Source organism: Dasypus novemcinctus, chromosome 15 (assembly GCF_030445035.2).
Source record: "Dasypus novemcinctus isolate mDasNov1 chromosome 15, mDasNov1.1.hap2, whole genome shotgun sequence".
NCBI classification, from domain to species: domain Eukaryota; kingdom Metazoa; phylum Chordata; class Mammalia; order Cingulata; family Dasypodidae; genus Dasypus; species Dasypus novemcinctus.
The window spans coordinates 19,225,513-19,433,401 of record NC_080687.1 but is presented as its reverse complement, the minus strand read 5'-3'; the positions used below and the strand labels follow the sequence as shown (position 1 = coordinate 19,433,401).

At 42.5% G+C, this 207,889-nt stretch overlaps 3 protein-coding genes, 1 non-coding gene and 1 pseudogene across 10 annotated transcripts; 2 read left to right on the top strand and 3 right to left on the bottom strand.

Annotated features, from left to right (window-relative positions):
* Positions 1-6,223: 6,223 nt before the first annotated feature.
* On the bottom strand, positions 6,224-6,354 carry LOC111762380 (small nucleolar RNA SNORA51). Its single transcript, XR_002795501.1, has one exon. It is a non-coding gene; the product is annotated as a small nucleolar RNA SNORA51 (small nucleolar RNA).
* A 21,197-nt stretch (positions 6,355-27,551) lies between these two features.
* On the top strand, positions 27,552-125,683 carry TFDP1 (transcription factor Dp-1). 7 transcript variants are annotated; one of them, XM_058276365.2, is made up of 13 exons: positions 27,724-27,750; positions 29,948-30,023; positions 36,514-36,571; positions 70,084-70,150; positions 103,578-103,684; positions 111,854-111,975; positions 113,309-113,474; positions 114,833-114,976; positions 115,647-115,715; positions 118,621-118,772; positions 119,365-119,531; positions 120,969-121,047; positions 124,303-125,683. In XM_058276365.2, coding segments are annotated over exons 2-13 (1,281 nt in total). In that variant the 5' UTR covers positions 27,724-27,750; positions 29,948-30,021; the 3' UTR covers positions 124,451-125,683. The 7 variants fall into 7 exon arrangements, with proteins under 7 accessions (XP_004450814.1, XP_058132348.1, XP_004450816.1 ...); XM_071208204.1 differs by lacking the exon at positions 27,724-27,750 and adding an exon at positions 28,302-28,431; XM_004450757.4 differs by lacking the exon at positions 36,514-36,571 and having other exon boundaries at positions 27,552-27,750.
* LOC139436569 (serine-threonine kinase receptor-associated protein-like) lies at positions 87,456-91,366 on the bottom strand (annotated as a pseudogene).
* Positions 125,684-131,177: 5,494 nt separating the features above from the next.
* Positions 131,178-145,388, bottom strand: ATP4B (ATPase H+/K+ transporting subunit beta). Its single transcript, XM_058276364.1, has 7 exons — positions 145,277-145,388; positions 139,279-139,407; positions 135,899-136,012; positions 135,478-135,677; positions 133,829-133,885; positions 132,576-132,677; positions 131,178-131,905 (listed from the first exon to the last, which is right to left on the bottom strand). The coding sequence occupies exons 1-7, from the start codon at positions 145,386-145,388 to the stop codon at positions 131,744-131,746; spliced, it is 876 nt and encodes a 291-aa protein (XP_058132347.1). The 3' UTR covers positions 131,178-131,743.
* Positions 145,389-159,679: 14,291 nt separating this feature from the next.
* On the top strand, positions 159,680-182,216 carry GRK1 (G protein-coupled receptor kinase 1). The gene is made up of 7 exons (XM_004450763.4): positions 159,680-160,378; positions 162,348-162,475; positions 164,401-164,558; positions 165,397-165,480; positions 173,869-173,993; positions 180,657-180,858; positions 181,798-182,216. Exons 1-7 carry the CDS (start codon positions 159,680-159,682, stop codon positions 182,094-182,096), a joined length of 1,695 nt encoding a protein of 564 aa, XP_004450820.2. The 3' UTR covers positions 182,097-182,216.
* Positions 182,217-207,889: the final 25,673 nt, after the last annotated feature.

The following is a 207,889-nucleotide window of genomic DNA, read 5'->3' as shown; positions in this document are numbered from 1 at the left end:
AAAAAAAAAAAAAAGAAACGGACAAAGAAGATGCAGCAAATAGACACAGAGAACAGACAACTGTGGTGGGGGGAGGGGAGAGAAATAAATAAATAAATAAATCTTTAATAATAAAAAAAAGGGAAGAAGGTGTGCATACCCCCTTACTTTAAAAAAAAAGAAAAAGAAAAATACTATAAACAAGACTAACAAAAACAGAATGCACATTTTCTCAAGTGCACATAGATCATTCTCTAGTATAGACCATATGTTAGCTCACAAAACAAGCCTCAATAAATTTAAAAACATTGAAATCAATCAAAGTTTCTTCTCCATCTGCAATGGAATAAAGTGAGAAATCAATGACAGAGGGACAAATGGAAAATTCAAAAATATTTGGGAAATTAAGCTACACACTCTTAAACAGCCAATGGGCCAAAGAAGAAATCAGAAAATTTTAGGAAATATCTTGAGATAAATGAAAAAGAAGACACATCATACCAAAACTTTGGGATGCAGTGAATGCAGTGTTCAGAAGGAAATTTGTAGTTGTCAATACCTACATTAAAAAAGAAGAAAGATTGCAAATCAGTAACCTAAGTCATGCTTGGAGGAACCAGAAAAAGAAGAGCAAAACAAACCTAATGTAAGTGGAAGGAAATAAAGATTAGGGTGTAGACAAATGAAATAGAGAGAATCAATGAAACCAAAAGTTGCTTGTTTGAAAAAACAATAATTATTGTCAAACTTTAGCTGAACCGACAAACAACAAAAGAGAAAATATGCAAATAACTAAAATCAGAAATGTAAAGAGAGAAGGATTACTACTGACATTACCAAAATAAAAAGGATTATAAAAGAGTACTATGAACAAACGTGCACCAACAAATTAAATAACCTAGATGAAATGGACAAATTCTTAGAAACACACAAACTACCTGACTCAAAAAGAAATAGAAGATCTCAATAGACCAATAACAAATGAAAATTCAGTTTGCAATCAAAAACCTACCAACAAAGGGAAGTCCTGGATCAGATGACTTCACTAGTGAATTTTACCACACATTCAAAGGCATATTAACACCAATCCTTCCCAAATTTCCAAAAAAATAAAGAGGAAGCAATACTTCCTAACTCATTCCATGAGACTAGCATTACTCTAATATTCCCTAGGAATAGAAGGGAACTTCTTTAACATGATAAAGTACATATGTGAAAACCCACAGTTAACATCATGTTCAATGGTGAAAGACTGAAAGCTTTGCCACTAAAGACCAGAAACAAGACAAGGATACCCACTTTCACCACTGCTATCCAATACTCTACTAGAAGTTCTGGCCAGAGCAACTAGACAAGAAAAATAAAAATAAAAATAAAAATTGTAAAGGAAGAAGCAAAACCACCCCATCTGCAGATGACAACCTATAAATAGAAAATCCCAAAGAATCCTTAAGAAAATTACTGGAAATAATAAATTAGTTCAACAAAGTGGTGGGTTACAAAATCAATGCACAAAAATCAGTAGGGGAAGCAGATGTGGCTCAACAAATACAGTGTCTGCCTACCATATAGGAAGTCCAAGCATTTGATACCCAGGGCCTCCTGGCTTGTGTGGTGAGCTGGCCCATGCAAGGTGCTGTTATGCACAAGGAGTGCTGGCCCATGCAGTTATGCCCCCACGTAAGGGTACTCCCATGCAAGGAGTGGCCCCTGAGTAAGGAGAGCCACCCCACGTGAAACTGCAGCCCACCCAGGAGTGGTGCCACACACACACAGAGCTGATGTGGCAAGATGATGCAACAAAAAGAGACACAGATCCCCAGGCTGCCTGATGAGAATACAAGCAGACACAGAAGAACACAGCAAATGGACACAGAGAGCAGACAATGAGTGGGGGTGGGGGTGGGGAAAAATAAATAAATCTTTTTAAAAAAATCAGTAGGGAAGCAGATGTGGCTCAAGCAGTTGGGTGCCCACCTTCCATGCAGGAGGTCCTGGGTTCAGTTTCTGGTGCCTTCTAAAGAAGACAAGCAAGACAGCGAGCTGATGTGACCAGCTGGTGTGTTGAGTTTATGCAATGAGATGACACAACGAGATGATGCAACAAGGAAACACAATGAAAGCACAACAAGCAGGGAGAAGAAGTGGCTCAAGAGATTGGGTGTCTCTCTCCCACATAGAAGTCCCCGGGTTCAGGTCTCAGTGCTTCTTAAAAAGAAGATGAGCACACAACAAACAGACAAAGAGAGCAGACAGCAAGTGAAAACAAAGGGGGGACAGATTAAATAAATAAAATAAATCTTAAAAATATTTTTAAAAATTCTATGATTAGTTTTGTTTACTTATTGTTACTAGAATGTTTATTTGCCTTATTATTAAAAATGTGTGATGGGGTAATGGATGTGGCTCAACCAATTGGGCTCCCATCTACCATACAGGAGGTCCAGGGTTCGATGCCCATGGCCTCCTGGTGAGGGCAAGCTGGCTCATGTGGTGGCCTGGCCCATGCGGAGTGATGGACTGATGCCCTGCACAGGAGTGCCGGCTGACACTGAGAGCTAGCACAGCAAGATGGCACAAGAGACACAGAGGACAGACAATAAGAGACAGACCAGGGAGCTGAGGTGGTGCAAGAGAATGATCGCATCTCTCCCATTCCAGAAGGTCCCAGGATCGGTTCCCGGAGCTGCCTAATGAGAATACAAGCAGACACAGAAGATAACACAGAAAATGGACACAGAGAGCAGGCAATGGGGGGTTGGGGCGGGGGGGGGGGGGAGAGAAATAAATAAAATAAATCTTAAAAAAAACATGTGATGGGGATGAGCAGATGTGGCTCAAGCAGTTGGGCGCCTGTCTCCCACACAGGAGGTCCTGGGTTCAGGTGCCTTCTAAAGAAAACAAAGAAACAATGAGCAAAAATGAGCAGACATCAAGCGAAAACAATGAGCAGGCAATGAGAAAAAACAACAACAACAAGCAGACAATGAACAACAATGAGTAGTTAACGCGCAAAAACAATGAGTAGGGAGCAGATGTGATTCAAGCAGTTGGGAACTTGCCTCCTGCATGGGAGGTCCTGGGTTCAGTTCCTGGTACCTCCTAAAAGAAGAAACGAACAGACAATGAGCAAACAGATGAGGGAGGCATCTTGCAGGGGGGAATAACATCTTTTTAAAAAATGTGTGATACTTATGTTCATATAAGAAATATTTATTAAATAATGGGATTCACTCTTATGCATGATTTTCAACTTATGCAAAGGGTCTTGGAAGGTATTGGTCACATAAAACAAGGTCCTTTGGTACAATGGAATAGAACTGAGAGTTCAGAAATTAACTTTCAATTGGATGGGCAATTGATTTTCAATAAGGGTGTCAAGTCCACTCAATGGGGTAAAAAAGAGACTTTTCAACAAGTGGTGCTGGAAAAATTGGATATCCACATGCAAAAGAATTAAAGTGGACTCCTACTTTACACCACATACAAAAATTAACCTAAAATGGATTGATGACCTAAATATAAAAGCAAAAACTATACAACTTTTAGAAGAAAACAGGGAAATATTTTAAAGAGCTTATATTAGGCAATGAATTCAAAAGCATGGGCAACAAAAGAAAAGATAGATAAATTGGGCTGCATCAAAAAGAAAACCACTCTGTACCTCAAAGAGAGCATAACAAAAACTACTGAATGAGGGAGAAATTTTTGGAAACCATAGCTCTGATAAAGGTTTTTTGTTTTGCTTTGTTTCAAAGATTTGTTTTTAATTTATTTCTCTCCCCCCCACACACACCCCATTGTCTGCTGTCTGTGTCCATTCTTCTGTGTCCGCTTGCATTCTTGTTGGTGGCACTGGGAATCCGTGTCTCTTCTTGTTGCATCATCTTGCTGCATCAGGTCTCCGTGTGTGCGGCGCCACTCCTGGGCAAGCTGTGATTTTTTTGTGCGGGGTGGCTCTCTGTGCGGGGTGCACTCCTTGTGCATGGGGTTCCCCTATGCAGGGGACACCCCTGTGTGGCATGGCACTCCTTGCACACATCAGCACTGCACGTGGGCCAGCTCACCACATGGGTCAAGAGGCCTTGGGTTTGAACCCTGGATCTCCCATATGGTAGGCAGATGCTCTGTCAGTTGAGCCAAATCCACCTCCCTGATAAGGATTTAATACCCAGAATATATAAATAACTCCTGGGAAGTGGACGTGGTTCAAGCAACTGAGCTTCCACCTACCACATCGGAGGTCCATGGTTCAGTTCCCATTGCCTCCTAAAGAAGACAGTGAGCTCATGTGACAGGCAGGCACTGCAAGCTGACACAACAAGATGATGCAACAAGAAACACAAGAAGAAAAACATAATGCGAGACATGACAAAAAAAAAGCAGGGAGCAGGGGTTCCCGGTATACCCTAAAGAAAAAAAACAAGCAAGACAGTGAGCTGACTTGGCCAGCAGGTGTAACAAGCTGACCAATAAGCTAATGCAACAAGAGAAACAAGAAGAAAAAACATAATGAGAGACACAACACAGCAGGGAACAGAGGTGGCTCAAGCAATTAGGTGACTCCCTTCCATATCAGAGGTCCCGGGTTCAGTTCCCAATGCCTCCTAAAGACACAGCACACAACAAGTGCAAACAATGAGGGGTTGGGGAGAAATAAATAAATCTTTAAAAAATAAAGTAAAGAACTCCTACAACTCAATAACAAAATACAAACTATCCAATTAAAAAATGGGCAAAAGGACTTAAGTAGACATTTCTCCAAAGAAAATATACAACTGCATCTTTTCTTGACCTCCCTGCAATCCTTTCTCAAATTGCAACAAGGGTGACTTTTTGGAAAAGCAAATCTACTAACGTCATCCCATGAAAGGACAAAGGAGTCAACATGAAGGAGCTCCTACTGGTCAAACCCAAAACTATTCGAACAACAAATAAATGCTGACAGTATTAGATTTTAACCCATGAATAAAATAAACATCCATGCGTTAAAACTGATAAGTGACTGACTAAATAAGTTAATGGGGAAGAAGAAAAGGGACAACTCTTCCTTTCAGAAGAATTTCAATTAATAAATATCTAAGTAATGAGGGAGATGGAAATTTACTATAGGCAAACACCACAGTATTAATTGTTACAAATCCGTTGGTGGATGCTAAAATGGGTTGCTGAAAATCTGAGTAGAAACAAGATATTTGAATAGTATTAAAGTCTCTCCCCCATAGAATTATTAATTACAACAGGAAAGATAAGTTTATAGTGGAGAAACCCATCAGACATCACACCTTAACCGAGAGATCAAAGTTAATATAACTGGTAGGAAGACAAATCGATATTGTGAACCCTTTGATATGATACACTGAGAAGGACGTAACATCATTTTTGTAGTATTCGTGCTAAAAGTACATAGCCTTATTCTAACTGAGCGAAAATATTGGACAAAACCAAATTAAGGAACATTCCACAAAATACCTGACCAGTATGCTTCAAACGTGCCTATGTCTTGAAAGGCAAGCAAAGACCGAGGAATTGTCACAGAGTGGAGAGGAATAAGGAGAAATAAAAACTGAATGCAGTGCTGAATCCTGGAAAGCTTTCTGGTCCGGGAAAAGAACATAGTAAAAAAACGGGTGAAATTTCAATAAGGCCTGTAGTTTAGTTAATAGTACAGCACCAATATTTATTTCCTGGTTTTGACACCTGCACTATGGCTATATAAGATGTTAAGGCTAAGGAAAGCTGCTTGAGAGTATTCCAGAACCTTCTGTACTATTTTTGCAACTTTTCTGTAAGTCTAAAATTAGTCGAAAGAAAAGATACTTGTTTGTTTACTTTTAAAAGCCGGTTCCCTTACTTGTTCCTTAGGAGAGCTTGGTGAACTGCCTTCCACACACAAGGCAAAGTCAGGGAGGGCGAGCCCCCCAGGCTACCACGGGCCAGACTGGGCCCGACATGCAAGTCAGGGGATGCTCTGCTCCTCTGCAGCTGGGGCCAGGGTTCTCTGCACTGGAGCTTAGCCAGCTCTGCCCCAAGCCAGAGGGGGGCCCGCCAGGCACCACGGGGTCCTACTGCTTTTAAGGAAGCTCTCTCTTGATTCAGCGCTTGCCCTGCTGCTACCATCTTTTCACTGTTTTCTGGAGCTTTGAGAAAGATGTTTCTGCCAGTTCTTGTGGTTGTTGTACTATTTCATACACATCAGAATAGCTGCTTTTTTCTTTTCTTTTCTTCTCTTTTTTTTTCTGGTCTATGTCCCCCCATTCACAGTTCAGGCCAGCTACAAGGCCTGGGATGAGGTACGTACGAGGAGGTTGACTCTGCCTCCTCTTTCTATAGAGTCGCTGCAAGACCACAGCCTGTGGAAGGCACCAGGAGGATCAGAATGGCTGCTGTTTTTTTAAAAATGGAAAATAACAAGTGTTGGAGAGAATACAGGGAAATTGGAACACTCCTTTACTCCTGCTGGCAGTGTAAGATAGTGCAGCCACCGTGGAAGATAGTTTGGTGGTTCATCAGAAAGCTAAGTATAGAATTACCATGTGACCTGGCAATTCCACAACTAGGTACCTCCCCAAAAGACTTGAAAGCAGGGACTTGAACAGATAGTTGCACACCAATATTATAATGACATTATTTACAATTGCCAAAAGGTGGAAGCTACCCAAGTGTTCATCAGCTGATTAATGGATAAGTAAAATGTGGTATATACATATGAAGGAATATTACTCAGACAAAAAGGAATGAAGTCCTGATACATGGATGGATCTTGAAGACATCAGATTGATTCAATAAGCCAGAGACATAGGACAAATATTGTATTATCTCACTTATTTGGAATAATTAGAATAAGGAAACTCATAGAACCAGAATCTAAAATACAGGTTACCAAGGGATGAGATGGGAACAAGGAATGGGAAGTTAAGGTTTAAAATGTACAAGGTTCCTATATGGAATGATGAAATGTTTTAGTAATGGATGGTAGTGATGATAGCACAACATTGTGATTGTAATTAACCACGGAAATACATATCTGAATGTGATTAAAAAGGGAAATGTTAGATTGTATGTATGGTAACAGAATAAAATTTTTAAAAAAAATCCATGGAACTACACTACACAAACAGGAAAACCCATTTTAAATTATGAACTATATGGGGAAACGGACTTTGGCCCAGTGGTTAGGGCGTCCGTCTACCACATGGGAGGCCCGCGGTTCAAGCCCCGGGCCTCCTTGACCCGTGTGGAGCTGGCCATGCGCAGTGCTGATGCGCGCAAGGAGTGCCGCGCCACGCAGGGTGTCCCCCGCGTAGGGGAGCCCCACGCGCAAGGAGTGCACCCATAAGGAGAGCCGCCCAGCGCGAAGGAGGGAGCAGCCTGCCCGAGGAATGGTGCCGCCCACACTTCCCGTGCCGCTGACGACAACAGAAGCGGACAAAGAAACAAGACGCAGCAAAAAGACACAGAAAACAGACAACCGGGGGAGGGGAGGGGAATTAAAGAAATAAAAATAAATCTTAAATAAATAAATAAATAAATAAATTATGAACTATAGTCAGTAATATACTTATAAAAATCTGTTATCATCAATTGTAACAAATGTTCCACAGCAATGCAAGGTGTTAATAATAGGGTGGTAAATGGAATACTGTATTTTATGCATGATTGTTTTGTAAATCTACAAATTCTCTAATAAAGGAAAGAATATTTAAAAAAGAGTTGATGGTGGGAATGTAAAACGGTGCAGCCACTGTGGAAAACAGTTTGGCGGTTCCTCAGAAAGTGAAGTATAGAATTACCATATGACGTGGCAATTCTACGGCTAGGTATGAACCCACAAGAATTGAAAGCAGAGACTCAGATAGATATCTATACACCAATGTTCATAGCTGCATTATTCACAATAGCCAAAGGTAGAAGCAACCCAAGTGACCATCGACGGATGAATGGATTGACAAAATGTAACAGTTCATTTCATGTGTCACTACATCACAATTTATCTATCTGCTATACTGTTGGAGAGCGAGTGGATAGGTTGCAGTTTGGGGCTGTTAGAAATAATGCTGCTATAAACGTACGACATAAACATATGCACTCATTTCTCTCGTCGGTATATCTGGGAATGGAATTACTGGGTCACCAAGCAGTCAGTCATATGTTTGACTTCGTTAGAAAATGCCAATCTGTTTTCCAAAGTGACTTTAGTATTTTAAACTCCTACAAATATACGACAGCTCCAATTGTACCACATTTTTTGCCAGCATTGCTATGGTCAATCCTTTGCCCGTTAGCTATTTTGATGGGTTTGAAATGGTATTTCACTATGGTTTTAATATATATTTTCCTGACTACTAATGAGGTTGAGAATCTTTTAACAGGCTTAAAGGCAATTTGGATTTCTTCTTTAATATAGTGCCTGTTCAAATATTTTGATGTGTTGTTTTTTTCTTTTATTTATTGGTTTGTAATTGTTATTTATATATTCTGAAAAGGAGCCCTTTGTTATATAAATATATATAGGATATTCCCTCAGTCTATGGATGGTCCTTTCACTTTCTTTTTTTAATATTTTTAATTTTTTTTCCTTTCACTTTCTTTTGATGAGCAGATTAAAAAATGTTTTCCCCTGTGTACAGTATCATTTTAGTCTATTTCATCATGCATGGTTTAAACATTCATTTTCAGAGTAAGAGCCAAAGTCATTTTGTTCTGAATCGAAATAGTTTTTCAGTGCCATTAATGTTTCATCTGAAATGCTTTTCATGATAAAAATTGCTATTACATATCAGGTTTCACTTCCACTTTGGAATGTTCTCATACGTCATGGAGTAGCTGCTGTGACACATGAATGTGAGGTCACGTCTCAGGCGTTCTTAATTCTTGGCTATCTCCAAGTTGGCATCTGACAGTAAAAGAGACTCAGCACTTTTCAGACCTAAGTTATGTAAGGCTGACATTAAACCAAGTTCTAGAACTGAGTTGATTTATGTGGGAATGGGAGGGATGTGATAGTGGGTAGAAGAGGTTTTAAATTTTGATGAAGTACTATTTATACATTATTTTCTTTTACAGTTGGTACTATTTCATCATGTTTAAAAATCGTTGCCTATCCCAAGGTTCTTTGTTTTGTTCTATAAAATATAGTTTTAATTTTTACACATTAATTTTGGGGGTTGGTGTGAGGTATAGATCAAAGTTCATTTTTTTCTATATGGATATCCAGTTGATCTAGCCCCATTTATTGAAAAAAGACTTTCCCCTATTGAATTGCATTGATGACTTTGTTGAAAATCAAGGGATTATAAATGTGTAGGTCTATGTTAGGATTTTCTATTCTGTATCATTTATCAATTTTTCTATCTTTATACCACCACCACATATTTTAATATTTTAACATTATAATGAAGTAAGTTGATTAACATATTTAAACAAAAAAATACACCAAAAGAGGCCTCAAACAAGATAAATCAATCTTTATCAAATTTAACAATTTGATAAATGAAATCAAATAGCCGGGCTGATAATAATCTGTGTATTTCTCTCTTTAAGAAACCAGTCATATGATTAGCTACAGACAAATACACATACAATTCATACATACATATATTTTCCAAAGTATTTTGCTATATAGAAATACAATTGATTTTATTTTGCATTGACCGTGTATCCAGAGAATCTTCTAAATTTACTGATTATTTCTACTAGATTGCTTCGGTTTTCCACATATAGAATTATATCATCATGTCATATCAAAACAGTTTACTTATTCCTTTACTTTCTTTTACTTATCTTACTGCACTGGCTATGATCTCCTGAACAATGTTATGTAGAAATTGTGAGTGTGGACATCCATATCTTATTACAGACATTAGGGAGAAACACCCAATATATCACCATTTTGTATTATGTTAGATGTAGCTTTTTCATAGATGCTGTTTTAGTTTCCTTGTTACTAAAGCAAATACCATGCAAATGGATTTATTCAATGATTCCCTGAAGATTTTTCCAAGTTTTTGTGAAAGAATGTAACAATATATCAATAGTTCATTCCATTTTATTTGAGTAGTATTCTGTGGTATGTATGTATTAGTTTAACCATTCAACTATTGAAGGTCATTGGGGTCATTTTGGGCTATTGCCAATAAAACTACTATGAACATTAAGGTACAGGTTTTTGTGTGAACAAAATTTCTCATTTTTCTGAGTCTAATTAGCATGGGTGAAATTGTTGGGTTGTATGGTAGTTGCATGCTTAAATTTATAAGTAGCTACCCAAATGTTTTCCAAAATTTTTGGTATCATTTTACATTCCCACCAGTATATATTAGTGATCCATTTTCTCTGCAACCATTTATTTAGGTCTTCTTTGATTTCTTATAAACATGTTTTGCATTTTCCATATAGAATTCCTTTACATCCTTGGTAAAATTTATTCTTAAACATTTGATTCTTTTAGTTGCTCTTGTAAATGCATTATTTTCTTAATTTCCTCTTCAGATTTTCATTATTGTTTGTAGAAACACAACTGATTTTTGCATGTTTATCTTATGCCCCACTTTACTAAATGTATTTATTAACTCTACAGGTTTTGCTGTGGATTTTTTTGGGATTTTCTATATATAGGTTCATGTCCTCTGCAAATAGGAAATGTTTGACTTCTTCATTTCCTATTTGGATGCTTTTATTTTTCCTTGCCTGATTGCTCTGCCCAGAACTTTCATTACAATGTTGAATAGCAGTGGTGACTGTGGGCATCCTTGTCTTGTACCCAACCTTAAAGGGAAAACTTTCAGTCTTTCACAATTGAGTATGATGTTAACTGTGGGTTTTTCATAAGCGCCCTTTATCATGTTGAGGATGTTTCCTTCTGTTCCTAGTTGTCTGTTTTTATCAAGAAGTGATGACATTTTGTCAAATGCCTTTTCTGCATCAATTGAAATGAACTTGTGATTTTTCCCCCTTCATTATATTGATGTGGTCTATTACATTAATTGATTTTCTTATGTTGAACCATCCTTGCATAACTGGGATAAATCCCACTTGATCATTCTATTAATATGCTATTGGATTTGGTTTGGTAGTATTTGGTTGAGGATTTTTACATTTATATTCATGAGGGATATTGGTCTGTAGTTTTTTTTCTTGTGATATCATTATATATGGCTTTGATATTAGGGTGATTCTAATCTCATAAAATGAGTTGGAAAGTGTTCTTTCCTCTACAATTTTTTGGAAGAGTTTGAGTAGGATTGGTGTTAATTTCTTGGAGTGTTTGGTAAAATTAAACAGGGACTCCATCTGGTCTTGGAGTTTTCTAGTTTGGGAAGTTTTTGATAACTGATTCAAGCTCTTCGCTTGTTATTGGTCTGTTGACATCTCATATTTCTTCTCGAATCAATATAGGTAGTTTGTGTGTTTCTAGGAGTTTGTCCATTTCATCTAGCTTACCTAATTTGTTGGCATAGAATTCTCCATAGTATCCTCTTATAATTTTTTAAAAAAATTTTTTATGGGATCAATAGTAATGAACCCCCACATTTTATTTCTGATTTTAGTTATTTGCATACTCTCTCTTCTTTTCTTTGTCAGTCTAGTTAAATGATTGTTGGTCTTACTGATATTTTTGGAACCAACTTTTGGATTCATTGATTGGTTTATAGTCTCTATTTCATTTATCTCCACTCCAATTATTATTATTTCCTTCCTTCTCACTTTGGGAATAGTTTGATGGTCGTTTTTTACATTATTTTAGGTGTGAGGTTAGAACTCTGATTTGAGAGCTTCTGTTTTAATGTAAGTACTTAGTGCTATAAATTTCCCTCTCAGCTCTGCCTTTACTGAATTCTGTAAATTTTGATATGCTTTATCTTCATTTTCATTCGGTTCATAACATTTCCTAATTTTCTTCATGATTTCTTCTTTGTCCCATTGTTTTTTTAAGAGTGTGCTATTAATTTTCACATATATGTGAATTTTCATGTTTTCCCTCAGTTTCCTTCATTTGCATTCCATTGAGGTCAGAGAAAATGCTTTGTATCAGATTTTAATATTTTTTTAATTTATTGAGGCTTGTTTTGTGACCTAATGTATGACACATTGTGGAGAATGATCCATGTGCGTTTGAGGAGAATGTGCTTCTGGTGTTGGTTTCTATATATTCCTGTTAGGTATGTTTGGATTACAGTATTGTTCAAGTACTTTGTTTCCTTATTGCTCTTCTGTCTAAATGCTCTACCTACTTTTTTTTTTTAAGGATTTACTTTATTTATTTCTTCCTGTCCCCTTGTTGTTTGCATTTACTGTCCATTTGTTGTGTGGTGGTCTTCTCTTTCTAGGAGGCACCAGGAACCGAACCTGGAGACCTCCCATATGGGAGGGAGGCGCTTATCGCCTGAGCCACTTCCACATCTCTCTATCTACTTTGAAAAGTGGTGTATTGAAACCTGCAACCATTAATGTAGACTGTGTATTTCTCCCTTCAATTCTGTCCGTGATTGTTTCAGGTATTTGGGGGTTCTTTTGTCTTTTGCATATGTATTTTCAATTGCTGTATCTTCTTTTTTTTTTAAGATTTATTTTATTTATTTCTCTCCCCTTCCCTTCCCACACCCCCGCCCCAGTTGTCTGTTCTCTGTGTCCATTTGCTGCATATTCTTCTTTTTGTCCGCTTCCGTTGTTGTCAGCACACTCGGGAATCTGTTTATCTTTTTGTTGCGTCATCTTGCTGCGTCAACTCTCCATCAACTCTCTGTGTGTGCGGTGCCTTTCCTGGGCAGGCTGAACTTTCTTTTGCACTGGGCAGCTCTCCTTATGGGGCACACTCCTTGCACGTAGAGCTCCCCTACGCGGGGGTCACCCCTGCATGGCACGGCACTCCTTGTGCGCATCAGCACTGTGCATGGCCAGCTCCACGTGGGTCAAGGAGGCCCAGGGTTTGAATTGCGGACCTCCCATGTGGTAGATGGACGCCCTAACCACTGGGCCAAGTCTGCTTCCCTGTAACTTCTTAATGGATTGACCATTTTATCAATAAATAATGTTATTCTTTGTCTCTCTCTCTATATATATATATAATGCCCTTCCCACCCCACAGATGGCTTCATCATCTGTCTGCTTGTTGTGTCTGTCTATCAGCTCGTCTTCTTTAGGAGACATGGAACCGATCACAGGACCTCCCATGTGGGAGGCAGATGCCCAGCTGCTTGAGTCAGATCTGCTCCCTCTTTCTGGCTTGCAGCAGTTGTTTTTTTTTTAACATTTATTTTTGTTTTTTGTTTTTGTTTTTGTTTTCCTCTCCCCTTCCCCCGCCCCAATTGTCTGTTCTCTGTGTCTATTTGCTGCGTGTTCTTCTTTGTCTGCTTCTGTTGTTGTCAGTGACACAGGATCTGTGTTTCTTTTTTGTTGTTGTTGTGTCAGCTCTCCGTGTGTGCGGTGCCATTCCTGGGCAGGTTGAACTTTCTTTCGCCCTAGGCAGCTCTCCTTACGGGACGCACTCCTTGCGCGTGGGGCTCCCCTACACGGGGCACCGCACTCCTTGTGCGCATCAGCACTGTGCATGAGCCGCCTCCATATGGGTCAGGGAGGCCCCAGGTTTGAACCGCAGACCTCCCATATGGTAGACGGACACCCTAACCACTGGGCCAAGTCCACTTCCCTTTGTAGCAGTTTTTGACTTAAGCCTATCTTGTCTGATATTTGTATAGCTACCCCCCTCTCTTTTAGTTACTATTATCATGGAACACTTTTTCTATCCTTTCACTTTAAACCTATTTGTGTCTTTGTGGCTAAGGTGGGTCTCTTATAAACAGCATATATTTGGGTAATGCTTTTTTTATCCTTTCTATCTCTACTGTTAATTAAATAATTTAATCCATTTATATTCAAGTTATTTTCTGATCAGGCAGGAATTACTTCAGCTATTTGGCTTTTTTTTTTTTTTGTAACTCTGATACCTTTTTTCTCCCAATTCCCTCCATTGTTGCTGTCTTTTTTGTTTAGCTGAATGTTTGTAACAAAACAGCTTGATCCCCTTCTCTCTTCCTTTTTGATATTTAAATTTTTTTTACTTTATGGTTACTATGGGGGTTACCAATTAAAATCCTAAAACTATAATAATCTAACTTAAATAAATAGTAGCATATACAATGTCTGCCCTATACACCTGTCCCCATCCCTTTATGTTGTTCTTGTCACAGATTACATATTTATACATTGTATGTCCAATGTTATAGGTTTATGTTACTTTTATGAATTTGTATTTTAGGTCATGTAAGAAACACATGTAGAGTTACAATCTATGAATAAAGTAATATTGGCATATATATTTTACCATGTATTCATCTTTATCATGGATATATATTTTTTTCTTCATACAACTTCAGGTTACCATTTAGTGTCCCTTCCTTTCATTCTTAAGGACTCTACTTAGCATTTCTTGTAGGAAAGGTACAGTTATAACTAACTTCCTTAGCATCTGTTTATCTGGGAATATTATGATTTCTCCCTCATTAAAATATATATATTATATTTATATATATATATTATATATATAAAATATATATATATATGTATATATGTATAGTCTGTGCAGGCCAAAAGTGCCTGCATTTGCCTGGAAAGGCTGAGGAAACACCATCCACACCCCTGTCCTACTGGGAGTTGGCATTGAGCCACAGGTGTCCAAAAGTCCAGTTCATGTGAACTGAAAAAAGCAGTTTCCAGAGGCTGGAGAAACACTACCTCTGCATCCTATTGGGGGGAGGGTCGGAGGGATAGAGCCACAGGTGTCCATTATTCCATCTGTGCAGGCCGTAAGTGACTACATTTGCCTAGAGAGGCTGGTGCAGCTCCCCCCAGCTTCCTCCAAGCCTGAGATGGGGCTAGAGCCTAGGCTAGGGCAGCAATCTGACCTAGGTGGAAAGAAACTTGTCCCTACCATCACTGTAATTTTTAATCAGCCCTGCTCTCCTCTATGTTGGAGGTGGAGTTAAAATATAAGTTACCAGCCTCTTTCCAATTTGGACAGGTTTGAACGTTAGGTGTTCTTAGGATTGGACTTTAGCCAGATGAACTTACTAATCAGTAACTAAAGTCGGTGTCTGACTCTCTTCCTCCCCCAGGTTTGGAAATGGAGCTTGCAGCTCCAGCCAGGGAATAGCTCCCAAGGTGTCTTGTGCCACCAGAGGGGGATGGGCACCAACCTCTCTAGCGTGGAGTGCTCTACTCATGAATCCTCACTGCAGATGGGCATTCTCCTTCCATTCTTCCAAGATGTTGCAGCTCTTCGGGCCACCCAAACATGATTTAGATAGCTCTGCGTGATTACTACATTGTAGGACAAGCTGATTCTTAGAGGCCCTTATTCTGCTGCCACCTTGCCTCTCCCTTCCATCCCTCATTTTTGAAGGATAGTTTTGCTGGATATAAAATTCTTCAATGACCTTTTTCATTTGCTTCCAGCCTTTTAAACATGTCATCCAGTGCTTTCTGATCTCTGTGGTTTCTCAAGCAAAATCAACACTTAATCTTGCTGATCTGTTGTACATGATGAGTTGCTTCACTCTTACTACTTTTAGGATTCTCTCTTTGTCTTTGGCCTTTGACAGAGAGGCTATAATTTGTCTCAGTGTGATTTTCTTTGAGTTTACTCTTTTTGGAATTCATTGAACTTTTTCAATGTATACGTTCATGTCTTTCATCAAATTTGGGGAGTTTGGGGGCATTATATCTAAGTACTTTTTCTGCCCCTTTCTCTTTCTCTTCTCCTTCTGAATCTCACACAATATTTATGTTGGTTCACTTCATGGTGTCCTATAGGTCTCTTAGATTTTATTCACTCTTTTTCATTCTTTTTTTCTTTCTTCTTCTCTGACTGAATTATTTCTATTGTCTACCTCAAGTTGCTGTTTCTTTTTTCTGCCTGTCCAAGTCAGCTGTTGAGCCCCTTCAGGAAATTTTTTATCCTAGTTATATACTTTTCAGTTCCAGAATTTCTGTTTGGTTGCTTTTAAAAACTTATTTCACTTTTTTTCATTCCTCCTTTTGTTCATGTATTGTTTTTGTTTTCCTTTAACTCTTTGTCCATGTTTTCCTTTAGTAATTGAACTTATATAAAAGAGTTAACATCTTTGATAAGTGATTGCAACATCTGTGCTTCCTTAGGGATATTTTCTGTCACTTTATTTTGTTCCTTTTAATGGGCATCTCTTCTTGCTTCTTGTAGGCCTTGCGATTTCTCATTGAATTCCAGACATTTGAATATTCTTATGTATTATTTCTAAAAATCAGATTTTTCCTTTCCCCTAGGAAAGGCTCCTTTTTTCTTTTTTAATAGTTGAAGACTAGTGTAAATTGATGCTGTGTTGAGGGACACCTTCTTTTTTTTAAAGATTTTATTTATTTATTTATTTATTTATTTATTTATTATTTCTCCCCACCCTCTTGTTGTTTGCACTTGCTGTGTGCTGTGTCTTTAGGAGGCACTGGGAACTGAATCTGAGACCTCCAATGTGGGAGGGAGGTGCCTAATCGCTTGAGCCGCCTCCATTTCCTGCTTTGTTGTGTCTCTCAATATCTTTTCTCTCCTTGTGTCTCTTGTTGCATCATGCCTGCTCATTGCATCAGCTTGCTCTCTTGCTTGTTTTCTTTAGGAGGCACTGGGAACCTCTGCTCCCTGCTTTGTTGTGTCTCTCATTATGTTTCCTTCTTGTGTCTCTTGTTGTGCCATCTTGTTGTGTCAGCTTGCTGTGCCTGCCTGTCATGCCACCTCACTGTCTTCTTTAGGAGGCACTAGGAACTGAAACATGGACCTCCCAGGTGGTAGGGAGGCCTTATCAGAAATACCATTAGCATTCATGTTTCTGCCAACTTCTACCAATAATCTCTTCAAAGCAATCTAGGCTTTTTCTATCAAGCACCTCAGAATTCTTCCAGCCTCTATACAATACTCAATTCCAAAGCTGTTTCCACTTTTTTTTTTTTTTTACATTTGCAATAGCAGCACCCTATACCTAGTACCAAGATCTGTTTTGGTTTCCTTGGCTGCTCAAGCAAACACCATACATATGAGTTGGCTTAAACAGTGGGAATTATTGCTCATGGTTTTAAGGCTAGGAAAAGTCCAAATCAAAACATCATCAAGGTGATCCTTTCTCCGTGCAGACTGTGACATTCTGAGGCTGGCTGCTGTCAGTCCTTGGACCTCAGGTTGTCACACGGCAATGCACATGGCGCATTTCGATTTTGGCTTCTGGCTGCTACTCCTGTGACTTTCTCTCTCTTTGTCTGAATTGCATTGTTTATAAAGAAGTCCAGTAATAGGCTTAAGACCCATTCTGATTGAGTTGGGCCACACCCCAACTGAAGTTTTTCTGGGGTACATTGCTACAAACCACCATACCCTCAAAGCATAGTGCAGGGAAGTGGATGTGGCTCAAGAAATTGGGCTTCCACCTACCACATGGAAGGTCCTGGGATCACCTCCTGTTGCCTCCTGGAGAAGGTGAGCTGGTACGGAGAACTGACACAACATGATGATGCATGGGAAACGGACTTTGGCCCAGTGGTTAGGGCTTCCGTCTACCACATGGGAGGTCCGCGGTTCAAACCCCGGGCCTCCTCGACCCGTGTGGAGCTGGCCATGCGCAGTGCTGATGCGCGCAAGGAGTGCCGTGCCACGCAAGGGTGTCCCCCGCGTGGGGGAGCCCCCACGCGCAAGGAGTGCGCCCGTGAGGAAAGCCGCCCAGCGTGAAAAGAAAGTGCAGCCTGCCCAGGAATGGCGCCGCCCACACTTCCTGTGCCGCTGACGACAACAGAAGCGGACAAAGAAACAAAAGCAGACAAAGAAACAAGACGCAACAAATAGACACCAAGAACAGACAACCAGGGGAGGGGGGGAAATTAAATAAATAAATAAATCTTTAAAAAAAAAACACACAAAAAACATGATGATGCAACAAAAGAAATACAAAGAAGAAAGACACAACAAACCAGGGAACTTAGGTGGCTCAGGTGATTGAGTACCACTCTTTCATATGGGAAGTCCTGGGTTCAGTTCCCAGTGCCTCCTAAAGAGAAGATGAGCAACACAGAGAGACACAGCAAATGGACACAGAGAGTAGACAGTGACAGCAAACAACGAGCAGGGGGGGAAGCTTAGTGCAGCTTGTAGTGAGCTATAGATCAGCCCTAGGTGATCTTTTAGGGTCTTCTCAGTTCTCTGTGGGTTGTCTCTCTTACCTTGAGCTTGTGTCATAGCTTACAATTCCCCAGTATGCACAAATGTTCCTAAGTGTGATAATCCCCCCATTCCCCTAACCAAAAAAAAACCCTCTCTACCCAGCATCTCCTCCAGGTTCCCAGGCACTGTATTGTACGGTTCAGCTGTACTCTGCACAGGTGGCTGTGATTTGCTCGGTGACATGCCCCATCTCTGTTGGGCTTCTCTGCCCCAAGTGAGTTCCAGGTTAGGTGAAACAGATAAGCTCCTTGTGTCAGCCTTTTAGGAAGTAATCAGTTGGGTTGGAACAGACATACAAACACACTACATTTGCACATTTGGTGTACTTTGCTCCCTCCATAAGCAGATACCAGGTACTCGCAAAGGGAACAAAGAATTCTATCCCACAGATGCATCTGAGCTGGGGCAGTGGGTGGTGTCTAATTTCCTTTGCTTAGAAGGACTTCAGCCATACTGAATTAAGGTCCACCCTCATTCGGTTTGGGCACACCTTAACTAATAGCACCTTCAGAGGCCCTATTTACAAATGGGCTCATACCTGCAGGACCAGAATTTGGGACCTCAACTTGCTTTCTGTGGGGCACATGATTCAATACCCAGTACCTAATAAGTTCTTCTGGGCCTTTTTTTCTCCATTTTTAGATTCAGTCCAGGATCATGTATTACATTTAATTGTCACCGTTTCTTTTTTTTTTTTTTTAAGATTTATTTTATTTATTTCTCTCCCATTCCCTCCCCCCTCCTCCACCCCCTGCCCCTGCCCCGTTGTCTGCTCTCTGTGTCCATTCACTGTGTGTTCTTCTGTGTCTGCTTCTATTCTTGTCAGTGGCCCTGGGAATCTGTGTCTTTCTTCTGTTGCGTCATCTTGCTGCGTCAGCTCTCCATGTGTGCGGCCCCACTCCTGGGCAGGCTGTACTTTTGTTGCAAGGGGTGACTCTCCTTGCGGGGTGCAGTCCTTGTGTGGGGGGCTCCCCTATGTGACAGACACCCCTGTGTGGCACAGCAGTCCTTGCACGCATCAGCACTGCATGTGGACCAGCTCACCACACGGGTCAGGAGGCCCTGGGTTTGAACCCTGGACCTCCCATGTGGTAGGTGGACACTCTATCAGTTGAGCCAAATCCGCTTCCCTCATTGTCTCTTTAGTCTCTCTCTCTTTCTCTTCAAGGATGCTTTATTTGAATAAGGGTGACAAAGAATTGCAATAATTGCATCCATTGTAAACATTTTATACAATAGTCAACATATGTACTGAATTATTGCACACATACATGATATTTTCCAGTGTTTGATGTGGGAAGTAGTTCTTCTGGTGATTACACACACATTTGGCAGACAAATCCATCATCCTAAATTCCAAATTCACTGTCTCTCCTTTTAATTATGGAAACACTTATAGAACAAAAATTTCCCATATCCACCACTCCCAAACATACAGTTCAGTGGGATTAATCATGTTCTCAGTGTTGTGCTACCCTTACCACCATTCATTGCCAGAACCTCCCCATCACCCCCGTCAGGACTCTACCCATTACATATTAACTCCCCATTCTCCCTCCCCTCTACCCCCATCACCTGTACTCCACTCTATTTCCTTATTAATTTACATACTCTGGTTACTTTATATAAGTGGAATCATATGATATCTGCCCCTGTGTGTCTGACATACTTCACACAACAAGATGACTTCAAATTTCATCCATGTTGTAGCATGTGCCAGAACTTCATTCTTTTTATGGCTGATTAATATTCCATTGTATGTATATGCAGCATTTTGTTTATCCATTCATCTGTTGATGGACATCTGTGATGCTTTCACCTTTTGGCTATTGTGCCTAATGCTGCTATGAACTTTGGTCTACAAATCCAAATCTTTTGCTTTCTTTTTAAAATGTGTTGTTTTACTTCTTATCATTGAGTTGTAAGTGTTCCTTACATAGTCTGTATAGAAGTCTTTTATCAAATATAAGATTTGCAATTTTTTTTGTCCCAGTCTATGGTTTGTGTTTTCATTTCCTTAAATGTGAATTTTAAAGAACAAAATACTTAAATTTTGATGAAGTCTAATTTACTCCAATCTTTCATTGGTATTTTAGGCATTTATTTGTTTATATATTTGCTTTTTAAAAAAGATTTATTTACTTTAAAAAATTTTTAATTTATCCTCCCTCCCCCAGGTGGTTCTCTTGATGTCTACTCATTGTTTGCTCACCTTCTCCAGGAGGCACCAGGAACCGAGCCCAGGACCTCCCACCTGGGAGGCAAGTACCCAACAGCCTGAGCCACATCTGCTCCCTGCGGGCTATGGCATCTGCTGGCTTGTGGCATCTGCTTGTTTAGGTGTCTGCTCATTGCGGCAGGTGTGGCATCTAGTTTGTTGCAGCAGGTGCAGTGTCCAGTGTGTTGTGGTGGATGCGGTGTCTGCTTATCTTCTTTAGGAGGCACTGGGACCTGAACCTGGGACCTCCCAGGTGGTAGGTGGGCACTCAACTGGTTAAACCACATCCACCTCCCTACATATTTGTTTTGTGTGTGTGTGAGAGGAAATAGTATTGATTTGGTTTCCTAGGCTTCTCAAGGAGCTACCATGAAATGGATTGGCTTAAACAACAGGAATTTATTAGCTTATGGTTTTGAGGCTAAAAGAAAATCCAAACCGAGGCATCATCCAGGTGATGCCTTCTCCTCAAAGACTGTGGCATTCTGGGGTGGCTGCTGGCGATCCTTGGCTCTCCTGTCACATGGCAAGACACGTGGTGGCATCTCCTGGTCTCTCCCTTCTTGTCCAGGTTTCATTGATTTCAGTTTCGGGCTGCTTTCTCTGTGGCTTTCTCTCTCTCATGTCTGAATTCATTCCACTTATAAGGGACTCCAATAATAGGATTGGGCTGGGGTACACTTTCTTAAATGAAGTCACCTCATCAAAAGGTCCTACTTCCAATGGGCTCATACCAACAAGAATGAATTAAATTTAAGAACATGTTTTTCTGGGGCACCTATGGCTTTACATTGCCACAGGTTTGTAGTAGGTTGAATTATGCCCCTCAAAGGATGTGTTCAAGTCCTAGGCCCCCATACCTGTGAATGCGATCTTATTCAGAAATATAGTCTTTACAGGTGTAATCAAGTTAAAATGAGGTCATACTAGATTAGGATGGGCCCTAAACCCAATGACTGGTGTCTAGAAGAGAAAGGAGAGGGATATTTGTTCACAGAGTCAGAGAAGATCCACCCAGGGAAGAAAGCCATGTGGTGATGGAGGCACAGATTGGAGTGAGGCAACAAGCCAAGAAACACCAAGGCGGGCCGGGAGCCACCACAAGTAGGAAGAGGCAAGAAAGCATCCTCCTCTAGAGCCTTCAGGGCCTGAAGACACCTTGATCACAGACTTCTAGCCATCGAAACTGTGAAAGAACACATTCCTGTTGTTCTGAGCCACCGAGTTTGTTGTCACTTGTTACCGCAGCACTAGGACTTTCTAGGTCCCTAGAGATATTGCCTACACTTTGTGAGATAGTAATGCATCAAAAACAAGCCTTATTTGGAGTCTACTTATTTTAGTGCCTCTGAGTTTTACTCATTAACCCAGAAGCAGACAAGTAGCATGATCTAATTTTTATTTCTAAATTATCATTCTGGCTGCTAATCAGATAATGGATTTGCAAGGGGACAAGACTGGAAAAGGGGAGAACAGATAAGAGGTTATTTCAGTAGTTTAAGATGGGGAGGGTGATAACTTGACCCAGGGTGATGGCTGGGGAGATGGAAAAAAGTAAGTAAATTCAAGATATTTTAAGTTGGTGATTGACTGTCGTGAGTGACAGTAATTGAAATATTTGACTTCTAGGTTTCTGGCATGAACAACTACGTTACTGAACTAGGAATGCTGGAGGAGGAGCTGGATCATGAGTACAGGATCAGATGTATCAAATGGAATGCATATGTTAAAGCTTAATTATATTGCCTGTTTGCCTTACAGAGAGATTATGTTAATTAATAGTCCCACCAACGGCATATGAGAATGTCCATGAAACCAAGATTTTAAATGGTTCCCCCAAAGAAATTTTTGTTCTAGTCGTAGAATGACAAAACTAGATTTAAGAAAATTAGACGGCTATAATGCTGGAGGGCTTAATGACTACAGAGAGAAAAAGAATTGAGAAGTTTGCCTAGAATGGTTTATTTTTTTAACACCCCCCCACATGGCTCCCTCGTCTGTTTGCTTGTTGTTGTTGTTGTTTACTCATTGTTTGAGCTCATTGTTTTGTGCTTCTTGTCTGTCTGTTTTTTCTTTAGGAGCCACCAGGAACCAATCCTGTGGGAGGTGGGTACTCAACTGCTTGAGCCACACCCACTCCCTGCTCATTTTTGTTTTTGCTTGTTGTCTGCCTGTTGTCTAGCTCGTTGTCTGTTTGTTGTTTTTGCTCCTTGTATGCTCATTGTTTTCTTGTTTTTGTCTTCTTTAGGAGGCACTAGAAACCAAACCCAGGACCTCCCATGTAAGAGGCAGGCACTCAACTGCTTGAGCCACATCCGCTCTCCCCTAGAATGGTTTATATGACAGTTTTATAGAACTAGCTTAGGTTAAATGAAGGAAAAGATGAATAAATTACCATTATCTTTCCCATTCATCTAAAGGGATTAACTGTTGTTACTCTTACTCTTTTCTCTGGCTTTCTCAACTTTTGTCTGGTCTACATTCTGTTTCTTTCTGCCTCTCCCAGGATCTGTCCTCATCAGTTATGCTCTCTTTCTCTTTCCTCTTCCCTCTCTTTCTCTTTAGTGACTCTTCTCCTCAGCTTAAAAAATATTCAGGTTCTTCATCTCCCCAAAACCTTTTACCTCCCCATTGCCTTTCCCTTAAGCAGCCATGACATTCCTTTCATGCTGGACTGGCTGAAGGATTTGCCTCCACTTTTTGTCTCATCTTCCATGCGCTCCTTCATTCGATGTTACCTAGCTTGTGCCCTCCTTCTCTATTGAAACTACTCTCCTAAGAATCATTGCCAAATCGAATGATCTATTTTCACTTTTCATTCTCCTTGACCCTTGTACAAGATTTGACACTAGGGATCCCACCCTCCTATTTGAAACAAAGCCTTTCTTTGTTCTATAAATTAATCTATCAATGTTACCAGTGACCACTTTTTACTTTCAGATTTTGAATCACTTACGGTCCTAGGAGGAAACAGTTAAAGACTTTAACTATAAAGAGTTTAACAGAGGTGCTATCTGTAAAGATATGGGCAGGGTAACTGAATCCCACAGGAGAATATAAGTAACAGGAACATGCAAAGGCAAGAGGCCAAAACTTTCCCCAGACCTGAAGGGCAAGGGGAGGAGACAAGGGTAATGGAACCTGACAAGAGCTGGAGTTGTGGAAGAGAGGTCACCTGACAGGAACTGTACACCTAGAGGGACACAACCACGACCAAAACTGTGGCAAGGCAGCAAGATGGCAGAAGCAAAGTACCCCATGCTCTCTCTCTCTTCTGGCCCTCCAATCTGCTGCTGCATCCCATTGGCTGAATCCAACTGGATGGCAAGAGAATCCTAGGGATGCAGTCCCTGGGGTAGAAGGAAGGGCAGTGGAATACAGAGAATAGGTGGCATGGGGGGCAGCAAACAGAAAATAATCAGTGTAGTCTTTTTTCTTGGGAGTGTTTTCATTTTCTTTCTCTTAGGGAAAAACTCGTAGATGAGTTGTGCCATAGAGTCTTTGCCTCTTTTCTCTCTGTTTGCTTTCTCTGTGTGATTCCCACCCCCAAGCTCCACTTTCATCCATATGCTGACAACAATTACAGCCATGACTTTAATCCTGAGCTTGTCCTGTGTACCAGTCTTGAATTGTCAACAGTCTATTGGACATCTCACTTTAACATTCCTCTCAAACTTGAAACTCAACTGGTCAAAACGCTCTTATAAAATGACCCCTTTCCTGTATTTTCCAACACAGTTTCCCAGCCTAGAGAAATATTCTGGTATGTCTGACTCTTTACTTCTCTTCACTCAGCATCATCCATATACCTACTTCCTGTCAATTCAGCCTCCAGAATTCCTCTAGGATCTGGTCCCTGCTCTTCACTATTTTATTACAGACCCTCAACACCTCTTAACTGAATGAGTTCAGTAGCTTCTTATGGCAGATACTTGCATTTTGGAGGCTATTTAGTATCTGAATCAACTCTATTTAGGAAATCCGCCACTGTTAAATATTGGTGGGAGGCAGGTGCCACCTCCCATTATGGAAGTCCATGAGCCAATATTTTCTCTCCTGCCACCTAGAAGCTAGAAAATTGGATGAAAAACAGCCATTCGAAGGATTCCCCCAAAGGTTTTGATTCTAGGAACAAGTACCTGAAATCGGGTCTAGTTTAGAATTCATTCCAACGGCATACATAATATCCAATGACCAGTGGTAGTAGTGTCCCAACCAGCTCATTTTCCAGTGGCCCAGCTTCCTTGGTTCTTGCCTGTTTTGTTTTTTAAACTGGGCACTTCAACCGAGCCATCAATTCTGTGGATAATTTTTAGTTTATGTTGGACAGATTAGTTTCTGTTGTTTGCACCAAGCTTCCTGACTGCTTTACCTTCTAACTGATATCCTTGTCTAAGATGACGTTTTTCTCCAATCTTTAATCTCTGCTACCACATGGTTTATTTCTCTAATACATGACTCGGGTTGTCATTTGGAAGAAACTACTAATTGTCTCCCACTATTCATTCTCCACCATTTTCTTTTATAGATCTTCAAATTCTTAGACAGGTATATGGCTGCCCAGAATAATGACTATATTTCTTGCATTAATTATAGCCATGTGTGGTATGGACTAAGTTCTGGTCCATGGAACATAAAGTGATTTGTACATTTTCCAAGATGCATCTTTTTATGCATGCATGTGCACACACACGCACACACTTACACTCAACTGGCCAAAGCCCATCTCAAATGTTAACTTTTCCCTGAATGTCTGCAGGAGAAATAATCATTCTTGATTTTGTGCTTCCATAATCCTTTTTACAATCATGAATTAACTTTGTCTTGCTTTTTAATATTCAGTTGTACCAGAATCTGTCTCTCCTGTTTGACTGAGCAGTCTTGTATATTATTAATCTGTATAATACCAGCACCCATAGTAGTATCTGACACATATTAGCAGCTCAGAAATGTTTGTTGAATGAGGAAGGCAGGAAAGGTAAAACTTTTGAAATTGTGGTTTGCCTTCTTATGAAAGATCTCTGTTTTTATCTAGTTATTTCTCAGCTAAAGGAAATCCAGGATCAGAGAAGCTATGATGGCTTGCCCAAGGTAATTTGACTTCCTTTGATCTCACTTTAGAATTTAGGATTAGAAAATTTCAAGGACTTAGAAAATATTCTCTTACTTTTTAAAGGATAGTTTAATGGGGAAGTAGGTGGAAGAAGGGAAGATTTGTGTGATGCCCCCAGAATCAATGGAATCAAAATCTCCTAGGCCAAGAGGGAGACAGCTTTTGGGAGATGAATACTTCCCCTGAGAGTATTTCTTTTAATTTAATAAAACACGGAACATTTCCATGTGGTCTCCTAGATCATAACGACAAATCTGGTGCCTGTAGTATCTACCTCAACAATAAAAACTGAATGTCAGCCACAGGGATAAGAATCAAGCCAATACCCAAAGAATACATTGTTTAACAGAATTATGTTTGCTAAGCAATATACATCCAAGATATATATTGAATGTGTAAATATTAGATAAATACAGACTGTTATTGCATTTATTAAAGAAAGTTACATTTCAGGAAACCAATTTAGAGTTTTCAAGGCAAAGCAGTGGCTACAAATACTTGGATCTTCAAAACTTTGAGAGAGAATCTGTTGTTTTTTTTAAAACTCAGAAACAGGGGCTTTTTCTGTGGGGTGTTTTGTTAACAAAACAAAACAAAACAAAACAAAACAAAACAAAACACCTTTTTGTCCTGGTTTTGCCAAGCAATCCAGAGCCTCAAAGAGCTTTTGGTACCTCTTGTAAGGTAAGAATATTTCATTACAGTGAAACTTTTCTCATTAGAATTAGTTTTCCTTTGTAAATATTGTTGTGTCATCGGAATCTAGAAGGGAATCTTGCAGGGAAAGGGTTTAAGATTCTATAGTATGATTTTAGGTTTGTGGCTTCCTAAGGTTTATGGTGAAGCTTATGGTGCTGGGGTGGCTACAATTAGGTGCAAGAGATGGGAAAGGCTTACCATTGCAATCACAGTTTAAATATTCAAATTGAGTCAAAAGTAAATAATTTCTGTAAAAGACAAGGAGGAGCTAGGAAAATAGGACCATTTGCAGAATATAGTGGAGGAACGCTGGTTCTGAAATCATGGGAATTTACTAATGGGTGAAGTTGTCAAAATTTTCACCAGCAAAGAAGAGTGTCATTTTGCGGACATTAATTTATAGGACTTTTCCTCTTTTATTCATCACCACCATCAATGTTTAGGTAGCCATCATGTGCTAATCAGTACCTAAAATATGATGAAATTCGCAATTAGCGTGTCTTCAAAAAAGAAACCAATGTTAATTAGCTTGCTAACATTTAAGACAAGTGATCAGAGATTGAAGGGAGCACTGCATTACCAGAGAAACAGAAGTGGTGTCATCAGCATGAAAGTGGTTAAATTGTGAAACCGTGCTCGGTGGGGGTGTAAAGTAATAACACGTTGCCCATATAGAGCGCCTTTGGTCTGCGCACCTCAAAGTACTTTGCAAACGTTAATTAGGCACGGCACTCATGAGGCAGAGGAGGGCAGGGAGGACACTGCTGCCTAATCCAGCGCTGAAATTCGGACTCCTGCCATTAGATGCACCCATCAGCCCTCCCTGGTTTCTCCAGTCTCTCTGGGCTGGCCCCACTCCTTGGCCAGAGCAGCTGTGAGCTCCAGAGATAAGGCGTCGACACGCTCTACTGGCGATGAGGGCGCTTCAGCAGTCAGAGGGTTCGACTGGGCTGCCCGCTTTTTCCTTCTCAACCCACTTCCGGGATGCCTCCCCGGGGGCCATCGGGAACGCGTGGAATTGTTCGGAATCTGGGTGGAGGGCTGGGCGCGGGCGTGGACAGGCGCCGAGGCCGAGAATCTGCGGGCTCCCGGCCTCCGGGAGGCGGCAGGGCCGGCGGCGCGGGGCCAGGCCAAGAGCGCATGCCGGGGGCGGCCGAGGTCTCCGCGCCGCGCGCCCGCGCGCTACCACACGCGCTCGCCGCGCGGCCTCGCCTCTCCCTGCCCCCTCGGCGCGCACACACGCGCGCACACACACGCGCACACACGCGCGCACACCGCGAGCCCCTCTCCCCGCGCCCGGCGGGGGCGGAGCCGAAGTGGCGGGAGGCGGCCGGGAGCGAGGGAGGGAGCCAAAGGCGCGAAAACTGCGCGCAGGCGCGCCGCGTTCCCCGAGGCGGAGCGCGCGGGGGTGAAACTGACACTTTGGGCCAGTCTCTATGGGGCCGCTCGTGGCCGCACGTCACCGCGCTGCCGGCACGTCACGCCGGCTCGACGCTCCCGGTACAAAGTGTAAGTTTCAATTTTTTTCCCCCCGGTGCCACCGCTCCCGGGGCCACCGAGAGGAGCGGGAGCAGAGTAGGGGGGCGCAGGGTGGTGTGGCCGGAGCGGCCGGGACTCGGCAGCCCCGCCATCCTCGCGAGCGTGCGGGGCCGGGGCCCTGAGCCGCCGGGTCCTGCCTCTCCGCCTCCAGCCCCGCGCGCGGGCGCGGACCGGGCGAGCCAGGTGCGGGCGCCGGCCACCCCCGCTCTGCAGGCGGCTGGCGGGTGCGCGCGGACCGCGGGCGGCGGGGGCTGCGGGAGGGAAGAGGATGCCCTGGGGCGGGAAGCCCGGGAGGATGGACCGGGGGGCGGGGGGCAGGGTGCGGAGCCGCCCGCGCCGCGGGAGGATGGAGCTGGGGGATGGGAATTTGGGCAGGGCGAGCAGCTGGTCCCGGCGGGAGGGGGGGCGCCGGGTGGTCCGCGGGCGCCCGGCCTGGGAGGCGGCCCTGGGGCGGGCCCGGGTCGGGGCGGGCGCGGGCGCGGGGGGGGCGGGCCAACGGCGGCGAGGGGGCAGCGCGGCCGGACTGGTCCCCGGCGGGCCGGCCCCTCGGCCCTGCCCCCGCTCGCCTGCGTGTGGGCGCCGCGCGCACGGCTCCGAGTCTCCTTGGGGCTCTTTCCTGGTGCCTCTCTGTGCGCTGCACATGTGCAGTCGGTAAACCTTCCCCCACCCCGCACCCCCCACGCCGCCGCGCCTCATTGTAGCCGCTGCAGTGGGTGGTGGGCTGCGGGGCTCGCCGCCGCGGTTCGGTGGGTGGGGGGTGGGCTGCCGGGGGAAGGAGCCGATCTCCAGGTGACTCGACCTCGGCTGGAGGATGTGGAATTGGTGGGGGGGGGGGGTGTTGTGCGGGTGGGGAGGGGGACGCGATTGGGCGGGAGAGGGCCCGGCGGCGGAGAGGGGTGGCGGGGCTGGTGTGGGGGGGGTCTCTTTTAGCCGCCCGCGCGGACGCAGTGGGGACACGCAACTGGCGCGGGGGGTCCCCGGGTGGGGGCAGGCGGGGCGGCAGGGCCGGAGCTAGGCCCTCCAGGCCCCGGATCAGCATCGCCGCGCGCCCCTCGGCCGCCCGGGGGCGTGGGGCAGCGAGGAGGGGGTCGGGGGGCGCCTGTTGCCTGGCGGTGCACCGGGCGCCGGCGGGAGCTGGCGGTGGGAGCTGGCGGTGGGGTCGCAGCTGCAGCCGGATCTGTCCCGGGCCCAAGCGCGCCGCCCGCGCTCCTGGCCCCAGCGGCGGGATCCGTTCCGGCCTGCAGCGAGAGCCTTCGGGAGGGGACGGGGAGGGGCTGACCCTTCCACCGACCTGGTCCTTTCGGGAGCTCCAGGCCGTGGACTGCCGGTTCCGGTGGCGGAAGGGGGAAGGGAGACTCCTCTCGGTGGAGGTGGCTCCTGAGGCCTAGTGACAGGTCAGGGAGAGCCGGGACCCTGACGGGCTGGGGGCGTGGAGGTTGGGGGTGGGGGGCTGCGTGTAGTTGGGACCGACCAAGGTGACTCTGGAAGCCCACCTGTCAGAGTTAACCGCCCAGCCAGGCTTGGGTCTGGAGTTGGAGACTGACCAGGGTGGGGGAAGACCCTGTCGAGTTCTTTGGGGTGCATTTCCTTGCCTACTTGTGTGCCTGTGTGGGACACGAAAGGGAGTTATATTCTCCTGTTAGGTGAATATGTGGCAGCGTGGTTGGGTCTGTGTATGTGTGTGCTGCGCTTGGTAAAGGTGGGGGTATATTTCTCTTGCAGAGGTAGATGTGAGATGAATATACCCACTGGTATAATTCTGCCATAGTTATGAATGCTTGAGAAACTTGAAGGTGGTACAGGCATGTATGTTCGGGGGTTATCTTTATCCATTGCTTCTTTGGGTGATTTTGGGGAAAAGTTAAGCGACAGTGCTTTTGGATAATGGAATTTGTGCATCCTGGTTGTATGTGGGATTGTTTGCCAATTTAAAAAATGTTTTCATTTGCTGAAATGACTAAAAGTCCTAAGTAAAGGAATTGTTTTTGCCTCTCCTGGTTTCACGATTGAGTAAGGGTATGTGCATTTGGGAAGGGGGGTTCTTGTTACCTGGAAGTACAGTTGAAGGGGTGATAGGGAAAATGGTTCTGTAAGATGTGATATTTTACTAACCTCTTTTTTTATTCTTATTCATTTCTTGTTTTTTTTTTCCCTTCCTTTTTGCCAGAAAAATCATTGTTTCTTCTCTGGAGGGTGAACATTTATAGAATTGATTTCACGGATCTGGTAACATGGCAAAAGATGTAAGTAGATTTGTTTCCTGTTACAAACAAATACCTAGTTTTTAATAGTGAGAACTTACGAAGCACTGGATTCTATGTGGTTTCCCACTTTTTTTGCAGAATAACAACCTCGTAAACTAGTGTTTATTTTTAGATTTGAAAATCAAATGATAACAAGATAAACGTGAAAAAGAACAAAGAAATCTAATAGCCTTCATGAAGATGTATGACTCTTAACCTTTGTGTTTTTTGTAATCTTGAATGCCTGATGATAAATGTTATGTGGTGTTTAAATGATATTAATTTCACTTTGTCTTCATCTTTTCAGACTGCATTAGATGTATAATTTTGAATATCTTCGTTAAAGGATATTCCTTGATTAAATGAGATGAGGAATACAGTATACTTACGTAGCAGGAGTTCAGCAGTTGCTGGCTCCATACCCCCTTTTTTTTTTCTGATGCTCAGCAGAGAAGGGCTCTATTTACTTAGGATTGAACTTCCACAGGGAGGTCTGGAACTTGCTTATCATGAACAGAATGACCCTAAACTTAGGTGGTGCCTGTTTTGTGTAGAGTGAAAGAAGTTAATTCATCTCCAAATGACAAAGTGTTTTGGCCACTTTTTTTCTGCCAGAATAACAAGATTTGATTATTAATGAAATGCCATGAAAAACCCTGGTTACTTTAGCTTGTTTTGTGTTTGGTATGAAACTATAGAATGTTCTTCTGAAAAATTTTTAATTTGTTTTAAGAAATTATCTTTTAGATCTGAAAATATAGTCTGTTTTATTGGTCCATGCAGTTTTTTGGCTATACTTTGTAAAATCAGTTAAAATCACTGAAACACCAGCTGTATTCCTTAGTGTTTCTTAGAATGCATTTTTCTGTAAACATTAGTAAAAGGTACTAAAATGTAAGTTAAAAAAAGTTATTGAAAGGCAGCTCTTCATTTATTTTCTTAATTGTAGTTGGAACCACCTGCCTAAAGCACACTTTATGTAGTAAAAATGTATTCATATCTGTTGAACCAAATAATAGATGTTAAGCCTTTTCTATTCAGAGGTTTTTGATAACCTCCAAAGAGTCTTATTGAATGCCTTGCAGTATGCCCCAAACTCCCGCCAACAATTGTACGTCTACTTATTGTTAGCCAGGATCCTTGTCTTCAAGCCCTTCTGGCAGCAGTGGGGAGGGTGTGGGGGTGGTGGTGGGGCCAAGTGGTAGGGGGTGGTTTGGGTGGTGTGCTGTGAGCTGATTTTGGATTACCATTGCAGTGTGAGTAGATCACACAGTGGAGGGCTGGGGGGGGGGTACACTCTCACGAGGATCACCAGGGTGTTTCAGGCAGAGAAATTGCATGAGGAGGTACAAAGAGGTAAAGTATTTTTTCCTGTTCAGAAAAGAGCATGAATCCAGTGTGACTGGAACCCAGGTTTCATGAGGAGCCTGGCATATCAGGCTGGAAGGGTATGTAGACTGTGACCAAGTAGAGGAGTTTGGCCTTTACTCTGTAGCAATTTGTGTGTATGTGTGTTTGGAAGAACGACTTTGGCAGCAAGTGTTGGAGAGCAAAATTGAGCAGTAGTTTACCAACCTGTTCTTTAAGCAGTGGATTTTCAGCTGAAATCTTGTATGTAAGGTAGAAAAGGCCATAACATAGGTGGAAGCAGAGTAGCTCTGGTTGCAGAGGGTGGGATTAGGGTTTGGGCTGTAGTATCCTCCCAGCCCAGCTTTGCAGAGCTCTTGAGCAGTTCCATGGGGCATGACTGGAAGGAGGAGTGAGCCTGTGCCAGACCTCCAGAGGGTGGAGAGGACCGGAGATAAGGCTCATGGGCAGAATGGAGGAGGACAAACTTAAGAGACTGATGAGAGGCTGGCAATGGATTTTGGTGAGAAGGATGTGGGGAAAATCACCTGGGAGCTTTCTCATGTCTGCATCAAATAGGAGATCCAGAAAAGAAGATCAGATTTGCTGAAGTGACAAGGGAATTGGTAGATCTGAGTGAGGTGCTCAGGAGAAAGATCTGGGATGGAGATGCAGGTTTTTGGTATCATCACTGACTAGGTGGTAATAGAAACAGTAGGCGTTGGTGAGCTTTCCATGGCAGAGAGACCGCTTATTGAAGAAGAGAAGATGAATGCACAAGTACTATCTTAAGAATTGGGGTTGGGAAGAGGAATGGAGAGAGTGAAGTGGGAGGTAAATCTAGCAGTGATACCAGTTCTACTTTAAATAAACTTGGGACTATTTCCTAAAAGCTTTTTGAATGATTTTTGCAAAGGACTGGCTCTAAGCTAACTCTTGGTTAACTATTGTCTCTTTGATTTAAGGTATCTACTGTCATCTGGTCTTCTGGAAAGAAACTTTGAGCTCAGTCATCCTTGTTTGAGCTCTTTTTTTAAAGATCTGTTTCAGTTTAAAAGATTACATGAGCCAGGTCAGCTAGTTTCTATCCTCATTTCACGTGAGGATTAGAAGTTGTGCCCTTGCCTAATTTCACTTTGTGAAAACTCTTAAATAATTATAACATGCATTTCATTTTGTTCATGTGTCCATTTGTTTAATATTTTTTGATTACCTGTGTGCTAGACAGTGGGTATAATTAGGTGAACAAAACGATGTAGTCTGGAAGCTGATGTAGCTCAGTGGTTGAGCGCCGGCTTCCCACATACGAGGTCCTGGGTTCAATCCCTGGGCCTCGTACCTTAAAAAAAAAAAAAGATGTAGTCCACACTCTTGCTCTTGGAGTTAACACTGTAATGGGAAGACAGGTGAATGAGTGTGACTGCAAAATGTGATGAGGCCCCCATAGGAAAGAACAGGGTGTAGGGGGGCCTGGAGGTGGGGGAGCAGTCTTACCCCATGTGGTCAGAGAAGGCCTCTCTTGATGTGACTTTTTAACAGAGCTGAAGGATGAAGGAGAAAGCAGATGTGGTGTGTGTATAAGGAACTCGAAGGGGCAGTGATTGTGTTTTAGGTTAAGAATTAGAGGGATGTGGGGTGTATGGGAACCTCTTATTTTTTTTTTGTTAGATTTATTTATTTTTTAAATTTATTTCTCTCCCCTCCCCCCCAGTTGTCTGCTTTCCTTGTCCATTTGCTGTGTGTTCTTCTGTGTCCGCTTGTATTCTTGTCAGCGGCACGGGGAATTGTGTCTCCTTTTGTTGCGTCATCTTGCCGCTTCACCTCTCTGTGTGTGCGGCGCCACTCCTGGGTGAGCTGCGCTCTTTTCGCGCTGGGTAGCTTTCCTTAAGGGGCACACTCCTTGCGTGTGGGGCTCCCCTGTGCGGGGGGGGGGGGGCACCCCTGCATGGCATGGCACTCCTTGCATGCATCAGTACTGCGCGTGGGCCAGCTCATCACATGGGTCAGGAGGCCCCGGGTTTGAACCCTGGACCTCCCATATGGTAGGTGGACACTCTATCCGTTGAGCCAAATCTGCTTCCCTCTTATATTTTTTAATGTAACATTTTTTGTGATCTTTGTATCTTTAAAAAAATACAATAAAAAAAAAAAGAATTAGAGCCTAGAGTATGTGTGTACTCTGGCATAGATTATACATTTTATATCTTTTTTTTTTCTATTTTCAAAAAACAGTAGGTGCTTCTACCATAAATTAAATATTTGTGTCTTTCTCTCTCTCTATATATTTTAAATAAAACTGCATTTCCCAGCCATTCTATTAGAATAAGCTTAGTTCCTTGGTGATTGATACCTAAATTTTATTTTAAAAATGCTTCCCTCCAGTTGTAGTCATATTATGGGGTACAGCATAGTAGTAATGAGTAGATATTTTATTTCAAGGAGGCTTGTGGAGTTGATCAGTTCTCTGCTCTTTCTGCCTTCTCATTTTATTCCTGGTTAGCACCATCAGAGACTGAATAGAAAGATGAAACTTGGGTGCAAGGTTTAGTTGAGGAGTAGGTAGAAATTGAGGCTGCTTGGTTAATTCATAACACTCACTTCTACTCTCAGCATGTTTGAGTCCCTGTTTTCATACAAGCCTTGGCCTTGGCCTGATTGGGGAAGGCGAGAAGGGAATGGAGTTGCCACCCTTTGGTCGGTCAGTGTCTTTGTTTTCACGTTTGAAAATTCATGTATATAAATCAAATGGGTATATGCTCTAGGTAAAAAATTCAGATTGACTCTTTCTGTTTATTCATACAATGTGTGCAGGGCAAGAAAGAGCAAGAATCAAGATTCAAACAGAACAGAAGCTTATACCATGAAAAGTAACAGTGCCCCCACCTTCCACCTGCCTGAGGATTCCTGAAAAGTAACCTCTATTGAGCTTTTTTGGTTACTTCCAGAAATTTTATATGACAGAATTTCCAGTAGAGTATCTCACTGGGACTGTTGCTGGCCTTTTGGGCTAGACCTTGGTTGGCATTTAACCATCCTAGCCCACCCTTATGAAATGACCTTAGTGTCCGCTCCTGAGTTATCGTGACAGTGTGAAAAGCAGGCCTCTTTTACATTTGCAAGCACCCTTTGGTAGAGTGGGAAGGGGGTTCAGTACCTGCATAGGAGGGGACACTGAAGTGTGTCATTTAAAACTTTTTGTACAAGATCATTCCGTCAGTACCTCCGGCTGACTTCATTTTAATAGCTGGGAGTATTCCATTGTACAACTTAGTGTGTATTTAACTCTTCCTCTATTGACAGGCATTTTCGCTCTTTCCATACCTTTGCTATAGATCCTTAGGCTTACATTTTGGAATATTGTTAAAAAATTCCAGTAGAAAAAATTCTAAGCAGGTCAAAGGGCTTTATAAACTTTGATGGCAGTACCAAGTTGCCCTCCAAGGAATGTGCCTGGATTTATGCTTCACCAGTGGGTCTGTTTTCTCCCTCCAACGTGGGGTCTTCCATGCATTCTCACTTTACGTCACCTCGACAGATGAAACAAAGTTTATTGTTTTACTGGTTTATAAAATGAGGTATTTATGAATTTTATTTTCATGCCAACCATGAATCCCATTAACACAAATCATGAAGAATATAAATAGCATGTCACATTTTCAACACAGGCATACCTCTGAGATACTGTGGGTTTGGTTCCAGATAGCCATAACGATTACTGCAGTAAAGCAAGTTGCATGATTTTTTCTGGTTTCCCCAGGTATGTAAAACTAATGATTACATATACCATAGTATATTAAGCATGCAATAAAATTATGTCTAAAAAAACAATGTACATACCTTAATTAAAAAATGCGTTACTGCTAAAAGATGCTAACCATCATTTAAACCTTTAGTGAGTTATACTTTTTTCTGGTGGAATGTTGTGTCTCAATGTTGAAGACTTACGGAGTTAATAAATTCTCTCAATGTTGATAGCTGTTGACTGATCAGAGTGGTGATTGCCAAAGATTGGGGTGGCTCTGGCAATTTCTTTTTTTTTTTTTGAGATACTGAGACCTCTTACATGGGAAACTGGCGCTCAACCACTGAGCCATATCAGCTTCCTAGGCAATTTCTTAAATTAAGACAACAATGAAGTTTGTTGTATCAGTTGACTCTTCCTTTCATGAATGATTTCTCTGTAGCTGTTTGACAGCATTTTGCCCACAATAGAACTTCTTCCAAAATTGGAGTCTATTTTCTCAAACCCTGTTGCTGCTTTACCCACTAAGTCGATGTAATATTCTAAATCCTTTGCTGTCATTTCAACAATGTTTGCAGCATCTTCACTAGGAGTAAATTCCATTTCAGACCACTTTCTTTTGCTCATCGATAAGAAACAACTCATCCATTAAAATTCTATCATCAAATGGCAGGAATTCAGGGACATCTTCAGACTCCATTTCTTATTCTAGATCTCTTGCTTTTTTCACTACATCTGCAGTTATTCTTCCACTGATGTCTTGAACCTCTCCAAGTCATCCATGAGGTTTGGAATCAACTTCTTCCAAACTCCTGTGAATGTTGATATTTCGACCTCCTTCCATGAATCACAGATGTTCTTAATGGCATCTAGAATGGTGAATCCTTTCCAGAAGGTTTTCTTTTTTTTTTTTAAAGATTTATTTATTTATTTAATCCCCCCCCCCGTTGTTGTCGGTTCTTGGTGTCTATTTGCTGCGTCTTGTTTCTTTGTCCGCTTCTGTTGTCGTCAGCGGCACAGGAAGTGTGGGCGGCGCCATTCCTGGGCAGGCTGCTCTTTCTTTTCACACTGGGCGGCTTTCCTCACGGGCGCACTCCTTGCGCGTGGGGCTCCCCTACGCGGGGGACACCCTTGTGTGGCACAGCACTCCTTGCGCGCATCAGCACTGCGCCTGGCCAGCTCCACACGGGTCAAGGAGGCCTGGGGTTTGAACCGCGGACCTCCCATATGGTAGACGGACGCCCTGACCACTGGGCCAAAGTCCGTTTCCCCTCCAGAAGGTTTTCAATAGACTTTGCCCAGATCCATCAGAGGAGTCACTATCTATGGTAGCTAGAGTCCTATGAAAAGTGTTTCTTCAATAATAAGACTTAAAGGTTGAAATGACTTTTTTTTTTTTAGGTACCTGGGCTGGGAATTGAACCTGGGTTCTCATATGTGGGAAGCTGGCACTCAATCCGTGAGTCACATTGGCTCCTCTGAGTTGATTTTTTTCATTTTTTGCTTGTTGTTTGCTTTTTTCCATTTCTTTTTTTTTTTTTTTAGGAGGCACTGGGGACTGAACCTAGGACTTCCTATGTGGGAAGCAGGTGCTCAACTGCTTGAGCCACTCCATTCCTCTCAAAGTGACTCTTAGATTCATGGGCTGCAGAATGGATGATGTGTTAGCCAGCATGAAAACATTAATGTCGGCGAACATGCTCATCAGAGCTTCTGAGCAACCAGCCTCATTGTCACTGAGCAGTCACATTTTGAAAGGTCTCAACAGTGGGCTTCGAATATTCAGTAAATCATGTTGTAAACAGATATGCTGTCCTCCAAGCTTTGTTCCGTTGAGAGAGCATGGGCAGAGTATGTTTAGCATAATTCTTAAAGGCCCTAGTATTTTTGGAATGGTAAATGGGCATTGACTTCAGTTTAGTCACCAACTGCATTAGCCTCTAACAAGAGAGCCAGCCTGTCCTTTGAAACTTTGAAGCCTTGAAGCCTGGCATTGACTTCTCACTAATTATGAAAGTCCTAGGCGGCCGCTTCTTGCAATATAGAAGGCTCTTTAGTCTACATTGAAGATCCGTTGTTGAGTGTGGCCACCTTTACCAGTTACCTCAGCTAGATCTTCTGGATAACTTGCTGAGGCTTCTACATCAGCACTTGCTGCTTCACCTTGTGCTTTTATGCCATAGAGATGGCTTCTTTCCTTGAACCTCATGAACCAGCCTTTGCTTGCCTCAGGCTTTTCTTCTGCAGCTCCCTCACCTCTCTCAGCCTTCACAGAATTGAAGAGACTTAGGGCCTTGCTCTGAATTAGGCTTTGGCTTAAGGGAATGTTGTGGCTGGTTTGATCTTCTTTCCAGATCACTAAAGCTTTCTCCATATCAGCAGTAAGGCTGTCTTGCTTTCCTGTGCTTCCTGTGTTCACTGGATAGCACTTTTAAATTCCTACAAGAACTTTTCCTTTGCATTTACAACTTGGCTAGTTGTTTGGTACAAGAGCCCTAGCTTTTAGCCTGTCTTGGCTTTCAACATGCCTTTCTCACTAAGTAATCATTTCTAGCTTTTGATTTAAAGTGAGAGGTGTGCGACTCCTTCACTTGAACTCTTAGCGGCCTTTGTAGGGTTATTAACTGACCTAATATGAATGTTGCATCTCAGGGAATAGGGAGGCCGTAAGAGTAGGAGGGAGACGGGGCTACTAGTCAGTGGCGCAGTCAGAAGACATATATTTACAGATTAAATTTGCACTTTTATGTGGCTGCAGTTTGTGGCACCCCAAAACAGTTCCCATAGTTAGATCGAAGATCACTGATCACAGATCACTATAATATATATAATAGTAATAATGAAAAAGTTAGAAATAGCATGAGAATTACCGAAATGTGACATAGAGACGCAAAGTGACCACATGCTATTGGAAAATCGGCATTGAAAGACTTGCTCGACTCAGTGTTGTTACATTCAATTTGTAAAAAAAAAAAAAAAAACCCCAAAAATGCAGTATCTGCAAAGTGCAATAAAGCAAAGTCCAGTAAAATGAGGTATGCCTATACTAAAAAAAAAAAAAAAGACTGCTAAGGTTATTACCTTGAAAGAAAGTTTAGAAATTAAAATTATTAAGTACATTCTCATTGTGTTAAAATTGCAGTTGTGTGAGGTGAAAAGTAGAAAGCACATGACATGGCTGTGCCTCTTTGTGTCTTTCTGTCCGTGCCCTGTATTTCTTACATCTCTCCTGTTTTTCTTTCTGGTATATAGCCACTGTTAGCAGTTTGGTATTATTAGCATATGGAAAAACTGCAAATATAAAATAAAGGACTTCCATAGCAGTTGTAGTCCTTCTAGACTTAGAGCTGAGAGGTAACTTGGCTGATGCCTTCATGTTACATAAGAGAGAGAGAGGCCCAGAAAGTTTAGTTAAATTACTTTCTCAGGGTTGTCTGGTGGCAGAGCATAACCAAAAGTTGTGTTTCTAGCTTCAAGTCCAGTTTTCAGTAACCACGCCAGGCTTTCTTTAATCTCTTGGGAAAGAAGTGTCAACTTAGTGTGGTCAAGAGAAGAGGGGTGGGTATGATGATAAAGGGTTCTTTCCCCCTCCATTCCCAGTTGGCGCCATGGTGTTTGGTTGCAATATTGCCTTCTTGTATTTGTCACATACATGATGGCTTGTGAACGAGATGGGAGGTAGATAGTTACAAGTAAAATGTTACAGGGAGGGTTTTGTCAAGAGATGTTGAAGTGCATTTGAACTTGAAAGCAGTGGATATTCCTGTGGTCCTCCTTCACCCCACTTCAAGGTTGGGTTACTGTTTAGGGGAAGAAAAATTAAGTGAATCTTACTACCATGGGTTGTGCAGTAGACACATACTTTGGACAGCTCTCCCCGAGCTAGAAAAGGAGTTAAACTGTAGTAATATCTGTGTAAGTTACCATTCAGAGTTCCTGTTCATCAGTTTTGAAAACTGTTCTGTGATGCCAGTTAATTCCTAAATTGTATCATTGAGAGTAGGCGATTGATAGAAAATACACATATAATCTAAGCTTTTGTGTTACAATGTAAGGTCTAGTTTAATATCAATAGGAGACTAATAAGCTTATCTAAAAATACATATACTGAGTATCACTTTACAGACCTCGATGATGAAATTCAGTGCTGAAGAAATCAACCTCATATAGCAACAACCCTGCTATTTCCTTTAGTCTTTGATGAAATGAGTTCTGGCACAAGTGCTCATTCAGTTATTTAGTGCAGTATTTCCTTTTGAGTACCCTCATAAAGGAAAGACTTTACATTTGAGATTAAGAGAGTAGTAAATTTAGCTCACTCAGGTTTAAGCATCAAAGAAATCTATGATGGTATATTTGTTTTTACAACAGGCTTTCCATGTTTCAGAATTTTTTTCTACATGAGATGAAACTGGAGAAACTCTTGAGATGACATTAAAAAAGATGACAATCAGAGCTTAGTTCAGAATGTTGCCCATAGGGAAGTGGATTTGGCCCAACGGACAGGGTATCTGCCTACCACATGGGAAGCCCAAGGTTCAAACCCAGGGCCTCCTGACCCGCGTGGTGAGCTGGCCCACGTGCAGTGCTGATGCGCGCAAGGAGTACACCCGGTAAGGAGAGCCGCCCAGTGGGAAAAACGTGCAGCCTGTCCAGGAGTGGCGCCACACACTTGGAGAGCTAACACAGCAAGATGATGCAACAAAAACGAGACACAGGGAAGCAGACTTGGCTCAACAGATAGAGCATTGGCCTACCACAAGGGAGGTCCGTGGTTCCCACCCCGGGCCTCCTTGACCCATTTGGAGCTGGCCCACGCGTGGTGTTGATGTGCACAAGGAGTGCCGTGCCACGCAGAGGTGTCCCCTGTGTAGGGGAGCCCCACGCACAAGGAGTTTGCGCCCAGCGCAAAAGAAAGTCCAGCCTGCCCAGCAGTGGCACTGCACACGGGGAGCTGACACAGCAAGATGACGCAACAAAAAAAGACACAGATTCCTGGGCCGCTGACAAGAATAGAAGTGAACACAGAAGAACACACAGCGAATGGACACAGAGAGCAGACAACTGGGGGCCGGGGGAAGGGAAGAGAAATAAATAAAAAAATAAATCTTTAACAAAAAAGAGAGAGACAGGTTCCTGGTGCTGCTGACAAGAATACAAGCGGACACAGAAGAACACACAGCAAATGAACACAGAGAGCAGATAACTAGATGGGGTGGGGAAGGGGAAAGAAATTAAAAAAAAAAGATTGCCCCTAAAACATCTTGGTTTAAAAAAGTTTTTATACTAATATCAATCAACTTTTTTTTTTTTTTTAGCTTTTTACTTTTGGTATTTAAAAAAAAAGTTACCTCTAGTGTTCGTTGTAAAATGATTAGAAGATTCGCCCCTGGCATCGATATATAGCTTTCCTTGTAGAACTTTTAGATGATGTTTAGGTGAATTTTTGATCATATAATCAGCTTAATTTTTAAGCCTTTCACTTTTGATATTTAAAAAATTATGTTGTTTTCCATTGTAGAAGAGTTAGAAAATTCACTTTTGGAATTAAAACATAGCTTTACTTGCAGTGTAATTTTGTGTTATTTGTTTTGAGTGCCTAGAACTCTTTAAGTTTTGCTTAGACGAAAGACCTATCTACAGTGGATTAGACATTGCAGAGTCGTAGATCTCAAATGGGGCGTTTTACAGTGGCCTGGACGGTGGGTCCTTCTCTGAGGGGAGTAGATAGGCTAGATCTCCGAGGTGGTGGAGGGATGACTGCGTTTGCTCAATGTGAGGTTGGATCAGATGACACCATCCTCCTCCTAGGCATCTTCTCATTCAAATAATCATGGTTATTGGCGAATTGGTCATAAAATACCACTAATTCTGTACTTATGTGCATAGCATAGGGCCTGGAAATTAGTAAGCTGTCAAAAAATTTTGATTGGGAGGCTAACCGAGATTCTTAGAGAGTTCTGAATTTGCTTCAGAATTTGTATGTAAGTGCTATGGCTTTTATATTGTTGCACAGTTCATGGATTCTTTCTGTTCAAATACAGTGGTAAAGATAATTTTGAGACTCCAGAATGAAGAGTTGTATCCACCGTTCCCATCAAAGTCTATTATTTTAATTTAGGACTCTAGTTCGTCAAAATCCTGTTTCTACACACTCCAGTTTCCATGGGAATTCTGGTTTGATGGAATGAAAACCTTTGTGTATTCCCAGTGGTTTAAAAATACAGTATCTTTTAACACACATGCTTTCACTCTGCATGCTAATCTCCCATTAAATAACGTCACATATCTAAGGTTTAAAAAATGAGGTCACATAAATAGCTTTGATAAACAATAAGCCACAAGGTAATTATGCCTGTAAGTCAGAAAACTGACATGGTCATTCCACAATCAGACCTTTCCAGAGCCTTCCCCGGGCTCTGTCCTGGCCGTTTCCTTTCTGGGGGTGTTTCTTGCTGTGTCCCTTCCCTTGCCAGGGCACAGGTGTGTTCATGACCATCCTTCATGCTTTGTTCTGTCCTGGAAATTCGATTATGCTCAGACTGTAGTCTTATTTTCAGCATTAATTACAAGTTTTTGTTTTTATTAAATGTTTTTATTAAATGCTAACCTGTTGTAAAAAATACGTCTTTCTCTTGCAGCCATGTTGTGATTATCCATTCAGTATAATTTGCACAAATAATTTGCACAAGAAAAAGTGGAATTGCTAAAAAAAAAAATTCAAGTTATTTTTTTTCTGATAAAAGTAATGCTGGTTGTAGAAAATTTGGAAAATATAGAAAAGCAAAAAGAATTTCCCATTCCCTATCCTTACCCCATCCCCTGGTAACCTATCGTCTAGTTCCTGACTCTGTAAGTTTGCTTATTCTAATTGTTTCAAATCAGTGAAATCATAGAAAATTCGTCTTTTTGTGTCTGGCTTATTTCACTCAATGTGATGTCTTCAAGGTTCATCCGTGTTGTTACGTGTATCAGGACTTAATTCCTTTTTACCACAATATTATTCCATTGTATGCATATACAACATATTATTTATCCTTTCATTGGTTAATGGTCAGTTGGGTTGTTTTCATCTTTTGCCAGTTGTGAATAGTGCTGCTGTAAATATCAGTGTGCAGATATCTGTTTGAGTCCCTATTTATTTTCAGTTCGTTTGGGTATATACCTAGTAGTGGGATTGCTGGGTTATATGGTAGTTGTATACTTTCTGAGGAGCTGCCAAACTTTTATACTGCTACCATGAATGAATGAGTGTTCCTATTTTTCTGTATCTTCTCCAACACGTGATATTTTCCATTTTTTAAGTAGCAGCCATTCTAATGGGTATGAGATGGTACCTCATTGTGGTTTTGATTTGCATTTCCCTGATGGCTAATGATATTGAGCATCTTTCCATGTGCTTTCTCGCCATTTGTGTATCTTTGGAGAGATGTCTGTTCAAGTCTTTTGCCCATTTTTTTTTTTAAGATTTATTTATTTCTTTCTCTCCCCTCCCCCCGCCCCCGGTTGTCTGTTCTCTGTGTCTGTTTGCTGCATCTTCTTTTTCTACTTCTGTTGTTGTCAGCGGCATGGAAATCTGTGTTTCTTTTTTTTGTTGCGTCATCTTGTTGGGAGAGGGCTCTGTGTGCGGTGCCTTTCCTGGGCAGGCTGCACTTTCTTTCGCGCTGGGCGGCTCTCCTTACGGGGCACACTCCTTGCGCGTGGGGCTCCCCTACGAGGGGGACACCCCTGCGTTGCAGGGCACTCCTTGCGCGCACCAGCACTGCGCATGGGCCAGCTCCACATGGGTCAAGGAGGCCCAGGGTTTGAACCGCGGACCTCCCATGTGGTAGATGGTTGCCCTCACCACTGGGCCAAGTCCGCCGCCTGTTTTGCCCATTTTTTAATATGGTTGTTTGCCTTTATGTTGTTAAGTTAAAGGATTTCTTGATGTATTGTGGGTATTAAACCTTTATCAGATGCATGGTTTTCAAATGTTTTCTCCCATTGTATAAGTGGTTCTTTTACTTTCATGATAAATTCCTCTGATGCAAAAAATTTTATTTTTGGAGAGGTCCAGTTTATCTTTTGTTGCTTGTGCTTTGGGTATAAAGTCTAAGAAACCATACCTTAACACAAGGTCCTGGAGATGCTTGCCTACATTATCTTCTAGGAGTTTGATGGTTCTAGCTCTTATAGTTAGGTCTTTGATCTATTTTGAGTTGCTTTTTGGACATAGTGTGAGATAGGGGTCCTCTTTTTTTACAAATGGAGATCCAGTTTTCCCAGGATTCTTTGTTTAAGAGATTATTCTTTCCCAGTTGAGTGGTCCTTACCCTCTTATCAGAAATCAGTTGGTTGTAAATGTGAGGGAAGTTTTTCTGGGCCTTTAGAGTTACCTTCCCCATACCTAATTCAACTGCAGTTTATTTTCTTAGCAATTTGCTTTTATCAAGTCTTCATTTCTTTCAACAAAACCATTTTAGGTACAAGAATTGCCTTTTTTTGGGGTACACTATAAATTTACAAAGTATTTAAAGTTATTTAACTGTAATAACGCGCAATTGGCATAACAGGTGTATAGAGAAGAATGCATCTGAGTCTTGGACAGCAGGTTGTTGAACTTTTTGCAGCACAAATGTGCTGGTTATATGACTGTATCCTATTAGCAACTAATATTTTATAGGCAAATGGAGTTGATTTGTTGAATCGCTTAGTGGAGTTAAGAGAGAATCTGCAAAATAAAAATAAAATTAATTAATTTTTCAATAAAAAGAGCAAAAGCATCTGCAGTATTCCGTTGTGTGGTTATATAGCATTAGTAGTTACCACGTCCCCTGCTGTTGGATATTTTGGTGGTTTCCAGTTAGTCTTCTCATGTTTACACAAATCCACAGTGAAATCCTTAGGATAATTTCCTGGAAGTGTAATTGGACATGTATAAACTCTGACACGTTTGTCAAGTTCCTTTCAATTATGAGTGTACCAGTTTATACTTAGTGCAGAAGAACCCATTTTATTGTCCCATCTCAACACTGAGTTTGATAATTACAACTAAAACCACAAAACTTGCTCACTTTGATGGGTGAAATTTTAAATTGCACCTTGTTTTAGTTGGCATTGCTTTGGTTTAGAAATTGAATGTTTACATTTTAAAAAATCGTATTTCTTTGTGAATTAGCAAACATATCCTTTGTTCATTTTTCTGTTCAGGTGTTTATTTCCTATTGATGCGCATCTGCTCTTTATAAATTAGGGCTATTAAATCTTTGTCCATTGTATCACAGGTAAATATTAACACTAGGTTTGATTTTGTCATTCTGTAGGAGTTGGAAACATACTCATTTTAATATAAACCTAAGGAGAACAACCTTGAATTCATACCTTGCATTCTGAAATTAAATATGGATAATTTAAAATATTTTAAATGCTTTTTTAAAAAATTGATGAAGTTGTGGGTTTACATAACAATCATGCATAAAATACAGGATTCCCATATACCTACCCAATTATTTATTTATTTGTTTGTTTATTTATTTATCTCCCCTTCCCCCTTACCCCGGTTGTCTGTTCTCTGTGTCTGTTTGCTGCATCTTGTTTCTTTGTCTGTTTTTGTTGTCAGCGGCACAGGAATTTATGTTTCTTTTTGTTGCGTCATCTTGCTGTGTCAGCTCTACGTGTGTGCGGTGCCATTCCTTGGCAGGCTGCACTTTCTTTCACACTGGGCAGCTCTCCTTATGGGGCACACTCCTTGCGCATGGGGCTCCCCTACGCAGGGGATACCCTCGCGTGGCACGGCACTCCTTGCGCGCATCAGCACTGCGCATGGGCCAGCTCCACACGGGTCAAGGAGGCCTGGGGTTGGAACCGCGGACCTCCCATGTGGTAGACGGACGCCCTAACCACTGGGCCAAGTCTGCTGCCCCCTACCCTATTATTAACACCTTGCATTGGTGTGGACAAATGGTTTTTACTTGATTTGGTTAATTAGTAAATATTTGTTCATTGCCACTTAGAGTGACCATCACGACTCTTTGAGGCCCAAGTTCAAACACTAGTTTGTATTTTTGTAACTTCTTGGGTGAATGATTACAGGATAACATAAGGTAATTATAAGAATTTTCAGCTATTGCATAATGCCTTACTTCCTCTGCTTTAAAGTATTAATGGCTTGAGTACCTTATATGGGTCATATTTTTAAACTGTGCTGTTTCTTTTGCCTTTCAGAAAAATAAGGGGTTGAATTAAAATATCTTATTCTACCTCTCTTGATAGAACCTAATTCAGACATATTTTTCAGGGAAGCAGGATGAAGAGGGAGATTTTTTATGATGAGACTTCAACCTTTAAATTTATCTTTATTACTGAGTTTGAGCATCATTTATAAAATCTTACTATTTTATTTTGGTATACTTTTACATTAGTCTAGTTAATGAAGTTAGTTAACTAATTCTTGGAAGTTATTGTTACTTTGGATCTTTTTTCTAAAATCTGTTATTTCAAACTTTAGACACCTTGTTGATAGAAACAACATGTGGCATAAAAGAGAAATATTTGCCATAATATTGTCCAAGAAAGTAGCCTAAAAGTTAAGATGGTCATACTTTACTAGGAGTGTTTTATGTACCCTCGATGTAATCCCCCTTCCCTCCTCCCTGTCATGCAGCTGGGGTAGGAGGGAAGTCACAAAATTAAACAATCTCATGGGGTTTTGCAACTCCAGAGAGCTTTGAAATCACTGGTCTGTAGACTTAAGTATTAGCAGAGCACACTTCCAGGCAGGTAGTGGATTCTGCCAAGGGGAGGAGCTTCTTCATGTGGATTTAAACTCTTCTTTCTGTAATTGAAAAGTGGCTTACATTTGAGCTGCAAGAATTTTATTTTGGCAAGGTTGGAAGGGATAAAGAATTGGGTAGTGTAGAAGTTGATTTCTTTGACATATCAAATGATTTTACTTAATCCAAAGATTGTGACAAGCCAGCAGTTATAGGAAAGATCCTGTGGAGACAGTAATATTTCCACTTAGGAGTCATCAGAATCAGTTTCTATGTTTAACTATCACTTAACTCATGTTGTGATGGTGATAGGACAACTCTTTCCTATTTGATATGCCATTATTTGAATGACATTTATAATATGATCATTGAATATACTACAGAGAAATAATATGTAGCATATGTTTATAGAAACTTTACTTAGCCCATATAGTTATAAATAGCAGTATACTATTGCAGAAACTCAGTCCATTTTTTTTTCATGTTATCTTTTTTTATTTCTTTATTTGAGAAGTTGTGAGTTAATCAAACAATCATGCCTGCCACACAGGATTCCCATACATTGTCCCACCACCACCACCTTAACTTCTTTTTTTAAAAGATTTATTTATTTTATTTTTTAATTTATCCCTCTCCTCCCCCAGATGGTACTGTCCGTCTGCTCATTGTTTGCTTGTCTTCTCCAGGAGGCACCAGGAACCAATCCTGGGACCTCCCACATGGAAGGCGAGTGCCTGACAACCTGAGCCACATCTGTTCCTCACAGGCTGCGGTGTCTGCTGGCTTGTGGCATCTGCTTGTTTAGGTGTCTGCTCATTGCACAGGTGCGGCGTCTAGCTTGTTGTGGCAGGTGCAAACCCGGGATCTCCCATGTGGTAGGCGGGCGCCCAACTTGCTGAGCCACATCCGCTACACTTAACATTGTTTTTTAATCTGGGTGGAAGAAACACCACCATTCTTTGTAGATTTTTTAGCATTAAATCATTTCTTCTCTGCCTAATCTCTAAACTTGTGCTTTAAGTATTTATTTAGAGGTTGCTATAAGCCAACATTTGCGTTAAAACTAGAGATACAGTGGTGAGAAAGAGATCCTTGCCCATCTGAGGAACATAGACCTTCAGCAGATGGCTCATGACAACACGAAGATATCCTTACAGATGAAATTGCCCTGGCCACAAAGTACATGGTGTAACGAGGGTGTATAACGAGGGGTGTCAATTATGGGATGCGGGGAGCGTTTCCCTGAGAACCTGTTATTCAAAGATGAGGTTAGTCCGTATTTTTTGAGCCCTCCTTCCCTCGGAATGGGAGGTCTTCCTCTGCCTTTTCATAATATTTTATTAGCTCTTTGGTCTGAGAGGGCTAATTGGGACAGTACCGTGCTTTCCTTTGTATTAGGCGTGTTATAAACCTGCCACAGAGCACATCATCCTGGATTGTTTCTTCCTCTCTGGACTAAGAATTGTCTGTCTTGACTCCTGACAACATCCTGTAGCAGGTCTGCTCTCCACCTCTAATCCTGTGATCTGTGTGAGGGCCTGGGCCAGCCACAGAGCAGTGATTTGGCCAAATCCTCGGTGTTACTCACCGTGCTGGTTCTTTCATGCTTAGTGTAGAATCATTTCTCCATAGCAACCTTCAAAAGCACTTGAATTTTAGGGGAATCCTCATTTAGGATTTTGGTGAAGCATTGGTTGAATACTCTCTCTCTTTTTTTTTTAAAGGAAATATGGGGGATTGAACCCAGGACCTTGTGCAGGGGAAGCAGGTGTTCAACCACTGAGCTATGTCCACTCCCCAGTGAGGGTTGGGATTTTTGTCTGTTTTGTTTTTAGAAGGTACTGGAATTGAACCTGGGACCTTGTACATGGAAAGCAGGCGTTCAGCTGCTTGCGCTACGTCCACTCCCCTTGTTGAGTACTCTTCTGTTGAAGTTCTTATTCCTAGATGATGTGATTTTTGTGAAGATGGAAAGTTAGCTTTTTTCTAAAAGGGACAGATGTGTTCTGTAATAACTTCTCCATCAGAGATGTTAGAATAGTGTATCGTCATTTTTAAAGTTGGCTAATAAAATAAATACAGTAGGTAAGCAGGAAATGCTTCTGTCTCCTGAGGGCTCGTACTAGTGTGGACTGCAGTGTGTATGAGGGCAGCCACAGGACTACAATGTTTTCTTTTTTTTAAGATTTATTTTTTATTTATTCCACCCCCCCCCGCCGCCCAGTTGTCTGCTGTCTGTGTCCCTTTGCTGTGTGTTCTTCTGTGACTGCTTCTATCCTTATCAGTGGCACTGGGAATCTGTGTCTCTTTTTGTTGCATCATCTTGCTGTGTCAGCTCTCCGTGTGTGCAGCGCCATTCCTGGGCAGGCTGCACTTCCTCTCGCACTGGGCAGCTCTCTTTACGGGGCGCACTCCTTGTGTGTGGGGCTCCCCTATGCGGGGGACACCCCTGCATGGCAGGGCACTCCTTGTGCACATCAGCACTGCGCATGGGCCAGCTCCACACTGGTCAAGGAGGCCCGGGGTTTGAACTGCGGACCTCCCATGTGGTAGACGGACGCCTGATCCATTGGGCCAAGTTTCCTTCCCTACCATGTTTTCTTGAATGCTTTACTAGAAGATATGTTTATATGAGAACAAACATGGCTGTATCACAGAGTAGGCAGCTTCATGGAGTAGTGATTGGGAATGGCGTTGGCCTGCCTGGGTTTATATACCTGCTTCGCGGCTTACTAGCTATGTGGCCTTAGGCACATCCTGAGCCTCAGTTTACTTATTTATAAAACGAATATAGCAAACATACTTACCTCACAGGGTAGTGAATATTAAATGAGATAACCTGTCAAATGCCTAGCCTAGTCCCTGGCGAAACTTTCATGAATTGGAACGAGTGAAACACAAGACTTTAAAGAAATGTGGGGCTTAACACAGGGCCCTGGGACACACAGTTTATGGCCGTTTGTGGTTGGTCTACACACAGCTCTTGGCAGAAACCTCCACTCAGGGTTGAATGACCAAAGAGAGTGCTTATTGTAAGGATTCAGAGCTCTCAGGAATGAGGTAAGGATGCAGCTGGGTTTGACCCTTTGTTCTCGCAGCTTTGCTCTGTCCCTCTGTCCCTCTGTCCCTCCGTCCAGGCTTTTGCAGACAGGTTTCTCTCCTTAGTCCTGGTTCCTACCCACTTACATCGGCCTTGCCCCTGGGCAGCTAGGGAATTGCCCTGGGGTGGAGTCCTTCCCCCATTTGGTCAGCCCTGACTAGAATGGGGTTGAATGAGGTGGGGACCCATGGCTCACAGTGGTTTCCCCTTTTAGGGGTTGGAGATGGGGCAGGACATTTAGACCGGGCAGTGTTTGTGTGGTGATTAAATGCAACCTTTTTTTTTTTTTAAGACATATTTTATTTATTTCTCCCCGCCTCATTGCTTGTGCTCACTCTCTTCTCTCTGCCTGTGTTCATTGTGTGCTCTCTTATGCCTGCTCGTCTTCCTTTTAGGAGGCACAGGAAATCAAACCTGGGACCTCCCATGTGGCAAGGAAGCCCTCAGTCACGAGCCATCTCTGCTCCCAGCTTGTGTTTCTCATTGTGTTTCCTTGATGTGTCTCCTCGTTGCGTTATCTTGTTATGTCAGCTCACCACACTGGCCTGTCGCATCAGCTCTCTGTCTTGCTCGTCTTCTTTAGGAGGCACAGGGAACTGAACCTGGGACTTCTCATGTGGTAGGTGGGCACCCAACTGCTTGAGCCATATCCGTTTCCCCCCAGCCATTCTTTTGGCTAAAAAAAAGTTTGTGAAGTACTGCAGTGCAGGCTTTCTAGTTATCTTTTAGCATTTTAATCATTGTAAAGAAAGCAAAATCATGTTCGCTTATGGAACAACTACCTAATAAATAAGCATGGTAGCCAGCCCTGGCTTACCTCGGTTTACTGCTTAACTGTGTCCCACTATCAGTTCCCTTGTGGACAATTCTCTTTCTCTATTGCTTAGCAGGTTCAGAAAATGGAACCCATTTGTAGTTAATCTACTGTAAGTCTGTCATGAAATCATTAGAAAGTGGAACAACATAAACTAATACTAAGAAACTTTCTTTGAACTTTTAAGATATGGTTTCTTCCAGGCAGTTTTGCATCCATGCTGGTTCTAGAATATTATAACCTATCGGATGATGGTTTTCTTCTGGCAGAAGAGCAGGCATTAAAGTAATGAGTAAAGGAGACTATATCAGATTCATGAGTTAGAAGAGTAAATGAGTAAGCTCAGTTAGCTCTTTCTAGGAAGAACTATAACTCTAGGGAGTGAGGAAAGATTGACCCCAACATAGAAAACTAGATAAGCTCACATTCTGGCCCATGAGGTGGTTGAACAGTGTGATATTTTGGAGTGGGGGCAGGGGAGTAATAGTTTAAATGATACAGCACTTGATTGCCATTGAGTCCAACTTGGTAGGAAAGAATTGGATGAAAATGCTAATTTATAGTTGAATATGTGGAAGAGGTGGGCTCCTGATAGCACCTACTTAGAAGGCGAGAGCGAGTGAGTGTTACTGCAGGAGTGCTAATGATGGAATTGTAGAATTTCAGGGCTGGAAGAGCGTTTTGACTTTGTCCAGTCAAACTAGAAAAAACTAAAGAGAATGACCTAGGCTGTCAATTTGAATAATAATTTTGATTACTTGGAGGAAGAAGAAGAACAGCTGCTTGTATTGGTGAGATGTGTTGCTTTTTAACCGCTGATTGTATTTATTGTTTGGTAATGTGCCTACCACAAACTCATTCATTGACTCTGACCTACAACCTGGGGTCTCCACCTGCTCTACTTAGCTTGCATTTCAGAAATCCTTTCAGGGTCTCAGCCCTGTTGCTGCCAGGTACCCTCAGAATAAGCCTATCTTTCCACTTCTCTAATCTACCACACCAATTTCTCTTCCTTGCCTTTGAGCCTTGAGGACCTTATAACCTTAAATGGTACCTCTTCAACCTCCCTCACTTTAAGGGACTTTAGACTTTCCCCCGAGGTCCTGGGTATCAGTAGCCCACTTAGTGGAGCCTCTTTCATTTCTTTGTATGTGTGGAGGGGATCAGCATTCTTTCTGAGCCTTGACATTTCCTCGTGGGACTGCTTCTCTGGTCTCCAGTAGAATCCACTCTGGCTGTGCTGCTCAGATCCAGCTATTTATGACCTCTTTCCGCTCTTCAGTGTCATCCGCTGCAGTCTTGCCCATACGCATGGTGGACTTTGGCATCAACTTCCATTGCAACTCTTGCAGCGTCCCTGGTTACTTTCCTTTGGGTAACCCATCCTGATCTCTGGATCACTTTCCTTGACCTCAGACACCCCAGTGTTCAGCCTCCATCCTTGTCTCTGGCCGTTTGGTCCCTTATCATCTTGTTACCCTTAGAATGCTATATCCTTTGTTTAAAAAATGATCGTGGGGAGTGGATGTAGCTCAAGTAGTTGAGCACCTGCTTCCCACGTTTGAGGTTCTGGGTTTGATCCCTGGTACCTCCTTAAAACAAACAAACAAAAAACCAGCTGTCTGGGAGCAGATGTAGCTCAGTGGTTGAGCACCTGCTTCCCACGTACAGGGTCCTGGGTTCAATCCCTGGTACCTCCTAAAAATAGCCTTATCGTTTTATCCAATTATGAAAATAAAGAGCTTTTTTTTTTTTTAAGGAGGTTTCTTCTGCCCCCGCCCCCATGGCTCCCTCATCTGTCTGCTTATGGTCTGCTTGTTGTCTCTGCTTGTCTTTTTTAGGAGGTACTGGGAACCGGATCTAGGACCTCCTATGTGGGAGGTGGGTGCCTAACCTCTTGAGCCTCATCCACTCCCTGCTTGTTGTGTTTGCTTATTGCATCAGCTCATTGTGTCTGCTTGTTGCATCTGCTCTTCTGCTTTAGGAGGCACCAGGAACTGGACCTGAGACTGTGGGAGGCAGGTGCCCAAACTGCTCAAGACACCTGCTCCCTGCTTGTTGTGTCTGCTCATTGCGTCAGCTCATTGCATCAGCTTGTTGCATCTGTTTGCTTTCTTTAGGAGGCACCAGGAACTGAACCCAGGCCCTCCCATGTGGGAGGTGGGCGCCCAGCTGCTTGAGCCACATCCACTCCCATAAAGGGCTTATTTAAAGTATCAGAAGCTACAAAAAGGTATCAAGAGAGTTAAAAGAAAAAAACCCCACCTGAAATCATAGTCCAGAGTAACTCTACTGTTAACATTTTGGTGATTATTTTGGGATAAGCCCCTATATGTGTAACATATATACATGTATCAGATATTTTTGTATAAATGAACTCATTTTATACATTCTCTTCCTAGTGTTTTTGTTCAACAATTTGTCTGAGGTTTTTTTTATGTCAACAAATATAAACATAGATAATTAAAAAAAAAAAACTGGAAAATTTCAAACACACAAAAGAGTAGAGACCATGATAGTGAGCTCCTATGTATATGTCACCCAGCTTCAGTAATTATCAATTCATTGCCAATGTAGTTTTGTCTCCTCCCTCTCTTCTCATGCTCCAACCCTACCTACTAGTCCAGGATTATTTTGAAACCAGTTATAGACAGATCATTTCATCTGTAAATTTTTTAGTATGTTTCTCTCAAAGATGAGAACTCTTTAAAGTTTAAAAATACCCCAGTGAACAATAATTTTATCATCAAATATATTATCACACATCAAAAGTTCAGATTTCCCCAGCTGTCTCAATATATCTGAAAAGTTTGTTTGCTGCCTGGATATCATTTTTTGATGGCTACATGATAATTTGTTTGAATTTACCATGATTTATTTAATTCTATTGATAGACATTTAGGTTGTTTCCAATATTTTGACTTTATAATCATAACTGAGATAAATATACTTGTCTGATTGGCTTATGATCAGTTCTTAGAAATGAAATTGCTGGGTTGTTGATCGGCATTTCTGATACACAATGATAACCTTGGAAGAGTGTATCAGTTCATAGTTTACTCCTTCCAGCCAAGCTCTGCATGCTTGTTCTTCCACAGTCCTCCCAATGCAGGGTTTTAAATCTTTACTCATCCAGTCATTGAATATTTTTCTTTGCATTTCTTTCATTATTAATATGATTGAACATCTTTTCTTATATTCATTAACTTCATATTTTTCTGTTAGCCTATTTGTTTTTTAATTGATTTATAAGAATATTTGGTTAAGGTTGGCCCTTATCACGTATAAATGTTCTGTGTACTTTCCTCACATTGTCATTTGCTGTGGCTTGTTTATGCTGTTTTTCATACAAATTCTTATTTGATTTATAGTCCAGTTTACAAGACTCTTTCTTGAAGGTGCCTGAGTTATGGGACATTAGGAAGGCCCTTTTTCCTTCCCATGGTTATGTCAAATTCACCCCAGTTTATAGTAGCCATATTGTTTCATTTTTGCATTGATAGCTGATCTACTGGTCTTGATTTGTGATGTAAGAATGTATAGGGAAGTAAACATTTATTTTTCCAAATGGCTAACCAGTTGTCCTAATACTGTATTTTCCAACTGGTTATTATCGCTTTCTATAATATTTTTCTCTTTTTTCCTAGCATTTTTAGGGCTTTTTTTTTTTTTAACTTTTAATGAATGATAACATACATATTATAAAGTGCACAGATTCTAAGTATACATTGCAGATTGGGATACAGACCATTGCAAGCCTGCAGAACCCTCCCACACATGCGCCCTCAGCAGTGCCCTCCTCTTCCGGCTCCTTCTGGTCAACCATGTTGTTACTAATAGCAGTAGTTTGTTGACTGAACGTGCCACCGTTTAGTCATTCTACTCTTAATGGACGTTTGCATTGTTTCGAGTTTTTGACAATTATAACTATAAATAGCTTTGAGCATTCTTGTACCTGTCTTTTGGTATGACATACACATACGCATTTCTGTTGAGTATATATACAGGAGTGGAGTTCTTGTTTGGTAGAGGAGGTGTAGAACCTGCTAACTTCAGTACATACTGCTGAGCGTTTCTTTTGATGAAGATAAGATTTTATCAATCTTATACCATTTGCTCTTATAAATATAGCTTCTACCCCATTCTCTTTTTCTTCCTTGGATTGAAATTACACATTTCTTAGAATTTTTTACAGTGTCCAATTTGCTTCATACATCTTTTCTATATTTTCCATCTATTGTCTCTGCCTCAAACTGGATATTTTTTTTAGCTGTGTCCAGTGTATAGTTAGTCTTAGTTATATATATTTTGGTTCTAGAATTTTCTTTTTGTTTCTTTTATAGTTTTCAGTTCTCTACTGAGTTCTTAAATTTGCTTTGTAATTTATTGAGCTTTTTTTTTTTTTTTAGATTTATTTTATTTATTCCTCTTCTCCCCCCCCCCCCATTGTCTGCTGTATCCATTCACTGCGTGTTCTTCTGCATCCACCTGTTTTATCTGGTGGCACTGGGAAACTGTCTCTTTTTGTTGTGTCATCCTGCTGTGTCAGCTCTGTGTGTGTGTGGCGCCACTCTTGGGTGGGCTGTGCTTTTTTCATGAGGGGTGGCTGTCCTTGTGGGGCACACTTCTTGCGTGTGGGGGACCCCTACACGGGGATGCCCTTGCGTGGCACAGCATTCCTTGAGTGTGGCAGCAGCACTCTGCGTGGGCCAGCTTACCACATGGGTCAGGAGGCCCTGGACCCTCCATATGGTAGATGGACGCTCTTATCAGTTGAGCCATGTCCGCTTCTCTCATTGAGCATATTGATCATAGTTATTTTAAAGTTTACTTCTGGTAATTTCACTTGCTGGATCTTCATGGATCTGTTTCTTTTGTCTGCTTTTCTCTTGGGTTTTAGTCATGGGTTTTGTTTCTTATATGCTCAGGTATTTTTTTTTAACCGAGCGCTGGATATTTTATATAAAAAATTATACAGAAAATTTGAACCTCTGGAGGATATATTTCTTTGGAGAGGAGTGATTTTTTGTTTTACCGTTGAGTATATATACAGGATATATATGCTGGTGGAAAGGTAAATCAATAAAACGTTTTGGAAAATGTTCAGCAGTATGTACTAAACCTAGCCACAGCTAGGCTGTGGACGGTAGTAATCTTAGATCCTTTTAACCCAGTTGAGGATTGAGATCATCTGAGTTTGGGCTTTATTCCCTGTGAGGGGCCAGTCTATTTCTAATTTCCAGTTTGCTTTTTTTTAGGAAGTGGCCTTGGGGAATACAAACCCCAAACCTTTAGTGTTTACCAAGAGCCCTTCTCCTTATTTGTCTTCCCAGTCCTGTGAGTCTGTCAGAAAGCAGCTCTGCTCAGTTTGCCGGCCTTTCAGCTCCTGGTTTCTGAGTTGGCAATCTCCTTCAGTGGAAAAGTGGCCCCAATATTTGGCTTCTCTCTTGAATATAGATCCTGATCCTTTAATTTCTCCCTTAATACTGCTCTGATGAAAATGTATCTTTTACTTACATAGTTTACTTATATTTACTGAATGGTAATGGTTTTCAGTGGGAGGCTATTCTGCCATTGCCAAATACAGAATTTCTGCCTTTATTTTTTCCACTTTTGTCTTTAATCCACTTGAAATTTATTTTTTTGTGTGATGAACCTTAGCTCTAACTAAAATTTTCCCCAAACACAATCCAACTTTATCCCTTTGGTTTATAATCTCACTGGCAGTTTCTCTTGCAAGGCTCAGAAACCCAAGGCATATGGCTGAAGCAGGAAGTGTGTTGGCTTATGTAACTGAAAGTCCAGGAACTTAGAACCGGCTGGTTACTCATCATCTCTTTACCATATTGCCTCTCTTAGTTACCTAGTGCCATGTAACAAATTACCCCAAAACTTAGTGATTTGAAACAAGAAACGTGTTTAGAGGTTAGGGGTCTGGGTGCAGCTTGGCCGAGTCCTCCAGCTCACGTTCTGTCAGGGGTGGCAGTCGAGGTGTGGACTGTCACTGCTGTCACCTTGAGGCTTGCCTGGGGCAGGAGACACTTAGAAGCTCACTCAGGTGCTGCTTAGCAGGATTCAGTTCTTTGCAGGTTGTTAGACTGAGCCTGGTTCCTCCCCGGCTGTTGGTTCCAGGCCACCCTCAGTTCCTTGCCACAGGGGCCTCCCTCAACATGTTGGCTTACTTCAACAGAAAGAGCAGGCGAGCAGGCAAGAGAGCCAGGTGGGAGAGAGAGCGAGAGAAGTGAGTGCCAGCAGCAGAGCAGTCCCCGTCTTCTGAAACCTAATCTTACCTTTGCGCGATTCTGTTTGTTAGAAGCAAGACAGTGGGTTCAAGGTGAGGAGAGTGTACGAGAGCTTGTATTCCAGAAGGTGGGCTCTTTGCCGGCCAGCTGAGAAGTCAGCCTCCTTCACCTCCTAGGAGGTGGTTTCACTGCTGAAGAGCTCTCTTGAGGAGGTGCCAAGACGCTGGGCACGTCCACACTTCCACACTTAAATTCAACAACCTCAGAATAAGATCCAGGATTATGTCTCGTTGGACCTCTTTGGGTCCAGCCCTCATGCATGAATCAGTCACTGGCAGTTAGTTGGCATGTGCTGATTGGCCACGGTTCTTGTCCATTCTGGTGTTTTCAGGGAGAGCTGTGCATGGACCACGTGAGCTGGGTGAGTAGAAAGATCTCAAACAGAAGATCAGGGTGCTGTTGTCAAGAGGTTAATGGAGTCTAGACAGGCAAAAAAGCCTGTACTCACGTACAAGATCCCCATTGCCTTGCATTGTTTATTTTTCCTAGGGTCTGCCTCCTTCCCAGTCTTTTTTAAAAAGTCATGTTTCTCATTCTCTTAATATGAATTTTAGAATCAACTAATTAAGATCACCTCCAGAACTTGTGGTAATAGTGATTAAAATTGCATTTATTATGCAGTTTAAGTAGCAGTATTAACATTTTCTGATTAGTAACATGGTATTTATTTATTCAAGTCATCATGTATGTCCCTCAGTGAAGTTATATAGTGTTCTCCTTCTTGGCACTGCTTACTTTTTATTAAGATTGCTCCTCTATGTTTTATATTTTTATTGGTATTGTGAAAGGGGGTTGATTTTTATATTTTTTACCAAGTTATTGCTGATCTAAAGGAAAGCTACTGATATAATAGGTTTTCTTATGGTTTACAGGAGAACAAATAATGATGAAGTTTGTCTTTCTTTTTGAAATTTCTATTTCATATTTTATTATCTTGTCTAATTGATGCAGCCACCATTGAATAGCATTAATACTACTAAACATTCCTGTCTGGTTGTGAATTTAAGGGCAGTGCTTCTCACCTTTTGTGTTATTCATGGTGCTGATTGTTAGGTGGAGATGTATGTGTGTTTGTGTAAAATCTTGCTTGGAAGATAGCCTGTGATAATTTTAAAAAATGAGGAGTAGATGTTGACCTTTATGAAATGCATTACTGAGGTAATGAGATAAATAATATATAAAAGTTCCTAATACTTTTGTGGCATTGTCTCTACCTGGTCATTGTGGATAATGTGGCTGTAGATTGTATTTGCTAGTATTTTTGTGTAAATGTATATGAATGAGATTAGTTTGTAGTTTTTCCATGTATCGTCTTCACATTTTAGTGCCATTCTTAAGTTACACCTTTTAAAACCTCTACCATTCCATCCTTGTATTTGGTCCTTAGCTTTCTTCTGTACTGGATTAACACCTGAGATTTTGATTGATACTTGGCCCTTGGGCCAGATCTAGCTCACTGCTTATTGTAAAGCAATGTTTTACTGGAGCACAGCCATGCTCATTTGCTTACATAATGTCTATAACTGTTCACGCCAAACTGCAGAAATCAATAGCTGTGATAGAGGCCTTATGGCCCTCAGGCCTGAAGAATTTACTGTACCGTGTGGCCCTTTAAGAGGAAGTTTGCCAACCCTTGCTTTAGTCTGTTCTAGTTCCTTTCCTCTTGACCTCACTTGTAAACCACCTCAGCCTACACTTCAGCCTCCTTGCTTTTCAGCAGTTTTCCTACGAGGCAAAATTCCTGCCCTCACAGACCTTACATGCTAGTGGGAAGAGATAGACAATGGAAATTAAATGATTAACTAAATTAAATAGTAAATTAGAAATTACAAGGAGAACAATAAAAAAGGGTCATAGTAAAACTTAAAAAAAAAAAGGGAAAGTTGTGAATTTAAATAGGCAGGTTAGGGGAGGCCACACTAAGAGGGTGACATTTGATTATGTCCCTCAGTTTCCAGCCCTTTGGGTATTTTTATTTGCCAACCTTACCACTCTTTCACTTGCTCCAGTATGTTAAACAACACCTTTCCTTCCTCTGGGGTCATCCTTTGAGTGCAAACATTGTCTGCGGAAAGCTTTCCTTTATCTCCCAAATCTGAGCTGGCTGCCCCTCCCATGAATCCCTGTGGACCTTGCACTCCCTTATCACAGGGCTTTGTCTTCTTCTCTGACCCTTTTCCCTAGACCACAAGCTCCTAAAGAGCAGGGACCTATGTTTGCTGTTAGCTGCCTTATCCCTAGTCCTTGTCACGGGGCCTTGTACCCGTGTCTGTGCCCAGTAGATGGTTGTTGAGTGAGTCGGTGGACAGAGGATGAAGCGCTTCCTTGCTCTTGGTAGTGGAGGGCGTCCCGAAGGAAGTGCCCGCTGGACTGAGCCCCTGTAGACCGAGGGGCTGACCTTGCGCTGTGAAAGGGTGTTTGGCATGGCCTGTCGTTTGGCACAGCTGGGAGGTAGGTATTGAGGAGGGGGAGGTAAGGAGGGAAGGAAGTGGTGTGAGGGGGAGGCTGCAGGTGGAGGTAGGCCCGGGATCCTGTCTGGCTTAGGGGTTTGCGCTTTGTCCTGTGCGTGTTGAAAATCATGGTTAAATGTGCATTTTAAAAAGGAAGGGGGGGAAACCGACTTTGGCCCAGTGGTTAGGGCGTCCGTCTACCATATGGGAGGTCCGCGGTTCAAACCCCGGACCTCCTCGACCCGTGTGGAGCTGGCCATGTGCAGTGCTGATGCGCACAAGGAGTGCCGCGCCACGGCAGGGGTGTCCCCCGCGTAGGGGAGCCCCACGCGCAAGGAGTGCGCCCGTGAGGAAAGCCGCCCAGCGTGAAAGAAAGTGCAGCCTGCCCAGGAATGGCACCACCCACACTTCCCGTGCCGCTGATGACAACAGAAGCGGACAAAGAAACAAGACGCAGCAAATAGACACCAAGAACAGACAACCAGGGGAGGGGGGGGAGTTAAATAAATAAATAAATCTTTAAAAAAAAAAAAAAAAAAAAGGAAGGGGAAGCAGATGCGGCTCAAGCGACTGAGCTCCCGCCTACCTCACAGGAGGTCTGTAGTTCGGTTCCCGGTCCCTCCTAAAGAAGACAGCGAGCTGGCATGACAGGCAGGCGCGGATGAGCTGACACAAGAGACACAAGAAGAGAAACATAATGAGAGACTAAAAAAGCTGGGAGCAGAGGTGGCTCAGGCACTTAGGTGCCGCACTCCCATATCGGAGGTCTCAGGTTCGGTTTCTGGGCCTCCTAAAGAAACAAGGAAGATGAACAGACACAGCAAGTGCAGACAAGGAGGGGGTGGGGAGAAATAAATAAGTGTTTAAAAAACAAACAAACAAGGAAGTAAGATAGCTTGGGCCAGGAGCTCAGTGAGTAAGTGATTTGTGAGTCTAGAAAAGAGATGATAAAGGCCCTAGCTAAAGAGTATTGGTGAGTCTGGGGAGGTGTGAGTGAACGGATTGTGTCGCCAATTGAATGGATATTTGTAAGGACATTTTGTGCTGCCACTTCCAATCTCTATGGGCCATATTTGTAAAATAAGGATAATAGTACCCCTTCTTAGGGGTGTTCTAAAGGTTAAATGAGTTAACATTTGTAAAGCACTCAGAATAGTGCCTGGCACGTCGGAAGCACTTTGTAAGCCTAGTTAAATTAAATAAAATAATAGTATTGAATTTTGTAGTTCTTATCTTTAATTGGTTTTATAGCAGCGTTATGTGTTTTGGGAACATGTGTTTAGTGTTACTGCTACTACTAATAGTTAAGTTTTATCGATAAGATATGACAGTAATCAGCTTTTATTTTTTCCCCTTAAATAGGAACACAAAAGGTTGAATACAGTTTTTCCAAGAGAAATTAGGGCTGGATTGTTTTGGCAATTTGAGTACACTTGCTATTTGTTTATATGTTAATATACTATTTCTTCAGCTGTTTGAAGTTTTCTTAATGGAAGATCAAGTTTGCATCTTAAGTATAAAGATTTTGTAGGGAAATAAGTTCAGTGCACTTAAAAATTAATCTCAATTTCAGTAATGCTTTTTTTTTTTTTAAAGCAATTTGTGTTTTGATGTTTGTTATCACGTATTTATAGGTTATGACCTGCAGGCTATAAAATACAAGGAGGAAGGGTTTATATGAATGGTGAGTTTCTGGTGGTGTTACAACAATATTTTTTACAAGTCAGTATTGGTTGTTTTGTAATTGAGACTTTGTAATATTTACTAAATATAAACTTATAAGAATGGCTTCATATAAAAATCACAAAGAAGATATAATTGGATATATTTTAATATAATGCTGATAATTTTGTTGTTAAATAATATATTAATAATTTGGGCAGGGCCTTGAACTGTCATAATGTTTAAAGTACCAATGGAGATGAAACACAGACGGGAAACGGACTTGGCCCAGTGGTTAGGGCGTCCGTCTACCAAACCCCGGGCCTCCTTGACCCGTGTGGAGCTGGCCCATGCGCAGTGCTGATGCGTGCAAGGAGTGCCCTGCCATGCAGGGGTGTCCCCGGCGTAGGGGAGCCCCACGCGCAAGGTGTGCGCCCGTAAGGAGAGCCACCCAGCGTGAAAGAAAGTGCAGCCTGCCCAGGAATGGCGCCGCCCACACTTCCTGTGCGGCTGACAGCAACAGAAGCGGACAAAAAAACAAGACGCAGCAAATAGACACAGACAACCCGGGGAGGGGAGGATTTAAATAAATAAATAAATCTTTAAAAAAAAAAAAAAAAAAAGAAACACAGACTAACATAGGAAATGAAATTGGAGGAAGATTATTCTGAAAAGCTGATGTGTTTAAAAACAGGAATCTGCATACTTAGAGAATTGTTGGAGGCTACTGTACAATCATTCATTAGGTTTTGAAAATAGAAGATTAAAAAGGTCAAGTAAATGCTGTCTTTCTAAAAAGAAATTGAGGTAGTCGTTTATAATTCTGTATCTTAGGAAAGCAGTGACTTTCCAGGCAAGTGGAAAATTGGTAGGAAGTTGTACTCAAAAGGCTGGTGTGTGTTCCCCTCAGTTGTGCGGTTACCTTCTGAGTGGTGGTGAATTATCTAATCCGCCTGTCTGTCTATCTATCTATCTCTCATCTATCTATCTATCTATCTATCTATCTATCTATCTATCTATCTATCTATCTAAATACTTTCATTAATGGACAGATACTTGTTGGTATTACTAATGACAGCTAGTCATTTGACCAGTGGCCCTTTACATTCAGGGTGACCACTTCTGGTTAGCTCAGTATATTCCTGGTTTTAGCACTGAAAATCCTTTGTTTTAGGGAACCTCTAGGGCCTGGGCAAACTGGGGCTGTTGGTCACCCTGTAAAAACTGCTTCATATCACACTGTAATTCTTGTGAGGAAGCTGTGTGGTAGATAGGGCTGATGCTGTTGTCCCCACTTTTCTTGTAGGAATGGGAACCCAAGAACCCCAAAACTTGTCTAGGGTTACACTGCTAGACTGTGATAGAGCTCATCTTCACATTTGATTGGAATCCCTAGGAATGCAGTAGAGAACAAATTGTCGTGGTAAAATGGTAGTCTTTGGAAAGACTTTTTCTAAAGTTGGATAACATTGAATAATGAATCATGTCTGGTGTTACATTTTTGGATTGGAAATTGAGAATGGCTGACTAAACTTATCTGTGGTTTTACAGAACTTACATGGGATGTGTTATAGTTCACCACAAGTTGTAATTGGATCAGGAACATAGTGCTTTTTTTTTTTTTTTCAGGAAAGATTGAAAATCATTTCTTGCTTTACTTGGTTGTTTCTTGCTGTCCTTTATCATCTGCCAGTGAGTTCTTTATTACATTATTCAGTTACTCTTTGGGTTGTCACCCTTTAGGAATGAAGGGTGGTGTTTTAGAAAAGCAAGTCCAGGTATTGGAAGGCAGAGGCAACACGGCTTTGGGGGTGGAGGATGGGATCCAGCTCTTAGAGACAATGGCGCTAATGACCTTTCCATTTGTAATTGAATTAGTTTGTATAGGGTTCAAGACAGACCAGCTTTTGTGCTGAATTTCATTTTGTCAAATAATTCAATAATATTCTAGAATAGTGATTGTTAAAGGAATGGGATAAGATAGGCAAGGTCTTTATTAAATGAAACATAGAATGCCTACTCCCCATTCTTCCATCCTTCCTGCATCCCAGTCACTGTGCATGAGGAGAGTCGTTCTAATGGGAATGCTGTGTACAGATGAATGGTGTGTAAACCAAAAAAAATGTGAGCAGTCACCTTCCTAAGGTATTTAGCCTGGAGTGGGCAGAATGGTGTCTCTGTATGGGTCTTGTTTGTTTTCCAGCCGTAAATGATTTGTTAGAGTGCTGGCCAGCTTCTCTTTATAGAAAGCATTAGAAGGAACATACTAAAGGAGGGTTTTACATTTAGGTGTGACTTGGGCAAATCTGTTGTGCAATATCTTTGGACATTTAAGAGTAGGGTGAGCAAATATCTGAGCTGGTTTAGGTAAGTCATGTGTGGAAACGAGTTGACCTCTAGAAGGGTTGTCTGGCTCGGATATTTTTCACTATAAAATCTTTCACGGCTCAGTTATTTAAAATGGTTAGCTTTTCTTCAGCAGGCTTCAATGTAGCTGACCATACAGTATGCCAGTATCTTGAAGATAAGAAAGCTTTTAGATAAATTGGTTTGGCCATGACCCTTTGTCCTTGACTATTTGCAAAGGCAGTATTGCAAATGTAATATTCTACCAAGAAATTTGAATCAAAATTGGCATGGTACTGTTGAAGTTTGCTTCAAAAATATCTTCAGTGACTACCAGGTTGATGAAAAGAACCCCCTCCTTTTTTTCAATGTTCTAGAGAAAAATCTTTGGTGTATTAGTTTCCTTTCCTGTTGCTGTAAAACAAACCACTCCAAAATTTAGTGTCTTAAAGTGAGGACAGACTTCCTATCCCCCCAGTTTCCGTGGGTGAGGAGCTTGGGAGTGGCTTAGGTGGTATCCTCTCCAGGCAGAGTGTTGGCGGGCTCTGCTTTCTGAAGGCGCCACGGGGGCCGCAGAGTGTGCTTCAGAGAGCGCTCACCCGCGTGGCCCGGTCCTGCCACGGGGTCCTGGGCCACGGCTGCTTGAATGTCCTCACAACATTCCGGCCCCCAGGGTGAGTGACCCGAGAGAGCAGGGTGGCCACACTCGGTGTTTCCTGGGTCTCCGGTAGTCTGCAGAGGTCAGCCCTATTCAGGTGTGTGTGGCGGGGCTGGAGGGGTCCCCCAGTACCCGAGGCAGGGATCGCCGGGAGCCCCCTGGAGGCTGGCGACCTCTGCTCCATCCGCAGGGGTGCTTGCCTCTCAACCTGCCTCTCAAGGTTTGGTCTCCCTAAGCAGGTCCCCCGCCAGGGTTGGTTGGTAGAATGTTTTTACACTGCTGTTCTTCATGTTATCTGTGAAGGAAAGAACTTGGAATAGGATTGCTGTTTTCTCATTTCCTTTGAAAGCGTTTGCATTTCCTTTGTGATTTTGACACATTGTGTTACGAAATAGAGATACTTTCCGGGCTTGTAAAACTCCCTGTGAGGTAAGCCAGCTGCTGTGCCTTGTGGAGGTAGGTTGGGCTTTTAAAAAGACCCACAGTAGTCAGCTACCTGGTTTCCTTTTAGGTCAAATTTCCTGTCTTCTAGGCCTGATTGAAAATTAGGGTGGAGAATATGTCTAGAAGTATGTTTCTTTTCTTGTTCAAGCAGCTCTGGAGAGGTGACCTCTTCTTTGAGAGGCAATGTGATGCCTGGTGTCATGGCTTTAAATGGGTGGTTCTCAACCAGGGGTGATTTTGCCACCCCCCCAGCAAATGTCTGAAGATAGATTTGTTGGTCAGAACTGGGTGGTGCTAATTGGATCCAGTGAGTACAGGCCATGGGTGCTGCTGAACATCCTACAAAGGACAGCTCACCATCACAAAGAATTATCTGGTCCCAAATGCTAGAAACCCTGCCTTTAATGTTGTTTTTACCATATAGCATGGCCCCTCATGTGTTAATTGGTTCTCACTAGAGAAAACTGAAGGATGAATGAGGAGGAAACATGAAATTCTAGTGTTGGTTAGGCTATTAGGTCTCACAGCCTGACTTGATACACAACGTGGTGAATGGAATTAGTGGACTGTAGTTGCAGATTTTAAAATTTCAGGCCAGCATTTTTATGTTAGGTTCTTTTTGAATTGCAAGGAACAAAACCATACTTTTTAAACTGAGAGGAATTCATTTTAAAGATATTCCTGGAATAAAAATGATTCAATTTTTATATAGAATTATAATCTACATAGATGTTAAAACTTCTGTCTCAAATGGTACTTATTTGTGGGTTTGCTTCGTTCTTTCCTCGCTTTACCAAGTGGCTTTCTTTATTTCTTGGCCCATAAGTCATATGATTACTCTTGAGTTTTATGTCTTAAGATTGAGGTTTGCAAGAAAGACTGGCCTCGTCCTTGCAGTTCCACAATTTCTCTTGGAGCACTTTGTTTGGCCTCCCCCCAGGCCAGTTAACTTACTTGGCAGCTGCTGCAAAAACCATGTGGCTGAAGTAGAGGACGAGAGGGGAGGAAGAAGAACGAGGCCTGTGCCAGGCCCACAGCCCAGGTGTCTGCTGCATTTCTACCAGGACCTGATACAGCCTTGGAGACTACAAGTTAATTACTTTAATTAATTAATTGGGGTACCTGGGCCAGGGATTAAATCGACACTCAACCACTGAGCTGCATCGGCTCCCCTGAGTTGGTTTTTTCGTTTGTTTGCTTGTTGTTGTTGTTTTTTTCCATTTTTAGGAGGTATTGCGGTCCAAACCCAGGACCTCCCATGTGAGAAGCAGGTGCTCAATTGCTTGAAGCACATCCGCTCCCTACAAGTTAATTTTATTAATATTGACTTAAGTTGGATATAAGTCTTCCTGTAAAGCTCTTATTAAAGTATCCCACTTGTAGAATAATTTGTGTGTTCTCTGGTACGTTGGGTTTCCTGGGTTTTGGAATTTCTGTGTGATTGCTGATTTTCATTTTCATTTTCACTGCTGAGGTTGACTGCAGAAATAATGGGAGCAAGACTGAGAAACAGCAAAGTAAAGCCGGTTGTCTCAGCAGCTGCGTTGCTCCTTTATGAATTAGCTTACCACCTTCAGAAATGGGGATTTATTATCCAATTAAATAGAATCTGTATAAGCACTGGAAATATAGAAACGGCCAAAGGCTTCTGTCACACTATCAGGCGATTTCCATTTTGACAGTGGGTAGTTTCCATTATTCCTAGAGGTGCACATGTTGGCGTATACTAAAAACTGATTACTATGAGCAGTAACAACATAATGGTAATTGTGCACGGTGGGGCAGCTTTCAAAGTGCAGGCAGGGTCACAGTGGGGCCGAGCTAGGTTTTTGTTTCTCATGTCTTGTGCTTCCCAGGCTCTTTTCCCTTATTTTGATGGAAGGTGGGCAGGAGAGGGCCCAGAGGGCCTTTGATCGAGATGGTTTGATCGAGATGGTTTGATCGAGATGGTCTCTTAAGTAGACTTTCATTAGTTAACAGTAAATGGATACTATTCTTATGGTGTCTTCAACATGTATTAAAAATAGCACATTTCTGCTGCCAGGGGAGAGGAGTCAGCACTTGCTCCAGTTGCATCCTCTAATGGAAAGCCACTTTTCTACCTAGGGCATCTACCCCCTTCTTACTGTAAGCCGCCTCCTTTCTCTTTCCGCAGTCCCTAACTACATAGGTGTTATACTGTATTTACTCGTTCGCTAATTTCACCGACAGGTGAAAAAGAAGGGAGTCAATAAACAATAAATTCTGAGAGCAATTGTTCTGTGGAGTTAATAAGCCAGGGAAGATTACGATAGGGAATAACTGGCAGGAGTTGGTCATGTGTTGTTCGTTGATCATGTATGGGCTCCATGCCCTCTGCATGGAGGTGCGGCTGAGCAGACAAGGAGGTGGTGCGCCTTGCTGCGTGTGTGTCTGACAGATAATGACCCACTTCTGCTGTTTTTCCACTGGCGGTGGTGAGTTGGAAGTCTTTATTTGATGACATGATGGTAATAATGATGAGTGAAATAGCTAGTATTTCTTGGTCCTTGACTATATTCCTAGGCACATATATTATTTCATGTTACTCTCATAAAAGACCTGGTGAGCTAGGTACCATTATCCCCATTTATGGTCAAGAAAGCTGAGCCTTAGGTAATTTAGGTTTTGCAGATGGTAATTGCTGAAGCTGGTGCTCAGGCTTATTTTCCCTTCGCTTTTTTCCCATCTTTCATTATTACTGATTTTTAGAGCAGTTGTAGCTTTTACAGAAAAATCATGCAGAAGTTAGTGTTCCCATATAACGCCCCGCCTCAATTTTACCTGTTATTAACATTTTGTAATTAGTGTAATACCTTTGTTTACAATTAATGAAACAATATTATAATTAATTCTATAGTCCATAGTTTACATAGGATTCCCTCTTGTGTTAGTCAGTTCTATGTAGATTTTGTTTCTTTTTTAAAAATCCTGGTAGCGTATATACAACCTAAAATTTCCCATTTTAACCCCTTTCCATTATCCAGTTCAGTGGTGTCAGTTACTTTCACAGTGTTGTATGACCATCACAATCATTCATTACCAAAACTTTTCCATCACCCAACCAGAAACTTTGTATCCTTAAAGCATAAGTCTCTATTCCTTAGCCATACTCCAACCCCTAGTAACCTGTCTTCCTAGTCTCAGACTCTATGAATTTGCTTATTCTAATTATTTCATATCAGTGAGACAGTACACTATTTTTCCTTTTGTGTCTGGCTTATTTCACTCAACATGTCTTCAGGGTTCATCCATGTTGTAATGTGTATCAGAACTTCATTCCTTTTTACGGTGGAATAATATTCCATTGTACGCATATACTGCATTCTCTTCATCCATTGATCCGCTGGTGGACACTTGGGTTGTTTCCACCTCTTGACAGTTGAGAATCACGTGGGGCTCAATCCTGACCCAGTCCTGGTCACGTTGTGAACTCCTAGGCTCCTGGACGGATGCCTGATGTCCCGGCATCCGTGTTTTCTTGCTCGCCCCAGTGCTTGGCATGAAGTTCATCTTGTGTCCCATATTGGTAAAATTTTACCAGAAGGGAGCTACAGAAATGGCCTGCAGCAGAGCGAGTTTCAGAATAGGGATTTTTGAGGAACCGAGCTTTCGAATGCGTTAGATCACTCCCAGGGGTTCTTTCTAACCTAACCTATACTTGGTCCCGTGTGTATTCCTCGCAACAGCTCTGTGGGCAGCCACTGATCCCCTCCTTTTGTAGGGGAAGATGGAGTTTTGAAGAAGTCCAGTAAATTGCCTAGGGTCCCCTCAGAGTGGGAAGCGCTTTGCTGGGCTTTGGGTCCATGGGCATTAGGCTCCAAGCCTGAGGTCCTACCCAGCAAGATCCGTGATTTTCAGGGGATAAGTTACAGAGGTAGGAATGCAGGACTGCAAATTCTTCTGCGGATTAATGCATTTTGGTGTGTGTGTTTGTGTGTTTATTTTTACATTTAATTAAGAAAAGTAAATCCCATCTCTGTTTCCCAGTCCTATGTCCCTGATAACCAGTCTCACGTAGTGGATTCTTGAGTATTTCTTTTTTTTTTTTTTAAAGATTTATTTTTTATTAATCTCCCCCCTCCCCCCCGTTGTCTGCTGTCTGTGTCCACCCACTGTGTGCATGCTCTTCTGTGTCAGCGGCACCGGGAATCTGCGTCTCATCCCTCTGCACCATCTCTCACGCGCAAGGTGCCACTCCTGGGCAGGCTGCGCTTTTTTTTTTTTTTCATGCCGGGCGGTTCTTCCCACAGGGCACATTCCCCGCGCATGGGGCTACCCCATGCGGGGACACCACTGCGTGGTACGCCACTCCCCGCACACATCGGCACTGCGTGTGGCTCAGCCTACCTACCACATGGGCCACAAGGCCCCGGGTCCGAACCCCGCACCTCCCATGTGGTAGGCAGATGCCCCATCTGTTGGGCCAAATCCGTTTCCCTTGAGTATTTCTAATGATGTTTTAGATTTGTACATGAACCGCTCAAGTGTGCACTCTTTGGGGTTAAGCAGCAACACGGGTGCTTTAAACACTCTAACTCCTGGGGGCTGCACATCAGCGCCTCCGTCCCAGAACTAGGGCTCGGGCCCTAGATCACGGCCCCCGAGGGACTTAGATTTTGCTAAGAATAGGAAGAGAATAAAAGTTTGAAAAGACACACCTAACTTTCCTTGAGAAACAGGACTATTTTGAAAACTCTGCAAAGATCCTTCCTTAATATGCTCTTGTGTTCTCAGTAAGAAAATCCAGACATTGGCAGTATGGCTGCTCGTGCTTTTGGTTTTAACTCTCCAAGCTTTGCCCGTGTGGACATAGGGAAAGTGACTGCGCTTTTACATGCGGAGGATGCGGAGGTCCTTACACATCTGGCCTCCAGGATTTTACTTGCCTGTGTCTCTGGCAGGGATGAAGATCCAGGAGTGATGAAGAGGAAGGCAGTCTTTGGCTAAGACGAATTGCTAATCTTGTCGTTTGTAAGAGTGTGCGTGTGTGTATGTAGGTGTATGTCTGTCTGAGCTTAATGTCTGGTGACCAGATGCTCCACCCTCTGCTGCCATGAGCCAGAACCACCTGTTAATTAGAAGAAGGAGATGCTTCTTTCTCACGCTCAGGTGAAAGTTAGGAAGAAGGAAAAAAAGTAGTCCCACTTATGGAAAACCATTACGGCACAAAACGAAATCCTAACAATGCATTTCTACCAGAATATCCAAGACTAACTTGGTAAAGTCTGAATTCTTCTTATAGAAGATACAGAAAAATAAAAGTAGAAAACAAATCACTGATAATTTCAAACCCTAGAGACAATCACTTGTTCAAGTAATTTCTTCCAGGTTTTTTTTTCTGAGCGCATCTGTATGTATACTCTTTTTCTTGGGTACATGCTACCTTTCATTCAACATTACTGTGAGCCTTTTCCTTTGTCCTTAAAGCTTTATCAGTTGTTAATAATTGCATGGTATTCTATAACATAACCATTTCCCAGTAACTTTTAAATTTTCCATAATTTTTTTGGCTACTATAACCAACCAACCCTAATCTTGCATGATGCCTGTATAACATGAATGCACATTATTTATTGAGTGCTTGCTGTCCTGGCACTTTGCTAGGTATTTTGTAGCTTATCTTATTTCATCCTTACAGTAGCCCTGTTAAGTTGGTATTGTTATCTGTATTTTATGAGATGGTGAACCTGAGGGTTGGAGACATCAAGCACATCCCCACAGGTCTAAAATAATTAAGTGGCAGAGATGGGCAGTGGTGCCTGTCTCTATTCCCCTGCTTCTCTTTATACAGATAAGTGTGTGTATGGCACCTGCTTTAGTTCTTAAAAAGAGTTATACATAGGTAAGAAATCATAGAGTCAAAGGATATGACCAAGTTGGAGGTCCTTGAAATATTCTTAGGGTGTATGACCAGTTTGCTTTCCAAAATGAATGAATGCATTTTTCACTTTCACCAGTAGTAAGTGCTAGTCTCATCTTACCTTTGCTGTCTTCAACCATTATCGTTTAAAATACATTTCCTGATTTAATAAAAAGTGGCATTTTATTATTATCACAAGGACTAAATGCTAAAGGCTAAATTTTCATATCTTTTATGTACTGATTATAGTCAGCCAAATTATTTATCAACTAAGAGAAGCGACCCAGTTCTTGCCCTTCCCACAACGTGTTACTGATGCCGTGCTTGCTGATTGATTATTGGCTTCACATTAAAGCCTCATGAGTGTTCCCTCATGAGTTGCTTGTTGGAAGGGAAGTAAATTTGCATTTTAAAGCAGTTATTTGCATAATGGTGACCTTTTGTCCTTTTTAAGACCTTATTTTCCACCAGCCTTTTGACAAGGGTGGGTTATTAACAGCTTTTAGCTTTGTAACTCTTTTAGATAATTGTTTCCATAAACCAGTATTTATTTTTTGCAGGCCGGCCTAATTGAAGCCAATGGAGAACTGAAGGTCTTTATAGACCAGAATCTTAGTCCTGGAAAAGGTAAGGAAGCCTATTTTATATATTATGAGTCTTACCAAATTTATTAAGTATGTATATTTCCTTTAATGTTAAAGCTTATTATTAAAACTTTCAGTTTAGATGCTTTCTTGTCTTAAGAATCTAACATAGACTTTTGATTTCATAGCATCTCTAAAATTAAATACACACATGTATACAGACAGACATACACTTACACAGCAGCTTTGTTTTATTTGATATTTTTCATTTTTAAAATTAATTTTTATTTATAAACACTCTATACCCACCAACCAAAACTCCCTCTTCCCTTTTCCCTCATTTCCTTCAGGCCCAAGGAACCTCTAATCTACTTCTATGTGAATTTGCTATTTCTAGATATCTCATATAAGTGATATCATACAATATTTGTTCTTATGTTGCTTTGCTTATTTCATACCACATAATGTTTTCAAGGTTCATCCATGTTGCATCATGTCTCAGAACCTCTTTCCTTCTTCTTATGACCAAATAACTATTCCATTGTGTGTAGGTACCACATTTTGTTTATCCATTCATTTGTTGATGGACATTTGGGTTGTTTTCATCTTCTGCTATTGTGAATATAATGCTGCTATAATCATTGGTGTACAAATGTCTGTTTGAGTCCCTGTGTTCGCTTTCTTTGGGTATATGCCTACAAATGGTACTGGCCAGGTCATATGGTAATTCTATATTTAATATTTTGAGGAACCGCCATATTGCTTCCATAGTAGCTGTGCTATTTTACACTCCCACACACAGTGCAGTAGAATTGCAATTTCTCTACGTCTTCTTCAGCGCTTGTTATTTTCTGTTTTTTTTTTTTATTATGTAATAGCCATGCTTGTGGGTATAAAGTGGTATCTCATTGTGGTTTTGATTTCCATTTCCCTAACGGCTAATGATGTAGAGCATCTTTTCATATGCTTATTGGCTGTTTGTATATATCTTTGGAAAAATATTCAAGTTCTTGGCTCATTTTTGTAGTTGAATTGTTTCTTTTCTTGTTGCATTGTAAAAGTTCTTGTATATTTTGGATATTAAATCCTTATCTGGTATATTATTCGAAACTATTTTTCCCATTCTGTAGATTGTCTTTTTACTTTCATGATAACTTCCCTTGATTCATAAAAGTTTTTAATTATGAAGTTGAATTTATCTGTTGTTTCTTTTATTGCTCATGCTTTTTAGTGTCATAGATAAGGATCCAGTGCTGAGTTCCAGGTCATAAGATTTGCCCCTATGTTATCTTCTAAGGGTCTTTTTTTTTTTTTCGGTTTTGGCACTTTTATTTCTGTCCTTGATCTATTTTGAGTTAATTTGTCTATGATGTGAGGTAAGGGTTCAACTTCATTCTTTTGTATATGAACATCAATTTTTCCCAACACCATTTGTTGAAGAGACTATTCTTTCTCCATTGCATTCACTTTGGCCATAGATATGTGGGTCTATTTTTGGACTTTCAATTCTATATCATTGGTCTCTCTGTCCTTATGCTAGTACCTCGTTGTTTTGAGTACTGTAGCTTTGTAGTGCATTTTGAAATTGGGAAGTGTGTTTGTCTTCCAGCTTTGTTCTTCTTTCTCAAAAATATTTTGGCTGTTCGGGGCTCCTTATAATTCCATAACAATTTGTGGATTGGCCTTTCTGTTGCTTCAGAAAAGGCTGCTGGAATTTGACAGGGCTTGTGTTGAATCTGTAAATTGCTTTGTATAGTACTGAGAATTAACAGTGTTAAGCTTCCAATCCATGAATTCAGGATACTCTGCCGTTTATTTAGGCATTCTTTAATTTCTTTCAATAATGTTTTGGAGTTCTCAGTCAACAAGTCTTTCATCTCTGGTTAAGTTTATTCCTAGGTATTTTATTCTTTTAGATACTTTTGCAGATGAAATTTTGTTAATTTTCATTTTGTGTTGTTCACTCCTGCTGTGTAAACACAACTGGTCTTTGCATGTTAATCTTATATACCCTGAAACTTTGCTTGAATTCATTTATAAGCTCTAGTACTTTTCTTGTGGGTTCTTTGGATTTTTTTAATGCAAGGGATCATGTCATCCATGAATGGAATTTTATTTCTTCTTTTCAATTTGAATATCTTTATTTTTTTCTTCCCTAATTGCTCTGGCTAGATCTTCTAGTACCATATTAAATAGCAGTGGTGGAAGTGTTTATCCTTACCTTATTCTTGACCTTAAGGGGAAAGCGTTCAGTCTTTTACCATTTAGTATGATGTTAATTATGGGTTGTTTGTTATCTCCCCCCCCCACCCCCCCACCCCAGTGGCTCCCTTGTCTGTCTACTCATCTTCCTCAGGACTCACCAGGAACCAAAACCGGGACCTCCCATGTGGGAGGCCGGTGCGCAATTGCTTGAGCCACATCTGCTCCCTGCTGTGAGTTTTTCATAAATGCTGTGTATCATGTTGAAGAAGCTCCCTTTTATTACTAGTTTTCCAAGTGCTTATATCAAGAAAGGGTGCTGGATTTTGTCAGATTCCTTCTTTGCATCTGTTGTGATAATCATGTACTTTCCCCCTCCATTCTACTTAAGTTGCTTTGCTTATATTGATTTATAAGTAATATATACTGTTCACAAAAATTGAGAACAAGTACAAGATTATCTGTATTCCTTCTGCCCAAAGATAATAAACACTTAACAAATTTGGTGAGCGGCCCTCCAGATTTTTTTCTGTATGGACATTCATTACAATGCCATTAACAAGATAAAAGGATCTAAAAATGGGATCATGTTACACATCTCATACATATACTGGCCAACTTTCCTTGTCAATAAATATAAAGGCACTATTTTTTTTTAATAGCTCTTGAGGAATCTGTATTTTCCTATATAGGCTTTTGTGTCCCATTGCTAGGGGGAGGTAGTAGACATGGAGAGATTAAAGCCTTATCTTTTAAATAATTGCTTTATGTTCCACTGATTGATATACCATAATTAAAAAAAATAATCCTATAGTATTGCATAGTGTTCAGTTTTCACTTTTATTTTGAAGATTTATTTTATTTATTTCTCTCCCCTTCCCTCCCATTGTCTGCTCTCTGTGTCCATTTGCTGTGTGTTTTTCTGTGTCCACTTGCATTATCAGGCAGCACCGGGAAACTGTGTCTCTTTTTTGTTGCATCATCTTGCTGCGTCAGCTCTCTGTGTGTGCATTGCCACTCTGGGCGGGCTGCACTTTTTTCACATGGGGTGGCTCTCCTTGCAGGGTGCACTCCTTGCACGTGGCAGCACTGCGTGTGGACCAGCTTACCACACTGGCCAGGAGGCCCTGGGTATTGAACGCTGGACCCTCCATGTGGTAGGCAGATGCTCTAAGAGTTGAGCCATGTCCGCTTCCCAGTTTTCACTCTTTTTTTTTTAAGACTTATTTTTTATTTTTATTTATCCTCCTGTTCCCCCTCTTGTCTGCTCTCTGTCCATTCGCTGTGTGTGTTCCTGTGTCTGCTTGTATTCTCATTAGGAGGCTCCAGGAACTGATCCTAGGACCTTCCAGAATGGGAAATAGGTGATTACTCTCTTGTGCCAATGCATGTCCCTATTCTGCTATGTCTTCCTATTTTCTCTCCTCTGTGTTTCTTGTTGTGTCACCTTGCTGCACCAGCTCCCCGCGTTGGCCGGCACTCATGCGCAGGGCAGCTTTCCCGCATTGGGCGACATCCCATGCAGGGTGGCACTCCCGTGTGGAGCCACACTTCTGCACTGGGCCGGCCCTCTGTGTGGGCCAGCTTGCTCTCACCAGGAGGCCCTGGGCATCAGTCCCTGGACCTCCTGTATGGTAGAAGGGAGCCCAGTTGGTTGAGTCACATCTGTTTCCCTCAGTTTTGTAACATGGTAACGAACATCTGAGAACAAATGCTTTTGAGGATATATCTGTCTATTTCTTTAGATTAAATCCCTAGACATAAAACTGCTGGGTCAAAGGGTGTGTATATTTAAAATGTAGATGTGCTGTGTCAGACTAATTGTAAGGCTCATTGATTGTGGCCTGTTGATAATTTATGCAAGGTAATTTCAGTGCAGTTTGTTAAAATGTTGTTAAAAGAAAATCTTGAATAAATGCCTGGATGGTCTTAGTTTAAAAAATTGCTTGCAGAGGACTGGACTGGATGAGGCCATTATGAATATGATCTGAGTGATTTATTTTTATTTGTGCCCGCCAAATTAGGGGCAGAGATGCTTTCAAGTTAAAACAAATGGCAGTATTATGATTTTAGATTCTGTTTAAGGATCAATTATTTCTTGTTTTCTAAGTGTTCTCTTCATATATAAAGTTAGCTCTTTTTTTTCCTTGAATGGTAAAGGCCATAATAAGTGATCACTTGATGGAAAAACTTGAAACTGGTGGCCAGGTTCGTTGCTTGGTCTTCCTCCCTTGTATCCGCAGCTCCTTCACACCCACGCATTTCTGGCAGAGTATAAAAGTGGGAACCTGCCCACCTCCTGTGGAGTCTTCTAAGGGCATCCATACCTTTCTCGAACTACCACCATTCCACTGCTGGTAGAATGAGGTCCATACTCCTCTTCTATGGAGTGGTTCTTTGTGTCTTTGTTTCCTGCCTGGTTTTCTTCTCCCATATGACGGGGTAGAGGGACTGAGAGGGACTTGACCTGAATAAGCCTGCTGTTCCGTACTTTTGCGCTGTTGGGTCCCTGTCTCTTCTACCCTTCTTTGTTGCATAGGGAAGAAGCTTAACCTTCAAGGTATAGATACATGTTGTCCTCTGTGAAGCCTTGGGCACTGGCACGTAGCATGTGGGCTGGGTCTCAGCTCTTGACTGGGAGCCCTTCACATGCCTTTCTGCCTGGCAGAATAGAACATCCTTGCCTTTTGTGCAACTCCTTGCTCTTCACTCTCTCATAGCACCTGTCCTTCTGATCAGTGTTCCCCTTCCAGACAGTGTGCTGTGAGCCAGGAGGACTGCTCATTGTGATGTCTCTGGTTCTAGTAGGGCACAGGTATGGAATAAAGGTTAACTGCGCTGCAGAAGCCCACATGCCCTTGTAGGGAGTGCAGGTTAGGAATGCAGGAAAATTTTCGGGTTTATTGGCTCACATTGTGGAGACAGACCATCAGACCTTTTCTGAAGTCTGTAGCATTCTTTTTTTTAGGTTTTGACAAAATGTATAATGGCCTGTATCCATCATTGCAACATCATGCCGAACAATTCCAGTGTCCCCCAAATGCCCCATGTGTTGTACCTGTTCTTCCCTTTCCCTCTCCTCAGAACCTCTGGTGACTACTGTCTTTATATCAATGTTACAAGTCTTTCCATTAGTAGAATAATAATAAGTCTACTTTGGTCCATAGTTGTATTCCTCCCTTAATGTTTGTTCATTACTCGATCTTGAGGATTTTGGGATGGTGATGTCCATTTTGCTTCCAGTTGAGAGGGCGCTTAGATTCCATGGGGCAAATGGATGGAACTATCTTTGCTTGCAGTTGTAGATACTCTCTTTTTTGGGGGGGCGGGGGATGGGCATTTTCCATCATCATCCTTTTGTTAGTCCTGGGTGAGTCTGATGTCCTGGAGAGTAGGTATTAGCTGCAACTCTGCTGAAATTCAGGGCTCAACCGGCTTATGAACAGATTGGGGAAATGGGTTGTCATATATTCCAAGGTGAGGCCCACCATTGGGGTGCTGATTTCCTGGGGTTGTCCGCCCTGCCTATAGTGTCCAGATATTTCTGGAGCCCTCAGGAGCAGCCCTCCTTGAGGCACTGTTTACTGTGCAGTCAGTGAGATCCTCCTGAGACGTGTATATGCGTAACCTCTTGAATGACCTCTCGACTCACGTTGAAATCTCTTAGTCGTGAAAACTCATTTGTATTTAATATCTCCCCCTCTTGGTCAAGGTCTTTTTCCAAATGCATTGCTTGTTGGCGCTTGGTAGTAATCCCTCAGTGCCAGGGAGGCTCATCCCTGGGGTCATGTCCTACTGCTTGCTGGCAGTCAGTCTCTGCCTCCAACACATGACAGTCTGTCCTTTCTGTCTCCTGTGGTTTCTTCCTTGTCCAAATTTCTTTTGCTTTTAAGGACCCTAGTCATATAGGATTAGGGTCTGCCCTGCTCCAGTATGGCCTAACGTGTCTTTATGGGGGTCACAGTTCAGTCTGTCACACATGGAAATGATGAAGCCCTTTGTTATGGTTATTTATTTTGAATTCCTCTATTGTCTGGGGGCCCCCCCCAAATTAGCTTACTTACTACATACTGCTTATTTTCTTCTTTTCCATTCTTACTAACAAAATCTGTACTTAAACTTAATTTATGCTGCATTTAATTGTGAGCCAAAGAGTACTTAAACTTGATTTATGCCAAGTTTAATTGTGAGCCAAAGAGTTGAGTTGGAGGGACTAGAAAATAAATAACTTTTTGATTTTATTAAAATATTCTGGTGTTAATTCATGCAATAAATTAAGATATTTTGTCTTTTTTTGGACATGGTTTGGCATACTCCCCATAATTGTGTTAGAACCAAATGAAACCCTTCTTACCCTTAGAGTATTTTCTCAGCCTTGGTTCATCCGCCCGTGGCTTGTTACTATTGCAGGGAGGAGCATCAGCAAGCTCCCAAGAGTGCGGCGTTCTACGCTGAAGGCCCTGTCTGTTCTCTTTAAGTTGATTTATGATCACATGGTAAGAATTAGCCTTTCCATTTGCCCCTCCTCTGTCAGCCAGGCCTTGGCCTACAGTAGCCTGCCTGGCCTTCCTTGCTCTCTACTTCCTACAGGTTTCACTCTTGCGGTGTTCATGAACTCTCTTGCTTTCTTGCTCTCCACCTCACAAGCAGTTTTTTTGTTTTAATTTGATTTTGAACAGATGACATGTTCGTATTGTTTCTGTTTTGTTTGTTTTGTTTTTTCGAGGTACCAGGGCTTGGGGGTTGAGCCTGAGGCATTGTATGTGGGAAACCGGTGCTCAACCACTGAGCCACATTGGCTCCCCTGAGTTGGTTTGTACATTTGTTTGCTTGTTGTTTGTTTCTCTTTTCTTTAGGAGGCACCAGAAACCGAACCTGGGACCTCCCATGTGGGAAGCAGGCGCTCAACCACTTGAGCCATGTCTGCTCCCGATTCATACTGTTGTAAAATTTTAAAGTTTAAAAACGTGTGTAGTTAAGTCCCCACCTTCCCCCCATTCTTCAGTTCTCCTCCCCTGCCAGAACACGTAACCTTTGTTATTAAGCTTCTTGTGTTCCTTCAGAGAATTTTTTCCCCCATAAACAAATAGATCTTGTTTGTTCATTTGTTGAGCACACATTCAGTACTTAACTCCGGCAGTTACTGTTGTCGGCAGTGGGGAACTGGACATCCAAGGTTGTGTTCAGCTCTGAAGGAGCCCCAGATTTGTGGAGGAGGCAGGCAGGTAGCCAAGGGATTGCCACAGAGCATAATCGGTGCCGTGGGAGTGCCACGCTGCATGGTAGCGGAGAGAGTTCCAGCGTGCACTAGAGGGCCTGCTCGGCAAGAGGCCCCTGCGCTCCGGAAGGTGAGCTGAAGTCAGGCAGGGGATGAAGGGCTGGCCAGGGTGTTCTGGCAGGGAGAACGCTGTCTGTGGTAGCGGTAGACCACGGCCTACTTGGGGAAGTGGTCAGTGTGCCCAGGACAAAGGTGGAGTCAGAGGTGTGGTGAGAAAAGAAGCTAGAGAGGTGTGTGGGGGCTCCCTCAAGGACGGCAGGTAGATTTCATCTCCGTGCCACCTCCCGTGTCTGGAAACCATTTGGGGGCGGCTGCCTTGAGGACTGTGTTGAGGATTTGGGGTCCCTTTCTGGGAGTGGGACTGCACCAGATCTTCACTGTTGGCTGCTGTTGTGGAAGAAAGGGAACAGACAGGCTTGTGGGGGTTAGTCACCCCTGGCCAGGAGGGAATGCCACTTAGGCAGCCCTCGGGAACTGAAGCCAGAAGCAGAGGATGGGGACGCACTAAGGAACTTGGAAAAGGGAGCGGCGAGATTACCTTTATATGTATTGGTCCAGAATAGTAGTAGTTTCCTTCTTTTCTGCTTCTAGCTTCAGTTTCTCAGCAAGACAAGGATATATCCAAATTTTGCTTTTAACAGAAAAGAGGATTATCTCCAAAACAAATTTGAGTTCTGCATGAAGAATTATTTCATCTCTCTGGCTGGATGTTCTTTATATTCCTGAATAATAGAAATTGTTCCCTTAAGAAAGGATTTTTCCATTGTGTTACTCTGGATTTCTTTTTCTTTCTTAATTACTTGGTATATTGGTTTTGGAGTGAAAACGGGGTGGAGTCCCAGCTCAAACGTAGTTAGCTTTGATGTTTAACATCTGAGCCCGTTTCCTCAGAACTGCCTTGCTTACCTCATAGGATGGTTGCAGAGATCAAGTGGTATAATGTGTGTTAAAGCACTGTTAAATTCAAAAGTGCTGTATGAATTAAAAAATGCTGAATATAATATATGAACATTATATTCTGTGAAGCAGATGACTTTGTGTTTACTTCGTTAGGGTAAAATCTCAAATTTACTCTGTAGTCTGTATTTTGTGCTTTGGTATTTAAGCATCTAAAACCATAGATATTGTTTTCAGATCACATTTTAATTATTTTCTCCTGAATTTTCTAATGTATAGTCTTATTCTGTAATAGACCTGATGGCCTCTGTAGTGTCTGGTTTTACAGTATGTCAGGGCTTTTATTTTTTTCTTTCTCCATTTCAGTTTAAAAATGTTAAGTGTATAAAGCTCTGCATGTATGACATTACTGTTTGAGCACAATTGTATTGCTGTAGCCACTGACACACATAGGATATGGCTCCAGAGTGGCATGTGCAGTCACTGGGGGAACTGTGGACTCCAGTCTCCCTTCTAATCCAGAAATCAGAGCCCTCCCTATTTATTTTTAACATGCCGGAGAGCCAGAGTGTAGGTATCATGACGTTATTCCTCTATCCGAACTCCGAGTTTTTCCTTTTATAATTTTATATACGTTCCATACCCACTCTTTTTCTTACATGCAATATAATATTTTCTTCTTTAGGGAGGCTTGACATGTACTAAGCTTAAAATGACTAAGCTAACTTGACTCAGCATCGGAGCACACCTTATCAGGGTAAACACTCCTTTTTGCTGCCTATCTGTCAAAAAGGGCTGTTTTCATTAGGAGTTTCCTTTTGCTTTCTAGTACCGAATTTTAAGGGTAATTTCAGACAGTGTTCTTGCTAATTTGAACTGTTCACTTTGGATTATTTATTACTATTTTACATCATCATTGAAGTGTAATTCAATTCAACAGTCCCTTCATATTTTGCTTTGGTTGTGTTTTTGCCTAAAATTAACATCTTGTAGCATTAACGTCCATTTGTTCAGTTTCAAAGAAAAACAGTCTAATATGTGCAATATTACCCATATTCATATTTCACATGTGGTTTTGCTATGCTATACAGTCCCATGTTACATTTTTTAGCTTTTCTTCTAGTAATATACATGACCTTAGACTTTCCCTTTCAACTACTGTCATACCCATATATTGGCACTGCTAGCTGCAAACACTATGATGTGCTTTCACCAGTTCTATTCATTTCCAAAGCTTTATGAAAAACCATTTTACCAATATTGTACTGATTAACCCTCAGCTTTCCATTCTCTAACCTATTTCTATATTCTGGTGATCTATATTCTAAGTATGAACTCCATGAGTTTATATAATATATTTAGTACATATTAGCATAACCAAACAGTTATTTGTCCTTTTGTGTCTGGCTTGCTTGACTCAATGTAATGTCCTCCAGGTTCATCCATCTTGTCATATGCTTCATGACTTCATTTCTTCTTAACAGCTGCATAATACTGCATCATATGTATATACCACCAGTTGTTTATCCCTTCTTTGGTTGATGGACACCTGGGATGTTTCCATCTTTTTGCAATTGCGAATAACACTGCCTTGAACATCAGTTTGCAGATATTTATTTGTGTCACTGCTCTCAGTTCTTCTGGGTATATACCTAGTAGTAGTAATGCTAGGTCATGTGGCAAATCATATTCAATTTCCTTAGGAACTAACAAAGTGTTCCACAGTGGCTCACCAACAGCAAATATCTCTCTAGACCCTTTCCAACACTTGCAGTTTTCTGTCTTTTTAATAGTGGCCATCCTAATAAGTGTAAAATGATATCTTATTGTAGCTTTGATTTGCATTCCCCTAATCGCTAGTGTGAACTTTTTTTTCATGTTTGTTTTTTTCTTTGTATTTCTTCTTTGAACAAATGTCTATCAAATCTTTTGCCCATTTTTAAAAAAAAGATTTATTTATTTCTCTCCCCTTCCCCACCCCCCACCCCGGTTGTCTGTTCTCTGTGTCTGTTTGCTGCGTCTTCTTTGTCCACTTCTGTTGTTGTCAGCGGCACGGGTATCTGTGTTTCTTTTTGTTGAGTCATCTTGTTGCGTCAGCTCTGTGTGTGTGCGGCGCCATTCCTGGGCAGGCTGCACTTTATTTCGCGCTGGGTGGCTCTCCTTACAGGGTGCACTCCTTGCGTGTGGGGCTCCCCTATGCGGGGACACCCCTGTGTGGCAGGGCACTCTTTGCGCACATCAGCACTGCACATGGACCAGCTCCACACGGGTCAAGGAGGCCTGGGGTTTGAACCGCGGACTTCCCATGTGGTACACGGACGCCCTAACCACGGGCCAAGTCTGCCGCCTTTTGCCCATTTTTTAATCAGGTGTTTCGTCTTTTTATTTGTTGAGTTGTAGCATCTCTATATATTATGGATATTAAACCCTTATCGGATATGTGATTTCCAAATATTTTCTCCCATGGAGTCTTTTCACCCTTTTGACAAAGTCCTTTGAGGTGTAAAAGTGTTTAATTTTGTGGAGGTCCCATTTATCTATTTGTTCTTTTGTTGCTTGTGCTTTTGGCATAATGTCCAAGAAACCACAACCTACTACAAGATCTTAAAGATGTTTCCCTACGTTTTCTTCTTAGTTTTATGGTTCTGGCTTTTACATTTAGGTTTTTGATTGATTTTGAGTTGATTGTTATGTAGGGAGTGAGATAGGAATCCTCTTTCATTTTCTGGTTATGGATATCTAGTTCTCCCAGCACCATTGTTGAAGAGACTGTTTTGTCCCAGTAACATGGGCCTGGTATGTTTGTCAAAAACCAGTTGACTGTAGAGGTAAGGGTCTATTTCTGAACTCTCTATTCTATTCCACTAATCAATGGGTCTATCTTTATGCCAATACCTTGCTGTTGTGACCACTGTAGCTTTGTAATATATTTCAAGGTAAATCAGTGAAGTCCTTCATATTGCTCTTCTTTTTTAGGATATTTTTAGCTATTTGGGTGCTTTTTCCCTTCTAAATAAATGTGGTAATTGCCTTTCCTGTTTCTGTAAAGTAGGCTGTTGGAATTTTGATTGGTATTGCATTGAATCTATAAATCAGTTTGAGTAGTATTGACATCTTCCAAGTCTTTCAATCCATGAACAGGGAATGTCATTCCATTTGTTTAGGTCTTCTTTTAGCAGTGTTTTCTAGTTTCCTGAATATAGGTCTTGTACGTTGTGGTTAAATTGATTCCTAGGTATTTGAGTCTTTTGTTGCTGTTATAAATGGAATGTTTTCCCCCGATTTCTTCCTCGGATTGTTCAGTACTAGTGTACGAAAACATTACTGATTTTTGGATACTGAAGTTGTATCCTGCTACTTTGCTGAACATGTTTATTAGCTCAAGTAGCTTTGTCATAGACATTTCAGAATTTTCTAAATATAGGATTATGTCATCTGCGAATAGTGAGTTTTACTTCCTCTTTTCCTATTTGGATGCATTTTATTTATTTATTTTCTGGTCTAATTGCTCTGGGTAGACCTTCTAGTGCAATGTTGAATAATAGTGGTGACAGTGGATGTCCTTGTCTTGTTCCTGATCTTTGAGGGAGAGCTTTCAATCTTTTCCCATTGAGCATGATGTTGGTGTGGGTTTTTTACATATGCTTTTTATCATATTGAAGAACTTTCCTTCTATTCCTGTCTTTTGAGGTGTTAATATCAAGAAAGGATGCTGGCTTTTGTTGAATGCCTTTTCAACAAAAGGCATTTTGATGATTGAGAGGAGCATATGGTTTTTTTCCTTCAATTTGTTAATGTGGTGTATTACGTTAATTTTCTTTTGTTGAGCCACCCTTGCATACCAGAAATAAATCCTACTTGGGATTCTTTTAATATGCTGTTGGATGCTATTTACAAGTTTTTTGTTGAGAATTTTTGCATCTTTGTTCATTTGAAGATTGGTCTATAATTTTCTTTACTTATAGTATCTTTATCTAGCTTCAGTATTAGGGTGATGTTGGTTTCATAAAATGTGTTGGGTAATTTTCCTTCCTCTTCAGTTTTTTGGAAGAGTTTAAACAAGATTGGTGTTAATTCTTGAAATGCTTGGTAGAAGTCACCTGTGAAGCCATCTGGTCCTGGACTTTTCTTTGTTGGGAGATTTTTGATGACTGATTCAATCTCTTTAAATAGGGTTAGTTTGTTGAGTTTTTATAGTTCTTAAAGAATCAATGTAGGCTGTTTGTGCAATTCTAGGAATTTGTCCATTTCATCTAGGTTGTCTAGTTGGCATACAGTTTCTCATGATACCCTCTTATGACCCTTTTGATTTCTGAGGATCTTATTTCTATGGAAAAAGATCCCTCTTATTTCTAATTTTATTCATTTGCATCCTCTCTCTTTTCTTTGTCAGTCTAGCTAGGGCTTTGTCAATTTTATTGATCTCAAAAAACCAGCTTTTGATTTTTTTTTTTTTTTTTTTGTTCTCAATTTCATTTATTTCTGCTCTAATCTTTATTATTTCCTTCTGTTTGCTTTGGGATTGGTTTGCTGTTCTTTTTCTAGTTCCTTCAGATGATTACTTAGGTCTTTGATTTTTGCTTCTTTTTTAATATAGGTGTTTAAGTCATTAAATATCTCTCTTATTTCTTAGTATTGCCTTTCTTATATCCTGTAAGGTTTTTTTGTGTGTGTGTGTGGTACTGGACCAGGGATTGAACCCAGGACCTCATATGTGGGAAGCCAGCTCTCAAACACTGAGCCACATTGGCTCCTCAGTTGTTTTTTTCCTTTCTTTGCTTGCTGTTGTTGTTTTTTTGTTTTTTGGATTTTTTTTTAGGAGAACTGGGGACTAAATCTGGGACCTCCCATGTGGGAAGCAGGCCCTCAAACTGCTTGAACCACATCCACTACGTCCCATAAATTTTGATAAGTTGTGTTCTTGTTCTCGTTTGTTTCGAGATATTTATTTCTCTTACAGTTTCTTCTTTGACCCACTGATTGATTAGGTGTGTTGTTTAGCCTCCATACATTTGCAAATTTTCCCCTGTGAAATCAGTCTATGATTGATTTCCATTGTCATTACATTATGATCTGAGAAGGTGCTTTGTATAATTTCAAACTTTTTATATTTATTGAGACCTGCTTTGTAGCCCATATGGTTATTCTGGAGAAAGATCCATGAGCACTTGAGAAGAATGTCTACCCACTGATTTGGGTTGCAATGTTCTGTATATGTCTGTTAGGATAGCTCATTTATCAAAGTGGTCAGGTTCTGTGTTTCCCTGTTGATCGCCTGTCTAGTTCTATCTATTTACGTGAATTGAGTGTTGAACTCTCCAAATATTATTGTAGAGATGTCTGTTTCTCCCTTCAGATTTACCAGTTTGCTTCATATATTTTGGGGCACCCTGGTTAGGTGTATAGATATTTATGGTTGTTATTTCTTCCTGATAGATTGTCTCTTTTATTAATATATAATGGCCTTCTGCAACTCTTAAAACTTTTTCGCATTTAAAATCTGTTTTGTCTGATATTAGTTTAGCTACTGCTGCTGTTTTTTGGTTACCGTTTGCATGGAATATCTTTTTCCAGCCTTTCACTTTCAGCCCATTTGTATCCCTGGGTCTAAGGTGAATCTCTTATAGACAGCATATGGATGATTCATGGTTTCTTTTTTTAACCCATTCTGTCAGTCTATATCTTTTGATTGGGGAGTTTAATCCATTCACACTCATTGATATTACTGTAAATGCGTTATTTACTTCCACCATTTTATTCTTTGGTTTTCATATATCATATCTTTATTTTCATCTGTGTTTTTACTCTTGGTTATCCTTTCTGAGAGTTTTACCTTCTATATTCTCCTCCAAGCCTCTTTTTCGTGCATTTGTCTTTTGGATTTTAAGGCTTCCATTAATATTCCTGCAAAGCCAGATTCTTTTTTATGAAATCTCTTAGTTTCTGTTTATTTGTGACTATTTTAAATTCACTTTCATATTTGAAGGACAATATTGTTGGATAGAGAATTCTCGGCTGGCAGTTTTTCTCTTTCAGTATCCTAAATACATCATGTTGTTGTTTTCTTTGTGTGTGTGTGTATGTGTGTCCATGGTTTCTGATGGGAAATCCACAGTTAGTCTTATTGGGTATCCCTTATATGTGATGGTTTGCTTTTCTTCCTTGATGCTTTCAGAATTTTCTCTTTATCTTTGGTGTTTAACATTCTAAGAGTATGTGTCTTGGAGTAGGCCTATTTGGATTTATTCTGATGGGGGTATGCTGTGCTTCTTGAACATGTGAATTCATTTCTTTCGTGAGAGTTGGGAAATTTTCAGCCATTATTTCCTCAAATATTCTTTCTTCCCCTTTTCCCTTCTTTCCTCCTTCTGCAACTTTGATGACATGTATGTTGTTAGGTTTCGGATTATCATTCACCTCTCTGAACCCCTGCTGAATTTTTTCCATTCTTTTCTCCAAAATTTCAGCTGTTCTCTCTTCTGCATCACTTATTTTTTCTTCTATTAGTTCAAGTTGGCTTTTGTATGCCTCTGTGGTTTTGATTTCACCTATTGAGTCTTTCATTCCCATAAGTTATTCAGGTTTTCAGATTCTTCTTTGTGTTTGCTCAGTGTCCTCTTAATGTCTTCTTTTTTTAAAGATTTATTTTTTATTTATTTCTCTCCCCTTCCCTGCTCCCCCAGTTGTCTGCTCTCTGTGTCCATTTGCTGTGTATTCTTCTGTGTCCACTTGTATCCTTGTCAGCGGCATGGGTAATCCGTGTCTCTTTTTGTTGTGTCTTCTTGCTGCGTCAGCTCTCCATGTGTGCGTCGCCACTCCTGGGTAGGCTGCACTTTTTTTGCACTGGGCGGCTCTCGTTATGGGGCGCACTCTTTGCGCGTGGGGCTCTCCCATGCAAGGCGCACCCATGAGTGGCACGGCACTTCCTTGCATACATCAGCACTGCGCGTGGGCCAGTTCATCACACAGTTCAGGAGGCCCTGGATTTAAACCCTGGACCTCCCATGTGGTAGGCAGACGCTCTATTCATTGAGCCAGATCCGCTTCCCTCTCTTAAGGTCCTTTATCTCTCTAGTCATATTGCCTTTCACCTAATTAATTTGATTTTGGAGATTTGTGTGATTCTTGTTGGTTAGTTTTCTCAAATCCTATGTCTCATCTGGGGCTTTGATATATTACTTTGCTTGGACATATTCTTCCATTTTCTTAGTATGGCATGTCATGGATCTGAATGGCCCCTCTTCTCTGTAGAAATAGTCTTTCCTGCTGGACCCAGGTGTTTTATATTTTAAATTTGTTATCCCTTTGCCCCATGCCACTTTTTGATTTGATTGTTTCTTATACTGACTATGGCAGTTTGAGATTGTTTATGAATCCCCAAAAGAGAGATCATGTTTGTAAACTGGTCTGTTCCTCTGGGTGTGATCCTCTTTGATGCATTAGATTTAGCTGACATATCTTGATTAAATTACTTGCTAAGATTAGGGCTTTGATTGGACCACATCAGTAAGGCCTGATTCATAGTTGAGTCCCTGCTCCCTTGGTGGGCTGATATAAACAGGCACTCATAGATGAAGACACAAGAAGAGAGAGAGCTCCATAGACACGGCAGAGAGAGAACTTTGATCCTGCGGCCCAGGAAGAGAGATGAGCCATTCACCTGACACTTTGCGACTGAGCCCAGAAACAAGCCCTGTGCTGGTTTTTATCTGAGAGAGAGGAAGGCTGAACCCTTGCAGAGATTACCCGCCGTCTTGCCACAACATGTGGCAGGTGACTTTGGTGAGGAAGCAATCTTGAGTTGGACTCTTTAGGGACTTGTAACTGTAAGATTTTACCCCAAGGGGATGTGGCTCAAGCAATTGGGTGCCTGCCTCCCACATGGGAGGTCCCCAGTCCAGTTTCTGGTACCTCCTAAAGATGACATATGCTATAACCAGCAGACACTGCAACGGCTGCAACCAGTAGACACAACCACCACAACCAGCAGATGCTGCAGTCATCGCAACCAGCAGACAACACAACTAGCAGGGAGCGGAAGTGGCTCAAGTGGTTGGGCACTCACCTCCCACTTGAGAGGTTCCAGGTTTAGTTCCTGGTGCCTTCTAAAGAAGACGAGCCGACAACAAGCAGACAGATGAGGGAGCCATCTCAGGGGAGGGAAATAAAAAAAATAAAGATTTCATCCCAAATAAATACCTTTATAAAAAAAACCAACAGATTTCTGGTATTTTGCATCAGTACCCCTTTGGCTGACTAATACACCTATTTAGCTGCCTGTGAGCTGCTTCAGTGTGCATGCTAAGTTCTTGTATGGTGAGCCTGCAACAAGTGTCCTGCTTCAGTCTTTTAGGCTTCCATCAGTCATACACATTGGCATAGACCATCTGTACTCTAGTATGTGCACAAGAGTTATTCTGCTTCTTCTGGAACTGGGACCAGGCACTCTACTGGGAGTGGGCTTGCTTTGTGCTGAGCTGGAGGACACCAGAAGATTTTGTTGTTTTTGTTTGGTGTTCAGAAGCAGTATACAATGAAAGAGAAATCAAACCAGTTACTTTATCATGTATTCCATCTTCTTTATGTCTAAAGCAAATAAGACTTTCCTCCTTTAAGGGAAATGTCGGAAAAATAGGCCATTATAGTTTTTCTCCATAAGAACATAGCAGCTACAAGAAATCTTACTGTAATAAGAGAAATTGGGTGTTGACTTGCACATATTCATTCAAAAAGGCAGTAGGCTGGTTGTTACTACAAGAGCATTACTCCACCTACCTTCTGATACTTCTTGAGTTTTCATTTATAAGTAACACCAAGTTAGTTCATTCCAGCACTGGAGCTAATTCACATTCCCCATTATTTACTGCCCATGTTTGCCTTAAGCAGAGAGTAACTCTGGAATGCTGATGCTTTTCTTTGCTTGCTTGTTTTAGTCCATAAGCTTATACTATCTGTGGCATATGCCTGATGCTCAGGCTTTAACTTCAGAAGTTGAGCTGCAAGTGGAATCTGAATTCTCTGAAGCATTTTCTTCTACCTCCTCTTCTGTTGTCTCTGGAAATATGATCTTTGGCTTTGCCAGTTTACCACTGTCTTATTCAGGAAGAACACATTTCCAAAGACTATGTGTTTTTCCTACCACAGTTTGCCATAGACTCAGTGTTTTACCTTCAGAATCACTGGCACAGAGTTTTCCATTGGTACTAAATCTCACACAGCGAATAGGACCAAAGTGTCTGTATTAGTCAGCCAAAGGGATGCTGATGCAAAATACCAGACATTAGTTGGTCTTTATAAAAAATATTTATTTGGGGTAGGAGTTTACAGATACCAGGCCATAAAGCGTTAAGTTTCTTCCCTCACCAAAATCTTTTACCATGTGTTGGAGCAAGATGGCTGCCGGTGTCTGCCAGAGTTCAGCTTCTAGCTTCCTGCGTTCCTCTCTTCCCAGGGCTTGCTTCTTCCCTGGCTTAGGGTTCCTCTTTTCCCAGGGCTTGCTTCTCTCTGAGCTTAGGATTCCTCTCTTCCCAGGGCTTGCTTTTCTTTCCTCACAACCAAACTTCTCTTTTTGTTTACTTTCCTGGGCTCCAGCTCAAGACTCTAACCTCCCTTCTCTGCGGTGCAGTTTCTCTGTGAGTCTCCGCGCCCACCAAGGGGGCAGGGACTAAACGTTCTACTGACGTGGCCCAATCAAAGCCTTAATCGTTATGTAATCAAAAGTAAAACCTTTGGGTCGGTAGACTTGGCCCAGTGGTTAGGGCGTCCGTCTACCACATGGGAGGTCCGCGGTTCAAACCCCGGGCCTCCTTGACCTGTGTGGAGCTGGCCCATGTGCAGTGCTGATGCGCGTAAGGAGTGCCCTGCCACACAGGGGTGTCCTCCGCGTAGGGGAGCCCCACGCGCAAGGAGTGCGCCCCGTAGGGAGAGTCGCCCAGCCCGAAAGAAAGTGCAGCCTGCCCAAAATATGGAGAGCTGACACAACAAGATGACACAACAAAAAGAGACACAGATTCCCGTGCTGCTGACAAAAGAAGCTGACAAAGAAGACGCAGCAAATAGACACAGGGAACAGACAACCGGGGTGAGGGGGGGGGGGCGGGAAGGGGAGAGAAAAAAAAAAAGGTAAAACCTCTGAAACCAATACAGTCTAATATGCCCAGAGCAAAAGACCAGTTTACAAACATAAACCAATATTTCTCTTGGAATTTTTCATTAATATCAAACTGCTACAGTGTCCTTTGTAGGATTCTAATTCTTTCCACTATTATAATCGTATAAAATTTAAAATCTTTATCACCTACAATTAGAAATTCTTTTTCAGGATGAAGAGATGTAGAATTGATGGTTACAGGAGCTTCAGAGGATTGAATTGGCTCCAAACTTTATTGCACTATGAAAAGCAATAGATCATCCATAAGTTATTACTGAAATCTGTCCCTCAGGAATACATTCCATACTACTAACCGACACTTTAAAAATAAAATTTAGAAATTTCACTTCTGTCATAGCAGCTTGATCTCAAAGGGGGCAGTTTTTTTTTTGTTTGTTTTTTTAAGATTTATTTATTTATTTCTCTCCCCTTCCCCCACCCGCCACCCCCACCCTGGTTGTCTGTTCTCTGTGTCTATTTGCTGCGTCGTGTCTATTTGCTGCGTCGTCTTCTTTGTCAGCTTCTGTTGTCAGCGGCACCGGAATCTGTGTTTCTTTTTTTTCGTTGCATCACCTTGCTGTGTCAGCTCTTCGTGTGTGCGGTGCCATTCCTGGGCAGGCAGCACCTTCTTTCGCGCTGGGCGGCTTTCCTTACGGGGCGTACTCCTTGCGCGTGGGGCTTCCCTACGCGGGGGACACCCCTGCGTGGCATGGCACTCCTTGCGCGCATCAGCACTCTGCATGGGCCAGCTCCAGACGGGTCAAGGAGGCCCGGGGTTTGAACCGCGGACCTCCCATGTGGTAGACGGAAGCCCTATCCACTGGGCCAAGTCCACCGCCCATAGAGCCTTTTTAATACTAGAGGCGTGGCCACTGATTTCCTCTCCTTAGGGTCTCCTTCAGGCTTGTTCAAGTCATATTTGCATAACAATGTATCCTGACCCCGGTTAACAAGTAATAAGTAATTACTATCCGAGTACAAGTCACAGATTTGACAAATGTGTTTATCAGCCAGGGTCAACAATTCGTCCCCTGAGACAGCATCCCACCCTTTGGCTATGAAATCTGCAGTTGCTGTAGCTGCCTTGATGGCATCCTTATTCAAAATTACACCCCAAACGGCACCCGTATGACCCGAAAATGTTCCAGTCCAGTCTGCTGTATCTCCCTGGCGAAGCTTTGGTTTGCCATCTTTGCAAGCGCTGATGAAGAAATAGCTGTAAGGCAAAAGCTGTAAGGCGTGGTGCTGAGGCCTTGTGTGGCCCAGCAGGTGAGCCGCGGCTGCTTCACTGCCAAGGCGGCGATCCGGGGATCTTGCCGCTAAGCCTGAGGGTCCTCGTCCTTTCTCTCCTGAACTGCGGTGCCTCTAGCTCCTCAAGGCCCCCTCCCTGACACTGGGGCTGGACAGGGAAACAGGAAAAGGAGGCCAGTCCTGTGGCACCGAAGTCAGGAGGGGGTTAGGGAAGGGTTAGGAAATCTGCGAGAGCTGAGGGAGGGAGAGAGAAGGGAAGGGGGACACCGAGAACCAGCTCGACCCCGACCGGTACCCTGCCCACAGGAAGTGAAGTTGCCTTTTTCTTGTTTCAGGGTTGCGTTGTTACTGCAGCCCTTTAACTGTTTGCCAGTTCTTACTTGTTGCGTGAAGCTTCCATGGGAGAATGGGGCCCTGGCCCTATGGGGCCTTATTCCGCCATCTTGATTTTGCCCCTTTATTATATCTTTACGTGGTGAGAGTTTGTGTCTGTTTTGTTTACGTTTTTGAATGTGTAGTTATCAAATAGTCCTTTCCCCCCCTGATTCGCAATGCCGGCTGTCCTATCTTAAGTTTCTGTATATCCATAGGACCAATTCTGGACCCTCTCCTCACTTCTCCATTTATCCAGTAGTGTTATTCCATTATCTTATTATAATTCTCTGATAAGTTTTTTACCTGATAGGACCAGTCCTCCAACTACTTTTTCAGGAATGTCTTAATTATTCCTAGCCTTTTGCTTTTCCATATATAATTTAGAATGTTTATGTTCTTTGAAAATCCTTTTGCACTTTTTGATGGGTGTATTTTCATTATATTTGGAAAGTTTTCAGCAATTATTTCTTCAAATATTCTTTCTGTCCCTTTTTCACTTCTCTTTCTGGGATTCCCATAATGTGTATATTGGTATGTCTGATAGCACTTCACATAGGTCTTTCATGCTCTGTTCACTTTCCTTCATTCTTTTTTCTTTTCTTCACTGATTAAGGTGCTCAACATGTATTTTTCCTTCCTTCTGTTAATGTGGTGTATTACATTAATTGATTTTCTTATGTTGAGTGAAACTTGTATATCAGGAAAATCCCACGGGAACATGGCATATAATTCCGTTGTTTTTTTTTTTTTTTAAGGTACTTGGGGCTGGGGATTGAACCCTGGACCCTTGTATATGGGAAGCCAGAGCTCAACCACTGAGAACCATCAGCTCCCCTGAGTTGGTTATTTTCATTTGTTTTGCTTGTTTGTTTGTGTTTTTGTTTTTTTTCAGGAGGTGCTGGGAACCTGGGACCTCCCATATGGTAGGTGGGTGCCCAGTAGTTTGAGCTACATCTGCTTCCCTATCCTAAGTAATTTTTGATTTACTTGTTTTGTCAGTTATTGTGAGAGGGGTATGGAAATTCTTGAATATAATTGTGAGTTTGTCAAATGTCGTCTTACCCTGGTACTGCCTGCGGTGGAAGGAATTCCTTCGTGCCTGACATCCTTCTTGGTACCTGTCAGGGGAACATCTGTCTTCCACCTTTACAGATGCTGGTTGGTTGTTTTATTCCCCCTCTGTTTCTTCCTTGCCCTAATGTTCAGTGCTTGCATTTAGATTCCTTCCTTCATCTCTGAGATTTCATCTACCTTCACAGTGTCATCATTCATCTCCAGGTATTTCTGCCTCTACACATGTCCATTAAAATGTGCCGCTCTTGAAATATAATTTGTTTTAACCAAGAAACATTCTTTTAACACTAATTTCCCATTCTAAGTTCCTTCAGTGTCACCACAGGCCATTTCCTCCCTTGTCTATGGGTTATCTTCTGGACAGTTTTCCTTCTCTTCGTGCTTTTGATCCCTTTGTCTAAAATACTTTTAACCCCCCCCCCCCCCCCCCAGCTTTTCTCTGAATCTGCTTTCTGGTTAGCAAATACTTGGGAAGGAAAAACTAGGACCAAATGTCTCGGTCTCTAAGTTCCCCCTTTTCCCCAGATTTTGGCACCTTAAGTTCTTGCTGTCTTCGTTGTCTCCAGTGCTTTCAGAGAGTTTAAAAAATGTTCATCTTTGACCTATTGTTAATTATTCCCAAAACTTTGTTTTGCAATGGTCAGTCATCTCAGTTAGTTTGAATTTCTATTTTTCCCGTAGAGTTAGTTTTCTTAGAGAGTTATGTTTTTCTTTCTCCCTTGGTTGCTCTCTGTTAACTCTCTGTGATTGCCACAGAGGTGTTCCCCTTGCATTCTCTTTGTTTTCATCCCTGGAATTCCTTTTTTGCCTTTCTCTTAAGTTGGATTACTGGATCTCATGTATTCCTCCTTCTTGGCTTACTCCTTTGGTTTTGTGAAATATATCCTCTGATAGTGTTACGAGGTCAAAAAGAAATTCTAGTGCAGGGGTTCTTAACCAGGGGTCCATGGAAAGATTTCAGGGGGTCTGTGAGCTTGAATTGAAAATTCAAAATGTTTTTCTTGTGGGGATATATTGGAGTGTGTGTGATGTATTTATTAAATAATACACAGTACAGTGTGGACTTAGTATGATTTTTATTTTAATGTAGCGTGTTCTGAGTGCTATGGATAAATTGCCTGCAAAAAGGTTGGTAAGGAGGGTGGAGATGGTTTTATGATATGATGCCATGTGGAAACTTGAATTTCTAAATGTTTGCTGAAAATGACTGCTTGAACAGATGTTGAACTGTCTTAGGTTATCAGGTATGAAATTACGGGAAAGTTGTAAAATATGATTTTGAATAATCCTAAAGATTAGTTTAAAGCCTGCCAATGTTGAGTGTCATAAAACTATCTGCCACTACATTCTGAGAAGGGGTCTGTGGTTTTCACCTGACTGGCAAAGGGGTCTGTGGATAAGAACCTCTGCTCTAGTGGCAGAATATGTGGTTTAGACAATCTGTAGTGTATGTGTTTCTTATGTCACACTGCTTTGGTGTTTGCTGGTTTCTTTCCCTGTTTTCTGTTATCTCTGGAACTTATTTGTCTCTTTCCCAATTGGGTTTCCTGAATTCTGTATCCATGGCTTCCTTGTTTTAAATGTCTAATAACTTCCTGAGAAAAGGTATGTGGAAGGAAGATTTTTTTTGAGACCTTGCACATGTGGGAATGTCTTCATTTTATCTTCACACCTAATTGATAGATGAGCTGGGAATAGAATTCAAGATTGGAAATCACTTTCCCTAAAAATTATAAAAAAGCATTACTACACTAAATTCTAGCTTACATCATTGCTCTTGAGAAACCTGAGGGCATTCTAATTTCTCATCCTTTGTAATTGACCCCCCCCCCCCTTTTTTTCTTTTTATTTAACTCTTTTAGCAATTTCTACTATTCTACCTTTGTGTATTGTGTAAGAGTTTTCAGGATCACTTACCCTGGTGTGGGTCTCTTTTCCTCTGTTGTGGTAGGAATGTAGTGGCTCTTTGCATTCTCGAACGTTTGGCTCTGGAGAATTTCTCTGAATTGTTTTATTTTCCTTTCTTCAGAATAACCTTTTCTTGTTTTGGAACTCCAGTTATGGCCAAGTTGAACCTCCTGGACCAGTTCTCTGTTTTCCTATTACTTTCTTTCCTTCTTTTAGAGTAATAACAAATTTATTGAGTTATGATTTACATCTAGTAAAATTCACTTTTTTTTGTATAAAGTTACACACAGATGAATAGACACTACCACTCTCAAGATAGAGAATTTTCCCATCACCCCAAAAAGTTTCCCTTGTATCCTTTAAATTTTTTTTTGTTTTCATGCCTTTAAAATTTTTTTAAAATTTTGTCATTTTTTTCCTAACATTTTGTATCCTTAATAACATACACAATGGCTACCAGCCATATCTATAACAAAAGTTATTCATAAATTATATCTAAAATTAACATTTTTTCCCCTGTTTGGTGTGAAAAGCTTGAGAATGTCCCAGTGACGTGGGGTGGATTGTGGAGGAAAGAGGGACTGGAAAAGGGACCCCTGGCTTCCCCATAGGTTGAATCCCCAAATCTGTGCCCTCCACCTGGTCCCTAGCATAACCCTCAGTAGGAACTGAGACCAGAGGGCCTGCATGACGCGGGGCTGGGGCACATTTCTGGGCTGTGATACAATATTCCACTCAGGCAGGGTCCTGATACCACGAGGGACAGTGGGGAGAGAAACCAAAAATCAAACAATACCCATTCCCTTATTCCTTGCCTCCAGGTATCTCACCAGCCAAGCCTGGGAGTGGAGAGGGGTATGTTGGGGAGGGGGAGAGGGGCATTAAGACAACAGACTTCCTGACCTCACTGGCTGCCCTGGCTCATCTTCACCCTCCACATCCAGGGGAGCCAGGGCTGTGGGGAAATGGGTTGGGGGCCCTAAGAGGATCTGGAGGAGGGGGCCCTCCCCTCGTAAAATTCAGGCTCCTGCCACTGTCTAGACTCAGAGAGATGTCTGGGGGATTGTAAAAATGAGAGGAAGTGAACAGAGAAAGAAACCATTAAGAACCATATAAATGTGTGTCTTAAATAGGCCTAAGAAATTATTTGTAGAGAATTTGTACAATGAAAGGAGATAAGTGAAGGGAAGGCGGCTCCTGTCCTCAGGAATGGGAAGGGGAAGAAGTTGGAGAGGTTCCTCTCCTCAACTCCCTCTTCTCAGCTCCTCCAGGTCAGCTACTCTGCTTCTCTCTCCCCAAATGTCGAATGTTTCTGAGCAGGCTCCACAAAGGAGTGGTCGCTTTGACTCTGGGGCTCCTCCTGCTTTTTAATAGTTATCTCCTCCCCCACTCCTAAGTCCTACAAGCACAGACCTGTGTCTCTATAGATTTGTCTCTTCCAGAGCATTATATAAATGGAATCATATATTCTTTCACTTAGCACAGCAGTTTAAGATTCTTCCAGGTTATTACATACATCATCATAGGCTGGTAGAATCTTCTTTGTGGGAATGTTTTCACTTCAAGTTCAATTTCTTCAGTAGATATAGGGTTCTTCAGTTACCCATTTCTTCTTGAGTGAGGTTTCAGTAGTTTGTGTCTCAGGGAATTTGTCTTCCTGACCTAAGTTGTTTAATTTATTGTAGAAAGTTGTTCAAATAGTCTTCTTTTTTTTTTCTCTCTCTCTTTTTTAAATGTCTGTAGTATCTCTAATGATATTCTCTTTGTAATTCCTGATATTTATAATTTGTATTTTCCCTTTTTATTCTTTTCTTGATCCATCTGGCTAGAGGTTTATCACTTGAAAAAAAAAAGGTTTTTCCCACAGAATCAGGTTTTGATTTCATTGATTCTTTTTTTCTCCTCTTTTCTTTTTCTCTCATTTGTGCTTCTGTCTTTATTAACTTGCTCTTTGGATTTCTGTGCTTTTCTTTTTCTGGTTTCTTAAGGTAGAAGCTTAGATCATCTCCTTTTCTAAATTTTGTATTTAGTGCTACAAACTTCCCTCTAAGCACTGCTGTAGCTGCACCCACACATTTTGATAGGTAGCATTTTCATTTTCTGTTCAAAGTATTTTTGAATTTCTATTGTGATTTCTTCTTTGATGCATAAGTATTTAGAAGTGTGTTGCTTAATTTCTAAGTATTTGGGGTTTTTCTGTATATATTTTTGTTATTGATTTCTAACTTAATTCTTTTGTGGCCAGGGAATATATGCTGTGTGATTTATTAAGTCCTCTTTATTGATATTTGTTTTGTGGTCCACTATGTGGACTGTTCTGGTGAATGTTACAAGCATACTTGAAAAGAATGTATTCTCTTGCTGTGGGGAGTGTTTGTTCTGCAGATGTTAATTAGATCAAGGTGATTGACAGTATTCAAGGTTTTTATATTCTTAACTGGTTTTCTGACTGTCAGGTTACTGAGAGATGGGTGTTGGAATCTCCAGCTATAATTTTGGATTTGCCAATTTCTCCTCTTAATTCTGCCAGTCTTTGTTTCATGTATTTTGTAGCTCAAATTAGTAGATATATACAAAATTTGGATTGGTAGGTGGTGGTTTTTTTTTTTAAAGATTTCTTTCTCTCCCCTTCTCCCTCCCACCCTGGTTGTCTGTTCTCTGTGTCTATTTGCTGCGTCGTCTTTGTCCGCTTCTGTTGTTGTCAGCTGCATGGGAATCTGTGTTTCTTTTTGTTGCGTCATTTTGTTGTGTAAGCTCTCCGTGTGTGCGGTGCCATTCCTGGGCAGGCTGCACTTTCTTTTGGTTTTTGGCGGCTCTCCTTATGGGGTGCACTCCTTGCGCGTGGGGCTCCCGTACGCAGGGGACACCCCTGCGTGGCAGGGCACTCCTTGTGCACATTAGCACTGCGCATGGGCCAGCTCCACACGGGTCAAGGAGGGCCGGGGTATGAACCGCAGACCTCCCATGTGATAGACGGACGGATGCCCTAACCACTGGGCCGAGTCCGCTGCCGGTAGGTGTTCTTGATGAAATGGCTCCTATGTGAAGTATGAACTGATTTGGGCAGTACTTCTTTCACTGATGTTTTCTGTCTGATATTAATACTGCCATTACAACTTTCTTTTAGTGTTTGGGTCATTTCACTTAGGTTAAAAGTAATCTGTGTTTTTAGATTAAAGTAGGCTTATTGTAGATTGGGTCTTGCTTTTTTTTTTTTTTCCTTAACCCAGATTTGACAATCTATTTCTGAGTTATGTTGACCATTTATATTTAATTATCGACATGGTTGGATTTATATCTACCATCTTGCTTTTTGCTTCCTACTTGATCCATCTGTTCCTTGTTCCTTTATTAGTTTTACCTCTTTGTTTTATTATTTTAGTGGTTGCTCTACAGTTTACAATATACTTCTTTAACTTACTAGTTTACCTTCAAATGTATACTTCATGTACTGTGTAAAAATTTCAGGATAGAATTCTTCCCTTTATTCCTTCTGTCCTTTATGTTGTTTCCATTCATTATACTAATACATATTTTATGAAATCCATACTACATTGGCATTTTTCCTTTAAACACTGAATTTATCACATATATACAATTTGTAGAATTTTTCATTCCTTTATGTGTTGTAAGAAAAATCCTTCAGGCAGAAGGAAAATGTTACCAGAGGAATTTACAAGTGGAATGTGAATTAACAGGTGCCTTTCTTGCAATAATTAGAATGGGGAAATGCTGTTTCATGAAGAAGAGACAGTTTATTCATTAGCCCTTTTAAATGGCTTAAACTTTCAATAGAGTCCCTTTTTTCTTTATTCCTACCCTTTTTCCGTTTATAATCTAAAGGGCATTTAGAAATTTATTATCCATTTTTGGCATAGTAATGTCATTTCCACACCTAAACTTGTTTCTAGGAATGAGATGATGGCTGTTTCTCAGTTAAATGATGGTCAAAGGAACTAAAGGAGTGTTTCACAGAGTTCTGCTTAGTTTTACCTGTAAGAAATTATGCGGAAATAGCAGCCTGGAATGTACTTTGAAATTAAATTAGCTTATGTGGAGTCTCAGAAATTAGGCAAACCCTTGGAAATTTCAGGAAAATGTCATACCAGTAGGTGGCACAATTACAGTAGTCTTAGTTCATTGCGGAGGAGAATCTGTAACCAGGCGTGAATGAGCGTATATAGCTTATGACAAATAAAGGTGCAGTTGATGAATTCTTGATACTATTAGAGGGCAACTGTTGTATGTGGTACAGTTCATCTTGAACCTCAAGTAAGAACTGACTACGAAATACAGATTTCTGTCAGTTTATGTGGACTTGGTTCTTCTTTTGCCTCAGTTCATTAATGAATCTGGGAAAGCTGACTTGAACTTAGTGTGGTGTCCAAGAGTTTGTGGAACGGGATGTCTAGTGGTTTAGGAAAGCATTTCCTCTTTACTACTTAAGAATAAGCATTGTTTCCTTAGAAGAAAACTATCTTTCAGCTGTTTTAATACCTACTAAGTTTACTTGCTGAGGCAGCATCTACTTTCTTGTTTCATAACCATAACCTTTGGTTTAGGAATTGTCATTGATGTTTGCACTTACATGTAAGACACAAGTATTAAATATCTACTTTTTAAAAATTTAATTTTTATTTATTTATTTTTAAGGAGGTACTAGGGATTGAACCTAGGACCTCGTATGTGGGATGCTGGCACTCAAGCCCTGAGCTGTAACTGCTCAAGCACTGAGCTACAACTGCTCAAAAACGGCTACATTTTAATGATTCTTTTGGCCATATTAGCATGGCAGGCTAATATTAAGAATAAAGATTTAAAATGTGTGGTCAAAATTATTCTGAGAAAACAATATAAGCATACTTTCATAATTTATCTTAAAGCCTGTTGGGATTAATGGAATATGATTAATAATTGTTAAAACATGTTTGTAGTATTTTAGAGTCATTTTTTAGTTAATTGGTTGCAGCAGTTCAGATCATATATATTCTTTTACTCATTTTCTTGCCAAAAAGGGAATCAACCATGCATACAAGTTATATTTGAAAAAAATGTGTTATATAATTCTTTTTAAAAAGGCTTTGTGATACGTTTTACTGTTGAAACAATATTATTTCCAGTGAGCAGATTTCCCAGGTGTGGCAGTTTGATTTTATCTATGAATCCCAAAAAAAGAGAGCTTATGTTTGTAAACTGGTCTGTTTCTTTGGTCATGATAACGCTTTGATTATATTAGATTCAGCTGAGAAGTCTGATTAAATTATGTTTAGATTAGGGCTTTGATTTGACCATGGCATTAAGGCTTGCAGGGTTGAGTCCCCGCCCCTCTCGGTAGGTTATATGCCCACCTCCTTGGTAGGCTGTATATAAACAGACGCTCAGTCAAGAACAAAGAGAAGTAGACACACAGAGGATCCTGCTTCCTGGGTAGAGAGATGAGCCTGATAGTTTAGTGACCTCGTGAAGAGACCAGAGCAGCTAAGCCCAGAAAGAAGCCCAGGAAGAGAGATGAACCTGATAGTTTACAGCTGGCCTTCTGATGAGACCAGAGCATCTAGGCCTGGAAAGAAAAGATCCTTGAGAAGAGAGGAGCTTATGCCAGTCTACAGCTGAGAGCAGAAGAAGCTGGGACCATGGAGCCTTAAAAGGAAGATGGAAGGAAGGCTGAACCCTCACAGACACAAAGGACTTTGGGTGAGAAAGTACCTTTTATGGTACCTTGAGTTGGACTCTTTAGGGCCTTATGATTGTAAGCTTCTCCCCCAAATAAATATCTTTTATAAAAGCCAACAGATTTCTGGTACTTTGCATCAACACCCCTTTTGGCTAACTAATTATACCAGGCCATGTTATAACGTAATCCATCTTGTAGCCGAAATGTTAGCTCTCCTTCATCCCCCAATAAAAAGATTGCTTCACAAGAAAATGTGGGAAGCATTCTAGTTTATATAGCCAGATGAAGCTAAAAACCAAATACTGTTTCCAACCTAAACAATACGTGAAAAGTCGTATTGACTAGAGAAAGTCAATGTGTACCTTAGGGGGTATGCCCAACGTTCATTGTAGCATTTTAGTTAAAAAAAAGAAAAAAGAAAGAAAATGTTTTTGTGCACTGTTTGAATTTCTATAATTCTTGTATTATTATGGAGTAAAAATATCATTGAAGGAAATCAAGTAGATCTCTGTATGGCTAAATTTCGAAACCAATGTTCACAAAGTTGCAGAATACGTATAATTTATAAATTTTAAAGCCACACAAAAACAAGTTTTCACAGATTTGTATGCCTGCAGGGAAACATCGCATCAAGTGGAGCAGAGGGGAGGTGGGGCATGGAGGTGGAGGATCTTGAAGCCGTAGTCTTCTCTCACTTGCTAAGTGTCTCTTTAAGAAACTTGAAGCTACTGTGTTGTCAATAATGGTGGTAAATTCTAGGTATACTGGACTAAGGTTGTTTGTAATATAATTCTTTGTATTTAAGAATCTCTGTTTTAAAGTTTCTCACCAAAACAAAAGACCCACCACCAGGGACTCCTCAGAACTCAGGGATCCAGCCTTTTCACAACTCTTATTTTGGGACCTGGCTCTGGATTTGCCTGAAAGGGAGCAGAATTGCAGAACTGTGGGTGTGCTGTCCCCGTGGGTGTGTGTCCCCCATGGGTGTGTGTCCTCCGTGGGTGTGCCGTCCCCATGGGTGTGCGTTGTCTTCCATGGGTGTGCGTTGTCTCCCGTGGGTGTGCCCTCCCCCATGGGTGTGCCATCTCCCGTGGGTGTGCGTCGTCTTCCGTGGGTTTGCCATCCTCATGAGTGTGCCGTGTGTCCCGTGGGTGTGCAGTCCTGGTCTTGCCTCCACTCCACAGCAGGCCTGTCTGAATGCTGTGGTCTCTGCATTCTACTGTCTGCATTTGGGTTTTCTCTCTCCTTTTCCTTCCAGTCATGGATAAGTGCATCCTGATGTCCTCTCTACTAGTTCTGTCTTGTGCAGACTTTATAAAGCTGAAATCTGGGACCTGAGTTGTTGATGAAGTGCAAAAAATGAGAACTTGAAGTGCTAGATTGGGTTTTGGCAGGCCGCTCTCAGAGGGCTTGCAGCCTCTTTGTTATGCGGGCTTGAAGGACCACGTTTTGCTTGGCCAGTGCCTTTGATTCCCAGAGACCAGCGGCTGTGCCTGTCACTTAATGGCTCACAAACCCCTTACTGCCCCTAACCTGCGGCCGATGCAGACTTGGGGCTCTGGGTGGGGAAACCTAGGGAGTCTCGGAGTTGCTGCACAGGGTCGTTTATTCTCCCCTAAGTTCAGGAAGGGAAGGAACCTTTTCACTCTCTTGATTGTTTCATCATCTTTCCTGGCTGAGAAAAAACCATAGAAACCCACCCAAGGCTTTTATTATGTTGGAATCAAGGGTGGTGAAAGGCCTTTGAAAGGGAGAACTAGCCGGGTTGAAACAGCAGATGGTGGTAGGCAGGCCAGCTGGCTAATTTCTGGGCAAGGCAGATGGAAAGAAAGGGCGGTGATTGCTGGTGATGGCTGGCCCGGCCCCTCAGCCGAATCCCCCAGACGCTGGGCCCTGACACTCACTTCTGTTTCACAGCTCGGCCACGGTGCCCCTCACCCCGAATCCCACCAGAGAGCCCTTATTCCCACTGCTGGGGCAGAAAGTGGGAATCCTGACCTCTGAGTACATTGTTTTTTAGAACACACTTACTGGTGGTCCTGGGTGCTGTCTTGTTGCACTCATATTGGTGGTGTTTGTGGATGGACATTCCCTCGTTCCTTTTGATGAATTGGTTCTGACATCCAGGTATTTGACTTACAAATGAAGAAGTAGAGTGTTCATGATAAGAGCTACCTGAACTGCTGCAGGGAAATGTTAACTGGGACGAATCTGTAAGCGTCTGAACTTAGGGAAGGTCCGTTTTCTTTCTCCAGACAAGTTCTTTGAAAATTAAGGAATCATTTGCAAATTGAAAAAAACAAATTATAATCTTTAAATGAACCAGTTCAGTATTCCTGGAAACTTACTGTTTACTCATCTGCATGTGAATTTGACAGGCTGATGTGTTTAATTGCCTAACTATGTATTATAAATTTCTCACTGCAAAATAGAATCATTTTATTTTTGCTTTTAAAAATGCCTTCTACACATCTAAAGCAATAAAAAAGTAAATATTTGCTTTTCCTAAGATTCCTAGTTTTGGAGGAAAAAAATTGAAAGCAGATAAATTTATTTTAATTACAGAAAATAACTTACATATCTGTTGGTAATGGTTGGCAAAAATATTAATACCTAGCTAGCTGAAGTGAAGAAGTATTTTCCCAATAACTCCATAATTATCTATCTCGGTTAATTTAGTTATTAAGATCAATTAGTCAGTGTTGCTATATAGGAGCAAAATTCCTTTTTTAAATGAATTTTTAAAAAGCTTGTTGAAAATAGGTTGTTAAGTGTTCAAATCTGAAACTTCAGACCAATCTAAATGTAAGATTATGTTTGAAAGTCTTACTGAACATTTAGAGGCTGTCATTTGGTTAGCCTGGGCATCTGGAATGATGCGGAACCTGGAAATGGGAAAAATGTGATCTTGGTGTTAACCTTTGTGTGAGGACACTCACCCCTGACCCCTGAGCGCGTGCGCGCATACACACACACACACATACACCAGCGTGCGCGTACACACACACACACACACACACACCAGCTGAGAGGAGAGGCGTGAGAGGTCAGCTAGTTCATCAAACACTGTTTGGCAATACTTAGAAAAGACTAGTCTTTTTTAGAGAAGGCAAAGGGGTCTAGAGGCCTGATAAGAAAAGGGAGAGTGGAGATTTTGAAGTAGCAGGGGTCTGATTTCCAAAGTGGCAACCATGGCAAGGATGTCTGTCATCTTTATAAAGAAATGACATCCTGTATTGTGCTGAAATACAATTCAGAAAGTTTTGTGACTCTAAAATCGGTTGTCAAAAATGTATAGTTTTAGAATGATTGCCTGAAAAAAGAATGGGTATTCATAGAATACGCTCATCTTGTATTCATGAATGAGACAAGGGAATGGTGAGATGGTAAAAAGGGTGGAATTGGATTTTCTCAAGGAAATATTTAGTACGATTTTTCCTTCCTAATGGTGTAATGACCCGAAAATTGGTACTGTTGTTCACTGAGGGTGTTTAGGTCTTTTTAAATATGGTGTGAAATCTCTGTTCCCGTTGAACTGACCCCTTTGCAGTTGTCACAGTCTGCCAGCCAGGCTCCGTCTGGGGGGCTCTTTCCTTGTCTGCAACACAGGCTCCCTTCCCTCCGAGCACCTCCCCCTTGTCCCTCTCTTCCTCTCCGTCATGACTCTCAGGTTTTCCCTGACCCCCTTCTCCCTACTTCTGCAGGCCAGTGCCACACCCCTCTTCCCTCCCTTATTCTCCCAAGGCGCTTATCACCCTTTGGTTTTCATATGTACTTTATTTTTGCTCTCTACCTTCTAGAATGCCATAAGGGCAGGGCCTTTTATTTTTGTTTTAAAATCTTTATTCCCCTATTTTATTTATTTTATTATTTATTATATAAAATATTTTGTTGTTTTGATTCACTGCTGTTTCCCCAGGACCTAGAAGTGTCCTTATCTATCGTGCTTTTACTATATATTTGTTGATGGAATGTAGATACATTTCTTTACAAAGAGCAATTTTCCCATCGGCTTTGTTTATATTCTGAGGTTGTCTTTATATAGTATTTAAAGAAGTGCCTATCCTCAAAAGTGTTCTTCCTGGAAAAAGAAAGGTGTTTATACATCTTAGGGAAAAGCAGATTATTCGGTTTCTGAACTAGTTTTAAGAATATGTTGAGAAATTGTGGGCTAAAAAATGGTTTATTCTAATTTTAAATGTTTTTCTATAATTGTTACAGAATCATAGACTTTTAAAAGCTGTTATTTCCAGATCACTTAGTCCAGCCAACACATTTTATACATGAATAGACTGTCTCAAAGTGGCTCAAAGAAGTTAAATGATTTGCCCAGGAGCTCCTGAGAGACAGGCAGAGGACAAAGCCCAGATCTCTTGACTGCTAACTCTGTGCTCAAAAGTAGAAGTGTGTGGACTTCTAAGAGGAAAGGGCAAGTGAGTCAGAGCAAGCGAGGGGGGGTATTAATTTAGCCACCCCACCCCCATTGAGAATTAAACTCAACAGAGGTCTTTGCAGTTGAATCATGGACCTAAAATGTTAAAACTGGGGAAGGTAAGAATTACTAATCAGAAGCATCATGTTCCTGAAAATGTCACGTTCAGCCTTAATTCAGAAAAGAAACAGTGCTGCTTAACTAACTTTGTTGTTTTTTTATGTTGTAGGTGTGGTATCATTAGTAGCTGTTCATCCTTCTACAGTAAATACCCTTGGAAAGCAACTCTTGCCAAAAACCTTCGGACAGTCCAATGTCAACATTGCACAGCAAGTGGTAAGCAGCTTTTTGACAAGGATGGGCTGTGCTATACTGAAGTATGGACTGGGTCTTTGTGGGTAAATCAGGAATAGGTTTCCTTTGTATGCTGTTGTCACCTGTGATATTCACAGTGGTGCTTAGATTTTGACTACAAAATGTTCGGTGTTTACCCAGCTGATCAAGCTTTTCACTGCTTGTTTTCCTGATGAATGGTTGGTAGCACTAGATTTTTTTACTTTCTTCAGTTCTTTGAGGGACGTTACTGTTTTAGTAGCGATGATGCTTTCCATGTTTTTAGAAGTTTGTGTTTTTCAAAGTGCTGATATGGGCTTTACCTTGCTCGGTCCTTCCAATAACCGGCTTTGGTAAGGTGGGCATTTGAGAGGAATCCAAGGCAAACCCTGCAAAATTAAAAGTAAAAACCTCAAGACCCCACTGCCTGTGGTGTGTGTGGTGTTGGCACACGGATGGAAAGCACCAGAGCCCGAACCAGGATCCAGGGCTTGTGGTTCTTCTCCACACCCACAGTTTAGCCCCTGGTCACTGGCACGTGTGCTCTTCTTACCTTGCATTCCACCATGTTCTTGCCCATTGTTCTCAACAGTCTAAACTTAGTGTAACAAGTGGTTTTTCGAATGCTAAAAATCCACTTTGGAGCAAAGGGGAATGGAGTTAGCTGTGGAGAGCTGGTGTGTGCCTTTGGCCTTTGCCTTCCTTAAGGTGGATGCCTTCAGGGTAAGAGTGACCGGGTGCAGAGTTGGAGGGCCCCGGTGCTGATGCTGCGCCAGGCGCCCAGAGAGGTCGGAAAGCATTTCCACAGGTGTGGGGTTAGGGCCCTTCATGCTGCCGGGGCGGAGAAGGGAAGCCGCTGCTCTTGCAGGTCTGACGCAACGAGAAGAGGCCACGACGTGATGCTCAGCTTGCGTGCACCCCAGTGTGGGCATCGCTTTCCTTCCCTTAGTAGTTTGCTGTTTCTGTTGTTTACTAACACTGTCTTTCATTGGTTTACTTCCTTTCTTTGTATCCTTCTCACCCCTCGCCCCCGCAGTGGGCTCCAGTTGTGGGCCTGTCAGAGATATCCTGAACAGAATTCTAGAGAGGAGGGGGTTTGTGCCTGTGGCATCAGAATCAGTACTCCTGATCACCAGGCAGGGTTTACCCAGTGCATGTATTTATCTTTCACTGGAGTATTGAATTGGGGTGAACGTGCATCATCATTGACAGAGGAAATGAAGGGTTTTCAGTTCTTCTGGAAAATCCGGTGGTTGGATTGGATTCTTTCCTGTGTCCTGTATTGCCCTGGGTTCTTCTTATCTAGTCTGTCTCGCCTGCCCTGGGCTGTGCACTTCTGGCCCTTCTGTCAAGTCCTGGGCCAAGTTCTGGGCTCCCTGGGAAGCCATGCCGCAGAGGGCCCTCCACTGGAGGTGCTGGCCATACTGCTGGCTGTATGCAGACTCCTTCTGGAGGGGTCTGCACTCTTCTAGAACCCATGTGGTTTGCTGTCCTCTTTTGGTGGGAAAAAGACTTGTTTGGGGCGAGAGGAGGGGCAGGATCCCCTGCAGTAGCTCTGTGCTGGATCGTTACTCACTTCCTCTGGTTTTTCAGTTCTCTTAATTATAATTTGGGATGTGTCCTTCTAGGTAATAAGTATGTTTTTTTCTTTAGGGAACAATTATTACACACCACTGATAGTTGGGTCATTTTCATGTTGTAGTTTTTTAAGTTCCCTTCTGCTTTTTGCATTTTATTTAAATACACTTGGAGTTTGCTAGGTCCTGTCAGTGGATTTTAGGGTTTTGAGTTTAAGTGAGGGTGGCTTGTGCCTGTCAGTTTTCCCATGCACATTCCAGAACACCTCATCACTAGTAGCCCATGGGCCTCTTCCCATCAGTGGTGATATTTATTAGGACTTCTTACTTTGCCTTTGCCTTTTGTGAGTTTGAATTTGTACTTAGTGCGAGAAGTAACGTGGCTGAGTGAGAAGAGAATGGGGTTTTACTATCAAGCAGATGTGTGTTCAAATCCCAGCTTTCCCAGTTACAAGCTGTGTTCCCAAGGCAGTTAGTGTAATTGCTCCCACTGACTCACATCCCTCATCAGTACCTATGATAAAATTCTGCTTTTCAGAATTGCTGTGAGTTACTGAAAGTGATGACATATAAAAGTCCTAGTACAATGTTGGGTGCATCACAGGTTTTCAATAAATGCCAGTTTGATTTTTATAGGTACCGTGTGTTATAGTTCAGCTTATCTTGAGGAATAAACTTAATTATAGCAACAATTCTGTTTTTGTTGCCAGTATCAGTAGTTGGGAGGAAAATTAACATAAAAATTATTTTACTTGATGCACTTTAAAATTTTCAATCTGAAAGCTAAACTAAGTTTGAATTAGGCTGATTTGAGTGGGCTTTAATGGCTATTTTATGCCTTGTAAAAACCCATTTCTGTGAATTAAAACTTAAAACTTGCACATGTCTCTTGAACTGTTTTATATACAGAAGGTTAAACAAAAAGGATCTGGTTGTTTTGGATATCAGACATGAGGTTTCATTCCTTAAATGAGTGAAAATGTTCCTCAACAGTCTAAACTTAGCATAACAGGCTAAAATGTTAGGTTTTCAGTATTGGATCATTGAGCTAGGTTGCCCTTGGTTCACAGCCCACACTGTGGGAGTTCGTATTCATGGCTGGAGATGAGGTCCTACTTGGAGTTTGCCACCCTTTAGAAAACCCTTTCGGAAGCAGTGAGATATTTTAAACCCATCGTACTGCAGAACTGAACATATTATGGAGAAAAGTGCAAAACTGTATACGTACAACTCAGGGAAGCAAACTCCTGTGCAACTACCACCCAGCTAAGAAACAGAAATAGGGGAAGGGCCCTAGAAGACCCCTATGTCTTTTCCAATTAGGACCCTTCCCTCCCCGCAAAAGCACAGGGCTGGCTTCTATGGTAAAAACACCCCTTTCTTTTTATAGTTTTACCACCTGAACATACCTCTCCAAGCATTGTAGTTTACTTTTGTCTATTTTTTTGCATTAATTATATAAATGTAACTATACAGTATGTGTACAGAAATCGTTTTTCACTTTAAGTTTGAGTGTGTGAAATTAAGGTGTGAAAGTGACGCCCCATGCCTCAGTTCTTTTCTTGATGGTTGAGACTTAGGAAAGGGGCTAGATTTTAAAACCCAGGTGTTAGTTTTGGCGGCAGTGAGATTGGCTTGCTGGAGGTGTGGGGGAAGCAAGGCAGCCCAGGTAAGATGGGCAGGTTGGTTCTCTGGGCCCCTGAGGTTGGAAGTGCAGATCTCACTGGTGTCAGGTCTCCCCTGAGGGTCTAAAGGCTGTGCAGTGCTGTGGGGGTTGCAGAGCTTCGAGTTGGAGTCCTGTCTCTACGACCACTTACCAGCTTTTGGCTTCAAGCCATGTTGTTTACCTTCTCTCAATACTTCGTTCAAATCCAAACAGTAACGCTGCTACCTGTTTCCAGGACTACTGGAGTGATTAAATCCAGACTCCGTGCAAGCGCACTCTTAATGCCGCCGCCGTGCGGTGATGCTTTCCCTTGTGCCTTCGTGGAAAGTGTGAGGGGTGGAGATGAAAGCTACCATCCTCCCGGAGAAATAATCTTTAAGTAAGAGGAGGCAGGTGTCACTGGGGAGTCCCTGAGGCCCTACCTACATAATAGGGTCTTTTCTTCGCTGGAGCAGTAGCTGCTCCCCAGGTGGCTCTGTGATTTCAGGAGGCAGCTGGAAACCACCCAGCCGAGTGGGGCCAGCCATCTGCTAGGCGGGGCTTCTGCCCAGGGCTGGTGTGGGCACACGTCCTGCTTCTTCCTCAGACTTCAGACTCTCAATTCTCATCTCCCCACCCCCATTACTCTCTCTCCTCCCTTCCTGCGTCTCCTGCTCTCGCTGAGGCTCTCTGAGTTGTTTGCCCACTTTCCCTTACTTTATTCTTGCCTTGCACGTCCTCCCATGCTCTTCCTCTGTTTTTACTGATTCACAGTGTTCATCATCATGTTTGTAGCTGTTAGTGTAAAAATGAAATGCTAACTAGCAAACTCTGTGTGTGTGTGTGTGTGCGTGCGTGTGTGTGGTGAGAACACAGAAAGTGCCCTTCCACGGATTAGACAGCTAATCAGTATTCAGCCTTGCTTTGTGCATCAAAGTCCAGAAAGAAAGGGGCAAAAAAGACTTGAGCCAAATAGATGTTAGAAACCCTGAGCAGTGAAGCACGTGCTTTATTGTTAAGAGAACTCTTCAGGCTACTCCTGAATGTGAGCTCTCGCTTTACTCATAGTGCTAACAAGTCCTTTTCCTTTTTAACTAACCGTTCTTACTGGGTGTCTACTAGTTTGTCTGATGTCCAAGTCCATGACTGATTAAGGGTAGCCAATTACAGGGCTATAAGGGACAAACAACAGCCAATGCAGGCAGGCACACCTGGAGCCAGGAGAAGTGATAGCCTGGGGGACAGGCAGGAAACACAAAAAAGCACAGCACCTTGGACACACTTAGTAAAGAGGATAAAGTTCACTCCCATATGTCTTCAAGGTCGTATGGGTCAGCAGGCAGCTGGGCATCAAAATAAAGAGTACTTCCTTCCCTCGGATTTCCAGGAGGTGAAGCATACACAAGGAAGTTTCCCACAGGGAGAGCATTTTATGAAGATTCCATGTAGTATAGTTAAAATAAAAAAGTAAAAAGAGTAAACTCAGTTTTTGCTAAACTTAGCTTTTTATAATGACTTATCCCCTCAAGTGTTACTAATATACAGCTAGTGTGTATATTCTTAAGACTAGTAAACTATTTTTTGAGATGCAACTTTCTGTCCATGGTTGAGAGTCTGTGTGTCTTAAATTTTTGCTCCCAAGGTCTGGTGGAACAATAGTCAACTCAGGTGTTGTAACTTTTTTTTTTTTTAACTGATAATTGAAGCTGAGGAAGCTAAGGAGAGCCCAGACTTAACTACATCTTAAGTGTGTTCCAAATGTTTAATTGAACTCCCCTTGTCTGGGAAAAAGTTCACTAATTTTAATAAGAAGTTATTGAGCATCTGCTATGTACTTGGCCCTCTGGTATTGCAGAATAATTTAATTGGTGTGTTCCTGTCTGGAGATTCAAGTAGAACTAGTGAAGTAATGCAGTTGTAGAAAGAGGAATAGTGAAAACAGGGTCATTTTGTCTTAGGGTCAGGATGTCTCCTGAAGTCATGAGATTGGATTTAAATAAGCCCTTTTCTAAGGGAGAAAAAGACACGGTAAGCTCACTTAAGAGTTGTATTTGAAAGGACTTAACTGATTATGTTGCCAGGCAAGAGTGGCCCAAGTTTAGAGATGTTAACTTTTCAAAGTCTTCAGTCTCTTTCCTGAGAATATAACCAGTCAATTTAAAGTAAAAAACAAACAAACAAACAAAAAACCCAAGTAAGCACTTTAAGTAGAAGGATCTTCCGTAATTTTCAAAAGGTTTTGACCTTGAACTTTAGTAAGAAGTAGTGTACACTGTAACATAGCACACCATAAATGCCCAGTTGCTCACATTTATTAACAGGATCAAACATTTCATAAAACATTACTCACCCATGAGAGATTTGTTCTCTTTTCTATTTTGTTTTTCCAAAAACTCACTAATTTGATTTCATGGCTTATTGATAAAGAGTGATCCAAGTTTGAAAAACTAATTAATCTTTATCACTGGAAATATAAATATTATATTTACATGGAAATGCAAATGAAAAGAATGAAAATTCACTTGAACTGTTTTTCTTTTCATGGGTTACAACTTGTGTGGACAGTTAACATTGAATGAGATTATCTGGATTTAGGGACAGATAATTTTAAAAAACCCCTCTGTCAGCTGTGCACTGGGCCATGGCAGGTAATGTATTTATCCCACTAAGAAGGGGAATCAAAGGAGAGCACCAGGCTTAAAATAACCCAGTATCATTAGCCACAGTGAGTCTCTTAAAAGGTATATTCTCTTCTCTCTGGGGTAGAGGCTTTCCCCCTAACATTCAAGTGTCTGACTTGAATACATTTAAATGAAATTTTTTAATGTCCTCACAAGCATTTGCTGTGCAGCATTTTGCTTTGTAGTAAATTGAATCTCTTAACCTTCACTAAGAAATATGCTTCCAAATAATTCTGCTGACTCACTTCATTGATAGAGATATAAGGATCATGCAACAAATCTTTGAAAATTGAAATGGTAATTGGCTATATAAATTAATTTCTATTTATTTCCAAATGTTGATATTTAAATTTTTTTCTTTTTTTTTTTAAGATTTATTTATTTATTTTTAATTCCTCCCTCCTCCCCCGGTTGTCTGTTCTCTGTGTCTATTTGCTGCGTCTTGTTTCTTTGTCCGCTTCTGTTGTGGTCAGCGGCACGGGAAGTGTGGGCGGCGCGATTCCTGGACAGGCTGCACTTTATTTCGCGCTGGGCGGCTTTCCTTATGGGGTGCACTCCTTGAGCGTGGGGCTGCCCTACGCGGGGGGCACCCCTGCGTGGCGCAGCACTCCTTGCGCGCATCAGCACTGCGCATGGGCCAGCTCCACACGGGTCAAGGAGGCCTGGGGTTTGAACCGCGGACCTCCCATGTGGTAGATGGACGCCCTAACCACTGGGCCAAGTCCGTTTCCCAATATTTAAATATTGATAGAACTAAAGTTATAAGTCCTCATTGTCAAAAGACAAACCACTTAGCTCCCTCCTTTAGTGAGGAAATAATTATTAAACACCTCAGACACCCTACAAAAAGAATTATATTCGGTCTTTGTGTGTTTAAGGCTAATTGATAGATGTCAGTCAGTTGGGGCAGTATTTGGATGGCTGGTTTGATCACTGAAAGTTGCTCTTGCTGTCAGATGTATAAAACTCATTGGTGGTGTTTTCCTTGCCTTGGTTGCTCAAGCAAATACTATGAAATGGGTTGGGTCAAACAATGGGAATTTAATGGCCCATGGTTTTGAGGCTGGGAAAGTCCAGATCAAGGCATCATCAAGGTGCTGCTTTCTCTCCAAAGACTATGGTGTTCTGGGGCTGGCTGCCAGTGATCCTTGGTCCTTGGGCTCCTCTGTCACATGGCAGTGCATATGGCAGCCTCTCCTGACCTTTCCCTTCTTCTCCTGGTTCCATTGACCTTTAGCTTCTTGCTTTCCCTGTCTCTCTCTCTCTCTCTTTGTCTATGAATTTCATTCTATTTCTAAAGGACTCTAGTAATTGGAATAAGATCCATCCTGATTGAGGTAGGACATACCTTAAACTGAAGTGACCTCATCCAAATGTCCTACTTAGAGTGGGTTCACACCCACAGGAATGTATTCAGTCTAACAACATGCTTTTCTGAGGTACATACAGCTCCAAACCACCACAGGTGGTAAATTGAACCACTTATATCTTGCTGATTGCCTCTTCCCTCCTCCCTTCCCTTGACCTTGTTTGGTGTGCTAAGATACCCTAAGAGGTGTCACTGGGATTTATACTCCAGTGTGCTAGTTTTAAACACAGGCATTGGTCATTGCCTGGTTGAGCATTATCCTGCCTGACTGATGAGCTTTGGCTGTCCATAATCCTAAGCATGCTTTTGTTTTGGGAGCTGTGTGTGTTTGTTTTCATTTGTTTGTTTTTTGATCGGCCTATTTTTAGTACCACTTAAGGATACAATTTTATCCTTGTTCCTATTTCCTTCTAATAAAGGAAGTGAAAGAGGGTGAGAGGGAAAATAGAAATGTTGTTGAAGTTCCTCATAGAATTTTGTCTTTGAAGGAGGGATAATTTATAAACGTTAACAGTCGTTCCCCACCTCCCCCAGTCCTTAAAGATGAACTTTGAGTCTCATTTGCAGCTTAATAGTTGTTCATTCGCCACTGGAAAGGGTGCATTGTTCTGCTTTTGGCTTGCTTGGGCTGTTTGACTTTTCTTGTGGCTTTTGTTTAATTTGAAAAAATGTCAGGTTGGTGAAGGGAAAAATAAAGACACATTTAGAATAGATATGATTCTATCAGTCAATATTTCAAAAGCGTCAGCTGTTGGGTACTTATATTGCCTTTGTACTTTCTAATTCTTTGTGGTTAATAAAATCAGAAGTGGCTGTAGATAATGAACAAATAATAAAAATGGCAGCATCATAATATGGTAGATTTCTGATTGTATTCTGAATTGTCTTTTTTAACTGTAGGTAATTGGTACACCTCAGAGACCTGCAGCGCCAAATACTATCCTGGTAGGAAGTCCACACACCCCTAACACACACTTTGTATCACAGAACCAGGCTTCAGACTCCTCACCTTGGTCTGCTGGGTGAGCAAAATTCCTCTCAAACTATTAGAAATTAACAGAACTGCTTAGAATATTAATCTTAAAAGTTCTCCATTGTGGCCAGATATGTTGTGTGATCATGCAATAGGACTCCTACATAGATTTAATTTTCAAAGCTATTAATAAATTAAGCCTATTTTTATTTGCAAAATGTTGATTGCATACCCAGGATAGAGCTGTCATCAAAAATACACTTTCACCTCAGTAAGTGAGAAGTCACATTACTGTGAAATCAGTCCACCTGCAGTAGTGTTTTGGTGTAATCCTTACACTTTAAAGGTTTATCAGTTCTTGGCAAAGGAAGAAGAAGAAGCTGGCTTCATCAACTCAGTGGTAACTTTGAAACTTTTCATTGTCTACACTGGAAAATAACAGCTTAGGAACCACAGTAAAGGTGACACATCTCATAACAGCTGCACCCACTGGAACTGGAAATGTAACTTTTAAGATAACCAGGGGTTATAGCCCCATAAAATAATATATCTGGTGGTCCTACCAGAATTGTTTAAATAATTTCTTTCTCTAAAGCAAAATCTGATGTGAAGTCTGATTTTGCTCCTTCAGCTGTATGACTTCCTTGAAAAACAAGCAAACAAAAAGAAAACAATAAAACCCTGCCTATTGGTTAAAAGTAAAAAGTAGTCCCATTTAGAAAATTTAGCCAACTAGAAATTTAGTGTTTCTTTTCCTTGATATGGTGACTCAGAAAGTTTAGAATTTGTATTCCCTCCCTCCACCCCCCAATCCGAAAGTCATAACCTTTTTTTTTTTTTTTAAGCAGTTTTGACACCCATTCTCATGGGGGCCAGCACAGCTATTTGTCTTGTCTCATAGCCTGGTGAAATTTACACTAAAAATTCCGAAATTAATATTAAAACTTAATCACAATTTCTTGTCAGTTGATAACACTAAATAAAAAAAAAAAAGGTAATGTTTAGTATACTGGTGTGTATCAAATACATAACTGATTGCCACTCTTTTAGATAGATGTCTGACACATTTTTCCTGGCATTCAAAGATGCACATATATAAGATCTGGCATCTTAAGTATTTATTTTCTGACCTTTAAAAAAAAAGCAAAACATTGACATCCACACTAACAGTGTACTATCTCCTGTAATATAGCTAATTTTCCAATGACTTGGAATGAGGAGGAAATCTTGGCCTAATCACATGAGCTCTAATGGACCAGTTGGACTTGGGCCCTTTTTGTGTAACTTACTACATCTTTTAGGTAATAGTGTGTCTTAGTTTGAGGTTGGCTCTGAAGCGTGCTAATGATGGCCGTTTATTTTTTTCCTTTTTATCTTTGAAGGAAACGCAACAGAAAAGGAGAGAAGAATGGCAAGGGTCTGAGGCACTTTTCGATGAAGGTCTGTGAGAAGGTCCAGAGGAAAGGCACCACTTCATATAACGAAGTGGCAGATGAACTGGTTGCAGAGTTCAGTGCTGCTGATAACCACATTTTACCAAATGAATCGGTGAGTATGTCCTGGATGTCCTCATGGCCAGGAATAGCAGAACTGTATGTTTTGTAGCTCACCCCTTTTCTTTACTTGAAACAATTTCAAAAGTACAGAAAATGTCCAGTTACACAATTTTTTCCTTGAGCCATCTGTTCCCCCATGATACTCCGTCATTCCCAAGTGTGTATTTCCTTCAAACAGGGGCATTCTCCTACCCAACCACAGTATAACCATTAGAACCTGAAGATTAATAATTGAAATGTTACTACAATTTAATCCGCCAGCCCCATTAAAGTTTTGCAAGTTGCCCCACTAAATGTTCTTCATGGCAGAGGGGTCCAGTTCATAGACACATGTTTCATTTAGTGTTCATGTTTCTGTAATCTCAGTCTTTGTTGACTTGTGTGACCTTGATATTTTTAAAGACGATGGGATCTGTTTGTTTTGTTTGATTTTGTAGAATTGTCCCCAGGTTTCTCCACAGGAATACCACAAACACCACAGAAGAGCATCCTGTCAGGGGACGCATGATTTTGATTGGTCTCATGACTGGTGATGTGAGCTTTGGCAATTTGATTAAGGTGGTGTCTGCCAGCCTTCTCCACTGAAAAGCTTCTCTGTTTTCCCTTTGTAATTAATAAGAATATGTAGGGAAGTACTTTGAGGCTATAAATATTCTATTCCCCATAAGACTTTCCATTTATTCATTCTTTTATTTATTTATCTCACTGTCGAGCCATAGTTTCTTATTTTATTCACTGGGTTCTAATCCATTACTCTAGCTCTTTGCTTTGATACTCAATCCTGACCCAGATTTGGCTAGTGGGAGCCCCTTCAAGCTGGCTTATCTACATATATTGAAACTTGTTCACTGACGCCTGAAATTCCAAGCCAACACCTCAAAGCTCATTCTCATTTTCTCCTTTCCCATGTTTGTAGCTCCCTTTCTGGTGATGAAAAACCTGATTTCCATTATCCTAAATGTATTTATTTATTTGATGAATTCCCAGAATGGAACCAGCCTCCTCTTGCAACCACCACCACCCTGCCCCCTGCACAGGTATCTTCCCTGTCTCACTAGGCTCTGACCCCTGCTTGGCAGATAGGCCTCCCTTCTGCAAAGATGCCCTTGTCACCCCAGTGATAGCCACAGGCCCAGGCCTCACCACCCTGCTCTGGGCCACTGTGGTACTGACTCTTGCCCTTCCCAGCCGCCACCCCAGGCTTGGGGGATTGAGTTGTTCAGAGAGAATGTACTCTTAGGAGCTGCTGTGATATGGAATGAACGAATTGGCTGCCTCCTTGAGTATGTTCACCTAGCCTGAAATTTAAATGGATTCTTTTTTGTAAAATTAATGCTCTGTTTTTACCAGGCTTATGACCAGAAGAATATAAGACGACGAGTCTATGATGCCTTAAATGTCTTAATGGCCATGAACATTATCTCTAAGGAGAAGAAAGAAATCAAATGGATTGGCCTGCCTACTAACTCGGCTCAGGAATGTCAGAATTTAGAGGTAAGCACATAACAGTTCGATTTTTAATTATGTCCACACAAATATGGCCAAAAACTGTTCCCTTTAAAGCAAGGGCCTTTGTTGTCTACTCCACTGATAGGTTGGTAAGGGTCTTTGCTATACAACTTGTGCTTTCTTTGCCTAGCCAGAACGGGACCAGGGAAACAGGTGTGCTCTTATTCCTCTGGTGCAGTTGTTTCCCTGTCTTTTTCCATCTCTAATACCAAGCAGGAACTGAAAACATTCCTGCCACTTTCCTTCCTCTCCCGTTTAATGTTGACTGGAGTGTACTTCGTGGCCTTGCTGAGCTCTGCAGCTGCTCAGCTATTGGTAGAATTAAAAAGTGTTATAACCCTCAGAATTAGCTTGTTAAACTCTAGCGGAGGTAAATTTGGCACCCCAGTTTGGGGAATTTAAAAAATATAAATATCATAGCCATATCCACAAAATGAGAAGAGAAGGAGAAGAAGATGGAGTTTCGAAATCAAGCAAGAACTCATCTGGATCCTCTAGCACCTTCTGCATTCTAGACTCATTTCTTCCCTACCTATTAGATTCAGGGTGAACGTTTTTGGCAAGAACCAAAAAAAATGACATTGTATTGATATGGGTATTTTAACCTCTATAAACAAATTGTGATGATTTCTTGTATTGGTTGTTTATTTTGAAGGTAGAGAGACAGAGAAGACTTGAAAGAATAAAACAGAAGCAGTCTCAACTTCAAGAACTTATTCTACAGGTAATAAAATACTTACCTTTATGAGGTAATTTTTATTTCTTCTAATTTAGTTCCTTCAACAGCAATATTTTACAGTTGGAGATTATATTCCTATGTGGTAAATAAAATGTCTATTTTGAGATTTTGAATGTGAATTCATAAATATTCCTTGATCTGCTCCTGCACAGTTGTTGTCAGGAACATGGGCTCATAAGACAAGGGCCTTGTTGCCAGAGAGTGTGTGTATCTTTGTACTGGGCAGAGAGTGTGCAATGGGCATGAGGGATCACTTCATGGAAAACTGTTCACTCATTTATGTATTAAGTACACACCGAGTACCAGGCACTGGCCAAGTGCTCGGGAGTCAGCCATGAACATGGCAGACCCGGGTCTTGTCCTAGTGAATGGGAAAGACAGTAAACAAAATGAATGAGACATGGTAAATCCTTGGCAAAGAACCAGCAGGCTGTTGAATAAGGGAACTGGCGTCTGTGTGTGCAGGGGGCGCTGTGCTGTCTTGTTTGGCTTGTAGAGATCTCCCAAGAGTTGTTATCTGCCTTAGCAAGAATTAAAGAATGAGAAGGAACCAGCCAAGCCAAGCTCTTGGAGAAGAGTCCTCCGGCCCAGAGGAAATAAAAATGCAAAGGGCCCTGAGGCGAGAGAGAAGCTGGGCCATGCCAGGAACTGCCTGAAGGCCTTTGTGATGGGACCCTGGTTTGCAAGAGGAACCTACTGGAAGGGACAGCCGCAGCTGGGGCATGTTCTAGGAGAAGGAAGCACTGAGCTAGGCTGGGTGAAGAGGGCGAGGGTCCTTGGGGGGCACATGGGGCCGCTTGGCTAGAGCTAGGGGGATATTGGGAAAGAGGGGGATGTGGTTAGAGGCTCCTCCAGCCCCATCTTGGACTCCTGAAAGCTCCCCTAAAGAGGATATTTGTTAAGTGGTAGGAGTTGTTGAGCATATGAGAGCATCAGAACGGTGCTTTAGGATTGACTTGGCAGCAGTTAATGAAGTGATTGCAGTGCAGGGGACCTGGAAATAGAACAGCCAGTCAGGAAACTGGTACATGGTCCAAATCAGGAAAAAGGGCAGCGAGGTCACAAAGGGGGTATGTGAGGGCAGAGGCGTTGAGAGAAGCAGAACTTAACAATTGGAGACTGAGGAAAGGAGGCGTGAACGGAGTCTAAGGTTTGGCCTGGGATCCTGGTGAAGTGGTGGGTCCAGTAACCAGACCAAGGGCCAGTGGCAGCAGCTCTTTAGATTTGGTGATAGGAGCCGGGGACGGGGAAGGAGTTCTATCCCAGGCATGTGGATTTTGAGATGCTGGGGGGGGCGGTTCCGCAACAGGCCGTGGGGCCCTGCTTGAGAATGAGTCACCTCCACAAAGGTGATGTCAGCAGCTGAGATGGCAAGTGGGACCAAGAGGAGGAAGCGGAGAGAAGGGGGCTAAGAACAGGGTCTGGCCCCGGGAGGGGAGGAAACAGACTGCAAAGCTAAAGGATAAGAAATTTCAAAGAAAGAGTAAGTCGTTTGTGGCCCACTTTAAAAAAAGACCTGGAAGGGTAAGTCTGTGCAGTTCGGGACATGTGCTCTACCAGCTCTCGCTTGCCGCTGCAGTTTCTGTTACCACCAGATGCCAGGGCCGCAGTCCTTAGAATTCATGCTGCAAGCCCAGATTGTATTGATTTTGTGTATTTTACTCCATGCAAAGCAGCTTGTCCTTCCGAGAGGCATCTCTTTATCTGCATGTGGAGGCACCTATCCAAAACATCTTTCACCAGATGAAGGTTCATTTTGGAGTCTATCTGGGATCCAGCTGTCCCTGGAGAGGTTAGGGATGTGGTCGTCTGCACCCTGGTACCAGGTGCGCCCCTTCTGGGCTGCCTCCAGGTGGATGCTGTGGTGGAGCCGGGCTGGGAAGTTGTGTGGAAATGATTGCAAGAGACCAGGGAGGGGCTGAGAGGGGATAAGGACAGCTGCAGGGCAGGCAGGCACAGTTGTCTCCCTCGTCTCCAGACCTGGAGACTCTGCCCTTCGAGGGCTGAGCGGAGGAGTGGGCTGGCTTGTTGCCGCCCCCTCTGGTCCCCCAGTTCCCCCGCTGGAATGAACTCTTCATTTGCTTTGTGTCCCCCATACCTTGTAACTACTTCCTAAAGACCCCCAACAGTGCGCATCTCTCCCTGATGGTCCTCTGTCTGACCTGGTGCCCCAGCACCTTCCTCAGGGAGGGGCCCAGGGAGCAAGCCAAAGGAAAATTTCTGGCTTCAACAGCAAGAAAATTATCCTCAGTATAAAAACATTTGTTTCAGGGTGCTGAAGCCTTAACTTCCTGGGTTTAGACCCATAGGATGGACGGACACACACAGTAACACACACACACACACCCCTACCCCTACTCCCCCTATAGGTGGAATCTCTTTAAAACGTGGCCCATTCAGTATTTCTATTTTTCTGGGAAGCTTTAGATCTAACTAAATGACGTTCAGGGTATGTCTACCACTGCATGTCTGCAGAAGTGTAGGAAGTGTGGCTCACGGTGTGCATTCCCTCTTGGAGGGGAGGGATAGAGAAGAAAAAGCCAGGCAAGGTCTTTAAATAATTCCTAAATGGTCTTTTCTCTTGTAATTCCTTTTCCTGAAAGATGTTTTTGTTTAAATGGTATGAGTACTTGCATACCCCACATTCTACGTTCTCCTTTGAGTCTGTGATGTAGAATGGATTTTCTCTACCCAGACTACTAACTCTCCCTAATTCTGAAGCACTCAGGTGAATTAAAATGCCAGGTGCCTGTGGTCTGTGAAATGTTGACTCTGATCTAAGGGAGACTTCCAATGAATGAGTTTCCTCACTACATAAATGCACAATGTTTTTGTTATTACTTGTGAGGACTGATGTGATTAGTAAATAAATTAGTTCATTTTATTTTAGCAAATTGCCTTCAAGAATTTGGTGCAGAGAAATCGCCAAGCAGAGCAGCAAGCCAGCCGGCCGCCTCCGTCCAACTCCGTCATCCACCTCCCGTTCATCATCGTGAACACCAGCAAGAAGACAGTGATCGACTGCAGTATTTCTAACGACAAGTAGGTGGTTCACGGGAAAAAGTGAAGGAAATGCCATAGCCGATTTCATAAAAAGACAATTCCCCCTCGGTTAATATAATAAATGCAAATGTCTTAACTTATTATTACTAAACACAGTCTTAGTATAATTAATTTGCAGGCTTCTTTCTCACTTCCCTGATTATACATCTTTGTTTTAGGGAGAACAAGTAAAACTTACCAAGATCGTTATTAGGAAAACTTTCTTCCTATTGTACAAAAAGCCAGATTGTTACTTAGTGTCTGTCATGGGGCAGTGGCAGGCAGCTCTGGGACCTTGGTTAGAATATTCCATATACCAGGGGATGGTGGTTTTCTAGTATATTTTATGTGGGTAGTTAATAGATAGGGATTTATAATAGTACTTGAGCTGCTCGTGTCTTTTGTTTTTGAGATTATTCATTTAATGTAGTTCAAATCAAAAAGTTACACCAGATAAAAGGAACTCTGAAGAGAGTGTTGGGTATGTTTGGGGTGAGTGAGTAGGTTCTGCTTTGGGCCCCTCAAACCAAGTGTGCTCTTCCAGTCTCATAAGTCGGATTGTTATTCTTACGGAGCTTTTTTTCCCCTTCAGATTTGAGTATCTGTTTAATTTTGACAACACGTTTGAAATCCACGATGACATAGAAGTATTAAAGCGAATGGGAATGGCTTGTGGTCTAGAATCAGGAAGCTGTTCAGCCGAAGACCTTAAAATGGCAAGAAGTTTGGTACCTAAAGCTCTGGAACCTTATGTGACAGGTCAGTCAGAGTCACCGCGGCGACCTCAGCGATGGCTGTATTTGCCAGAGTGGAGAACAGACCTCCCAGAGCTCCTGAAGGCCTGGCTCCTCTTTTGCTAAGGGTGGGGTCAAACCCTCAGATTTGACACAGGGAAGAGTAGAGGATGGGATGTGTAAATACAAGTGGTGTGACTGTGGAGTAGGACAGCTGTCCTGTTAAATGGTGTTGCCTGCTGCATTGTGGTTTGAGTGTTTACGAGCAGCACTTTGTGGATTTACCCATGGAGTTTACATGAGGAAGGTGTTAAGAATCAGAATTTCATCTTCCAAATTTTTGACCCGAAATAGGGGGAAAATTGAAAGTCTTTGAGGAACATAACAGCCTTGGTGACTTTCCCCCCTAAGTTAGTCAAGTAACTAACCAAGAGAAAGCATTTTAAAAATTATTGCTCTTTTCCTGTAAATGACAAAATGACAACAGACACATTGAAGGTATTTCTTTTTATGAGCTTTTATTCTGGTTCTGTGGCTTTCATTCTGCTAACTCCTTAGCTGAATTGCCAGGGTTCTGACCACAGACTCCCAGTCTTTATAGTGAGAAATGACAAAAGATGCTTTCTCTTTTCTCCTAATTCTCCTTTCGTCCTAAAATCATGGTTTGAATTTATTCCTTGAGAATCATTCCTTTGGAAGAGGTCATAAAATTCTCTATTGTGATTGGAAGTTTCCTAAACTATCCCAAAATAAATGAACATCTGTCCTGTCTTTTAATAACATCCAATAAAAATTTTAATTCCTTCTCCATTTTTCAGATTCCAGCAACCCTCACTGACTGGCCACTTGATCCAATTCTTGATTGCACAGTTCATTTACATCCATTTCCTTCTGTTCTGTTCTTAGTGGAAATTGGTCCACCATCCTCTAGACCAGAGTTCTCCAAAACAAAGTACAAATGCCCAGGAGGGTTTGCAGATTGGTCTTTGGGGGAGGAGGAAGAAAAATAACTTGTGTACATATACAAGTATATATTTGTTTTTATCTAATCCTTTGATTTCTGTTTTTCATTTTGTAACGTATATAATAATGGTATGTTAGCATTGTGTATGGTTCATAAATATACCTAGAGATATTAAAGATTTTCATGCCTTTTTAAAGAGCTTGTGATCTAAAAAGCTGGAAAGTACCGCACCGACCACACAGTAGGCTCTGTTAGGGCAGGGACTGGGATCTGTTCATGGCCTTTGCACCGGTCACACAGTAGGCACCATTAGGGCAGGGATTGGGGTGTGTCCATGGCCTTTGTAGAGCATAGTGGTGCCTGGTACCACTATGAATCCTCGGAATCATCCCTTGTGTTTTCAAAGATGTTCCTAAGTTTGCCCTTAGCATATTTCAGTATACATAACTTGAATATTTATGTTTTATGAAGTTGGCTTTATTTCCTTTCTCTTTTCAGAAATGGCTCAGGGATCAATCAGTGGTGTATTTGTCACATCATCAGGTTCAACTTCAAATGGCACAAGGCTTTCTGCCAGGTAAGAGCAATTTATAGTTACATATATGCGAGAGCAGGTGACAGCGTCTGAGCTTTACTTGTGTTGAGCTGTAGCACAGCGGAGTCTATGAGGGGCAGTGTACAGGCTTGTGTGGCCCACCAGCGTGGTTGAGAAATGGTAAACCCTTTCTGCCAATAGCTCCAGTCTTAATCTCTGCAGTACTCCTAGCATCTGCCACAGCAGTATGGTGGTTTTGCTTGGCAAAGTGAAAGGTTCCTCTTGATAAATTGTATTATATAAACAACTGCATTCCCCAGCTATTTAGAACTTGATGAGTTCTGCTAAGACAACGTAAATTCTCAAGGCTCATCTGAAAGAGATGTCTTAATTTATGCCCTTATACTGCCTCTCTTACCTCCCACAGCTCAGAGTCCACTTCAGAGAAAGCAGATTTAGGAAATAATACCGGTAGCTTATCCTCTTATGTGGAAAGTAGTTTTCCTTTTTTGGAGGGTTGGTTTCTTCCCCCTAACAGTAAACAGAATATGTTTCTTATTTTTTAAAAATTTAGCACTCAGTAAAGTAGTGGCAAAAATTACCCCAAATCCTACTATCCATGGGCAGCCACAAATGACATAAAAGAGTATTTCTCTCCAGATTTTGTGGCTTTTTTTTTTTTAACTTGATTGAAATCACAATGCATATATAATTCTTTGTCTTGCTATTTTTCATTTTACATTACATTGTATGTACTTTTCTGTGTTATTTAAGGAGCCTTATTATTCAAATAAAAGTATATTTAACATTTGTCCTAGCAATCTCACTTTTGGCAGTTCACCCTAGGAAGGCAATTTGCACAAGAGCAGAACAGTGTCATACCTAGGTATTTGTTTTAGTGTTTTAAGATGAAATTATCTTATATTTAAGATTAAATATTAATAAAACAGTGATTTTTATAATTGACTTTTACATGATGTTGAATAATACATTATATAAATAAGTTAAGAACTATCTATAGGTCCAACAGTAGGGATTGCATTAGTATATTATAGTATGTACATATCTAAAATGGAATATTCTAGAGCCATTAAAAACAAAAACTTGGATTTATAGTTGACATAGAGGCCACCAGCACACTGAGTGAATCAAAGAGGTATATAGTATGATTCATTTAACAAATAAATAGAGTTAGCATAGCAAAGTGGAAAGCATAGAGGTGTTGGAATCCACGCTGGGCTTGGAAATCCAGGCTCTGAGGGACTCAGTTTCCTCATCTATAAAATAGGACTAATAGTAGCTTATTGATTTGTGTAAGGATTAGTATGATGATAATGTTTATAGAGTACTTTGTATTACTAACAACTTGCATATGGTAATCTTTTGATAAATATTAGCAATGTTTGCTTTAAATTACTGATTTCTAGCTATATGGATATAATAGAGACTAGTTTGTAAAATGTTTAACACTGGTTATTCTGAGAGGTGCAATTTAGATTTTCTTAAAACTTTCATTTTCATAAACGTCTTTTCTTTTTTTTTTTTTTTTGCTAACACCAGACCAATTGACTTTTTCTAAAATTGCCTTTTTTTAAAAAAAAGATACATAGATCACAAACAATATTATATTAAAAAAATTATAAGAGGTTCCCATATATCCCACACCCTACCCCGCAGACTTCTTTTTATTGGTTAAATTTTTTGGTGACTACAAGTCAGTTTTTATAAGAAAAACAATAAAGCCATTGTCATTTCAGAAGAAAAACTAATTTTAATGGTTGCATGGTATTACGTTTTATGAAGGCACAGTAATTTAATTATTGTCCTTTATATTGGACATTTAGGTGGTTTCCAGTTATAAAAAAAGCTATAGTTAGTAGCTTTATGGCTCAATTTTTAACCAGTTCTTATTTATTTTGCTAGGCAAGATTTCCTAGATGTAGAATTACTCAAAAAGCCTATAGTTTAAAGTTTCGGTTTTTTAAAAATTTTTAACATTGATAAATAGCAAATAAACTGTATTAAATTTATGTATAGGATTTATGTTAATAGAAAAATACCTTTTCATGTTAGAAGACATTGTCAAGTTTTGGCTTAGAGTGTGTTTGTGGTGCTACAAATGTTTTAGGGTTCTTGACACAGGCATACCTTGGAGATACTACAGTTTTAGTTCCAGACCATGGCAAAGTGAATATTGCAAAGTGAATATTGCAGTAATGCAAGTCGTGAATTTTTTGGTTTTCCAGTGCATGTAAAAGTTATGTTTATACTATCGTTTATGCGATAGCATTATGTCTAACAAAAACAGTGTGTATACCTTAATTGAAATGTGACACAGAGACAGGAAGTGAGCACATGCTGTTGGGAAAATGGCACTAGTAGACTTGCTTGACCAAGGTTGCCACAAACTTTGAATTTATAAAAAACACAATGTCTGTGAAGCACCATAGAGCAAAGTGCAATAAAACAAATAATGCCTGTGTTGGCAAATCAGAACAACACTCTTTGCTATTTCATTCCCCCCCCCAAAACTTATTCTTTTTAAAGTAACATTGTGGTCCCACTCCCATTATAGTGCCAACCCTTTCATGTCCTAATAGCTTTAAAAGGATTTACATCTTTAAAAACTAATCTTGTTCATTTTATGGAAAATAGTTCAAGGCATACAAGTTGGAATAGCAGAAAGGATATAAATAGTATGTATTTGAGATTTTTCTTGGGGACAAATAACCTGGTTTTTTTGTTTAATTACAGTAGGTATTTTCAGCTGTCTGTAAACCATTTGCATTATGTCTGTCAACTTCAAATTCTAAAAGTAAAAATTTAGCAACCCATCAAAACTTGGTATTTCTTAGCATACTTTTTCTTGCTACCCAACTCAAAGGCTAAGGAAATTGAAATTACTTACGATGATAGCCCTAGTGGAACTATGCAACTGTCCCTCTCTCCCTTCTGATACTGGTATGGGTGACCACTTGTTGATTCTCTGAGATAATGAGTAAACTTCACAAGCATCCATTCTACATTATTTATAAGAAATATTGGTAGTCCAGTAGTTCTGTATACAAGAAGACAGGGGCAGGAAGAGAATATGAAAAGCATGAAAACTAATCATAAAGTGTTGGTTTTATGTGTTGTATATATTTAAATTTTTCCATTTCTGTTTGATTGGGACAAAAACAAAAATCATAACCTCATTTAAACATCCAGCTTGCCATTTGAATTAGGCCTTTGAATTAAGGTATCCAAAAAAGTGGGCCAGAGGCCTTCACTGACCACTGCTGCTTCTTCTTGCAGTGACTTGACCAATGGTGCAGACGGCATGTTGGCCACGAGTTCCAACGGGTCTCAGTACAGTGGCTCCAGGGTGGAGACGCCCGTGTCTTATGTTGGGGAAGACGATGATGATGATGATGACTTTAATGAAAATGACGATGAAGACTGATTTTCTTGGCTTGTAGATTCCCCTTCCTCCTTCAAATTCAGCTTCAGGAAAAAATTGCTAGGGAAGAGAAAGAAACTTATTTTTTTTTTAATGTGGATTTTTCTGTTTCTTTTTGGCCTATCCCCAAGAAGATATTGGTAAGCTATTGAATTTAGATACACACCTCCAATAAGCAAGCAAGGATTGTTTTTTGTAGGATTTTTAAAAATGTGGTGTGGATGTGTGTTTTGATACCAGTGTGTTGATGCAGAATCTTTATTTACTTGTTAGGGTTTTGTGGTTTTCTTTTTTCTTTTTTTTTTTTTTAATTCGGAGTTCATTTTTGCCCCCTTAACAATTCTTGCTGAGTTTGCTGAAGAAATTGTACTTCATCCACATCAATGAAAATAAAATGCTATCCTTTTGTGGAAAATGGTACACTGAATGCCCATTTATTTGCAGTGTGTTTTGAATGGTGCCACTAACAGATGGATAGCAAGATTACGTGAGTTTTTATTTTGTTAAATCATGCAGTGTCCAAAGAACCAAGCAAAATAGCAACACTCTACTTTTTAAAACATTGAGCGTCATAAATTTTATTATGCCTTTATTTTCCCTTAACTTATATTATCCGTTGTGATTCCATCAGGTTTATACATTTTTTTTTCTCTATTTTTCAGCAGACAAATTGCAAAGGATTTTTGTTTTTGTTTGTTTGGTAAGAGTTTACTGCCGTGCTGGTGCAGCTATATAAACTATCTTGAAGGCTTGGAATGGTTTATTGCTTATGGTAAAATTCGCCTGATTTCTTACAGGCAACGTTTGGAAACTTTTTATTATATAGTTGTTTACATACTTATAAGTCTATCATTTAAAGACATGTACTGAAACAAATTATTGTATTTGTTTCATAAGCATCTTCCTGTAATCTATTATAAAGTTGAAATTAAATATAGAGAATGTTTTAACAGTTTTTTAACTCAAAATTTGTCAATCATTTTTAATAGTTCTTTTTTTATAAACAGAAAAAGGAATTTCAGGACAGGCAGTAGTCTCTTTTAAAATTTATTCACGAAACAATTAACTGCACAGTTGCTGTTAGCTGCCTGTTCTAAAATGATAGTCTTTTTATTGAAACACAAATAAACTTTTCTGTAATATTTTATGGACTATAAAGAGACTTTAATTGTTTGACTTGTTTAACTTGACACTGTTAGTTTTTATTAATAAAACATGCATGGGCATTTTAAACAAGCTCTGTGTTTTTCTAATTCAGGACTATTCTCTAGAAATTACTTTATCTTGTCAGTCTTGCTTTACAACTGACTGAAAAGTAGGTTGCGGGGCCAGGAATTGTGTGCCGATAATGAATGATCAGTGTCCACTGGCGCTGTAATGCCCGCTGCCACCGGAAGCCCTGTCATGGGCGCCCGCCTCCTGACCAGTGGGGCTCCGACTGCTTGCTCTGGACTTTGCCTTAATGGTGGTGGGGAGGGGGGAGGACAGGGTGGAAGGACGGAGCAAATAATGTTCGCAGGGTGGCCAGTGGTGGGAAGGAAAAGCTTATTCCTTGACTTTTTCCTGAATCCTAAACATTAAAAATTGAGACAGCTTTTATATTTTGACTTTCAGAAAAAGAATGAAATTGTAAGGTATGGAAGGAGAGAGTTGAACATTCTCTTTGAATTGGCTAAATAAATCACTGAATGTTTAAATAGATGATGGTAGATTTTTCATAAAAGAGTCATTTTAGAAGAAGGAAGTGAAAACTGGTCCTTTTGTCCTGATGTTGAATGTACTTTAAATATCTCGTGGGTGGCAGAATATTAAAAAAAAAAAAAAAAAGCAGGGGAGCAAAAGCTTAGAATTTTCTGTGTAGGTAAGTGCACAGCCTGCACTTTCATATTCATGGTGACTCTGGCAGTTGGCAGTTCAGCCATCTGTGCCTGCATTTCATTTCATTCATTGAGGTTATATTGGAGCCCCTGTCGTGTATTTTTGCCTGTGCTGGGTGCTGGGGCACAGGGATGACCAAGTGCCTCCAGGAACTAATCAGTAGTGCAGGGCACTGTATGCAAAGGTGTGTGGGAGGAAGCAGCATCAAATTCCAATGAGAAGTTGTCACGTAGTGTAGAAGCTGTACTGGAGAGGGTAAGGCAGGAAGCCAGGAAGTGGGGTTTTGGTATGTCTGGGCTAGAGATGTTGAGTTTTTTGACTAGCACCGGGAGAGAGGAAAGTTGGAGAGTAAGCATCAGCAGAACTTGGTTCTGGATTAGATGTTGCAATTTTGACTTTGACGGAGCATTTTGGCGAGTTTGCTAGTTTGGGCTGTGTTGAGTTTGAGCATCTTGCAGGAGGTCCTGGTGGAGGTGACCTGTGGGTCTGGAACCCTGATGGGATGTCTGGACAGCGACACCCATTTGGAAGATGTCCCTGTCAAGTGCTGGTTTGAACATGAGGAAGAATGGGACTGCTGGGGGAGGAGACAAGTGGGCATAAAGAGGGAGGTGTGGGAACCTAGAGTGTGCAGTCAGGGGAGGCCAGGGAAGAGAGACGCTCATGGAAAAGGGTGGGAGTCATGGAGAGCTCGAAGAAAGGCTGCACGGGAACCTGGGGCCATCGGCCTCGGGCATCAGCGGTCACCTTCCCAGTTTTCTTGGGTGAGTGGTGGCCGAAGCTAATATTGGTAGGTTGAGGAGTCAGTGGTGAGAACGTTGGAAGAGTCCTAACTGCATGGTCTACTTTTGCAAGAATTTCAGTGTTGAAGGTAAAGACAGAGAACGGTGCCGCTGAGAGGGGACCCTGGCCTGGGGAGGCATTTATCAGCTCTTGGGAAGGAGTCAGTGACCAGGCAGAGCTGGATGGGGATGGAATGAGGGACACAGGAGAGGAGTGAACCCTGACTGGAGAGATGGATCTTCCCAGAGTTAGGATGGGTGAAAAAACAGATAAAATTATAGCCATAGGGTTTAATGTGTATTTCCTCAGGAAGAGAAAATCTCGTGGGAGTGAGAACTAAAGGAGAAAAATAGATTTAAAGTTAATTAATATTGGTACCAGTTAATGACTAGCAAAATACTTGAATTAACAGATTTACTTCATTGACTGTGTACTAGATCCATCCATATTACCTCACCTGCTTTTACTGTTTAATAAACGGAGTGCTCTATTGGCAACAGGCTTCTGAGACACCATTAGATTTTCTTAGTTTCTCATGCTTCACAGGTCTGGGTATATTTTTAATAAAATTGTTGGGGGAGCCAGCTATTCAGAAACTTGTTCTATACTAAGGTAGTATCATAGGCAGTTTTTTATGTTTTACATTTTGGGGCTGTCTAATAAACATAACTTTCTATTCATATCATACACATACCCAGAGAGGAAAGGGAAAATGGATTGACCGAAAGAAAATCTGATCTCATATATTTGTGGGTTTTTTCCTTTATTTTTTTTTAATGTTACATTCAAAAAATCTAAGAGGTCTCATATACCCCCTGCCCCCTCACCCCACTCTTCCCATATCAACCTCTTTGAACATCATGGCACATTGAGTGCATTTGGTGAATATATTTAGGAGCACTGCTACACCACATGGATAATAGTTTACAATGTAGTATACATTCTCCCCCAGTCCACCCAGTGGGCCATGGCAGGACATACAATGTTCAGCATCTGTCCCTGCAGTACCACCCAGGACAACCCCAAGTCCTGAAAATGCCCCCACATCGTATCTTTTCTTCCTTCTCCCTACCCTCAGCAGCTACCATGGCCATTTTCTCCACATCAATGCTACAGTTTCTTCCATTACTAATCACAATAGTTCCATAGTAGAATATCAGTAGGTCCACTCTAATACATACTCTATTCCTCCATCCTGTGGACCCGGGGATGGTTATGCCCACTCTACCTCTATATTGAGGAGAAGGGGCTTAGATTCCACGTGGATGATAGATGCCATTCTGCTTGCAGCTGTAGGCACTCTTGGCTCCCTGGTGTGGTGGTTGACCTTCTTCACCTCCCTGTTAGCTGGCCAGGGTAAGTCCGATAAACCAGAGGGTAGGAGTTAGAAGTCTGCTGAGACTCAGGGCCTGGCTGTCACATGGACAATCCAGAGGTTCAGGTCTTCTGAGTATATACCAACCACAGGTCCAGTAAAAGTGACAGAAGAGGCATGTGTAGAAAGGTCACGTGTGAGTCCAACTCCATCACACTCAGGAACACAAACTCCAAAGTAGGGCCAACTGACATGGCACTGAACTCCAGAGCCATCTGCTTTGACCGTAGAACCTGTGGGTTTCTGTAGCCCTCAGGGGAACCAGTACCTAGGGTTGTATGGTTGTATCTACTGTGACTGTCTCTGAGACCCTGCTAAGGCATGTATAAGTGCTTCCCCTCTGATGACCTCTCAACTCTTTTTTGGAGACTCATAGCCATATATATATTTGGTTTTGAAATGTAGTTAAGGACTGTTGGGGGGACTGTACCCCACCACCCCCTCATACCCACTTCCAAACCTGAGCAACATGGTGGAGAAGTGTGGGAAATCTCAGGAGACCAGAGACTGCACAGTTAGGTTGACCGTTCTCCTGAGCCCCGTTACCTCCTATGTCGGTAGCTAAACCTCATGTCATCTGTCAGTCATTGTCCTTGCATATTAGAGCTACTGCAACACTTAACTATCTTAATGATGTTTTGTGAAACCAGTATGAGTATTCTGTAATGTATATTTTGAAAAGTTCTGTAAGGATTAAAACAGCTGATTAGTTGACTTCTGAAAATATGAAGGTTTTTGGCTATTTGGATCAGTATTGGCTTTGTCTTGTGTTAATACAGCCACAATAATCGTTGACACTTGTTGAGCATAGTGTGTGCCTTGCACAGTGCTCACTGCCTTTCTGGAGATGCATATGTTAGTTATTTCTTACATCACTCTTAAGAAGCAGGTACAAGTGAGGACAGAGACTTGGAGGTAAAATCAGCTGGTGAGAAGAGCGAAGACTTCAACTTGGGTCTCCTCCACCAAAACCTGTGCTTTTGACCACTATGTGACACCACCTCTCCAAGATGTTTGGATTGATTTCCGTCTAAGGCTCATTGTCAGGCTCTCCCACATTTTCCACATTACTTTTGGCGATTGTTGAAGAATTTCAGAGGGGGCTTTAGTGGTTTTGTGGGGCAGTGCTCTGAGGTTTGAGCAGGGAGGGGTGGGCAAGGGCAGGAACTAGCTGCATGGCACACTTGATTTTACTAAGAAAGATGTTGAGAAATAAAAAGCAATTACCATCTACTAGCACCCTAATTTCGTAAAACCTTTCCAGTAAAAGACCGTCAGTCAAACTGCCTGGGTTTAACTTTTCTGAGTCTCAGTTTCCTTATCTGTGAAATGGAAATCGCCTGGGATAGTGCAGATGAAAGGGGATAATCTGTGTGAGGCGCTTAGCACCAGATTAGCTGCTAGAGTCTTGCCTGCTTCCCTGCCCCTGCCCCCTTTTGACGCTGAGCCTCTCCTGGAGTTCTCACTTCTCCTCATGGCTCCGGCTCTCGTTTTGAGGCGACATGTCCAGCTCCATTCACTGTCATATTTCAAGTCCCACATTTCAGGCTGTTGAGAGATGCACCCATTCAAATGCCCCACTGTCACCTCAGTTTTCATAACTGACTATTTTTGTATGTGAGAACCACTGTATATTTTTTTCTGTATCTGAGTCAAAAACTGCCTTCTCTGCTCAGCTCCTCTCCTTTTCCCACCACCTCACGAGGAAGCCAACTTCCCCACCATCTCTCCCTGGCTGTGAGACCGCTGCCCTCGTCCAGTTCTGATCTCCTGTCTCCTGGTTTCCAGCCGTCACCTCACTGGACTCTTTTGCTCATTTCCTTTCATCTTGTACCCTACCTTCCGATGAACTTTAAAACATTGCTTTCATTCCATTTGCCAAAAAGTTAACCTTTCACTGAGTTTTCAAACGTAAAATAAAATTCAGAGTTTGTTTTTGGAGTCTGGCCCTAAACTACCTTCCCATCTGTTAAATCCTTACTACCCGAAGTGTTAAGTTCACCTGGAGCCTGCTAGAGATGCATAGTCTATGTACCCACTGGGGTCCAAGAACAAAATGGTAACTTTAATTTACACTTAATTATAGGGACTTTGAAACTTTTTGTGTGTTTTATAAAGTACAAAATACTGTTAGTATGACCGTGTATCTGTATAATATGTGCATCCACACTGATAGTATTGGCTCAAATTTGTTTTTTACTGATAGGGCCAAGCAATGGAAAAGGTTTGGCACAGGGCTTGCATAGTATAGTTGTTCAATAACAAAGTATAAGGTTTTTTTCTCTTTCCTCAGATATTTTGTTTTTAATCAGATTCCTCTTTTTTATAGGTTTTTGTGCTGGTGCTTGATGCGGTATAGATTTTCATGTCTATGAGTGGTATGTAGCTTTGTATATACTCCTGTTCTCAGTAACACTCAACTTGACTCTGGCGTGAGAGTTAGAAGAACATCCAAGCCTCACACAATTCGAGCAGGGAGGCCATTGTTAACTTGTCAATCATACTGATAATATCCTTGATATCTTACTTATATCCTGGAGCTGCACTTTGCTGAACTGTCAGTATAAGTAATATTAAGTGACAACCCCATGCAGTTTCTTTGGTTAATTTCTCTGATTTGTAATGGAAACTTTTCTTTAAAAGTTTTTCAAAAATAGGAGGTATTTAATTTTTAGTTAGTTTTTGCTCCATATCAGAAAAGACACGACTGTTTTGTGAAGAGTAAGAGTAACTTTTAATGTTTTAGTTTTACAATTTAGGAATTGTATTCTTAAAAGCAAGAATTCAAAGTGTACACTAAAATATCAGACATGTTTTATGTCCATGCGTGAGTGGTTTTTGTATTAATATGGGTAATGTTCACATTGAAGAATAGAAAAAATTTCAGTAGGAGAGGTGACTTCCATATGGAAAGAAATGGATCATTTTAGTGTCCTTATAATTGGAGAGTTGCTGCCTTAGGGTTACCATCTTAATCCGGCATTTTAATTGAAACTACAAATTTTATCGAATAAAAACAAAAGAATAAAGATTTAATAAGGAACAGTCAATGCTAACTGTAAATACTTGACACCTAGATGCCCTTGTGGAGTTACCAAGTGACTTCAGTATTGGTGTTTTTGAAGGTTTTAAAAATAATTGGGTAAGGACCCAGCAGGCAGATTAAGCTCAACTAAGAAGGTGATCTCTATAAATTAGCCTGCAGCTTATAACTTGTGGTCTTGAGTCTACTGAAATTCTACTGTACCTACTTATGCTATTTACTTCTGAATTTTAAGTTTGAACTCCACTTTTCCTTCATATGGGTCATGGAAATTGTCGAACGTCACGTATTCTGCAAGGATTTTGCACACGATGACAACTTCTGTGTTCTTGGGGATATTGAGAAATTTTGCTGCAACCAAAGGGTTGCTATAGTGGGGCTGAAATGGAAGTACAAAAAGATTAGATGTTTAAAAATCCCTTGACATTAAAGAAAAAATATTAAAAACAAGGAACATCGGTATTTAGTTAAGGTGGTAGTAGGAGCAGAACCTGGCAAAGAGGTCCTCATTTGTATATTCTATCTCTGAGTAAGATCTAGAATGATCACAGAACTTTCAGTTTGCCTGTCCCGTTTCATTTACATAGATCAACATTGGATCTAACATATGCCCTAGAATTCACTGGGGCAAAAATATTTCTCTGCTTAGAAACAGAACTGGCCTGGAGGAGACAAGACAATGACAGTTACAAATTAAACTTCTTATTGTCTTTGAAAATGAATTTAAAAATAAAACTAGGAAAAACATGAGATAATGGAGGAAATGCTATAAAATGGATATGCAGTTCTCTGAAAGGATTCAGAAGGCTCTCAGAAAGTACAAAAATAAAATTTTATATTTCTGTATTTCACAAGAGAAATGTTTTCAGGTAATTATAAGAATGTGGATTTGGGAAGCACCCGGAGCATTAAACGGTGCATACTGGCACTAGGTAATATCTTTGTTTTGTTCTTATAGATGAAAATGTTTACCACTTTGTTTTTGCCAAGCATTGTTAAATTTGTGCTGATTCTTTAGCTACTGTCAGGGGAAAGCAAAGCAAACGTACCTGAGCTTTCTTCCCATAGTAAGGGAAGTAGTGTAGACTGAACGTGCCATTGGGTGGGTAGTACTCGACCTCCAGGGCTTGCACGTCTTTGTGGTCCTCATCCTAAGGGAGGAGAAACCACTAATTCCATGACAACCTGGTGTGTGTGTGTGTACGATGTGGGTAATCAGCGCTTTGTCGTGCAGTAATAAACTAGCTTTAGTCTTTATCGTCAGGCCCGAGGTCCCCTCAGGAATGCAGTTTGTTAGCGTGCAAACACCAGGTAACTTACCAAAACTTGTATTCTTACTATTTTGGAGTTGTAGTATATTAATGTAGGTGTATAAAGCTGAGAATTTTTTTATTATCCACCCATGGGAATAAAAGTCAGTAAAGTGGGTTATGTGCACGTTTGCCAAAAGTGAGTTAAAAGGATGAATGGCTTTCTGGAAGTATAAATATGGTTTCATGAAATTTGTTTACTTTTTTAAAATCAGAATTAGCAAGTTGTCTGCTGTATAGCTTAAGCTTTAAGAAGAATAGATGAAGAATTCTCTGGTAAAGCCTGCTAAAGTCTCAAATTAGTCTATTGGAAAGGAAAAGGAAAAAACAAATGCTCAAACTCTTGCAATACCCACAGAGAAAAGGGAGGGTTTAAAAGGATGTGATATACCTACGTGACGTGCAAGTTATCAATAGCAACTGAAATTTTGGTTGAGAATATAATGTTTTAAAACAACATTGGAACATATTTAATGAAAACAAATTTGTTTTTTAAGTATCCTTAAAAAACTAGTTTTGAATTTAAAAAAACTAGAATTAACGTGAGATTAATGCCAATTCTCTTAGCAGTCCATGTACTATATACTACTTCAAATCTGTCAGTAATCTGAGTGTGTTTTTGCAAATAAGCAGATATAAAGTACAGCAGATGTAATAGAAGTACCTTCATCTTTTCAGATTGCCACCATCATTTTGAAATATGTTAGTCATATACTCTCGTGGACATGCTTTGACATAAAACAACAAAACCACAGTATTTCCCTCTTCCTGGGTTTTTAATCCCCTGTAATCAAACCATTTTAAATGATGGTTCATGTGATTTTTTTATAACCCATTTACTAGGCTGAAAATTAAAGTCGTTCTTCGAGAGCACCTTGGAGTCCCTCGCATAGATTTGACAGTGTAACTGTAACGCTGCCCTTTCCTGGGAGAAAGGGCTAAATCTCCAACTGCCGCGCACCAGGACTGGGTGGGAAAGGACGCGTACTCACCAGGAAGGCGCAGTCCAGCCTGGGAGCAGTGCCGTTGCTGGGGAGAAATCGGACGATCTGGAAGGGCAAGAGATTTGTGGTCACAGGCGCCTCGTGCCGCTGGGAAAGGCGCTCCCTTGGCCCTGACTGTGACCAGGAAGGAACGAGCCAGCCCGACTCCCAGTGGCTTCCCAGCTAGGGAATGGGAACCTCACCTTTGGAATTAATACCTCTTATTTCAAAACCAACTCAAGCGCCCCAGAGTAAGACTCTGCCCCAGGGCAAGGGCTGTGGTCACGACGGGCAGGTGGCAGACTGGAGAAGCCTGAGTCAGTGACACACGGTCCCAGCTTCTGCTCGTTTCCTTAGCTGGCTGCCTGGGTCCTCCGTCGTGCAGTAAAGTCCGGAACAGTCTCTGGGGTGTACTGGGCCAGCAAATGCCCTCCCTCTTCCTTCCCGTTCAGCTTAGTTTAACCTTACTAGCAACTCCTTATGCAAATATTTTCTCGCCCACCTGGCCAACTTGCTGTCTTCCAAGTGTGCCGCGTGCTTTTCCAAATCCTGCCCATTTGTACTGACAGCTGGCTCAGCTGAGTTCCCGCCTTTCTCAGAAATCTCCCCTGCATTTCTCCAGTCCCAGGCACCCCCTCCTGAGATGCTTTGGAATTCTTGTGTGCTCCATGGGTGTCACCCCCCACCCTTAGGCACACACGCCTGCCAGCCACAGCCCTGCCAGGTAGCGAGTCCTACCTACCCTACCTCCTGCTCAGCACGATGAAATTCTGGCTCAGAGCAAGGCTACTGGATGTCTGTCCCGGTGGATAAATGGGTGATTTCTTCAGGCTTTTTAAAACGGAAAGTAGTGCAGTGCAGCTGCTCAAGATCTCGCTGGCACCAGCCCCTTCCCCAGGTGCACCCCAGCGGTGCCCTCAGCCCCTCCCCTCCTGCAGGTCTCCGCTTCCCTGTCACCTCCCTCCCACCCCCAGCCTAGATTAGTGCCACTCTTGGGCCCTTCCCGTCATTTGCTCAGTGCTCAGTGTTTAACCCGTCCTCAGCCCTGGGACAAACCAGGTCTGGCTTGGACGCTGTAAAGCCCCAGCACCTCTGCGGCACATCTGACCCTCAAGTGCTTAGTAAATATCAACGCTCTGAGCACAGCGACTCCACGGCCCCAGGCGGGAAGCCCTGCGCTAGGTGACTCCCCAGCCCTGACGCCGTCACCCTGTGTCCCATGTCTGCCCCAGCTTCCATCTAGTTTCTGTGCCCACATGTTGTTTCCCTGGTTAGCCTGAAGGATGCACCTAACCTTCGAAAGCGCCGCGTTCTGCCCGACGATATCCAGGCGCCATCCAGTGCTGATGAAATATTTGCGTCGAGACGGATGGCTTTAAATTGTATTTAGGAGAAAATAAGCTCCTGAGCTAAATGAAATGAGTACCTGCATGTGCAGAGGTGGTTATGGGGTCAGGCAGCTCTAGGGTTCAAGCCCCAGCTCTGCCACTTGAAGGGCAAGTAGCACACAGGCGGGGCGTAAGCGGGCAGGGTAATGCTCACTCCCCACCTTGTGCTTTTGTGTGAGACAGTCAAGTCACAGGGCTCCGCTGAGCGACTACCTCAAAAAGGAAAGTTTTTCACTTGTGATCTCCCATCTCGGAATACACGATACTCACCCTGTTCATTTTAATAATAAAGCATGGTTTTCCTTCTTCAAATCCAAAGTTGGGATCCGGCACACCCGAGCAGTTTTGCAGCATGTCCGCTGTGAACTTGCAGGAGAACTTGGTGTGGTTAGGAGCCTGAAAACTTTCCTGGAAGAAGTATTTCTCAGAAGTGCAGTTTATGTTGGCCTCTTGGGCTGCTGGAGAATAAGCTGCCCAGATCACAAACACACATGAGTCAACGGACCTGCTGCACTGCTTGTGCCTCCTCGCCTGCTCTCATCTGCTACGCTCACCGGTTAGCAGGATTTTCATCTAGACCAACCTTGGTTGCATGGAAAGTGTCAAATTGGCCTCAAACCTCCAAGTGAAATTTTCTTTAGAAAATGAATAAGGGAAACTAGAAAACCTTTTCTTGGTATTTAAGCCTTACCTGTCAGGAACTCATGAAGAGTGTGTGTTAGGTCTGTCCAGGTTTTATTGTCAGAAACATTGTAGAAAATCTCCAGGCCTTTTTCCCCATAAACATCTGGCCTCAAGGTTACCCCTGGGAAGAGAGAGCATCACACTTTTTATTTAGCTTCTCCAAATGTTCCCTTCTGTCCATGAAGTTGGAGAGTGGAACACACAACTGTCTGTCCCAGCTTCACGTAGGCCTAGGCCAAAGTTTGGGATGGTTTGAGTGAAACTTCTGTGCATATCGTCAGCGGAAGCTGGGACGCAAGACTTGTCAAGCTCATCGGGATTTGAGGAAGGAAACCCCATGTGCAAGGCAACCTGCAAACCCGGCTTCCTCTCTTGGTTTATTTAGAGTTGACTTGAACTTGGCAGCAACTCGGTGAGACAAGGTCCTACCACAGCGAGGAGTGAAAGGCCCCTGAGGATTCGCTGGAGAGAGCTAGAGAGAGCCTGGGGCTCCTGCAGACCCTGGAGAAGCACAGTTCTCAGAAACCATCTCTCAGGGCTGCAGTGCACACGAGCACGGTGTGCTTGTCAACCCTGATTCAAGTCCACAGGAGACTGTTGGCCTTGACCTTGCATAGCCCTCAGTGCAACGGCAGGCTCAGGTTAGCCGTTCTTAGAATGTGCCTCACCATGAGCAACTTTGAGCTCCAAGACAAGACCTTCTCCCCGGCTTTGCCTGAGTCGGCATTCCCTCAGCCACAGTTGCCCTTTGGCTGGCTGCTCTTAAAGCTGATTAGTAATCCAGACTCTAAAATTGGGTTTCTAAATGAAATTGTATTTTTAATGCACATTTTAAAAATATCTTCCCTGGGTTTTAAGCACAAACTTAACATGTTAATTGTAAAGTGGAAAGGCAGAAACATAGGAAGTTAAAAGCAAAAATCATCTCTTTTTTCCCAATCTCAACAGTTTAGTGTGCATCCTTTGAAAAAGATATTGTTCTTAGGAATACAGAGACGGAGAAATGTGTATGTGTATCATGTGTATAATTTCTTTTTTACCTAAATGGGATCATGTATCATGTGTATAATTTCTTTTTTACCTAAATGGGATCATGCTATCCATATTGTATTTCCTTTTTTTGTTTTCCAGTACCAATTCTAAACATCTATGTCATTTCATATGAATTTATCTCATTCTTTGGTTGCTTAGTATTTGCTGTGTTAACAGCCCACAATTTATTGAACTAATCCCCTACTGATGAGAGTGACTTTTTACATTTTTAAACAAGGGTTTTGACTTTTCCACCATTTACTATGGTTTCTTAGCTCTGTCCTGAAATGTCTCCTCCGCTCTCAGTCTCCAGACCATCAGCCTGGCTTCAGCCATGTCCACTTAACCAGGAGTTCTGTCCACTGTATTTTTGAAAATATATTTTTAATTTAGTTTTAAAAGATACTGTCCACTCTATTTTTAATTTTGGCACTCATCGTTTCTTTTCTTTCATTGCTCCCTTTCCTAGCCTGTTCTTATTCTGTGCATACAGCACCTCCTCCACTTGCTCTGAGGGTACTGGTTAAAATGTTTAAGTTTGTGAGTGTTCTCTGCTTCCTCCAGAGTCAGTTCTATTTTTTCTTCTTGGTTCTTCTCTCCCTTGCTATCCCCTCACCCCCACGCCACACACCCCAGCAGTTATCTAGGGATCCTTAGCCAGGAGGTTATATTTGTGAACAAACCATTTGACTGATACGGTAGAGGTGGGGGGCATGAGGGTCTACTTGTTGTATAGGTCTCTTTCTCCAAAATTCTCTCACTTGGATAGAGAGAAGGTCTGTTGTGGGCTCCAGGTGGGTGGGGAGAGGCTGGGCACCACCATTGTCAAAATAAGGAGGACTGGGAAGTGGGTGTGGCTCAAGCGCCTGCCTACTACACGGGAGGCCCCTGGTTCGGTTCCTGGTGTCTCCTAAAGAGAACGAGCAAAACAGCGAACTGGCGCGGCAAGCTGACACAATGGGCTGGCACAGCGAGCTGATGCAACAAGATGACGCAAGGAGGAAAACAATGAAAAAAATAGAACAACAAAAGCAGGGAGAGGAGGTGACTCAAATAATTGAGCTCCCACCTACCACAAGGGAGGTTTGGGGTTCAGTTCCAGGGCCTCCTAAAAAAAGACACACACACCAAAGAGCCACAGCAAGAGCAAAAACAAGGAGGGAGTGGGGAGAAATAAATATTAAGAAAAATAAAAAGGACTTTCACCTGAGGGTAGAGCACTTTAGCATATTATATTTTTGCTCGGACTTCTCCCTTTTTGCGCTCTCTGCCTTTTGTTTCCTCTGCCCATCACCCCAGTTCTTTAGTTCCAGGCTGGAGGTCTCCAGTCCCTCCGGGCTCTCGGCTTCCCTTGTGGCCTGTTATCCTTGCCCTGAAAGCTGTTGTGCATCGTTGGAGAGGGGGTTCTTTGCAATGTCTTGCTGGCCCTGCAGAGCCCATGACTCCCTCTGCATCCCTGACTGAGCCTGGCCTCTTCTGGGCTCCCGTGGGAAGCTCAGCTTTGACCATGCGTGTTTTGGGCAGTGCTTTTCTCTGCCCTTGGTTTTCCTCTTTCCTGCCAGTGGTTTTCTGTCACTCTGATCCTATTTGCCGTTCTACAATTTTCTTAAACTGTCTGACTTGTTAGGGTATGGTCGTTACTAATTACTTGCTGTCATTTCAGTGCTAACTTAGGAGAGGAGAGTGTATGCTCAGTCGCATCTTGAACCTTTGGTTCAAGCCTTTAATTAGCCTTTGGCTCCTTTGTCATTGACAGGATAGAGCATGGTACCTAAAGGAAATGTCAATATTTTGATGTAAATGTAGTATAAGGAAAGTAATACACTTCCATGGAAGCGATACATTCTAAACCAAAGACGGTAAATGGAAAGCACAGGCTCTTTCTGGTCTTCTTCCAATCCTCCCTAACCTCCCACCTGCTCCCTGTTAACAGTTTCTTGTATATCCTTCCAGAAATTTTCTATGTATATATATATAAGCATACAAAGTAAATGAATATAAATCTTGGTTTTGTCTCTATAACAGAAAACTTCTGTTTTAATCATTAAAACTAAAGTCAAGGCTTCATAATTTGGGGTCATCTTCCTCCTTGAAAGAAACGGAGCCGCCATCCCTGCACTGGGGGTGCTTTTCAAAGCCAGCTGGGCAGCCGGCGGCCACCCCCCGGGGTGGGCTGCAACGTCACACAGAGGCCCCTTTTGCTGCCATTGGCCCCCCTGGCTTCTCAGGGCTTCATTCCCCGGGAAAGGATTTTATATTCTGAATGAGTTTATTCAGAACTGTCTCAGATTCTGGTCTCCAGGCTTATGCTGTCTCCCTTGATACCAGGCTGACCCGTCCAACTCTAGTACTTACCTGGTGATTTTAACTGATCTTGGTAGTCTGGCGTGTATGGGTCGATGGTCTGCATTAGCGTGTAAATGCACAGGGCGAAGAGGCCTGTCATCACCACGTAGAAGCCCACGTAGTAGAGGCTGATCCACACTGTGAAGAGAACCCAGTGTTAGAAGCAGCTGGCTGTGTGTGGTAGAATATAATAATCCTCTGTTTTAATCACTTGAAATTGTACCGTTCATTTGTATTTAGCACAATGTTGTGCAGCCATCACCAGTCTAGTTCCAGAGCATTTTCATCCCTCTAGAAGGAGACCCTTACCCATGAAGCAATCACTGTTGCCTTCTCCCCCAGCTCCTGCCCCCACTGATGTGCTTTCTGACTCAATGGATTTGCCTGTTCTGGACATTTAACATAGATGGAATCATATAATATGTCTGGCTTTCAGGTCTGGCTTCTTTCACTTGGGCCAGCATTTAAAATGTAACCTTAGGTACACTTGATCGTGCTGGTAACTCTATAATAACAACAGCCAGCACTAGTTGAGCGCTAAGTGTCAGGCATGCTATGTGCACCATCCCAATCGAATTAGCCCTCTGAGGTCGGATTATTGTTACCTCCATTTTACAGGAAATGAACAGGTCAGAGAGGTCACAGCAGGTAAGTGGCAGAGACAGTATTTAAACCCATTTCTGTGGGCACAGAGCCCTTTTTAATTAATTAATTTAATATACTTTTTAATTTTTAAAAAGATACTTAGATTACATAAATGTAACATACACTATATATGTGTGTATATATATATATAAATATATAAATATCTATGTGTATATATATATGCCCCGCTCCCTATCCCTCCCACATTTTCCCACATTAACAGCCTCCTTCCTTTGTTATACTTGATGAACACATTTTGGAGCATCACCACTAAGTATGAATTATAGTTTACATTGTAGTTTATACTCTCTCCTGCCCAATATTGTAAGTTATGGCAAGACATATAATGACCTGTATCTGTCATTGCAGTGTCATTCAGGACAATTCCCAAGTCCCTGAAATGTCCCCAGATTACACTTATTTTTCCTTCTTCCTCCCCTCGAACCTCCCGTGGGCACTGCCTCCACATCAGTGATGAAAGTCCTTCCATTGCTAGAATCACAGTAAGTCTATAGTAAAATACCATGTTCATTCTTCAATCCTGAGGATTCTGGGATGGTGATGCCCACTCCACCTCTAATTGAGAGGGGGGCAGAGCAAGGTGAGTGGCCCTAGCACATCTCAAGGATTCTATAGACACCAGTCAAATGTCATTTCTCATGGCAGTGGGCCAACTATGTCTTCTTTTCTAGGAAAGACATGTTAACAGTGATGTGCCAATTAAAAAATTTGGACATACTAGGGAGGTTCCTATCCAGCCTTGAGACACATGGTCAATCTGCTTCAAGTATTATAAAAGAAAGAGAGAAGAAGAGAAATGGGACACTTAAAAATGAATGGTCTTCCCAGCATCAATGTTTCTCCCTGGTCTGCTGAGTTTTCAGATATGTGTGAAGGCTCAACTTTGATTCTAAAGCATCCTACCTTTTTCTCCTTTAATAGTCAGGACCACAGGGAAATAACTTCCCTTTTTGTAGTATGTGATTCCTGGACATTGAGATAGCTGGGTGTTTATCTTTACTTATTAAAATTGACTTGTTGATCAAAGCAGATGTTTTTGAGAAACAAAATACCAAGACGGGGATGCCCTGTGCTTGTTATGCCTTTGGTCTTTCTGGAAAAGTCTATAATAAAGCGGGCTCATTCTTTCCTTTCTTCATGATGTGGTTGTAGATTCTTTTTAGTGACTCATTCTCCAATGATCCCAGACATAATTAAAGGACAAGAGCCAAATCAGTAAGAAAATTAGCGAAGAGGGGGCAGTGTGGCTTGAGGCAATGACCAATGAGCTGAAAAGCCACGCCAAATGGAGATTGTGTAGTTCCTGTCGGGCTTCCCTGGCTAACTTGGTGATCTTAGCCTGTTTCTCCTCTGTGAAGTCAGTGCCAAAAACCCATCTGTCTCAAAAGTGTTAATTTGTCAAGGTCACTCATCACGAAGTCATCGACTCTAAAGCATCCTGCCATAAAAATGTGGAGTGGCAACATTTCACATCCTCCACCTGCCATTCTCCCCATGATCTGGGAACCTGTGTTGCGGATGTTTGGGTTATGTTGCCATGTCCAGACACATGCTTATTTATAAGCTAGAAAAGTATGTTCATGTATGAGCTCCCTTCAGCTTTGTGTTCCCAAACTTGCTGCCACTAGGGACCAGCAATTAGAGAAATTCTGTTCTCACAAACTTGACTGACATGGCACATTCGCACCACAGGGCCTTTGCACTGGATTCTCCTCCCCAGATCACTAAGTTCACTCCCTCGCCTCCTTCAGGTCTCTGCTCCAAGGTCCCCTTCTCGGCCAGCCTTTCAGGTGATTTCTTTCTTTCATACTACCAGCTTTAGTTTTCTCCATAGCACTTTTCACCATCTAGCATCCTTTTTATTTAATCTCTGTCCCTGCAACAGCGTGCAGGCTCTGCGAAGGCAGGAATTTTTGTGTTTTGCTCCCTGTTTATCTCTAAAACAGTGCGCATAGTAGGTACTTAGTAATTATTGAAGGAAAAACAGCATACGTGTTATCCATTCGTGATAATGCAGGGCTGGTGCGTAGCAACTTTTCCCGAGGTTGTGATAATAGTGATAACTGATCTTTATCCTTTCTCCTGTGCCAGCCTAGTCACATTGAGTCCTCACAACCCAGTGAGTAAGCTCATCACCCCCATATTACAGCAGAAGAAACTGAGGTTTAAAAGGCTGGGGTTAAAACTTGCCCAAAGAGAGGAGCTACGATTTCAACCCAGGCAGCGTGTCCCACGGTTGCCTGTTCACAACCCTTTTCAAGGAACCATGTTGCCTGCTGGTTTCCACATGGTGACACCCACCTGCTACGCTGGACATGCTTTAGTTAGCACGTAAAGAGAAGGTGTGAGAAGAATTGAGATTTAGTATGGGTGTGGCAGCAGTTACTCGGAGACTGGCTTCTGAAGCAGACGGCCTGGGCTTCCGGCCTGGGCTTGACTACTTGTGAGAACTTAGGCAATGACTTAATGCCCTTGCACCTCAGCTTCCCCATCTGAGAAGTGGGAATAATAATAGTTCTAACTCACGGCTTATTCGGAGCAAATGAGCCTATGTGCTGGTGCATACTAGGCACGTGTGTATTAGCTCCAGACGGCAAGAAACCGGGCCCAAAACAATAAAGACCCTAACAATAATTAGTGTGGTGTTCAGAGCACCACCACGTTCCATTCTGATGGCTTTATTTTGTTTTTTTTAAAAATCTCCCTTTGCCCCCTTTTTAAGACGAGTAACTTGTCCTTTTATCATTTTATTTGAATTGTGTTTTCATTGGCTCCTGAGAACCTCCTCTCACCCCCAGACACTGAGGCCACGAGGGGTGATGAAAAATTTCCAGCTTGCTCTGAAGACAGACCTGCCTGTGTGGCGCTGGGGCCCGGGCGGGCCATTCTTGGGGTCTCGGGAGGTCGTGGCCGCAGTTGCTCAGCTAGAACCGCTCACCAGCTGGGCTCCTGAGGGAAGGGCAGGGGCCCGAGGGCCCCCCCATCCCCCGTTCTCCACTCGATACCCTTCTCCACTGCCCCCTCACCAAACTCCCCCCACCCAGCACGAGAATCTGCTTGTCCTCCGGATTTCCCCAGGCTCTGCTGTCCCAGTGTCTTCGCACAGGCGGCTTTCTCAGCCCAGGAATGCCCACTTGTGCCCGGTCCCCTTTCTCCAGCAAGTTTTCTCGGTCATATCACCACTGCTGTCTCACAGGTGGTCTCTCCTATCTTTAGCACTTTTCATTTCTCTTCGAGTATTATTGTATCTTAGCTTGCTTTAGTTATTTAGCTACATGCTTTATAGCCATTACTCGATGACACAGCCTTCAGGAATGGACCCCGTAAGCCCTACTGTATCTCCTTAGCACAAGCATGTTATGCTTTGCATGTAATAGTAAGCCGTCCCTTTGTTGGCATCAGTTGAACAGCCCCAAAAGGCATTCTTCAAAGGGCAGCAAACTCTGCAATCAGCGCAGCTTGGCCAAGATCTGGCCTCGCTCACATAAAGCTGCCCCTTTGCCTCCTTTCTCCCTCACCCCAGGTGGATGGGAATGGAGACCAGGAGCGGCTCTGCCCCAGCTCTAACGTGCACTGATCCCCTGGGCTCTGCAGATTCCAGCCCAGAAGGGCTGAGGTGGGGCCTGAGATTCTACCTGTCACCAGGTGCGCAGGTGCTGCAGGTGCTGGGGCCACAGCGACATGGGGCCAGGGGGACAGGCTGGGCAGGCCCGGAATCATCTTTCTTTTCAAAAGGGGAAACATCTTCCCAGCTCAGGGCAGCTGAAATTTCATGCTCCCTGATTTTTCAGACTGGAGGCCAAGATGGCTGGCCTGGGGGATTTTGTCTTAGGAACACTACTCTAAAACTAATGGTGAGAGCCTCAAATCCTATTGCTAGTCTGGGGATGGAGGTGTACGAAGGATTTACCTTTTTGTGGGTGCAAAATGGGGTTGAAGCAGAGAGGCAGGGGTGCTTTCTCTCTGTGAAGACTCGCCTTGGAGGAGTATTTCTTGACATGGGTTGGGGCAGCAGCAGTGTAAGCCCCGAGCCTCCTGCCCATGTGCAGTAGCATATTAAAAGCCCTGCTGGAGACAGTGGCCACGGGAGGTGCTGAGGCCAGGGAGAGGGAAGAAGTGGTGTGATATGGGGGCATTTTTGGGACTAGGAGTTGTCCTAAATGATATTGCAGGGACAGATGCTGGACATTATAAATCCTGCCATAACCCACTGAATGGACTGGGAAAGAGTGTAAACTACAATGTAAACTATTATCCATGTGGTACAGCAGTGCTCCAAGATGTGTTCACCGAATGCAATGAATGTGCCACTGTGATGAGGAAGATTGTTGATGTGGGAGGAGTGGGGGGTGGGGGTGGGGTATATGGGAACCTCTTATCTTTTTTAATGTACCATTTTTTGTGATCTATGTATCTTCAAAAAAAAAAAAAAGAAAAAAAGAAAAAGCCCTGTCTGTGGATGGGTTCCCGATTGCTGCCCGTTCTCACAGACTCCCATCAGACAGGTGTTTGCCTCTGCTTTCAACCACAGAAAGAAGGGGCCCGGGTGACGTCGCAGCCCTTTGTGCAATGACGAAGGAGCTGGCCAGTGCCAGCCTGACACCCGGGCCGTGCCTTGTTAGCCTCGTCAGCCTGGTCAGTTGTCTGCGGAGCACCAGCTCCGGGAGGTAATTAAGAGGCGCATCCTTGGAAGAAGGGGTCCCATACCCAAGGAAGCCTGGGAAATTTGCAGTGTCTTCCAGGGCTCAGTGTGTGGTTAGGGCTCAGAAAGGTCTAGCAATCCAGCAACTTGTTTAACTTAACCGAACAAATCCCTGTATCCCAAACTTATTTGACCAAAGAACATCATCTCCCCTTATAAATTTCTTTAAAAATTTTTTAGGAACATAGCTTTAAAAAAGGCAGAAAATCAGGGGGCAGAAATCAGTCCTCAGAAGTGCCCCACCTTGCAGGACTCATAGAATCAGAGAATATTCTATCTGAAATGGACATTTGGGACCATCTGACTAAACCCTGTGTTTTTTCCATTGAGGAAGTACAGTTTGGGAGAGAATGTCTTTCCTGAAGTCATACTTCAAGAAAGGGTGGCAGGGCTGTGGTCTTGCCGTGCCCTGGGCATTCCCAGGCTCCAGACTGCCTGGTGAATAGTCCTCTCCCTCCTGCTCTCCTTTGGTATGGAGCCGTCACGGGAATCATTCTCACCCTTTCCTTCTAACCGTCACATCCCCCATCCCCCCAACTCCCACCCCTACCTCCACCCCGACCTAGAGCTCGCTGAGTTGACAGTTTAACCACATGGTGCCATTGCCCTCACACCACCACCCCAGCCCTGAGCACGTACCCCACCTAGACAGAGTCCGTCCCAGCATCTGCCCTGTGTCCGGGTTCCAGCAGTAGTGCTGGAATTCTTCCATCCTCTGGCTGCAGGTCTTCTTTTCTTGTAAAGCTGCCATTATCCCTAATTTTGGAAGCCTTTCCTCTCCTGGAGAACGGGAGAGTCTACCTGGTCCTCAGATTGAGAAGAGAAAATCCCTTCGTTTGGTTTTTATAGTCTCCTTCTTTAGAGGTCAAAGGAATTGTGGGTAATCAGTGTCAAAGGAAAGTGCCTAGAAGGTGTTATCTATCACCCAGACCTCAGCTATCACCCTTTCCAATCATGGGTGATTGTGTGTGGCTTCCAGCAACCACTAGAAGGTTCTTTTGCTATCAGGCGCCCTTCCCCTTGCTTTCCTAGGGCAGATCTGGGCCTGCAGCTGCCTTGGCTTTTGAGATGCCCTTGCCTGGTAACTTGGTTCTCATAATGACTTAACAAGAAATACTTTCTTTGACTGAAATGTATAGCCTCTGGCTAAGTTTTGCCCCATTCTCTCAACTTGTTTCAGGAGGTAAAATACAATAGCCCAGGTCAGAGCTAGAACAGACCTGAATTTGAATCCTTGCTCCACCATTTACGAGGTTTGTGACTGAGCTAGCTTCTAAACCAGAGACTAGTAGCCTTCACCTCAGTCATCCAAAATATCTACCACAGAGTTGCTGAGAGGATTAAATGAGATGAGGTTTATAATTACTGGCACTCCATCACTATTTTCGTTCACTGGGAGGAATAATTTCTAACAAGAGGTGGGGCAGAAACCCAGCTAAAACCCAAATCAAGGTGTGAAGACAGGTGCAGGCTGAAGTCGATATTTAAACTTTGTACGAATGAGAACCAGCAGATGTCATTCTAAGAGGAGAACGTGGAGAGGGTCCCCAGAGGGTGTTTCTTCACCTCCCATCTCTCCCGAGGTTCATTTTCACTGATGATAAGATTCATTGTTGGGGGGAGGGGGGGAATAGGGGCATCTTTAGGACTTTATTCTTCCTATGCAGAAATTTACAGCCATGAAACCTAGAAGTGCTTCTCAAAATTTAATTGCACACACAGCACTTGGGGATCTTAAAATACAGATTTTGATTCAGCAGGACTGGGTGGAGCCGAGACTCTGTTTCTGACAATTTCTGAAACTAATTGTTGGAGGATATTCCAGGGGGGTCTAGTTCAGGGTTTCTCTGCCATGGCAGCGCATTGGAGTCACCTGGGAGCTTTACAGACGATGACGCCTGGCACCGCCCCGTGTTCTGATTTAGTCCAATGCAGTCTGATCTGGACATCGGGACGTTGCAACGCTCCTCCAGTTAATTTTAATATGCAGCCAAGTTTAAGAACTGCAGGTATAGAAATTTTGTTTTGCCTTAGTGCCTTTTTTTTATTTTTAACCAATATCCAAATCAAAACCCAGTTTAAAAAATGATTTCATTCATTATCAGATCTAGACTTTTCCTCTGAGGGATCCATTTGGCCAAATTCTGAAGGTTTCTTTGGGAAGAAGATAATATTGAAAAATCCTCTAGTCATTATTCTGCTTTATTTTCTTTAGGATTTAGAGTTTGTCAGTAAAATGAGCATCTTAACATTCAAATAGAATGGCATCATTTTAGTTTGGGCTCTCATAATTTTTTACTGGACCAGTCCTACCCATTTTTCCTTACCAGTTGTCCCATTTACAAGCCACAGAATGTGGAAGTAGGATATAGCCTAATTGTTCACAGCCTGTGGGACTGGGACCACAGAATGCAAGCAGTGAGAGGTATATTTGTTTATATATCTTCATATATATACCACAGTGTGCCAAATAAATGCCTTACTCTGTTTCTTGAAGTATGGAGATGCTCTGAAAATGAACAAAATAGGAATTCTCTCTGAAAGTCTTTGAACTTAGACTTCCCAAGCTAACCTCTGAATTCACAGGTGAATGCATTGTATGTGCTGAGCTGGACACATGTTATCGAAATGACCTTTTTACTGGCAGGTAAAAGGTAGGAAGGAGAGATAGGGAGAGTGACATTGTTAGAGGACATTTTTCCCCCAAAGAAGGCTCAGAAAAAGTAAGATCAGATGAGTCATGAAAACTGAGCTCTAGACAGTGTAGGGAGCCTGGCTGCCTGCACCCGCGTGGTGGTAACAGGGCAGCTGCTCTCCATTAGGAGGCCTGGAGGGTTGGGCTTTCACCATCACCCAGGAACAAGGCACCCTTGCCGTGGTGTCAGTGGAGAGCAGGTGGGGAGCCAGAACTCCCACCCCTCCAGCAGTGACTTGACGAGAAGCTCCCCACCTTGGGTGTCAAGGGAGGTCAAGTATGGAACCTGGGCTTCTGCCTCCATCTCATAGCAACGAGGGCGTATACGTCCTATACCCCTGCCAGAGTGGTGTCAAGGAAGGTTTAAATAAGATCCAGAGTCTCATAGCATGATACGAAAATGTACAGGTTTCAATTTTTAAAATCACTAAAAAATAAAAGAAAATTAATCACTCAGGAACCAGGGAGATGTCAAACTGAATGAAAAAAAAAGACAATAGGTGCTAACACAGAGAAGGACAGGAATTTAAAATTATCTGACAAAGATTTTAAGGCAACCATGGTAAAAATGATCCAACAAACAATTATGAACATGCTTGAAAACAATGAAAAAAATAGAAAGCCTCAGCAAAGAAATAGAAAGTCTCAGCAGAGAAATTGGAGATAGGAAGAAGAAAATGGACATTTAAAATTGAAAATATAATAACCGAAATTATCAGTGAAAGGACACAACAGCAGAATGGAGGGAACAGAGGAAATAATTACTAAATAGGGAGATTAGGGCAATAGAAATGACCCCATCTTAATACCAGAGAGAAAAAAGACTTTAAAAAAAGCAGAGCTTCTGGTACCTGTGACACTGTAACGAAAGATTCAGCATTCCTATAGTCAGAATCTCTGGAGGAGAGAAGAGGGCAGGACTGAGAAGTATTCAAAGAAATAATGTCTGGAAACTTCCCAAATTTGGAAAGAGACATAAAAAACTACCAATTCAAGCTGAGTGAACTCTAAACAGGATAAACAAACAAAATCCACCCCATGATGGATTAACATTAATGACAAGGGGAAAATCTTAAAAGCAGACAGAGAAAAATGACACTTTACCTCCAGGGAAACACAATTTGAATGTCAGTGGTTTTTTGACCAGAAATCATGAACTCCAGAAGAAAGGAGCATAGTATTTTTCAAGTGCTGAAAGAACATAACTGTCAACCCAGAATCTTATAGCCAGTGAACATATCCTTCATGAATGAAGGATAAATCAAGACTTTCTTAGATGAAGGAAAATGAAAATTCTCATTTAATGTTAGCAGACCTGCCTAAAAGAATGGCTAATGGAAGTTCTCTAAACAGAAAGGAAATGGTCAGAGAAGGAACCTTGGAACATCTGGAAAAAAGAAAGACCATGATAAGTATGGGTAAATACAATAGGTGTTCCTTTTCTTCTTGAGTTTTCTAAATTATGCTTGATGATTGAAGCAAAAATTATAACACAGCCTGATTTGGTTCTAAACTTATGGATAGGAAGTAATTAAGACAATTATATTAAAAAACATGGGAAAATGAAAGGAGGTAAGATTTCTATACTTTCCTCGAACTGATGAAATGACAGCACTAATAGACTAGTATGGTGTGTATTTATAATAGACTACCTAGAACAACCACTAAAAAACTTTACAAAGAGATACACTCAAAACTACTATAGATAAATCAAAATGGAATTCTAAAAAATATTTACATAACCCACAGGAAAACAGGGAAAAGAAAACAGAAATGAAAAATAGAACCAACAAAAAAACAAGTAAAATTGCAGACTTAAGCCCTAACATAATAGTAATTAAGTGTAAATGGCCTAAAGACATTAATTGACAGGTTGCCAAAGTGGATTAAAAAATATGACCCAACTATATGCTGTCTACAAGAAACTCACTTCGTTTTTTTTTTTAAGATTTATTTATTTATTTCTCTCCCCTTCGCCCTCCACCCCAGTTGTCTGTTCTCTGTGTCCATTTGCTGCATGTTCGTCTTTGTCCGCTTCTGTTGTTGTCAGCGGCAGGGTAATCTGTGTTTCTTTTTGTTGCGTCATCTTGTTGTGTCAGCTCTCCGTGTGTGCGGCGCCATTCCTGGGCAGGCTGCACTGTCTTTCGCGCTGAGCGGCTCTCCCTACAGAGCGCACTCCTTGTGCGTGGGGCTCCCCTATGCGGGGGACACCCCTGCGTGGCAGGGCACTCCTTGCGTGCATCAGCACTGAGCATGGGCCAGCTCCACATGGGTCAAGGAGGCCCGGGGTTTGAACCGCGGACCTCCCATGTGGTAGATGGACGCCCTAACCACTGGGTCAAGTCCGACTCCAAGAAACTCACTTCAAATGTAACAATATAGGCAGGTTGAATGAAAAAAGATGAAAAAAAAAAGATATATCTGGCATGTAAACACTAATGAAATTAAGTAGGAATGGCCATACTAATACCAGAATAAGTAGACTTCAGTGCAGAGAAAATTACCAATACAAAGAAGGACATTATATAATGATAAAAGAGTCAACCCATAAGAAGACATACAATTCTAAACAACAGAGCCGCAAAATATGTGAAGTAAAAACTGATTGACCTGAAAAGAGAAATAGCCAAGCCCACAATTATAGTCAGAGATTTCAAGATCCCTCTCTCAGCAATTAATAGAACAACTAAATAGAAAATCAGCTGGTATATAGAAAAATTCAACAACACAATCAACAGGATCTAACTGACATTAATTTTTTTTTTTTTTTTTTTTTAAAGATTTATTTATTTATTTAATTTCCCCCCCTCCCCTGGTTGTCTGTTCTTGGTGTCTATTTGTTGCGTCTTGTTTCTTTGTCTGCTTTTGTTTCTTTGTCTGCTTCTGTTGTCGTCAGCAGCACGGGAAGTGTGGGCGGCGCCATTCCTGGGCAGGCTGCTCTTTCTTTTCACGCTGGGCGGCTTTCCTCACGGGCGCACTCCTTGCGCGTGGGGCTCCCCCACGCGGGGGACACCCTTGCGTGGCACGGCACTCCTTGCGCGCATCAGCGCTGCGCATGGCCAGCTCCACATGGGTCAAGGAGGCCCGGGGTTTGAACCACGGACCTCCCATATGGTAGACGGACGCCCTAACCACTGGGCCAAAGTCCGTTTCCCTAACTGACATTAATTGAACACTCTACTCCACAGCAGCAGAACACATATTCATTTCAAGTGCCTACGGAACATATACCAAGACAGAGAAAATCTTGGGCCATAAAAGAAACCTCAACAAATTTAAAAGGAAGGAAATCATGCAGAGTGTTTCTCCAGCCACAAAGGAACAAACCTAGAAATGAATAGCAAAAAGACAACAGGAAAATTTCCAAATGCTTGGAAACTAACAACACACTTCTAAATAATTCAGGGTTAAATAGAAAATCTCAAAGAAAGAAAAATACATGGAACTGAATGAAAGTGAAAATAGAACATACCAAGCTTGGGGGGCACAGCTGCCGCAGTACTAAGAAGAGAATTTATAGCACTAAAAACATACATTAGAAGAGATGAAAAGTCTCAAATCAATAATCAAAGCCCTTAACTTGAGATCCTAGAAAAAGATGAGTAAAACAAACCCAAAGAAAGTAGAAGGAAGGAAATAATAAAGATTAGAGTAAAAATCAGTTAAAGTTAAATTGAGAATACAAAAACTACAGAGGAAATCAATGAAACAAAATGTGAGAAAATATTAAACTCCCATCCTGGGGAGTTCTTTTATGTCCTCAAATACAGGGACAAGAGTATCTCGAGAACATAGTGCCTAATAAAGGAAAACAGACCAATATGTCAAGTCCTCAATATTATTCCAAGTAACTATGAATCCTATTCTTCAAAAAATGAAATTTAGTAGTTGCCATAGGTCCTGAGTGGAGGGGTAGGGAAGAATAGAATAGATTGAACATTGGACATTTTTAGGCATTGGAATTGTTCTGCATGATCTTGCAATAACAGATACAGGCCATTTTAAATTGTATCAAAATTTCTAGAAGTGTATGGTCCAAAATGTAAATCATTGACCATGGTTAGTAGGAATGCTTCAGTATTTGTACATCAATTGTAAAAAATGTACCATCTGCATGTAAAATGTTAGTAATAAGGGAGAGGGGAAAAGGGGGTGGGCATTGGATATATAGGAATCTCCTATATTCTGTATGTGACTTTTCTGTAACCTAAAGAATATAAAATGAAGATAAAATGAAAAAATAAGACACTGAGGGAATATACAGAGTAAAATGTCACTGTCCATAGAAGACGACAGATCTTACAGTGATGAAAGACAATGTCTAAACAATTTTTTAATTTAAAACTAAATTTTTTTTTTTATTTTATAGGTTATTTTTAAAGTTATCATTATTTCACTTTCCTATTATTTTTATTTGGTTGTTTTCTTGGATTCATCTTCAGAAAGGTTTTGGATCATGAAAAGGTCACAACTGTGGCAGGGAACGATCATTGGTGTGGGGTTTTGGTGATGAGGGATGCATGAGAGGGGGCTCATCTGGGGCATGCCTCTAAGGCATATGAATGTGTTCAAGTGTTCATGGGGCATTGTCATGGTTGGTGGAGATACACAAGATAACTGAAAGAATATCAAATTCCCATCCTGGGGTGCTCTGCTATAATTGCTAATGGGACAGCAAAAATCCCCTAAGTGCAGGGACAGTGTCTAGTGAAGAAGGACAGACCATTGTGATGGGCCCTTGATATTGATGATTGTACTTATTGAACCTCTTTTTTGAAATTGAAACTTAGCCTAGTATTATATGTTTCTTAAGAGTTACCTCCTGAGGGCCTCCTTGTTGCTCAAATATGGACTCTCTCTAAGCCAAACTCAGCATATAAATGCACTACTTTCCCACTGACATAGGACATGACTCCTTGGGATGAGCCTCACTGGCACCAAGGGATTATGACCAAGAGCCAATTAGCAATGCACCTGGAAAAAGACCTTGACCAAAAGAGGGAAAGGGTAAGTACAAATGAATTTTTATGGTTAAGAGATTTCAAAAGGGACCAGAGGTGGTCCAAGTGATTAGGCATCTCCCTCTCACATTGAAGGTCCTGGGTTTGGGTACCAGTGCCTCCTAAAAAGACGACCAGCACACAACAGACAGGCACAGCCAATGTAAACAATGAAGGGTGGGGAGAAATAAATCCTTGGGGGGAAAAAAAGGAAAGCAGATGTGACTCAAGCGATTGGGCTCCCTCCTATCACGTGGAAGGTCCATGATTAGGTTCCTGGTGCCTCCTAAAGAAGACAGCAAGTTGGCGCAATGGGCAAGTGTGACAAGCTGACACAAGAAGATGGTGCAATAAGAGATACAAGAACACATAATGAGAGACACAATAAAGCAGGGAGCAGAAGTTCCTGGTTCCTCTTAAAGAGGATGAGCAGGATGGCAAATTGGCATGACAGGCAGGCACAGCAAGCTGATGCAACAAGATGACACAGCAAGAGACACATGAGGAAAAACATAATGAAAGATACAACAAAGGAGGGGATGGAGATGGCTCAAGCAATTAGTCATCTCCCTGCCACACTGGAGGTCCCAGGTTTGGTTCCTAGTGCCTCCTAAAGAAATAAAGATGAGCAGACACAGCAAGTGCAAACAATGAGGGGGTGGGGAGAGATAAATAAATAAAAAAGATTTCAAAGTGAGTCAGGAGGTCATTCCAGAGGTTACACTTATCCATGTCTCAGCAGGATCTCATTGACTGCCACAGTAAATATTGCCTCAGATAGCAGGGCTCCTGAGGGCTCTAGAGATATCCAGACACTATAGGCAGGGCAGACAGCTCAGGAGTTTGGTGCCCTGCCAGTAGGCCTTACTTTGGAATTTATGGTCCCAGTGTGACAGAGTTGGACTCATTTGTGGTTTCCCTACACATGGTTCTTCTGCCCCTTCTCTTTGAACCTATAGTTAGTACTATACTTGATAGGTGTATGTTCAAGTGATTTAAATCTTTGGTCCCTCCGTGTGCCAGTTGGGCCCTGAATCTCAGCAGAATTGCAACACCTACTCTCCAGTTTATTGAACTCACTCAGGACAACTGACAAGGAGATGATGATGGACAATGTCCAACCCCATAGAACAGAGAGAGTCTGCACTGCAAGCAAGATAGTCCCATCCATCTGCCCCATGGGATCTAAGCCCCCTTTCAATTAGAGGCAGAGTAGGTATCACCATCCCCAAAACCTCAAGAATGGGGAATGAACAATGGACTAAAGTAGACTCACTGTTATTCTGCTATAGACTTACTGTTATTCTAACAGTGGAAGAACTTTTACCATTGATGTGGAGGCAGTGGCCCCTGGAAGTTCTGAGGGGAGAGAGAAGGAAAAATAGGTGTGATATGGGGGCATTTTCAGGACACTGAAATTGTCGTATATGACATTGCAATGATGGATACAGGCCATTATATATTTTGTCATTACTTACAAAATCATGCAGGACAGAGTGTAAACTATAATGTAAACTATAATCCATGGTTAATAGCAATGCTTCAATATGTGTTCATCAGTTGTAACAAATGTACCACACTAAAAAAAAAGGTGAGTTCTTTGAAAGGATCAGTAAAATTGACAGACTGCCAGTAAAACCCACTCTGGGACAAAGGAAAAAAAAGAAGACATAAATTACCAATATCAGGAATGAAATAAGAGATATCACTACAGATCCTGGAGATATAAAAAAGATAATCAGAAATAATACGAACAATTCTATATGCATATTTGACAACTTAACTAAATGGGCTGGTCCTGGGTTCATCCCCCTTGGTGCCTACTAAAAACAAAAGCAAACAAGAAGCAAACAAATGAAACAACAAACATAGGGGAGCCAGTGTGGCCCAGTGGTTGAGCCCTGGCTTCTCACATACGAGGTCCCAGATTCAATCCCTGGCCCCAATACCTAAAAAAAACAGACAGACAGAAAGCCTAAATGGGCCACTTCCTCAAACTTCCACAGACTATCACAACTCACCCAATTTGAAATAAATAATTTGAATAGCTCTATAACTATTAAGGAATTTGAATTCATAATTTTAAAACTCCCAAAGACAAATCCAGGCCCAGATGGTTTCACTGGAGAATTCTACCAAATTTATTTAATGAAATGTTAACACCAATTCTGCATAATCTCTTCTGGAAATGAGAAGAAGGAACACTTGCCAATTCATTTTGTGAAACTAGTATTATCCTGGTTTCAAACCAGACAAAGATAGTACAAAGAAAAAACAACTAAACAATATCCCTTATGCATATGGACTTTAAAATCCTTAATAAAATATTGGCAAATCACAGTCAACAATGTATTAAAAGGATTATACACATGATAAAGTGGGACTTATTCCATGGATGCAAGACTTGCTCAACAGTTGAAAATCAGGCAGTGTACTCTACCATATTAACAGGCTAAAGAAGAAAAATCACATGATCATATCAATAGATGCAGAGGAAGTACTTGACTAAATTCAGTACCCCATTCATGATACAGATGCTCAGAAAATCAAGAATAGAGGGCGATCTTCCTTGGCTTGATTAACATTATACTTGGTGAAAGCCCAAATGCTTTCCGCCTCAGATTAGGAAAAAAGCAATGATGTCTGCTCTCCCCACTCTTACTCAAGAGTGGCTAGTGCTATAAGTTCTACCCAGTTCAATAAGCAAGAAAAGGAAGTAAAAGGAATGAAGTTCAGAAAGGAAGAAATGAAACTGTCCATATTTGCAGATGAGATGATTGTGTATTAGAAAATCCCAAGGAATCTACGAAAAAAAAACCCAAAAACCTCCTACAACTAAGCATATTCAGTATCACAGGGTAAAAGATAAACATCAAAAAATCAATTGTATTTCTGTATACTAGGAATGATGTACATACTAGTGGACAATGAAATTAAAAATACAGTACTACTTAAAATAGCTCAAAAAACCCCAAAATACTTAGGTATTATTCTAACAAAACATGTACGGGACTTGTATGCTGAAAACTGCACAATGCTAATAAAAGAAATGGAGACACATAATGTGTTCTTTTTGGGGGGGCATAAACAAAGCGAATTTATTGCATCACAGTTCTTTTGTTTTTGTTTTGTTGTTGTTGCTTTTTCATTTTTTTACCTTTTTTTAAAAGATACGTAAATCACACAAAATGTTACATTAAAAAATATAAGAGGGAAGTGGACCTGGCCCAGTGGATAGGACGTCCGCCTACCACATGGGAGGTCCACGGTTCAAACCCCAGGCCTCCTTGACCTGTGGAGCTGGCCCATGCGCAGTGCTGATGAGCACAAGGAGGGCCATGCCACGCAGGGGTGTCCCCCACGTAGGGGAGCCCCACGCGCAAGGAGTGCGCCCTGTTAGGAGAACCACCTAGCGCTAAAGAAAGTGCAGCCTGCCCAAGAATGGCACCGCACACACGGAGAGCGGACTCAACAAGATGATGCAACAAAAAGAAACACAGATTCCCGGTGCTGCCGATAACGATGGAAGTGGTCACAGAAGAACACGCAGCGAACGGACAGAGAAAACAGACAACTGGGGAGGGGGGAGAGAAATAAATAAATCTTAAAAAAACTAAAACAAAAAAAATATATAAAAGGTTCCCATATACCCCACTCCCCACACCCCTGACTCCTCCCACATTGACAACTTCTTTCATTAGTGTGGTATATTCATTGCTTTTGATGAGTACATTTTGGAGCCCTGCCACACAGCATGGATTATAGTTTACATTGTAGTTTACACTCTCTCCCAATCCATTCAGTGGGTTACGGCAGGCTATATAATGTCCTGCATCTGTCCCTGCAATATCACTGAGGACAACTCCAAGTCCCAAAAATGCCCCAATATCACATCTCTTTTTCCCTCTCCCTGCCTTCAGCAAATCCGGTGGCCACTGTCTCCACATCAATGTGGAGACATTTCTTCCACTGCTAGAGTCACAATAATTCTATAGTAATGTATCAGTAAGTCCACTCTAATCCATATTTTATTCCTCCATCTTGAGGACCCTGGGATGGTGAAGTCCACCTCTAAATTGAGAAGGAAATTGGGTCCCACATGGCTGATGGATGGGATTCTCCTGCTTGCAGTTATAGCCTCTCTCAGTTTCTTGGTGTGGTGATTGACTATCCTCACCTCCTTGTTGGCTAACCTGGGTAAGTCCAATGAACTGGAGAGTAGGTGTTGCAACTCTGCTGAGGCTCAGGGCCCAGCTGGCTCATGGACTGTCCAGAGGTTCAAGTCTCCTGAGGATACACCAACCCCAGCGGCAACCACAGGTTCAGTGAAAGTGACAGAAGAGATGTGTAGAGAAGTCACATTTGAGTCCAACTCCATCACACTCAGGAGCACAAATTCCAAAGTAGGGCCCACTGACAAGGCACTGAACTCCAGAACCATCTGCCATGACCATAGGTCCTGGATGTTTCCATAGCCCTCAGGAACACCACTAGCTGGGCTTGTATCTACTTTGCATAATATGTTCTTGGATTGGAAGACTCAACATAGTAAAGATTCTCCCCAAATTGATATACAGGTTTATCCAATTCCTATAAAAATTCCAGCATGATATTTGGTGGATATATAGACAAGACTATTATAAAGTTTATAGAGTAAGGCAAAGGAACTAGAATAGGTAAATATGTTCTCCTATGTTTTCAATATATTTTGAAATTATTTTTGAAAATATTTTTGAAAAAGAAGTGCAAAGTGAACATTTCCAGACTTATTATATAGCTACAGTTAATCAAGAGTGTGATGTTGGCAGAGGGATTAGATACATACATGAATGGAGCTGAATAGGGAATCCAGAAAGAGATCCACACAAACATGGCCAACTGATTTTTGGCAAAGGGGCAAAAGCAATTCAATGAAGGACAGGTGAGGTTTTCAACAAATGGTATAATAATTGGACATACAAAGGCAGAAAAAAGAAAAAAAAAAGAAAAGGATAGAAACTTGGCCTAAGTCTCATACATTCTGCAAATATTAATTTAAAATGGATCATGGACTTAAAACTATAAAACTTTTAGAAAAAATGTAGAATAAAATCTTTGGGATCTAGGGCTAGGCAAAGAGTTGACACCAAAAACATGATCCAGTAAAGAAAAATTTATAAATTGGACTTCAACAAAACAAAACACACCTTTTGCCCTATGAAAGCCCATCAAAAGGGGATGAAAAGACAAGCTACAGAGTGGGAGAAAATATTTACAAACCACATATTTGACAAAGGACTAGTATCCAGGATTTATAAAGAACTCTCAAAAGTCAATAGTTAAAAAGCAAACAATCCAATTAGGATGTGGGGAAAAACATGAACAGTTATTTCACCCAGAGACATTCAGGAGGCAAAGGAGCACAAGAGAATATATTCATCTGATTAGCCATTAGGGAAATACAAATTAAACCAGGAGATATCCCGATACACCTATCATCATGGCTAACATGAGGGAAGTGGACTTGGCCCAACAAATAGGGCATCCGCCTACCACATGGGAGGTCCGCAGTTCAAACCCCGGGCCTCCTTGACCCGTGTGGAGCTGGCCCATGCGCAGTGCTGATGTGTGCAAGGAGTGCCCTGCCACGCAGGGGTGTCCCCGCATAGGGGAGCCCCACGCGCAAGGAGTGCGCCCCGTAAGGAGAGCCGCCCAACGCGAGAGAAAAGTGCAGTCTGCCCAGGAATGGCGCCGCACACATGGAGAGCTGACACAACAAGATGACACAACAAAAAGAAACACAGATTCCCGGTGCCCCTGATAAGGATAGAAGGGGTCACAGAGGAACACACAGCAAATGGACACAGAGAGCAGACAACGGGGGGGGGGGGGGGGGGGCGGGGAGAAATAAATAAATAATAAATATTTTTTAAAAAAGAATGGCTAACATGACAAATAGTGAGAACACCAGACACTGGCAAGGATGTGGAGAAGCTGGATCACTCATATTTTCCTGAAGGGAATTTAAAATGTTGCAACCCTTTTGGAAATCAGTTTGCCAGTTTTCTTAAAAAACTAAACATGCAACTATCAAATGACCCAGGAATTGCACACCAAGGCATTTATCCCAGAGTAACAAAGACTTTTGAAACATGAATGCTTATAGCAGCTTTATCCGTCGCCCTCCTTGGTCCTCCCGTCCTGACTGTGATTTAAGGTGCGGAGGGGCTAGAGGGTCTCCAAGGCCTCTTCCACTCAGGCAGCCTTTGTTTCTGTGACTCTCCGCTACCTCCCTTCTTGAAGCTGTACCCAACCCTCTGTTCCCTTCCTTGTCACTCCTCCACAAGTATTTGTTGATCACCCACTATGCACAGGTGCTGCAGATACAGTGGTGGACACGACGGAGGAGGTCCTGCCCTCCTGCCGACCCAGGAGTCCTCAGCCCGGGCCTGCCTTCAGGGCAGGCTTTGTACGCCGGGCTGCTGCTCTTTAATCTGTAAATCAGTTCAAGGTAATGCAGAGTGAACAGCGTGCTCTCTTGGTTAAGTTAAAATCCCACAGTGCCAGGTCAGGATGAATTCCCTCGTATACGTATAGAAAGTTGCAGATAAGCTGAGTCAGTGGTTTGACTCAGGGACACCCCTTGGAAGCTCTTCATCATTCTCTCTCTCTAAATTCTTCCTGGCAGGTTGTCTCCTTCTCGTGTGCTTTCTCTCTCTTTCTTTCAGGTAAAAATGAAATACAGTGAGGGAAGACCAGCCGTCTTTGGTAAATGAAGGTTTACCCCGGAGCCTCCCTCCTTCCCCCTCACGTTTTGGGCTTCTCTTAGGGCCTCTCCTTTGCAAAGACCTTCCAGCTGTGGCGACCCCCCCCCCCCCCCCCAGCAAGGAAACAAACAGCCATCCCGCCCCCGTGCGCCTCAGCCAGAGGGGCGAATGAAGGGCAACCCAGAATGAAAGTGCAGGCAGCAACGCCCCAGCGCCGACACCCGCTGAGTACTGGCGTTTGTCCTTTCTGACAGGGAAACACACACACACGGCCTCTCAGAAGGAGAGGAGGGAGCTTATCTCTAATCGGTTTAGGAGGTGGCTTAGGGGGATTGTCTTTTCCTGGCCCTTGCTCGTCACCTTGAACTCATCCTCCCTCACAGCCCGGGCCCGGGGCTTAGCTGGCTGCCCCGTCAGCCGCCGGGGGTTGCCGGGACTTTCCGCGGGTCCTCCCGCTGTCGCTGCGCCCGGCCAGGACGTCGGCCCCGTCCCCACGAGGGCAGGACGGGGACGGCAGGCCAAGGGCAGCGGGTCACGCCGCGCGCCCGCGCCGTGGGCCTATGGCTTCTCGGGCCTGAAGCGGACGCGAGGCGGCACCGAGATGGATTTTGGGTCCTTGGAGACCGTCGTGGCCAATTCCACCTTCATCGCAGCCCGCGGCAGCTTCGACGGGAGCAGTGCCCAGGCCTCCCGGGACAAGAAGTACCTGGCGAAGCTCAAGCTGCCCCCCCTCTCCAAGTGCGAGTCCCTCCGTGAGAGTCTCAGCCTCGACTTTGGAAACGTGTGTTCGGAGCAGCCCATCGGCAAGCGGCTCTTCCGGCAGTTCCTAAAGACGGACGAGAGGCACGCGCCGGCCCTGGAGCTCTGGAAGGACCTCGAGGACTACGACACCACCGATGATGACCTCCGGGGGCAGAAGGCCCAGGCCATCCTGGCCGAGTACTTGGACCCCCAGGCCAAGCTCTTCTGCCGCTTTCTGGACCAGGGGCTGGTGGCCAAGGTCAAGGAAGAGCACCCAGCTGTCCAGGACGGGCTCTTCCGACCCCTGCTCCAAGCCACCCTGGCGCACCTGAGCCAAGCCCCCTTCCAGGAGTACCTGGGCAGCCTGTACTTCCTGCGGTTCCTCCAGTGGAAGTGGCTGGAGGCCCAGCCCCTGGGGGAAGACTGGTTTCTGGACTTCAGGATCCTGGGGAAAGGGGGATTTGGGGAGGTGTCGGCCTGCCAGATGAAGGCCACTGGCAAGATGTATGCCTGTAAAAAACTGAATAAGAAGAGGCTGAAGAAAAGGAAGGGGTACCAAGTAAGCAGCCGCAGTAGTTCACAGCAAGTGCAAAGTAAATGGCTTTTAGATTCCCGGGGCGGCAGGGTGGGGTGGGACGGGGCGAGGGGGCGGGACAGTGTCAGCCCCTTAGCGTGTAGAGGACAAACAGCGCCCCCTTAGCCGGCTTTCACAGCTGGGGCAGAAGACATCCTGGCCTTGGAGAGGATGCTGCCCTTGCCATTTGGACCTCCAAACCTTCTGCAGTGGTGCAATCGTTGGCTACGCTTCTGGCCCATCTGTATCCACTTATACATCATGTTTAGCTATTGCACATCAAAATGGGCCCCTCCTCTCCCTTTTATTTTTTATTTTTTTCTTCTTTTGTGGCATCACAGCTTGCTGGTTTCTGGCCACAGTGTGGAGCCAGGAGGGTGCAGTCTGTGACCTCTAAATTCCTTTCCAGGCCTGTGTGCCGACTTGCCCAGCTGCTTTTAATAACCGACCTCCGCTTTGGACATGGGCGGGTGATTTGCAGACCTCCCTCCTGGGAGACCGACCTTAGCGTTTTTTTGGTTTTGTGGTGTGGGTGACGTTCCCCATTTGGCCATCTTTCTTTCTTTCTTTTTCTCCACCTTACTGAAAGACAGCTGCAAGTGTAAGGGGAAGAGAGTCTTGTAGGGAAAGGCCGTGTAGGGGATTGTCCGGGCATTATACTCTGACTTTCTGAAAGACTTTCCCCAGAGCTCTAGCTTATATGATGATGGAGAATGCAAAGGAAATTGTGGCAGGACTTGGGCCAGCCGATTATGACTGATTGACACATGAGGCAGAACCTCTCCCTAATGCAGGGGTGCAGGAATGCAGGTATTTTCCAGGGAATGTGAGTATATGCTCCAAGTTTTATCCTCTCTACCTAACTGGCACCAGAATGCCCTTTTAGGACAGGATCAGGGAAAGCTGCTTAGGACGTCCTGGGAACTCACCTAATGCAGCCTTCCAGCTGCCCTTTCAGCCCCGAGTGGTTCTCTTTTTCCCTGTCCACCTGCAGGCACAGAGAGTGGTGAGGTTGTGTTCAGGGTTAAGCAGCAAGCACCACAGGCGTCCCCCAGCTGGGTGTCTCCTTGACAATGGGCAAGTCACACCTGGAATTTAGGATGATTTACAAGGTTAAATACCAGATGCCTGTGGCAACCAGTTGACTGGAGGTATCTAGAAAAATCCACAGTATTCTCACTGAATACTGTCAGGCTTTAGAGTGGAAGTAATTATCCCTCACCGTTGTATAACTCTAATTTTAATCCAGCAATTAGAGAATTATAGCCTCTTCTCTCTCCTAAATTCAGAATGTTAGTTGGATACAAAGTCAAATCAACTTAAAATGTTTCCTGTAGCTCCAGATAGAAAGAGGCCTCCTTCAACAAAAGGAATCTGCTTTCTTTATCTAAACACAACTTTTAAGAGCATGTTTCCATGTAACAGCATGAGGGATCCAAATAGGGATCTTAAAAAAAAAACTAAATAAAGATGCAGGGCAGTCTGGGAGGGTGCTGGTCAATTGTTCTCCATCTCCCCACAGTCCTTAACAGGGGAAAGAGGCTGAGATTGCAGCAAGCCAAGCTGGTCAAACATTAAGAAGAACTGTAAGGGAAAGCAAATACCACGGGCCGCTGGGGCAAGAGGTGGAATCTTAATAGGATATTTTTAAAAACTGGTTGCCTGGAGACTGGTCCAGGAGATCAGTACCTGCTGAAGTCTGTACATTAGTGAAATTTGCATGTCAGTTTTCCCGTCTGTGGAAAAGGGAAAGTGACACTGTAAGTTATCTGCAAGCTTGTTTTAAAAGCTCTCATCAATCACGTTACCATTTTGTTGTGCGTGTTACTCAGAGGGCAACACAGCACAGCACATGGTCTCAAGGAGGTTTTCTTGTCTTGTGGATCTTGACCTTTAACGGTGATGGTGCTTTCTCCCCTAAACCTGGGTACTTATTCAACATCTTCCTTTTCAGGGTGCTATGGTAGAAAAGAAGATTCTAGCAAAAGTCCATAGCAGGTTTATAGTCTCTCTGGCCTATGCATTTGAAACCAAAACCGACCTCTGTCTGGTGATGACCATCATGAATGGAGGCGACATAAGGTAAATGGAACCTTCTCCAGATGTGGGAGAGGGCGTCCCGGCTGTGACCAGGGATGGGGCTTGGTGATCCAAGCTTGGTGGAGGCTCTCTGGGACCCGGGTGGGCCCACTTCCCACTCTGAAACAGCTCACAGCTACTCATGACACACCACTGGAGGAGCAAAGGAAAGCCCCAGGCCCCTATCAAAATCCAAAAGTCACCCTAAAAGGACTAAAAAGTACCTCCCTATGAAGCGAGGTGTCCCTCGCTTTCCTCACATTTGTTTTAATGCTACGGGAAGTGAGGAGGAGTGGTTTAGACAGTGGGATATATGGTACTCCGTCTGCTGACCCAGGTGCTAACCAGCGGCTAACTAGTATGTGCTAGTTGGATGGTGACTAATGGGGCGGAGGTGGAGAGTCTCAAGAAGGTTGAAGGCTTTCCATTAGGAAGGGTGGGAAATGAAGACGAACTTCCTCAACTTCTCTGCCTTGTGGAGAGCCACTCTTACGGGATGATAGAGCTAGAGACACTGCGCGGCCAGTAGACCATGCAGAGAGAATGTGCTTGTGTCCCAGAATTTGCCCTGTGCCTTAATTTGCCCTAGCTCTGTGAGCCAGGCCCTGGCTCCAAAGAAGAAATCAGGTCTTTGACTCTCAGAAGCAGGAAAAGGGATTCTGGACTCGTTGGAAGACTTGGCTGATACTAAAACACTGACTGGATTTGAGCTCTAACACTGGCATTTTTATTTTTTGCGTGAAGGGAAAGAAAAGCCACCCATGTACTCTAGCTGAGCAAGTTAGCCTCTCTTTGCCTCAGGAAACATAAAAAGGATAAACGTAATACCTATGTTCAAAGGATGTTGTGAGGATCAAGTAAGTTAACACATGTGAAATTATTAGAAGAGCAGCTGGTGCATGTGAGTGTTCACCAAAAGTGAGCTGCCCTATTGTTGTTCGGCACATCCGTTCTCTCATCTGGCTTTGTCTCCATTGACTCTGTATGTGGTAAGTGTGGCTTAGTCTACAGATGAGGGATCTGAGGTTTGGGTTAAGTAACCCTTCTAAGGTTATAAGGGCAAGAGGAAGAGTGTCCTAGAAAGTGCAAATAAAATGCCCAAAGAGGGGAGCAGATATAGCTTAAGTGGTTGAACGCCTGTTTCCCAGGTACAGTCCTGGATTCAATGTCCTGTGCCTCCTTTAAAAAAAAAAAAAAGCCTTGAAGAGAGTGGAAATGATAATGACACTTTAAGGCCATTTGTATTGTTCCTCTGGCTGTCTAATTTGAGGGGTGTCCTTCTTGTTTATTTGACTCCTTGCCTGCCTCTTCCTGGTTGTTTAGTCTAAAAAAAATCACTTCATTTTATTTGTTGGGTTTTTGTCTTTTTGTAAAACAGAAGAGTGGTAGAAATGAGAAAAGACACATTTTAGGGGAGAAAATCCTTTTCCACAATCCAACAAAGATTTGATTTTTGAGGCTGGGTGTAATAGCCTCTACATTTATATAGACTTGATATAAATATTTATATTTTGAAATAACTTGGGCTGCTTCTTTCGCCTTCCTCAACCTTTGAATTCATTCAGTGGGTGGTAAGGAAATGTTTTCCAGCCTCCACGGGCCAGAGTAGGGGACAGGCGAGAGGAGATGAACTTTGAATCATCCCTCTTTCTCTTCTTTAACTGTCTATTTGTGAGGCTATTAAAACTACCAGCCAGGACTGGATCTGGGTACTGCCTCTGCTTCCTCCTTTGACCTGATGCCTTGGCTCAGCCTCTGAACGCCCAGGCCACTAGCCTAAGATCCCTGCACTCAGACTCTCTGCTGACACAAGCACAGGCTTCGGAAGCCCTCGCTCTGTTTTGCGGTGATTTTCTGTGGGCACCCTGCTCAGAGCTGCGGCCAGAGAAGTCCCTGGCCCAGTCGCAGCATCCGCCCTCCCTCCCCAGGTATCACATCTACAACGTCAGCCAGGAGAAGCCTGGCCTCGACGAGCCGCGCGCCGTCTTCTATACGGCCCAGCTCATCAGCGGCCTGGAGCACCTTCACCAGAAAAGGATCGTCTACCGCGACCTCAAGCCCGAGAACGCCCTCTTGGACAACGACGGTGAGGGGTGGCTACCCTGGCCTCGCGGGGCTCCCTCCCCATCTTGGGGGGATTCTCTCAGTCGGTCCAGCCAGGCTGCTCTCTCCCAGCTTGTCTCCAAGGCCGGCACAGTTCTCTTTAGGAAGCGTGAAAAGATTTTGATTTATTTTTGCTGAGCTTTAAAGGGCACCCAGACACCCTAAATTGGATTGACGGCCCATTCAACAGATTGGCAACAGAAGGGCAGTTGGCAGAACATTCAGATAGACGTCACAATTTTGAATGGGCTTCAGTGAAATCGGGTGTGTAATTGGGCACCCAGTATTACAGTGAGTTGATCTAGAGATGTCTGTGGGTCACAGTTAATCTCGGATGACCAAATCCTCATTGTATCATATTTTTCCTTTTTGATTTGTATCTGAAGTCAAATTAGGATTCTTATCAGAAAACAAAGACAGATTTGGGCATCTCAAACAGTTTTAGATCCCCTTCCCCTTTGTATCCCTACGTCAGTTAAATACATAGGCCTTCACAAAACTTTTTTGCTGTCTGCTTGGGAAAGAGAAGGCACCTGCGGAAACTGGATTTGGGACTGATAATGTCCTGAATTCCAGTCCAGGTACCGATGGCGCTCAGCCCCCCAGCCCCCTCTCCGTGTCCTCTGGGCCCCTCTGCTGTCTGGCAAGGGAGACAAGGCAGGGGCCGTGTTCGCCTGGCACCAGGGTTGGGACGACCTCGCTGTCCGCGTGGCCCTGAGTGTGTGCAGAGGGCAGCGCTTGGCTCCTGCGAGGCTCTGAGCACGCCGGGCTGTTTTGTTCCGTGGAGCTGCATGCGCACTCAGCCAATATTTGCTTTTCAGGCAATATCCGAATTTCTGACCTTGGGCTGGCTGTGGAGTTGAAGGACGGGCAGTCCAAGACCAAGGGCTATGCAGGGACCCCAGGTAAGGAGCGGGGAGTGTGGCAGCGGGGATGGGGACTCAGCAGGCAAACCGCTCTCCCTCTGCGTCTCCATGGCCTGGGAGGGGGTAGGGAGCTCGGTGAGGGGGGGTCAGGCAGCAGGTTCAGGCTGACGGGGGTGGGTGGGTGATAGAGAGAAGGGGATCATCCCTTGGATGCAAATATTAAAAAATCAGGAGGTCTCACCAATGGACTTCTCATCTGTATATATCCCCAGCTGTTTCAGGAGTTTTATCATTGGCTGCAGAAAGTCGCCCCTTGGGGCCCCACCTTAAAAGATTATGGTTGTCTTGACACCCAGTGGCCTCTGTGATAAAAGCATTTTCCTTTTGGTGCCTTGCTGGGCCACTCTCCAGGAGTGGCCTTGAGGCAGAGGGGACTGCGAAATGGATGGCAAGGACTTTCTCAGGACAGCAGCCCAGCAGGCGGGTCTGGAGCGATCTGACAGTGGAGGGCGCTGGGACTCCGTGGGCCTCTCTGAGTGGATGGAGGCAGACGGCGACAGGTCCAGCAACCCTAACTGTTGTCAGGCACTTGTTCAAAGCTCTCAAAATGTACTAACTTTAATAAAACGTACATGAGGGCCCATGGGCATACCCTGATGTACAGGGTGGTCACACTAGAACCCAAGCCAGGAAGGGCTAACCTGCCCCGAACAGCAGCACAGCCAAGGCCTTCGCTATCTAAGAAAGATCAGCTGTAGAGTGGGGGGCCGGGTGAGGAAGGGGGCCGGGTGAGGACGGGGGCCGGGTGAGGACAGAAGCCAGGTGAGGACGGCGGCCTAGAAGAGGAAGGGGCTGCTCCCATCCAGACAGAGTCAGAGTGGACCTGTGTGTGTGTGGAGTGGCCCCTTGCCTCTTCTGCCTCCTCCACCCCATCTCATTCATCTTCTCTCATCCTTCCCTTCAGGCAGGAAGGGAAGCAGCCCAGTGTAGAGCAGAAAGAAGAGAATTCAAAGTCAGGTGGAACTGGGTACAGATTCCAGGCCCATCACTTACTAGCTGTGTGACTTTGGATGATTTATTTACCCTCTCTGAGCCTTCAGGTCTTCATCTGCAAAATGGAGATTATATTTACCACACAAGGCTCACTGTGAGAATTAATTCCTGCAGTGTTGTCAAAAGCACCTGGCACATAGTAGGTATTCGATACATTTTTAATCCTTCTTTTCACTCTCTTACACATTCTTGATGGTTCAGTGTTTTCAGGATTATTTCTGATAGCATTTCTAAGAAATACCTTTCTTTTTCCTTTCTTTTTTTTTTTTTTTTGGCCTTGGGGAGAGAAATGCTCCTGCCTGAGATTGAGGAGATTGTACAGAGTGGTGATTCCAGTCTTGTTTTATGTCATCAAATCCTCCGAATTCCTCTGCTTTAAGCACTTTCTGAGTTGGTATCTGTCACCACAGCAGGTTTGTCCGTACCCATGGCATTAATAAGGAGAAAGGGTATACCTGGAAGAAGGATAAGAAGGGGTTTTCTCCCTCATTTATGAGGAAGGGCAATTCTGGCGAGAGACTGCCCACCTGGGCACATCTTGTGTCTGTGTTGCGTTTGTCTAGGAGCAGAATTCAGCAGATGTTTGATGGCTTTGGGCTCCTTTTGAAGCTCCCCAGTTATGGAAGTTCTCGGAAAGATCTTGTTGGAAGGCAGCTTGTCTGTAAAGTGGCCCCACAGCATAAAAGCTTAGGGCCAACGTCGCCTTTTTATGAACTAATATAAGCCCTATTTTGTGTCTGGGGCTAAAATGGACCAGTAATGCTGTTTGCTGACTTCTGTGTTACTTGTTTTCATAACCTCCCACCCAAACCCACGATGACCCACTGCAGGGCATATTTTCTTCCTCCAAGGTTTTTATTGTGGAAATTCTACTCGCATGTTTCAGGGTGATTTAGATCATTAGGTGAAAACTATAAAGAACTATTCGTCACCAAAGAATGTCAAGAGGCCCTCCACTGAGTCAGGCATTTGATGTAGTTGTGTTAGGATAGAAGTTAACAAACTGACACTAAGTATTGTGGTCAAATTGGCCACCAGAGGGCTCCATCGTCATCGTTGTGAAGAGAGTGGTGGTTTTCTCTTGGAACACTAGGTGGATATTACATTTTTCCACAGGGCATTTCTTTATTAGTGGAGGAGCATGTTGCGTGCAGGAAACACCCTTTGTATTTGATATTAAGCTCCGGATATGACCCTAAAATGGTTAAATAATAGATGCTGACATCAGAATGTAAATTAAAAGTCTGGGGTATTAGGGTATCAAGCAAACTCAAAGGAGTTAAAAAATTTTTTTTTTAATTCAAAGGAGCTCCCTTCTTCCCTTCTGGATGTTCTTCCCAGTTCTCTGCGCATGGTACATGGTTGGGAGCTCCTCCAAAGGCCAGTGTCCTCCAGCCCTCACAGGTGGTTTCCTTCAGTCAGTCACTGATTCAATCAAGTGATAAACAGGAATCTGTTAGACAATGCACTTTTGCCCAGTGTGACAAGCAAAAGAAATATGACAGTCTCTGTCCTCAAAGAGTTTTCAGCCAGGTGCGAGGGGTAAATTAATTCATGAAGTAAGTAGGTTAAGATTGTATTCATTCACTCATTCATTCAACAAATATTTATTGGTTACTTTGTCCTGTCACGATGTAAGGCCCTGGGAATGTAAAAATAAACATAATTTGGTACTGAACTGTGTAGAACAGACTAGAAGTGCTGCTGGATTATTTGCTCCAACAGATGATATATAATGACTTCAAATCACCTGTGATTTGATAGGGACTTTCTCTTAGACTTCCATTTTAGTTAGGAATTGTGGTCACTTGAACGATTTTTTTCTCACAGTGTCTGAGTGAAGTCTGGACACCAATGTAATTGTCTGAACAAGCAGAACTTAATCTATATGCATGGCCATGTTTCCCAAGTTTCTATGGAATTTGATTTCCCTTTGGGGACAAAGAATTCTGTGGTCAAATTAGTTTGGCAAATTTTGCACAATATATCTCTTTCTTGCAAATTTATCATGTTCATTAGCATTTAAGGGTACCGGAAGGACCTAAACTAAATGACAAAATTAGCTCAGAATGTCTAAACTTATCTGATCACAGAAGCCACCTCCCATGCCTTATCCCATAACACCTATTCTTAGTCCCTGGGAATTAGGAGTCATGGACCATATTTGCTGGTAAAGTATAAACTGGTCTTTCCATCTTTTCCATGCATTGGACTGAGGCCTTTTTATAGGTGGCAATTAGGAAGTGGGAGACCGGAAGTGTACTCTCAGGGTAAACTTGACTTTCATTGCCCTGACTCTTGATCTTTGTCACAGAACTGGCACAGGGGCAAGATAGAGCAATGGTAGGCATCTGAACTTCTTTTGGAGGTCGTATCTGGAAATAGACATCTGACAAAGTCTTTACTTGCTTTGCTGGAATGCCATGGTCTATTTAGAGTGCAGAGGCAATAAATCATGGTGGTTAAGGATATACACGAGTCAGGCTAGCACAATAGTTAAAAACATGGACTTGGACACAAATTGGTTAGGTTTGACTCCAGGTCCTGTGACTTTCTATTCTGTGTGACCTCGGAGAAGTTACCTAAAGTCCCTCTTCTGAAAAATGGTTTTAATGGCTTCAGCAACTGGGTATGTAGCTTAGAATGGATTACTGTACATTGAGCACTTAGAAGAGGCCTGGAACACAGGCCATGCTATGAAAGTGTACTCCTCTGTTATTATTGGTGGCATCTAGAGAAATGTCTGTGGACCTCTAGGGAGTAGTTTGTGGAAGCAGAAGTTTGTGATGACTGGCAGCAGGGACCAAACAGAGGAAAACTTCTGATGTGAGACAGGCATGAGTCTGCATGATATCACTCTAGGAGGGAGGATTATTCACAAGTATAGGGAAGCCTCAAACCTGTAATTCTGACCTTGAGTTCACACATGATCCTAATTAAGAAAATAGTGGGAAACACTGAAGGAGACCAGGACAGAGGATGAAAGAAGAGCATGTAGCGAGATAACTGCAAGAAATTGCAGGGACTACAGGAGTGGAGCTGGAAAGTCTGAAGGGAATTGTGATTGGTAAAAACACTGAGGACAATTCAAATGGCAAGAAGGGGGTCAGGGAGTGAAAAGGTCCACTGCTTTTAATGCTGTTCAATTCTGAGGGATGATCTAGAGAAAGTAGCTCCTATTTTTAATTCTGTCTCCTTTGTCATAGATAAAGATTAAGTAAGGTAGAATGTGAACCTAGTATTGGTGAAGGGATTGCAGGAGATATTGAAATACTTTAACAAGCTTAGGTCATCAGGTAGGGGTAAATCACATCTCAGAATGCAGAGAACTTGCAGGTAAGATTACTGAACATTTGTTCCTGATCTCTGAGGTATAGTGGAAAGTGAAAGAGGGATAAAGACAATACAGATAGACCTCTGCCTTTCCAGATTTCAGAGAAGTTGAGTTTAACAAACTACACAGGAGTGAGTTTGATGTTTTCAGGCAGTAATCTAGAAAAATCATCAAAGAGATTTTTGGGAGCATTGAAAAAGTCATGATGACCACTAGAAGTCATCATCAATATTAACAAGGCACAGACAACTACAGACATATGAACAATACATAACCAGACTTAGTTATTCCTTTTTATCAGGTTGAGATGACCAATAGATCAGGGAAATTGAAAGTTTATTTTGAATTAATTTAGAAGTAATCTTTTGGGATATTCCCATAGACAAAATTATTATCTGAACACATGTATTATTTGTTTTCCCTCCTGAAATCCCAGGATAATGGCAGTAAGGAGATATTACTAAAAACATAAACCAACATAAGTTTAATTCTGTAAGAAACAAGAAAGGTTATAAAGTTAACAACATTTTGGAACCTAGAAAACAGATGAATGAGTGGCAACTAATTTATAGACAAGAGAACCAAATCCTAAGCCAAAGGCATAACCCATAAACATAACAACATAAACAACACAGAAATTGATAGTATCATGTTCCTCTGGAAGTGAGAATGAAAGTGGGTTTGAAAATAGAGTGAATATGTGAAAGAAGTTACATCACCAAAGCACCCCTCCTTCTTCAAACAATCTGTATAGCTGAGAGATTCTCTCTCCTGCACCCTGGTGGAAGAGTGACAGTTTATTCTCTGGAGAAGATACAACCAAAGCTCTGCTGAATGGGGACTGCCAAGCATATTGTGAACAGGTGTACAGAACAGAAAGAAGGGGAGCAAATGATTGCTGAGACTTCTCCTGCCCATATCTCCAACTTGACTCTCAGAATGCTGGTAGCCAGGCCAGGTGAGTGAAGGATCTCTCCCTACATAATCTGACCAGCACAAGAGAAAAACCCAATAAAAGTTTCCCCCCCCAAAAGAATCCAGAAAGATAGCCTTATAGTGAGGCCCAAAATCAACAAGTCCCACTCTGTGACCAGTCTTTTTAGGGTCCCAGCCTTAAATATGAGCAGACAGCCAAGGATCACCAAAACTTCAGGAAAACTAGAAACAAAATAAAGAGAGAAAGGGAATTTGAAGGTTTTAAGACTATAGAGGAAAAGGAATACTTGAACATTGTACCTATTGTAAATATTCCCAGAGAGATAAAAGATGTTGTGTAGAAACAGGATACTATAAAAATGGATATTTAGAGAGCTTTTGAAAGTAAAAATATGGTAGAAATAAAGCATTCCAAAGAAGATTTGAGGTGGCGGACTTGGCCCAGTGGTTAGGGCGTCCGTCTACTGGGAGGTCAGCGGTTCAAACCCTGGGCCTCCTTGACCCGTGTGGAGCTGGCCCATGCACAGTGCTGATGCACGCAAGGAGTGCCCTGCCACTCAGGGGTGTCCCCCGCATAGGGGAGCCCCACACGCAAGGAGTGCGCCCCGTAAGGAGAACTGCCCAGCGCCAAAGAAAGTGCGGCCTGCCCAAGAATGGTGCCGCACACACGGAGAACTGACACAACAAGATGACACAACAAAAAGAAACACAGATTCCCGTGCTGCTGACAACAACAGAAAGTGGACAAAGAAGACACAGCAAGTAGACACAGAGAACAGACAACCAGGGTGAGGGGGGAAGGGGAGGGAAGTAAATAAGTAAATAAATCTTTAAAAAAAAAAAAAAGATTTGAAAGACAAAGTTTAGCTTTCTCCCAGAAAGTAGATCAAAATACAAAAAAGATGGAAAATAGGAGAGAAAAGACAAGAAAATTAGAAAACTAGTGCAGAAAGTGCAATATTTGAATAATAGAAATTCCAAAGAGAGAACAGAATATCTGGATGGGAAAAATGTCAATGAAATATTTCAAGAAAATATCCCAGAATGAAGGACATGAGTTTCCAGATTGAATATGCTTAACATAATGGACGAAACTAGATCCTACCCAAACATAATACTGTGAGATTTTAATACAAAGAAGTCACTATAAGCTTCTAGGGCAGGTATGGGTTTTGGTAATGGTATTGGTCTTCTCAAAAGTAGTTCTAGAAGTGAGAAGACAAAGGAAAAATATCTTAAAAATTCAGAGGGAAAATGATTTGCAATGTAAAATTTTATACCCAACCAAACTGTTCATTAAATATTAGGGTAAATAAAGGCATTTTAAGATATGAAAGTTCTCAAAAGTTTACATTCTAAGCACTCTTCCTCAGAAAGCTATTTGACTAAAATAAGAGAATAAACCAAAAATGAGAATGATCTAGAAGTTAGGAAAGAGACAGGTAAAGGGCTTCCCAGATGACAGGGAGATTCTAGGTTGCTAGCTGGACACCAGAATTCAGATTAGGGCAGTTAAGAAGCCTTCATGAGACTCTCTCATGAGGATGAAATTAATAAAATATTTGATTAATCAAACATGATGTTGTATTAAATAATTTTCAGGGAATTTGGGGTTGAAATGGTGATAAGCACATAGAAAATTTTTTAAATGGGGTAAAAGTCAATGTATAATCTAGGAAAATGTAATATGTAAGAAATGTAATATGTAAGAAATGTAATATGTAAGAAATGTAATATGTAAAATGTAATATGTAAGAAAATGTAATATGTAAGAAAGGAAACATAATTGAGGTTTATTTTTCATTCAGCTGGGAATAGTGTTGAGTTGAATGCTGGCCAACCTGAATGATGTACTAGGAGGGTGGAAGAGATCATTCAACTGATGTGGTCCCAAATGAAAACATTCAAAAGTAGCAATAGAAACATGTTGTTTAGAGATAGGAGTAAATCCAAAATAGTCAGCTAAAAGTATTCTGAAAAATGGGAATAAAATGGAGGAGAAGGAGTCAGGGGGCTGTTATTTTTTAGATATAAGCCTTGTTGAACTATTTGATTCTTCATATGCATGAATAACTTTGGTAACAGTAAAAACTAAGTTATAAAAAGACAATTAAGTAGATTAGTAATGGGTTTAAATATCATACCCAAATGACAATGCAGTGGTTGTAAACTCAGATGTTGGCACTGTAGCACTTGAATTTGAATTCCTACTCTGTTACACAATCTATGTTACCTTGAACAAGTATTTAAGTTCACTAAGCCTTTATTTTCCTATCTGGAAAATAGGAAGAGTAATAGCATTTACCCCTCAGTGTTGTGAGGATTAAATGAGATAAAATTGTACATACACCTGAATAATAAGCCCTGAATACATGTCTGCTGTAATAAGTATTATTAAAATGTGCTAATAAATGATCCGATGTCAATCTAGAACAAGATCTCAAGGTAAGTGCCTCAGATACCTGATCTTGGCAAATTTTCATTAAGCTTCAGCCCCGAAGTGTGGCACCTGGGACATTATTCTCTTTTTATCTTTGGTATGTGTTGGCTTAAATCTATCTTTTATGGCTATTTCAGGAACAAAGGGGTCAAGAAGCAACTTGTAGGGTCTCTGTAACCAGTCATAGACCAAAATATCTATAATGCTCCACAAGTCACCTTTACACTATTGTAGACTGAGAGGCAAGGAAGGACAATCCATCTTCTGTTTGGTCATAGTGTGATATTCCCATTATCAGAGAGGGAAAATGAGTATTCACATCAAATGTGTAAATCAGTGGTTCTCAACAGTGGGAGATTTTGCCCCTGAGGGGATGTTGGGCAATATCTGGAGACATTTTTGGTTGTCACGACTCAGGTGATGGGAGAGGGTTGCTTCTTGCATATAATGGATAGAGGCCAGGGATGCTGCTAAACATCCTACAGTGCACAGGACAGCCTCCACAACTAAGATTTATCCAGAGTGCAATGTCAACAGTGCTGAGGTTAAGAAGCTCTGGTGTAGTGTATTGTCAGAGCATCATTTTTGTGTTTATAAGCATGGGATAAGTGCTCACCACAAATGTCTCTGAATTGACATTGTGTGCATCCTTGTGTCTTGACAGGTTTCATGGCCCCTGAGCTATTGCGGAGTGAGGATTATGGTTTTTCAGTAGACTACTTTGCCTTGGGCGTCACGTTGTATGAGATGATTGCAGCCAGAGGACCCTTTCGAGCTCGAGGAGAAAAGGTAAGAGATCTTCCCCTTTGTAGGAAATCTCTATAGCTGTCCTGGTATTAAGTCTCCTTGTGGGGGGTGGCCATGGGTAGTGAAAAGAGTCTATTACTGAGGATGTTGGGGGATGTTCTGCAGGACTACATTAGGCCACAGACTCAAATTCAAGAGTCTTACTTCTGAGTGTTGTTCTCTCTCAATGGGGTGATTTCCCCAGGTGCAGATGTGGCTAGTGAACATGACTTCCACGGAGCCTGTAAAAAGGGACTGAGGGATGGTTCCTAAGACTTGCAAGGATAATTGCTGATGTTTTGGCAGGAGCAGACACGTTCCCATCTGAAAACACTGCCACTTGACTCTTGAGCTCCAATCTTCTCATCATAGGCCCTTCCTGGGCAGAGGGAGAGGAAACATGGTGACCTCATCTCTCTGGAGCTCCTGGACTCTAAGGAGGATTCCAGGGTCCAGGAGGTCTGAGTCATCTCAAACTCTCACCCATGAGCAAATTCTCAGCCTCCTCTGGTGTCACCTAGACCAGTGCCCTCTGGGAAAACATGTGTGTATTGGTTTACCTCTTTTGGGTAGATTTACTGCTCTTCAGTTTAGATGAACAAGTTCTCTTCATGAGATGCTAAAAACCCTACTGTGATGAAATATGCCACACTCATGGGGACAGCAAGTTTTCTGACAAAATTATCCAGTATCCTTTTGAATGTTGGAAATAGGACATTTGATGTGGTGTGCCCCTGACCTTCTGGCTACATGCCTTGTTTCTTTTGCTATTCAGTCTTCTCCTGAGCATCTGCTGGGAGAGCTCTCTGGTTTTCTATGCTAACAGAACCACAAGTATAGATATTTGGAGATGCCTAACCACCTATTCAAAACCAATGGCGTAAAGCTGGCTTCTTTCCTTTGAGCAAATGTTGACCCAGAAAGCTCAGGAATATGATTGTTTATTGTTTGAATGAGGGAGTGATTGTCAACCCGAAATGAGGAGGCTACCTTCTCCTGCACTGTTCATGAGCCTGATGTAAAAGACATTCACACAGTTGTCTTTAGATGCAGCCATAAACCAACCATGTTCTCAACTTTGTCTGGAGGTCTTGATCCATCATTTTCTTCTACATGGATTTATCAGTTTGTTCATACCCCATCAGGCTTTTACACTTGTCCTCCCTTAAAGTGTTTTTGGAACATACTAGGTTTCCAGCCTTCTAACAGCCAAAGAGTCTTCAGATGATTCAAAATTGTCTATAGTCACTCACTATCTCTATAATTCTACCCTGAACTTTAATAGTCAATTCTGTCTCTCAACCTTGAAATCAGCAATGCTCCAGCCACAGTTACCTGCTGCCTTGATGTCAAGACTGCTTTTAACTACCGAACTTTATTACACCCCAAACCATCACCCTTGGTGATATTTTCACCATTGTCACTATATTAAACCCTTTTCTCAAGTTTTGTGCAGTTCATTCTTTGAATGGGGAAGACATTATGGTTGAGAAAAGATGACCTGGACTTTGATGGAAGAGCTGAAGCAGGGCAGGTGGAGAGAAGAGGGAGGAAGATCCCATGGTGGGGTTGCCATCACTGATCCTGGAATGGAGACCCTGACATTCTGTTGGATTGCTACTGAGGCTCGTCTTGGTCCTAGGACTCTCTCTCCCTTCTTCTCAGGGAAGGAAAGCTCACAAAAGAACCATGTAATTATTTGAGGCAACAGTGGGGCCAGCCCTGAGCCTTCTGCCCCAGGAATATTTGTTGAGTCAGAGTCTCTGGGCCCATGGCCATCAGCCCCTATTCTCTCTACTGCTAGGCAGTGATGTCTAGGAGGGAGAGAGCTGGCTCCGCTTACTTTCCTTTCCCTCTCAGCATCTGGAAGCATCTCCTGGCGTGCTGGCCTTCAAGACTGCTGTCACCACTGCTACAGAGCTGTAAAACCTCATTTTTGGAGAGGAATCCCCCAAGTTTGCATGTGGAATCTCTCCTGCTGTGCAGTACTCCATAGCAGTACTGGCAGGGGGTTAACCACCTCAATGTGATTCTAGTTTGGCCTCTTGTCCACTGAAGGAACCAGAAAAGAACTCAAACATACAACCAAGACTTTAGGCAGGATTACTGCCAAAGCAGACCCTGGTTCTGACTTCTAGCAACTAAGAAAAGCAAACAAACAAATGAGCCAACAACAACAAAACACCCAGTATGTAGTCCACCCGCAGTGGCTGCCCTCAAGGTTCGTAGGTGGATTCCACCTCAAGAGGCTGCCTGGGTCTCATGTCAGTGTTGTCTCTGATTCCACACCCCAAAACCAGAATCCCAGATTTCCTGTGTAGAAAACAAGCATGATGCATTTTTACGAGATGCCCTTCCTGGAACTCAGTCAAAAAGTACCATAATAAACAAATTGTGGCATATCCATGCAGCAATAAAAAAGACAGAACTATCGATATACAAAACCATGGGTGAATCTCAGGCCCATTAGGCTAAATGAAAGAAGTCAGGTACAAAAGAGCAATAATGGTCTGATTCCATTTTTATGAAATTTTAGAAAAACCAAATCTAAACTCTTGTGACTGGAAACAGATCAGTGATTGCCTAAGGCAGGGAGGTTGGGTGAGGTGGGGATTCTGTCTACAAAAGGCACAAGGGAATTTTGGGAGTGCCGGAAATGTCTATAGCTTGACTGTAGTGGTGGTTGCATGGGTAATATATCAAAATGTAACAGAGGGAAGTGGCTGTGGCTCAATCAGTTGGGCTCCTGTCTACCACATGGGAGGCCCTGAGTTTGTGTCCCAGGGCCTCCTTGTGAAGTCAGGCTCGCCCGCATGCTGTGGAGAGCCGCCGGCCTGCAGGAGCTGCGGAGAGCTAACTCAGCAAAGGTGATGCAACAAAAAGGAAGACAAGTAAAAACACAGAAGAGCGCGCAGTGAATGGACACAGAGAGCAGACAACAAGCAAGCTGCGGGGTCGGGGCGGGGCAGATAAAAAACTGTAACAGAGAGTTAAGACTTAACAAATGATTATGATTACTAAACATTATATAGATGCTTTTTTACTGTTAATATATTGTAGAATAGCCAAAAGTAAATACCTGAAATTACTGAAAATCACTATACTAGAACCCAGATGCCTTGATCTTTGATAATGATTATAAAACTATATAACCCTTATCTTGTGATTGTAAAAACCTTGTCTCTGGCCCTGCTTGTACCCCCTTATCCTGTTTTACAACTTTGGAGTCTTAGACAGTCTTAGATAGCTCCCTAATGTTTTTTGTTTTGTTTTGTTTTGTTTCCTTTTTTTTTTAAAGTTACATTTTATTTACTATTATTTTTTGGTTTGCATTTATCCATTTTATTATGCTTTTCTTTTCCTTTTTTTTCTCTATTTTAAAAAAAAATGTTACATTAAAAAAATATGAGGTCCCCATACACCCCCCCACACCCCCCTCACCCAACTCCTCCCACATCAACAACCTCTTTTATCATCGTGGGACATTCATTGCATTTGGTGAATACATTTTGGAGCACTGCTGCACCACATGGATAATAGTTTACATTGTAGTGTACACTCTCCCCCAGTTTACCCAGTGGGCCATGGCAGGACATACAGTGTCCAGCATCTGACCGTGCAGTACCACCCAGGACAACTCCAAGTCCTGAAAATGCCCCCACATCATATCGCTTCTTCCCTCTCCCTACCCTCAGCAGCTACCATGGCTACTTTCTCTACATCAATGCTACATTTTCTTCTATCACTAATCACAATAGTTCATGAATAGAGTATCAGTAAGTCTACTATAATCCATATTCTATTCCTCCATCCTGTGGACCCTGGGATGGTTATGCCCACTCCACCTCTATATAGAGAGGGGGCTTAGATTCCACATGGATGATGGATGCAATTCTCCTGCTTGCAGTTGTAGACACTCTTGATTCCCTTCTAATGTTTTTTTATTTTTTTTTAAATTTTTTTTCCCAATTAATATTGACTTTATTTTTTTAATTTTATTTTTTAATTCATTTTTTAAAAATATTACATTCAAAAAATATGAGGTCCTCATTCACCTCCCACCGCCCCCACCCCATCACTCCCCCCACAGCAACACTCTCCCCCATCATCATGACACATCCATTGCATTTGGTGAATACATCTCTGGGCATCGCTGCACCTCATGGTCAATGGTCCACATCATACCCCATACTCTCCCACGTTCCATCCAGTGGGCCATGGGAGGACATACAATGTCCGGCAATTGTCCCTGCAGCACCACCCAGGACAACTCCAAGTCCCGAAAATGCCTCCACATTTCATCTCTTCCTCCCATTCCCTGCACCCACCAGCCACCATGGCCACTTTTTCCACACCAATGCCACATTTTCTCAATTACTAACCACAATAGTTCATGAATAGAATATCAGTAATTCCACTCTAATCCTTACTGTATTCCTCCATGCTGTGGACCTTGGCTTGGTTGTGTCCATTCCACATCTATGTCAAGAGGGGGCTTAGATTCCCCATGGATACTGGATGCAATCCTCCTGCTTTCAGTTGTAGGCACTCTTGGCTCCATGGTGTGGTGGTTGACATTCTTCAACTCCATATTAGCTGAGTGGGGTAAGTCCAATAAACCAGAGTGAAGGAGCTGAAGTCTGTTGAGGCTCAGGGCCTGGCTATCATATTGTCAGTCCAGAGATTCAGATCCCCTAGATATATCTTAAACCCCAGCACCAACTAAATTCTGGTAAAGTAACAGGAAAGGCTTGTGAAAAGAGATCACATCTAAGTCCAGCTCCATCACGCAGAAACACCAACTCCAGAGAAGGGCCAACTGACATGGCAGTGAACTCCATCTGCCATGACCATAAAACCTGTGGGTCTCTTTAGCCCTCAGAAGAACCAATACCTGGGGTTGTATCTACTTTATCTGTCTCCGAGACTCTGCTCAGGTGTGCATAAGGGCAATCCTGACAACCTCCAGACTCTTTTTTAGAGACTCATAGCCATATAAACTCATTTGTCCTTTCCATTTCCCCCTTGATTTAGGTCAAAAAGCATTTTTAACTCCTGTTATTATATGTAGACAGGGATATTCTGCTGGTCCGAGTTGAACCTTTTATTCAAGGTCATTTTCTAGTTACATCATCAGCTAGTACTTGGTAGTGATCCCTCGGTGCCAGGGAGGCTCATCCCTGGGTCTAATGTTTTTTAAATGAGGGAACCTGAGTTGGCCCAGAACTAACCCTGGGCTAATTAATAAACTATCTTATTAGACAAAGGTAGATCTAACCAAAACTGGCCTGCCTGATGTGTGCAGTGGCTCAAATCTTAACTTACATATGTTCTGTGACTAGGCATGCAATTAATCTGTGCATGCTCAATAATGAGATCATTCTCTAACTTTGTCATCTCAAGCTACTAGACTCATTAGCATAAACCTGCCTGTCTTTTTGCTACTATAAAACTATCAGACTCGCTATAGTTTGGGGAGATAGATTTTAGGCTGATAGGCATCTGACCTCCTTGCTTTGTGCTTAGCAATAAACTCTTTCTCTTTTTGAAACACTGGTGTCTCAGGAATTGGGCATTTGAATGCATCAGGCAGTGAACTCCCCATTTTGATCGGTAACAAAAACTCTTCAAACTTCATATTTAAAATGGGTGCTTTCAATGTATGTAAATTATACCTCAATAAAGTTACACCCTAAAGTCACTCTTTGGTTTCTATCTAGTTAGATATGCATAAAAATGAAACTTTATATCAGCTATGGTCTATGAAATTCACTTTTTATTTCTTTTTATACTTTTCTTCTCAAATGGATTTGTAATGGTTCTGTTAATGTGCTGACAAGTCAACTAGAGTTCCTGAAAAATACACTTCGCCTCAGTTTTGGCACCTGGAAATTTCACTTTAAGAATTTCATTCGTTTGACATAAGTTATTCAGCCCTTAAGAATGCTAATATTCCTTTAGCCCTATGCTTGAGGGAAGACACTAAAGTGTTATCAGTCACCTATATCCAGTGTGACTGAATTTCAGACTTTTTTTCTGAGATGGGATTTATGAGAGAAGGACTAGCCAAGAGGAGTGTTTTAGTTTCCTTGGCTGCTCAAGCAAGGCTCGGCTTAAAAATGGTAGTTTATTAGCCCACGATTTTGAGGCTAGGAGAAAGTCCAAATACAGGAATCATCAGGGTGATGCTTGCTTCCCAACGATTGGGGTTCTGGGGCTGGCTGCTGGAGGTCCTTGGTAGTGCACATGGCAGCCTCTCCTGGCTTCTCCCTTCTCGCCCAGGTTCCATTTACCTTTAGCTTCTTGCTTCCCATGGCTTTCTTTCTCTCTTACTCTCACTCTCTGAATTTTATTTTGCTTCTAAAGAACTCCAGTAGTAGGATTAAGACCCATCCTGATGAAGCTGGGCCACACAGACCTTAACTAGTTGCCTCATCAAATGGTTCTACTTACAATGGGTTCACACCCACAGGAATGATTTAAGTTTAAGAACGTGTTGTGTTTTTTTTGGGGGGTGGGGTACATAGTTCCAAACCACCACAAGAAGTATTTAATTGGTGCTGTGTTGTTTTTGTCTGTTTCCTAAACTTGATTTAGCCCAACTCTAATAAAGTTGGTAGGTTTGGCAAAGGTGTAACTTGATGTGGTACATCCCATTGCATGTAGGTAGAGAACAAGGAGCTCAAGCAGAGGGTCCTTTCAGAGGCTGTGAAGTACCCAGAGACGTTCAGCAAAGCCAGCAAGGACTTCTGTGAGGCGTTGCTCCAGAAGGACCCAGAGAAGCGTCTTGGATTCAAAAACGGGACTTGTGATGAGCTCCGTGCCAACCCTCTCTTTAAAGACATTAACTGGAGACAGCTTGAGGCTGGTACTATAACAAGCTTTTTAGACTTGGGGCTGGGGCCTGCAGGAGGGTATTTCTCATGCTTTAACCCATAGCCAGTTGGCTTTTTTCTAAAGTTTAGAGATGATGTTCTTTTAAAGCTATCCTTCTGCCCCCCCCAAATAATGCCACCTACCCTTGACAAAATTCTCTGTTCATCCCCCCAACATGTTCCAGGATTGGACATTATCTACCTGAGCAGGCAAGAGGCTTTAGGAAGAAGTAATACCACTTGGTGACTACTTTGTTTTGGGATGTACGGGTGGAGGGAGAAGTCTTCAATGACTCGTTCTTTATCTTGAAACTGGAAGGTTTGTGGTTGATTAACGTATTAGGAAGAGACACTGGCTTTGGGAAGAAAGACAATGACTTCAGTCCTGAACATGGAAGGTTGGTGGTGCTAGACCTCCAGGTGAAGCTGCCTGTCTGGAAGGTTGGCACAAGCACTTTTGGTCTAGAGAATCTGGAAAGGTTTTGGGTGGAGTGGTGGGAATGTATTATTTTCTTAGTGGAAAAAGTTTTGAGGGAAAGGGCAGCAGGACAGGGATGCAGAGATGGGTAAAGAATACATTGTCTTCTGATAAGTCTTTGTGATGAGGATTTGGGGAGAGTGCTGAGACAAGTGCCAACATTCTTTCAAATTAATCTTCCAAATTAGACTTGAAGAATCTCCAGATTTGTTCAACCAATATTTAAGCACCTACTATGTGCTCTGTGGGGGATACCAAGGGCCTCAGATTGAGTCCCTGCCCTCAAGGACTTGCAGTGCTTTTAGGCACACTTTGTTGTCTTTATTAGCCACTAGCCCATGTCCCCAAATAAGAGCAGCAAGATCTCTGAGCCACAAGGGGAAAGAATTCTTAGCCTAAATGGCTCTTTATGTTATATGTGGTTTCACCTCTTTGGTTTTCTTTCTTCTAACAGGGATGCTGATACCTCCTTTTATCCCAGACTCCAGAACTGTCTATGCAAAGAATATTCAGGATGTAGGTGCCTTTTCCACTGTCAAAGGTGTGGTCTTTGACCAAACAGATACAGAATTCTTTCAGGAATTTGCAACTGGCAACTGCTCCATTCCCTGGCAAGAGGAGATGATTGAAACAGGCATTTTTGACGAGTTGAATGTGTGGCGTTCTGACGGGCAGATGCCAGATGACATGAAGGGAATCACTGTGACAGAGCCATCCTCCTCGTCCAAATCAGGAATGTGTCTCATTTCCTAGAAGAAGCTACCGGAGGCCTGAGCCATTCTCTGAAGGAAGTCAATTGGAAAACACGGAGAGAGTGTGTAGAGTTAAAAAAAAGGAAATTCTGGAGATTTCAACGTAGATACGAGTTAATCTATTGAAGGACTAAAATGCCTTTGTGACTTCAGCCATCGATTTGATCACTAGTGAACAAATAGGCTGTGCCTGTCCCAAGTCACCTGAGTGCAGTGGAATTTCCTCACAAGGACAATGAAAAGGAGTTAGGTGGGTGTGGCAGAACAGCTAGATTCCCCTCACTCTAGGAGCCGTGAGCTTCCAAACGTAAATAGTCCACTTCATCTATTCCCATTTCACTCAAAAGAATTCTCTGGATGAAATAAACAAATAATAGTGATCTAAACTCTCAAAGGGCTCTTGCAAAGATGGGCCACCTGACTAGCATTTTTAGACAAAGGAGAATGGTTTGATCAGCAAAGGTTGATGCTCCATTCGGATTTCCAGGAGTCTCAACTGTTCGTTTTCCTGAGCCTGAATCCTTAACGGGATTTGCTCAGAGATTGGCAGACACTGGCCAGCAAGTTCGGACCACGTAGAGCCCTCTGCTTTGTTGTCCCCTTCGCACCCAGCTCCTGCCTCCCCAACTTTTGGGGAGTGGGGTGGGGAGTGGTGGAGGGGGGTGCTGCCTAGAGCCTGCGCCAGTCACCATGTACACGTTGGGGACTTTGCTGTTGGGAGGTACCTGGCAAAAAGCCCTGGCATTTCACTCGGCCTCATCTCGCCTCCAGCCAGCTGCCCAAGATGAGATGAACCCGTTCTGGGAATAGACAGGAAGATGGATGGCCGCAGCCCCTGCCTGCCCCTTTTCTGCAACCCCTGCCCCCACGTGGTCCTCCTCACCCCAACCAGGTCTCCAGCTGATGGCAGCTGGGCACCAAGCATGCCCATCATCCTGGAAGGCCCATCCCGGGCAAACAGGCCTGGAGCGAGAGGAGTTTTCCCCACCAGAAAAAGCTTTCAAATTTGTGAGGTGACTGAGCTCAACCTCCCAGCCTGAGCAGGCTGCCCTTACTTCATGCTGATTTTGCCTGCTGATGGCCAAAAACAATGTTTCTCAATGCAATCCCTTCTCTATATTCCCAGCAGCCATAGTACTAAAGTTTTAAAACCCTAACCCAAGAGAGAACACTTATATCCTTAAGTCTGTCTTACCAGATGACTCCCAGGGCGCCACCTTTATCCGCATCTGGCATTTCCAATTACGCTGTTAACCTCAAAGGCCCCTCAAGTGCTTTACGCATTTTAACTTGAAGAGCTTTTTGTAGCATCTGCCTCTGGAAACACATTCATTCCTAAATTGTGATTTGGTGGCACTGGCCTGAGATTCCTGGTTCAGACAGAGCTGCTCCAAGCCCAGGGAGAGTAGTGGTAATTTGGGGAGGTTGGGACTCTTTTCCAGAAGAAGAATTCAGACCTTTTCTTATAGGAGAACTTCTTTTGAGTTCCCAGCAACTTGTGTCTAAGTGGGAGAAGGAGCCCTGCATCACCTGCTTGTCAAAGGAGAGGAAGACAGGAGCCTCAGAGAAGTCCTGGTGGTAGAAGCAAGCCTTTCTTCTTCCCTTTGGTTAAAGGATCCATGCCAACACCAACTGGTTCCGTGTTGTTAGCCACTTAGGAAGGGCTCACCTAACCACCATGTCTTCTGCTTCTCTTCCATCACGAGGAGAAATGAGAGCTTGTCAATCAACAATTTTGGAGGATTTCTGGCTGTGGCATAAAACCTCTGAAGAAAAGATTACCCATTCCCTTAAGAAGTTGTTGATTGTTACAAACATTTATTAGGAATACATATTTTAATCAAAACCCAAAGTCAACTAGTTTTTGTGGAGACATTTCAAATATTTTCTATAGCGGCCCCTTATGTACATGAAGACTTTACTAGGAAAACAATCTTGGACTCCTGAAATAAACTTTACCAGAATTATCTTTCTATTCTGACCATATTTCTCTGATGCTATAGATTTGTAGACTTCTAGCTCTGAAAGGGACTTGGAGAGGGGTCCAGTGGTGTTGAGGTACCTGGAATAATTAGAGCAAATTCTGCTAAAAGAAGGTAGTCCTGATTTGCAAATTTTTATATTGAAATGAATTAATATTTTAGAGCAAATATTTTCACAGGTAGTCTTTTGGGCTTTTACAAGGCAGAATTCATCAAATAAGTTGTCTCTATTATTCTTTTGAATGTTTCCCATCACTGCCTGTGACCAGAAGGAGTTGCTGTCCTTAGCTGCTGGCGTTTCTGAGAGCACTTTGCTTTATCTTCATGTTGTCATTGAAAAGGAAGTGTTCGTTATGTTACATTTGGAAAGGGTTGGGAAGGAAGAGCCAGGTGATGGCTGGTCGTCTTTCAGATTTAATTGTGTGTTCGAGTGAGAATTCTTTTTATTGCCCCTGCAGCTCATGTGCTACTAGATGAGACCACCCCTCGGTCCAAAAGGGCAAAGAGAGGGTGTAGTTACTGGAAAACATGCACACATAGAAACAAAGAGAGAGGGAGAAAGAGAGGAAGAAGAAGAGGGCGAGAGAGGGAGGGAGGGAGGAGGAGGAGGAGGAGGAGAGAGAGACCATACGATGGGAGCTATGACTGGCCTTGGGTGGAGGGATGCTGCCAACAACCTGAGTCCACCCCCCAGAGAATAAATACCCTTCCTGCACTCTCTTCCCTCCCTTTTCTCCTGCGAGAATCACCATTGATCAACCCCAACCAGAAGCCAGAGGGCGAAAGAACCCACTGAAGCATTCCTAGAGTTCAGTCCAGAGTGGGGTGGAGAAGAGTGAAGTGAATCTTCAAGGACAGACAATACGCAGAAGGAACTCCAAGTCCGTCCTTGTAGAAGAAAGTATTATATTCTGGCAATGCAGTAACAACAGCAATGAAAATGAACCAGCTGCAGTTTCATGCACCACGTGGATAAATTTATTAATATATGTTAAGTCAAAAGAGCAAGACAGAAGAATACATACCATATGATCTAATTTATATAAAGCTAAAGACAGGCAAAGCATGCACAGGTACAAATATAAGAGGTAAAATAAGAAGAAACTAAAAGCCTGCTCAGGGTTTCCTCTAGAGAAAGGAGTTCTGAGTGGGGACAGGACATGGAAGTGGTTACACCAGGGTTCCCTAGAGTTGGAGAAATAAATGATCAATAATGTGGTGATTCCCAGCCTTTTTTTAAAAAAACAATCTCAGCAGACATAGAAAATTATAAAATTATAATACATGTATCTGTGTGTCACACTGGGGTAAACCAAATAGGTGGCTTGAAGAAAGAAGCAACTGGTCCCGGGTCTCTGGGCCCTGCCTGACTGCTGGTGGGGAGAGGGGCACAGAAATCAGTGCTTCAGCATCCCAGGTACAGCACAAGAACTGGGAAGCTTTGCAGGGAACACGTCGCCTATAGCCTTATGCATATGGACAAGTTACATGTGAGAGTTAGCCAGCTGAGAAGTTAGAAGGAGCACAGCCCACGAGACCACCCTCTCTTTTCACACCAATTGCAAGTTCAAGGGGTTCCCAAACCCACCCTCAGTTTCGATAATTCATTGGAAAGACTCAGCACCCACTGAAAGCTGTTACACTCACAGTTATGATTTATTACAAGGAAAGGCTATACACTCAAGTCAGTCCAAGGAAGACAGGCATGGGGCACAGTCCAGAGAGGCTCCTGTTGTCCTCTGCCCATGGAGTTATGGACAACATTAACTCCTCTGGGCCCTGATGTGTGACAATACTCAGAGAGTGTTGCCAACTGGGAAGCGACCCAAGCCTCGGTGTCCAAAGTCTTTGCTGGGGCTCCGTCATGTAGCATGGTTGACTCCTCATGTGGGTGACCTCAGTTTCCAGCCCCTCATGACCTAAGGCCCTCACCCTAAATCACATTGATCTGACTGGCCCCAGGCCCCCAGGCCAACAAAGATGCTCCTGTCACGCATGATATTCCAAGGGTTTAGAGATTACTTCCCAGAAGCCAAGGGCAAAGCCCAGATCTCTTTTTGGGCAAGATTAAACTCTTTACTACATGGTGTGGTATTGGGGAGTTAGACATAATCCTAAGGAAAATGTTTTTTAAAGTTTTTTTTTTTTTTTTATTACAGAAGTTGTGGATTTACCAAACAATCAGAGTAAAATACAGAATTTTCATATGCCACCCTAATATTAACACCTTGCATTGGTGGGGTACATTTGTTACAGTTGATAAAAGCACGTTTTTATCGTACTGTTAACCATAGTCCATGGTTTAATTTAGTTTTCACTGTTTGTGTTGTGCATTTCCTTGGGTTTTTTTAAAAAAATTATTCTAGTACCGAATATACAACCCAACATTCTAAGGAAAAATTTTAACCAGCACTCAAAGAAAATACAAATAGCTCTCAGAGATGCTTTACCGCACTCATAATTGGAGATAAGTAAATTGAAACTACATTGAGATACCATCCTTCACTATTAGAGTGACAAAAATCCCGAAGTCTGGTGATAATGTGGGGAAACAAGTCTCTCCCACATTGCTGGTGAGAGTGTATATCTGTACAGGCCCTATAGAGAGCAATTTGGCAAAATCTGTAAAAGTTACAAATGCACATCTTTGGCTCAGTAATTCCATTTCTTGGAATTTATTTTGCAGATATATTTGCACACTAGGAAATGACGTATCTTTAGAGTTATTTATTTAAGCACGGTTTTTAATAGCAAATGATTGGAAACAAACTATATGTTTATCAATAAGGGACAATTAAAGAACATGATGCAGCCATATAATGGGATACTATGCAGCTGTCGAAAATGATAAAGCTCATTATTTATTGACATGGTATAAGATCTATTGTGAAAAAGAGCGTAACAGTGTGTATAGTATGCTGTCATATGTGAAAATGTGAAAAAAATACTCATTTGAGTATTTGCTTATATATACCTGAAATATCTCTGGAAAGATGTATGGCAAAAAAGTAGTGTTTGTTTATAAGGAAGGAACATGTGTGGATGGGGTGGGAGTGCAAATTTTCATTGTTTACATTTTGCTTTTTTATTTGGAAGCATGTGAATGAATTACCTATTCAAAAATATTACATAAATAAAAATGAAACAATAACACAAAGCATTTTGCAATTAATCACAAAATGGATTTATGCATGTGGAGGATGTGGATCCTTAAGCCTGGATTGACCTGAGATGGGATTGAAGGTGGCATTTATCTGCTGGGAGGGAACCTTTGGAGTGTGGGTGGAGGAAGTTTGGGCAGAGATGATGGTACAAGTAAAAGCACAGATATACATGAGCAAACCTGTCTGCTGGAGAGTCATGTATTAAGAGTACAAGCCAGGAAATGCAGGTGGCTCAAGCAGTTGGGCTCCATCTACCATATAGGAGGTCCAGGATTCGATGCCCAGGGCCTCCTGGTGAGGGCAAGTTGCCCCACGTGGCTAGCTGGCCCACACAGAGTGCCGCCCTGTGTGGGAATGTCAGCTGATGCAGAGAGCTGGTGCAGCAAGGTAACGCAACAAGAGACACAGAGGAGACAAAACAAGAAGACTTAGCAGAACAGCGAGCTGAGATGGCGTAATAAAGTGACTGCCTCTCTTCCACTCTGGAAGGTCCCAAGATTGGTTCCTGGAGCCGCCTAATGAGAATACAAGCAGACACAGAAGAACACACAGCAAATGGACATAGAGATCAGACAGTGGGGGTGGGGGAGGGATAAATAAATAAATCTTAAAATAAAAAAGGTACAAGCCTAGAAAACAATAGGCCAGTGGGGGTGTTGAATGCTTACATATGGCCAACATTGAGCCAAGCAATTTATATCCATCAGTTAAATCTCATTTCTTCTTTTCACTGACTTTGTGAGGAAGGGTTAACATTTGTGCTTTACAAGTGAGGAAACATGCCTATGGCACAAAGCCAATAAACAATGGAGCTAGGTCTGAATCCAGGTCACTGCTTGTAACTATTACAGCATGAAGAATAGAATTTGAGAAGGTCTTTGCCTGTTTAGCCAGAGTTTACACTTTGTCGTAGAGACAGTGGAGAGACCCAGAGGTTTTGGGGCTGGAGATCAGTGTAATCTGCCCCTCCCAATACATATCATCTGGGGCAGGCCTAAGACCAGGCCTAGGACAAAAACTAGTGGCTGATGAACACCAAGCTGTCTGCAGGACAAATTGCTGTGCTCCTTTCCTACCCCTTCCTTTTTTGTTTTCTAGAATAGCACACATGAAATATGCAATTACTACACATTTTTCTTCACTACCTTCTGGTGTAAGAAAAATCCCATTCCTGATTGTAGCAATTTGATACTGTTTATGAATTCCAAAAATAGATGATGGATTGTTTGTAAACTGGTCTGTTCCTCTGGGTGTATTAGATTGTATTAACTTCAGAGGTTTCACTTTTACTTGATTAAATTATGATTAGGGTTTTGATTGGGCCTTATCGGTAGGACATTGAGTCCCGCCCCCTTCGTGGGCAGGGACTCACAGAGAAAATGACATGTCAGAAGAGAGAGTGGGGTTTTGATGCCGGAGCCCCAGGAAGTAAACACACAGAGAAGCAGATATGTGAAGAAAGAGAGAAGCCTCCCTTAGACATGGCAGAGGCCCCCGGAAGAGAGACGAGCTGTTTGCCCGATAGCTCACAGTTGGCCTTGTGGAGAGAGCAGAGAAGCTGAGCCTGGAGAGAAGCAAGACCCAGGGAGAGAGAAGAGCCTTATGCTAACCTACAGCTGAGACAGGAAGGAGCTGGGACCTCGGAGCCTTAGGAGAAAGGCAGACGTTGGCAGCCATCTTGCTCCAACACGTGCAACAGACTTTGGAGAGGGAAATAACTTCTGCTTTATGGCCTTGTGACTATAAGTTCCCACCCCAAATAAACACCCTTTATAAAACCCAACAGACTTCTGGAACTTGGCATTAGCACCCTTTTGGCTGACTAATACGTTGATTTTTCTAAATCCCTTTAATTTGCTCTGGGTCCCTCATGGGCAGGTGGGAAATCCAATCCCAGTCCTTAATGGGGATAAAGAGTTAGGAAAAGGAGGATTTAAGCAAGCTACAATGATATTGGTGGCAGTCCTGGCCATCACCACACTGGCCACCATCGATGTGTTTACAGTTGGAGCTCCACAGTTGCTCAAAGTGGGCAGCCTCCTGCTTTCATGCCAAGTTTCACCAACAAGAACCTCTTTGTCTTTATCATATGGTTAGCTCACCAGATATAATACACATGCTTGGTTAAATTTGAATTGGGACATACTTACACTAAAAAATTAGTCGTCGTTTATCTGAAATTCAAATTTAACAGGATGTTTTTATTTTTATTTGCTAAATCTGACAACCCTCCCTTAGGAGACTTTCAGATTATATACTTAAATTATAAATAAGTAATTATCCCATTGACCAAGCAGGTCTGTTCAAATATAACCACAAAAGCAACTGCATTTTTTGTCTTCAACTCTCTCTTTCAGCGTTCCTTACTCATTTCTTGACTAAACTCAAGTCGGTGCCATGATTTTTTCCACTTACACATCGGTAATCAAAAGTTTTATACCCACTTTATTTTTTATTTTTAAAAATTTAAAAAACTTAATGTATACATCACATAGAGAAAACATACCATGATTATACAGCACAGTCCATTATCACAAAGTAAACACATCTGTGCTACAACACTACCGCTTCAGAGGCGACCATGCATTTGTCTACAGTCATTTTAAGTAAAAACCTAGTGTGGTAAGTTTGAGGCTTTTATGGACCCCAGAAAATCTAGTTTTATTGTATTTATTTATTTATTTATTTATTTATTTATTTATTTATTTATTTATTTATTTCTCTCCCCTTCCCCTCCCCCCAGTTGTCTGCTCTCTGTGTCCACTCACTGTGTGTTCTTCTGTGTCCACTTGTATTCTTGTCAGCGGCACTGGGAATCTATGTCTCTTTTTGTTGTGTCCTCTTGTTGTGTCAGCTCTCTGGGTATGCGGCATCTCTCCTGGGCAAGCTACACTTTTATCGCACTGGGCAGCTCTTCTTATGGGGCGCACTCCTTGCGCATGGGGCTCCCCTATGCGGGGGACACCCCTGCGTGGCATGGCACTCCTTGTGCGCATCAGCACTATGCGTGGGCCAGCTCATTACATGGGTTAGGAGGCCCGGGGTTTGAACCCTGGACCTCCTATGTGGTAGGCGGATGCTCTATCCATTGAGGCAAATCCACTTCCCAAAAATCCAGTTTTAGAGTCTAATCCATTCCTGTGGGTATAAACTATTGTAGGTGGGACCTTCTTTTGATTACCTTACATCATAATGCGTGACCCTGGGTGGTCTTAAAAATTCTACAGAGACCTTTATAATTGGGATGAATATGGAGAGACACAGAAAAAAAGACACAGGAGCTCAGACAGAAACCTTTGGAAGCAGAGAAAAAGCCACAGGAGCAGAGAAAGGAAGACACAAGAGCTGGGAGTTGAAATGAACAGAATCCAGGGGAGAGGAAGCCAGAGCCTGAAGCAATGAAAGCTGGAAGAGAAGAGAGAGACCAGCAGATGCCTCCAGGCGCCAGTCCTCAGGGAGAAAGCATTGCCAGATGATACCTTGGTTTGGACACTTTCATGGCCTCAGAACTGTAGGCTTATAAGTTAATAAATGCCCATTGTTAAAGCCAGCCCATTTCTAGTATTTTGCCTTGGGCAGCTTTTAGCGAACTAAAACACCTAGCCTCAAACCCTTACTCGAAAATGTCTGGTGTCTGTAATAATCACAGCCCAAGTATGATTGACTTTAACTTCTCCTTTTCCAGCTGGGAATGGGGGCATTTTTTTTTTATCATTAGAGAAGTTGAGGGTTTACAGAATAATCATCCATAAAATGCAATATTCCCATATACCACTTAATTAAAAAAATTTTTTTAAATTGTGGTAACATATATACAACATAACATCTCCTATTTTAACCATTTTCAAGTATACAATCTAAAGGTGTTAAGTACACCCACAATTGTGCCACCAGCACCAGCATCCATTACCAAAACTTCACCCCAAACAGAAACTCCATAACTATTATGCAATAACTCCCATCCTGCACGAGGCTACTTCATTCTTTTTTTTTACAATCACAAACTTTGTATTTATTTATTTATTTTACACCTCTTATGCCGTGAAGTCACAGGGAATAGGTTCCAGCAGCTCAGGCTCTCTTCCACTGGTTCTCACAAAGCGTGCTTCCCTGGGTGGAGCAGGCTGGCGTTTCAGTTGGACCCAGCTACCTTTCTCTTCGGCTCCCTTCTTTTCCTGATCATTTTCCTTCACACGTTTTAGGAAGCTGTCTCGGCTCTTAGAGTGCTTACTATGCTCAGTACTTACATTAATTCTCTTGGCAAAAATCTTGCCCTTAACCTGTTGTTTACCACGATACCAACAGTGTGCTGGGTAATGTTGTAGACTCTTCCGGTTTTGCCATGGTAACATTTGTGGGGCAGCCCTTTTTGATCAGTGCCCATTCCTTTTATGTCTACCATATCACCTTTCTTGTAGATTCGCATATATTTGGCCAAAGGAACAACTCCGCGTTTTCTGAAAGGCCTAGGAAACATATAGCAGGTTCCTCTCCTCTTTCCCTTCAGCAAATTACTGCAAGATGGCAGTTCTGGCTGAAAGGAAGCTGGGATACTTCATTCTTACTCTCACTTTCCTTGCTCAGTGTTTCTCTTCCTCCCCTGGCTCGCCAATCTTAGATTCTGACTCCAGGGGGTTGAAGCTGGGGAAGGGAGGAAAGGTGTCTTACAACTTGACAGATGCTGTTGTAATCTGGTATGGGGCTCTCTGGACCTGAGAAGGATGTGACAGCTCTTTACAACAGGAGTTTCTTTATGGGTCTTCAGAGACCTCCACTGGTGGACTCTCCAAGACAGTGCTCCTGACTGGGGCCATCATCCTCTCTTCCAACTGCCCCTCCTTGGCCCTAGGAACTGGGGGCTTTGTTTCTAGGTCTCTTTTAGCTCCTAGGGACAGCCCCTGTAGGCAGCTGAAAGAAGTCCTCACTGCAGCTCTCTCTCCCACGTGGCTCACCTTGTCTGTGGGAAACACACAGTCTGCCTGGACCACTGGAGTGCAGGCTGCTCCTAACACACCCACAGCTCTCCTTGCTCTGTCACCAGAGCACCTAGCCGGCTTGTCTCTGTCTTTTATAGTTTCCACAGAGGAATTCAGACACCTGACTGCAATGCCACCTAACTGCAGGAGACTCGGCCATGTCTATGTGGAAGCTTCTCCTGTTAGGTTTATGCTGAGGGTCAGGCACCCCTACTTGTCAGTCATGGGAGGAGTCCTCTGCACAGAAATTATTAACCTTCATTCTCTTGACCCTTTTATACCCTCAATGAGTTGGCCAAGGGGTTCTCAGAAACCTGCTTTGAAATTCCTACAAGGTGGCTTGTCTTAGTCACTCAGGGATCTGATATCTGTTGTCTACCTGCCTTGGCCAAAAGGATGACAGAAAATGTGTGTGCTGTGTGTCCCTGGCTGTGTGTGTGCATTCAGACATAAAATTCTGGTAAAATTATCAGCTGCTTTATTTCCTTAGGAATCCTAACCCGGAGGAGGGGGCAGGGAACAGTGTACAGTATCCCTGGGAGTAGGAGTGGGAAATGGAACATAATCTTAGCAGGGAGAATATTTGATATTGCTATTAATCTGGAAAATTTATTTGATTTTTTCTATAATAATGTCCTTTTGTGGAATATTCCCAAAATATATCAAAGTATAGAGAATAACCTAATGAACATCTGGATACCCATTTTACAAATATAATAAATGCACACATTTTTCCAAAAAAAAAAAAAAAAAGGATAAGGAGCTACCCCTGGTGTTAATGCAATCAGAAATGATTTCAGTTTGACTTTTGGGTTTTAATAACTGCAATTTTTAATCAAGAAAAAAAGAATAAACATGAAAGTTAAAAAAGAGGGGTGGACTGTCTGGATTGTGATATGAATTTCAAATTGCATTGTGTCCTGCACAATTCTATTTATGTTTGTGCACACACACACTCACAGCCTTGTGGTTGCTCCTCCCACATTGGTTGCACAGAAGGAACCCAGGTCTTCCACCGTAGGGAGGGGAGGAGGCTTGGAGAATGGCATGGTCACCCACCTGGGGCCAGCCAGCAGCTAGCTGAAGGGCCCAGCCAAGGGTAAACTGAGGTAAGAGGCTGGTGGTGCCCATGAGATTGTACACACAGGAGTTTGGAGGGCCAGTCTGAGGACTCAAATGTGAGTTAACTCAACACTTCTTATTTTACTCCTTTATCAGGTTATTCATTGTATTGCCATAGCCAGCTGTATTTCCCCTTATTTTTTTTTTTGCCTGCAGTGTTTCTAGGTTTGCTAAATATCTGATTACCTTTATATGAGCTTAGCAAAAACGAATCTTAGAAAGATGGTGCATTCTTTGGTTGTAGTCAACCTAATTCTCTTTTATTTTTTTCAATTTTAAAATTTATTCCAACCCCCTCCCCCCTTGCAGCTTGCTTGCTGTCTGCTCTGTGTCCAAGCTCTTCTGTGTCAGCTTGTCTCCCTTTGTTGCGTCATCTTGCTGAGCCAGCTTTCCATGGGCGCGGCCAGCTTGCCTTCACAAGGAAGCCCTGGGACGTGAGCCCAGGGCCTCCCATATGGTAGATGGGAGCCCAGTAGATTGAGCCACAGCTGCTTCTAACCTCATTCTCTTTTATGCTATGTGGAGGCCACCCCTCCTGGGAATGTTTCAACCCGTGATGTGAGCCTCAATTGAAAAGAAAACATACCAATTACAGGTGTTATAATGGAAGAACAGTTTTCAAAGGAAAACTTCAATTTGAAAACAAAATTGTGCAGGCAATTTTAAATGAAGATAAGAAGGCTTGATTTGATTGTTTCAGAAATCCAACCTCAATCTCCTAATTTCAGTAACTCAGCACTCCCTCAGTTGTTGTTTGTAACTGTAACTGCTATGAAAATACTCAACATATATCCAAACATTTTTATGTACCCTGTATTCCTTCCCTGGAGAACTCCCTCCCAACCAGTGACCCCCACCAATAACATCCCACACCAGCGTTCCTCCCCTGCCATAGTTGAACCCCTCTGTGGGCCAAGACTTCTTCAAAAACGAGGCTTAATATATTGCCAAATTCAATTAATAGGAAAATGAAATAGTAGTGATAGGTTTAAAGATTAGAAATAGAATACATACTAATTTAGAAAAACTAAAATAAAGTAAAAATAAATTATAATTATATATAATATATATTATGTATATAAATATTAAAAATGAAAAATATCATAAAACTTTGTTTTTGGCATTTTGCCTTTCATCACTGTAATAGGTGTTGCCCTGTATGTTACAGTGGACTACTGTGACTAGTAATGGAAGAAACTGTAGCATTGATCTGGAGAAAGTGGCCACAGTAGTTGCTGAGGGCAGGGAGAGGGAAGAAGAGATGAGATGCGGGGGCATTTTCGGGACTTGGAGTTGTCCTAAATGATATTGGAGGGACAGATGCTGGACATTATATATCCTGCCATAACCCACTGAATGTCCCGGGGGAGAGTGTGGACTACAATGTAAACTATTATCCATGTGGTGCAGCAGTGCTCCAAAATGTATTCACCAAATGCAATGAATGTCCCACGATGATGAAAGAGGTTGTTGATGTGGGAGGAGCAGGGGTGTGGGGCGTGGGGTATGTGGGAAACTCTTATATTTTATAAAGTAACATTTTTTGTGATCTATGTATCTTTTTGAAAAAAAGACAACTTAATTTAAAAAAAAGTCTTTCCAGGTCCAATCTTTGTCTTTCCAAGATAAAAGAACCAAGAGATCAGTGTCAACAGTGAGTTACGTGGGTTTAATACAAATAAGGGAAAGTCCCTGCCTGGCGGCGGGTCTGCTCAGAGCCTTGGGGTGGCGACTTCATTGTCTTAGTTCCTTGTCCCCTTAGTTACTGTGGTGCCAGAGATGCCCGGCAGGGCCCAGCTGCTCGCCCGTGCTGGCACGTCAGTATTTAACATGCACATGGATGCCGAGGCCGAACGGTCAAGCCAGATCTCATTTCCTAGCCACGTCTCTCCTTCCAGCCAGGCAGTACCAGGGCCGTTGTATCGCGTACTCTGCACACAGGAGCCGCCTGACAAGGTGGCGGTGGCCGATTAACACCAGGAACGGCCTTCGTGCTCTCAGAGCTGGGTGGGTTATAGAAGGCTCCGTTTGCGTTTCACACTTGGCAGGGCGTGCGTGATCTGAAATGTGAGATAGCTGGGGCACCACTGCACCTTTCTGCTTGGGTTCATTAGCGAGATCTGGAAGATGACGGTTATGTAAACCTGCCAGCCAAGCTCTGATAGAGTTTTTAATTTTTAAAAATTCATGTGTCTGAGAACATCTCCTGTCTCTTCCCTGCTTCTTCACCTACCCGACCCCATCCACACAGTCAGGCAGAGCGACCACCATCCAGTTCCTTTAATTGCCCTGATTTACATTATTTATTCCCTGTACTTCATTTCAAAGGCTATTCGATTACAGGATGGGAGTCATGTTTTGCTACCGGCACTCCACTGATCTTTGAGAGCTGGGAGCCAGGCTTTGCACAAACACACAGACTTGTACGATGATCCTCCTACCTGCACAGGTGACCAAGAGGTCATGGTTCTGCCATGCGCGGGAGGAGCCAAACCATGGATGCAGTTGACAAAGTTAGTGCTCCTTCTAATTTTGATCACTGTTTTAACCTGTATCCTGAGAGAGCTGGGTAGGGCTCATATCTTTGTTTTCAGAACCTTGTTGAAAAATAACTGTTCAATTAAAATGGTCATCATGTCAGACTGAGGTGATAGGCCACCCAGCGAGTTTTTTTTTTTTAAGATTTATTTTTCATTTATTTGTCTCCCCTTCTCCCCCTCCCCCCCAGTTGTCTGCTCTCTGTGTCCATTCGCGGTGTGTTCTTCTGGGACCACTTCTATCCTTATCAGCGGCACCGGGAATCTGTGCTTTTTTTTTGTTGTGTCATCTTGTTGCGTCAGCTCTCCGTGTGTGTGGCACCATTCCTGGGCAGGCTGCACTTTCTTTCGTGCTGGGCGGCTCTCCTTACAGGGTGCACTCCTTGCGCATGGGGCTCCCCTATGCAGGGGACACCCCTGCGTGGCACGGCACTCCTTGCGCGCATCAGCACTACGCATGGACCAGCTCCACACGGGTCAAGGAGGCCCAGGGTTTGAACTGCAGACCTCCCATGTGGTAGGCAGATGCCCTATCCATTGAGCCAAGTCCGCTTCCCCCCAACAAGTTTCATACCAGTGGGCATCGTAAGAGCTGGAGCCAGGAAGGAACAGGGGACCTAATACCCTGACCTGGCAAATAGGAGATACGAAATAAATATTTATTGAATTAAATTTATTCAATATTCCCTCAGCATATGTTTATTATATACCTCCTGTGATTTAGACACTGTTCTACGCAAGAGACAGAAAAGACAAAAACACCTACCCTCAGTGAATTTGTTTTTATAACAGAAGTGTTATGATAATTCCTGACTATCACTTCCTCACATCTTCCTTTTATCCAAAAAGGTAAAGCCATAATGGATGTTGCTCACTGAACTGGCTAGGCAGCTTTAAAAAATGGGCCCACCTTCAGAAATTCCATGGACCACAATTTTCCCCTTCATTAGTTGCCCAGCTGGGTCCTGCATCACCAGTGTCTGGATTCAATCAGGAGAGGATTTCCCTCTTCAGTGATATAAAATCGAGGGCCAAATGTACTATGGTGGCCTGAGCAATATTTCTTAATCAACCTGACCATAATTTAAGATACTAAAATTTAAATTCTTCCCCTACTTTTCTCTACCGCTGTCCAAACAGGTAACCTATGAAATTTATGGCTTTGGAGAGGGAGGCCTGTAGCAGGGTTAGCAAGCAGAAATTTCCAGCAAGTTTTTCTGTTTTGTTTCTCCAAAGCCTAACCATATAGGAGAACTGAGAGGTAATAAAAAGAAGGAAGAAGGGACGGCAGACTTGGCCCAGTGGTTAGGGCATCCGGTCTACCACATGGGAGGTTCGCGGTTCAAACCCCGGGCCTCCTTGACCCGTGTGCAGCTGGCCCATGCACAATGCTGATACGTGCAAGGAGTGCCCTGCCACGCAGGGTGTCCCCTGTGTAGGGGAGCCCCACGCCCAAGGAGTGTGCTCCGTAAGAAGAGCCGCCCAGCATGGAAGAAAGTGCAGCCTGCCCAGGAATGGCGCCTCACACACGGAGAGCTGACACAGCAAGATGATGCAACAAAAAGAAGCACAGATTCCCATGCCACTGACAACAACAGAAGCGGACAAAGAAGACGCAGCAAATAGACACAGAGAACAGACAACCGGGGTGGAGGGGGGAGGGGAGAGAAATAAACAAATAAATAAATCTTAAAAAAAAAAAAAAAAAGGAAGAAGGAGTTTCATAGGTCACAGAGTTAAAAAAAAAACACAACAAGACCATGAAGGGCTTGCCCCAAATCAGAGAGAGTGTGCCCTGGGCTGGTGAGAGGGGAGAAAGAGAAGTCTGTCAGTGCTAGGAAGGGAACGGACCTATGCCCTGCTTCCCAGCTATGCTGCTACCGAAGCAAGACCCAGGAAGGACTGGCAAGGGGCCCCTTGGCAGTGGAACCAAAGTATTAGTCACCACAAGGATTCCCATGCTCTAGCCCTGGCAAGGAGGAAGCCAAGGGATGCTGGCCATGAAGGACCCATGAGTTTGGGTGATGGACATCAACGTGGTGATCGGTGTGGACCAGTGGCCGGTGACCAGATGTGTCCCATTGCCCCACCCTCTCCTCACCTGCCACGTAAGCACCAGAACTACGCAGCAACAAACCCAGGGTGTGTGTGTGTGTGTGTATTGGAAGGATGTGTGTGTAATCCATGAGAATGACTGAGGTTTTCTGTTACTGACAGACTGGAGAATGAGATTCAGAATCGGTATATTTAAAGTAATAATGGGGAGAGTGGTTGTAGCTCAGTGGTTGAGTGCTGCTTCACATGTACAAGGTCCCAAGTTCAATCCCTGGTACTTCCTGGGAAAAAAATGTAATAATGTAACAATATTTCCTGCACCCTTGAGTTATGACTGGGCCACATCCCTCCTGTTAGCACGCTGGATTGTATAGGTCCAGCAGTTTTCCCAACAACTCAGAAAAGTTGACATTGTTTATGTTGGACCTTGTGCTGGGAATATACTTCGGCAGGTGGCAAGGGAGGAAGCAGGGTGACAGTTGGGAGGTTATAACCGTAGTCTAGAATCATGAGGTTCTCCATGGCCTCATGATTTCCCACCGCCACCACTTAACTGTGCTCTGGCGTGTCTCTGAAATTCTGTCTGCACTGAACTCCATCCTTCAAGGCCTAAGACAAACAACCTTCCCCATGAACCCTCCCACATCTGACCCCCAGTTTTGAAATAATCTCTCTCTCTGCTTCCCTCCCTAAGCACCTTTTCTGTTCTTACCTTGAAGCACTGATTCTCAATCTTGGTTGCTCATTGAACCAGCTAGGGCACTTTAAAAATGTGGGTCCACCTCCAGAGATTCCGATTTAAGTGGTCTGAGTTGTGGCCTGGGCATGGGAATGTTTAAAATCCTCTCCTCAGGTGGCCCTAATGTGAAGTCAAGGTTGAGAACCATGGGGTTACTGTCCTGATCAGTCAACTTGATCTTAATCTTTGCAAAGGCTGGGGCCATATATCTTTTGGGTTCACTGTTACTTCTCCAGGACAGTAACTGGATTAGTGGATGCTATGATCACCATCTGATATATATTAAAATAGTTTATCTCTCACTCCTCTTTTAACTTAAGAGTAGATTTCATGTTTGATTAATCTTTGTGGTTCTCCTAGTATCTTACACATGGACGAAACTCGATAAATATCTGTTGTTTGCACGAATGAAAGATTAAATTGAATGTCTATAGTCAAGTAAATACATGCTTTCCCATTTGGAACATGTAGCTATGTTTCTAATTCAAACTGACTGGTCTGTATCATGTTTCTGCCATTATATTTGACTTTGGAAAAACTATTGAAACTCTTATTTCTTCATCTGTAAAATGGGAATAACATTGCAAGGATTAAGTAAGGCAGTGTGTGAAGTGGCTACCACAGTGAAAGGCATATATAGGTACTCAATTATATAAGTTCAACCCTACTCCCTACTTGTAGAACACATCTGAAGATCTAAAGGCATGAATCCAGCTTTACTCTGGCACTTTCAGTTTTAAGGAACTTTTAGGACCAAAGGAATAGAACTGAGAGCTCAGAAATAAACCCTTCCATCTATGGCCAATTGATTTTTTTACAACGGTGTCAAGTCCAATCAGTGAAGGAAATAAAGAAAACACCTTTCCCAGTCTTTGCAGCTTCTCCAGGGTTTATCCATATAATGAATTTAGAGAACAGCTTGAGGCCAAAGTAGAGGGCTGCCCGGATATTTTCTGCCTGTGCACTTTGTCCTGTCCTACAGCCAGCAGCAGCAATGCCCCAGGCAGCCACTTGACTGTTCTCTCATAGTGTGTGTAGAGATCTTTGCATGCTGCCTTCTATTCTCAGGGCAGGTTCTGGGACAGCAAGTCCATGACCAGTGTCCTGGCTCAGTCCCTTAGGTCACCACTAGAAAGATTGGCCCAGGCAGTCGTGCTCCTAGTATGTGTACAAGGATTACTCTGCATAGGCCCAGCTCTGCGTCAGTAGCCCTTTTCTTAATTTGATCCTCACCCTATTACTATAGTCCTGTAACTGTTTTTTGATGCTTTGAGAAAGCTGTTTCTGCCAGTTTGTGCTCGTTGTTCAAAGCTTCTGTGGGAGGATGGAGCCCTGAAGCATTTTACTCTGCCATTTCAATCTGGGCCCCCACCCTACATATTGCATTTTGCCTATATGCCTGTAAAATTTCCCCCACCTTTTTTTTGTTGTTGCTTATTGGTTGAAGTAACTGTGTTCTTTGTCCTGTACAATAAATGTGAGTGGTCTATACATTCGTCTTGTGTGGTCTGTGGACACTTGCGAGGTCTTGAGATATTTTCTGGGGGTCACTAAGGACAATCTAAGATGTTATTTGCCTTTTTCACTATGTTGACACTTGCCCTGGTAGCGAAAAGCAATGGTGGGTAAAACAAACTCAAGCAGTGACACCAAAGAGTACTACTGGTCATTGTGTTCTTCACTGCCAGCCCCTTGCAGTTTAAAAAAAAGCCAACTTCACTGAAGGATGTCCTTGACAAAGCAGTAAAAATCCCTTAATGTTATTAAATCTTAACCCTTGAGAACACATCTTGTTTACACTATTGATGACAAATGGGAGATACTCGTAAAGTCTTTCTACATCATTTACTCAAAGGCAGACATCTTCAGGGGTTTCCAGTCTTGGACATCAGTTATCTCCCAAGCAGGTTGTGTGAGACCATCCACTGAAGTGCAGGAAGGAAAATGTTGGTTCTTCTCTTCATATTTAAATTCATCTTCGTGTGTTAAAATATACATATTTCCATTATAATTTTTAATTTACAAATAAATAGATAGAGGCGCATATCACTTTGGAGACCACCAGTCTAGATGAAAACATTGCTATTTAAACCAGGTAAAGTAGCTAGATCCTGCACCATGGAAAGGAGTGGATGAGAGAATTATTAATGGACTACAGTTGAGTTTAATGGTATTGGGTAATCGGGGCCTCATATTCTATTTGGAGATGGTGCTGACCCTTTTTATAATGCACAATATAGGTGCTTGATAAATCATATATGTGTGGGGACTCAGTAAATCATGGATGTATATAAGAAAAGTTATACAAATATTAAACACTCATTCAAAAGCTTATTGAATGTTAACACTGATACAGGAAAATCATTGCATTTCCTTTTCTTTTCACTACCATAAATTTAACCTGTAACTCATGTTTTGTTGTTGTTGTTTGGAAGCTTTAGAAGATTGGGAAGATGAAAAACCGTATTTCCTTTCCTCAAATATTAAAAGAGCAAAAATCAGAGATTCTGTTTCTGAGTTTGGATCTCTTTATTTTAAAAGAAAATTCTGATTTGTGTTGTCCTGTTCTTGGAAAAGTCAGGGAGGTAGATCGTTAGTTAGAGGTATTTTGATATCACTAAAAGCAACTCTTCAAGTGTTTTGCCGCTGGCTCTGCCCCTTGGTCCCCTAGGATGTCCATGTTGACCGTAAGGCCCTGAGAGGTGTGCATCCGGGAGCCTCTTCAGGGTTAGTATTCACTGTGGTACTCACTATTGGGTTTTTTGCTTTTACAAGTTAACCAAGTTTTCTTTAGCCTCTGCACAGCTTCGAAGGTCTAAATATTGAGGTCTGGTGCTGCTTATAAACAGGGTGACCATATAATTTATAATCCAAGCTGGGACACTTTTGAGACGGAGTAGGAAGGATTAATAGTGAAACTTGCCTGGGGCCAACTGGGAAGCATGGCCAAGAAAGTTCGAATGCACTCCGTTTTCCCGGTCTTTCAATAAACATTTTTAGAGCCCTTACTTTAAAGCTAAATCTGCATCAGTCACCAGGAAAATGAAGTTGAAAAAAACATGGTCCCTTTCTCAAGATTCTCTGGTCTAATAAGCTTCACAGGCAGGTAAAGCAGTGAACACAGGGTTTTGAGCAGGTTACCACCTGCAGCTGGGAGGCAATGGATTCTGGGAATAAGCTAATGTTTTTTTGTGTGATAGTTTTTCTTTTCTTTCTCTCTTTGTAGCTTTTTTTGTGATGTTGAGCTCTTTCTGGAAACCATTTCCAGGTATCTTTTTTTAAGTAATCTTTCACTGTCTAATTGCCTTCTCCTGAGGGCTGATTGCTGGAAAGAGGCATTAGACATCCTGGCTCTTAATAGGACCTTTGGGTAGAAGAGTGTTTGTGACTAGAAAAGGGAGGCATTTCTGTGTGTGTATGTAAAAGAAGACAGAGGGGGTCCTCTTTTATAAGAACCAGGTCCTCATGAATAGGCAAAGAATGATTTGGAACCTTTCAACTATAGTTTCATCTCAGGCCCAAAATGGCAAGTGGGAGAAATGCAAGGTCTCTGGGTCTTGATCTGAAATTTCCTTGGGGCAACATTCCCACAATTTGTTCTGTGCTCACCCTGTGGAGATTGTTTTCTGTGTACCAAGGGGGAAGGGCTTTCTCTTCAGTGGGGAGGTTTTCTGTCCCCAGGCTTCAGTGGGGACTGTGTTTCAGGGAGAGGTGTGTGTGGTGTAGAAGGGAATGCAGCACCTTGTAGGTACATGTCAGGGAACCAGGCCCATCTGCGAGGCTGGATGCTTGGGTACATCTTGTAAATTCTTGGCAAGCAACTTGCAGTCACTATTTCTTGTCTTTGTCAAAACATAGCATGAACATTTTTTTATATGGCCTAGCCTTTGTTTTGTTTCCGTGTTCCCTGGGAATTCATTGCTTTTCAGCTCCAAGATCTGATTTATCAGGGTGTGCTGATTCTGTGGGTGAGGAAACAGGTTAAGAGATCTTTTCTCTAGTGAATTGCGACGGTTTGCTCGGTCGGTAGAGGTGGGGTCTGGCTGCGGACGAGGGGTCGGTCCCACTTGGGGCGAGGGGTCGGTCCGGCAGCAGACGAGGGGTCGGTCTCACAGGGGTTGCACGGTTCGGCTGACGGGGTCGCCCGGAGAAGCAGGCGACGAACTGGGGACAAGGGAGGCCAGGCCCTTGTCGGGGGCTCTCAGGACTGGAGGGCGCATGGCAGAAAAACTACCGCGGAGACAAGGTAAACACGCAAGTCCACTTTATTGAGGGAGAGGCAACAGTTTTATAGGGGCTGGGGAAGGCTGATTGGTCGAAGCCACGCCCTGTTCTGATTGGTTGCCGGCGAAAGGTCAGTGGGTGGTACTGGAGGGGGGAGGGGTGGTGGTTAGGGATTGGCTGTCGCTGTTGCTGGGGGAAGGGGCAGGGTTTAGGGATTGGTGGCTGCTGTTGCTGGGGTGGAGGGCAGACTTGAGTTTCCCGCCCACGCCTGGCTGTTGCTGCTGTCGGGGGAGGGGAAAAGGGCAGACTGGAATTTTCCGCCCTGCGCCTGCGCAGGGAGAAAGAAGAAGAAGGGTGCCGCCCCACAGGCATCGTGTGGCGCCATCCGGGAGGAGGGGCGGCCGCGGAAGCATGGCTGCCGAGAAGGGGAGACCCGAGGGCACTCTGCGCCCATGCCGAGCTCCCTTCAGGGGTGGCGGTGAGTCCGACCAGCCACCCTATTATGGGGGCAGCGGCTTGGCCTGCCGCGGCTGCTCCCCCGCCAGGCCAGCAAACCACACTTCAGCCCGAGGGGTGACCGCAGTGAATTCTTTTTAGCTTTATTGAGATATGGTTCACATACCTTATGATTCACCCATTTAAAGTGTTGTTGGCTCTGGGATTGGTGTATACTCAGGAGACTTGAATCTCTGGACTGTCCATGTGACAGCCAGGCCCTGAGCCTCAGCAGACTTGCAACTCCTACCCTCTGGTTCATTGGACTTACCCCGGCCAGCTAACAGGGAGGTGAAGAAGGTCAATCACCACATGAGGGAGCCAAGAGTACCTACAACTGCAAGCAGGAGAATTGCATTCATCATCCATGTGGAATCTAAGCCCCCCTCTCAATATAGAGGTGGAGTGGGCATAACCATCCCAGGGTCCACAGGATGGAGGAACAGAGTATGGATTAGAGTGGACTTACTGATATTCTACTGTGGAACTATTGTGATTAGTAATGGCAGAAATTGTAGCATTGATGTGGAGAAAGTGGCCACAGTAGCTGCTGAGGGTAGGGAGAGGGAAAAGAGAAATGATGTGGGGGCATTTTCAGGACTTGGAGTTGTCCTGACTGGTACTGTAGGGACAGATGCTGGACATTGTATGTCCTGCCATGGCCCACTGGGTGGACTGGGGAAGAGTGTATACTACAATGTAAACCATTATCCATGTGGTGCATCAGTGCTCAAAAATGTATTCACCAAATGCAATGACTGTCCCACGATGACGAAAGAGGTTGTTGATGTGGGAGGAGATGGGTGAGGGGGGTGGGGGGTATATGGGGACTTCATATTTTTTGAATGTAACTTTTTTTTTAATAGAGAAAAAAGAAAAGAAAAGCATAATAAAATGGATAAATGCAAACCAAAAAAAAAGAAATAAAGTGTTTTATAGTGATTTAAGACGGACTGCTATTGAGTCAAAGGACTCTGGGAAGGAAATTCTCACATACGCTCCTGGTTAAAGCAGCAAATATTTCATCAGTTTGAAAGCACAGGATTTCTAATACATAACAAGAAATTCTAATCTGTTGCATCCTAAAGGATTGGTGTTGCAGGGACTATACTGCTCCGGGAGCTGAGAAGTGTGTCTGGAAAGAATTGCCTTTCTAAGATACCTGGCAGTGTTGCCAACAGCGTGTATTTGATCCTTCAGTTTTGCAGGAGCAGGTTGTGGCCGGTTTTGCCATGCACCTGGCAGAAACATCCTGGTGTGTTTTCCTGTATACACACACTGCACATGCACAGCGGGGGGTGGGGGGTAAGACAGACATCACTGGCATTTCAGTTCTAAGGTTTTCTGCAGCAACAAAATATGCTTCATGAGCAAGCCAAGTACCGAGCTGGGGCAGAGACAGAGCTCTGGAATCTGCAAAACAGCCACAGGTGTATGGAGGGAAAACATGCACCTTGGGTTCTGAAAAAAACTCCTGTGGCCTCGCTGAATGACATTGCTTTCCTTTCTTGCTCTATTTTCCGTAAATCATGCCCTTAAAAAAGATCTCTTTTTTCTCTTTTTACAAATGAATATTCATCATAGAATATTTAGAAAGTTCAAAGAATAAAAAACATTCTCTCTCTTTTTTTTACTTTCTGGGGTTTCTAGATTTTCTTCATTTCCTGGGCAGCCTTTTCTTCTATTTTTCTGGATTTCCTTCTATTTTTTTCTCTGGATTCCATTGATGGAAGTATCATGGTTCTATGAGGATCTCTGTTTGGCATGGGTCTCTTTTTCTACTCTACCCCTCACTAGCTGCTGTCCAGTGGGGCTTTAGCAGGTCCCACTCCAAGAAGTTCTCTCATATATTACAGGAGTGGTTTTCAGACTGTGGAATTCAACTCTAGTGGCTCACGAGAGCAAGTAATGGGTCCTGACTAACACCAAAACAGACCAAAACAAGGACAGAACAGAAAAGATCAGAGTGCACTGCACCTAGGAAAGCTAAGTACTGCTTTTTGAAATTTTGTGGCAGTGGTGTGTGTGTGTATGTGCGCTCGCGCGCTTGCTTGTGCACCAGATCCTGATGTAAAATGTAGTTCTTACTGTGGGCTGCCGGCAAGTTTGAGAAAACACAGTGCAGTATCATCAGTCTCTCTCCTCAATACCTCCTCTCTTCCCACTTTGGCTCATGCACCCCTTCTCTGCCCTCTCTGCTCTTGCCTTCACCCTGTTCCCCATTTGGCTGCTTCCCTTTACACCATCAAATGAGCTGCACCTTGGTCAAGCACCCCCCTCTCATAACTGCTCCTTTAGTGAACTTATGGGAAGTCTCGCCTTACAAATATTTGTTTTTTAAGTGAATGAGAAAATCCTTTTAGAATACTGCATATAAAAATAATATTGCCAGTAGTACAGTGGTTGGCTTCCCAGGAGGGCCTACCATGGCTTAAAGACAACTCTTGTAGCAATACTTGACTGACCCTCTACTGTACCAGGTTAATAGCACCAGGAGGTTGCTAAGGGGGATCCAAGTATCAGCTTTGGGGGCCTGAGTCCCCTGAAACTCTCTGTGAAATGCCATGTGCATATACAAGTGTGCATTTTTTTTGCAGGATGGGTCATGCTTTTATCATATTTCAGAGTGTCTATGATCCCTCCAATGTTTCAGAGCCCCTGAAGTACATTATGAGTGGTTGGGAAAGGCTGAAATAAGCCGCTTTCCCCTGACAGCCACAATACCCATGGGTAACAGGCCCTGTGGCAGGAGGAGAGAAGGCTGCTCAGGAGATGTCCCGCCCCTCCACTGGACCATCAGCCTCCTGAGGGAACCCAGAAAGGGGGGACACTATAATACAGCTCCTCTCATGGACTTGGGGGAGTCCTCTCCACCCAGACGGGCTTTGCCAAATGAGCTAATGTTACAATACTTCTGTGAGCAGTAAGGGACCTCCCCAAATAAGCATTTTTTCTTTTATACTTTCTGAATTTTGTTACAGTATCAGTCTTGTTTATGCAAAACAAAATCAATTTGAACCTGGAAACAGTCTTAGGTTATAGTATTGAAGTGAAAAATGCTGGACAAAAATTGTGCATGCGTTATCATTCCATAATGAGGGAAAAGGTTTAGGATTTATATCAGAAAGTAAATAATGATAATTCTAAACATGTTTTCTAATTCTTTAGTGCTTTCCACCTGGTCCTTATGTAATTTCCTGCTTAATCACCTCCCTAGAAGCAGATGGCCCAACTCTTGGGATGCAGAGCTAAAGGCTCACTAATGATTCTATTCATTCACATCTCTTCAGCTGCTCTTATTGAGTCTTCTGTGGGTCCAGGAGAAGGGAAATCATGCTATTTGGGGGGTTCTAGAGTCATCAAGAGAACTTCAATCAGATATCAGTACCCAATAGCTGCAAAATACCTGTCAAGCAGAGAGAAAGGAGGTTATCTTTTATTATCACTTACTCATCTTTCAACATATCCCCTAGAACAGGGACCCTTCTCGACAGTGATCCCTGTGACAGATTATATTTTCCCAGAATGACCTACAGCACCTTTCCATTCCCTGCCAAGATGAACAGTCTTTTTCCTCCTCCCCTTGAATTCTGTGACATCTCTGAGGACTAGACTGGGGTATAACTTCTGGGGCTTGGCCACAAAAGGTGATATAGATTCCACCTGGTTCTCTCCCTCTCTCACCTGCCATTTGCCCTGGCAACCCAGCTGCTATGTCTGGAGGATGCTCTGGTGGCACTGAGAGGTCACAGGTAGGTGTTCCTGCAGAAAGCTCCAGCTGAGAAGTCGGCCAGCAGTTTCTGGCAGCAGGGTGGTGAGTGAGCCATGCTTTCAGGTGATTCCAACCCTCAGACTCTGGGCCATCCCATCTAAATGCCAGTGGAGCAGAGGTGGGAGATACATGCCAAGCCTTGCTCAAATTCACAAGCCAAAGCAAGCCACTGGGGAAGTGGCTGTTGCTCAATCAGTTGGGCTCTCGTCTACTCTATGGAAGGGTCTGGGTTCGCGTCTCCGGGCCTCCGTGTGAAGGCAGGCTCGCCCGCACACTGCAGAGAGCCACCAGCCTGGGTGCTCCGGGGTGCCACCGGCCTGTAAGCACCGCAGAGAGCTGACCCAGCAAGGTGACGCAACAAGAAGGAGACAAGTAAAAACACAGAAGAGCGCACAGCAATGGACAGAGCAGACAAGCAAGCCACATGGGGGGGGGGGGGGGGGAAGAATAGATAAATAGATAAATAAATACACAGAAAAACACACAGCCAGTGGACACAGAGAACAGACAGCAAGCAAGACACAAGGGGTTGGGGAGAGGAACAAACAAAAAACAAGCCCCTGAACGCTAAAGGAAGAAACAGGACTGTAGAGCTTAGGGAGCCCTGTTGTGGACAATGAATGCGGTTAATAGTACAAATTAAGACTTTTTCCATGAATCAGAACACAGGTATGTTAGTATTACAAGATGTTAATAACGGGGGCAGTGGGCCGGGCTCTTTCTCCTTT

Excerpts from the sequence above, each read along its gene's own strand:
- ATP4B (XM_058276364.1), bottom strand. The coding sequence starts at position 145,388 with ATGGCAGCTTTACAAGAAAAGAAGACCTGCAGCCAGAGGATGGAAGAA. Across the intron at positions 139,408-145,276 it reads ACGGACTCTGTCTAGGTGGG|TGTGGATCAGCCTCTACTAC; the intron begins GTACGTGCTCAG and ends TTCTCTTCACAG. Across the intron at positions 133,886-135,477 it reads TTATTATTAAAATGAACAGG|ATCGTCCGATTTCTCCCCAG; the intron begins GTGAGTATCGTG and ends TTGCCCTTCCAG.
- TFDP1 (XM_058276365.2), top strand. Across the intron at positions 36,572-70,083 it reads GGGAAGCTGGCACTCAATCC|GCCGGCCTAATTGAAGCCAA; the intron begins GTGAGTCACATT and ends TATTTTTTGCAG. Across the intron at positions 119,532-120,968 it reads TCTGGAACCTTATGTGACAG|AAATGGCTCAGGGATCAATC; the intron begins GTCAGTCAGAGT and ends TTCTCTTTTCAG.
- GRK1 (XM_004450763.4), top strand. The coding sequence starts at position 159,680 with ATGGATTTTGGGTCCTTGGAGACCGTCGTGGCCAATTCCACCTTCATC. Across the intron at positions 162,476-164,400 it reads ATGAATGGAGGCGACATAAG|GTATCACATCTACAACGTCA; the intron begins GTAAATGGAACC and ends CTCCCTCCCCAG. Across the intron at positions 173,994-180,656 it reads TTCGAGCTCGAGGAGAAAAG|GTAGAGAACAAGGAGCTCAA; the intron begins GTAAGAGATCTT and ends CATTGCATGTAG.